This window comes from Zootoca vivipara, chromosome 7, assembly GCF_963506605.1.
Source record: "Zootoca vivipara chromosome 7, rZooViv1.1, whole genome shotgun sequence".
In the NCBI taxonomy this organism is placed as follows: Eukaryota; Metazoa; Chordata; class Lepidosauria; order Squamata; family Lacertidae; genus Zootoca; species Zootoca vivipara.
The window spans coordinates 48783269-49071626 of NC_083282.1; the positions used below are offsets into that span (position 1 = coordinate 48783269).

At 45.7% G+C, this 288358-nt stretch overlaps 6 protein-coding genes across 8 annotated transcripts; 2 read left to right on the forward strand and 4 right to left on the reverse strand.

Annotated features, from left to right (window-relative positions):
- Nucleotides 1–26969: 26969 nt before the first annotated feature.
- Nucleotides 26970–33698, reverse strand: PPIL1 (peptidylprolyl isomerase like 1). The gene is made up of 4 exons (XM_035123962.2): nucleotides 33587–33698; nucleotides 31504–31658; nucleotides 30630–30698; nucleotides 26970–29646 (listed from the first exon to the last, which is right to left on the reverse strand). Exons 1-4 carry the CDS (start codon nucleotides 33640–33642, stop codon nucleotides 29426–29428), a joined length of 501 nt encoding a protein of 166 aa, XP_034979853.1. The 5' UTR covers nucleotides 33643–33698; the 3' UTR covers nucleotides 26970–29425.
- Nucleotides 33699–35574: 1876 nt separating this feature from the next.
- Nucleotides 35575–57159, forward strand: PSRC1 (proline and serine rich coiled-coil 1). Its single transcript, XM_060277475.1, has 7 exons — nucleotides 35575–35855; nucleotides 37347–37407; nucleotides 51003–51585; nucleotides 52060–52227; nucleotides 53939–54092; nucleotides 55583–55718; nucleotides 56952–57159. Exons 1-7 carry the CDS (start codon nucleotides 35837–35839, stop codon nucleotides 56980–56982), a joined length of 1152 nt encoding a protein of 383 aa, XP_060133458.1. The 5' UTR covers nucleotides 35575–35836; the 3' UTR covers nucleotides 56983–57159.
- On the reverse strand, nucleotides 57145–182280 carry CELSR2 (cadherin EGF LAG seven-pass G-type receptor 2). Of its 2 annotated transcripts, none has more exons than XM_060276996.1 (35): nucleotides 178594–182280; nucleotides 142622–143266; nucleotides 122152–122374; nucleotides 110187–110302; nucleotides 109796–109884; nucleotides 98651–98808; nucleotides 97491–97654; nucleotides 96869–96994; nucleotides 94559–94725; nucleotides 94153–94338; nucleotides 93561–93674; nucleotides 91619–91793; nucleotides 90155–90296; nucleotides 87479–87599; nucleotides 85790–85973; nucleotides 84970–85071; nucleotides 84526–84620; nucleotides 83447–83656; nucleotides 81980–82163; nucleotides 79190–79333; nucleotides 78736–78913; nucleotides 77283–77450; nucleotides 77020–77146; nucleotides 76660–76860; nucleotides 76308–76482; nucleotides 75873–75985; nucleotides 74664–74743; nucleotides 72708–72834; nucleotides 71425–71547; nucleotides 68610–68740; nucleotides 67304–67392; nucleotides 65276–65449; nucleotides 64691–64915; nucleotides 63626–63869; nucleotides 57145–59965 (listed from the first exon to the last, which is right to left on the reverse strand). In XM_060276996.1, the coding sequence occupies exons 1-35, from the start codon at nucleotides 182084–182086 to the stop codon at nucleotides 59962–59964; spliced, it is 8997 nt and encodes a 2998-aa protein (XP_060132979.1). In that variant the 5' UTR covers nucleotides 182087–182280; the 3' UTR covers nucleotides 57145–59961. The 2 variants fall into 2 exon arrangements, with proteins under 2 accessions (XP_060132979.1, XP_060132978.1); XM_060276995.1 differs by lacking the exon at nucleotides 57145–59965 and adding an exon at nucleotides 60845–62620.
- A 15037-nt stretch (nucleotides 182281–197317) lies between these two features.
- Nucleotides 197318–211098, reverse strand: SARS1 (seryl-tRNA synthetase 1). Its single transcript, XM_035123505.2, has 11 exons — nucleotides 210832–211098; nucleotides 209193–209263; nucleotides 207685–207765; nucleotides 204049–204207; nucleotides 202730–202873; nucleotides 202322–202477; nucleotides 201512–201733; nucleotides 200610–200739; nucleotides 200068–200225; nucleotides 198582–198711; nucleotides 197318–198011 (listed from the first exon to the last, which is right to left on the reverse strand). The coding sequence occupies exons 1-11, from the start codon at nucleotides 210965–210967 to the stop codon at nucleotides 197854–197856; spliced, it is 1545 nt and encodes a 514-aa protein (XP_034979396.1). The 5' UTR covers nucleotides 210968–211098; the 3' UTR covers nucleotides 197318–197853.
- A 6323-nt stretch (nucleotides 211099–217421) lies between these two features.
- Nucleotides 217422–279834, reverse strand: ELAPOR1 (endosome-lysosome associated apoptosis and autophagy regulator 1). 2 transcript variants are annotated; one of them, XM_035122592.2, is made up of 23 exons: nucleotides 279522–279834; nucleotides 249665–249785; nucleotides 248332–248524; nucleotides 239780–239927; nucleotides 238752–238832; nucleotides 238500–238605; nucleotides 238207–238356; nucleotides 235881–235969; nucleotides 234767–234944; nucleotides 233779–233907; nucleotides 233334–233424; nucleotides 232750–232855; nucleotides 231774–231911; nucleotides 231287–231544; nucleotides 230305–230478; nucleotides 227529–227709; nucleotides 226481–226577; nucleotides 225382–225483; nucleotides 223875–224001; nucleotides 223091–223269; nucleotides 221579–221744; nucleotides 220855–220935; nucleotides 217422–219384 (listed from the first exon to the last, which is right to left on the reverse strand). In XM_035122592.2, the coding sequence occupies exons 1-23, from the start codon at nucleotides 279696–279698 to the stop codon at nucleotides 219316–219318; spliced, it is 3141 nt and encodes a 1046-aa protein (XP_034978483.1). In that variant the 5' UTR covers nucleotides 279699–279834; the 3' UTR covers nucleotides 217422–219315. The 2 variants fall into 2 exon arrangements, with proteins under 2 accessions (XP_034978483.1, XP_034978482.1); XM_035122591.2 differs by lacking the exon at nucleotides 220855–220935 and having other exon boundaries at nucleotides 279522–279833.
- Nucleotides 279835–282124: 2290 nt separating this feature from the next.
- Nucleotides 282125–288318, forward strand: CFAP276 (cilia and flagella associated protein 276). Its single transcript, XM_035124058.2, has 5 exons — nucleotides 282125–282280; nucleotides 286105–286221; nucleotides 286447–286562; nucleotides 287131–287264; nucleotides 288120–288318. The coding sequence occupies exons 1-5, from the start codon at nucleotides 282200–282202 to the stop codon at nucleotides 288188–288190; spliced, it is 519 nt and encodes a 172-aa protein (XP_034979949.1). The 5' UTR covers nucleotides 282125–282199; the 3' UTR covers nucleotides 288191–288318.
- Nucleotides 288319–288358: the final 40 nt, after the last annotated feature.

Consider the following 288358-nt stretch of genomic DNA (forward strand, 5'->3'; position numbering starts at 1 on the left):
GGAATCCAGACCCCGCGCGGGGAGAGTTTGCCAGACGGGGCGGTCGCTTCGTTGCGCGGGGTCTATCAGGGGTTTCTGTTTCTTCTCCTTCACCCAGTGGCGCTGTCTCGAAGGAGCTGCTGCCGGCGTCTTGCGAGTGAGAGGGTTTGTCTACGTCCGGGCATGTGGGAAAGGATGCGCATGGGGCTGAGGCTGATGGGATCCTGGAATCATAGAGTTAGAAGGGATCCCGAGGGTCATCTAGTCCAACCCCCTGCAAAGCAGAAATCTTTTCCCCAACGTGAGACTCGAACCCACCACCCAGAGATTAAGAGGCTCATGCTCTACTGACTGAGCAATTGGGAGGAGGGAGGGAGGGGCTTTCCCACATCAGGGCCTCTGGCCTCTGGCACAAATATAGGAAGCTGCCTTGGACTGAGTAAGACTATTGGTCCATCTCGGCTGTGGTGGCTGGGAGTGGGTTCTCTGGGGTTTCAGACAGTGTCTTCCCCAGCCCTGCCTGGAAATGCCAGGATTGAATCTGGGGCCTTGAAAGCAGGTGCTCTACCACTGAGATGGCCCTTCCCGTCAATGAAACATGTCACATAATTCTGCTGCCCCACTGCTCTACTCCAAGGAACCATGCATGCGACACATAGGATTATGACAAGCTCATACACGCACATATATGTCACATGATTAACATTTATGGGTAACTCCATATACAATAACAATATACAAAATATGAACAACTCAAATAAGCCAATGCAGGCATTCATATAGGCTGAGCGTGCAAACACTCTCATAGGTGAGGACTCTAGAAATCTGTGAGGTTGTGATGGAGATAAAAATCATAGAGGACAGCCAACTTTCTGTAGCAGCCAGTGCCTCCCCAAAGTAGAAGGCGTATGGTCCCACCTAGCAGCACTGCATCCTTTGCTGGCACCCAAGGTGTACACACATGCACCAAGTGGGCCCAGGAGCTGGGCACGGAGAGTAAACTAAACCTGCTATGCCAGCCCAACCCTCACCACCTCAGGGGCAGGGCATGGGAGGTACACAAGGCCACCCCACCCCACCCCATCCCATGCTGGCTGCCTGCCTGCCTGTGCAGGGGGGAGCCCAGCCATTCAGCGAGGGGGCCAGAGGTGCAGTGGCAAGGCCAGGCCAGGCTCCAGCTGCTCCCGCCCCCAAGTAAATAATAATAAAAAAACACTTAACTGTTTGCATCACAGACAACTCTGTTCTGCACCCCCTAACATAAAGCCAACCCTCCCCCCAGCCCCAAATTCTGGCCCATGACCAAGTATCGGCAAACTCTGCTACTTGCTCCCAACATGTGCAGCGACGGTTGTACAGTGGAACCTCAGTTTATGAACACCTCGGTTTACGAATTTTCAGTTTACGAAAGCTGCAGACCCATCTGGAACAGATTAATTCACTTTCCATTACTTTCAATGGGAAAGTTCCCTTCAGTTTATGAATGCATCAGTTTATGAACAGACTTCCGGAACCAATTACACCCATGCTTCGGGTTAAGTATGCTTCAGGTTGAGTACTCCGTGGACCCACCTGGAACGGATTAATCCACTTTCCATTACTTTCAATGGGAAAGTTCCCTTCAGTTTATGAATGCTTCAGTTTATGAACAGACTTCCAGAACCAATTGTGTTCATAAACCGAGGTACCACTGTACTAAGATGCAGGACAGATTTCTCAGATAGCATCACCACTGCCCAATCCAAACCATGTTAAAAGTCTCCAGTCACACTTTTTTTTTGTTTTTTGAACAAGTCAATGCACTCTTGCAAATGGCCAGAACCCCTATCAAAAGTTTCCAGGATAGAGGAAGGAGCTGTGCCCTGATTTGGAGAGTTGGCAAAGAGTTTCTGGAATTATTCGGGCTCCAGATGCACAAACCTTGCAATGCTAGGAAAAGATGGTTTGGAGGATTTAGCCCCAAGGATGGGGAAACATTTGCAGCCTGAGGGCCACATCCGCCTGTGAGCAAACTTCTAGGGGCCACCAACCAGATGTGGGTGCTGCCAGATGCTATAGTGGCAATAGGGCAAGGGATAGGACTCTTAAGGTTACACATTCCAGCCATGCCAAAACCCGAGGTTTCTGCACACAGAAATATCTCCCAATCTTCCTTCCAGGAGCATTAAAGGAGCCTCTGAGCTGTGGGAGGCAGTGTGGCCTCGGGAGATTCCCAAGGGACAAATGGCGAGGTCTGGGGGCCAGGTTTGGCCCCAGAGCCTGAAGCTCGCCCCCTTCCCTTCTGAATCAGCTTTGTCCAGATCTCTGACTCCACCTTTTCCATTCATTTATTATACAGTGCAATGTTCTTCATGCCCTATTCACTACATGCCCTAATGCTACAAGGCAGGTCCCTAGCACTAGGCTGTGAAAAAACAAGGACGAACTGTGAATAATGCAAGTAATTCTGCCTTCTCTCTCCCCGCCCACCCTCTAACCACCACCCACACAAAACAGCCCCAGAGCAAATATTTATACTGTACTAAATAATTGAATGCAATTCTGTGCGGAAGAGTTTTTGGGAAAGAGCTAGAGTGTGAGGTGGGGAGCAATTTTGAAATGTTGTAGCCAGCTAATCAATTGTAGCTTTGATGGGTAATTTGTGGTGTGTATTTGTGTTTTGTTTTGCTGTGCAAACTGTTGCCATACTTTTTGTATTGCTTGATAAAATATTGCCTGCTCAAACAAGAAATGAAAATCTGGCATGTTGGTGTGTCTCAAATATAACCCAAGAAGTTTAATTTCCAGCTTTCCTGATTTTGGCTGCAATCCTAAACTTGCTTACCTGAGGGTAAAGCTACTTAACCCAGCAGGGCATACATCTCAATAGATATGGATAATATTGTGCTGCACACTGAACATGTTAGTTAACTATTATTCTACCTTTGAAAAATCTGCAGTCCACAAAGAAGTTATTGTGATTATGATTATGTATTAAATTTATACACTGCCCTTCATCACAAAGTGTTCATGCTACACGCATCAGCAAAAATATATGCAAGCTAAATATATGCTTATCCAAACTCAACTTTTTAAAAACCAAATTAGAGATGAGGATTAAATAACATGACAGCACATTCCTTTAATGTGGACTTTTAAATTAAATAAATATACATAGATTCTGTTTGCAGAGTTTTACTTTTATGAGTTATATTGGCAGCTTCAACAGAGAGTACACACACACACACACACACAGAGAGAGAGAGAGAGAGAGAGAGAGAGAGAGAGAGAGAGAGAGAGAGAGAGAGAGAGAGAGAGAGAGAATGGTGGCATGTTTTCAAAAATCTTCTCAAAAGTCAGTGGTCGTCTTATACGCCGGGTCGTATTTCTTATACGGTGAGTATATCCCAAACTCTATATTTTAACTGGAAAAGTTGGGGGTCGTCTTATACACCCAGTCGCCTTATACGCAGGAATATACGGGTAATGAAGTTGTGCTTCAGCTTGGATTTGCTGTGTGGTTTTTTAGAACAAGTAAAGTGGGGGGACATTTTTCTTCCTACAAAGTGCTGAATGCAAAAAAAAAATATTACATCCCTTGGGATTTATGTTACACACACACACCCTCTTTCATGGCAGCAGAATGTGGGCGTTGTTATTGTCTTGTAACGAAGCATTTTGGAGGCAGAAATCCAAAAACCAGGCAATACTTTTATTAGAACCAACAAGTACATTGCAAAATAATGCACAAGCAATTGCTCTTCAGTCTGGATGCTAAGCTAAATGAGGGCTGTGGGAGGCAGGGAGAGGGAGGGAGGGAGACAAAAAGCTGGACATGATCTTGGAACCCCAAAATCTGCCATTTCTAACAGCCAAGATGACATGTAGGAGGTGTTAGGCAGCCTTCCTTAGATTTATTTCTGCTGGGTGCACAACAGGTTTTAGGTTGCACTTGGGGTTGCTGGGACAAAGAACTAACAATATCTGTCCCCGCATATTTTGAAAATATAAAATCTGGCAGTTATTAAAATCTGTCTCCAACAATATTACACAGTATAATGTCACCACTCCTCTGGAAATAATAGTAATAGTAGGAATATGTTTAGGGAAGTTTTAAATATTTGATGTTTTATCGTGTTTTTAAAATTCTGTTGGGAGCTGCCCAGAGTGGCTGGGGAAACCCAGCAAGATGGGCGGGGTATAAATATATTATAAATTTATTTATTTATTTAATAATAATTAATAATAATAATAATAATAATAATAATAATAATAATTTACTACTACTACTACTACCACCACCATCAGTGTGTTTTAGATGACAGGTCCCTCCCTTGAAGAGCATAGTGTCTCAAATAACATGGTTTATCCTCTGGGAGGAGAAGCCCTTAACTCTCTCTCTCTTTCTGCGCACTCATATATATATTTATACATGCCCACACTTCCATGTTTACATATAAACAGTACAACAAAGACTGCACACATGCCATGTATTTAAAGCATACCCACCCCGGTAAGAATTCTGGGAACAGTAATTTAAGGGTGCTGGGAATTGTAGCTCTGTGAGGGGTAAACAACAGTTCCCAAAATTCTTTGGGGGAATCCATAACTAACAGTATAAATGTATGTTGTGTTGGCAGCCTGTTAATCTGAATAAAGTGGTTGCTGCATGAATTGCTGATGGACCATCTGAAGCAGAGCCTGAAGTCATCATTTTGCCACTGAGCATAAAAGGCTGGTCATGGCTCCCTTGGCATCATTTCCCAGGCACCTTATTATGTGGAGTTACTCTCTTCCAGTGGGTAAGCTTTTGTGACCATGATAACATGGGGACCCATTTGAACTAGGAATGGACGTATCTTCTTAGATGCCTCTAGGGGGGTGTTTTATTCATCTTTCAGGACTTGTACAAGATTAGCTCTTCAGATTCAGTTGAGGCCTCTGGCTTCTTATCCAGCAAAGCCCCTTTTGTTGTCTTGCATGCAGTTCACTGGCATTTGCTCTTCCTAATGACTGAGAACAAATCCCGTCACGTTTAACAAAAAAGGAAAAGGAAAAGTGGCAGTCTAGAAAGGGACTTCCTCATCATATCACTAGGTGTCACTACAACCAATAGATCTCTATTATTTAATTTGTAAATTATTTTAAGTTTTTTATTATTCTATTAGCATTAATGTTGTTTTCGTGGTGTATGGAAGTGAGATCTGGACCATAAAGAAGGCTGATCGCCAAAGAATTGATGCTTTTGAATTATGGTGCTGGAGGAGACTCTTGAGAATCCCATGGACTGCAAGAAGATCAAACCTATCCATTCTGAAGGACAGATCCTGAAGCTGAGGCTCCAATACTTTGGCCACCTCATGAGAAGAGAAGACTCCCTGGAAAAGACCCTGATGTTGGGAAAGATGGAGGGCACAAGGAGAAGGGGGCGACAGAGGACGAGATGGTTGGACAGTGTTCTCGAAGCTACGAACATGAGTCTGACCAAACTGTGGGAGGCAGTGGAAGACAGGAGTACATGATCTGCTCTGGTCCATGGGGTGCCGAAGAATCGGGCACAACTAAACAACAACAACAACAAGTTAAGAACATAAGAGCCTGCTGGATCTAGTCCAGCATTCCCGCCATGGCCACCTGGGAAAACTTCAAGCAGGACTTGAGCAAAAGAGCCTTCTCCCTTCCTGTGGTTTCCAGCCACTGGTATTCAGAAGTATCACTGCCTTCAACTGTGGAGCCAGAGCACAGTCATCATGGCTAGTAGTCTACAATTGCCTTTTCCTCCAGAAATTTGTCAGTTCCTTTCCTAATGATCTTCTATAGCATGCCATTCACCTTTTTCACAGCTTCTGCACACTGGGTCGACATCTTCACCAAGCTATCCACTACAAACCCCAAGTTCTCATTCCTGGTGCATCACCACCAGTTCACGCCCTATGTGTGTATATGTGCCATATTTTTTTATTTTATTTCCCCCCTCATATGCATCACTTTACACTTGTTTACATTGAACTGCCTCACCTTCAGGGCTTTCCATCCCCCACCCCCCATCAGGAACCTGCTGGAACTCAGTTCTGGCACCTCTCAGGTGGGCACCATTGCCATTATAAGAGAAAAAGAGAAGCATTTATGGCAAGTCCCGGCACCGCTTTTTTTTTTTTAGAAAAAGAGCACTGCTCGCTTTATTTTAGCTTTGGATAAGCACAGAGTTTTTTTTTTAAAAAAAACAACTTGATAATAAGTTCGCATATAATGAATGCTAAGGCTGTGGCTGTCTGAAAGCACTGCTTGGGTAATGGGACTGGGTGAAGGGGGACAATCTGAGACTATCCAGACAAGATGGCAGTACTGTTGACTGGTGGTTCACACCACCCTGGTGAATAATGTTCAGTCTGTTCCTAAGGCACCAGGTTCACAGTTTGGTGATCCTTCTGGATCAAACATTGTTATTAGATGCTCAAGTGACTTATACGAATAGAAGAGCCTTTTATCTTCAGCAGATATACCAGTTGTGACCTTACCTGAATGGAGATTTGATGGCCACAGTCACATATAGATTCTTGTAATACATGGGACTACAGTACCTTTTAAAATGGTCTAGAGAAACTACAGCTGGTCCTGACCAGAATATATGTGCTTGTCATCTGCATTGTCTCCCATTTGGTTTCTGGACTGGCTTTTGTTAGTGGCAAGGAACACTCAAGTTTGGGGCAAGAACTCTTTGGCAAGACAACACCAGAGAGTAAAAATCACAAAATATGCAGCAAAGTAAAGCATGTAAATATAGGTGGTTAGATCTTTGAAATATGCCCTTGTGAGTTCCAAAGTTTCCCTCTTCCCGTAGCTCAGAAAAAGTTTGGTAAGTTCAAAATGGTTTACTTACAAACTCTGCTTTTCCATGCAGCATTCAGGAAAATTTGCACATGCAATAAAACTTGGCTTCGTCACAGTGGTGAAAGTTCCTAAGTTTTTGGTAGACTTGAGAGGGGCTTGTAAGACCCATGTGATCTGAGCTGCAGCAACCAGCTCAGCCCTCACACACTGAGCTCCTCAATAGGCTTGATTGTCCTTTTGATCCCAACATAAGGGAAGTGGACATAGCTATGCCTAACAGGACAGCTTACTCTATGGTATTAACCCCTTCGTGCATTAATTAGACTAAAGTATGTTGGTTTTTCGGGACTTGACTTACCTAAGAGTCTCCTCCTTCCATATTTACCCACTTGAACCTTAAGATTCTCTTCAGAAGTCCTGCTCTAGAAGCCCACACCAAATGATGAGGCAGGCAACCACCAAGGAGAGGGCCTTTTCAGTAGTGGCCCTCTCCACATCAAGATTCCTCTGTACTCATTATTCCTAGTCAATGTATCAAAGTTAGTGGGTCACAAGAATAATAGATTGAAGTGGGTTCTTTTGGAAGAAAAGGCAGAATAAAAAAAACACTAAGTGATACTAATAACTGATATTTAGACTGGGATAAACTGGGCATTTGCAGAAAGAACCCAAGAATATCTGTTCACTCTAATGTGATTTATAAAGAAGTTATGAGTGTGGATAATGTGGCCGGCAATCTTTATTTTATTTTATTTTTGAAATGACAGATCCTAGAAGCCTGGTTATTTTTAATCAGGACAAATGCTGATCTCTTCCTGTGAATAGCTGTGTTCAAAGGGTGCATGTTATCAGCTGCCACTTGCCATTTTTGCTGCAGGGAAAACATAGCTTCAAAGCTATCCTTTTGGGATACTGTATTAGCAACATTATAACAAGAGGGGAAAGAAGGAAAACAATAATGGAATATAAGAATCACCTATAACCTAAGCATGAGAATCCTATATAATAATGTCCATGTTGTCCCTGCGTCCAGTTGTCCCGTGTGTCCCTGGGTCACTGCGCATGTGCCCCAGGGATACAGGGATTGGACGGAGGGACAACGGCCAACCGCCGCTCCGCCAACCGCCGCTCCGAAGCCCAGTCTCATGCTGGAGGTGCGCAGCGAGGCGGCGGGGGAAAGAAGCGCTCCCCCCGGCAGCCTTGCCGCGCACCTCCGGCATGGGACGGCGCTTCCTCGGCCGAAGCGGCAGCGGGCGCCGAGGGAAGCCGGCTTTGGCTTGGCGGCAGCGGGAAGAAGAGGAGGAATTCCTCCTCTTTTTCCCGCCGCCGCCAAGCCAGTCCCCAAGCCGAAGTGCGGCGCGGCGGGGGCTTTTCGCTGTTTGACTTCCCGGAGTGAAGGGGGAGGCAAACGGCGAAAAGCACCCGCCGCGCCGCACTTCGGCTCGGGGACTGGCTTGGCAGCGGCGGGAAGAAGGGGAGGAATTCCTCCCCTTCTTCCCGCCGCCGCCAAGCCAGTCCCGGAGCCGAAGTATGGCGTGGCGGGGTTTTTCGCTGTTTGCCTCCCCCTGGGGGGAAGGCAAACGGTGAGAAGCCCCCGCTGCGGGGTTGCCGGCTCTGTCGGGTGGGGGGGAGGGAGAAGCAGAAGATCTGATCGGTCTTCGGCTTCTCCCTTCCCCTGCCCAACAGAGCCGGCATTTGGCTCTGTCAGGTGGGGGAAGGGAGAAGCAGAGGATCGGATTGCTTCTCCCTCCCCCCCACCCGACAGAGCCGGCAACCCCGGGATCTGTGCTTTCTGTCGGCGGTGGTGGGAGGGGAACGAACGGAGAGAAAGGGCTGCTTTCTCTCCGTTCGTTCCTCTCCCCTCACCACCAACAGAAAGGGCTGTCGCCGGCGGAGGGAGAGGAAGGAAGGAGGAGAAAGGGCTGCTTTCTCCTCCTTTGTTCCTGTCCCTCTGCCGCCGACAGCAAGGACAGGTCCGCGGCGAGGCGGGGGGGGGTGAGAAGCGCTCCTCCCCCCCGCCGCCTTGGCACGCAGCGCCGGCATGGGACGGAGTTTCGGAGAAGATCTCCCGCGCTGCAGGGAAAACATAGCTTCAAAGCTATCCTTTTGGGATACTGTATTAGCAACATTATAACAAGAGGGGAAAGAAGGAAAACAATAATGGAATATAAGAATCACCTATAACCTAAGCATGAGAATATCTTCATAAAGTAAAGGGCTTATGGTTCTACCAGTTACAAAGATCACCTGCATTGCATTTCTATTATATAAGGTGATTAAATCCATCCCAAAAGTCTTCTGTTGCAAAGGAGGTCACCTAACAAAAGGTGCTCTATTGAAGCAGTTCAGTAAGAAGCATTCTGGTTTATAAAATCTCTATATAACAGAGGGACACAGGATGCTATTTTGTACCAAGTCAGGCTAGTTGTCCACCTAGACCCCTACTGCCTGCCCAGATTGCTGGGCTAGTTTTTCCATAAGGGCAATTTCCCAAAAGCATCCATTCCAGAAAACCTAGGGCAAATGGGTCAGTCAATTTTTTTGAATTTGAAACTGTTTTTAACTTATGAAGTTGTTTTTCCATCAGAAAAGGTTTGGTTTAAAATAAAAATATGTATAATTGCTTTTATAGATGAAGTTGCAAGATTGCTTTATTGCAGATATTTTTTATTGCGAAATCACGTCATGATATTTTATAGGAAGCAATTAATAAATGGGATTATAAATGAAGCTTCCATCAAAGTGGCAGTAGTAGGTAAGCCACATTGGAAGATGTGGAGATTGATTTTTGAAGAGCATAAAAAAATATATATGTATGAACATGCATCATATAGACCAGAACAAACCCATTTTTTAGAAAAAAAAAATATTTGTTTGTTTCGTTTATGAACCACTGTTCATAAAACACTCCTGATTTCAGACATGCAGGATCACTCCCAGGATATAGTTCCACTGTATACACCTAGGATTCATCTCTTAGTTGTGAAGTCAGAGTGAAACTGGCTTTGGGGAAACCCCATCAAAATGCAGAATATTTCAGAAGAAACCAGGAGGTTGGGGTTAATTGTGTGCAAAGTCATGTGTACACAGATTCAAAGAACAGGGGTGAAAATGCACTGAAGGCTCCTAATTGGCAGCTATTATTTAACCATCAACCTATACACTTTTTTCAATTACCTGGCACTGACATAGATAATTGTGGGCTTGGTCCAGGAAGCCAACAGCAGTGCCTGTAAGCTTAGAGAAAGTTGTGCAACGCGGGGTTGGGGGTTGGGGGGGCTGGAACGCCAAGGAAGGTAAACTTTCATTTTAACTTTTCCTAGTTTTTTATAATATAAAGGCATTTTGAAACTTGTGACATTTTTCTTTTCTTTTTTAAAATACTTTTTATGCTACTGGGTTTAGAAAATAGCACAGGATTATTTTAATGAAGTGCTACATTGTAGTCTCCCCCAATGTTTTTGCATAATGACAATATGCTTTGCCTTTTCATTTTACATTATCATTATCATTTATTATGTACATGAATATGTTCACTATAATTAAGGTGCTTTCCCCCCAACCCCAACCCCCAAAATTGAACAAATGCACACTAATTAAAATGCTCAGTTTAAGTATGGATTATAATGTCTTTTAATATTACTTCCTAAAAATAGCCCACTGAGTCACATTCAGATGAACCTCCTAATTTTCCTTCCCATATACAGTCATAATACACAACTGCCTATTCAGTGACATCAAAGTCCTGGAATCATTTCCTTGGAGACAGTTTTAGACCCTCACCGGATGTGCCAACTAGGTAGGTCTCCCAGTACTTTCATGCTTAGACTGATGTCATTACACATCTTATTGGCAGGGAGCTGGTGGCGCTGTGGTCTAAACCAGTGTTCCTCAACCTTGGGCCTCCAGCTGTTTTGGGACTACAACTCCCATCATCCTTAGCTAGCAGGACCAGTGGCCGGGGATGATGGGAGTTGTAGTTCCAAAACAGCTGGAGGCCCAAGGTTGAGGAACACTGGTCTAAACCACTGAGCCTCTTGGGCTTGCTGATCAGAAAGTCGGCGGTTCGAATCCACATGACAGGGTGAGCTCCCGTTGTTCTGTTCCAGCTTCTGTCAACCTAGCAGTTCAAAAGCACACCAGTGCAAATAGATAAATAGGTACTGCTGAGGCAGGAAGGTAAACGCGGTTTCTGTGCTCTCTAGTTTCTGTCGTGGTGTTCTGTTGCACCAGAAGCAGCTTAGTCATGCTGGCCACATGAGCCGGAAAGCTGTCTGTGGGCAAACACCGGCTCCCTCACCCTGAAGCGAGATGAGGATGCACCCTATAGTTGCCTTTGACTGGACCTAACTGTCCAGGGGTCCTTTACCTTTTACATCTTATTGTTGTCTGATGCAGTTGTGAAGAGCTTCCTTTGCTCACACTTATAAAAGGACATGGGCATCTGCGGGATTTTTTCCAAAGAAGGGGGAAAACTAAATACTCCAAATAACTAAATGAGCATGACGAGCTTGGTAGATCTGGTTCCTGAAGACCTGGGTAGACCTGGCCTGAGAAACTTGTATGCCAGGTCTACCCCTCCACTGTTTTTTTTTAATGTGGGTAGTAGACCTGTTGTCCATCTCAGGTGGACCCGGCGGTGGTGCCATCCCCCCTTTCCCTCAATGAAAGTAGTAGCTTCATTAAATTGCATACACAGCTAGTCTCTTTCTCCTTTTCTCCAAGTGCCTTATTAGTCAGTATCTGCCGCGAAGAACACCAAACAGTAGTTACCCTTAAAAGCTCTGCACAGTTTAAAAAGCAACGAGGGCTTAAAACAAATATAAAATATTACATAATAACAAACTGTTAATGATACATACAGTGTGTTTATTAATAGGGCAATTATTCTCTTCCATGGCAAAGATGTTAAAAGTAGGGCACATTATCTAATTCTGCAGCATCTCTGCACCTTCCAAGCAAAGTAAAGAGCATTTGGTATGGAGCTGCAGAAAGTCAAGCTCACTCAGAGCAGAATATTTTTGTCTTGATTATTTCAGTCAATTATTCAGGAGCAGGAAGCATGTTTTTAAACCCAGGCTAGTTTATCTAAAAATGCCTTCTCCCCAGAAGTAGTTCACAAGGAACCAAAAGCTGGAACCTTCTCAAACTTACCATGACTTACTGAAGGGGTCACCTCTTTAGTCCATCCACTAAGGGTGGGGGATCGTGGCACCTTTGGCCAATGATATTTTTTTGTAATCAGTAGGAACAGGTTATATTGTAACTGAGGCTCTGCCCCTCCTCCCCAACATAAATCCTGGCTACGCCTATGCTGCCAGCAAGCAATACACAAGCCCTCCAGTATTCTGGTAATAAGGGGAAAGGTTCCACATTCTTGCTGTTCCTGAAATATAGTCACCACCCTGTTGACCCTGTTTTAGTCAATGCAGAATAACTGCAACCATCTAGACTAACATGGATTTGAAAACCCACTTTATGAGCATGCTTTGGGGGTGATTTCATCTTCAAGACTAAAAAGCGCTTAGCATGCACAGACAAACTGAAGTGTGTGTGTGTGTGTGTGTGTGTGTGTGTGTGTGTGTGTGTGTGTGTAAAAGAAAAGTTAGCATTTTAAATTAGTGCTGAGATTTTTTTAGAGCCTGATCCTAAGTGTGTGTGTGCTTGAAATTCATTCACTAGGAGCATAGCCTATTGATGAGACTGCCGGCCACAATACAGATTTTGGAAATCCTTCTTATCTTCTTGCTTGTGCCTGCATTAAAATTTAAAAAGAGCTGGCTGTTCCATAGAAAAGGCCTCCCTTCTGTCTCTTTATATACTTGATTATTTACATTTGTCATATATGGCATCCAATAAAAATGCAAAGCAAGAGAAAATCACATGTCCTTGGAGGACCTGGAGTGGAATTGCAGAGCAGAAGAGAAGCACCCCTGGAATCAAAGATGCTAAAGGCTCATTTTAAACCGGAAAGAAGCTAAAGCAAATGATAAATGCCATTATGTTTAACATGAAGGCAGTCTCCCCATTGCTCTCATCATATACATAGATAGCACTCAAGTGAATTGCATTTAGGACCGGGCAACTTGAGAATCAAGGCACTTCTAGACAACCTGTTTATTGAGAATTCAGCCTGATTTGTTTGTGATGAGATTAGATGATGGCTAATTTAATGGCTATTTAATGAATATTCACTCTGATTTGTTTGTGGGGAAGTGTGTTTCCCCCATCACTTTCCTTACTGCAAATAGTCTGCTTTTTTGCTTCTCCACCAGCTTCCCATATGTCCTTAAAATATGTTCCAGAGCTGGGGGGGGGGGCATGTGAAGGGGTATAAGGGGGAGGAGAGGAACGTAAAGTCCCTCTGTGTGAGTGGAAGGCAACACTGGATTCTGCCTTCAATAATGGGTCGTCCCCTCCATCCCAGATTTGCCACCTGAAGCAGGCTGCCTTGTCCTATCTAATGGTAGGACTGGCCCAGCATGGAGTCCTCAGCTCCCTCTCTCCTCTTTTTTTAGAAATTCAGCACTGCTTGCACTTATCGTTTGATCTGAGTGGAGATTCCCAGCATGGTTGCTGTGGTGGAGCAGAAAGAGGTGGATGAGACTGCTCAATTTATTATTTACAAAGAGGTACTAGCTGTTATATTTAGCTTACATAGATGATTTCTGCTTTAACAATCCAGCTGTTTCAAAAATCTTGGCCCACTTTCTCCATCCTGCGCATGCATCTGAAATCATCACTATTGCCATTGGGCATGAAGAAGCTCATCATGTGACAGATACTAAATCTAACTAATTGGAGGTATGGGGTATGCCTTTCAAGCACCTGAAATTCCTGGCCATTTTCAGCTGGGCAGATACGGATGGCTGCCGGTGTCCGTATCCCCTGCTTGTAGCGGGGCTTGAAATTAACATGCTGCCTTATCAACATTCACAAAGAAAGAGCACAATACAAGAGCTATATACCAAAGAGAGCTGTGCAGAGGACTCAGTGTGTTTGCAAAGCCTGAAAGAGCAACGGTCAATTACGGATGATGGTTATTATGTTTTATTTCCCAGAAAACCTGCACTGAATATTAAACAATCTGAATGTGATTGAGTGACATGCTGCAGCAGGAGCATCAGCAGCTATCTAAATCAGTAGGTGTCAATGTGGGCATTTTTTGCTGCTGGGAAAAAGATGGGGGGGCGTCCTAAAAATACAGACATTTTACATTAAGAGCATCAAGTCTAAGGGTCAAGCCCCACATTATGCTAATGGTGTGAATGCCATTAATGTACTTTGTTTTGTAAAGTTCAAACGGCAGTTGCAGGGGTCCCCTTTGAGTACCTGGCTCATGGCGTGCAGGGAGGTGGTGTTAACCCTTTCCCCTCACTGCCATCCCATACCCTCCAACATTTCTCTGATGAAAATAGGGACAGCCTATTCAATAAATAATAATAATACCCTGCCCATCTGACTGGGTTGCCCTAGAGCCACTCCGGGAAGCTTCCAACATATATAAAAACATAATAAAATATTAAGCATTTAAAGACTTCCCTATAAAGGGCTGCCTTCCTTCAGATGGTTTGGGTATCAGATCACTGTTTACCCTCCAACATTTCTCCAGTGAAAAGGAAGATGTCCTAAGGAAAAGCAGGGTAATCTGGGATCAAACCAGAAATCAGGAAGACTTCTGTAAATCCAGGAATTTCCCTGGAGAATAGGAAAACGTGGAGGATCTGCAGTCCTGATGAAATTCTCTCACACACCCCTACTATAAGACACCAGAAGGATACTTCCATTGGCTCCACAAACCATGCCTTCAGAGCCAAGAGCACACCTATGAGAACTGTGGCTATTTAGAAGGTTCCCTGCTCCCCCTTCTTTACAAAAGAGTTAAAGCCAGACTGTGGGCACCCCCCCCCCAATGCGCTGTTATTCATTAGCAATGCACTGTTTCTTTGTGTTAAGCCTAGGCAGTCTCAAGGCTTCCAAATGGCCACCAGTGCCCCATTTTTCAAAGTAACACCACCTCACATCTGCCTCCCTAAATAACTCACATCAAGACAGGTTTTCTTCGGCTGCTCAAGTTAGAGAGGAAATAATGGCCTGCACTGCATCCCTTTCAAAGGTGTCCTTTTTTTGCCTCTTTCTAATTCTGAATTTCCCTCTCAGTCCTAATTACCTTACAGGTAGACACACTCTCTCTCCCCCAAGCCAGCCAGCCAGCCAGCGCTGCTGAATAAGCAAGGTCTGATTCATTTCCATGCAGGGCATCACTCCCTGTCACTGCCTGCCTATTGCGCCTGACATATTCTGCCAGAAAAATGATGATTAAATTGGGGTTAGGGAGAGGAGTCAGCACTGTGCTGCTATTGCCCCTGCATTTTGCGCGATGGCCAGTGTTGGAAAATGATGTTTCAAGGCAAATCATGTATTCTGTTCTTTTACTGTCCACACTCACAGCCGCTCCAACGGAACACGCTTTTGTTCATCGTCATTGGCTTATCACAGCTGAGCCAAAATGCACACACTCATTGATTATTGTGGCAATATATTATTCTGAGCTGAGCCTTGGTCTGTTGCCAATGAGCCAAGTGACAATCTGACAGTCTCTCCAAACCCAAACAGTTCAAAAACAGCCAGTGAGCTCACAAGATAGCAAGGCAAGAATGGAATAATTCTGGCTTTCTAAGGTGGCAAAAAAACCTTAAAAAAAATCATGGCCCTTTGCTATCTTTGCAAAAAAAGAGAATCTTGCTTCCATCACACTTAATGAGAGCTTTGTCACTGACTTGGATGGAGCCAAGATGTAACTTTTGCATATCGAAAGGCGACAAAGCTTAACTTCAATATCCCAAGAGACGCAGGGCAGAGGTGGCTCTATAAAACTGTTCCCCAGAGCTCCAATCTGCACAGCAGACCTGAAATTACCTGGCTTATAAATTTATATAATTGCATGTGTACATGAGGATTTAGGCACAGGGACATTGCAAGGGCACATCTGTGTTTGCTGTTTACCACAAGTGCTGATTTGAAGCATCTGTTATATACACCTGACTTGCATAATCTCTTCAAACAACATATGGGAAGAGAACGTGGAACTGTGTAGTAAGATGTCATTGATTGCATACACATGGCATTTTATTGTAGAATCAATGGAGACTAAGCATTTATATCTTTGCCTATGTCATCCACACGAAATCAAGATTCATTGCATATTTTTTGCCCCTGAAAAGGGTTTCAGAAACTGTTTTCATTCTGAAAATAAAAGCTCACTGCAGATTGATACAACATTACCCCAGAGTGTGGCCATTTGAGAACAGATGCAGGCAGCCCCAACAAAGGCAATGACAGTCTCTAGAGCAGGCATCCCCAAACTGCGGCCCTCCAGATGTTTTGACCTACCACTCCCATGATCCCTAGCTAACAGGACCAGTGGTCGGGGAAGATGGGAATTATAGTCCAAAACATCTGGAGGGCCGAAGTTTGGGGATGCCTGCTCTAGAGGCACCCTTAATGCACCCTTGCTTCTAGGATAGGTTTAGAAAAATCTGTGCCTACCCTCCTGACTCAGATGGTGCTGGATTATTTACCCCCCCCCCATCCCTGACCACTGCCCATGCTGGCTGGGGCTGAAACCTCTGCAGAAACATCTGCAGGGGCACAGGTTGTCCATTTTTGGCCTAGGAATGTCTCAGAACGTATCAGGTTGTACCCCCAGGGCACTCCCACCTTTAGTGTACAAAGTCAAGCACACATGACATTGACCACAGTCTCTACACACCCTGTGGCTTCCTGAGAAATACTGCTGTTCAAGGTGCTTTCCCTCAAACCAGCATCAGCACCAGCTAAGCTGAGGTGTGTACCTTTGAGATAGCTGTTGCACATGTGCAGACGACAACTTCAGTGAAGTTTGTGGATTTTGCCGGAGCAGAGAAACAGATCCTGCAATGCCTATCAGCTGAAGATATCTCTGTCCCCTCTCTATGGTGCACAGCAATATAAACATGTGACTTGCAATGCAGCAGAGAAAAGGGACATTGCTGTATTTTAAACTGTGTATGTGTACATAGCCTCAGTCTGGATCCAACCCAGAGCCACCGCCACACACAATCTTCCATCTTCCTTTGTGCACTTTTCCCTTCTTCCTCTTTCCTCCTTCAAAATGCCTTCTTTCCTCAGAAATATCTACATGGGGAGTAACAACCGCCCACAATGCCAATCAATGCCCATCTTGTCGCCACACATATATATACCCCACTCCTATATATACCTCTGTACAAGCTGACAAGTGTCAGGAAATATCTTTGAAATGCTGACACTCAGATTGTGTCATTTCAGCCATAAATCTTACCACCCTCCCATTAACCACAGCAATCTCACTTCTGTACAGAGTAGCTGAAAACCCTCCGGGGAAGTAGATAAATGTAAGATAATGAAATATATGCTCTACTGATAGGTATTGGAATTACAGGGTTCTCCCCAGCCCCCATCAAGAAGTCCTTGTTCCTAACATGTTAGCTGCCTTCTGGAGCTGTATGGCTAGTAAGTGTTTGCTGGGCTTGGGGACGCTGAGTTTCTATGGTTAATTGGCAATTAGATGCTGATTACATTTCCTGTAAGACATTGTCACTGTGAAGCCAATAAGAGGCAATTATAATTATAGTGTAATTTGCACTCAGTTCAAAAGCTATTGGTAAGCTCCTGTGTTACATTATAAGGACACTGATTATAACGCATCCAGCATGCAAGGAAAATATGACATTACTCGTCAGAGATTCACAGTCTGATTGTGGGCTCATTAATTCAAAAGTAAGACCCACCGAGTTAAATGGGGTTTAGCAGTATGGACCAAACTGCACATTACATTAAGTAAACATGATGAAGACCTTTGTAACAAGAAGCAGCCATGGGGAGTGAGAGGAATCAGCAATGGAGACGGAGACAGTTTAAAAATAAAAAAATAAAAAAATAACTATTGTGTGGAGGTAGAAGTGGGCTTCTGGAATTCTTCTGCATTTAATTTGAGTCAGCTTGATAAGACCAGGATATGGTGATTTTAGCACTGGGGTTTATTGTGAGGGGATACACAATCGTTTCCGAAACGTGTTTGTATTATATGGTGCAAGGGATGACACGACAAACACATTCAGCAAGCAACTGATTTGGAAAATAAGGCAGGAAATGTCTAAGCAGAACTATTTTCAGATGGTGTGCATATATATATATTATTTGCTTTCAGTAGAAGTAAAAATAGCAGTTAAGTCCTGTTTGCATGAAATGCAGCAGGGTGTAAAGAAAATACACTAAAATTGGCCATAAAACCTAATCTTTTCTAAACAAAATAATAATAATAATCAACAATCAAATTGATCTTTAAAAGTTCCTCAGCCAATTGCCTTAAGAACAACATGGACCACCTGAAGATATCAGTAAGGGAGCAGCTGATGGGGCATTTGATATGGAAGACATCTCTCTTTCTGCCAGCGGAGTGGAAGATCTGTCCCGGGAGGCTTTCCTGGTACAGAGGGGCTCCGCCAGCAGTGGGCCCAGAAAAACAGATGGGATTCCAGGAATGGTAACACACGCACAAGATCCTAAGCCTTCTCTCTCCTCAGAGAAGGAACTTGGGCTCTCAATTTTCAGTGGTGCCCCAATGTGACGCCAAAATTCAGCAATCCTCCCTCCACCTCTCATGCTCCATTGAAAATCATAGTTCCCCCGCTCCCCAGGCTCCATGCCCCATGTGACCGAACCAGTTCCGATTCTCTAAATCTTATGTTCTTTCTTTGATGAGCATCACCCACCCCACAGCTTCCAAACAAGCCGATGGCTGTATCGGTCCAGGAGCTGGCATTATATATCTCCGCCTATTGCTTAGACCAGTGCTGCATTTCCCAGAGTCCCTGAGGAATCTTAAACTGTCTCCCACCAAACCTATTGAAGCAAAGCAGGGACAGCCTAACTATGAGCTGGACTGAGACAGCCTCCTGGGGCGGTGGAATCCATAGGGCGGTGCCCCCACAGGAGCCCCTTGTGGCCCCCACCTGGCCCTACCAGAGAAACTAGTAGAAAGAGCAGTGGGTTCTGGGTTCCAGTGAGATCTCAACAGCAACAATTTTATTACAGTGGTACCTTGGGTTGCAGACCTGATCCGTTCCAGGGTGCCATTTGCACCCCGAAAAGTCCGCAACCCGAGCGGCGCTTTCACGCATGCACGAAACGCTTCTGCGCATGCACGCGTGGCGGAACCTGGAAGTAAACACTTCCGGGTCCGTCACGTTCGCATCACAAAAAAATGCAACCCGCAGTGGACGCAACCCGAGGTATGAATGCATTTAAATGCTGCCCACCTGACTGGGTAGCCCCAGCCACTCCCAACAAAATATGAATCATAGAATCATAGAATCATAGAGTTGGAAGAGACCACAAGGGCCATCCAGTCCAACCCCCTGCCAAGCAGGAAACACCATCAAAGCATTCCTGACAGATGGCTGTCAAGCCTCTGCTTAAAGACCTCCAAAGAAGGAGACTCCACCACACTCCTTGGCAGCAAATTCCACTGCCGAACAGCTCTTACTGTCAGGAAGTTCTTCCTAATGTTTAGGTGGAATTTTCTTTCTTGTAGTTTGAATCCGTTGCTCCGTGTCCGCTTCTCTGGAGCAGCAGAAAACAACCTTTCTCCCTCCTCTATATGACATCCTTTTATATATTTGAACATGGTTATCATATCACCCCTTAACCTTCTCTTCTCCAGGCTAAACATACCCAGCTCCCTAAGCCGTTCCTCATAAGGCATCGTTTCCAGGCCTTTGACCATTTTGGTTGCCCTCTTCTGGACACGTTCCAGCTTATCAGTATCCTTCTTGAACTGTGGTGCCCAGAACTGGACACAGTACTCCAGGTGAGGTCTGACCAGAGCAGAATACAGTGGTACTATTACTTCCCTTGATCTAGATGCTATACTCCTATTGATGCAGCCCAGAATTGCATTGGCTTTTTTAGCTGCTGCATCACACTGTTGACTCATGTCAAGTTTGTGGTCTACCAAGACTCCTAGATCCTTTTCACATGTACTGCTCTCAAGCCAGGTGTCTCCCATCCAGTATTTGTGCCTTTCATTTTTTTTGCCCAAGTGTAGTACTTTACATTTCTCCTTGTTAAAATTCATCTTGTTTGCTTTGGCCCAGTTGTCTAATCTGTTAAGGTCATTCTGAAGTGTGATCCTGTCCTCTGGGGTGTTAGCCACCCCTCCCAATTTGGTGTCATCTGCAAACTTGCTCAGGATGCCCTCAAGCCCATCATCCAAGTCATTGATAAAGATGTTGAACAAGACTGGGCCCAAGACAGAACCCTGTGGCACCCCACTAGTCACTACTCTCCAGGATGAGGAGGAGCCATTGATGAGCACCCTTTGGGTTCGGTCAGTAAGCCAGTTACAAATCCACTGAATGGTAGCATTGTCTAGCCCACATTTTACCAGCTTCTTTACAAGAATATCATGGGGCACCTTGTCAAAGGCCTTGCTGAAATCAAGATAGGCTACATCCACAGCGTTCCCTTCATCTACCAGGCTTGTAATTCTGTCAAAAAATGAGATCAGATTAGTCTGACATGACTTATTTTTCAGGAACCCATGCTGACTTTTAGTGATCACAGAGTTTCTTTCTAGGTGCTCACAGACTGTTTGCTTAATGATCTGCTCTAGAATCTTTCCTGGTATTGATGTCAGGCTGACTGGGCGGTAATTGTTTGGGTCCTCTCTTTTCCCCTTTTTGAAAATAGGGACAACATTTGCCCTCCTCCAGTCTGCTGGAACTTCGCCTGTTCTCCAGGAATTTTCAAAGATTATTGCCAGTGGTTCTGAAATCACCTCTGCCAGTTCTTTTAATACTCTTGGATGTAGTTCATCTGGCCCTGGAGACTTGAATACATCTAAACTAGCCAAGTATTCTTGTACTACCTCCTTATTTATTCTGGGCTGTGTTTCCCCTGCTGAATCATCTGCTCCATATTCTTCAGGTCGGGCGTTGTTTTCTTTCTTGGAGAAGACTGAGGCAAAGAAGGCATTGAGGAGTTCTGCCCTTTCTCTGTCCCCTGTTTGCATTTCACCATCTTCTCCTCTGAGTGACCCCACTGTTTCCTTGTTTTTCCTTTTGCTACGGACATACCCATAAAAGCCCTTTTTGTTGCTTTTAACCTCTCTAGCGAGCCTGAGTTCATTCTGTGCTTTAGCTTTTCTGACTTTGTCTCTACACGTGCTGGCTATATGTTTGAATTCCTCTCTGGAGATTTCCCCCCTTTTCCATTTTTTGTACATATCCCTTTTAAATCTTAACTCAGTCAAAAGTTCTTTAGATAGCCAGCCTGGCTTCTTTAGGCACCTTCCATGTTTCCGTCTCATTGGTATTGCCTGAAGTTGTGCTTTTAATATCTCCCTTTTAACAAACTCCCAACCATCATGAACTCCCTTCCCTTTTAGTATTACTGTCCATGGGATTTCACCCAGCGTTTCCCTAAGTTTTCTGAAGTCGGCTTTCTTAAAGTCTAGAATTTGGACCTTAGTATGCTTGGTTGCTCCTTTCCGCTGGATAATAAACTCCAGAAGAGCATGGTCACTCCCACCTAATGATCCTGCCACTTCTACCCCACTAACCAAGTCATCACTATTGGTTAGGACCAGATCTAAAATGGCTGATCCTCTTGTTGCTTCTCCCACTTTCTGGACAATGAAGTTGTCTGCAAGGCCAGTGAGGAATCTGTTCGACCTTATGCTCTTGGCTGAGTTTGACATCCAACAAATATCAGGATAGTTGAAATCCCCCATTACTACTATCTCACTTCCTTTGGAATGCTTGGCCATCTGTTCCAGGAAGGCATCATCTGTGTCCTCAGTTTGGCTTGGGGATCTATAGTAAACTCCCACAATGAGATCACTGTTGTTTTTCTCTCCCTTAATTTTGACCCAGATACTCTCAATTTGGCTTTGAAGTTTTAAATCCTGGATCTCTTCACAGGTATACATATCCCTAACATATAAAGCTACTCCTCCTCCTTTCCTGTTTGGTCTATTTCTCTTAAATAGATTGTATCCCTCTATTACTACATTCCAGTCATGAGACTCATCCCACCAGGTTTCAGTGATGCCTATTATGTCATATTTAGTTTGCTGTACCAAGAGCTCAAGTTCATCTTGTTTATTTCCCATGCTCTGTGCATTAGTATACAGACATTGAAGACCGTTGATCATTCCCCCATGTCTTATTTAAGGATATTTTCGTCCCACCACTAGGTCTGCATGCTGCTTGCTCCATTTGGTCCTTGACATTTGGATGATCATCTTCAGCATTTGATAGACTCCTACCTTCAGGACCACTGTCTCCCTCCCCCACATAAGTCAGTTTAAAGCCCTCCTGATGAGGTTTTTGAGTTTTGTGGCAAAAACATTCCTCCCAACTTTTGTGAGGTGCAGTCCATCACTTGCCAGAAGTCCATCTTCAAGAAACTGCAGACCGTGATCTAGGAATCCAAACCGTTCCTGTTTGCACCATTTGCGAAGCCAGTTGTTCACTTCCCCTATTTTTCCCTCTCTCCCTGGGCCATGTCGTTCAACTGGGAGGACAGAAGAGATGACAATTTGTGCATCTAATTGCTTCAACTTCCTGCCCAGAGCCTCATAATCATTTTTGATCTTCTGTAAGCTATGGCTTGCAGTGTCATTGGTTCCCACATGCACCAAAAGGAAGGGGTATTTGTCGGTGGGTTTTATGATTCCTTGCAGCCGTTCTGTTACATCTTTGATCTTGGCCCCAGGTAGACAGCACACCTCTCGAGACATCTTGTCAGGCCCACAGATCACTGCTTCTGTACCCCTCAGTAGGGAATCCCCTATCACCACTACACGCCTCTTCATAAGCTTGGTTGGGATTCTTCCATGTGCTGTCCCTTCCAAGGTTACCTGCATATTCCCGGAGGACTGACTTTGCTGCTCGTCTTCATATTCCTCATCAACTGTGATGAGGGAGAGATCCTCAGGTGGAGTCTGTTCCTCGTCTTCCATGAGCACTTCAAAACGGTTGTGTAATTCTAAGCACTCAGAGCGATCCCTGGGCCTTCTACTTCTATGAGTCACGTTCCTCCATACATCTGGCTGCTGTGTTGGGGAACTGACCTCCTCCTCAGGGAGATCCCCTGTCTCCTCCTTGGTGCAGACAGTGTGCTCTGCTGCATCCAAGAAAAGCTCCAGCTCTTTAATTCTCTGGAGCGTAGATACACGCCCCTGAAGCTGCTGCACCTTCTCTTCTAGAAGGGCAACCTTGTTTTCTAGTAGGGCAACCAACTTGCAATTGTTGCACGTGTAGCTACCCACATCCTTTGGCAAGAAAACAAACATTGCACAGGAATTGCAGGTGACAACGGTTGTTCCCTCCACCTCCATCTTGAAAACCTTGAAGTCAAGGGGGAAAGAGGAAGAGGCCTAGGTCCCCCCTAACAAACGTGTGAGACTTGCTGCCCTAGATCAAAAAGATGGGTCAAACTGCGTGCGCCGCTAGGCACGTGCCGCTGCACTCCAAGCTCTGACTAGCTCCGCCCACAGCTAATCACCTGTCCCTCCTGACTCACACTTCTAGGTGAAAGGTCACAGCCAGAAACAAACAAGGTCACAAGCCTGGACAGTCACCCAAATCCAAGAGGCAGCAGCCCTTCTGCTCCTTCCTCAGTCGCTGCACTCCAAACACAATAAAACCTCAAACTCCCTGCACAGATGTTTAAAAGTCAGGTGTTTATTTCCTTTCCTTTACGGGGGGTGGGATGGGGGGGGACACCTTCCTGTTTTGCTTCAGGTGGCAAAATGGGGTGGACCTTATTTCATCCCACAGCCAGTAAGGGTGGAGAAGTTGCCCATTTTGTGACCAGTCAATCCTGGAAAACTCAAGTAGTCAAAAGAGGCAGCTCCTTGGAGCGTTCTTAAGTTACAGAATGCCTTGTGCACCAGGAAAACAAAGCCACAGTAACCCCACGGTTACTAGGCAGCCAGCTCCATCCATACACTAACCAAGCTGCTTTCAGGTAAACTTGTAAGATTGCTTCTCTCTTTTAGAACTGATTGCAGGTTGATCATCTGAAAAGATCAGTGCAGCCCCTCAAAAGCTTTTCTTATGGAAGGAGAAAACAAACCGTGTTAAAAAACGTTTCCTCCCAGCTCATCACACTGAAGAATGTAATAAAACATCTGGGAGAGTGAAGGGGTGGGGATATAAATGTGATAAATAAATAAAATAATGTCACCAAATTCAGTCTGTCAATTTCAGTTTCTTTCCATTTTTCCACATTTGTTTTTCTGCATTTTGCGGTGTTTTTTTTTAAAGAATATCATTTTAGTGCAAATTTCTCCCAATATTTGCAAGCTCTTCTCCCTAATATGATGCAGATTTTAATATTTTCACTGACACATGCATTTTTGTCCACACATTTCCCCTCATATATTATTTCCACACACATTGGGTGTGATCCAACTGAGTCCTGTCAGCGGAAGCCCTTCAGAAGGATTTTCTCTTACGCAATGGAGGCTCAGGGGAACCTCCAGAACAGAATGTGGGGGAAAGAGAGGGGCGGGTTGGCGTCATCTGACAAGCCAAGATCCTTTCCCTGATGGAACGATCCCTGGTTGGTTGGAAAACTGCATCACAAAATTCAGAGAAGTGCACATTCCTAAGGATAATTGTGTTTCGGTTGGCATATTGTTTCGAGAAGCGTGAATTAGATAAGTTTCTCATTAAAATGCGAACAAAACGCAATTTCTCCCCCCGCCCCTAGTCATGGGTGTAGGTGTATGATCTGGGAAATCGAGTGTTTTGAATCAGTCCGCTGATGCATATGTGAAACCCAGGAATGACCTCAAAGAGATGCTGCACTTCTGTGTGATGAATTATGAAGATTTTAACCTTTAAGTCTGAGATTAATTGTTTTTTTGCGGGGGGGGAGGGGAGTAACTGGAGATTTTCAGGTGATAATATGAAGATATAATGTGAAAAGCCTTTGATTACCAGGCAGCGCAGATACACTTCACATCAGTTTTTAAAAAAGTATTGTAAATTAAATTCTGGAGAGATTCTGCCTATACCTAGGGCCAGCCCACCCAGGAGGCAAGGTGAGGCGACCAGCTTGGGCAGCAGGTTCCACAGGGGCATCAGATGCCAATGCAGATATTATGCCTGGCACAGATCTTCACTCACTCCTTCTTCCCTGGCGGGGAGGGGGTGTGCCATTTTGTGGTGGTTCACCTCAAGTGCCACCATGTCTTGGGTCGGCCCTGCCTATATACCTTTTGAAATGCCAAGGCGGTCCGATTTAAACCTTTAACCGCTTCGGCCCTGAACAATTCAGTGAATCTGCTTGCATTTCCTCCTTCCCAAGCACCTGCTTGCATAGTTCTAGCTCCACATGATGGCCACTAGTAAAATACCCAGCATTATCTTGCCAGTCCATTTGGAAGAATAGCTGTGGAATAACACTGCCGCCTAGGGGCCGGCTAAAGATGTCGCAATACCAGGATAGGTATGGTGGGGAGTTTCTTCCCCACCCACTTTTCTACATTATCACCAATGCAGAACGATGGGAACTAAACACAACGTACTGTTAAAATAAGCACATAATACTGTTGCAGTTATTGAGCAACACCTCTCCCCCCCCCTTTAAAGCAAGATTGCTTGTTAATAGCCGAGATTGGTATACATTTCATTAATGGGAGCTAATGGTTGGGAAATAGTTGGAGATGGTTTTGCAAAATGCAATAGTTCTTTTGGATGCTGTTGTATTAATAACCCTAGTGGAGAGAAGTTCGGTACTTTTATAAGTATCAGGCTTGAACCCAGACTGAAAGGCACTCTTTAAGCAGAATAACATATTAATTACAAACAAGATAAAATACTTGCCCCTTCAGTTATCAGGAGCTCCAGGGAATGAGAGCAGACTCTGGCTGCCCAGTACACAGTACCCTCCTGGTCTGGGTTGATGTTGAAGCTCAAAAGTCAGATCCATCAGAGAGATTTATGTACCTTAGACCCTTAGTCCTGACCGGCCTGGTATCCAAATGTCTCACACCTGTTCTGGAAGCAATTACTGAGGTAGTGTGAGGGATGGTACATCACCTGCCAGGTGACCTTAAGCTAACAGACGGGTCTAGTGTAGTTAATTAATCTTGCTGTCCTGCTCCTGGCAAGCACTCAGCTTTCAGCCAGCCCCAAAGCAGATCCTCCCACAGCCTGCTAGCATTCATCCCTGAAGCACAAACAGCAAATCAAGACATGAAAGCAAACCAAAAGCCCTTGAGAATGCAATACCTTTGAGGATGTGCCAACAAGCAAGGAGGGAGAATCATACCAGCCAATTGACCCATCTGCTCAACAGGCAACATTCTTTCGCAATAGGTTTCCCCTACAGAGATTATCTCATAGGTAGGCTGGAAGAGCATTGGTGGTAACTTCTCCCATCCCAACCTCAGTGATGTAAGGTAGGTGAACAAATTCATGTGTTTCGAAGCAGAGATTGTAGCTGAGTAATGGCTGTAAGTGCTTAGTGGGGGGTGGGGTGGAAGGTCCCCTCTTTCTCTGGGAACCTGATGTGGTGTAGGGGATCTTTGCCCAAAGTGTTCCCCCCTGCCCCCTGCTGCTTGCCACAGCAGGCACTAACATGAAAGCAAAGTGATTTCTCTATCAAAGGATATCAACCCCAGGGCCTCAGGGAAGTGAGCAACACCTAGCAGCAGCAAGCAAACTTAATACAGCTTAATACACTTCAATCTCCCAGGACATTCTATACAAGATCTCAAAGCAGCTGTTTTATTACAGAGAAATTTCAGGAACAGACTGGAAAGAGAAGTTGCTGAATTGGAACTCATTACCAAGCTTAAAACCATGGAGCCACCTGGGATGAATAGAGACATCGGATTCTTATCTCATTGTGCATGATCAAGCTTTCTTCAGCACCTCAGCCCTTGCTTTTCCCCCCCAGGACTAATTCCAGTCATCAGCAGCCATTAACCGCCATCCACAGGTTTACCACTCCCATCAGCCCATCACCCATTCCCACCCACCCCCACCACCCTCTGTATATATATATAAGGGTCTGGCTCTTCTGTTTCCAGTGTATCTGAAGAAGTGTGCATGCATACCAAAATAAAAACTTAGTTGGTCTTTAAGGTGCTACTGAAGGAATTTTTTTATTTTGCTTCGACTCAGACCAACACGGCTACCTACCTGTAATTAATACAGCCTAACTCTGATACTGACTTGGAAACTGTAAATCAGAAAGGCTAAAAAGAGCGCAGAGCACCCAAGCTGGCTTGCCTGAAATTGTGCCAACTGGTCTGCTTAATCTGACAGTGAGGTTCATGAGCCACCAAGCTCATGTTGCTGGCAGGTGGGGAAAGTTCAACCAGCATCGCGAAATGTTTAGCCTTCTCAGGCAGAAGCCATAAGAAGATTCTCATAATCTTCAGAAGAATACTGGAGATGATTGAGAAGGAAGCTGCAGAGATTATACATAATGTCCCACCAATTACTAATAATTAGCATTTATTATATACATGCAGAGAGGAGAGGAAGTAGAATTCTAGAAAATGTAACCAAGGTACATGGGGAGCAGGAGAGCATGAAACCTCCAGGAAAGGGGGTGCTACAGAGAGCCTGTGTGGTGTAGTGGTTAGAGTTGGGCTAGGACCTGGGAGACCAGGGTTCAAATCCCCACTCAAATATAGATTAACAATTGCATTTTAAAATAATGATAATAAAAAAACAGAACTGAGATGGATGTACAGTATAAATACTTACAAAATATTTTATTTGGTTATAAAAATGCATTCAAATAACACTTGAGTTACCAGAGGCAGGGATCAAATTTATTGTGTAGGACACAAAACATTTAAACAAGGCATACCTTGTTTAGATGAAGAGATGCATTGATGCCAGTATAAATCAGTTCATTACTATTGCTCATGAAAGTCTGCTTCCCAGATCAATGATGCAACATAACCACTGGACTTTTCCACGAAGGCATGAAATATTGCCTTTTTGAGAAACAATTTTATGGTATTTTTCAAGCCTTTTAACCATGTAATAAATTATTGCCAATGATGTGAATCTGATTCCTGGGAATCTGATTAATAGGAAAAAAATGACCATTTACAGCCTTCTGTGTTTTGAACATGGGTATATAATGGTTATGTGATCTGCTGAAATCATTTTGGGAGGGGCCATGTAACTGAACAACAGCAACTCAGTTTCCAAACATGTGCTAGTGGTTAGCATGGCATTCTTGCATATATTATGGGGCTTTCATAGACAAAGTCCCACCCCCTCACTAGCAGACTCTTTGTGCCCCGAACAGCCGCAACAGCCATGGGTTAAGTGTTCTGTTATGCCCATTTTCTCAGAAAACTAAGTAAGCTATATCCCTCATTACACTACTATTCCAATCACATAGCGACTCTGGCTCTTGAAGTTGATTGATGTTGTCTACTGTGGGAAAATTGCTCACGTGCCAAGATCAAGGGCATACAACTGCATCTAGCCACCTAGAACTGGGCCAAAGAAACCCAATGCCTGAAAACAAGGTTATGTTCAAAAGCAGCTCTGACAATGCCAATTAAGTCGGAAGCCATAGGCTCCAGAACAGGGGTTGCTAGCAGCCAAAGGAATGCGCCCTACTCATGATGCCAGAGCAGCTGGAATCATGGAAGTTATATCGATGGGGCTGTTTGCATCCTTTTGTCCTACCCTAAGTTCATGTTGCTGCCCTTGAACAGAGTTAATTTATGTGCAGATCATAAAATGCTAAATTGTACTCCCAAGCTCTCATTAAAGAAACACAGGCAGATGTAACCCAGAGCCTTCTGCCTTTGAAGGCATCAGGGTGCCACAGAAACTGTGTGCTGACATGGGCTAATCCAACTCCAGGGAGGAACTGAGCTCCATGGATTACTTTGATCTTCCTAGCCTGAAAAAAAAAATCACCTTCTTTTGGAATGTAAAGTGAATGTATCTGCTTTCTCTCCTGGCAACTGACTGGATATGGGAGGGCCACATCCATCAATCTCACCCCCGAGCCAGGATTCTTCCATGCTGAACAGAATTCCTGGATGAACAGGCCCATGCAAAAGATTCACTATGTGAAGCCTCTAAATAAAAGTTTTCTGCAGAAATGATAGTAGACATCAACAGTGGAGCTCTTGAGGAATTGAGAGCATATTCAGGGAGCTGCATACAATTGCTAGGTGCTGAAAAGGGAGTAAGGTTTTCCTAAAGAATCATCATTTTCTGGTGCACTTAAGATGGTTTGTTTACAATACAGATGGCTTGCTGCACCCCAAGTGGAAGCTGGGGGGGGGGAGGGAGAATAAAGCTTAGAAAACAACAGGACTGTAATTTGGTGGTACAGGCCCTGTTCAAATGGGCCAAATCATTTCTTGATAAATTTAGCTTTACATTTTTGAAGGAATGTTAACAATAATTTTAGAAGACATTTTAATAGAGGAGTATCCTGCACCTAAAAAACTAGCAAGTATCTTTCAGAACAAAACAATTATCACCTTAAGAGACCAAACACAATGGAATACCATTCAATTCAACACAAAATTTTCAAATCTCGTTTAGCCTGATGGGAAAACCTTCACGAGCTTGACATCATCCACTGGACGATCTTGTGCATTGGTTTCCACCATGCCCACTCTGTTGACTATGCCAATTCCTTGGCAAATACGTCCAAATATAGTGTGCTTCCCATCAAGCCATTGAGTTGGTGCTAACGTGATAAAGAATTGGCTTCCGTTGGTATCAGGGCCTGCATTTGCCATAGCAAGAATTCCTGCTCCTAGAGAAGAAAATCTTATATTAAAATTGGCTTGGGAGTCTAAAGGTACCTAAATACAGACAAAGTAAATGGGAAAACCTTGGTTTTTTAAATGCTACACCAGTCCTTAGAAGTGATCAGGACTTTGTGACAGAGGTGCCTAACCTGCACACCTCCAGGTATTGCTGTACTGCAACTTCTAGCCTGCCTGAGTACTGGCCATGCTGGCTAGGATTAATGGAAGATGATCCAACAACATCTGGAGTGCCATAGGTGAGTCACCTCTGCTCTATGAGATCAATGGAACTTCTCCATAGTGAATGCAAGACTGTTCATGCATCCCAGCTGGCTCAGATGGTTCCAGTCTCCCCTGCCCCAACATACACACCACTTTTCCTTGGAAAATCCATTTGGATGAAGTTTTCCCTTCTTAACTAAGGCCACTAGGAAATTATGTGGTGTGTGTGTAAGGTGAACACAGAAGCCCATTTCTTACAACAACAATATGGGGAAAGAATGTAAGCTATACTCTGTGATGAGGACAGTTTAATCTCCTTCCTGCTTCTGTATACTAACCAATAACTAGATGGATTTTTTTGAAAAAGGATTTTTCATATGCAAAGTGGAAACCTAATGATACATGATTACATAGTATAAGCAGTTAACAAATTAGATGCCAAGTTTTACTGACTTAAGATTCAAGCCAGTCTTATGGCTCCTGAGGGTGATATCTAACACTGCAAGATGATTTCTGCTTGCACAAGAGCACTCTCTGTTCCTCTCCTCCCCACTCAAGTCTTCTGCACTCCCCCAATCTTCCAGAGCAGATTATGGGAGTGTGGGAAAGGTGCTAGAGAATAGGGGAATCCATTCTGCCAACCACCATGGCCCTGAAGCTCTTGCACAGAAAGTAACTTTACATCTGTAAGCTTGGAAACTGCCACATTCAGGTGGTGACAGACTTGGCCTGAAGAACTCGAAGCACCTCTCAAAAGATTACCTACCTGTAAACTTTAGTTCTGGATGGAGTTCATCTTCAAATTGCTTGCCATAAATGGATGCTCCTCCTCTTCCTGTCATAGAACCAGACTAGGTAAATCTATTTGCAAAGTCACAGTTGGGACAGAGGTATACTGAAAGTTCCTTGTGAATGTGCAGTACCAGACCACCAAGAATTATTTATGATCACCTTTTATTTTACTGGCAAGAGAGGAAGTGCTGACTATTAATGGATATCATCATAATGCTTCTGAGTAAAGGTAAAGGTAAAGGTACCCCTGACTGTCCAGTCCAGTCGCGGACGACTCTGGGGTAGCGGCGCTCATCTCGCTCTATAGGCGGAGGGAGCCGGCGTTTGTCCGCAGACAGCTTCCGGGTCATGTGGCCAGCATGACTAAGCCGCTTCTGGTGAACTAGAGCAGTGCACGAAAACGCCGTTTACCTTCCCGCCGGAGCGGTATCTATTTATCTACTTGCACTTTGACAAGCTTTCGAACTGCTAGGTGGGCAGGAGCAGGGACTGAGCTACGGGATCTCACCCCGTTGCAGGGATTCAAACCACCGACCTTCTGATCGGCAAGCCCTAGGCTCTGTGGTTTAGACCACAGCACCACCCGTATCCCCAAAAGGGAGAGAAGCCATTTGTTAAGTCAGAAATCTTTGTTATCTTACAGCAGGGGGTCATTTGGCTTCACCAAGTGTGATAAATGTGTTCTCCCATTCTTGCAGAACATAACAAGAGCACTACACTATGCAGGATTTGGGGGGATTGTTATTATTGCAAAATCTACTATCCTAACATCACCTTTACTATTCACATTAGTTTGCATCAACTGATTAACACAGTATCTAAAGCACATACTTTGAACATATTCTTACCAGTTCCTGTTGGATCACCGCCCTGAATCATGAAGTCCTTGATTATCCGATGAAACTTTGTGCCATTGTAGTAACCTCGTCTGGCCAGCTCAGCAAAATTTTTACAAGTTTTTGGTGCATGTTTCCAGTATAGCTCCACAATAATAATGCCCATTCTGCAAAACACAGGCAGAGGAGGATTCCAAACACATTTGTTACATCACATTGATTCAGTGACATCGAGGTGAAAAACCACAACAGTGTGTCTTCATATTACAATCTATCAATTTTATCAGGTTTGTTTTCTAATCAATATGCAAAACATTAAGAATAGCAGCTTTAAAACCTGATGAAGATAAACACCTTAGATTTTTAAAAACTGTGAAAGTGGGAGGTCTTCGCAAAGCACTGAAATGATATCAAGGAGGGCACTAAGATCACCCTCTTCAGGAAAAATATACAGGTCAGTTGCCACTACAGTATTGGTATCCACCAGCCACACCCTAGATGACACAGGAACTGCACTTTTGATAGGGATAGTAGGGCCCTCTGGCAGAAACGGGCCATGTAGTCCTGTTCCTCCTGTGTGTGAACTGACAATATACTGTATCCTTGGTCAGACCCACCAGCCTGACTCCCTCTAGGGTGGCTCCAGCTCCAGCTCCACCTGCTCAGCTTGCCGAGTGGCTTCTTTGAGTGCAGTGTCTTCTGACTCTGGGTGTGGGAAGTGAACCAGGGTGCTGCTGTAGCTGCACTGGCTGGTCAGAAACAGAGACAATCATTCAGGTACCATGAAGGTGTTTAAAGTCAAAACCTGCATTTTGAACTGGGCCTATAAGGAGTCAGTGCAGTTGACAAAACAGGGATGTAACATGATCACAAAGCCTGGTCTCAGTAGCGATCTTATAGCTGTATTTTGAACTTTCACCAGTTTCTCAATCGTCTTCAGTGGCAGTCCCAATTATAATCCACTACGGTGGTCTAATCTGACAGTTACCCAAAGGTGACTGAAGATTGCCCCTTCCTTGTAAGCATTTGCTTTTCACTGTAATACACTATTCAATGTGAATAGGCTTGCCATCCTATCTTTCCCATCTCACCTCCATCCTTGTGTGTTTGACAACATATTATATTACTGCATCTTCATAATAGGCAAAGCTGCATATGTTGAGTTTCTGCCCATCATAAATATACTAAAGGCAGAGGAGCATAAAAAGGAGGAATAGGTAGCCTATAGGTCTCCAGACACTGTATTCCAACTCCTATCGGCCCCATGGCTGCCTGGCCAGTGATCAGAGATGATGAGATTTGTACGTATGCGAGGAATAAGAAGCATAACAATATGTTTCTGTATCTCTCCAAGCACAAGAGTTGGCTGTTCACCCAGCTTTGTTGCCATCCTTTTTTAAAATACATATTTGTAATTGATTTTCCCTTTGTTGAAACACACACAGGTTTCTGGAGAGAGAGAAAGCAAAAATTAAGCAGAATTTAGTAGCTGTGGGTTAAACCACTGAGCCTAGGGCTTGCCGATCAGAAGGTCGACAGTTCGAATCCCCGCGACAGGGTGAGCTCCCGTTGCTCGGTCCCAGCTCCTGCGCACCTAGCAGTTCGAAAGCACATCAAAGTGCAAGTAGATAAATAGGTACCACTCCGGCGGGAAGGTAAACGGCATTTCCTTGCGCTGCTCTGGTTTGCCAGAAGCGGCTTTGTCATGCTGGCCACATGACCCAGAAGCTGTACAGCGGCTCCCTCAGCCAATAATGCAAGATGAGCGCCGCAACCCCAGAGTCTTTCACGACTGGATCTAATGGTCAGGGGTCCCTTTACCTTTACATAATTAGCCAATGTGGAAATCAGTTCTCAGTGGCGGGCCGGGGGGGGGGAATCAACTGAAGGCAAATGAGCTTTTTGACAGCTCATGTAAACACCAGTCTTGCCTCGTGCCGGGTCAGACTATTGGTCCCTCCGGCTCAGCATCACCTGTCCTAACTGGCCTTCCGGGGTCCCAGACTTCCCCAGCCCTACAGGACGACGTTACTTTAACCACTGAGCCTTTACTTTAAAGTAACTGAGACGTTACTTTAACCCTTCCCTCACTCACGTAGTCTCCAAAGAAACAGTGGGCGGCTGCCACGTATCGGGGGGCACCGCAGCCATGCTTCACCCACGCCGGACACACCTTCCCGCCAGGGGAAACAAGCTTTGCAGAGCACACTTCCGGTGCAGCTGCGTATACCGTCCCCTCGTTCTAGGGGAAACGAAGGCCGAGGCGCGGCGGACAAGCTCCCGCAAGCCTCGGGCCAATCAGCGCGCAGGAACAAAGCGGGTCTTTGTGACGTCGAGGCGGGAGGGGAAATTTGAATTTGTTTATGCTTCTCTTCTCGCTGCTTGCCAAAGCGCAGGAGCTTCGCGGTGAGAGCTAGCGGGAGGAAATGCCCGCGCCGGCGGGAAGGGGTTGCATGTCGCATGGCGGCTGGGCCTGCACGTGAATGGGTTCTGCGGCGCTGGATTTCCCTGGGGCCGGAGCGTGGGGGGTGGGGGGCTCGCAATTCGGAATTCTTGCCTGTAACCGCTTTCCGGCAAAACTAACACGCCCATCAGCAGCTGCGTCTTTTTTCTTTCCCCCTTAACAGCCCAGTCCTAAAAGCATGTTTACTCAGGAGTTAGGGCTGCAATCCTGTGCACGTTTATCTGGGAACTGAAGTCCTCACTGAACGCAAAGGGGCTTATTTCGAGAAAACGTTCGACTCATTTACTTACAACGATAGGAAGGCTGTGCACGACAGAATAAAGCAACCCAAATGTCATTTTAACATCCACGAAGCAGTAAAAACGGGTATTCAAATAGCAGAGGCTCCTAAATCCTCTGGGCAAAGAAACACATCTTTAGTAGCCGGCGCAATGCCAGCATGCGTAGCATTGCCTTGCACCTTTCCATGAAGCGTGCCTTGGAGAATGCAAACTCCCGTCAGTGGTTTGACTAAGGCAGGAGAGAAGATCAGAAACATCGCTCCCTCATAGAAGTCAGCGTTTAAAAACGTGGCAGTGAGCGGGAGAACCCCAAACATCTCTCGCTACCAATCTTAGGGCACATAAGTGACGAATGCACTTCTAAAACACGGCAGCGGGACAAGTAGGAATGTGGTGACTATTTTAGCCTGGGACAAACTTTGCCTGGTGGTGGCGGACGCTGGTTAGTCTAGATCAGGCATAGGCAACCTTGGCTCTCCAGATGTTTTGGAACTACAACTCCCATGATTCCTAGCTAACAGGGCCAGTGGTCAGGGATCATGGGAGTTGTAGTTCCAAAACATCTGGAGAGCCAAGGTTGCCGATGCTTGGTCTAGATGCTCGCGTCTACCTTAGACTCACGGGCAATGGGGCTGCTTTGCAGAATTAATAGAGAAGGAAAATGAGCAGATCCATACTGCTGATTGCCCCGCCCCGCCCCATGTCAACACCGCTACCTGCATTTTATTCAGTTGTGGCGGGAAGGATCCAGGATACCTTTAATTACGACTAGCTGCAAAGCCACCATATACAGTAGTGAGCATGCTTTGGAATTCATCCTTTTAAGACTTCGCACAAAAAAGCAAACCCGCGGGGAGAGAGGACCGGAAAACGTTTTATTTGCAGCGGCGATGGGAGGTGCAAATTTTGCATACTTAATATTGGAGTGAACGCCCGGTGATTGCTCTCCCTTTAAAACCAGAAAAGCCACTGGTGATTCGAGACGGAGGAGAGAGGCGTATCTGAGGTACAGTACAGCTACCTGGGCGGTGGTTACTGCTAAGCGGCAGCGTTGAAATTACAGTACATGGTACCTCGGTTAAGAACCCTTTATCTTTACCACTTTAGCTAATGGGGCCCTACGCTTTTTAAAACATAAAAATACTTAATAAAGTGTTATCCGTGTATATGGTGTTTTGCAGAATTTCAAAGGCAAAAAAGGATGGCTAGTACCTAAAAGTGTGAACAATTAAAAAGTATATTCCATAAGGACTGTTATTGCTGTTTAGCAGGCTAAGCTAGCTACAATTCAGAAAGCTGTTTCTAAGTAGGTTACAAATGGAAATAGAATATGGGAAGTAGGGGGAGAGGAGGGAGAGGAACAGCAGGTGAGAAAATGCAGAGAGAAAAATACAAATCTGCAGCTTCTACTAAAAAATGTACCAAATGAGGTTTCTAGTAATGAACTACAGCAAAACGTATTTGTCATTCTTTCACAGTTTGTTAACACTTTCTGGTAACCAATTCGTAGCATAACTTTCACAAACCAAGTCAACCCCAAAACTTATCAAGCCCAAGCCAAACTCATGCTATTTTCATTGTAGGAGGGTTCCTGAAAAACATGGAGTGGCCAAATGAAGGTGAGCACCACAATATCCATTGCACCCTATGTATGTTCATATGTAACACTAAGGCAAACCATGACTTACTACAAACAAGCAAATGTGTGGGTTCCTGTGTGTGTGGTGGAGTCTCCTTCTTTGGAGGTCTTTAAGCGGAGGCTTGACAGCCATCTGTCAGGAATGCTTTGATGGTGTTTCCTGCTTGGCAGGGGATTGGACTGGATGGCCTTTGTGGTCTCTTCCAACTCCGATTCTATGATCGTGTAACAAAGATCACATCCGCTTCACCTCTTCCCTGGTCCTGCTGCTGCCACCAACTTAGGGCTAAGCTATGGTTTGGCTTAACATTTGGTCTGAATCCAAGCTCATAGTTTGTATCACTCCAGACAAAGCACGAGCTATAAGTTTTGTTCAAGGTTTGAATGTAATGCTAAGTATTTAATCTTGTTTTTAAGTTGTATTTTAATTAACTGTTTTATATTCGGTGTTAGCCACCCTGAGTCTTGGCTGGGGAAGGCGGAGTATAAATAAAAATTATTATTATTATTTTATTATTATAAGCCAAAGTATGGTTTAGCCAGGAGCAGCAGAACTGAAGGAACAGCACACGTTTGCTCATAATAATAACTAATAATTTTTATTTATACCCTTCCCATCTGGCTGGGTTTCCCCAGCCACTCTGGGCGGCTTCCAACAGAAAAATGAAATAAAATAATCTATTAAACATTAAAAGCCTCCCTAAACAGGGCTGCCTTCAGATGTCTTCTAAAAATCTGGTAGCTGTTTTTCTCTTTGACATCTGATGGGAGGGTGTTCCACAGGGCGGGCGCCACCACCAAGAAGGCCCTCTGCCTGGTTCCCTGCAACTTGGCTTCTTGCAACAAGGGAACCGGCAGAAGGCCCTCGGTACTGGACCTCAGTGTCCGGGCAGAATGATGGGGGTGGAGCCACTCCTTCCTTTATATCAACAATCTTCTCCCTACAAAAAAAAAATCATGCACACAGGGGCTGCATGTAAACTGAAATATTTTGAGGAAGTGGAGTTTAATTATTTTTATGTCTTGCAATATTCAGAGCACATCTTGCTGCCAGATCTTATATAGAACTAGGTGCACCTAATCCAGTGATTTCAGTTAACCTCGGTGCATCTAATTCTGCATAGGACCAGACTGTTAGTTGTATAAGTTCAGCTTCCCTTAGCATCAGGATTCTGACTTTCTACCATTCTCAGTACTTATTAATGGGAAGTGGATCGAGAATATACACGTGTTTTAATTCCCTATTCTGCAAAATATTCCCCACACAGTTTTGGGAATGGCATCTTCAATACCCAAGCATTTTAACTGAGAAAAATCTCAGTTCTACTGCAAGCTAGGAATTACATTTTATTGGGATGATTCCTGCTTGTATGGAGGTGGTGATTTCTGCTTAAAGTTGGTAATATGAGCAGGTAGATAGTCAGGGCTCAGTGAGTACTTGTAATAATAATGATTTATTCTTTTTCTCCAGATATAAAATTTATTATTGATGAGACACTGGATTTTAGTCTGTCGTCTTCTTCTTTTGACGGGTAAGGTTGATTGACGAATCTAATCCCTGGTGATATAAATCGGGGTGTCCCACCCTCAAATCTGTAAATAGCTACTGTAAGCAGGTCTGTCAGAATCTGTAGCAAGGCTGCAGTGCTCGCTTAAAGTGTCTGTACTGCTAATGTGTACCAATGGCCTGCGTAGAAAGACCTGCCCCATTCCTTTTGTAGGGAGACACTGGAACAGAATGACGTGGCACAGCTATAAGCAAGTTCTGATAGAAACAATTTCTGTAAGTCCAAATGTAATGTGCAACATCCTTTTGCTGTACAGTGGTACCTTGGTTCCTGAACTCAATCCGTTCTGGAAGTCCATTTGACTTCCAAAACGTTTGCAAACCAAGGTGCTACTTCTGATTGGCCCTGGAAACAATGCTGACAGCCGAAACAGACGTTCGGCTTCCCAAAAACGTTCGCAAGCCAGAACAACACTTCTGGGTTTGCGGCGTTCGGAAGCTGATTTGTTCGGGAGCCAAGCCGTTCGGGAAAGAAGGTACCACTGTAGTCACTTTCCTGCTTTAGAACACTCTTCTCCCTGGAGAAGCTTGCAATGCCTGGTTGAAACATACTTATTCCCGCAAGGTTTTAGAGATACTTAAATCACTCTGGTACTAGCTGGTACCGAAGTCTTAGTCCAGGCATTCCCAGACTACGGCCTGGGGGCCGGATACAGCCCGAAGGATCGATTTATACTGGCCCGCGGCAACCCCCGCCACCCGCTGCCACCTCCCGCTCTTACCAATGCGGCTGCCCACTTCTGGGTCGCAAGAGCACCGGAAATAGCTTGCGCACATGCGCAAGCGTCGTTTCCGGCGCACTTCCGGGTTGGAGGAGGCCCGAAGCGCGGTAGGTTTTGGGACCCGTGTCTTAATCTGTTTGTTATGCTGCTGTTTTGTCTGTAATATAAGGGTATTTTAGTATGGGTTAATTTATTGGTATTGTGATTTTATTTATTGGACCAGATTCAACCAAATGTGCTTGCGGAAGCCACCACAATGGCTCCCACCAGCACAGTGAGGCCTCCCTCCCCCTCCCCGTCCCCCACAACTCGCCAAAATCCACTCCTCCAGATTGGGAGAACCCCCAGATCAGTGTGCATGGGGAGGAGCGTTGAATAGCATGTCATTGAATCTCTCCCACTATGTTGGAAACAGTGTGGATTTGATTTAAATCAAATCGATTTAAATCGCTAGTCAGTAAGACTTGTCAGTAAGACTTGATTTAAATAATTTTTTTACAGAAAGACTCATTCTTGCTGTTATAATCTTAATATTTACAACCAGAGGAAGGTTTCGTTTTTGGAATAATCAATTTTCAGAGTAGTTTTTACAGTTACATAAAAAATTACTGATTTGGTTATACTATTAGAAATACATAGACAGATAATTATGAAATGTGAGGTTTAATAAGTTAACTGTTTATGTTTGGACAACTTTCCTGCTGTACTTTATTGGAAGGAGAAAAATAATCATTTCCTTAATAACAATTTAAACGATTTATTTAACTCAAGCAATAACATTATAGCATATGTACCCATGTTTGTTAACTGATGTGTTTAAACAAATTTCTTAGAAGAAAGAAAAACTTAGACTGAGTTTTAGCACACATGAAAAACTTAAAACAAATCCCTATTTCCTGATGAATAGCCTTTGGACTACAATGTAACTTAAATGGAAAACTATCTTTAGAAAGATTTTTCCTCCAAAAGCATTTTATTTTAATAAACTGATTATTATTTTTAATAAAAATCCTATTTAAATATTTAAAAAATCTGATAATAATAATAATTATTATTTATTATTTTATTATTTTAATAATCATTGATTTTTATCCACCCTGGTTGGAACCACCCTGTGATTGCTTTGAAGTGAAGGGCAGTCTATAAGTTTTGTTTCTCAATAAGGGGCCAATCCAAGATCCTAGCCCACAGCGGTGGGGCTTGATGGAGTGACTCAGTTGTCGCCACTTCCACAGCCCTGCTGCTTCTACCAGCCAGGGTGAAAGGGAGGGGAGGGAATGCCTGCTTGCTGTGCCAGCTGACTCAGCAAAGACGCTGGATCAGGTCCGTTGCCAACAGGAACCAGCAGACCCTGTGCCAGCCCAGTCCTACTCTGGAAACTCCCTGCTTTGGGGATTTGTGCTGGCTTTGGGGGGTGCGGTTAGTGGCAGCTTCTCTTCACTACTTGGATGGTGAAGGCTGAGGCAGCTGGCTGGGGCTAGGCAGAAGGCTACCCCTGCCACATCCAAACCTTCCAGTGCCATAGAATTGTAGAGCTATAAGGGACTCAAGGGCCATCTAGTCCAACCTCCTGCAGATTGCTGTGTCAATAAAATAATACATTTCTAATCAGAAATCAAAGACTAGTAATTTGAAGCACTAGTGTTCACAAGCTTTATTCAGATTTTATCCCAAAACCGATGCTTTGGATTCTTTTTTTTTTTTATAATAATTTTTATTAATTTTCAAACACAACTACACAACTACACAAACATACAATACAACATTGTCCCTTCGTCTTCCCTCCACCCACTGGTCCACCTCTGCCACCAGTGAAACCCGTGCGCTTTGGGAGTCCAAGGGGGTCCATTGTGAGCTGGGTTTGACCTCCCCCCTCCCCCCTCCCTCCTCCCCCCTCTTCCCCCCCCTGCCACTGAAGGGACAGGAATGGAGGAGCTCTGAGGATTGGTTTCCCCCAGCTCTTTCATAAACATACTTAAACAAACATACACATAACAATAATAGGGGAGAATTGACTCCCCAGTTCTTATATTCTTAACCTTAAAATTGTGACTTCCTCGATAGTCTTCCTCCTGGTTTTCCCTAAACAAAATCTAAAAGCTTATGGCGGATTTTCTATTTCAGTTTAAAATCCTTTTCTTATACTATTAACTCAATCCTCCTCCTTTTCCATGCTGCCCTCCCACAGGCCCCCTCCTGCCACAAGAGGAACCTGTAGGGCACAGCATTTCCAAGGTTCCCTTATATCCCCTCCTCATCCCCCCCGAGCACTCCCTGCCACTGAGTAGCTCAGAGTAAGGAGAGGAGAGTAGGCAGCTTTCTGCCTAAAAACCTAACTTAACTTACAAAAATTTACATTGACTTAAATACTTTCCTAGGCCGTTCTTATGTCTCCCTCCAGAAAACCCAGCTTATTTTCTTTCATTTTTACACCCCATCTCCTCTCCCTAAATCTTTTCCCCCAATTGGATCAGCATTTCCGTTAACAAGCCAAAATTTCGAAAACCGTCTTTCAAAAACTAAAAATAAATCTTTTAACTAAAATTTTCATCCCACACCCATTCTTTCCCATATCCGTCTCCAGGCCCTTGTCCCCCTCTGCCCCTGTCTTTCCCATTCCTCACTGACATCGCCCCACATTCCAACCCCCCCAGGATCTTCAAGTCCATTCCTTTGCTTCTCATTTTCTTGCTCTGCTTGTTTTTCTTCCTTTTGTAGTCCTTGCTTTGCTTCATCCCAAGTGTATTTTTTATAGTCCAAGTCCTCTTTAAAATTTCCATCAAATTGATTCTCCTGACAACCAGTCTCAATCTCCACAGTCTCCAAGTTCAAATTTTCCTCTGAGTCCTGGACTTGGACTTCAACCTCATCTGCTAGTGAATTGGGATGTTGCCGTTCCTTGTAAATGTCCTCCCATGTTTGTAGACAGTTTAGCACTGCCTCCTGGAAGGCTCGAGAGTACTTTGTTTTCATACTTTTCCTGACCGCAGACAAACAGGATGTGGAGAACAAAGGGTGCTGGAAAATTCCTTCCTTAGACGATCGACTCCATTTTGGCTGCTCTTTTCCTTTGTCTTTTTATTCAATCACAAATCCATTCTTAGTTCCAATGTTAAATGGTTCTAACACATTTTCAGTCAATTTTTTACTGATCACAACAGTGCAATAAGTCCACCCGGTCTTTGACAGTTTGACAGCTTTTGACAGCTGTCAAAACACTCTCCCCCTTTTTAATGCTGTACCTCAAGGGGTTCAAGACTCGGGAGTTGAGAGGGTTCGAAAAAGTCTTTCTTTCTTTCGGGTCCACAGTTTCAAATGCTTTTCGTCGTTCGGCTTAAGATCTTTTTAAAGCGCCTCCCGGTTTTCCATTAGGAAGAGACCGACTTCCGTTACTTTAAAGTCTCTCCTATTTTTCCAATTGTTAAATTTAGAGTCCGTAATCAAAATTCCACTTACTTTATGGAAATCTTTAACTTTGTTCGGAAGAATCCGCCGCTTGCCGGGTCAGGACTCGGAGCTTCACTTCACGGAGGTAAGATTAAGCCCAAAATGGCTCCCGCGGTTCCACCCCGCCGGCTTTCGATCGCTCTACTGAGCTCTCGGGCAGCGGGGGATCCGCAAAACGGAGCAGCCGCTGGGCGCGTGAGTCACCGGGACTCTCTACCCGGTGCTTTTACGGGGAGTCCGCTCGCTCTGCGGACTTCCCCCCCCTCCGAGAAGCCAGGGACTTCGGCGCGCGAAGTCCCTGCGTCCTTCTCTCCGCCGCGACAGACCGGAAGTCTCCTGCTTTGGATTCTTCTGTGGGATGGGATATTGGAAATTAATATATATGATAAGAATAATATTGGGGAAAACTGGGTATTGAAACTTACTTAACCTAAATCATATATCCCAGTTTTACAGCGGCCCTTTAAAGTACGCTTCACACAGAGTATACGCAGTCAGAAGTTGACCTGGCTAAGAAAACACCACCAAGAGCGTAGGGAATTATCTCCCTTATATGAAACCCCTTACTAGCTGCACACTTGTAAAAGTATGCAGATGAAAATACAAATGGTTGGGTTTCTTTAACTGAAAAACAAACTGACTCTAAAGAGACTTTAAACTAAAGATAAATGCTTTCTCCCACATTCCCACAAACTCCCACATAACTCCCATTAAACTACCCAAGAATTAACAGCATTCTAGCATTATAACTAAGCAATCATACTAAGATTCAACTAAGGAATCTCTTAAACTGAGAACAACTGAGAGAGTGATCTACTTAGTTAGATTCTTTCAGTTTGATTCATCTCTAAGAGATTTAACTAAGAGATGCAGAAGGCTTTTTGGCAGAGCCTTATATACAAGAAGCAGAGCCCACGCCTGTGGGCAATCAACAAATCACCTGCACCTGTTTCTCTTAAACAGACAGTATTTACATTAGACCGGCTCTAAAGTAACTTGACTATTCAAAAAATCCAACACCCCCTCCCGGTCTATTGTCTAAATACTGAACATTTATATCTTACTCATTTTGCCAGATTTAGGTGCTTGCACAAATCACTATGTTTCTGAAAACTTAGAGGTTTGGTTAGACCGTCAGCTACGTTATCTTCTGTAGGACAGTACTTTAACTGTATCAGACCTCTTTTAAATTGTTGGTAAACATTTTGGAGACGTATATCCATGTGTTATGTTCTGGATTTAAAATTTCCCGTCTTGGCCAAAGATATACAGGGTTGACAGTCTTCCCAGACCGTAATGGGTAACTCATACGTTCCTTGAACATCATTAACCAAACTAATATAATATTCTAGCTCTCTACATAATTCCGAAAGAGCACAAAACTCAGCTTTGGTAGAAGACAAAGTTATTAGACCTTGCCTCGCGATTTCCATCATATCAAGGAGTCTCCAAATTTGATGACCAAACCGGACACTGATTTTCGGTCTGGCAAGTTTGCCCAGTCACTATCAACAAAACAACTAATTTGTTCAGTTCCAGAAGATGATAGCTTTAGGCAAAAATCTTTGGTTCCTTTTAAATAACGGAAAATACGTTTTACTCCAACCCAATCATGTTTCTTTGGTTCAGAAACTGATCTACTGAGTATACCAATTGCATAAGCTAAATCCGGCCTACTCCACACGCATAAATATAATAAGCTTCCTATAGCAGACTGATATAACTCAGGACTTTCAAACTTTACATCATTTTCAGATTGAGCACTTTTTATAAAATCTACTTCCATAGGTGTCCGTACACTTTTGCACTCAGACATGTTGAATCTTTGTAGTAGTAGCTCAATTTTACTTGTTTGATTTAACAGAAAACTTCCATCCTCACTTCCTGTGATTTGTACTCCTAGGTACTCATGTATTTCCCCTAGGTTTTTAATCTTAAAGTGACCTTGTAGCTGTTTTGAAAAAGTTTGAATTTGGGCTTCAGTTTCAGCTACGTAAATCATATCATCAACAAAAACTAAAACTAGTTCCTTTTTATTATTTGAACCTCTTACATACAAACAATTGTCGGCCACACAACCTTTAAATCCCAAATTTGTAAGCACATTATCTAGAAAAATATTCCAGTTCCTAGCCGATTGTTTTAGGCCATAAATGGACTTATGCAACCGGTAAACTTGTCCAGGTTTTCCTTCTTTAAACCCTAAAGGTTGTTGCATATAAATTTCTTCTTCCAATGGTGAATTTAAATAGGCTGTGTCAACATCAAAATGGTTGACCTTTAAACCTCTTTGTGCTGCATAGACTAACAGCATTCTCATTGTATCACTCCTAGCTGTGGGAGAGTATACAGCCGTGTAATGGATGCCTGGCTTTTGCGTAAACCCTCTCGCCACTAAACGTGCTTTACATCGTGCTTCTCCTGTGGCAGACCTCTTAACTCTATAGACCCATCTGCACCCTACTGCCTCCTTGCCTTCTGGTAGTGATGTGACAGAATATACTCCAATGTCTTTAAGAGACTTCATTTCTTTTTCCATTGCCTTTTGCCACATATCTTTCTCTTGTTTGGATAAACTTAATACATCCTGATAACATTCTGGTTCACAGGTGACACAACAAACTCTTACATTCGTGGCACCAAACCTATCAGGTGGTTTCCTTTTCGTTGTCCTTTCGGACCTTCTAGGTAAATCAGGAATTTCTTCTTCCTCCACTTTTACATCACTTTCAAGTGAAGATGAATGCTCTAACTGATCAACAGCACCATCATCTGACTCTGTTTCACCCTCTTTGTCAGATTTAGGGTGTTCCCTCTTCCTAGGGTAAGTTGTAACATTTTTATCTAATAACAGAATATCAGGATTTCCATGCAGGTGTGCCCAACCATTCTGTTCGCAGAATTCTCCGCTTCTACTAACAATTACTCGTGTTTGGTCTTTACCAGGATTAATAAATCTCCATCCTTTAGTCAGACTTTGATATCCATAAGAACGCATTTTTTTGGGATTTGGGTTCTTCTTTGCGTCTCTGCGCACGTGGGATTAATACCCAGGCTTCACAACCAAAAACTTTAAAATGGTTAACTGGAGGTTTCTTTCCATATAACAGAAAATATGACTTTCTCTGACTTTCATGTGAACTAGGTCCTCTTTCAGGATGAGGGCAGTCACGAATTAAATGTGTGGGGTCTTGGCATCAATAGCATCTGCGCACAATAAATGCCTTCTCATCTCCCTCACAACTAGGACCTGTAGAAGCTCTAACAGCTCCTGACTGAGGGCGTAGAACCCCTTTAGAACCTTCTTCCTTTAGTCTTGAACATCTTTCTTGTTCAGTAATGAGCCTCCCATAGACATATCCCATAGTGAGTTCCTGCCTAGGCATAGACTCAAGTGTTTGAACAAGATTGTCCCAAGAAGGGTCTAGAGAACTAAGAGTAATGTAAGCTCTGTTCTCATCATCTATCTGAACGCCTACTGTCTGCAATTCTGCAAAAAGTGCAGTCAGCTTCTGTAAATGCTCCTTCACACATTGTCCTGGAGCAAGCTTTGTGTTATATAAAACACGTTGTTAGCCCAATTCTGCTTCCAGCAGTTTGTCTAATATAAATAGTCCTTAATTCCTCCCAAATTTCGTTTGCTGTAACTAAATTTTGTAGCAGCAACAAAGAGACAACCACGGTGATGTTGGCGAAACAATGAAAAGGTAAACCACCGTGAGGTGCAAATATTTAAATGTATAAACAACCTTCACATATACAAGGAGATTCAAAAAAGTGTGCAAAGTCTCATACTCGAAGTCTTAAAAGTCCGGTATAAAGTGCAATAAAGTCTGACAATAAAGTGCTATGATGTATCATGCATTCTTATCTCTTCCCATACGTTCTTATCTCATCCGACGGGTGGCCAGCTTCTCGCCTGTTTCACAGGAATGGTTTCCTCAGGGTTCGGACTCTTTCTTAAGTAATAAGAAATTCATATGATGCACCATAAATACTTATACACTTCTTTTAAAACATCATACAGAAATGTTTAAAATTACTCACCAAAGGGTCATGTGTGAAGGCTTAACAAGACTAACGAAGCTCACAATTCTCAAAGACTGATGAAATGCAACAGTTAGTTACAAGGTTAAATACAAGGTTCAATCAGTAAATCATTTCAAATCACCAAATCCTTACAAGAAGTACAACACCAGCAACTCTTAAAGATATACAACTGTTAACAATTTCATGACTAGGATAAAAAAAACGTACTCCACCATATCCTTGAAATTCCTCGTTCATAGAAAGGCACTAAACTCTGCTTGGAGATTTAACCCCGCGGGTGCTAATGAACCAAATCTATGTATCCAGTAGGCTTCTTTTTGGTGTAGTTTCCTTTTCAAAGCCTCAGCATTTATTCCAGAGTGTTTGTGCTTGTAAATAATAAACCATTTAAAGTCCGTTGCTCTATGGTTTTGCTCAATAAAATGGGACGTGAGTGGCGCCTCCAAAACTTTATTAAGGATTCGATTTTTATGCTCTAAGATTCTCACTTTCACCGGTCTAATAGTACTACCTATGTACCATAATTTACAATTGCATTGTAGGGCATACACAACTCCCCGAGAATTACAATTTGTAAAAGACTCCAACTGGACAGGTTTGCAAGAACCAGGTATTGTAAATTCCTTAATTTCTTGCGTTAATTCACAGGCGGCACTTTTAAAGTGGCCCCGTATACTGCTCTGGGTCTGGCGCGCATCGGAAATGGCTGTGTGTACCAACATATCTTTAAGATTCCTCGTTCTACGATATCCTATCTGGAATTCTGGCACAACCCGGCAAATCTTTTACCAAATGCCAATGTTTTTTAATGATTCTACTGATGGAATAAGCCAAAGGAGTGAAGTCAAGAGCACAAGTAATGGGCTGGTTTTCCTGTCTTGTGTGTTCCTCAAACAGACTGTTTCTAGGTTTATAGAATGCTCTAGATTGTGCCGATTTAACTACTCTCTGTGGGTAACCCCTGGATAGAAAATCTTGTGCCATGTTATTGCTATCTCTGTGGTAGTCATGAGAGAAAGTAGAGTTTCGTTTAATTCTTAAAAACTGGCCATATGGTAGATTCTGTTTCAAACTCATCGGGTGATATGACTTATAGTGCAGGTATGAAGGTTTATCCGTGGGTTTTTTAAAGGATCTTACAGCTAACTTATTCACACTATCCCTCAATACAATAGTATCAAGGAAGGTTATATGTTGTGTGTGAAAATGTGTAGTATATTTAATGCTAGAGTGTATCGTGTTGCACCACGAAAAAAAATCCGGTTATGCTTTCCGATGATTCAAAGATCAAAAACAAATCATCCACAAAGCGTTTGTAAAATAATATTTTTTCATAAAAAGGGTTGGCCATTGAATTCATCAGGTACTCTTCCTCTATCTTTCCCATAAAAAGATTAGCTATGCTAGGGGCACATGCACTCCCCATAGCCACTCCCTTAGTTTGCAAAAAGAATTCACTGTCAAGTTTGAAAAAATTATGTTCAAAAACGATGTCAACCAATTCCATGAGAAAAAACGTAGGTGGTTGTTGGATTTCTCTAGAGAGGAATATGCTTTCCACAATGCGTCGAGCCTCCTCTAAAGGTATATTGGTGTACAATGATGTTACATCCATGGTAACCAAGATTGCAGATACTGGGATATGTATGCCCTCAACCTTAGATATAAAATCCCTTGTATCATGTAGATACGATGGTAATTTCTTCACATTGGGATTCAAAAAATGGTCTATATACTTTGAGAGGGGTTCCAAAATAGAGCCTGATCCTGAAACGATCGGTCTGCCAGGTGGTGGAAAACCAATTTTATGGATTTGGGGTAGCACATAAAACTCAGGAATGCGAGGATTTTGATTCATAAGGTATCCTTTTAAATGGGAATCTATATGGCCCAATAATTCGGCCTCCTCTACAACAATTTTAACAAGTCTACCAATGTGTCCTGATGGATCTCCAGTCAATTTTTTATAATATGAGGTATCCGCCAATTGTCGTCTTACTTCTTTACAATAATCAACTCTATCCAAGATAACTATGGCGCCTCCTTTGTCAGCGGGTTTGATGATGATGTTACTATCAATCATAAGATTTCTTAAGGCATTATATTCTAACCTCGATAAGTTGGACCAATTAGATCGAGTCTCCTGTTCCAATTTAGTGATGTCTCTTAGAACCATCTGTTCAAACGTGGTGATAAGTGGGTCTGCAACATTGGGACAGTATGTGGAGAATGAGACTTTGCACACTTTTTTGAATCTCCTTGTATATGTGAAGGTTGTTTATACATTTAAATATTTGCACCTCACGGTGGTTTACCTTTTCATTGTTTCGCCAACATCACCGTGGTTGTCTCTTTGTTGCTGCTACTCTGTGTATTTTGAGACATGGCCACATGCGATGGCTTTTTTGCCTTCTCTGAAGAAGATAAAAATCGTATATTATCAGACTTACCGTCTATGCTGAGCTTAGAGCAGGGCTCCACCACCAATCATTGGGATCAATATTTATATTTACGCAAAAGAGAAACCCGATTCCACCTGCATGCGGTATCTCTTACAGATTATTGTAAAGTAAATAAAATTCCTAGAGGTCTACGTATGAACAAACCACCTGCTCTGTTCCGGCAGGATGATACGTTTATATCCAAATGGGCATCTATTTTGAACAAATGTTCACTGGACCTGGTGTTGCTCATTGTAGAAAGATCTAGACAAGAGGCTATAAAAATAAAAGAGGAAACTGGAAAATTAGAACATAACCTTAAGACCACTGAGGAGGGAGGCGTCTATGAAAGGAAAATGCGGGAGATGGAAAACAATATTAAGGAATTTGAGAATAGTTTGAAAGAGCTTAAAATCAAAAAATTCATCAGGGATACTAAAGATTATGATACGGGTAGGGTTTATAATTGGTGGCAGAATTCCAAAAACCCAAAGAAAAAAGTTACATGGGCCACTCCAGTAGAGTCTCACTCTGACTTTGAGACTACAGATGGGGAAAGTTCTGAATCAGCCACGAATTCTGGAGATGAATTTCTCCATGAAAATTCCTCCAGCCCCAGATACTGGACTAGGAACAACCGCTCAAAGGGGCATTTTTCCCAGATGCGAGGGAGACGACACAGACAAAGGAATTAATAGACAATTTATCTACCCGACCTCTGAGCTTTTTGGAAAGGAAAGTGTTAAACCTGGGTTTGGTTTTTGTGCCAATGCCCCGATATAACTCATTTAATACCTGAGTGGATGTCTTTAGGCTGATTAGACTTATAAAATTTTTAAAAAGTTTTTGGCAATACACCTATAGACTCATCTTTACCTAGGTTTAGAAAGAGATCCACATACTCTCCCAATGTTGCAGAGCAACGGACTTTAAATGGTTTATTATTTATAAGCACAAACACTCTGGAATAAATGCTGAGGCTTTGAAAAGGAAACTACACCAAAAAGAAGCCAACTGGATACATAGATTTGGTTCATTAGCACCCGCGGGGTTAAATCTCCAGAGTTTAGTGCCTTTCTATGAACGAGGAATTCAAGGATATGGTGGAGTACGTTTTTTTTATCCTAGTCATGAAATTGTTAACAGTTGTATATCTTTAAGAGTTGCTGGTGTTGTACTTCTTGTAAGGATTTGGTGATTTGAAATGATTTACTGATTGAACCTTGTATTTAACCTTGTAACTAACTGTTGCATTTCATCAGTCTTTGAGAATTGTGAGCTTCGTTAGTTCAAACATGAACCTTTGGTGAGTAATTTTAAACATTTCTGTATGATGTTTTAAAAGAAGTATACAAGTATTTATGGTGCATCATATGAATTTCTTATTACTTAAAACCATTCCTGTGAAACGGGCGAGAAGCTGGCCACCCGTCGGATGAGATAAGAACGTATGGGAAGAGATAACGCATGATACATCATAGCACTTTATTGTCGGACTTTATTGCACTTTATACTGGACTTTTAAGACTTCGAGTATGAGACTTTGCACACTTTTTTGAATCTCCTTGTATATGTGAAGGTTGTTTATACATTTAAATATTTGCACCTCACGGTGGTTTACCTTTTCATTGTAACTAAATTTTGAACATGTGGTAGTTGGGCATTCTCAATACTCAAAATGAGAGTGGAACTGGCTTTCTCATCTTGCCTAAGTTCCTCATCTGTGGGATTACTATCAAGTGGGTTTTCAACTATTGTCCATAGACCTTGTCTCTTTAAATATGCTTTGGCTTTCAGGCACCACTGTGCATAGTTTTTATAATTGAGTCTCTCAAAAAGAATTCCTTGAGAAAATGCCCCCTCTGCCATGGTAGGAATGCACACTGCTTACTCACAGCACTGGTTTTAAATTACTCAGCGTTCCCTGCCTTTCAGCAGCCTCCTATCTAATCAAGTAGCTCAGGGCTTTCTCAGGTTTCAGCTTTCTCACAGCTGCACTAATTACTAGGCAAACAGCCACAGCCTCAGCCTTCCACTTTCTCTGTAGGAATAGTCTCTTTTTCCCCCTCTGGGATGTCTTAGCTCAAGTCTTAGCCACAAACTTCTATAAAACTGGGTCCCAAACTTAGTTTCATACTTTAGGTCTCAAACCTGGGCCCATAACCTATTAGAAATTAATATATATGATAAGAATAATATTGGGGAAAACTGGGTATTGAAACTTACTTAACCTAAATCATATATCCCAGTTTTACAGCGGCCCTTTAAAGTACGCTTCACGCAGAGTATACGCAGTCAGAAGTTGACCTGGCTAAGAAAACACCACCAAGAGCGTAGGGAATTATCTCCCTTATATGAAACCCCTTACTAGCTGCACACTTGTAAAAGTATGCAGATGAAAATACAAACGGTTGGGTTTCTTTAACTGAAAAACAAACCGACTCTAAAGAGACTTTAAACTAAAGATAAATGCTTTCTCCCACATTCCCACAAACTCCCACATAACTCCCATTAAACTACCCAAGAATTAACAGCATTCTAGCATTATAACTAAGCAATCATACTAAGATTCAACTAAGGAATCTCTTAAACAGAACAACTGAGAGAGTGCTCTACTTAGAGATGAATCAAACTGAAAGAATTTAACTGAGAGATGCAGACGGCTTTCTGGCAGAGCCTTATATAGAAGAAGCAGAGCCCACGCCTGTGGGCAATCAACATAAATCACCTGCACCTGTTTCTCTTAAACAGACAGTATTTACATTAGACCGGCTCTAAAGTAACTTGACTATTCAAAAAATCCAACATGGGAAGCCTCTCTCATTGCATTCCTTTTTGCACAGTGCTTGTATATTTTGCCCAATACGGTTCCCTGTTGATTCTTGACTTTCTTGCTTCAGACAAGAGGAGGAGGAGGAAGCGGTCTCTGGCATTTGCCCCACTGAGTCCAGTGAAAGGTGTGCGGCCCAGTCAATTGACATGAACATTTTTGGCGGGGAGAGTGAAGGCAAGGCCTTGGTGTGGAGCCCTCTGAGTCCCGAAAAGCTAGAGGAGATGATGAGGGAAGCCAACAGGCTGGCTGAATTGATGGAGGGGTGTGAGCTGCTGGAGAAGGAGAACGGCAGCTCTGAGACAAGGCTTGAGATGGTTCCCGATTTTGAGCCTTTGCCCTCCATTGAATCTTCGCATGCGGTGAGGAGGGACTCCAGGGCCCCCAGACGAAGGACATTCAACGTGAGCAACAGCCCTCTGAAAGCCCTGCTGCCAACCGTGGGACCCGAAAGCTGCTGCTCTGTAGGTTCCCCCAAAGCTCTGCTTCCAGAGATGGGAAGTCCTACTTCCTGTGATGCAGACCCACCTGTTCCCAAAAGACGCCAGAATAAATCAAATGCCTGCATCCCCGACAGCCAACTCCCCAAGAAATCCAGGCCCAATCAGCCACTCAGGTCACTGGCAGCAACGAAATCTCTGGACATTAAAAAGGTACAGTGGCAGGAGCAGGACCAATGCAAATTTCATTTGGAGCACAGAGTGTGTGTGCTCGGGGAATCCCTGGCTTTGATCCTGATTCTCTTCCTGAGCTTGCATGTGTCAATTACTCGTAGCTGTGCCTCAATCTGCAATCCTGTGCCCACTTAGCTTGGCGTAATTCCCACTGAACTAAATGGGACTTGTTTCTGATAAGACACACAGTCAGTTTCTGTAGCTGCAAATGCCCTATGAATCATGCTGTTTACACTTGCATTTGATGAGGGATCTTCTCCTGAATCTGATCTCCAACCCACCATCTGTTGAGTAATTTCCCAGGGCTGGGAAACAGCATGGGCCCAGGGGGATGTAAAAGGGCACCTTTATGCAGAAGGCCCCAGGATTCCAAGATGTCCTTCTCAGAGGTGTATAGCTTGTTCCCACTTCTTTCCCAAAGCTCCAGCCTGTTTCTTGTGTCTTTTGTCGCAGACAACTACCAGGTGCAGCAGGAAGGAAAGATCAACTCCACCCACCCTTCCCACGCAAAATAAGAAGACCCTGCCAAGTCTGAGGCCTCCCCTTCAAACCAACAGGAAGGGACCTTGGAGGGAAACAGAGAAATCTTCTGGCAAGGTCGCCTCTTTGGAGGCATCTCAGGTATTTCTGATGGGCAACACCAAGGAGTGGCGCACACAGCAGGCTGGGTAGAATTAGGCCTATCCTTCAGTGCAAAAATATTCAGGGCAGACAAAGTACTTCTTCGCACTGTGCATAGTTGAACTATTCACTCCCACAGGAGGTAGTGATGACCACCTGCTTGGTGTCTTTAACAGAAGGTGAGACAAATTAGTGGAGGGATGGGGCTGTTAATGGTTGCTAACCACAATGGCTAGGATTCCACCTCCAATAGCTGAGGCACTGGGCCTCTACCAGTGTTAGAAACTGAGATATGAAAGCTGGGAGCAAAATGGCACCTTAAACCTAGGTTAGGGGCGCAACAATGGAATGTCTAGGCATGCTTTTTTAATAACAAGAATACAAAGCTGAAAATGAATGAACTGCAGCCAGAGTTCCATTTTTCACATGCTCTAGTCCTTCCCCTGCCCACACCCCCTAATATTCTTGAGAGGGTCTCTTCTCCAGTCTTCAGAGAGTAACTGGAAGTGGGGAGGTAGAAAAGGTCCTCCTTTCCTTCTACTTCGCAGTTTTGATCTGAAATCTTCGGCACAGTACTGCACCCAGAGCTCAGAAACTGCTCACGCTAATGAAATCCCCTGTCGCAAAATGCGCCTAGAACAATGGGAGTTTCAAACACTGGTCTCTGCATGTCAGTGGTTGGGAATCACAGGCAGGGAGAGTGCTGTTGTGCTCAGGTCCTGCTTTGTGTCTTCCCACAATTGGCTGTGATGAGAACAGGATGCTGGACTAGGTGGGCCATTGGCCTCATCTAGTAGGGTTCTTATGTTCTTTAACAGTATGCAGAATATAGGTTCCCTAAACCAGTGTTTCTCAACCTTTTTTGGGCCACGGCACACTTGTTCTATGAAAAAAAATCCCGCGGCACACCAACTCTGTGCCGCCCTATATTTAGTTTAGTTTGGAGGGGAGACGTAAAGCATGCCACTGAAGAACTGCTGCGCGGTAGCCAGGCGGACCCACCAGGCGCAGAGCCTGCGGAGCGAGCGGGGACACGTTAGACGGCACGCACAGACCCCAGGCGGGCAGACACGGTCGCGCAGCTGCCGCTGCCTCCCTCCCGGCCGCCCCAGGCAGCCGCCGCCGCTCTGGCCCGGCGAAGGGAAGCCCTGTGCAGCCTTCCCCGCCTGCCTCCTCCTCCCCAGGCGGTGGCGCCCTCTCTGGGCTCCGGCTGGATGCCGACTCTAAATTTTGTCGCGACATGCGGCGACGAGAAGGGCGATTTGCAGTGTCACGTGCCTGGCGGCCGCCAATAAACAACACTGACCCGCCGGAAAGGAAGCAGGCCGGGTCACGACGCGGGCGCTCGCCTCGCATCGTGACCCGGCCGGCTTCCTTTCCGGCGGGTCAGCGACGTGACAATGCAAATCGCCCTTCTCGTCGCGGCACACCAGCCAGCGATTCGCGGCACAGTAGTGTGCCACGGAACACCGGTTGAGAAACGCTGCCCTAAACTAACATCTACAGGAGCGCCTGGCACTGTTTACCTTTGTTAATGTGAATGTACATTCTGGAAATGGAACTCCTGCATGTTACTTGTGCAACTCAATTTGTCCACATACATGCAGCCATTGCAGCGAGGCCTAATGTATCCTCCCAAGAGATAGTTGCTTTTTTGCATTCTCCCCGCTTGACATAGCTTGCTCTTCTTTTAAAAATCTTGCTGCATTAGCTTGGCCTTCAGGGTCCACCTAGCAAAGTTAAAAAACCAGTACCATATGTGAAAGCAAGGCTGGGCCCCAGGCTGGATCCGCCGAAGACTGGTCCTGTGAAGAAGGCCTCTGCTGCTCCAGAAAAGGTGGCGCATCTCCCAAAGGCAAATGCAAGTAAGTTGTGGTAGACGGTGTGTCATTTGGATTTAGTCTTCTTCTCCTTCCCACTCCCATGAAAGGTCAGTGCCCAGTATGAAGACACCAAAGCACAGAATAGGGCGTAAGAGTTGCCTTGCTGATGCAGACTCAGCTTGCAATCCTATCCACCCCTACCTGGCAGTAAGTCCCATTGAACCCATTGGGAGGAATTCGATTCAAAGTAGTGCTATGGCAATAAATCTGCCAGTGCAAGCTTTTCAGCTTGCTGGGCAGAATGGTCTGCCCCCACCATGTGCTGTTCTGGGGTTTCCCCAAAGCTGCCAGCCAATTTTGGGAGGGACAGGGGGGAACCCTGTTGTGTTAGCTCAGGCATCCCCAAACTGTGGCCCTCCAGATGTTTTGGTCTACAATTCCCATCATCCCTGACCACTGGTCCTGTTAGCTAGGGATCATGGGAATTGTAGCCCAAAACATTTGGAGGGCCGCAGTTTGGGAATGCCTGTGTTAGCTTCTCCTAGTGCAGGCATCCCCAAACTTGGGCCCTCCAGATGTTTTGGACTACAATTCCTATTTTCCCTGACCATTGGTCCTGTTAGCTAGGGATCATGGGAGTTGTAGGCCAAAACATCTGGAGGGCCGCAGTTTGGGGATGCCTGTCCTAGTGGAACTTCGTCACTTGAATGAGGCCCAGTAGGACTGATGTCTGAGTAGATATGTATAGGACGGTGCGGTAAAATTATAAAATTCAGTTCTTGACCTGGCACACCCATTATTTACCAGGTGCTTAGTACTTAAAACGTCTGGACTTGAAGGCTTCATGTCTGCAGCAGGAGATACTATTTAACTTACAGTGGTACCTCGGTTTATGAACACAATTGGTTCCGGAAGTCTGTTCATAAACTGAAGCGTTCATAAACTGAAGCGAACTTTCCCATTGAAAGTAATGGAAAGTGGATTAATCTGTTCCAGACAGTCCACGGAGTACTTAAACTGAAGCGTTCATAAACTGAAGCAAACTTTCCCATTGAAAGTAATGGAAAGTGGATTAATCCGTTCTAGACGGGTCCGCGGAGTACTTAAACAGAAATGTTCATAAACTGAAGCATGGGTGTAATTGGTTCCGGAAGTCTGTTCATAAACTGAAGCGTTCATAAACTGAAGCGAACTTTCCCATTGAAAGTAATGGAAAATGAATTAATCCGTTCTAGATGGGTCCGCGGTGTTCATAAACCGAAAATTCATAAACCGAGGTGTTCATAAACCAAGGTTCCACTGTATTTGTAAATGTGTGATTTGGTCCCAGTGCAGATTCTTAGAGGGCTCCCATAGCTTGTTTGCCCCTGCTGTGGAAACTGTCTGACTTTTGTTTCATGCTTGTTCAGAAAGTCTATGTGTGCCGTAAGACAACTTCTGTCTCTTATCCCATGACTTCTAAGTGCACAACCTCTGCTGGTCGCTCCTTATCAACATATCTGTTTATGCCTGCTTTCTCTTTTTCTCTGCAGGTCAGGCGACAAGTATGGGCAGCAGTGCCCCACAATTGCAGGCCAGCTGCAAGCCTCACAACAAGCCTTGCCGTGCGAGTCAACCCAGGAACACTGCCAAGTCTGGGTTGGCAAGCAGACTACCAGTACTCTGCCAGTAAGCATGCCGTTCCAGAATGGCCCAGGCAGCTTAAGTCGCTGGGTTTGGGAGTGGGATCTGGCAGGAAGGATCTTCTGGAAGGGAAGAAAACACTGAGAGGGTTTTGAAGGAAGCTAGTGGGAACATAGGAACCCGCCTTATGTAGCCAGACTGCTTGTCCTTCTCGCTCAGTACAGCCTAGAGCAGGCATGTCAAACCTGCGGCCCTCCAGATGTTTTGGACTACAATTCCCATCTTCCCCAACCACTGGTCCTGCTAGCTAGGGATCATGGGAGTTGTAGGCCAAAACATCTGGAGGGCCGCAGGTTTGACATGCCTGGCCTAGAGTGAATGGAAGCAGCTCTCCGGGATTCCAGGCATCTTTCCCAAGGCTACCTGGAGGTGCCAGGGATTGAACCTGGACCAATCTGCATGCAAGGTAGATGCTCTGCTGTGGCCCTTTCCTAGTGGTCCTGTCCACAAAGGTGCTTCTAGGAAGGCAGGACACCCAAGCGCCACTCAGCTGTGAATGATATGGCTGGACTCCTGTGGAGCAAATGCTGGTGCTCATTGGGATATAGGTCCATTAGCATGACCTGCATCTGTACACTGCTCTGCCTCTGAACTGTGTTCCCTTCCTCCCATTATTTGCATATTTATTAACCATTGGCTCTCAAGGTGCCATCACTTGGTGTGTGGGTGTGTACTGCCTTCAGATCATTCAGGTTTCAGCTAACAACTTCAGCTGCAATTTCCAACTTTGTTCCAAGCCGCTTCCATCCCTGGAAACCACGAACAAACCCCCAAACCAAGCCGGGAAACACTGAGTGAAGTGGCTAAACTAAAATTGTCCTGGCAAGTGCACATTGCCTATTGGCCCATTTAACTCAGAATCGCCTGCACTGGGGATGAGTTTCAGGCAGAGGTCCTTCCCAGTCCTACCTGTAGATACTAGAGATTGAACCTCCCCCCCCCTAAAGCACCTGCATTTCGACAGACAGGCCCTTCCCAGAACAGCAGGCTGCGACTGCCCAAGAAGGCAACCTCTGACAAGTCAAAGTGAGGCCCTTTGTGAAGCATACAACTGTGCGACAAAAGGTTAATATATAAATTGCAGTCAATAAAGAATTTATATAAAAAAACACAGTGAGGCTCTTTTCAGAGGGTAGTTATACCTGCTGAACTTTACCATAGATCTCCTCCATCACTATCAGGGCCTGGGTTCATGTTTTTGTTTTTTTGATGTTTCAGCCTTGCAGCGAACAGATCTGGGGCTGGATGAGTGTGAACCCACGAAGCGTTGCCTGCGTTGGTGAAGGAGAAGCTGCAGCCTGGGAGACTTGGCCAAGGCTTTGCTGACAGAGAGAACCACACCTCCATGTTCACTGGCTGAGGTCTGGTGGGAATTCCCATCAGCCAAAACAATTACCTGGAGGGGCTACGGGTCAGCCTTGTAGAATCTCTGCTATATGGTTAGCTATGTCTGTCTGTCTATACTGTACTTATTTTTTGTTAAAATATATACTTTAATAAAACAAAATATGCTTTTTAAAAAAAAAAAACACCCAATGTGGAAGCCTAGTCTGAATATGGAATACTGTAATGTAAACAGCTATCAAAATAATGTGTGGATCTGAGACGCAAGTAATGTAAGAGAAAATCTATTACCGCCTTAGTCAAGCAATGTGCTGGGAGGTGAGAAGGTATATTATTGCTGTCTAGGTAACAGCAGCTGCCTCCTTGCTATGGGTGTGAGTGTATGGAGTGTATCCATACAGCCTTTCCTGGAACTGGTGGGTTTTGCAGATGGAGTCTATTGGACAAACTGGCTCAGTTAAGGAATCTGCTGTGTTTCCAAGGAGCTGAAGAATTTCTTGCGAGTTATCAGTGGTCATGCTAGCATCAGAGCTTGGCAATGGCCTCCCAATATTTAAAGTGTGTTGCAGCTTTTCCTCCCGGAAGATTAGGCCAATCTTGGTCTACCTCCTTCCCATTCACCCAAGCAGTAAGAAAACTCAAGAGCTTCAGCTCTGCCAAATCTTGCTTATTGGTTTTACCCAAGACACAATTCTCTAGCACAAGATGTGGGTGTGGAACTGAAATGAAGTCACCTGCACAGAACTATGGTTTTATTGTTTAGTAGGTAAGGGGAATGAACCCTACAGTATTTACATAAACAACCCTACCTGTACACTTCAACTATTTTGTTTCCAGGGAAGAGCCAGCATCACAGTCGTTAAAACACTTTGTTCCTCCAAAAGGTGAAATCACCACATTTCCCCCCTCTGATCTCCCCCCAACACCCTGGCTTGCTAAAAGGGAGAAGAGTTAGGCTTCTTAGGGAAAAGTAGTTGCCACTCTTTCCTGGTAATGCTTCAGTACCTTCAATAGCTACCTGGCAGGCAAAAATCCAACAAGTGTAGCATTCCCTTCTTCCAGCCTGAAGATACATCAACAGAAAAGAAGTCGGTTGAATTGGTGTCTGCCGTGCAGCAATCCAAGGCACTGGGTGCCCTACCAGCAAAAGGAAGCAACTGGCTCTGGCTCTGGTTGAGCTCTGCTGAAAATGACCCCATTGGCTATTGCAGAGGAAGTTGATGAATTGACAAGTCGGCTGCTTTGGAGCTAATATTGACACTGAGTCCACAAGGACATGTGCTCAGGTTGGGACGGTGGTGGCTGCTCATCGGCTGTGAAGTGAAGGATGTGGTGAGCTGCGCAAAGAAGCAGAGCCAAAGTCTACAGCAAAGGCAACTTCGCTGCAGGTGCCAGTTCATTCAGACTCTTGACTCCTATTACATGGTTCATTTAGTGCAGGGACAGGGATGCTGCTGGGCTCCAGCTCCCACCAGCCCCAGCCAGCATGGCCAAAGGTAAGGGGTGAGGCAGAGTCCAGTGGCATCTGAAGATTCACTGGTTCCCCATCCCTCCCTGATGGAGTGTCACAGGGTCAGCCGATCCACCTAACCTCCCAGGTGGAAGATGCATGTGGCGGGCTGTGCCTTCTATAGGGTGCAGCTTACGATGATTAACCAGGGGTAGGCTTCTCCATGCACTTCCCCAGATGTTTCCCGACTTCACATACCTTTTAACTTAACACTTCTGGTTCGAAGGACTTAGGTGGCGGTTTTCTCTCCACCCCCTCGACTCTCTAATTTGTCCCAGCCCTTCCCCTAGGATGGCACAGCAGCAGGCAGATAGTTGCCAGTAAATATAAGAATACACATCATAACAGTAAAAAAAATAAATTAAAATGCAGACACGCCAAACACATAAATTCTACAGATGGGCGAAACTGGTTCTCTGTGGACGGCAGATTTAAGACTCAAAAATATTTTGCAAATTGCAGTAATGGAGCAGAAGCTGAGTTCTTGCATGGTGCTTCGTCTAGGAGCTGCTGCCTCCTCAATCTCTGGTGCTTTTAAAGGTTTCATTAACACTTGGTCACAAGTGGAGGGACATGGCCTCGCCACTCCAATTCTGCCCCGTCTTGGACAGAGTAATGGGGCAGAAGACAGTTTGTTCTAGAAGTTAACAGCTGCTTCGAGAGAGCTTGTGCTGAATAATTCTTTCCTCAATACTGCTTTTCAGATCTGTTCAGTTAGCGCTTTCTCCACGTGAGAAAGAGCTTGCATAGGAAGTTATGGTAGACTATTCTGTGCACAGGGGTTGCAGACTAAAACCTTAGGTTAGAGGTACTGTAGGGATTGGGGTGGGGAGCAGGTTGAAAGCTCCCTCCAGTACAACTCCTGTGTCTTTCCTGGTCTCATGGCAAGCGAAAAAGGTAGCAGGTGAAGCTTTTCCTCGTATGCAGCTTCAGTAATAGGAATGGCTGCACCTGCTAGCTAGCTGCTTGTCGTGTAAGCTTGAAAGAGAAAATATTTGGCAAATGCTGGCAGGAAGAGATGCATCCAGCTTTTCCTGTGGGAGGGGGCGGTGTTTTATGGAAGACATGGTACCGGTAACTGTTGGTCCTCCCTCCAAGCCATAATTCAGCACCACAGAAGGTATTCCTTGACTTCTGCAGATACTTCACTGGAGTCTAGAGATCCGGGACGTTGCTTGCTCTCGCTTGGAGTTAGCAATGCAAAGTCTGAGAGGGTTAGCTTCTCTTGTTGCCTCTCCTAGTCCATTTCTGAATTGGTTCTGATTGTTCCGTGTGTCTAAAGTTGATCAGCACATGCAGCTTTTGTTCTAGATGATTTGGCAGACCAGCAAGGACCAAGGGCTGCACCCAGTTCCCTGCGCTCAGAAGCCTCGGTCACCTACGGGAGGAGACAGGAAGTCCAGAGATCTTGATCTGCATTTAGTGCTGGAATACCCATAAGATAGCATCACACAGGAGGGATTGTGGGAGGTAAGAAGGCTCTTGCCTGTCTGGACCACCCTTATTTCAATATAGGTCTCCATTTAGCTTTAAATATGAGAACAAGTTGTCCCAAGTGGGGCTGGATGTCAAAGACAGCATAGACTTGCAGGTGGAAATGAGTCAGATACTATTGTTTTGGACAGAGAAGTGAGGGAAACACCAGTTTCTCCTTTCACTTAAATGGGCTTACCGGGGACACTAGGTGGAAGCAAGACTCTCTCTGGTTAATCCATGTATTAAAGAGGCTGGAACTGAGCCCCCTTGTCTGCTTAGCGTTGTGGGCGGCTGCTGCTAAAGTGCCGGGCTGACATTACACAGGTTCATGAGAATCACATCCATGTTAAAACATTCCAAGAAAAGGTTAGGAATTGGCAAGGACAGAGGCCACTAAAAAGGCCTGGCGGCAATGGCCAAGTTTCCTAGAGGCGACGAACACAGAGGCCTTGGGGTGTGTTTTTTGGAACCATATCCTTTGACAAGCCAGACCATAGCAATGCTCAAGTCTCAATTAATTCCTCATTGTGCAAACCTCGACCAAGTCAGTTCAAGCGCATCGTATCTTGCGCCCTGGCTAATGAGACTTAACATTGCTACGAAGCTAAAGATGTAGCCCCCCAGGGGGCTTTCCATCTCTTTTAAATTAGAACATCCTTCAGCAGTGGTCAAATATTTTTTTTAAAAAAAACCCACATCAAAATAAACAGTGCCTTCACCCCTCTTCCCCTGGCCGCCCTCCCCCTCTTCCCCCAACTCCCTTATCAGAAAAATCTCTCTTCTCCCCCCACCCCCACCCCAAGGAACGTTATAAAAAAAGTACTTTCCAAAAGGACCCAGCATGAAAATCCCCATTATGAGCAGGCATCAGGCTTGGCTGAGTGTAGAAAAATGAAGGCTTCTGAGGCAGAAAGGCAGCACCCTGTTGGCATGAGAGCCAGGTGCTATTGAAAGACATCAAGGCAGCATCCCGGCTCCAGCCTGGCAGCACGTGGACCAGGTGCTGATTGGCTGAGAGGAGCAGGGAGGTGGGACTTTTTTCTTTTTGTCATTGTCTACGAAAATAGTTGCAGCATGGGCTGACGGCTCAGCAGGCCACACCCACGGCGCTCAGCACCTTGGTGGGCTGCCTCTTGGAGCATCCCCACGGGGCCAAGTCACTGGATTGGCAGGCTGAGCTTGGAGAGGAGTGGCTGTCGCAACCAAAAAACGGTTGAAAGGGATATTAGCCCTGGTCCAGGATGGAGCATTTCCACGGATGCCAACAGTGGCCCATTGGGGAGGTCCTAAGCCCCTGGTCCCACTGTGCAGACTGGGGCACTGGGGCTGGCCCAGGGAAGGGGCTAGATCCACAGCAGACCCAGCAAATCTGTCCAGTCCACGGCTGTAGGTAGCATCATGGCGATTCGCGTCCTGCGACAATGGCTCTGGGTTTCTGTAACAATCCAACCACTCTGTAAGATCAGGGAAAGCCTTTTATTTTCCTTGAGACGAGGTGGTACTGCACACCTGTAGGGAGCGCTAGTGTATGTCTACAGAATCCAGGGCAAGCTATTTGGGCGATCCTTTCCTTCTCAGTTCTATGGTTGATTGGCATGGCACAACCAAGATCTCGGGCTCCGAACTTTCCTATGTGCCAGATAGCCAGAGACTGTCCTGCACATTGTTTTAACGTGCCTTAGTTGCACCTTGGGAGGTGTGCTTAAGCCCATGCTACTGGGTCATAAAAAGCATGATTATGATACACACACACACACACACACACACACACACACACACACACACACTGCAGGGCGGGGGGAATGAGGGCTATCTCCTGGTTTTGTTTATATGCAACTGAGGTCTTAGAGCCTCCAAAGGAGTCAGCTTCAATGCAGAGCCTGCCTACTGTCTGCAAGTGGTGCTTAGCATTGGTCTCATGCAGGTCCCTCCCGCATGGCCAAGTCTGTCACGCCCTCAGGCTTTAATTCAAAGTTACCATTTGAGGAGGAAGATGCCATCTGCATTTGCCTCGCACGCTAAAACCTACGGTTTTCAGTGCCCCCTGGCGGCAGCCATCTTCAAGTGCACAGGCTCCTAGCTCAGCCCCATTGTCAGATATGCAAGCATCTTCACAGGTAATGCATTTCCAGAAGCCTGGGCACGTGGTTACTGCTGAGGCCCCCCCAGCCCGATTCTGATAGATAAGAAAGAGAGAGAAATATTCCAGACACACAGCAGTTCCAGACTGGGCAACAAAGCATGAAAATCCCTGAAGACGTGGAGGTGGTTGAGTTCGTGTTTCTTGTTTGTCTGTTTTCACAATGATCCAAAGTGCATCGGTTCAAGTAGGTCCGCCTCCTGGGACCTGCCGTTTCCCCCGCCAGGTGCCGGGGCGGCAGCTCGGTTTTCATTTGGCACTACATATGGTGGGTCCGGCTCCCTGGGCCGGGCTGGGCTGAAGGAGGCAACATTCCTCGCTGCGGTTTGAGAGCAATCCTGGCTCCCGGACTGGCCAAAGCACAAGGGAAACAGAGCCTGGCGCAGGCGTTGGCGTCAGATTGAGGTTTCATCGCTCCTGCTCAGTGATCAAACACAAAGCGAGACGGGGGGAACGGGGAGGGGGGAAACACAAACACATGAGCATGGTCGTGAGCAGGTTTGAGCAAAGCACCCCCCCTGGGGCTCGCGTGTTAATGGAGGAAATTAAAAAACAGAAATCTGGGCGAGATTGAAGCGAGAGGGGAGAGAACGAGAGAAAGACAGAGAAGGGAGGAGAGGCTGGGTTAGTGCCAGAAAGGTAAGGAAGAAGTTAGAATAGGACCCCGTCCCCGTCCCCCCACATCCACCCAGCCCCGCCCAGGGTCAGGATGGCTCCTAGCCCAACCCACTTGCTCAAGTCAGGATCTGCATGGCAGGCTTGTGCCCAGTCCCTGAGCACCTTACAAGAACACAGGAAAAGACGTGGCATTTGAGAGTATCAGAGCCTCATCTCAGGTGGTCCGAGAGACTACAGCCTCTGGCCTCAGCCCCGGGATGCTATCTTCTCCCAATATCCCACTGGGCAAACTGGTTCCCATGCTCCCCGCACATTCCAATAAATCTCTCCCCCCCACCACCACCCAGTCTACAAGGGGCAGCAAAGGGACGGCTGACACAGCCTATTTTTTAAGGCTGCCTTGACACCTTTTCCAAATTGGGACGTGGGGCATGGGGTGGCTACTGAAGGAACAGGTACACTCCTGGCCACGTGCCAGGTCAGGATCTAGCCCATGAGTGGAAAAGGCAAAGGAAATAGAAGTAGAGATTCTTAGCAAGCCCGTGTGAAAATAAGGTCCAGGGGAACGGCAAGAACGTTTAGCGAAAGCTACAAAGGATCTAAGGAGCTACAAGGGAGCAGACAGGGAGACGTTTTTAGAGAGGCACAGCCTGGGGACAGGTGAGACACAGCGGAGTCGCAGCCCAGAGGATCCGATGCACCAGACATGGTGTGGACGAGGGGGCTCCACAGAGGCGGCGGGCTCAGACGAGTGGGCTGTGGAGGGCATCGCCCTCCCCAGGGAGAAGGCTCAGCCATACTCACTCGGAGCCCGAAGAGTCCTCATCCACTGTGCCAGTCTTTATGCTCATGGTGATGGGCGTAAGGCCATTGAGCTGCTCCTGTAGTGTCTGGCGGGGGCGCGGGGGCCCTCCCCCACGGCTGCCGTCGCTCCCCGAAGAGCCGTGCGATGACACCATCCCTGAGCGGCAGCTGGAGAGCTTGTTGTGGATGCGCTGGATGCTGTTCTTCTCGCTGATGGGCGGCAAGCACTTCTTCTTGAGGATGCCTGAGGAGGGCACAAGGTTCTGGGGTCAAGGGAAACGTCCTCATCAGATAGCAAGGTTGCCAATATGGAACGGGGAATTGGCCAGCCCTGGCTTTCTGGAGCCGGGTATGGGCAATGGGGGGGGCAGGGGGCGGAGAATCGATGTTGCGGGAGAACAGTCCCCATCATTCCTGACCATTGGCCACATCAACAGGGGCTGGTGTGAGTTGGAGTTGTAGAATCACAGAATTGTAGAGATGAAAGGGATCCCGAGGGGCATCTAGCCCAACCCCCTGCAATGCAGGAAATCTCAGCACGTGGTTCCCCCATCCAATCTGAAACCATACCAGACCCTGCTTAGCTTTGCAAATGTGCTAGAAGTTTTATTGCTGGACCATTAGCTGTCAAACAATATCTGGAGGGCCAAAGGTTCCACAGTCAGCGGTTCAGTATGCTCAGCACTGCAGACACAGGATCCCCATTCTGCACCAATGTAAAAAGGTGCTTCTGCCACCTGTGTTTATGATGTCGGTCAAGAAAATGTGTGTGTGCAGCTGCCAGTCATGCCAAGGGGCAAGGAGCTGTGCAGTGTACTGACGCCTACCCTGAGCCCTGCAAATCATATTCACCCCCATGAAATTTCACCAGGTAACTAACTGCTTTGAATCCTGTTTCTGGGCTGAGGCTTAAGGTTGCTGAATCCTGCAACTGATATGATGAATAGGACTGGGATTCCAGGACGCAATTCCGCAAGGTACCACAGATAGAGGAGGTCCCTTCTAAGGTTTCATGGGTGGGCAGGTGACTGGGCGCTGGGGTCTCCCACAGTCAAATCTCCTTACCTTTCTGAGGCTGGGCTGTGGGGTGAGGCAGCGAGCCCAAGACGCCGTCCCTGGTCTGTGTCTCCCCATTCTCTCTGGGCATCTCCTCTGTGGGCCCCAGCCGGTCGTTCTTCCCCATGGGCTCCACACGCAGCTTCTCTGAGCCAACATGCCCATCACTCTCGCTAGCGGTGGTCACAAAGTCACCTGGCCAGTAAGGTTTCCCAGGGCCAGCGAGGTTGTCCACTGGGGGGAAGGGAGAAAAGAAACCTAGCTTTGAACCTGCAAATTCTGACCCCATCCCACCTGTCCACAGATAGGAGGGCTCAGGTATCCCTGGAGCTTCCAGAAGCTGTGTTTTAAATCTGCTTTCCACCCACCACCCCCAATAGTTTCTATTGCTTTTATGTTGTAGAGAAGCTGTGTTTTAAATCTGCTTTCCACCCACCACCCCCAATAGTTTCTATTGCTTTTATGTTGTAGAGAACCCAAAGGACTTATGGCCGGCGAGCGGGGGGGGGGGGGGGGGGGCTTTATTAATGAATAAAATAAATAAACAAATAAATAAATAAATAAATAATGATAACAAGCCGTCCCCAGCATTACCCTTTGGAGTGCTGTGTGCTGGCATTTTCTCATTGTTGGGGCACAGCAAGTTTTCCCAGCAGGGCTCTCTAGGAAATTCTTCATCCTCCTCGCTGTCAGAGGAATGGGTGGAAGCGTACGAGCCACTCTGGTCATCCTCCAGGGAGAGGTCACTGTCTGAGTCAGTGTCACGCTCTGTGGCCAAAGGAGGGGGTGGTGGTTAGAGTGTGTGTGTTCATCACTGTGCCTAGGTGGAGGGAGCTTTCAGTTTAAGAACCATCCCTGTTGCACTCAGTCTTCTGCCAACTGGCGCCACACACACAAAGACCTGGTATCCCTAACTCAAGTTGGTTTTAATCTCAAATTTGCAAGGGTCCTGGTGGTGAATTGGAGCAGTCCTTACGAACCAAATCAGCTGATTTTCGACATGTGTGGAAGCAATTCTTTTGTGCATTCACTTCCCTGCAGGCTCAGCTCACAATGACCTACATTCATCACGCTTCCATCGAAGAGACATTCTGGTGACAGCGTAAATGAGGAGTTTCGAGCTGTGCACGTACGGGTGAAACTCGGAAAATTCGAATATCGTCGAAAAGTGCATTTATTTCAGTAATGCAACTTTAAAAGTGAAACCAATAGATGAGATAGATGCATGACATGCAAAGCAATATATGTCAAGCCTTTATTTGTTGTAATTGTAATTATTTGTCGTTAGGCGGGTCAATTATAAATGGTATGTAATTAATGAAATGTAATAGCAATGTTTATTTTTGTATTATTGTAACTATTTGTTCTATTACTGTGGAATTTCCAAAAGAAAGCATTTGTAAAAATTAAAAGAAAAATAATAAATAAAAAGTTGCATTGCTGAAATAAATGCACTTTTCGACGATATTCGAATTTTCCGAGTTTCACCCGTATTCCTCTTGGCAATCACACAACTGCTTCAGCAAGTGCCCGTCTTAGCTCAGAAACTATCCCTCTCTCATACTCTCTGTCAGTTTGATTGTGTGAAATGCCTCTGATAATTATTTGGATAATTTTTTAGGAACAAAAACAAATTCTAGTGGTGTCTGTGCTTTGGGAGTCCAAACCACATGCAATGCAGGAGATCTGTAAATGGATCACCTGACTTTTTAAATAAACTATTAAACAGGCACAAAATTTGATATCAGCAGAACTAGGAGAGGTGGTTTTAACCTCTCCCTCCTATGCCACCTCCCCAAGCTCTTATCAGCATCCAGGAGAAAGTACCGGGGGGGGGGGTTTCAGGGAAACAGTGTGAGCAGAAAGGGTTAAGCACCCCCTTCCACAACACTGCTATAATCATCAAAGCATGAGCTTCTTGTGTCTGTTTTAAAAGTAAAAACAGCCACCATTGTTACTTCTACAGAAATTAACAATATTGGACATCCAAGTTATGTGTAACTTGATGTAAAGGGTCTAAACACATGCATCTTGGATCATCCAATGTTGTTTAGTCCAGGGACCACCAAGCACTAGAAATGAAGCTCACTGTTTTGTACCTGTTTGTCTTTGATCATGTTATCATTGCTCAAATTCTGTCCATCGCAATTTGCATTTCATTTAATTTGTTTGATCTCAGCCCAGTATGATGATTTATGAAAACAACGCTATTGTTTTCAGTCCTCCTGAAAACGGCATGATCTTACATAACAGATATCATTATAGTCCTACATTTCTCACTATTTACAGTACTGCGACTATTACCGATTGTCCATCATTAAGCAGCCAACTTCCCCAGTCAGTTTTAGTCTAAAAGCCTTATTGGAAACAAAACAAAACATTTACAATCTTTGTCTATCTGTGAATGACACAGATCCTCAGCAAGATATCCACACTGTGAAAAAGGCACTGAGACACAACAACAATTCCAGCCATCTCCCTTACTCTCCCTTCCCCTTCATCTTGAAAATCTCCTGTGACATTAAGAACTGTATCGCAGCACAAGCCATAGTTTTAAAGGCTGGTTTTGAATACAGATTCATACAGTTCTGCTTAGAATTTGCCCTGTTCCCTTCTCCTTACCGTTGTTCTGATCCTTAGCTTCCAGGAAAAGTGAACTGGGATCTGGAGGCCCAATGTGCACCTGGCTGTTGTTCAAGCCAGATTCCTCCCTGTAATAAAATAATAATAATAATAATAATAATAATAATAATAATAATAATAATAATAATAATAATTTATTATTTATACCCCACCCATCTGGCTGAGTTTCCCCAGCCACTCTGGGCGGCTTCCAACTGGATATTAAAAACAGTACAGCATCAAACATTAAAAACTTCCCTAAACAGGGCCGCCTTCAGTTGTCTTCTAAAAGTAAAATAATTGCTTGTTGCCTTGACATCTGCTGGGAGGGCATTCCACAGGGCGGGTGCCACTACCGAGAAGGCCCTCTGTCTGGTTCCCTGTAACCTCACTTCTCGCAATGAGGGAACCGCCAGAAGGCCCTCGGTGCTGGATCTCAGTGTCCGGGCTGAATGATGGGGGTGGAGACACTCCTTCAGGTATACAGGACTGAGGGCCTGCCCCATGTAGAGCGCATTGCAGTAGTCCAAGTGGGAGATAACTAGAGCATGCACCACTCTGGCGAGACAGTCTACGGGCAGGTAGGGTCTCAGCCTGCGTACCAGATGGAGCTGGTAGACAGCTGCCCTGGACACAGAATTAACCTGTGCCTCCATGGACAGCTGTGAGTCCAAAAAGACTCCCAGGCTACGCACCTGGTCCTTCAGGGAGTCCTGAATGTAAGCATAATGCAGGAGAGATTATAGCTGCTCGGAGCTCCTAGAGGGCAGAGGGGCAAGCCTTATGCCAGGCAGGAAAGTGGCTATAAATTCTCTGTACATCATGTTCCTGTGAGTGTTGAGCATATTCACCTTGAGGGCAAGAAAGACTTGCATCATCAACATTACAAAAAAGCAAAAGACCCTCAAGGCATGCCTTTACAAGTGGTTCAGGAAAGGAGTTCTCAAGTGGCTGTCCCTTATTCTGACTTCAGCAATCCAGAAGGAACACTATTGGTTCTGTGCTTCCCTGAGCGATCAACATCAAGAAACAACCTCAAACTAAAATACTTAGTACAGCAGTGGCTTTAAAAGAGAGACAGAGAGGCAAGCCTCAAAAGAGCAAGGAAGAGGCAAGCCTCAGCGGAAACCCTCCTTGAGGTCATAAGAATTCAGTTTAGGGAGTAGTTCTAGTAAGGTGACATCTCGCAAACTGTCACTCTGAAATGGCATACCACCTACCCCCTCTGCCCAATATTAATTCTTCCCACCCTACTTTCACATGTCCATTGTGCAATGAAGGGAGAGGGCCCTGGAACTGGAATTACCTGAGCACAAAAGGGATGTAGCTGTGCTGACTCTTGCCGGAGCGGACAGTGCTGTGCAAGGAACCAGTGGAGTCTCCAAAGGGCGTGTGGTACAGCTGCCCATCAACGTAGGTGTTGTTGCAGTTATAAGCCTGGTGAGAGAACACTGTGATCAGAGGAGAGGGAAACCCTAAGAGCAGCAGAGAGGCAGGAACTGCCTCCCCTTGTAGATATCTCCTTTCTTCTCAGCAAATGCATTCCAGAGCTGGGAGTCTTTCCCCCCACCTGTGCCGCCCCTATCATTAGGCAGAGTGAGGTGGCCACCGCAGGCAGCTGAAAGGTCAGCACATTGTTGCTTTTGAATACCGTGTTTCTCCTAAAATAAGACACGTCTTATATTAATTTTTCCTCCCAAAAAACACAACACGGCTTATTTTCAGGGGATGTCTTATTTTTTTTTTTTACCTAAGTAGGGTACAGCATTATTACCGGTAAGTATGGTACAGGGCTTTCTTGCGACACCCGCTGAGCCTGCTGCCGGGTCCCAGGGCTTCACGCGGCGCGGCTGAGGCCGCTGCCGGCTCCTGCGGATTCGCGCGCCGCCCGCCGCCGGGTCCCGGCTTTCACGCAGCCGCTGGCTGAGGCTGCTGCTGGGTCCTGCCGGCTTCGCGCGATGCGGCACTGCTGAAGCTCCTGCCGGCTTCGCGCGCCGCCCACCGCCGGGTCCGGGCTTCACACAGCCGGCTGAGGCTGCTGCCGGCTCCTGCGGCTTCGCGCGCCACCCACCGCCGGGTCCCGGGCTTCACACAGCCGGCTGAGGCTGCTGCCGGCTTCGCGCGCCGCCCGGCGCTGGGTCCCGGCTTTCACGCAGCCGCTGGCTGAGGCTGCTGCTGGGTCCTGCCTGCTTCGCGCGATGCGGCGCTGCTGAAGCTCCTGCCGGCTTCGCGCGCCGCCCACCGCCGGGTCCTGGGCTTCACGCAGCCTGCTCCCAACACTACCCGGTATGGCTTATTTTCGGGGTATGTCTTATATTTATTCTACTCATGAAAAGCCTGCCATGGCTTATTTTTAAGGCCTGTCTTATTTTAGGAGAAACACGGTAGTATGCTCGCTGCCAGGGAAGGGGAGGGGCCCATGTGAGGATTTCTGCTTCAGGCGCCAGCTCTTAAAAGGGCCAGCCCTTAAAACTGTGAAGACCAGGGATGAAAGGGTCTAGATAATGCCTGGTGAAAACCTCAGAAGTCTGTGGACTGGAGATTGTGTACACTTTCCAGTGGCAGTGCCGTATATCACTCCTGCTCTTTCTACATGGCTAGCAATAGCAGCATAAATCTGGCAAAGCAAGCAAATACCTTCACATTTGCTTAGTTGCGTGGATTCATGTAGGTTGCCAAATCCAGCTTCTTTTCTTGGCATAGAATTGGAATCTGATTCATTTTGTCTTTTAATAACAGAGCACACAACTAGCATGGCTGCACTTGGCTGGTATGATAAACCGTGGTTTGATCATGATAGGAATAATAAGCCTAGTGCCCTCCCACCCCGGGCCTATGCATTCTGCTCTCTCCTTCTTTAGTACAGCCACAAAGTTTTTACTTCTGTAGTTTGTGGCTTCTTCCAAACCCAACAAACCAGCTATCTTAACTTTGGTTTGTTTAAAACAAATCAGCCACAAACCATGAACTAAGATTAGTCAAAATTTAGGGTTAGACAATGATTAATTCTAACTGTAAATGAAAGCTTCAAATCTGCTCCTTGTGGATGTACTAGAGGAGAAGAGGGGATGAGTGTGTAAGCCTGAAGTTTGCCTAGGATTCCTCCCATCAAGCTAAACCACAGTTTATTATGATGTCCGAATGCATGCAATAGAACACCGCCTGGTCATACATACTGATTTTCACTGTTCCTTGCTTAAACAACTACTGGGTTGCCACTTCCTCAAACACTCACCGCTGATAATATGAAATTCACAGCATGCTATAGTCTGCAGGAGAACAATATGAAAGTATTCTATAGGTGGCACTATACCCCCCAAAAACTTGCAAAAATGTATGGAGGACCAAGTCCCCAATGCTGGCGTTGTAAAAAAGAAATTGGAACATATTACCACATGTGGTGGACCTGCCAGGAAATTAAAAGATATTGGAATAATATATACGAAGAAATCAAAAAACTATTTAAACAGTCAATAAAAAAAAGGCCGGAACTATTCTTATTAAACATACTACCACCAGAAACTCCAAAAGAAACAAAATCCTTACTGCTGTATGCAATGACTGCGGCCAGGGTATTAGTGGCAAGAAAGTGGAAGAGTGAGACCTTACCCACTATATTGGAGTGGCAAACACTTATGCTAGAATATGTACAACTGGCTAAACTCACTGACTCAGTAAGAGAATCATCAACACAAAAAGTATCCAAAGAGTGGAAGGTCTACAAAAAATACTTAAAAATGTATTATCCTAATAATTCCATATTGGCAGATATAGATTAACGTTTGTAATATAAAAATGAGATTAAGGGAAAATTGAGAAGAAAGGAAGAAAGTTATAACGAAGACCCGTAGAAAACAAAGAATTTGGAAGTGTAATATTGGAAGGACGGGAAGTTTCTAAGAAGGAAGAAATAGGATTTAACATAAAGATAATATACGGTTCACATTGCGAAGAAGAATTTATTTTGTATTTTGAATTATGTATTTAGTTCTTCTGTATTTATTTATTTTTCTTTTGTATGAGATACGACGAGGAGGAAACTATCGTTGTATTCATATCATGCATATGTTCTACTCTGTATTATTTTAAACAATAAAGTCTTTAAAAAAAAAAACACTCACCGCTGTCAAGGTAGATTTGGTGGTGAATGTGGGGTCTGTGCCATGCTTCTTGCCACAACTGGATTTGAGAGCCTTCCTCACTTCTTTACACAAGAGGACACAGAGGATGAAGATTAAGGGCCCCTGTGGAAGAAACCAAACAGATCACAAGTCTTGACAGTCTTATCCTGGAATATCCCAGACTGCATTCAGGCAGACATCAACAGCATCAAGGAAGAAGAAGAAGAAGAAGAAGAGAAGAGTTTGGACAGGGCCGTCTTAAGCGCCCCTGGCGCCGTGGAGCATCGGATCCCTCTGGCGCCCCCCCCCCCCGTTTCCCAGCACGGTGGGCGGGTGGGTGGGTGCCGCGCACAGCACGGCTGCCACAGGCGCTGTTGTGCGCCCGGCCGGCAGGCACAGCACGGTTGCCGTGCCCGTGGGCGTAGCTGCACGTCGAACCGGCGGACCGGCTGGCCAGTGGGCTGGCGCCGTTGTGCCCTGCGCCACCGGGGGTCTACCTAGAGCCGGCCCTGAGTTTGGATTTGATATCCTGCTTTATCACTACCTGAAGGAGTCTCAAAGTGGCTAACATTCTCCTTTCCCTTCCTCCCCCACAACAAACACTCTGTGAGGTGGGTGGGGCTGAGAGACTTCAAAGAAGTGTGACTAGCCCAAGGTCACCCAGCAGCTGCATGTGGAGGAGCAGAGACCCGGACCTGGTTCCCCAGATTATGAGTCTACCACTCTTAGCCACTATACCACACTGGCCACACAACACCACTACACCACACTGAAGGGGAAGCCCATTGCTTATTCCCACCTTCCATCCCAAATGGCATCACTGTTCTCTTCCCACCTGTTTCTTCTGACTCACAAAAGCAAAGAGTAACACTTTCCTTCAAAAACGTGCATGATATCCAAAGTTTGCACTGGACTCCACTAAATCCAGTCGTGGTTTCATTAGGCCGATATGGATGAATCAATACAGATGTTAACAATTTCTATATGGATAATTATTGCTGTTTTTCTTAAATAGCACCTATTTTATATAATTCATGTGTTAGCTTGGAGGAGGAAATGCGGAATTTTTTTTCTACTTTGAGCAAAGCTAGAGATCAATCCTTTGGGGGAAAGATCATATTCCAAACATATTCCTCATGACTTAAGCACAACAGAAGTGATTTGCTAACTCAGTATGTGCTTGTGCATGGAATCTAGTAACACCACTGGACCAACATGACTGATCTTGGGAGATTTCCCACCAACTCCCACCCCCCTGAGCCTCTGCTTGGTGCCCACCATACCTGGAGGCAGTTGAAGCCAGCAAAGAGGTAGTGGAAAAGGATGGCATCGCTGTTGACAGACAGCAGGGCCAGCAGCCAGGTGATGCTGATCAGCAGCAGGGAGATGAAGCCTGAGCGCAGGCCAGAGCTGCAATGAAGAAGGAGCATGGTCAGTGGGGTCTCTCCCACACAGCCCCCATGGGACTATGTCCACAGGCACATCCCATCCCTGGTCCCCAGCAACAGGCTCTTCACATGGATCCCATGTGCCAAAAGCTGTGGGGCACTCTTCGCTTTGCCATATCAGTTCTAGGATTTATGGGGAGGATTGGCAGGATTGAACTATGTCAACAAAAAAGTGTTCCCCTGAGTTCCAGCGGTCTGTTTTGACCTTAATGTGGGAAACAAGAATAGAACTATGTCAAGAGGAGACAAAACGGCAAGAGTTACAGCAACAATTTCAGATGGTGATGGCAGAATATGATTTTCTAGAAGATGAAGCTTTTGAAACTGAAAAAGATGAATGTGAGAATGACAATGATGGTGACTGTGATTTGGAAGGAAAAGATGAAGATGAGGACTGTGATGATTCAACACAAAATGAAGCACACCACGAAAAAAATGATGACTTTACTCTACAAAAAGTTGGATGGAGTGCCCTGCATTTGAGGGGGGCACGATTGGTATTACTGGAACTCCAGAACACCCACAGGGAAGAAGGAAAAAATATGCAGAGAAGAGAAGAAATTCAGGGGTCTTGTATGGTGGCCTGGATGGCAAAAGACTATAAACAGGGGGTGGGGTGAAGGGAAAGTGATGTTGTGATTATAAGGATGGATTAACAGGTTTATAACTGGTCTGCTGATTATGGAATTTGCTGGATTGGGGGGGTGGAGCCGGTAATCGGGGATGTAAGGTTAAATTGAGAATAGTTATAGTTTTAAAAGTGAATGGATTTTGGAAAAATGTGAAAATATGGAGGCTTATAGAGGGAGTAAAAATTAGGCACGGGAAGATAAAATGGGAGTTTGATTTTTCAGTGATTTGAACATTAGGTGAAAATGATAATAATTGATTTATAAGTTGTATAAGATATAAAGGTGTATTTTTATAAAGTAAGAAACTGTTAAAGATGATAAAAAAGGGATGAAAACCGGGGAAGGGGGGGAGGGGAAGCCCACAAAATATGGTTTTACAATTATGAATGTAAGAAAAATTTTTTCTGTTTTGTACTGTTCTTTTTCTCTTTTTTTGCTCTTTCTTTTTTCTCTTTTTTCCTATTTTAATTTTTTTCTTTTTTTGGTATGACAATAGATGGTTGGATGGATGTCCTCCTGCGTACTGCCCTGGTTTGCTGGAGCTCCCTGGTGGCAGGGGGGGGGCTTTGGGGTCAGGGGAGGGGGAGGAGGACAGAAATCCAAGCATAAAATGGACCATCTCTGACTGTTCACCTACATGAGATACTTCTGTGGCAGGGGAGGATCCATGTGGGTGGGTGGGAAGGAGGTGGAAAAGGTGTCTATGTATGTACCGTTTCCTTTTTTTTGCTGTTTGTAAAATTAATAAAAAGTATGTTTTTAAAAAAAAGGATTTATGGGAAGGGATTATGTAGTGCTCTCAAGAATGCTGGAAATTCCAAGGCTGGGTTGGGTGTGACAGTGGGTGGCCGTCAACAAGGGGGGGAAAGGACTTGGCCAGAGTTCGGCAGGAAGTGAAAGGGCGGCACAAAGTGCAGTATGCAGAAAAGAGCAGAGGAGGAGGAAGGAGGAGTGGGATTCTGCAGCTGGGAGAAAGCAGTGTGGCGAAAGCAGCAGCGGACATGGCACAGCAGTAGGAGGGGGGGGGGAGAGCACATGGCAGCAGAAGCAGCAGAGATGACCAAGCAATGGAATCAAGTGGCAAGACAGTGCAAGAGTCACACAAGAAGATGGTGATGTGCCTTTATTGTGGTGGAGCAAGAGCAATGCTAAGACTCACACTGTCCCCTTCTTCTCAAAACCCTGTTGCTGAGCAGCACAAGTGGCCTTGGTGGCCAGGATGTAGAGGAAGACACTCATCTGAGAGGAGAGAGAGAGAGAGAGAGATTAGCACTAGCCCATCCAAGGTCCTCCCTCAAACCCGGACTATTCCCATGCCATTAGAGTCAGGATCAGCCCCATTTCTTTAGAATGCTCTGGGCTTTCCCATTTTGCAAAGATTAGCTCTCTCCCTGTATGATGGTGCTGGGGGTGGGGTGGGGTGAACCTGGCATAGCTGTCAAGTTTTCCCTTTTCTCGCGAGGAAGCCTATTCAGCATAAGGGAATTTCCCTTAAAAAAAGGGAGAACTTGACAGCTATGGAACCGGGAGACCCCTGCCACAATGGGGAGGGAGGGAGCTGTGATTGAGGAAGGTACTTCTTTCCAGTTCCACTGCTGCAGGTGATGCAACGGGATGCCTTTCTTTCCCAAGCATCTCCCAGACATCTCCAATGGGGAAAGAGGATTATAGAACTAGACAGCCTCTCTACCCATGGCTGGGGCAAAACTAAGCACAGAATGGAGGATCTGGGTCCCACCTCCTCCAGCTCCCCCTTTTCTCTATTTACAGGAGGGGTGGGGAACGGTATGTGGCTGGCAAGCCAGACACTGACAGCTGATCATCGTCCACCTGTCAGTCACCTGCTGTTACCAAGCTAGACAGCAAAGGAAGTGCCCTTTCCCAAACAGAGTTTGAAGCAGGTACTGCTGGTCAGCTGACTGAAGGTGTCTGCAAAACTTAGCTTTGGGCAGGGATCAGCTCCAGTGTGGAACTCCAGCTGGAAGCCCCTGAGTGGAACCAATCCCAGGGGGGGCTTGCATTCAATTCCACATTTGCAAGTCACCAAATACAAGCTGGTCAAGGAGCAACCAGGAGCACACTCAAAACCATTCCTGTGCAGCCAGGTCTATAACTGCCCCCACATTTGACACCACATCTGACATTAGGTGTGGGGCATGGGGTGGGAGTGGCTTGGGGAAAGTGGGTCAATTTACAACCCTCCCTAATTAGCCAAATTAGGGTCCCCAGGTTATGCAACAATGATTTAGTGCTTTTCCCAGGGCATCAAAATGGTCCTATACTTGCCCCCATAAAGTCAGGCAACTTCTCTTTGATGGTATATTTACATTTGCTTTCCCCTCCACCAGCCCCTTGTATCTCTACTCACCGCAACAGCAAAAACAATGGGTCCAGCGAAGCTCCAGATCAGTGTATCATAGATGGAGAGCCAGCAGAAGTCTGGGTTCCCATAGCCTTCAGGGTCCAGGCCCACAGCAAGTCCTAAGCAAGGATACCATGCAGAACCATCAGCAGAGTAAGAGGAAGCATCTAATCACAGTCAGATAAGTAGCTCAGGAACTAGAACTGAAATGCACCAATACAGCTAGGCCTGCAGCCAGTCCATCTCAGCCCTATCCTTGTTTTAGGCCAGGCTTCTCTGGCTATGGTCTGGCCTCAGGTGCCCACTGCAGAGCGGACAGGGCAGAGCCACTTGCCCCCACCTCCTGCTTTCCAAACTAAGGCTTCACAAAGGGATGCTGAGGCCTTGGAGTGGCCAGGATGGCCCTGAGCTAGGAGATGTTGTGTCTGGTGTGGGCCCCACCTGTGATGAATGCCGGCACGCCCCATCCGACCATGTAGTAGAAGCGCATGGGGCCATAGTTGATATCGCGCACCTCGCTCAGCATGCGGTAGATGTGCAGTGCCTCCAGCAGCGCCCAGGCAAAGGTGCACATGTACAAGAAGTGCAGCAGGATGGCAATGACGGTGCAGGCAAACTGGCAAGGAAAGAGAGAAGGGGCAGCGGTTAGGAGACACCAGGTGGGCACCAGCAGCCCACGACGGAGATCACATTGGAGCCTCCACCTATGGCAGTGACTGGAATCATGGCTCTGGCCTGTTGAGCTGAGCTTCTTCTTGCCCTCACAGATTCCCACCCCACCCCAGGAGCTCACTGGCAGGTCAGCCTGATTGATGCCCAGCAGGAAGATGAGCTCGGAGAGGAACAGGGCCACCACAAGGTTCTTGCGAATGCTTTGCTGGTTGGATCGCAGAGACCGCAGGCCAGCCAGGAAGAGGAACGTGAGCAAGAGGCTGCCCAGCGTCACAGCAATGGAGGCGTAGGTTATGGTCTTCAGGGGCAGGATCTCACCATTCTGGGGGGAAGAGAGAGGGGGAGTGTGCATCAATGGACACATAAGATGATTTAGCAATGAGGTCATGTTCTTCCACCCTTGTGAGCCTTATCCTCATCACAATCCCACCCCTCCCTTCAGGTAATCTCCTGGATATGAGCCCATGATTGCCTCTCTTACCTCTCTGCGAGAAATGTCCATCAGCACAGCAAAGCTGGTCATGTGGTTACACTGGCAGCTGACATGAGTCTCGTTCCTGAAGACAACCTCACAGCCTTTGGCTGACCAGCCACCAGTCCCACTGACCCTGGGAAAACAGCAAACTCAGGGTCAAGCTGCCAGCCTTAGGGTGTCGCTGAGTGGCCTCTCCCTCAACCCCCCACCCCCCCCCAGCCTGACATCCTTCAGCACCCAGGCCTTGTTGTCTGGGCAGTGGGACTCACAGAATGGAGTGGTTCCAAAAGACGCAGATAGGTTTGGTCCGCTCCTCAGTTTCCAGCAGCCGGAACTGCACCGTGATGGGCTTCTCAAGCGCCCGCTGCATCAGGGCATCGTTGTCATGGATGCTGATGCTCACGACTGGAGTGTTGATGATGGGCCGCTTGGGGACTCTGTGAGGACACATGGCACACATTGAACCACATCCCCATTTCCTACATGGGCCTGTAAGGTGGCCCATCCCACTGCTTCCTGACAACTGCTAGCACATTGGCTCCCAGTATGTTTCCGAACACAATTCAAAGTGTTGGTGTTGACCTTTATAGCCCTAAACGGCCTTGGTCCTGTATACCTGAAGGAGCGTCTCCACCCCCATCGTCCAGCCCGGACACTTAGATCCAGTGCCGAGGGCCTTCTGGCAGTTCCCTCATTGCAAGAAGTGAGGTTACAAGGAACCAGACAGAGGGCCTTCTTGGTAGTGGCACCCACCCTGTGGAACGCCCTTCCACCAGATGTAAAGGAAATAAGCAGCTATCCTAATTTTAAAAGACATCTGAAGGCAGCCCTGTTTAGGGAAGTTTTTAATGTTTGGTGCTGTATTGTTTTGGTACTCGATTGGGAGCCACCCAGAGTGGCTGGGGAGACTCAGCCAGATGGATGGGATACAAATTAATAATAATAATAATAATAATAATAATAATAATAATAATAATAATAATACAAAATAACAACAAAAACAATGTGAGAGCCCTGCTCCCTATTTAAACCATGGGCACTGGAAATCATCTGCATGGTCAGAGGTGGGAGACATCCACCAGACAACCTTCTGGGGGCCAGAGTCAAAGGCAAAAGTAAGCAAAGCAACAAACATAAATCACACCTTTGTACAGCAGGATGCATTGCACACACACACACACACACACACACACAGAGAGAGAGAGAGAGAGAGAGAGAGAGATCACAGAAATCCATCTACCCTCCATCCAGGCAAGTAAGAGGCATTATCAGAGTTCAGTGACACATTCCAGTCAGGCAAAAACACGCAAAGAGAGTGTGATGCATGCAGGGCCAGTGAGGGTGTCTGGCTTAGCAAGAGTGGGCATGGCTGAGGAGAAGGTGTGCCCTGAAGAGAGTCCCAAGGGCCCAAGAGAGGGGCCTGGAGGGCCACATTTGACCACTGGGATAGATCCCACCTTCGTGCTTTAGTTGGCAGGGGGCCAGGAAGCCATATAGAAGCCGATGAGGCTTTAACAACAGAGAATGGAGCCCAAATCCTCCAGCATATGGGTGGGGGTGAGAATGACACGAACGGACCCCTTTGCAATGGACTTTTGAGGTGTCTGAAGTGGCCTACCCTAAATATGGGCATTGTGTATAATCTCCAGTATCTGAGGAGTCCCTACACCCTCTGCTTCTGAGTATGTGTGTATATTTGGGGTGGGGGCAGGTATATACTACCTCAGGCTCCGTTTATCTGTGTCATACTGCTCTGGAAGCAGACCAGCCAGTGTGCGATAGATGATCACACTGGCAATGGCTTGTCCCTCGTTCAGATCTGGGTGCCTCTTCTGTCTTGTCATCAGGGCAGGTTCTTCTTCCTCACCGGGGAGATGCTTGGCATTGGCCATAGAAGGTTCTGGAAAGTGAGCACGAGACACTGAGTGAGATATTACTTTGCCTCAGAAGCAGGCCAAGTCAGGCTGGATATTTTATTTCCAGAATTTATAGACTGCTTTTCTGCACAAAATCACCCTAGTTATCTTATCTTGAGGGGAACCTTCCATGGACTTACGGGACTCACAACTGCCTGTCGAAAAGGGATGTCCTTTTAAAGAAAGCCCTACAAATGGCCCACTGTCCCCAACCCTTTCTAGAAATCCAAGAAAGGTTTGTTCCCAAGCCTATAACTTACGTTTGCTCTCTGGAGCTTTGAAGACACTTTCTGGCAGGATGACGGTAGTCTCTAGGTCTGCAGGTTTCTCGCCTCGGAGTGCCTCATAGTGAGGCAGCTTTGCACCAGCAAAGTTCATTTTCTCCAGCCTCACTACAGAAATAACTGCCCAAAGAAAATGCAAAAGCTTCTTATCATTAGGCAAGCCAGCTGAATGTCAATTTGCAGTTTGGGCTGGAGGTGCAGGCATGCTCCTTCCTTCCAACCCCAAATTTATGACTACTGACCTATTACTCCCAACATTTCATATGAGCCCCAACAAATTTTCCCATGAGTACCAACTCTAGAATTTGGGCCAAAAAAATCATAACATTTCAAACCATAAGAAGACAAGAAATAAAGCACATAATAATCAGAGTGTCTATTCATAGTAACAGTGGTTAACAACAGGGCTCTCTCCAAAACCACCTCAGGCGTTAAATGAATGTATAAGGGAGCTAGGAGGCCAAGCTGTGTAGCTGGCAGCTGCAACAGGTGGAGATTAGAGCTGTTATAGTTACGTTGTGTTTCTGTGACCTCATTTTGAATTCATGTTTACAAAAACCTGTTTGGCTCAAAGTCTCTTGCATTTTGCATTTTTGTTAGGGTCGCAATATTTAGTTGATTCACTGATTAGGTGAATTGATTAAAAAACAAAAAAGGTATCCTTGGTTCATCAGGAGACATCTTTTTTAAAAATAATAATGATTGGCTTTTTCAATAGAAGAATGTACAGAAATGGTGACAAGCAGGCATCATCTTACAAGAGAGATGGGGAGCTTGTGGCTTTTCTGCTGGTGATGGACAGCAACAACCCATCCTCCCCAAACAGCATGCCCAATGGTTAGGGATGGTGGGAGTTGTTGGTCGATGGCACCTAGAGGGGCACAGGTGCCCCATCTCTATCTTAAAGTAAGCATTCCCTCTCTCACACCTCTTCTAAAAGTCTGCCTGCTACATGCAAACACAATCACAAGTACAATTATTTCTCCTTCAGTAGCACTTCCTTATTCACTTGCAAATGTATGCATACCGTGTTTCCCCTTTTTTAAGACACCGTCTTATAACATTTTTTTCTCAAAAAAACACAGGGTGGCTTACTTTTGGTGGGATGTCTTATTTTTTTAATTACCGATACAGTTTTTACGGTACACACACATCCCCATGCGTGGGGAGGGAGGGAGGAAGGAGAAAGCCAGCCATCTGCCACCGACAAGAGATGGCAAACAAGCTACCGTCTGTGGGCAAACACTCCCCCATATCAGACCCCAGTGGCTGTCAAGGAAAGGGGGCTTTCCTCTCCCTCACCCCTGGAGATGGCGAGGAAGGAGCAACACCACGCTTCTCCCAGGATGCAGCGACTGGTGGCTCCTTTCGAGGGTGCTTGTGCAGGGAAACTTCACAGGAGTTTTTGCTTCCCGCGCCTCATAGCGCCCATCTCTCAACATGTCGCCTTTAACGGCACCCAAAATCAGTGCCGCTTTCCCTCGCAGCCAAGCCAGAAATTAAGGAGAGGGTTTTTGCAGTTGCAGCTGCAGGCATCTTCTCTGATGTGTCTTGGACCTCGGGAAACTTTGTTGCCAAGGGAGCGCCCCAACCAAACTCCATGCAACCTTTCCCCTCCCCGCCCCCTGACGCCCCTTTCTCTCCAGATCTGTGATCTGAGCACCCCTGACCCCTTCCCCCTCCCCAGGGGAGTGCGCGCCGGGGGTAGGGAGGGAGAAGGGGAAGCGCGAGCCCTTCCTTAGTGCTTCAGCCTTGAGGACTCTCGCTGGGCGCCTCCGTCAGCAGCGGGCTGTGCTCGGGTCTGCCAGGAGATGGCCTGCCAGGCCGGGACTCATCGAGGCCGCCCTCCGGTGTCGCCCCTTCGCTCCGTGCCTGGCCCCTCCCGCAGGGCTGGAGCTCGCCCTGGGCTCGCCGGGCGGCGCGTTTGCAGTGCCTCTGCAGCAGCGGCAGTAGCGGCTCTTCCTCGTGCTCTTTCCCCAAGGCTCCCGCAGGCAGGATGGTTGCCATAGCCCGGCAGCCCTCGGCGGGCCGCGGGGCAGGTCCGTAGCTGGTGCGGGGTGGTGCCCTTTGCCGCGAACGGGAGCTGGAGGCGCCGGGCGCTGCGCTGTGCCGCGCCATGTGCCCACGCGCCCCTCTTCCTCTCACTCTCTATGGACGGGGGAGTGGGGGGGCGGCCCTGGGGTGCCCGGCTCGGAGAGCCCCAACCGGGCCGTGGAGAGCTCAAGAACATAGAGAACCAGCAGAAAATGCTGGAGACGCAGCGGCGCCGAAACGAGGAGCTGGGCTCACTGCTTCTTCCAGGGAGACTTTACAGTGTCTTCCTGCGGCAGAGGGGCTGCCCGCCACCGGGACCGCTGCCCTCAGGGAGACAAGAAACAGGGTCCTCTTAAATGGCGTTTTTAAACGCCATTTTCTTCCCCGTGCTTGTCGCCTCCGCTGCGTCGGAGTGCTGCAGAACAGCTGACTGGAGCATGGCTTCACAACTGAGCGCGCTCCTGCAGTGCCGCCTGCAAGGAGTGACTCTGTGAGTGGAGGTGCCTGTGGGGGTTGGTTTCCGCGGTGTGGAAGTATGTCTTATTTTCGGGGTATGTCTTATATTTCTCAAATGCTTTAAAACCCTGCCATGGCTTACTTTATGACTACGTCTTAAAAAGGGGGAAACACGGTACTTAACTGACAGCCTCATCAACTGAAATGCATACAATTAGTCGATTCACAAAGATTCCTTTCATTGGGAAACAGCCCTAATGGCTAGGATGCTCTCACCGATGTTGGGTGTGATGATGGTGAAGGGGTTCAGGTACGTCTTGCGCATGTTCTGGGCCAGAGTGCTGGCATAATCTTCAAAATTCTTGAGCAGCTGTGCCGTGCCACCCTCTGACTGCTGGATCAGCTCCCAGTGGCGCTTGTTGCCATTGTCCAGCAGGGTGCTGCCCACCTTGAGCAGGTTCTGCAGGGCCAAAGGAAAGCACAATGAGAGCTGCAGAAGTGGTGTGCAGTTCCTTCAGTGGGCAGGACAGAGGATTGACTGTGGCCAAGCAGCTGCAAAAGCACCATCACAGGACAGGTCACCCATTCCTGGGATTCCCATGTAAAGGGACAAGCAGCTGTCTTGGTGCTCACAATGTTTGTGGCCTTGGAGAGCCCAGTGGAACCAAGAAAGTGATCTTCACGTGCAGCGGCGACTGATGCCCATTGAACTGGTAGGGCATAAAACAGGGAAGTCAACACTCAGTGAAGCCAGAAGCTAATGACAGACAGAGCCAATGGCAAGCAGAGTAAAATGATTCCAGCTTTGTCCTCATCCTTTACACTGCTGACGGCCAGTGTCATCCCATAGACTGGTAAAAAGTAAGAAGGAAGGCAGGCGGGTGGGTGGGTGCTAGCGAGGGCAAATTGAGTTTGGTGGAACAGTACCTCAATTGCCCTAAAGCCAAACTGCGGCCCTCCAGATGTTTTGGCCTACAACTCCCATGATACCTAGCTAACAGGACCAGTGGTCAGGGAAGATGGGAATTGTAGTCCAAAACATCTGGAGGGCAGCAGTTTGGGGATGCCTGCCCTAAAGCATCAGCCTCCCCTGCTCACCTGAGGATTTGGCTTTGCAACTGGAACTGCTTGGGGTTGCCCCGTACCACACCCCTTGCCAGCTGAGATCCAGGCCAGTGTAATTCTCAGTCTTGATTATGAGATATGAAAGCCAAAGGGGCCCCGGGTCAGAGCAGGTTGCTCTAAACCCAAATGATGCAAAGAGTCACATTCCATCCAAGCTAAACTGACCTTCTCCAGCATTTTCCGAGTGCAATTCACTGAGCAACTGCATTCTCCCAAATGCTCGTCATCTGCTGACCCACTTGCTTTGGGAGCCCCTTCTCAAGAAGAGCCTGCTGGATCAGGCCAATGCCCCATCTAGTCCAGCAACCTATTCACTCACAGTGGCCACCCAGAGGCCTGTGGGAAGCCTGCGAGCAGGACATGAGCACTTTCCCTCCTGCTGATTGCGGAAACTGGTACTTAGCAGCATCACTGACTCCAGCCATGAAGGCAGAGCACAGCCATCCTGCCTAGATGCCCTTGATAGACCAGACAGGCACCATCACAGCAGCTTTCTGGCACTGCAGCAACTACAACAAAACCTATTCCGTGTTATGCCTGTCCTTTCCGATCTTGTGCATCCTTTTGCTGTGACTTTCACAGTTATAGCCTCGTGGGAACCTGAGCCCATGGGCTTACCTCCGTGAAGTGCACGTCCTGCGTTGCAGCCAAGCCAAAGCCTTCTTGGGAGCTTTCATGCTTCAGGAGCTGAGCTGAGAGCTGATAGGCCACCTTGATGTCACTGCCAAAGAAGCTGGCCGTGTTCTGCGTGGCGTTGCGAAGCTGGAGAGCCACCCGCTGAGACTGCTCTGTGTCCAAGATGGACTCGTTCCGCCACAACCTCTCGGCCTACTCAGCAAGGAAGAGAAAGGCACTCAGAAACCGGATCACAGACCAAATGCAGTCCCCAGGCTATTTCAATCTCAGCTCCTAAATGTAAGAGATAGTGAGAACCATAACCCTGCAGGGTGGTTGTCTTTTTATTATTATTATTTTAAAAAATCATTTTAATCAAATTTTCCACTTTAAATATCCAATCATATTCCAAATTATACAAATATCAATTAAACAATTAATCCAAATCTTCTGCCAAATTTTAATCAGACTTCCCATGCTTCAGACTCAGAAGGCCTAATCATTAACCCTGCAGGGTGGTTGTCCTGGCTGGGCTGACAATGTGTCACTCCAAGCACTGAATGCCACTCCAAGCACCATTCAGCATCCCAGAAACCTGTGCTTTCAAGATTTTAGCTCTTATGGCTGTAAGGTAAGCATGGAAATTAGAGGATGATGCCGGGTGAAACCTCCAAAGCTAGAAGGGGCTTGCTGTGGTCAGGAGGTGGAGCACCAGTGCTCTATATAGGTCCTAATCCTACACAAAATTGAAGAGAATTAGAATCAGTTATGCCAAAGCATATTGCTGTTGTTGTTTAGTCATTTAGTCGTGTCCGACTCTTCGTGACCCCATGGACCATAGCATGCCAGGTAAGCAGATTCCCATTGTATGTAAGCATATACCCATTGTAAATTTTGCTATAGCTTTTCACAATATGGAAAAACATGTTACAGTGGGTTACCTTGCTTAATTCGCTCAGGCCTCAGGTATGGGTTAGCTTGGTACAGGTTAGAGAGTGGGTGGGTGCATTTGCGTGCAGAGCATGTGCAATTCTGGTGGTTGCGAGAGCAAAGAAAATGTAGAGTGAGAAAAGAGCACTTACAAAACCCTTGAGAGCTGCAAAAGTCAGCGAGGTGCAGTTGAAGAGGTTGGGTGCCAGCCAGCCCTTGTGCTCATCGCAGTGGCGCACAGCAGTGCCTGTGGGGCAGCGGGAGGGAAGCATGAGTTGTGCGCATCCGACACAGAGGACTCTGGCCCACATGTCACCATACATTTGTTTGCATCTAAGGGACCATCGGACTCTTTGCTGTTGCTTTGTTACTCTAGACGAACGCAGCTACACCTCTGAAATTTGCAAACACTACTTTGTATCTAAGCAGACAGGCTGGTTCTTTCTTTCTTTTTTAAGCTAAGCATGTGGCACATGGGGAACCCTTGACCAGAAGCAACACAGACCAAGGAGTGCTTGGTTCATGCAAGGCTTATGCGGAAATCAAACTGCCCACCCCACACCCACACAATAAATGTATCAAAGGTGCTTCATTACCGACAGATCCTCTGGGGCAAGGTGCAGCTGCAGGCAAGCCAAAGCGAGTGCGTGGCCACCAGATGTTTGCTTCGATGGCACGTGGGCAGCTATCATAATTCACTGCAAAGGGGGAAAGCGATAATTTGTGAACAGGGATTTCCTTTCCATGCAAACTCACTGTGGCTCTTCAATGAAGCATGTAGGAGATAGTCTGGATGTCATACTCTTGCAAATGTTTGGTGCGCACATATGTTTGGGGCAGAGAAGCATGAGCAATGAGGAATCCTGGGTCATCAAGGAAATAACAAGCAGCTTCTGAGATAATTGATTGTGCTGTATTAATGAATTGTCATGTTTAGAGCTAATTGTTTGTATTGAATCTGAGTGCATCAAGAAAAGATTAGGACAGAATGTGATGATGATGATGATGATGATGATGAAAACTGGAGGCTACGTAAAAGGCAATGACCTTGTAGAACTAGAGCTGAATCCATCTCCTCACTTCATCCAGGGGTGGCTAACCTGCAGCCCTCCAGGTATTATTGGATTGCAACTTCCACCATTGCTGACCACTGGCAGTGCTGCCTGGGGCTGATGGAAGCTGGAGTCCAACAACATTTAGGAGTGGAGGATCACAGGTTCCCCCTCATTGCCCCAGCCACTCAATGAACACCAGCTTGGGAACACCTTTCACGGAAGGCAGACTGATCAGTAACATCATTTATCCAGTCCCACAACATGGCCAGATATTTGACTTAGCAACTTCTTCCCTGCTTCAGCTCAGCTCGGTAATGGAATTCCGTTCTACTCAGCCCGTGCCCAAGGAGTTGCTGCTGACCTTCACAGCCATTGGTGGAGACTTCTGCAAAGGGGTTGTCACAGCGGTCACATCGGCGCCCAATCACGCCCGGTTTGCAGGAGCACTGCCCAGTCTCAGCGTCACAAGTGCGAGAGAGAGAGCCTGTGGCGTAGCATTCACAGAGCAAGCACATGCCACTGTCCCCTGGTCGGTAATGGTTCTCCTATGGAACAACAGGAAGGCATGTAAGTCCCAAGGAGCAGGGTAGAAGACTCTCTGTAGCACAAGAGCAGTCTACAAATCTCCTGGCTAACCCAGCACCTAATCCCTCTCCCAAAACCTCTTTAGAGTCAACAGCAGTTTTTATTTTATTTTATTTTATTTGGGAGATTTATAAACCACTGGATCAAAGAACTCTCTAAGCAATGTACAAATAAAACTGCAGACAGAATACTGTACAGCTAAAATCTACAAACCAATTAAAAAACAAATGAGGATAAACCCTTTTTTTAAAAAAAAACAAAGGTAACCACTTCTTCTTTTTTTGCAAAACATATAAGCTAAAGTTAATTATTCTCCAAGTACTTCCTGCAATAAATGTTGCTCCTCATTTCACTAACACAATTCACATACACTCCCCAAGGACGAAAATTCCCAGGGTACTGTTATGATTATTACGAGTCAGTGCTTTTTCTCGGGGGGTGCGGTGCAGGGGGATGTATACCCCTAAACATTTTGTGAATTTTGTACTTTTGTCCATTTACTGTATTTATTTCCCCCGATTTGAACTATAAAATTGTGATTTTCTTGAGTCAAAATGAGAGTACCCTAAACATTTTTTAAAATAGAAAAAAGCACTGCTACCAGTCATTTCTAATCTAACTCACCCTCCTAACAATTCTGTGAGCTATGTTAGGCTGACAGGGAGAGAGAGACAAAGAGAGGGGGGGGGAGCGGTTTACCTAGGACCACAGAATGACCTAAGTTCCTGAAGCAGGAACCAGCGTCTGTGCCCTATCTCGTAACTTAATGGTTTCCATACCACATTCAAGGGAACTCCAGAGTTACTTGGAAGATTATCAGGATTTCTCACTTAGAATCACCAGTTGTGCTGGACAATGATCCATGCAAGACAACTGGGCCACCACAACTGCTCATCCCCTTCAGCCATAGCTGCCAAGTTATCCCTTTTTTAAAGGGATTTTCCCTTATGCTGAATAGGCTTCCTCACGAGAAAAGGGAAAACTTGGCAGCTATGCCTTCAGCAGAGATGGGGAATCTGTGGCCTCCAGATGCTGTTGAAATCTAACTTCCATCAGCTCCAACCAGTATGGTCAATGGTGAAGGGAGTTGTAGTTCAACAACACCTGGAGAGCCACAGCTTCCTCATCCCCTCTGTCCTACAGTGTGCAATTCTACGGGGAAGTAGGGTGTCTTCTAAGTAAAACTCTCTCAATTCAAGAATGCTAATACCTGAGGCCCCAAAAACATTGCCTGAAGCCCACATGCTGTGTGCCAGAATCTTGTGCAATATGCTGGAGTTCCTCAGCAGACAAGTTTATTTGGAAAGATTTCTGAAGGAAGAGTATTTAAAAGCCACTCTCCTAACTAAATAGTCACGGATGGAACGACTGCCCTGTCAACAACTCCGATCCCTCTTCAGTCCTCCTTAAACCCTCGCTCGCAGCTCTAACCCCAACCGGGACCATCAAATAAGGCAAGGCCCACCTTGCAGTGACACTCTCCGTTGGTTTTGTTGCAGTCAGGGTCGAATCCTTTGCTGACATCACAATTGCAGGGTCCACATATAGGGTGCCCCCACCACCCCCGTGGGCAGGGCTGAGCAAGCCTGTCACGGAGAGAGCACAGGGCCTGTTACAATCACACAACAGAAATAAGAACAGGCCCAGGCAGCAGCGCCATATATGTGAGGGAGAACAGACAAGAGAGAGAGAGAGAGAGAGAGAGAGAGAGAGAGAGAGAGAGAGAGAGAGAGAGAGAGAGAGAGAGAGAGAGAGAGAGAGAGAGAGAGAGAGATATGCATCCAATACTGAAAAGCCTACTTTGAGAAAAGTCTTGGGAATTAATTGGCAGAGACTTTAGGGCACGGGTGTCAAACACAAGGCCCGGGGGCCAAATCCGGCCCGCCAGACCTCGTCATGTGGCCCGCCGAGCGCCCCAGCCAGCGGGACCCAGTAGTGGGACCTTGCTGCTGAAGCGCTGCGCCAACAAAGCGCCGACAAACAGCTGGGGCCGGGGAAATGCTTTTTGCCCCTGGGTCCCTTCACGCTCTTTTCTGGCGCTGAATCAAGGCGGCGACCCCCCCCTTCCCTTTCTTTCTTCCTCTCTCTCGTTCTTATTCTTTCTTTCCCTCTCCTTCCTTCCTTCTTTATCTCTGTCTTCTCTCCCTCTTTCTTTTTCTTTCCTTCTTTATTCCTTCTTTCCTACTCTTCTTTCTCTCACCTCTTTCCTTCCTCTCTCCCTCCTGCTCCCTCTTTTCTTTCTTTCTTTCTTTCTTTCTTTCTTTCTTTCTTTCTTTCTTTCTTTCTTTCTTCCTTACTTCCTTCCTTTCTTCCTTCCATCCTTCCCAACTTTCTTCCTCTCCCTCATTCTTATTCTTTCTTTCCCTCTACTTCCTTCCTTCTTTCTCCCTTTCCGTCTTCTCTCCCTCTTTCTTTTTCTTTCCTTCTTTATTCTCTTCCTTATTTCCTACTCTTCTTTCTCTCCCCTCTTTCCTTCCTTCCTTCCTTCCTCTCTCCCTCCCACTCCCTCTTTTCTTCCTTCCTTCCTTCCTTCCTTCCTTCCTTCCTTCCTTCCTTCCTTCCTTCCTTCCTTCCTTCCTTCCTTCCTTCCTCCCTCCCTCCCTCCCTCCCTCCCTCCCTCCCTCCCTCCCTCCCTCTCCCTCTCCCTCTCCTCAGAAACATAGGGTGCTGCTTTATACTTCTGGCCCTTAAACCCTGGAGCCAGGAGAGCAGCTTCAGTGAGTCAACCTCAGCCAGTCCCTTTGGTGAAGGGTGGTGGCTCACTGGCAGAACATCTGTCCTGGATGCAGAAGGACCCCAGCATCTCCAGGTACTAGTAGCTCTGCAAAGGTCCTGCATGAAACCCTAGCGAGCCTCCACCACCCAGTGCAGTTACCAAAAATCATTTTTCAATAAATTGTACAATAATTGTACATTTGAATATCTACTTGCCATTATTCTGACTATGTTTCTGCTTTCAGAGCTAGTTATTACTTACATTATTACAAAAAACAGTAATAATTGAATGCAGTGACAATAATTTATGATAATAAAGAGTGGACACATAGTCCTACAGATACAACCGGCCCTTTGAGGGTGACCAAACTGCTGATGCGGCCCCTGATGAATTTGAGTTTGACACCCCTGCTTTAGGGGGTTACGATGTACGGTGTTGCCTCTTTCAGGCATCATTCTTTAAATCTTCTGCTCCCATGTGGATGATGACAGTTGTGCTTTTTAAGCCTTTGATGAAGAGTTTATGGCTCAACGTATGTAGGATTTCAACATATTTGCTTATATAGAGTCTTTTGTTGTTGCATCGCACTATGCAAAGCAACCTCCCTGTCTTGCATAGATGCACAAATCACACTGTCAGCTATGTGTACCTTCCGCACTCACCACCTAAATGCATGGCAAGACTGTCTCCTTCTTTCATACCCACAAAGCCCTTACTGCATCTACTACATTCCCGGACTGAGAACATAGAAACAGATATACACAATAGCAGTGGGTGCACTCTCTACCGGTAGCAGCACCAATGGAAATAGCTAGATGTTGGAAATGAGGTGTGGGGCTGCCACTTGACTCCTGGTATATATGTGTATGGACTGTTGGGTTAGTGGGGGAAAATTGACGTGTCAACTTCATGGTGCCAAAGGGAAACTGGATCCATTATCGTTCTTTGTAACCTGGCAACCTTTCATCTTGTACATACATAAGGACAACCAAACTCGAAGACCACTGCTATCACGATCTTTGGAGAGACTTAACGAGAGTGAAATCATTGATTTGTTATGCTTTATGCCCTTTCCCTGTCGATGGAACAACCATCTAGTTGCATTTTGTTAAATGTGTTGGTTGATTTCTCAAAAATTCAATAAAAACAGTTCTTTTAAAAAGGCTCTCCATTGGGTTGATCTTTCAGAGAAACCCGTTGGCACAGGCTAATTTGGAAATATGGCCCCTCCCACGACAACTGCTTATTCACAGCACTTTCAGGTAGAGAGATGTATACCAATATCCTCCCCCACACACCTGCAGCTCTTCAAGGACCCATTTCTACATGCACACTGGGAGTTGTACACACCTGTCAGAACAGTCGCACACCCACCCATGCACACCCATCAGATGCCCTTTCGCAGAGCAGCAGGAGGCAACTCACTTGTTCTCGCAGTATGGCCCAAAGTAGTTGTCTGGACACTCGCAGGTGTAGCCATGGGAGGAGCTGGGCTTGCGGGCGCACACGGCTTGATGCTCACAAGGGTTGAGTGAGCAGACATTGGCACAACTGTCACCATAGTAGCCTGAAGCAGCAAGGGGAAAACCTTGAGCCCTATGTCATCCTCACCGGTGTAACTCTGGCCAGAAACTCCAAGATAAGGGTGAATGGAGGACACCCCATACAAGAGTTTCCGGCTGGGCACAGAAGGAAGGGAAACACCTGTCAGGGACTGGACTGAGGAGGGATGGTGGAGACCTCCTCCCCCTCCCCCTGAACCTTCCAGAGAAGAGGAAGACAGTATAGATTTACAACAGTGGTTTGCAGAAGGTCACGGCTCAGGGGTAGAGAAGGGACAAAGTTGGGAAATAATGGGAGAAGAAGAGGAGGGGGAAGCAGAGCTGGAGCAGCTGGCTGGCACGTCATCACTAGAAAGCATTCCAAACCCCCCTTCTCCCATAACCTGGTGAGCATTGAAAGTAGGAGAGCAATGAGCTAGGAGGCAAATAGCCCTAAGCGGCCACCGTAAGGTGGGTGGCATGGTGACGATTGAGGAGAGAATGCCATTACTCCAAGAGGCAACATTTCTAAGCCTCTCTCTCTGTGAATATTGAATAAAAGACAATGGTAAGAGCCTCCTTGTCTATCTATTCCTGGCAGCCTGCCGTGGGGTGGGGGGTGGGGATTGGATTCCCTGATGCCTGACACTACCCCTCAAGGTGCAGCAAAGAATAACAGCTACAGAGGAGAGAGAAGGCTGGAGAGAGAGAAAGCAGGCTGGGATTCATCACTAAGCCCGGATTCCACGGTCTCTGAGGTCATTAGAGGTGGGGAACATGTGGACCTCCAGATATGCCTGAAGTACAACTCCCATCATCTCCAGCATGTATAGCCAATGGCCATGGTTCAGAACTTCAGGTGGAATCACAGCTAGCTCTGATACAACAAAAACGAGGCTCCAACTCTGTATTACAGGAACCCTAATGGCTTAGCTCACCCTGTATCACACAGTGCTAAACTTTGGAGGGTACCAGGGTGGAATCTCTCCAGTGCTTCTTGGGGAAGAGCAGAAATAAACAGCAAATTGCAAGAACTCGGGCCAGGAGGAAGATGAATTTCAAGTAAGTACACTCTGACCATTAAAACATTGCTGATGAAGAATTGTCAAATCAGGGCCCTGGTCCTGGGATTTTTTCACTGGAATTTATTTTCATTTGCCTCACTATCATACTGGAATTGATTCCTATTTGAATTCATCTTATCATTACATAAATAAAACCTTTTGAAGACTTACTTGAAATTCATCTTCCTCCTGGCCTGAGTTCTTGCAATTTACTGTTTATTCTTGGGGAAGAGCAGCAGCAACAGCTCTTCCATTGCCCCTTCTCTGCCCACTCCCCAACTGACCTGGGTCGCAGCTGCAGGAGTAGCTGTCCCAATCGTCATTGCAGTAACTGTTGACAGGGCAGGGGTTGGAGTCACAGGGATCTGGGATACTGCAGCCATGTTCCATGTTCACCTTCTCAGCCTGGTTCACATTCAGAGCCACTGCACTGGCTGACGTCTCACCCATCCTTACACCCTGGGAATAAAGAGAACACAGGGTGTGTGTGTGTGTGTGTGTGTGTGTGAGGTTGCAGCACCATAGAGACCCAGCTCTTAGAAGGCACACTTGCATTTCCTGGTCAGACTTTGCTGGCTGCTGTGTGCGAACCAGACTGGCACTATTTCTGAGTGAGATTCGATCACATCCCAGCAAATTCAGGCTGTGCAATTAAAGCTGAGTTGGATGAGCTCCTGCAAAGCAAAATCGACTTCTTCTGAAGATCAGACTTTTTGCAAACAGGAAAGTAATGGATAACATTGGCTTGGCGCAACGTTGTCTACAAATACTCATTAAATAGTTGGTGGCACCTAATCTCTCTGCAGACAAATTGGTCTGAATGCTCATTATAAACAGGTTGTCTGGAAGCAGCCTAAATGGCCCCCTTATTGGAAGCAAAAAAAAAAACACCCCAGAAATAAGTGAGTTAGGAATGAACCACTGGGGAACTGTAGCCCCTAGATGGCGCTGTACTCCCTGCAATAAAGGTGCACAGAATGAGTAAGGTCAGAGTTTGCACTTGGGAGAGTTGCACAAATCTGATAGCAATTTGATTTGTTCCAACATGCATCTTATCTCAGGTACCACAAACTCGACCCATATCCATCTGCATGGCAGGCAAAACCAAATGTGGGCGTCCGAAAGTGGGGAGCAATAAAAAATAGTGCTGCTCTGAGACTCCTGGTGATCTTATTTTAAAAGGGACCATCAGTTACACCCTCCTTTCCTCCTGACAACAAAAAGAGAGTGACAAATGTATTATACAAATGCAATCTACAACCAATCAGCAGGCCTGCTTCAGCCACACAGTTCCAACCACATAGGATTGGAGGGTGAGAGCGTATAATCAAATGATTGTTGAATTGTACCGCTGGAAGATACCCAACAGGTCATCTATTCCAACCCCCTGCAATGATGGTTGTCCTGACTCCAAGTTTCCAGGTGGGGATATGTGGCAGCTTCTAACTTTGTGTGCGCATACACACACACACACACACACACACACACACACACACACACACACAGAAAGATGCAGACAGACAGACAGACAGGCATGCACCACCAGACACACAGATGCACAGAGAACACATGACACACAAAAATCTGCTTGGGCTAATTAGCCCTGAGAAATATGTCACTGGGAGGAAAGCTAATGCAGTGTTTCTCAACCTTTTTTGGGCCAAGGCACACTTGTTCCATGAAAAAAATCACGAGGCACACCACCATTAAAAAAGTTAAAAATTTTAACTCTGTGCCGCCCTATATTGACTATATAATTATGACTGTAAGAAACACTTGCCAATTGCTGTGTTGGTTGCAATCTCCTGTAATAAGGCTTCACAAGCCGCTGATTTCTCTGCCAGCACAATCCTTTGCTCAGCAAGTTTCAGGTTGAGCTCATCCAGCCAGCTTCTTTAAGTTTGTCTAAAACCACCCTCCCGTGGTGGTGGCTGTTGAGAGCTGCGCTCGCCCCGCGTTGTGACCTGGCCGGCTTCCTTTCCGGTGGGTTAGTGTTGTTTATTGGCGGCCGCCAGGCATGTGTCAATGCAAATCGCCCTTCTCATGGCCGCACGTCGCGGCACACCAGCCAGCGTCTCGCGGCACACTAGTGTGCCACGGAACAGCGGTTGAGAAATGCTGAGCTAATGGGAGAAGAGGCAGTGCTTGCGCCTGGCCCAACGTGGACCTGGCCATTACCTACAGCCCAGAATGGGGCCACTGATGCTGGCTCCCCACCCTGCTTACCTGCATGCAGCCACGGAAGCCTTGCTGCACTTCCCCTTGCTCCCCAGGAATGCCGCCAACGCTCAGGTTCCGCACTTTGAGTCCGTGCAGCTCAGTGCTGATGTTGATTGCCACCTGGAGGACAGGTAAGAGACAAAGCAGCCATCTGGCATTGCTCTCCCCTAATAATTTTGAGGAGGCCACAACACTTGAGGGGGGAAGGAAATAGAGGCAGGGCTTTTTTCAGCGGGAACTCAGGGGAATTCAGTTCCAGCACCTCTCAGATGGGTTCTGGCACCTCTCAGGTGGGTGCCATTGCCATTCTAAAAGAACAAGGGAGGCGTTCAGGGTGAGCTGCAGCACCTCTTTTTCTAAAAAAACACCACTGGGTAGAGGTCAGGGGTGTAGGCTGTTGGAAGGTAGGAAGGGGCTGGAACTAAAACAACAGTGCATGTTGGTCAATTGGGAGCAGAGAGGGACGTGAGCAGAGCTTATGGGAAAAAGAGTCCAGTGTTAGAACAGCCTGGGAGAGAAGTCACAAAACGGGTCACCCGTCTATCTCGATAAAGAATGGAGCGCACTTCTGAGGGTGAAGTCAACTCGCTCCCCATACCTGATGCAAGCCGTAGTCAAAGGCCATTGTGGCTAAGCACTGGGCTTCTGGGCTGCCCCTGCTGCTGCGCAACTCCAGTTGCATGTGATGCCAGTCCCCATCGTTCACCTTCACCTGGTGCAGCCGCAGGGCGGAGACCCGGCTGTTGGCACGGTACACAGTCATCAGCACGTTCCCTTCGCTCAGCTGGGAAAGAGGTAAGAAGAGGGTGAGCCTGGCCCCTAGCTGGCATTCTCACTATTGGGAGCAGCGCCATCAATTGCGCCTGCTCCTGATAACCTTCCTTTGTGGAGCAAAGAACCCGCATCCCCTCCAACCTCTCTACTTCTTGCTTGTAGGCGAAGGCGGTGGTCTTCTCCAGGCCACTGATCCCACAAGGTGCTGCTGCCCTGGCTTGGAGACTTACCCACAAGGTGATGGTAGAATGCTGCCCGGCTGCCGCATGGAGGAGGACGCCGTTGCTCTGCCGAGTACGGAACATGAGTCCAATGTGCCATGGAAGTGTGATGGCCAAGGCCAAGTTGTTCCAGATGACCATGCTGTTGCCCAGGAAGCGTTGGGGGTTTGCCATTTCTGCATGGTGGGAGACACAAGTCAGCAAAAGCAGGCATTGCTATACAGCAGAGCAATCGCCGGAATATGGGTCCTGCATGCATGTAAGCCACAGATTTCCAGTCACACCCTGCAACAAGGCTGCCAGCACAAGTCTGAAAGGCTGCATGCGCCTCCTGAAGGCATACTTGTGCAACTCTGGAACTCCCAGCTCCACTTTTGCTTTAAAAAAAAAGCCTTCAGGGTTACAGAGAGGCTTGGAAATATGGCAGGCTGATACATACAACCTTCTTTTCTTTTTATGCAACTCAGAACAATCATTCCAGAGTGTACTTTCCTCTTGATACAGACATATTATTACAGCCTTTTGAAATCATTCTCATGGAGTAGGACAGCAAGTTATAAGAACCTATTACTTTTCTCTCCAGGGCACAAAGGAGTACTAAATGTGCATTTATGCAGTAGCTCCCCTCCTGGGCCTAGAATAATGTTCTGGTGACAATTCAGAAGCAGAGGAGAAATTTCGGGGAGGGGGGAGCAATGTGGAGGAGAAACTCTGCATTGGCACCAAACACAGAGTGCTTTTTTCCTTCCAAGGAGGTAGCCATGGGAGTAATCAATGTCTACACAGCTTAAGCAGTGTATATCTGACCAGCATGTCAAATGCATGCCAAATGAGTGCATCTGAGGCAGAGATGAAACTTATGGGTACAGCAGGAGGCCTTTGTTAATCCTCTCTCTCTCTCTCTCTCTCTCTCTCTCTCTGTGTGTGTGTGTGTGTGTGTGTGTGTGTGTGTGTAAATGAGAGAGGGAATGAGAGAAAAGGTGATACGCTCATCCCGTAGTGAATGCTGGAACCAGTGGAAGAGGTCACTAGACTGCCACAAGTGTGAGGACAAACATACTAGAGTTGCATTAATCCATCTCCTGACCCTTCCAGTGTAGGATGTTTGGAACGCTGTGGGATAAAAAGTATAGGAAGGGGAGGGGATGAAGGGGAATGCTAGCAGGTGGGATCTGAAAACCCCCCCCCCCATCTTATTGCCAGGCATTCTATGGGTTTGGGACAGGCCATAGGCAAACTCGGCCCTCCAGATGTTTGAGGACTACAATTCCCATCATCCCTGACCACTGGTCCTATTAGCTAGGGATGATGGGAGTTGTAGTCCCAAAACATCTGGAGGGCCGAGTTTGCCTATGCCTGGTTTGGGAGCTCCATCCCTAAAGCAGGGCCTGTCCCAGGGGTGGGGAACCTGTGGCCCTGCAGAGGCTATTGGACTTCTGCTCCCTTCACCCCTGATCATTGGCCAGGAATGGATGGCTGGCTGGAGCTGTTGGGAGGTGAAGCTCTGCAATATCTGATGGGTTAGAGGTCCTCCATCCCTGGCCTAGACACCACCCTCTTGATCTTTGCCTGCTTGTACCGAAGGACTAGATACCACCTTCAGTACAATGGCATTTGAGGCAACTGTGTCCTATGCAGCTGAGTAAATAGCTTCTGTTTACTTACACTCCCAGGCCTTAGCAGGAGGGTGTGAGCTACCTCTCACTCTGAAACCCAGAAGTTATTATCACTACAACATTTTCTGAGCTACTATTGTATTATGTTGACAGCGGCAGCAAAATCTTCCGAAGCTCGTAAACTTAAATGGGTGTTATGTCCTCCCTGCTACCTCCGCCCCACACGCAGGCATTGGGACTGGACAGAGATATTCTGTTAACATCCCACCCCTTATTCTAGTTTTCCTCAGGAGAAAAAGCCAGCAAAAAGCCCTCCCTGCCCCACAACATCCTTGCTGCCAAACTATAAGCAACATGAATCATGTTGTTTACTCTTGAGCGCAGCCCAATTGGAGTGGTTCAGAAATCCCCCCCCCATGCAAATTACAGGAACTGGAGATGGGGATGGCTCTGGATTGGGACCACCACTGAGGAGAAGGAGAAGCCCCCTGCCCACCCCACCCCCACACTGGGGTCCCAATCTGGATCATGGCCAACCCCACTCACTATTTCTGCAAGGGAAAATTTCTGCGCTCAAAATACGTGACTAATGATACGGTATATGTAGTTTGGCCTTCCGCCTCCCAGGGGCCATTCAAGAGCTACCTTATCAGAGCTACCATGTCCCCATAGCCTCCTTTCTTTCACAGCCTCCACCCTTTACCTTGCTTGCAGTCTTTGCCTCCGAAACCCAGGGGACATTCACAGCTGAAGGTGTTCCACTGGTTGACACACGTGCCACCGTTGTGGCAAGTGTTGCTGTCACAAACGTTCTTCTTGGCTGAGCAGCCTAGAGGAGAAAAGTGAGACAGCACTGGAAAGGATAAAGGCAGCAGAAGATGCTCCAGGGGTTAGGAATGGAGTGTCAAGGCAGGCAAGAGAGGAGGCAAATAAGGAGAGTAATCAGGGACAGGACTGGAGCCCTTTTACAAAGACCTATCACTACACCACAACACACACACACACACACACACACACAGGCACACACTGGCACACCCAGCAATATTTTTAAAACAGTCAGTACTGCACTTTTCATGCCAGTTTTGCATCCCTTGGATCAATTGGACCCATCCACTGGACATAACATAAGTAAGAGAGTGTGTGTGTGTGTGTGTGTGTGAGAGAGAGAGAGAGAGGGAGGGAGAGAGAGTGAGAGAGAGAGAGGGAGAGAGGGGGGGAGGGAGAGGGAGAGAGGGAGAGAGGGAGAGGGAGAGAGGGAGAGAGGGAGATATCCCCAGCAACCTCACTAGCAAGAAAAGTGTCCCCAGATCTTAAACGCCCCATACCTGGCACCGTCCCATTGTTGGCAATGAAGTCAGCCATGTCCACCTCTCGGTTATCAATCAGGAAGTCCCGAATACAGCCTACAAAGTGCCGGTTCCGTACTGGGAAGCTCTCGGGCAGGTCAGGAACGCCACCTAACAACAGTGGACCTGTCAGATCCAGGGACCTGGGAAGCCAAGACAGGAGTAACTCAGGAGGTCAAGCTCAACAGAGGGAATGGCAGATTAAGATACATCTTCTGACCCAAGTAAAAAAATCATGGCTGGCATCACTGTGGTCTTTCAGGTCAAGAGTGATTGGCCTCATCAGAGCTATAGGTACCTGGATATGTCAGGACCTTTGAAGAGTCCCACAATGGGGTAGCAAACAGCTGAGCTTTTAGCCTAGACTTGTCTCTGTCTGTATAAAGTTGCAATAGCAGAATGTAGCTGGTGAAGACTAAGATGTCCAATAGCTCAACAGTGAAAAATAGTGCTGCCCAGAATACAGTCGTACCTGGCAAGTCGAACATTTTGGCTCCTGAATGCCGCAAACCCGGAAGTGAGTGTTCCAGTTTGCAAATGTTCTTTGGAACCCGAATATCTGATGCGGATTCCGCTGGTTCCGATTGGCTGCAGGACCTTCCTACAGCCAATCGGAAACCACGCCTTGGTTTATGAACGTTTTGGAACTCGAACGGACTTCTGGAATGGATTCCATTTGACTTCCAAGGTACGACTGTACAGCAATTATTTGACCCTGGAGATCAGAGTGGTGAACCTTTTTGGCTCCAGGGCCAGGATCCTTATCAAGGCTCTAGGGCCAAATGTATCAGCTGAGCAAGACCACTGATCAGCCAATATCACATGGCTGACTAGCCTTTGCTAGTCTCCCCATCCTTCACTTTTAGTCCCCAATCTTCAATCTCCACTCATCAGCTGAAAGGCCATTAAGTGCAGAGGCCAACCTTCCCCAATTGCTCTACTGAGACCTCCAACTGCAGGATGAAGGTGGATTGTGAAAGCCAGAAGAGGCAAACGCTATCCCACAGGGCATGATCCTAATGGGAATTTCCCCAGTGAACAATAAGCACCGTGGAGCCAGCCTGGCTCTAGCTATGTCTGCTCGTTCTTCATTTCTCCAGGCTCATTAGTTGTGTTTATAGCGCACATAAAATTCTTACTTCTTGGTGCCTGACTGTGTCCCTTGAGCTGAGCAAGAATAGTTCCCCAGCATGGAACCAAACTTCAAGGCCACGGAAGTGTCACAGTCATCCACTGTCACCACGGCTACCTTCTGGTCAGAGGGCCCCTGAGGAACTCCAGACATCCCCACGATGGGCTGCGGAGAAAAAGCAGAATCCTGATGCAGCCAATTAATGGCCATGGCAGCACAATCAAAGGGCAAGCCAGGAAGAGCAAGGTATTGTCTAGACACGTGTTGTGGGACTATAACTCCCATCATCTATTGGCTGTGCTGGCTGGGGCTGATGGGAGCTGGACTCCAACAATGTCTGGAGGGCCACAGATCTCCCATGAGCCAGAGCAGGTAAAAGCTCTCTCCCAGTATCTCTTGAACTAAACGTAGGAGGAGAGGAAGCTGCCTTAGACCAAGGCAGGCCAATGGAAAAGCAGCCATGAAGGAAGGATCTTCAAGGAGCTGAATGTCTGGGGCAGACATTTGCAAAGCCCTCAACACATCTGGGATGCTGAGCACTCAACAAGCGAGTGGAATTTTTCCCCTTGCAGTTTCACCTCTTGTTTACATGTGAAGGAGTGATTCTAACATAGCATATTAGAATCATTGCTTCACATGTAAACATGCCGTAAAACTTCACAGGGCAAAATTCCACCCAGCATTTAACAGTTGTAGGGAGAGAACCGGGGGCTCTAGATTAATGAATCGACCATAAAAGACGGTTCTCTCTGTGTGTGCTCTCCTGAGGAGAACTGAACAATCTGATCTATGGGTATAGATCCAGGACACAAATACAGTGTCCCATATTGATCTAGCAGCAGACAATGCCCAGCTGCTTCCAATAAGTATCTCTCAGCAGCAAGAAGGATGAAAAGGCTCACTTTAAAAAAAGGGAGACCTGAAATTCTTGTGGTGCCTAATTCTGCCACAGAACACACAGAAACACACACGTGATCCCTGTTTTAAAAAGCACTATGTAATCACAACACAAAGGAGAGGAATTATCTTGCAAAAGACTACAGAGGTGTGATGGACCTTTGATCTTAGGCAGTGCATTTTAAATGCACCACTTCCTTTTCTTGTATATTGTTCTTACTGTTCCTAAGCATTTTGCATATATGTAATGTTTGTGTGTGTGTGTGTGTGAGTGTGTGTGTGTGCACCTACTTTGCTCTCCCACGTGAAGTAGGTCACTTAATGCATTCTGAGGGCAGTGTTGTTTTAATCTTTTTGACTTATGCCAAATGCATAGGCAACCAGAGTCAGGTTCCTTTTTTAAAAGAAAAAATCTATTTATCGACCTACTGAATAGTTTGACCATAGAGTGGATGCTCGGGTTGCGAACGTGATTCGTGCGGGAGGCATGTTCGCAACCCGCAGCATTCGCAACCCGCAGTGCTGCGTCTGCGCACGCGCATGTCGCAATTCAGCACTTCTGCGCATGCGCAAAGTGCGATTTAGCGTTTCTGCACATGAACGAGTGCCAAAACCCGGAAGTAACCCGTTCTGGTACTTCCGGGGTCGGCGCAGTGCACAACCCGAAAACACACAACCTGAAGCATCGGTAACCCAAGGTATGACTGTAGTTCAAACTTTCATAATGTTACAATTTCCCAGCCCCACTGAAAAGATTACGGAAATAAATACAGCAGAAAATGTACACCACATCATATTAGTTATAGTAAGGCAGGAGTCAGGCAACATGTGCCCCAATGGACGTTGTTGGACTGCAACTCCTATAAGCCCCTAGTCAGCCTAGCCAATGATCAGGTATGATGGGAGTTGTAGTCCAACAGCATCTGGAGGGCCACATAGTTCCCCAACTATTGCTGGAAAGAGTCCCCAAAGCAATTAACAGCATTAGATTTTACAGATTTCCACAGAGCTGCCAATGTGCAGAAAGTGTTGCACAGATGTCATGTTCATCCTTATTGACTTAATGTATTTTGCTAAGCGAGGAACAAAGTGAAAATATCTTTCAGTAGCTTCTCCCCTTTTATACACAAAAATTGAGCAAGGGGGAAACTGGAGGAGAATCTACCATAAATTTTGGAAAGTTGTTTGTCTGATTGCTATGAGTTTTGACACTTCTTAGGACATCGTAAACAACTTTTGCATGATGGCCCCCGATATCAAGGAGCAGGTTTCTGTCTATGTTTGGATACAACGGGACAACATTTTGAATCAAGTTAGTGGTAGACTGAACCTTTCAAAACTGCACTGGTTTTAACCACAAAGTCCAAAACGGCATTGATTTCTTGATTTCATAGAATTCCCAAGCTGTATCACAGAAGAGACTGCTAGTGTGAAAAAAGCAAGCATGTGCAAAATCATGCGAGAAAGTAATCAAAGCTTAAGAGGGGTCTCTCTTGGGGGGGGGGACTGGTGAAGAGTGTGCACAATCAGAGGAAAAAATATGTTCCACTGGAGATTATATCTGTGTGCAGCTGCCTATTAAAGGATAATCCCAAAATTAACCCCACATTTGGCCACACGTTGTTCCCTTTTGTGATTTTCCTACTGCTGTCTCTTTTCCATTTCGTCAGGCACAAAAGGTATATGAGTGCTTATTTAAATAAGCATGTCTATGTTCCACTGGCTTTTCATTGGTGGCGGTGGTTGGAATATTTATTTGTGGGGAGCTTTTTTTAAATAATGTGATTATATACCTCTGTGAATTTTGTGAAACTCTCTATGAAGATAACTGCATGTCACTTTAGCCAGCAAGTGACACAGAGTGTGAGCTTCTGTCCTGGACCCCTTTTGTGTTTGCCCACTGGGCTGGGTTTTAGCCTAAGCCCCACAACCCCACGCCTGACAGGAGAAAATCACAGGTCATCGGTGGCTCTCTTTTTTTTGGCGTGTGGGGCTGGAGCACAGAATCTCGAGAGCAATTCAAAGAAAGGCTGTGGCAAGGAAACATGACAGCTCCAAACAAAAGGAAATGCAGCTGGGGGAGAAGGAGGGGAGGGTGTGGCCATGGCAACAGGTCACAGCACAGCACCAAGGGACTGGCAGGCAGCCCAAGCCTTCCCTCAGCTTTTGTGCCACTCCTTCCTCAGAAGATGTAAAACAAATGGGGGGGGGAGAAAACAGCTCAAAACACAGCCCTTACCTCAGCACCAGGATCAGCCAGGAAAGTTCCCCAGAGCTGGAATACTTTTCATGTTACTGTCTGGTACTTGGTACAGGATGAGTGCCGAGGGTGGCCTGAGAAAGGATTCAGGCCTCTCTTTTGCACAAAAACTGCAAGCACGATGCATAATACAGTGGAACCTCGTTGAGCGTCTTGGAAGCAGAACAATTTGGAACCCGAACGCCGAAAACCCAGAAGTAATTGCTTTCGTTTTCAAACGCGCCTTGGAAGTCAAACGGCTTCTGAGGCACATTTTTCATTTTTTCCATTGACTTTGCAGCCAGCCCCATTGATCCTCGGTTTTCCAACATTTCGGAAGTCGAACGGTCTTCCGGAACGAATGACTTTCGAAAACCGAGGTTCCACTGTATCACACATGAATGGCACTCATAGTGTGTATTTTGTGTTCAGAAACAAGATCCCAAGTATGAACCACCCTAAACCTCCCTAAACCACCACCACCCCAATCTGTTTGCCTGGAGGCAATTTTTTTTATTTATTTTACATGCAACAAAGAACCAGATGAGAAGCTATTTACAAGCTTGGAATAAGTTTATGCCAGAAATGGCCTGAAATCTAAGGACTTACAAGTCTTGGAAATGAACTTCCCTCTTCTAGCCAGACAGCCAGTTTCATAGCAGAGTGACATGTCCTCTGGTAAACTCACCACCAAAGAAGTCACAAGACACACCCTTTTTCTTTTTTCTTTGAAGCCAAGCAGGACAGAGAAATGCTGCTCTTAGGATCCCTCCAAAACTATTCTTCTTTTTATTGAGCATTCATCATTATTTGTGCCCATAATATAACCAAGGAAGTTATATGCAATCAAGCCTTCAATACCCCTTGTGCATTCAAAAGTTTTTGGGGTGTCATACTGCTTCGCTCACAATAGGTGCATGCCCTGTAAAATCCTGTAAGTTTTCATTGCTATAGTGCAACAGAGCCCTTCTGGATGGCAATAATGTGGTAACATTGCAGAAGCACTGTAGAATGACTTATGAAGTGTGGACGATCCAGTATAAGCCACCCATTAATGCACTATTATTGCATCAATGACATGTCACAGAGTATACCCACACCCACAAAACAAGCCCACAGAAACACCAGTCTGGAAGAAGCCTTGCTTCCCATCACTACTAGCAAACAGAGCGCAGCTCAGCCCCTAGGGAAATTCAGCAACACAAAGTTGATGGTGAAGATCCAGGATTGCAGAAGGGCAGCATTGCACTTGTTTGTGTGAACCACCACTGCACAAAGCTCATGTTGGGTTGGGTGAAACAGGACAAACTGCAAGATGAATCAGTGGAATAGCATGGAACTTTAGCTGGGGATAAAAACTGGCGTCAAATATCAGTTCATCTCCCCTACTCCCACTGGGCAGCTAGAGGCCAAATGAAATGTGACTTTAAATGTGTGTTTTTGCATTGTCTTATGCATTTTGCATAAGATAACGATGTGGAGCTTAACCCTTTCCCGCATGATCATCTTTGGGAAGAGCTAAGTGGAGTTTTCCACCTAATGCAAAATAACAGCACTGCAAGAACTGGCGATTTTCATAAGGATCAAGGCAGGAGTCGGAAGGGGGGGAGGGGGAGCTAAACTCCCCCCCCCCTGCTTGCGACAGTCCTAATCCTGTTCAAGTCCCACTGCTGTGGCTATTTGCATTTTAAAGCACCATGCCCATTAAATGCATTTAACGTCACATTTAATTTAGAGAAATGTTCCTGTTCACCAGGGCCATCCTTTGCTGTGCCCCCGGTCCAGGCTGCTGCAGCAACTCCTTCCAGTGCCTAAACAGATCCCACACTACACAGGCTCCTAGCCACAGCCCTGCTCAGAGAGACTCCACACCCCATCTCAAGGCACATGCCTGTCATGGAAGCACAGCTGCAATGTCTGCTACATCTGTACCTTGCCCTTCTGTACTCTCAGGTTAGCATCAATGAGGGAGAATGAACCTTTGGGTTGAGAAATTCACAGCTGAGTGGACATTTGGACCTGGATTTCCCCATTTCAAGCCCAATATTATTAGCCACTGTGTTGGCCGGCACCTCTGACCACAGTGCAGCCAATGGGCTTGGCTGCCTCCCCATCATCCTTTCTGTTTCTCACTCCAGCAATGCAGACCCAGCTCGAATCATCCCCTTGCCAGTTCCTGGTGAATCTCATGGCTATCCTGCTTTTGAAGGGCAGGATGGTGAATCATTCTGCTTCCTGACGAAGTGTATCTGACGAAGTGTGCATGCACACGAAAGCTCATACCAAAATAAAAACTTAGTTGGTCTTTAAGGTGCTACTGAAGGGATTTCTTTACAGTGGTACCTCGGTTTATGAACACAATTGGTTCCGGAAGTCTGTTCATAAACTGAAGCGTTCATAAACTGAAGCGAACTTTCCCATTGAAAGTAATGGAAAGTGGATTAATCCGTTCCAGACGGTCTGCAGAGTAACCGTTCATAAACTGAAGCGAACTTTCCCATTGAAAGTAATGGAAAGTGGATTAATCCGTTCCAGACGGGCCCGTGGAGTACTTAAACTGAAGCGTTCATAAACTGAAACATGGGTGTAATTGGTTCCGGAAGTCTGTTCATAAACTGAAGCGTTCATAAACTGAAGCGAACTTTCCCATTAAAAGTAATGGAAAGTGAATTAATCCGTTCCGGATGGGTCTGCGGTGTTCATAAACCGAAAATTCATAAACCGAGGTGTTCATAAACCGAGGTTCCACTGTATTTCGTTCTACTTCCGTTCACCACCCCCAACCCCACCGTGTCTTTCCACCACAGTGGCCTCTGCAAATTTTACCTCCCATGTACATGTACTCAATTCCATCCAGCTGGTCGCATGGAGTGAGATGTGCTAGAACGCCTGGAAATTCCCAAAGTGGGAACAAGGGAACTGAGCTGCCCTCAGGCAAACAATGTGCTCCCCTACCATCGTTTAATGGGGACAGTTGGTGGAAGCAGCACAGTGAAGAAGCAGCCCATTTGTGGAAAGAAAGACCTCACTTCCCAGGCATCCCAGCTCCTGCAGTTCAGCGGAGGAGGCAAGGCACCCTCAGGGGCTAGGCAGGCCCTCACATGCCTCGCCAGGGATTCACATTGGTTTTTATGTGCTGCGCTTATTTCTCTGATATGAACAACAGAGAGGGAACAAAACCCAGAGACTGCTTGCCTTACCTAGAACCTAAAGGGGCAGAAACAGCGGTGGAACATTTGGAGATGGGCGGAGCAGGGAGCAGGGAGGAAGCCCACTGCGGCAGCACCAGCCCAGCCACTGCTTCAAGGGCACACTCAGGTCCTTGTATGCCACAGCCCAGCGGAGGAGAGGGGCAGCAACGCTACCTCCGCCTCTCCTCCTCTCCATCCCTCCCTGACCTGGGAGTGGAGCTGTGGGTGGGTGGCTGGCTGCGTTGGGCTGTCGCTCGCATCCCAGAACCATATTATAAACCGCCCTGCGATCCTCAGAGGAAAGGTGGTCTATAAAATAAATAAATAGCCCCATTAGTTTCAATGGGTATATTTGGAGTAAACTTAGCTGGTCTTAATTACCAGGATAGCCTCTGTTCGGCAGGGAAAGAAAGTCTGTGGGAACATTTCCGCAAATGAACTCAGGTGAGGGCTAGTGTGGGTGCAACTTGGAGGAACACAGTGCTGTGTGTGGCATGGTGGTGCCATATCTTCCCTCTTGCCCTGGATCCTGCCCTCCCAGCCACCAAACCGGCCACAGCATTTCCGCTCACTTTCCTCTGATTCTGTTGTGATCGTTAACTCGTTCTTACTTGGCACGCTATGCACGTGCAAGCTATGCGAGAGGCTTGAAACGCACATTTGTCCCTAGGTTGCTTGTGGGGCGCCTACCCCTTGAAAGCAGCAGGACAGAGAGCTCTGGGGTCAGGCGCTGTCTATGTGCAGCACTGGCTGCAGGCACTGGGAATCTGAACCCCCCGCCCCGTGAGATAGCAGGAGGTAAATTGTCTGCTGGCACAGAGGCAGTGTGGCTGGGTGAAGCTGCTGCAGGCAATCCAGCTCATCAGTACTGACGCCAGTCTCCAGGAACATTCCCAGGAGTGGGAAGGCCAACACCCTGTCCCAACTAAAGGGCTGTCAAGCAGGAGCAAGCAGCCAGACTCGCCTGGACTCCTGCAGGGGGCTCCAGCCCGGCTGCTCAGGGATGCACACCCCCAGCACAGGGCTCTCTATCTCGCTCCCACTCATTAACTCCCTCTAATTGGTGGGGGGAAGGAGTTGGCAACCTGAAGGAACAGGTGACTAATTGTGTAGCCTCACATTTATCATCTGTCTAACACAGGGGTGGGGAACCTTTTGGGCCTAGCGGGCCAGATCCTTATCTGTTCCCACCCATGGTGAGTGATTGGCAGATGGGTCGTCCTGCCCACCTGTCAAAGTCCCCAGTGCAGTGCTTTCCAAGCCCTGGGTGCCAGGTGCTTGGGAACTGTAGCTCTTGGGAACCGTAGCATGGGGGGGGGCTTTGCAAAGCATCAAGGACAGGGCTGGTAAAGCTGATTTCTGCAGGGATTGGCTGCACGACAGGGTTTTCAATAGGCAACTCAACCGTGTCACCAATCCAGCAGGCTTGAATTCACCATCCTTCAGCAGCTGGGCAGTGACTTCAAACTGGCTTTCTGAGGAAATCGGCTGCATAATCAAGTTCCTCACAGCTGCATCTCTACCTGCTCCACATTTTGTCACAAGGTTGTCAGGTGTACGGCCAGGGGGTGTGGTAGGTAGAGGGACCTGAACCATGCCAAATTTGGCTTCCATTCCTGTGGTTCCCCACCTCTGAGTGTAACACGGTGCTGGTGCTAAATGTGTTAAGCTCTAGTTATCTGATTCCCTTGTGTGTACATCCAGTTCCTGTGCAGCACAGCCATTTGTGGTCATTACTGCGTACCTCAAGGAAGGACACTGGTACAGTACCCAAAAATTTTATCATGTGGTAACCAGATGAACCACTCAAGGTCTGATTGGCCTGACGGAGTTCTCGGGGAAGGACTGGAAGACTGGGGCCCTGTTTGAGTCCCAGGAAGGTGAGACCTCAGCTCACCATCCTTCTATGTACATTTTTGGTTAAGTTTCTCTGCCCAGGAGACAACAACAAACCCAGCAGTACTGCACTTTGGTGGCCTATGAAGTGATTCCTTACATCAAGTGGGGCTGCCGGTGGTCTAGGCTGGCTGTTCAGAGAACTGACTGTGGATCCAAGCCGGAGGCTCTTTGTCAGGCTAAGCTCCTTCAGAGTTTGGAAGGGAAAAAATGGAACGGGAAACCGAATGAGCCATAATTCCCCCCGGGAACGGAAGACTAGGCAAGCACACAAGGGCACAGCAAGTGGGCACGGCAGGGAAGGGCTTCTCGTAAGAGGTTGCCTGGCAATTTCTGGCCACCGCCTTGTTCCCCACCTCCAAATCAGTGAGACAGCAACTCCTGACCCCTGTGCCGTTCCAGTCCCCTGGGCTGCCCCAAGCTTATTAACTGAAGCAAGCAGCTGCATTGTGACAATTGCGCCAGCTGCTCACCTCCTCCTGCCCCCTGTCAGCAGCCTCCTCATTAGAAACTAGCTTCTTGGGACTTCATCATGCTGGGACCACCAAACCTCCATCCTCCTCCTCACCCCGCTCAAAAGTCCCTGCGCTGAGGGCACTATGAATGCTAATGGCAGAGATCTTCTCGAGCCCAAAGGAGCCAGGAATTGGTGACGACAAACCTGTTACCAAAAGCTCCTGCTGGTCTTTGAATATTTCATGGCCCCAGAAGCCACCCTCACTGCGGGGAACAACAGAAATCACCCATCTCTCCAGACATAGGGTACCAGTGGCAAAAGCTGGCAGGAACCCTCTGCAGGCTGTTATGGGCTGGTGCTGAGCTGACAATGTCACCATCTGCCCTGTTGTTCAGGGCAAATTGAATCCATTGCTAAGTCGCATCATCGGTCGCGGCTGGTAGGGCAGATGGCACGGAGGCCAACAGTAGGGGGAGCCAGAGGCAGCTAATTCTGGTTTTATCCCCCGTTGAGTTTTAAAAGAGCAATAGTGGAATTAAGGAGGAGGAAGGGGACAGGCAGTGCCACATCCTGGACTGGCTGTGAGATATAAAACAGGCTGGCGGAGGCCAGAATTAGGTTACTACTGAAGTGCCCCATTTGACCTAATGGAATTGCCTCCACTGCATGTCACTTCTCCCTATACAATATTACAAAAATACAGACCCGGCTGTCTGTCCCTTCAGTGAAAACTCTTCTCTGTACCCCTGGGTTCATATTCCTTTAGCTACTGTCATATTTAGCACTGTGCTGAAACGTTTCTCCCAGTTTCTCATAAACTTTCTGCCCCTGCAAAACAGGATTCATTTTTTTCTTCTTCCTGTTTCTCAGGACACTTTAGAATGTATAGTTTTGGTGGGTACAGGGCTGGAATTACCCTATCACTGCGAGGTGGATATGGGCGATGTGCCTGTTTTAGCTCCATTAAACACTTCCCCAGCATTTCCCAGCCTCTCAGGCTGCCTGCACTTTCTGATCTGAAAAAGCCCTGAGGGAGAAGTCACCTCTTCCCCTGAGCTGGGGAGGCTAACCACCAAGAGACTGAGATTGGCATATTTGCTTGTTTTGTTTTTAAGGGAAGTTCTTCCAGTTAGCTTTCAAAAACATTTCCATGCCAATTTCTTTAAACTTGAAAAAGATGAACAGCTGTCATCAACAGGCAGCTTCTCCATGTTCCTGTGGCTGCTAGGAAGTCCAGCTGAGGATATTATGGGGGTTTCAGGAAGCACAGGTACCCAAGAAGGCTGCAGAGTGCAGCTCATCAAAGAGATGATTTGTAGAATGAAAAAGAAAGAACACTCACATACATCCACGGACCACCTTGAAAATAAGAAGTGCAAAAACACAAAAACAAAACCCTGCATATTTTGCTAAAAATTTTCAGCCCCTGTGATGATTTTCAAATGCAACTTCTTTTCTCATTCACTGCTGGAAAAAACAGTAAAAAGAAGCAGAATACATTTTTGGCACAACACTAGGAATCATCTCACTGGTGTTCCATTGTCTCACCTTTTCCCACTCACATCCATCCAGATCTTTGCTGCCAAAAATATTCACCTCTTTTGCTGCTCTGACCATGTGACTTCCATCTTTAAATCCATCTACCTTGGCTTCCTGCCTACTCTCAGATACCTCACAAGCTTCTGGTACCCAGAGACCCTGCCCCTCCATCCTCTCTCTGTGCTTATTTCCCAGCACATCCATTTCTGCGACTTTTGCTTGATCAGCTCCACCACCCTCACCATCCAAAGGTCCCCTGAACCTTAAAATGACTCTGCCCATTTCCACTTGTTGTCCCTGGAACGGCTTCTTGGAATGCCTCCATGAAACCATCTCCCTCCTCAAAGCTCAGCTTTTTCAGGAAGCAGTTGGATCATTTCCCTAGACCAGGCATGGGATTCAGTTGTAGCTGAACTACAACTCCCATCATTCCTGGCCATTGGCTATGCTTGCTAGGGCTGATGAGCATTGCAGTTTGGCAACATCTGAAGGGCCAAAGGCTCCCCATGCTTAGCCTGGTCCCTACACCTTATTGTAATAGTCAAAGTACATGGGCTTGAAATAATCACATATTCCTCTCTGCCTCCTCATGATTCCACTGCCTGCCACATGCTTCCTCCAGTGTGCCCATGTTTAGTTGTAAGTGCCTTGGGGCAAGAATATGTCAGACCTCTTCTCTGTAAAGCGCCATGTATGCAGTTGGCCCTGAATTAAAAGTGAGGGTGGAGATGAGCTGGGCACAGCACCAGCAGGCCTGTTCAGGATGAAAGAGTCTTATGATCATAGAATTGTAGAGTTGGAAGGAACAACGAGGGTCCTCTAGTTCAAACCCCTGCAAATGCAGGAATCTTTTGCCCAACGTGACGCTCGAACCCACAACCCTGAGATTAAGTGTCTCGTGCTCTAGTGACTGAGCTATCCAGTGAGACTTACCTTGTTGTAGTAGTGCAGGTGGACGGTGTGCCACTGCCCATCGCTCACGCCCCCAGGGATGAACGGGGCTACCGTGCTTGTTGACTCTCCTGAGGGAGAGATTAAACACAACTCAGAGAGAGGGGAGAGACTCTTGAGAAGAGAATGCCTCTCCTTGCCACCATTTCCCATGAGGGCTCTGAAGAAGGAGCATCTAAGCTAACAGTGGCGGCACTGGGGCAGGTAAAATCCTGCAGCAGAGCTGGGGAAGAGATAGGAAGGCTAACAGGGTAAGAGGCAGAGGCTGATAGGTTAGGAAAACAAAGCCTGGCATGGGAATTTCAACACTGCTAGGAAGTCAGGTGGGAGGAGCAGGAGCAGAAAAGCCAAGGGGGTTGGAGAAAAACCATACCTGCTGAGAAAGTCAGCTGAACTTGCTCCTGTACAATCTCCAGGGCGACGAAATCATGTCGCTCATTGAAGCGCCCATTGTAGAGGAGCAGCCCATCCCGTTCCTTAGTGGCAAACCTGCCAAACAGAAGAGAATGGTGAGCCCCTGTACCCAGGATCCAGCATCTCAAAACTCCCTCTCAAGACAAGGCAGTAGATGGAGAAGAGCCCAGGTGATTGATGGGAAGGCAACAAATATAATTCCTGTCTGGACAGAATCTATAGGCCATGGGTGGAGAACCTTTTTGCATAGTGTCCCAGGAAAACTGAACATCCAATTTCCCCCCCCCACAAGAGTACAGCAGCACAAACACATTTTTTTCCGGTGCACAGCCCCACCCCTCAGCACATCTTTTAGGCTCTGTGATCTCGTGTGGGAGCACAGGTGGGAAGATGCACATCCCAGTTTTAGGACCCAACATTTTGGAGGATATGTTTTTGGCTCAGCAAGCCAGTTCCTTACCGGGATCTAGCCTTGCAGGCCGAATTTGGCAAATGGGTGGGGTTGCCTATCTGTCATTCACCTGACACCACAATGACATCAGGTCCCACCACACACAACCAATCCAGAAGGCTTCAGCTCTACCACACATCATTGGATGGGCAGTAGAGCTAAGCAAGGCCTGTTTTCCCTTGCGAATGAACAATCAAGGCTCCCAATTGTGCGCTGGCAGCCTCATCTCTTTCTTCCCCACACCTGAAGCTACATACAGTGTGGTTTGGGGTAAATGGCCTTGTGGGCCAACTTTGAACCCCCAGTGGGCCAAGTTTAGCACACAGGCCAGAGGTCCTTCCATCCCTGGCATATGCCATCATCTACCCTGTGATGGCCTTCTGCATTCTACATAGGACTAACAGTCCAGTCTCTCTAAAAATTAATGGAGGAGGAGGAGGAGGAGGAGGAGGAGGAGGAGGAGGAGGAAGAAGAAGAAGAAGAAGAAGAAGAAGAAGAAGAAGAAGAAGAAGAAGAAGAAGAAGAAGAAGAGGAGGAGTTTGGATTTGATATCCCACTTTATCACTACCCGAAGGAGTCTCAAAGCGGCTAACAATCTCCTTTCCCCTCCTCCCCCACAACAGACACCCTGTGAGGTGAGTGGGGCTGAGACTTCAAAGAAGTGTGACTAGCATACCTGCCAAGTTCCGGCCTGAGAAATAAGGGACTGGACCAGAAGTAGCGCTGCTGCCATTTTGGAACTGGGCGGAGCCATAGCTGCCAAGTCCGGGTCGTAAAGATCCAGGATCGGCAGCGCGCGCATGACCGGAAGTTGCGTGACGCAACTTCCGGTGGCGCTTCACCCTTCTATGGACATCAGAAAATGGCGGCGCCGACGCCGGAAGTCGCTTCCGCGCATGACCGGAAACACGTAAAAGCAACTTCCGGCGCCAGCGGCGCCATTTTCTGATGCCCATAGAAGGGCAAAGCGCCACCGGAAGTCGCGTCACGCAACTTCCAGTCATGCGCGGAAGCGACTTCCGCCGCCGCCATTTTCTGGTGCCCATAGAAGGGCGAAGCGGCACCAGAAAAATGGCCGCCGGGCAGAAGCCAATTTAAGGGACCAAACGGGAGACCGCCAGGAAACGGTAAGAAAAAAGGGGTTTTCCCGGCGGATACGGGATACTTGGCAGCTATGGTGACTAGCCCAAGGTCACCCAGCAGCTGCATGTGGAGGAGCGGAGATGCAAACCGGTTCACCAGATTACGAGTCTACCACTCTTAACCACTGCACCACACTGAACACAAATCTAACATCAGAAACTGCAAAACAAAAACAAAAAACTAGTGGAGGAAGTTTTCAACCTCCCAGGACACTCTGCAATTGACCTTAATATGTCTATATTTGAACAAAGGAACTTCAGAGGGAGACTGCAATGTGAAACGATTACAATTCATCAAGAAGTCCAATGCTAGCAGTCATGGACTGAATCAGGAACAATGGATTTTTATCACACTTTTGACTTGCCAGTGGTAGGGTGTCTGTGCTAGCATCAAGTGCTTTGTCAATGGCCACTGTTAATCATGTACAGTAATGATCATTGTCTCAGTACTTTTTGTATTTCATTGCCTTCTGACTTTACTGTTGATATTCGCAACCACCTCACCCGCAACCATGCATGTCAATTCAGGATAATACATCCTGCATCTGATGAAGACCCCATGAAAGTGTATGCCTTAATAAATCTGTTAGTCTTTAACAGATTCTTTATGGATTGTGAGGGGGAGAGTTTAGGAAAGCAAAGACCTTTTGATTCCTTCAGACTCACACACAACACAGCTGTATATATGACATGCAGAACTGGATCCTGAGACCCTAAACATTTGTCCTTTGGATGCATTCGCACAGAGAGGCAGGCACCAAGCAGCTGGGAGCTCTTCCTCCATGTGTGCATGCTGCTGTAAACGGACCTGTGTGTGACAAGCAACGTGCGGGATTTGCACATGGAATATCTGGTGAAGGAATCTGCCATGTGTGAAGTCACCCTGGCCTTGAGCTGTGTGTTGCTAGGTTGCCAGTGATTTCCCCAAGCAAGTAAACGTAGCCTAACAAAGGCATTCCTTTGTGATTAGGTGTGCGGCTCCCTCACACAAAGGAGCGCCCAAGTAGGCTGGCTCAACCGTGATTCATCCTGGCACCCTTCCCCCTCCTCAACCCTCCATTCATTCCTTTTGGCTGCATGTGGCTCTGTGAGTAAACAGAGCAAGGGACGAGAGCAAGGGGCTAAGTGTGGAGGCTGAGCGTACAAAAGCAGTTCTTCCACCGTGCAGGCTCTATAGGCATATCAGGAAGATGCCCGTGTGGAATTTCAAATAGCCGGTGTCGTCAGATGATGGGCGCTTGCACATAATTACAAGAACTCCATCAACACCTCCCAAAACACAAATTCAAGACGCAGGGGTGGGCAGACTTTGGACTTGCAGGGTCTACTTTGTTCCCTCCCCCCTAGAACCTGAGTTCTACCAACCAAAACAACGGCTGGTTGAAAAACAAAACTAAGGAACAGGGCACCTCTGAGCACATGCTCAACTCAGAAATTTATTTTCAGTCCCAGCAGAGCTAAGCTCAGTCCTGCGTTCCTTTAACTGAAGGACTACAACCTGACATACTGATTCTCTGCAGCCAGAGCTTCCTTTCCTTCTAGCTTCCTGCCATCCTTCCTGGTGGAGCGAAAGTAATGTGGTTGCTGGCATTGTGCTATATAGCTTCATGTCTTCAGGTCAGGAATGGAGAGCGATGGAAAAATGGAATAGGGGAATTAAAAGGTCTTGATAAACAAGCCTGATCCCATTCGTAGGTGCCGCACAGCTCCATCCTCTTTCTGCTGCCAAATTGCTAAAGGGAAATTGTGTCATCTTCCCTCATATTTTGGGAACTCTGGTGCTTCCTGGAAAGGGTCAGAAAGGAGCAACTAAAATGATGGAGCAGCTCCCCTAGGAGGAAAGGCAACAAGAAATGGGTGTTTTCCTGGGCATTTAGGCAGCACCAATAATTAGATTGGTGTATTTTAGTCTTCTTGAAATTGCTCCTGGACTTTTCATTGTAGGAAGTGATTCACACATTCAGTGAACCTTACCTAACCTAGATGTATTTATTTATTATTTTTGTGCCTTTTTTTCCTTTTTCCTGTACACCATTTTTCAGGCAGACCTCACAAAGCAGTTTACATAAGATTATTACAGCAAACGGCATAATCATGGTTGTTTTTTTAAGTTACTACAGTACAGAAAAGACAACTTGTTTGTTAAAAAAAAATCTGCCAGAGTTTCTTCTCACTTCATCCAGGGCAAGATGGCGGCACTTCAGATGCTCCTGTGGCAGGAGCTGTGAGGAAAGAGGGACCACTGTGGGAGTAGGCCCAACCCAGCAACCACCTTCTCATGTGCTTACCTTCATCTTGCCAATAATCTATATTTGAAGTTAACTGAATTTGGTGCAAGTCAAGAAACTAAGTGGGGAATAAGAACACAAGAATAGCCTGCTGGATCAGACCACCATCCTGTTCTCCACCATCCTGTTCTCACAGTGACAAGACTAGATGCGTGTGGGAAATCCGCAAGTAGGATTCAGTCGCAAGCCCTCACCCCTCCTGTTCTTTCCAGCATCTGGTATTCGGAAGCATTTCTGCCGCCAACTGTGTGAGGCAGAGCATGGCCACCGTGGCTAGCAGCCATTGACACCCCTGTCCTCCGTGAATTTGCCCAATTTTCTTTTGAAGCTACCAAAGTTGGTGGCATCACTACCTCCTGGGAGAGCAAGTTCCATACTTTAACTGTGTGACAAAGCACTTTCTTTTATCTGTCCTGAATCTTCTGACATTCAGTTTCATAGGATTTCCATGAGTTCTAACGTTACGAGAGAAGGGGAAAAACTTTATTCTCTATCCACATTCTCTACGCCATGAATAATTTTATAAATTTCTACCGTCGCCACTTTTCTCTGAAATGATAGGCCCGTTGGCCATTCCTCCCTATCAGGGTTGCAAAATTGGCTTCTTGCCTGAGCAGGCAGGCCTCCCCCTCCCTGGTGACTATTCTCTGTGTTGCTCATGTGGGCTGGTTTCATTATAGGCACTTGGCAGCTCTCGCCCCCCGCCCCCCATTACAGTAGTGTGACAAGTATGCAGAGCAAATCGGGGAACTCCAACTAACCCTTGTCCAGGGACAAAGAGGCCTTGGCTGGCTGGCTCTTTTGTGCTTGGCTAACAATAAGGATGGAGCTGCAGGGATTATGGACTGGGCAAAGCTGCGGAAAAGGAGGGAACGCTCTGTGTTACCATCAGTGCAGCCAAAGCGCATGCTGCCTGGATAATGCCCTTTGCCAAGAAACTTCCTATCTATGGGAAAAGAATGGGAAATGAGGCTTACCAACGATAAAAACCTTTACTGGGCTTCCCCCTGGAGGAGGTTCCTTTCTGGGTATTGTTAGCAGAGAGATGTTGATGATAGGAGAGGAAAACACTGGGCAGTGACTGCTGTGTCCCTTGCTTCCAGCCTGCACTAGAGGTCTGGAAAAGTTCTAAAGTGACCAGGTGCCGGAAAGTGAGTGGTGGAATCCCCACAAACCCTAAAGGTAAAGGGACCCCTGACCATTAGGCCCCGTCGTGGACAATACTGGGGTTGCGGCGCTCATCTTGCTTTATTGGCCGAGGGAGCTGGCGTACAGCTTCCGGGTCATGTGGTCTGGCGAACCAGAGCAGCACACGGAAACACCGTTTACCTTCCCATCAGAGCGGTACCTATTTATCTACTTGCACTTTGATGTGCTTTCGAACTGCTAGGTTGGCAGGAGCTGGGACCAAGCAACGGGAGCTCACCCCGTCGCGGGGATTCGAACTGCTAACCTCCTGATTGGCAAACTGTAGGCTCTGTGGTTTAACCCACAGCCCCTAGCAAAAAAAAGATGCTTGGCAGCTCCCCAGGTCAGCACTTTATCGCAAAGCTAGACAAATCCTGGGGAAAGTAGCTACCTTTTTTCAGAGGCCGGACCTGCCCTGCACTGTCATGATGACACTGGATGTGCAAGCAGTTCCACAACTATGGGCAATTCCACACATGCGTGCCCTTACGTAATGTAACGTCAAGAAATGTAACATCAAGAAATGACTCTTGTATGTGTGAGATGTCCCTGAGGAACAGGTGCTCCTCTCTTCCATTCTTTCATCGCAGTCCCTTTGATACGCTTTCACAGAGACGCAGAGACGCATGTGTTAACATGCATGCTCTCTCTCTCAAACAATACTGGGAAACAACTCTTCTCTCTGCTCTTCCATTCAAGGGCACATGCTTCCTGGGAAGAAGGGATGCCACGGCAATCTGCCAGGTTCAGCTCTTGACACAGATACAGTTGTTTCGCTGGTGTGCAGACAATTATCTCCATTCCAGCGGAGGGCGGGGAATAGCAACTAGGTGTGTGAATCCTTGTACAAGCTGGGTGGCGGATGTGGAGGGCTGCATTGTATGCAGGAACGCACCTCTCAGTGTGGGGGCATCTGCTATCATGATGCATAGTCTCAATGGAATGAGCACTGTGATGTACGGTTGCACATGCATTGCCATCCGCAACTGCACATGCGCAGCCACAGAGTCGTCTGCTGTATGGTCTACACAACAACCTCCTGGTGTTAAAAGTTGTAAAGGCTTTTTAAAAATTCCAGCCAACTTTAAATGCATTTAAAAAACTTTTAATGCAAGCTGCTGGAGTTTTGTACTGCTGTCTTTACCGTATTTTCACTGCCGCTGTTTTACTGATATAATTGATTTGTACTCTGGTGCACTTCGTTTCATGCCATACACCACTAATCTTAGCAGAAAAGCAGCACAGAAATATGAAACTAAACAAAACTGAAAAAAGAGCAAGGCAATATAAAATCGAAATGGTGATACAGCCAGCCATAGTTCACATCAATTTGTTGCAAGTGTTTCCACTGCAGGAGCAGCGGGACAGGAACCCCACGTGATCAGCAGTTATTTGGAAAAACAAGATCAAAGAAACTCTATGGATATACAAAAACATGGAAAGACATAATGGAAAACTCTACAGAAGTAAAGTGGCAGGTTTTGCACACCTTGTACCCAGAATGTATTCCAGGCTATTCTTGCGAGCTTCATGTTTGAATTGGAACTTCAACCTGTTTCTTTTTAAATCTGCTCTCTGCATGAACAATGGAAAGAAATTTTTAATTTTAATCTCCATTGTTAAAGATGGTGGGAGGAATTCAACATGGAGCTAGAGCAATTGTTCTGTCACAGCACAAGCATTTCCACTTGCCAGAAAGAACAACCCACCCCTCTCCCTCCCCTGCACACTGTTCTTGAGTTCTCCTGACCCCTACCAATGTCAGAGCTCCAACGGTGGTAAAGGCAAAAAGGGGGCAGGCTGCAGGCAGGCATGTCAGGGTGGGATCAAGGGAAGGCAGGGTGCAGTGCCACAGGTAGAATTATCCCAGGTGATCTAAGTGGTCCTGCGGGTCTATACAGGGCCACGTGGTTTTTAAAGGAACCTGGTCCTGGGTTGTTCAGGTCTTTATATGTTAAACATGATCTGGAACAATCGTAGCTTCTCAGCAGCCAGTGCCTTCTGCACAGGTACAATATGATGCCGCATTCTAGATCATTCCCAAGAAAAGCTCCACACAAGGCACATTGCAGTAGTCCAGTTGTGAGGTAGCCTATTCATGAATCTCAGTGGCCAGGAAAAGGATGCCGCTGGTGTAACAACCTCAGCTGACAACAGCTGTTCCTCACCACAGAGGTTACCTGAGCCTCGAGGGACAAATTTGGATCTAGGAACGGCCCCCAAAGTATTTGTCTGTTCCTTCAGAAGGAGTGCACTCCTCTCAAGAACCGGTGAATTCCCCAACTCCTGGAACTGAGAACCACTCACCTGAGAGAACTACTCAACTGAGAGTCTCTGTCTTACTCTCATCCAGACCACCAGGCACTGGTTCAAAAAAGTCACAGGCTCTCCTGCTTCAGAAGCAATAAGGAAGTAGAGCTGGATGTCAACAGCATCCTGATGGCACTATGCCCCAAATTGCCTAATGCTGCTCCCAGTGACTTCCTGTGGAAAAGGTTTGGTTCTTCGTTCAATGTAAGTTATTTGTTGTGTAATTATTTTGTAATCACTGGAATTATTTTTGCTTTATACTTTCTATAATATTGTACAATACAGCTTCTTCATCTCCCCCCTCCCATTCTAATAAACAATTAGCACTAATTGCATATTAGCATGGGAGGGGGGGGGAGAAAAGAAGGAGCAGCAGCACCATACCGAGTCTCACAGAAGCCACAAATAATTTGGCTGTAGGAGGTGATAATAACAATCAGGTGGAGGATATTCCATCTTTGTCTCTCGCAAAATGGAAAGATATTTTTCTTCCTGAGATTAAACCTCTGGAGCAAAGTACTAAGCAGAAATTAGAAGTTTCTGATTGAAAAAATAAATCAAAAGATCCTGCGACCAATACTGAATCTAAAATAGATATAGCCAGTGCTTTTTTTCTTTAAAAAAATGTTTAGGGGTACTCTCATTTTCCTACTCATATTGAAATACTGCCCCTCAATGAAGCCAAACTTAGATTCACAAAATGTGAATCTGCGTTCCCCCCAGAAAAAAAGCACTGGATGCAACAGAACAAGGCCGGCATCCAATGTTGAAAAGAATCAGAATAGTGGGGAAGGCATATCTTTAGGTCAAAAATTTAAAGTTAAGAGTAAACCATTATTAAAATTTCTGAGCAAGGTGAAGAGTTGGAGAATAAGCACTGCAAGGATAATTCCTTTGTTGATTTTAATTACTTATTGGGTGGGATTTAATGTCACACCCCATAAACAAACGTGAGACACTTTCATATTGTTGCTCACAAGCTTTGGATTTGCATTCTGTCTACACGCTGGAGCTAGCTTATCTGAAAGCACATTCCAAGGTCAGTTTCAGTGAGGTCAACACATAGTCTGAACACAAGCAGTGTACCTCTTTAATAATAATAATAATAATAATAATAATAATAATAATAATAATAATAGCAGCCTTGGTTACTATCTTTCCCTGCTTACAAAACAGAAGTCACATAAGCAATGGCTACCTCACCCAAATCCTTGGGTTTTCAAAAAGATAGGAGGTGGAAGTATATAGGTGGGCAAGATATATACATATATATATCTTTGCCTCTCTTGCTTCTGGCTCTACCTAGGTCACCTCCTGAGACGCTGAAGAGAAGCAAGAGCATGGAGGTGCAGCACAAGGAGGCCTCTCTTCAGCCCCTTCAGCCTCTGTCCAAGAGATTCCTTCATAAGGGTACTAACTGCAACTTTAAGGAAGAGCTGGATAGCTCAGTTGGTTAGCGTGTGGTGCTGACAATGCCAATGTTGCAGGTTCAGGACAGCTGCATATCCCTGCATTGCAGGGGGTTGGACTAGATGACCCTTGGGGGTCACTTCCAGCTCTACAATTCTAGGGTTCGTGGTTCTTTGCTTTAACCCAAAGCTGGGATAGTTCAGTTGGTAAAGCATGAGACTCAGGACTGTGAGTTTGTGTCCAACATTGGGCAAAAGATTACGGAGCACTGCAGAGGATTGGACTACTAGAGGAACCAACTCATGGTCACATTCAACTTCACAATTCTATGAAAGCTTATCCTCCCCATGATCTGGGATACATATAGCAAAGGGACAGATGGAGCGTTATTGAAAAAATCTCCTTTTCCATCCTTGTTCATGGCATGCAAAAAAGAACTCTTGCCTGCTTGTTTTTGTGGGTTTTTTTTTTTTGTTTTATTGTTGTTGAAGATTTGGAAGCATTAATTATTCTTTTTAAAGAAAAATCCAGCTTGTGTGATTTAATTTTTCTTCATCCAGTAATACCCACATACCACACTGCTGTACAGTAAAAAGGACGGAGAGAGAAACCTTCTGTGTTATTATTTTCAGCTTAGACTGAGGAGTCAGAACATCTGGTTCATAATCAAATGGGGAAGTTTTTTTTTCTGAGGGAGAAGCCTGGGGCCAGAGGAGACTCTGCTGTCTCCATAGAGAGCAGGTTAATTGTTCCATGCTGGCAGCAGTGAGAATACTGGTATTTTTAGCTGTCAGGTGAGAAAAGGAGTGGGAATGTTTTTCTCATTGAGATCTAGCAACTTGAAATTTGACCCTGACTGGAACTGTCCTCACCGGGCAAAACTGAAACATACAACCTGTTTCAGCACAGGCTGCTTGGCAGAATTCAGACTTGGTGATGGATGGCTTGCCTTGTCAGATTTTGTCTGACTTGTTGCCAGAAAACAGACTCTTGAGATTACTTTCCAGCTCCGGCAGATAAATATTAATTAAAGGTACTTTTCGGCTTCAGCAGAGAAATATTAATTACAGGTAGTGTGGGAGCCTTTTAAATTATCGATTTCCCAGAAAAGGAAAACTGTTTGCATGCACACCCAAGAGGGAGGAATCCTCTTTCTACAATGATTAGGAGCTCTGAAGATACCTGGCGGTGGTGGTGGGTCTTCTTACACACATTCCCCTTTACTCTGAATCTAGTGCACTCCCATCACTGGTTTGTGAAGCTGTGTACACATGTCAGCCGCATTCCAGACCTATCCTGTAGTTTCTTGAGAAATGCTGCTGTTTGGTGCATTTTGCCCTAAAACATCCATACTCTGGAGCTGGAGGAGGAAGAGGAGGAGGAGGAAGAGAGGGCAGAGGAGCTGCAAAGTGGAGAGGAGCCCTTTCCCCATCCTTTGGGCCCCCTGGGAAACTCAACAAACCTGTTGTGCCTGGAGATGGGTGTGGAGGTTGTGGCTGGGTGGGATGCAGCTGTGGGCAGCCTGAGGAAATGCCATCTATTTTGGGCCTACTCATGAGGGGCATGCCTGGGCTGGGGGGCTGGGTTGATGTCCAGGGGCTCTTCCCGTTGTGGGGCTTTTGTGGGTGACCTGTGAGTTTGTTTGGACCCTGGGTAAGAACCCGGAGGCTGAGAGGGAAGGGTACACCAGAAGGGAAATGAATTGTTATTGGTTTTTTATACATTAGTAACTTTGTATTAATGTACCCCTTTTATATGTAACTCTGAATTTTTGAAATATTTTGTTTCAGTTGTCTGTTTCAGTTTTTGTACACCAATTAGAGGTATTTCTTATATTTTAAGCGGTATAGAAATTAAATAATCAATCATCAAATCAACCAATCAAATCTGAAAACATAAGCCATATGAAGACATCCATGCCTCCTCTTCCCACTGGCGTGGACAGACAGCTGCAGACTTGGGGACACATCCAGCCATACTGCTACATACAATGGTGTCAAAATGAGATATCAAATGCAGCGCGGTGGTGAAAAAGCTTGCAGTGTTTTAAGCTGCTAATGTACACATAGCCTTAGCGAGCATCCGCACTGTGGGTGTAATCTGTATTTTGATCATACTGTGTACTGATTTGTTCCCCAGGTCTGTGAGCTTTTTTCTTTGCTGTGTGGAATTCCTTGTAAAAAATCTAATCTTACCCACTGAACTGAAGCTCAGTTAAGCAAAATCTCACTTCAGATTTTCTGTGCATCTGATAAGAGCTGATTCAGGGGGTAGGACAGGATTTCTGCAAGGCGCAGCCACAGAACAACAATAAAAGCTCTCAGATCTGGGGGAATTAATCAGTACATGGTTCAATCAAAATACTGGTCAAGCAAAAGTGTAGGTGAGGGAGGCAGGTGGCGCTGTGGGTTAAACCACAGAGCCAGGGCTTCCCGATCAGAAGGTCGGCGGTTCGAATCCTCGCGACGGGGTGAGCTCCTGTTGCTCGGTCCCAGCTCCTGCCAAGCTAGCAGTTCGAAAGCACGTCAAAGCGCAAGTAGATAAATAGGTACCGCTACAGCGGGAAGGTAAACGGCATTTCCGTGCGCTGCTCTGGTTCGCCAGAAGCGGCTTTGTCATGTTGGCCACATGACCTGGAAGCTGTATGCCGGCTCCCTCGGCCAATAATGCGAGATGAGCGCCGCAACCCCAGAGTTGGTCACGACTGGACCTAATGGTCAAGGGTCCCTTTACCTTTTAAAAAGTGTCTTCTTCCCTGGGATTTTCCTGAATACATTTATTTTAGTTTTGCTTTTTTAAAGAAAAAAAAAGAAAGAAAACTTGTATAGAATAGTGGCAAACAGAGACGCAAATCAGGAAATCCCATTTGAATCTTGCCTCTGCCACGATCTCACTCAGTAGGTGACGTGAGTCAAGTTACTCCCTGTGTAGTTATGCCTAAACTACCGGTATATGACATGGGTGGGTTTTTCAATGTCAAAATAAAATAGATTTTTAAAAATGGTAGCAATAAATGCAACAGAGGTGTCTCAATGCCTCCTAGTCCAGAGTGCTACAAAGAGCAAAATGATGCCTGGGGACATGGTAGCTTCTGCCCTGGACACCCCTTCCCCCGCAAAGCCAAGTGCTACTTACGTGAGGGCGATGGTGAAATGGAATCGCTGTCGCAGTCCCTTGAAGGTGAGGAAGGAGTGGGCCGGGAAGCTGCGGGTGCTCATCTGGCAGTAGGGCTTCTCGTAGTCTCCCGACAGGCAGTCGCACTTGAACCCGCCCACCAGGAGATTGACACAGGTGCCGCCGTTCTTGCAGACCCCCGGGGTGCAGCGACCCAGGCGGGAGTTCACCTCGCAGTTCTCCCCTGCAACAGAAGCAGAGAGCAGCCATCAGTAGCTTCAACACCGGGTCACGTTGCAAATATACAGGAGTTTCACCATGGTCAGGAAGGGAAACAGTTCAAAGTAGTTCCAGGCCAACCAACATTGAGGGATGCAGTGCAGGGCCCTCTGGAAGGATGTGCATTGACGCTCGCAGGCTGCCTACCGACAGACCATTGCTAGGTAACTCATAAAAAAACTGGTGAAGTGCAAAGCGCTTTAAAACCTTATCTTTATTCATTGTCACCAGAGGATGGATCATTAATATTCCCATTTCACATACTGGCAACTAAGAGACTAAGGGGATAAGTTCCCAAAGGGCAATCAATGCGTTTCATGGCTCAGCAGGGATTTGAAGCCGGCCAGTCTCCAGAGAGCTGCTCCACCAACTGCTCCACCAACTTGCAAGATGAGCAGCAGAGGCAGCAGGCGGAGCTGCACAAAGGGGGCAGCAGAAGCATCCGGACAGAAATAAGGAGCAGCAGGGAGGAAACTCACGAGAGAACATGATCAGGAAGAGTTTAACGGTGTTATCTGATGCAGCGCTGAAAGCAGTGGGGCTGACTTCTAAGTAAGAATGCTTAGGTTTGCCCTCTAGAGCTGCACTCTTAACCGGACTCGCTATGAAGCAAATCCCACTTGCTGAGGCTCATTTCTCAGTCAAGATGCTCAGGGTTATGCTCTGCATCTGAGTGCATCATTGGGGAATACATTATCCCTCCTCACCACTGCCTCTCCAGCCACTGTTTGCTTCAGAACAGGGCTGGCAGAAATATTGATATATCACCCAAAACCGTTTTGAAGTCCATATCATGAGATCGGCTTCATGATTTTTGACCTGGCAATATATTGCGGATCATGATGTGGGTGTGGGTGAGCTATGCAAAAGTCACAATTAAGAAAACCCGTGAAGCCAGCCAAGGCTTCTCTCGATTCCCGCAGCTCCTGTTAACTCTGCCAGCTCTGCTTTTCCCTGCCTCCTGCAGGGACAGCGAATCACAAGAGCTAGGCCATGGCAAAAATCACGATGCGGGGAAAACCATGAAGCCAGCCAATGCCTCTACATGGCTCCATCCTTATTTCAGACATTGTGATATATCGTACATTGCAATGTTTGGGTGGTGATATATCACAGTGTTGAAAACCAGATATCACCCAGTCCTATTCCAGAAGGAAATGGTCTTGGGTTTCCTGGTGTCATGTCTGCTTACCTCCTAAATGGGAGGGATCCCAAATTTGGGGGGTTCATAGTTAATAAAGCTTTGGGAGGGAGGAAAAGTTTCCCCCAAGACAGACGCTGCAGGAGGCAGCATTTTTTTGCATGAGAGAAGAAAACCAGGAGTAGGGATTTGCTGGAAAGGAACTGTGAAACAGGACACATATCACTGAATCACGGTATGTATGATTTTGAAACCTTCAATACAAGAAGCTTCCAGTATCACTGGGGTTGTCTAATACAGGCAACTGGATGTTTAACCATGCCTTTGGAGATAGAGAAAGAAGTATGGTGGGTTGAGGGGCAATTGCCAAGAACCAGATCAAACCTTTCAACTGCTGGCAATAAAAAAATAATCTGAGATGCAACGGCTTTGGTGTTGCAACAAAGATGCTCGTGGGCTGATGAGAGATGACAGCCAGACTCTCAGCTGGTGTATTCTTTCTTTTTAATTAATTCACCTGTCAAAGCTTTTTCTACTGCAACTATGCAGGGAGGCGAGGCCCCCCAAAAGCTCAAGGCCATGGTTCTGTCCTCAAATCTACACCAGTGGTTCAAATCAGCAAAACAATAGGTGTTGGCCTCAGGATGAAGCCATCCCAAAATGTGGATGTGTACATCATTCATAGCCCTATTGAGGCATCTATCTTCCTGGTTAAAGCACCACACAATGGGAAAGTCTGAGAGAAGTGTGCTATCTCTGCCCCTCGCTGTTCCCCCACTGCCCTTCACAAGTTGGGGAGGGGGCAACACACAGGAACATGAAACAAACGGAGCACTGCAGGTGCTTCCCACCTGAACTCAACGAGGGAGACAGAGCAATGCTAGCACCCCCATCTCCTTTTCCCACCCTTTCTGTGTTGCTATTGAGGTTTGTTATTCTAATGACAAATGTTAACATGAAATCATAGAATTGTAGCATCTAGTCGAAAGCCCAGCAATGCAGGAATATGCAGCTGTCCCGTATGAGGATCAAACTTGCAACCTTGGCATTAACAGCACCATGCTCTAACCCACTGAGCTATCCAGTGCTGACACATTTATTTTGCTCTTTTGTTTTACTATTGCATTGGTGTCACAACTTTTCTCCAAGTTAGTGAAAGCAACATACATGGTTCTTCCCACATTCCAATTTTAACACAACAGTCCTGTGAGGTAGGTCAAGTTCAGAGAGACCAGGCTGGCCCAAGGTCACCCAAAGAGCTTCACAGCTGATGGGGATTTGAACTCTGGTCTCCCAGGTAATAGTTCAACACTCAAACCACAACACTATACTCTTTTGCATTATTTAACTCTTCTCTATAGCCAGAATGGCTAAAATCATACAAGGGCTTGTGAGCCTAAGGGCTGGAGTTCTTTAGGACAACATCAAAGATCTTAAGAAATAGCTCAGTCAGTAGAACATGAAACTCTTAATCTCAGGGTTGTGGGTTCGAGCCCCCTGTTGGGCAAAAGATTCCTGCATTGCAGGGGGTTGGACTAGATGACCCTTATGGTCCCTTCCAACTTTGCAACTATGATTCTTGAAGTTAGGCGTTTTGATATCAGTTTATACTTTATCCCAGAGGCTAACCTGAGTTGTGGCTGGAACTTATCATTAAAGCAAAATGAAAAATGAAAAATTAGCATACAAATTATGTGGGATGGAACACTGGGGCAGACAAGTCACAACAGTTCCTAGAGTGTCCACTAACAGGAACTCACCTGGAGAGACACCTGACTACAGGTCAGTTCCTGTTCCCTCAGACATGCAAATGAGTTGGATTAGATAAGCCCTAGCCTGCAATCACTCTCTCTCTTAGCTACTTCCTCCTTCGATGGGAACACATCTTCAGAGAATCTCCAGTTAGCATGGTTCTCACTCTAGGCCTGCAGCCAAGAGTGAGACCAAATGGAGTCTTACTTTACTAAGTAGTCTCTAGATATATAAGTACTTGTAACTTTTCTAAGCAAGCCTGCCTTTCTGAGATTATGCTGTAACTCAGGATGAAACTGTAAGTAAACTCTATCTTATTTTATAAACACTGTGTTGTGTATTTCTTTTAAGAGGGACAAAGGGGACCTTTGCCAGGAAGTGTAATATTGAACTATAAAGTGTAATATTGTTATAGAGATTCTAGCGAATCTAACGCACATGCTTTGCTGCGCACAAAAGGGGAATGTCACTCTGCTGATATTGGAAGCTTGCTAACACAAGCTTGGATAGGATCTATCTAATAATATATCCTAATCCACATCCCTAACATTCCCATAAAGGGTTATTACGGCCCAGGACTGCGTATTTTTGTGTATTTTTTGAAGGATTGCTTTGGATTGTGATTTTGAACTGAGTAGGATTTTTTCAGTTAGAACTTCCTGGTAAGCACATGGTCTATTGTTATCCAGTGTGCCTAGGGGATTAGCTACCCCTCCCCTCCCTCAGAGTTTACAGCACTGAGAACTCAGAGGCAGTGAAGATTATTTTGCATTTTGAGATATTTTTAGAGATTTTGATTTTGGAATTTTTGGCAAATTTTTGAATTTTGAGAAATTTTTAGAATTTTGAGATTCCAAGATGGCTTTTGCAGATTTTGATAGTGGAGTTAAGCCAGGATTCATGGCTCTAGATGATGACAATTATGTATTTTGGAAACAACGCCTGATAGCATTTTTAGATGCAAGGAATGTTTTGGATGCCATTGAAAATCCTATGCCTACTGGCACAACAGCAGAGGATTTAGCCAAGATAGCAACTTGGAAACGCATGAACAGCGAGGCCAGATACATAATTTTGAGTGGACTTCGCAACAGGCATCTAACATCAGTTAATAGCAAAGATGATGCAGCTAAAATCTTAAAAGATATTGAGCGCAGGTATGGAGCATCTACTAAGAACTCCTACAGGAATTTGATGAGCAAATTAACTGCGCTGAGGATGAATTCAAGAGAAGAATTCACTGACCATATCAGCAAATTTAGTGAAATTGTTCAGAGGATTGATCTTACTCCTAAAGCCCTTGATGAAGAAACAAAGGTTTCATTTTTGATAGCATCTCTAGGACCAAGCTTCAGTTCATTCAAGAGTTGCATGGATCACAAAAGGGACCTGACTTTTGAAGAACTGATTGATCATTTGAGAGAGGAATGCAGAGATTACCTTGATTCTTCAGAAAGGAATACAGGGAGAAAGGACACTAATTATGCTTCCAAGCATTTTCAAAGGTCCAGACAAACGCCAAAGGAAATAATTTGCTTTAACTGCAATTTAAAAGGGCACATGGCGAAGGAATGCCGGGCACCTAGGAATAAATCCCGCCCCTTTCCACCAAAAGGCGAAAAGAAGGGGGGTCGTGGGCGTGCAATGATATTGCAAGAAAGAAATGTAGCTTTCCAGAGCTGTGAAGGAAAGCGCAATAAGTGGCTTCTGGACAGTGCAGCAAGCAGCCACTTCTGTTATAAAAGGGAATATTTCAATGAAATAGACAATAATAAACAGTCTGAAATTGAAATTGCTGATGGAAATGTTATAAAGTCAATAGGTGCAGGATCTTTGAACTTGAATTTCAAAGTGAACAATGAGTCTTTTGATACTACAGTGAGTAATGTTAAGTATGCACCAAAGCTGAACTGTAATCTAATAAGTGTGTCTAGCTTGGACAAGAAAGGTTTTGAAATTATATTTAAAAATGGACAATGCAATGTGATAAAAGATGGTGAAGTGTTTATTCAAGCCAAACTAATCAATGATGTGTATGAGATTGATATTTCAGAGAATGAGTCTGCAAGGGTCGCACAACCCAGCAGAAAGGATCAACCAGATCTGGAACTCTGGCACAAAAGGCTTGGACACAGGGATACCAACCTTATCCTGAAAATGCAGAAGGAAAATCTGGTAAAAGGTCTACAGGTAAAGAATTGCAGTACACCAATGCCAAACTGTACAACTTGCATAACTGAAAAGGCAGTCAAGCCTTCCTTCCCACGTTGTACAGAGAAGAGAAGCACAAAAGTCATGGACACTGTTCATACTGACCTATGTGGTCCGCTGAATGTACCTTCCCTAGGAAACAATAAGTACATTCTGATATTTATAGATGACTTCTCAAGATATTGTGTTGGATATTTTCTAGAGGAAAAGAGTCAGACACCGGAATTGTTCAAACTGTACTTAAACATGGTGAAGAACAAATTCCAGAGAGCTCCTTCCACCTTAATTTCGGATAATGGTGGAGAGTTTTGCTCACGGCAGATGAAGGCCATCATGGCACAAGAAGGCATAGCACATGTAACTACAGTTGCTTACACGCCTCAACAGAACTCCATTGCTGAGAGAAAGTTTAGGTCTATTATGGAGATGACAAGGTGCATGTTAAAAGAGGCCAACTTGTCACAGAAGCTATGGGGTGAAGCGGCGAATACGGCGATTTATTTGCAAAACAGATTGCCTACAAAGGGTGCAGAACGCACACCATTTGAACTTTGGCACGGGAGAGTCCCAAGTCTGCAGCACATACGTGTGTTTGGAAGTGTCTGTTATTACCACGTGCCCAAAGAGCGCAGACACAAGCTTGACTCCAGAGCAAAAGCAGGTATTCTGGTTGGATATGCTCCTGGAGGAAAGGGATATAGAGTTCTAGATCCAAAGAGTGGCAGAGTAGACCCATACCATGTGGTTCATTTTGATGAACTAGGAAAGTTTGATACAAAGAACACTGTTATTGACTGTTCTAGAGAGTCACCAGATGAAGAGTTTATAAGTTTTCCTTTAGCACAAGGAACTAATATACCTTCTAGTGTCACAACACCCCCTACAGGCGACACCCCAGAAGACGCAGAGGTCCAGACCCCTGGCGGCACCAGAGACGAAGAGGAGGAGCTGTACGTGGACATGCCAGCGTTGGAGGAGGATGAGGATGCTGATGCGGTTGCACAACCAGAGGTCAGATGCTCATCCAGAACCAACAAGGGCGTTCCGCCACTACGACTGTCCTACTTTGCAGGGTCAGCGTCTCCACCAGAACCTTCCACTTGGGAAGAGGTAGAGCAGATGCCAGCCACCGAAGCCAGTCTCTGGAGGAAAGCCGCGCAGGAGGAGATTGACAAGAACAAGACCTGGACACTCACAAAATTACCTGCTGGTAAGAAAGCAATTGGGAGCAAATGGGTGTTCAAGGTTAAAAGGGGTTCAGAAGGGGAGGTGCAACGTTACAAAGCAAGACTAGTGGCACAAGGTTTTTCACAGCAATATGGCCACGACTATGACCAAGTCTTTGCACCGACAGTGAGATACAGTAGCGTAAGATTACTTTTAAGCATCGCAGCATCTAAAGGGATGGAGGTGAAACACATCGATATAGCTACTGCGTTTTTGCATGGGGAAATTTCTGAAGAAATTTACATGAAGCAGCCTAAAGGTTTTATAAAGCCAAATGAGGCACATTTGGTTTGCAAGCTTCAAAAGGGACTGTATGGTTTAAAACAAGCAGCCAGAGCCTGGAACTTGAAATTGCATGGAATGCTGGTGAAACTTGGGTACAAGCAAGGTGAAGCTGACAAGTGTTTGTACACTAAGCAGAGTAATGGACAATTTTCTTATATTCTTGCCTTCGTTGACGACCTTTTAATCGCAACGTCAAATGACAGGGATTATAAAAATGTAGTCCAGCACCTCAACAAGGAAGTGCAAGTGAAAGAATTAGGACCAGTTGAGTATTACCTTGGGATTCAAGTGGAAAGAGAACAGGATGGTTCATTTCTACTTAATCAAAAGCAAAAGATAATTGAACTGTTGGAGAGTATGCAATTGCAGGATGCAAAACCCGTCGACACCCCGATGGCTACAGACTTCTTAAAGAACCAAGAGGATTCGAAGCTGCTGCCAAACAACACAGAGTATCGTTCAGCAATTGGTAAACTTTTGTATTTAGTTACCACATGCAGACCTGATTTAGCCAATGCAGTAGGGATTCTCAGCAGGAAAGTGAGTAGTCCCACTGAGCATGATTGGGTTGGTGTGAAGAGGGTGGTTCGATATCTTAAGGGTACAATGGATTGTAAATTAAAGTTACCAGCTGTCAGTGACCCTAAGCTCATTGGGTACACTGATGCTGACTGGGCGGGTGATAATTCTGATTATAAATCCACAAGCGGGCATGTCTTTATGTATGGGGGCGGAGCTATTACATGGGGCAGTTATAAACAGAAATGTATAGCTTTATCGTCTACAGAATCGGAATATGTTGCGGCTACAGAAGCGTGCAGAGAGATTTCCTGGCTGGACCAACTCCTAACAGACTTTGGCGTGGAGAGAAAGGAACCTATAAGCCTGCTGGAGGACAACCAAAGCTGTCTAAAGCTGGCGCAGAGTGAGAAGTTCCTAGCACGCTCAAAACACATTGGGGTCAGGTACCACTACGTTCGCCAGATGATACAAGATGGACTTGTCGAACTGTCATACTGCTGCACTTCAGAGATGACAGCAGACATCCTAACAAAACCCCTGCCAAGACAGAGTTTCCAGAACCTGCGTGTCAAGCTGGGACTCTTGGGTGGTTGAATAAAGTTGCTTATGTTTTGTTTTGTATGTAATGAATGTTGTGAATTGCCTGAGAAGGGGTTTGTGGGATGGAACACTGGGGCAGACAAGTCACAACAGTTCCTAGAGTGTCCACTAACAGGAACTCACCTGGAGAGACACCTGACTACAGGTCAGTTCCTGTTCCCTCAGACATGCAAATGAGTTGGATTAGATAAGCCCTAGCCTGCAATCACTCTCTCTCTTAGCTACTTCCTCCTTCGATGGGAACACATCTTCAGAGAATCTCCAGTTAGCATGGTTCTCACTCTAGGCCTGCAGCCAAGAGTGAGACCAAATGGAGTCTTACTTTACTAAGTAGTCTCTAGATATATAAGTACTTGTAACTTTTCTAAGCAAGCCTGCCTTTCTGAGATTATGCTGTAACTCAGGATGAAACTGTAAGTAAACTCTATCTTATTTTATAAACACTGTGTTGTGTATTTCTTTTAAGAGGGACAAAGGGGACCTTTGCCAGGAAGTGTAATATTGAACTATAAAGTGTAATATTGTTATAGAGATTCTAGCGAATCTAACGCACATGCTTTGCTGCGCACAAAAGGGGAATGTCACTCTGCTGATATTGGAAGCTTGCTAACACAAGCTTGGATAGGATCTATCTAATAATATATCCTAATCCACATCCCTAACATTCCCATAAATTAGAAGCTCGTCTTAACACTATAGTGCAATCTCAGGTACTGTTTCTGGACAGAAATATATAGTCCCTGCCTTTTGACAAAGTGTTCTGTGTGCAAACACACATATTCACATGCATACATATTATAGGAAGTATTTTTAAATGTTCTTTTTTCCCCACCTCCTTTCTTGGGAGCCATTCCTACGAACGAAAGAGGTTATAAAAATAATTTTATAAACGAAACTGTCCTTTTCTGACCTCACTTTGTCCACAAATTCAGGTTTGGGGCTGAATTTTAAGTGTGTAAACCTTGGACAGCAAGCTGAGTTAGCACCGCCCAGTTTAATTTCCCAGAGTTCTGGAAAATCCCGTCTGCTTTGATGAAAAAGTTGACTAGTCAAAAGGTTTGCAAATGTAGCAGGCTCTGATTGAAAAGAACAAAGATGCCCCACAAGCACACATGCAGCCTGCTTTGATAATCATGGAAACTGCTTAACAGTGGGATCACATCTCCAAAGAAACAATGCTCACTTCCAAATCATGCGTTATAGGAAAGAAAAACCTCTCCCCCTGTGTTGCTGGCAATAAAGAGGACTAATATATTAGGCAGCTTCTTATTTTAATGTGGTTTACACTCATTTCCAGGTTCCCAGGGCAAGGGGTGGTTTGGAGATACTGCAGGAGACCATGGGGTTAAAAAGCAAGGTCTGGCAGCAGAAGAGGGCAAAAGCTGGAATTAGAAGGGGACAGACTTTCATGGTTTAGTGCCAAACAAGCCAAACTTATAATTTGCAAACCACAAATCTTAAAAAGGTTTTTCCCAAGACTGTGTGCAAGAGGAGGAGGAATCAGAAGATTCTGCGCATAGATTGCAGACATTCATACTTTTGTATTCATTGATTTGCCGCTGCCACGTAAGCCATAACAGTAACCACAATTCAGATTAGTCTGTATAGATTAAGCGACTTTGCATATATTTGTTTAATTTGCACAGTTCATTCTGCTTCTACAAGCGGAGGTGGGGGGACAAGCAGCTGAGCCTGGCACCAAAGCCTCACAACCTGTAGAGGAAATCTGAATTTGTACCCCTCCTCCAGCTTCTGGGATTTCATTAGGCATTGCCTACACACTGTCAAAGACTAGCCATAAGGGCTGAAACCCTCCCCCCACTTTTTTCTTCTAAGTAAGGTTAATTCCACCTCTACCACCACGCCCCGAATGCTGAATAGTGTGGCATCGCAAAATAGACTCAGCTCCACCACTTCCTAAATGATAACTTAATTATCATTTCCTATCATCCGCACCGATTGTTCTTTGTCACATCCACAGCAAGCCTAGAGAGCATTTGTTCTCCCCCTCTTCATTCTCGGATCCTTTTTTTTACAATATCTGAAAATTCTAACATGCTTTCTGCTAATCATTTGTTTCTCCTGAGGGTATACACCCTTCCCTTCAGCCTTCTCTTTAAATATGATTTTCCTGTTAAGACTCTCTGTAATCTTCAAAGCTTTCTTTCAAATCCCTTCCAGTTTGTCAACATCTCCCTTTCCCTCTCTTTAAATGCTGTGTTCAGACCAGAGCAGACGACTCCAACAAGTGAGAGAGGAATAATGAGAAGCTGGGTTCTTCTGAATGGAGGTTGCCCACTGACTCCCATCAAGAAGGAAATGTTTGCACAGGTCTTAAAGTCCTGTGTTTTAGTCTGAGCCTATGCATATATACGTATTTGGTTTTAAGTTCCACTGAGCTGAATGGGAACTTGGAATATATTCCCAAATCAGTGTGCCTAGGATTACATTCATTAATACTGGTTTGTAATTTAGACAAGGTTCCCAAGAGACATTGTAATAATGCAGTGGCAGGGGAATCCATAGCTGCCAAGTTATCCCTTTTTTTAAGGGATTTTCCCTTATGCTGAATAGGCTTCCTCGTGAGAAAAGGGAAAACTTGGCAGCTATGGGGGAATCCCCATGCCAACATCCCACCTTTTGTCACTAGGCTTCTATCACACTCCAGAATCCTCTATCAGATGTCCTCGGACCAACCTGGGACCAACTTAATTTGTTTGTTTTTTACTTTATATGTCCAAATTTTCCCTCTATTTGTGATCAGATCCAAAGAAGAACAGAGCTCTTGCATCTTTAACTGATGCACAGAAGAGAGGATTTTGAGAGTTGCATCTTCTCTCATTGCTGTATTACAAGCTGTAGCAAACAACCATTCCTTTTCCTCAATGCCTGTTAAAGTGAGAGGAGCTCTCTCCCTGTTGGCCTCTGATATCTCCTTATCAACTTTCTCTTTTAGAAAGAAACCTTGCACACACACACACACACACACACACACACACACAACCCAGTGATGATGCCACTGGTGCAACCCACCTTAGATCAGGATGCAACCCACTTGTAGGTAATAGCCAATGCCCTTAAGAGAATATATGAGTAAATCAGTGTGATCTGTGGACGACAATGTACTGCTTCAATCTTATCTTGGGTTATTAAGTCAAAGCATGCATGAGCCTTTTGCTTGTTTGTGAAGCCTCTTCACCTCACCCTTCATGTGCATTACAATGAATACAGGAAGCCTCTAATTAATCATAGTTTCCCATTTTGTTCAAAGTGGAGAACTAGGGTTAGTGTATCGAGCTACTATATTAAAATAACTTTACACTGTGGTATAATATCCAGATTTGCTCTGAAGCTGGTAAACCACAGTTTCCCAGTTTGAATGAAATAGGAAACTGCGGTTAATTAAAGACTTCCAGGTTTAATCTGTCCTCCTGCCAAAGGGAGGAGCAAAGAAGCTGCTTGCATAAGCAAGGATCTTGTGCACATCTGAGCTTAATAAACTGAGATAAGATCATCCAAACGTTGCTGAGGGTGAGTGCAATCTACAGTTAGCGATGAATTACCAATTTGGGAGTGGTCACAGGAACCCAGCTTCATTATGTGCACACTATGGAGCAGAGCTTTCAAAATTCATTGCATTGTTTCAGAGATCGGCAAGTGTCATGCCTTTGTTGAAGATGTTACACACCTCACCTGGGTTGGGCAAAGAGAGCAAATGTTTCACCCAAACACTGGGTGACCTGAAAATGTATATTCTATGGCTGCAGTATGTCCAGAGACACACAGCATGCACATAATGAATGACTTTGGCTGAGATCTAGAATATGCTGTATCATCACTTGGTCCTGATGAAATCACTGGAACGTACTCACACGTACATGAGCTCAGCCCTCCAGACAAAAGTTATGAAATCTCCTCGAAGGGCAAAATGAACAGGAAGCACCTGAAGTGGAAGCAAGCCTTAGAGGGAGTTTCTAGGAGCTCTTCTGAAGGTTTCTGGTTATGTGACGCAACAGACCGACAGACTGCAGACGCAGCATCTCGTTGCTGGTCTGCAAAACCCCAGGCTGGCTTGCGGGGATAATTTAATAGAAACTTGGAGTTCCTGCTGTTCCATCCCAAAGGCACATTGTTAAGCTGCATGGGCATTTTGCAAGGAAGGAAGGGGTCAAATTCCTGCTTAGGAGAAAGAAAAGGAGTTCCTAAAAAAAAATCTACACTACCGTAAGTGGAGCAACAATTTGCGGTCATGTTAAAGGAGAGGGATCAGCAACTGGAGACCTCCTGGCCAAAATCAGTGCTACAAGCACCCTTGTTGCTACCCCAGATGCAAAGAAAGTGTGCAGAGGGCAGGGATTACAACATGACTTGCTGGCAATCTGTTTTGAAGGTGAGTAGATCTGCTCACCACCCTCCCTCCTGAATGCTGCTTTTGCAAGTACTGTAATAAACATGACTTTTTATCAAAATAAGCATTTGCTGCACTAGGAGCTAAGCTGAGAAAAGTTCTCCCCAGTAGGGCATGGCTAGAGGCAGCAGTGCTACAAACCTCTCCAATGCCAGGAACCAAAGACTTGTGCTTAGGGATTCAGGAGTTATGGTGACTACCAGAGAGAACAACCTTGTCTGTGGTGGATGGTGCCCCCTGAAGTGAGGCTAAAAAACCCCATCCAAGTTGCTCACACCTCTTCCTGCCACTTATCTGCAGCAATAATTTAGAAGCCCTCTCTTTTTTGAAGCATTAGTTAAAAGATTTCTCATGCAATGTACGTGCTTCTGAGATGATATTCTGTGCCCTTTTCTTCATGTCATATGCAGGAAACCCAAGCATGGAAAAGAGACAGGGCATGGGAACAGAGATCTCCCTGCTATTAGTACACTCCAGCCAAAGCAAGAAGCAGACGCTTGTTGGAAATAATCATAGAAGCCACAGGACTTGAGCCAAATATACGCTTTGGCAACAGTGTTAGTGTGTAGAAAGGGCCAAAGTGAAGGTGGCCATGTGCCCTGATTCAATTTGAAGTCTTCTCTTCTCCAAAGCAGTTTAAACACAACACACACACACACACACACACACACACACACACACACACAATTAGAGAGAACAAGAGCTTTTAAGTTGCCCATCAAAACTCAGCACTGGACAGCAGACTGAGGAAGGCACAAAGGTCACCAGGGCCTAATCTTCGTCACTATGATGAGATACCCTATATTTCCATTAAATTGTAGTATTATTTTTTTCTATATTTGCATCTATACATGAGTGCATGCAAATTATATGAACCCTCTTTTGTCTTTGGGACAGGATAATGCATTCCTTTTTTTGGAGATGCATACCCACCCTAGCCAAACTTCGACAAAGCACAAAATGCATGCTTGCAATTCACATACTGTGTGTGTGTGTGTGTGTGTGTGTGTGTGTGTGTGTGTGCACTACAGTACGCAGGAAAGGAGTTGATCTTTTCTCTCACATACACATAGCCTGCACCATGGCCCCACTGAAAATCATCTGGCAAAGCTGCCACTCCGACTAGGAAGGAAAGCTGCAATAGGCAACAAGCAATAGGGTGGATCACTTTAGGGAGACTCACAAGCTTTTGGTGAGATGCCTTGGCAAAAAAGGCGGTACATAAATACAATAAGCAGGTTAATAAGATTACCATTGCCCTTGGCAGCAGAACATCTGAAGGGAAGCTTTAAAATGTCTGGTGTTTTGTTGTGAGTTTTTTATACTCTGTTGGAAGCCTCCCAGAGTGGCTGGGGCAGCCCAGCCAGATGGGCAGGGTACAAGTATAATAATAATAATAATAATGATAATAATAATAATAATAATAATAATGGAAACGCTGTGTTGCATCACTGCGTGTCATAGAAAGTGCTGGGACTGTCCAAGGTACAATTGGTACAGGACATTTTAACTTCACTGTACCTCCCCCAAACCCCACCCACTCCAAAAACCTCCAGAGTAAAGGCATGACTACACTTCCTTCCCTTTCATAGGGCTCATTCTTCTGCCGCATCCCATTCTCTAATCAAAGCTTTTCCTTTCTCTGCTCTGCCCCTCCCCCTACTCCCCCAGCCCCTTCCTCACACCCTTGACAAGCATCTCCTCTTCTCCCCCCCCTCCTGATCTCCAACCCTGTAAGGGTTTTCTGAATAGAGGATTTATTCCCAGCCTCTTTCTGGTTCCCTCACCCTGGTGACCAGCTTTGGTTGCCAAGGAAACCAACCTTCTCCCACAGCGCCCCTCCCCAATCTTGAGCAGACAAAGCCCCTGTTCCCCCTCCCCCCCACGCTGTCTGCCTCCCTCTTCCCCCTCCACCTGCAGAGGGAGAGTCAGCATCAAGGAACACCACAGCAGAAATAAAGAGCAACATCAGGGAATGGTGGTTGGCCAATGAGAATCCCAGTCCCCTCTCTGCCTGGCCAATCTATTCAGGGTCCCTCATACACATTGGGCAGAGAAACATCACCCCTACTGAGCATTTGCATGGACACGGGGAATTTTCCTTTCCTGGAGACCCTGCAGGAACAATATATTCTTTTGGGAAAGAATTTAACTAGCCTCTCTATGGAGAGCCCATCTCTCTGGGCCCTTGATGTCATGCTGCCTTTTAGAGGAAAGGCCAAAGCTCAGTGATGGGGCGTCTGCTTTGCATGCAGAAGGTCCCAGGGTGTCCAGGTAGGGCTGGGAGAGAACCCTGCCTGAAGTCCTGAAGTGCCCCTGCCAGTCAGTGCAGACAGCACTGAGCTAGACGGACCAATGGTTTATTATGACAAGGCAACGTTTTAATTGCTGGTATCCAGCTTGTAATTTCTTCTAAATTCTTTGGGTACCTATCTCCTCCGAATAGAACATTTTGGTTCTGTCCTTCCTATGGTGGCCTTCATGATTCTCCTCTTCCACATTTTTATCCTCACAAACCTAAGACATGGGGTGGCAGTGAATAGCCCAAGGTCACCCAGGGAGCTTCACAGAGGAGTGCCAATTTTAATGCTGGTCTCCTGCATCCTAGTCCGTTCAATATCCTCCACATTCTGGAAAGAAGGAAAAGAAATGGAAAAGGTGGGGTGGGACTAATCATTTTCCTCAGGGCTGAAAGTTGGGGGGGGGGTTAGACCTTGTTAACCATGTGGCATTTAAGACTTGTTAACTGTGTGGCATTTAAGACTACCTAAACAATTCAGGATCCAGACCAAGCTGGAAGCTATCGCCATGTAATTTATTGGGGATTACTTCTAAGTAACGCATGGTTCTTGTGGCATTAATCCATGCTAGCAATTGTGATGGCAGAGACCCCTTCTAAACCAAGGTGAGACACTTTACAGTTTAGTTAACCACTGAGCACATACACAACAGCAATGCTAATGCAATGCTAATGCAAGGGAGAGTGGAAAATAAACCAGAACAACTTAGCCCTGACCATGTGAGCCTTATTAGCCCAAGGTAGCCCTGACCATGTGACCTTATTAGCCTCCCCCCCCACAACCCCTTTGGCCACAGGCTCCCTGACAAGGTCCAGGGGCTACCAGCCACCACTGCTCAGAGACAAAAGGAAACAAGTTGAGGAGCTTTGGTTCGTAACACAGGAAGCAGGGGTCATGTCCTGTTGCTCAACATCACTCTGATCAGCATGGGCAATAACACTGAATTCCATTACCTTACATGAAGTTTCAGTGTGGCTAATACTGCAACTATTTTTACATAATGGTTCTCCACAATAAATAGAGTTACCTGCCCCAACCTGGTACCCTGCAGGTGCTGCCAGCCAGCCATGTTGGCTGGGGCTGGAGATGGGTTGTAGTCAGAAACAGCTGGATGGCACCAGTTTGGGGAAGACGGAAATAGAATGAGGACAGCAGCTGGCTGCTATTAAGACCCGGTCAAAGGCCTGGAAACGATGCCTTATGAGGAACGGCTTAGGGAGCTGGGTATGTTTAGCCTGGAGAATAGAAGGTTAAGGGGTGATATGATAGCCATATTCAAATATATAAAAGGATGTCATATAGAGGAGGAAGAAAGGTGGTTTTCTGCTGCTCCAGAGAAGCGGACACAGAGCAATGGATTCAAGCTACAAGAAAGAAGATTCCACCTAAACATTAAGAAGAACTTCCTGACAGTAAGAGCTGTTCGGCAGTGGAATTTGCTGCCAGGGAGTGTGGTGGAGTCTCCTTCTTTGGAGGTCTTTAAGCAGAGGCTTGACAGGCATATGTCAAGAATGCTTTGGTGGTGTTTCCTGCTTGGCAGGGCGTTGGACTGGATGGCCCTTGTGGTCTCTTCCAACTCTATGATTCTATGATTCTATGACCCTGGGGACCTAAAAGTGAGTTTTGGTTAACATTAGTTGCAATGGCATTCTGTGGAATATGCAATAGCATTCCTGTGGAACAGGAACTCACTGTTAGTCTTCTAGTCACACCAGCTACTATCCTTTCATGCTACTAATAACCCTCCCTGTTAACTTATCTGATACTTTTAATCCCATGGGGGATAGTATACAGGTGCTTATAACTTTTTGCTTATGGGGAGAAAAGCAGCCGGGGTGAGATTTCAAGCAAGATAATAAACAGAAAGGAAAGGGTCAAACCACTACTGTTTTCAGCTTCCCCAGTTGGTTTTGGTTTTTAGAACCAAGATTGGGGGAAGCTGATGACAGCGTACCATGCCTAGTTTTATGCAGACAACTGCTGCTGTGTAGGTGTCAAGAGAGCAAGAGATAAAGACGTGATCTAGAGGGCATATTTTAATGCTTCAACTCTAACTGTTGAAAAAGAAATGCAAACATTCCACCAGGCACAGGTATACAAAGCAACAACAATAATAAAAGAAAGATTTTTTCCAACAGTGTATCATAGCTGGGGGGCAAGTGGACTCGGCTACATTCAGAACAAAAGAGTTTAAGCTGCTCATCCTTATGCCAGATGCAAAAGCTACGTCTGTCTTTGAATGTGTTGAGGGAATGATATATATATCATCTGTACTTATTTTATTTCTGCATATTTAGTAATACCACTACATTAATTCATCTAAGATTTATTTCCATAATCGAGATTAAGGATGGAATTCAGCATCGCACTATGATTAATGTTCCGCCTGAACAAGAACCTATGCTTTCTAGACAGAATGACACCCCCTCTCCTCCCTGAATGCTGCTCTGGGGTTTCTCCTGACCCCTCCCCTCAAGCCAATTTTGGGGGTGCAAGCGGGGCAGAGGGCATTGTGCAAGCGGGAGTGCTTGTGCAACGTTTCTGCTGCAGTGGCTCTTTAGGTGAATCCTGCCCATATAAGTTTCTCAGCCTTGTTATTCAAAGTCAACATTCCAGATCAGCCCCTCACCCCACCCCAACCAGCCCATCTACCTTGCCTGTTAGGATGGAATAATGCATTTATTTAATTGAGGGGTTCCAATTCCTAGAGGTGGTTTAAATAAACAGAACAAGTTAATAATCAACAATAAAGAAAACACATGTTTCCTTGTGGCCCAGAACGTGAAGGTGGAAGAGCATGCAAGCTTCACTTCCACCAGTGGCAAGAACCGCTAAGCAGATGGTCGGGCCCAAATCCCAGTCAAGGCAAAGGGTGGCACAGAATTTGGAGGCCTTACAGAAAAAGCGGATCAGATCATCCCAGAGAAATGATGCTAGACCTGAGATGACTAGACAGAGACTCTGACAAGAAGCCTGCAAGGATCCCAGGTACGGCCAAGCAATTTGAGTGGGTGGGCCAGATGATCTGTAGGAGCAGGCGTGGGAGAAGATTTCACTCTAGGCGATTAACACAGGTGACAAGGGGGTGCACATGGGATTTTCAGACACACATCATGCAGAGGATTAGCGCCAAAGCTGGGATTTCTATTGGTGCTGGGGACCTAGCCAACCTCGCAGCAGTAATTCTCCTTCCCTTTCTTCTGCATTCTTCATAGTTGTGGGTGCAACAACCACACACACACACACTGCAAGTTGTGAACTTCCCGTTTGACTTGCAAAAAAAAACATACCACGGCACAGAACCAAGCTGATCACTTGACACTGGTACTTGAGAATTTAGGCTGTGTTCATATCCTTGGGATAACCCAATGGCAGGCAGCAGGCCACCAAAGTCACAAAGACGTCCTCTTTGTGGCATGGGAGGGGGAACCTGTAGTACCAGAAACCCCTTTCCTAGATCACACCGCTTGCAGCAACAGACCCAAGACAATGCACCTCCCTGTCTCCAATATTTTCAGGTAGGCTTTGCCCTCAGACCTCTAAGGCTCCTGCTATGCAGATCCATGTAAAACAGATGCTCTCTTCCCCCTTTCTGCCTTGGAGTCTCAAATTTCAGTGGTACCCTATGCAATGCCAAAATTAGATGCCCGCCCACCGCTTCCCGCGCTCCATTCTGAATCATAGTTGTGGCGTGCACTGCAGCGCCCCTGAGGCTCGGCACTCCCCTAAATCCACCTCTGGGGGTATGGAAGCAGAAGCACTGCAACTGCAGGGAGGAAGAGAGGAGATCCATCTCTTGTGAACCTATGAGCCTCCCCAGTCCTGGCAAAAATTGCCCCCTCCCCCAAGCACACACACACACTGCACTTAGGGAGGAAAGGCAATCGAAGTCATAGCTGGAGAGGGGTTGGTTAAATTTCCCCATATCCTGTAACTGCAATAGAAAGGGGAGGAATGGATTAAATTTGGATAATTCCCTGATGTGGCATTAAGTTAATTTTGTATATATTATAGACCAGGCATCCCCAAACTTTGGCCCTCCAGATGTTTTGGCCTACAACTCCTATTATCCCTAGCTAACAGGACCAGTGGTCGGGGAGGATGGGAATTGTAGTCCAAAACACCTGGAGGGCCAAAGTTTGGGGATGCCTGTTATAGACTGAGATATATTATAGACTGGAGGCAGGCAGGGCCATTTCTTTAAAAAGACTATTTAACTGGGAGAAGCTGCTATACCAATAGGTATACCAAGCATGCCGGCCAAGTGACCGAGAGGCACACACAGACAGGCAAACACATGCACACCCACACAAGACTCGTTTCCTATTGCTTTTATCTCTCAGCAATATGCAAGGGGTCAGGAGAGGAGAACTGCTCATTGTCCGTACTGGGAAAGCTATCGGTGAATCTGTAGCCAGCCTGCCATTGTCCAGCCCTTTGTGCAAAGAAATCCGGCTGAACTGGGGCACAAACAAGGGGCCATTCATATCCCGGCCGCTGCATCTGTTGTATCACAAACACAACAGAGCAGCAGGAATGCAAATAGCAGCAACACCCCGGGGCCAAGGCAGGCCCCCACTATGTTAAGCAGGCCGGCCCCAGAAAAGAAAAGGTCCATCCCAGCTAGCATTACGCCATCACGGAGAGGTCATCTTCCTGTGATCTAAAGCAGAGAACCATCTCAGGGAAACTTGCTGCCCTCCCCACCCCCAAAATGTGCTCCTAATATAGCCCAGCTCCAGACAACAAATAGCGTGGGTATCACATTCGCATCCCTCATTAACTGCCCTTCAGAGAAACATTTCTGCTCCTAAGCAAAGCGCAGAAAGGCAAGGGACTCCACAAGAATCAAGGCATTTTAAGAGAGAAAAGCAAAGGGAGATTTCTTTTGAGTTCTACCGTACCATTCCACCTAAGCACACACAATTTGGAAGGGGCAGAAGTCAGCACCTCAACCTGCAAAGCCAGGTTTGAAAACTTAGGTCCAATACCTGGTGAGATCTTAGAAGCCAGGAGGAGTCAGGTGAGGTGAGGTTGAGTGGCATTGACAGTGGCCAGGAGATGATGGGAGTGCTCCCATTACTGCCTTAGAAGTTGGGTTTCTGTTTCATTTTCTGGTGTGTTTCACACAGCTCTTTCCTGCCAGCTGTTCACATGAGCACAGCTTAAATTTGTTCCAGTTTGTGTACGCTCCACAGGTGTCGGCACGCCATCAACAGGCCAGGGATGCCTTTTCCCTATGCAAACATTTTCTCGCCTTCCCTAAAGTCTAATTAAAACATCTCAAGGACTCCTATCAGTGTGAAGTTGGCATCAAACAGGAGTAACTTGTAACAAAGTGTGGAATAATAAAGCATTTTGAATAACTGTGGGTTGTGTGAACACACATTAAAAACCTGAAAAGCAGTGAGTGCTCAGTAAACAGGAGTGTGAACCCAGCCCCTAGTGCTTAAGAGGAACAGAATAAGTTATGCAATGCTGTTAGTTAAAGAGGCGCAGCTGGGCTCAATTTACTTAACTGACACAATCTAAAGAATCCAGGTTTTCTAAGAGCAGAATTTAAGTTACTTTGGTACTGATCTTTCTTTCTTCTTTTTTTCTAATTAGAGGAGTGAATACACACACACAAAAAGAAAGAAAATAAATAAATGAATAAGCAGAAAACAGAAGGAAAAACCAGAGGATGAAAGAGAGAAGGAAGCAATAAGTTGTGCAAGGGGACAAATTGTTTATACTGCATGAGAAAAGCACAGCCAACACACTCACCTGTGTAGCCCTCTTGGCACTCACAGGTATATCCTCCCTCACGGCTCCGGCAGTGCCCGTTGCTACCACAGGGGTTGGAATAGCAGAGGTCAATCTCGGTCTCGCAGTAGTCACCGGTGAAGCCAAGCGGGCAGCGGCAGCGAAGGCCGTTGACTGGATGGATGGGGCGGAAAAGAATGGTGTCAGAGGAAATGAAGGGTGCTGAGCTGTCAAACTTCAGCACCGAGACGCAGCGCATGTAATTCTCGCAGGGCTCCCGCAGGCAAATGTTGTCGTCAAAGGGCAGGACTCGCTGCTCCGAGATGGCCGCCAGGAGTGTGCGGTTGAGGTACAGCCGCTCCTGCAGGTCCTCGGAGGGGATGTAGCGCCCGCCATGGGCCCCGTCCGGCAGCAGCACAGAGAGGCTGACGTTAAGGATTTGGGTGGCCTGCACATCCGTGTCGTTCTGGATGTTGAAAAGGACGACGTGGTCGCGGGAAGCGGACAGCACGGCCGCCACCCCTTCCAGGAAGAGGGCCAGCAGCGGGGAGAGGAAGCGCTCCTGGGACATGTTTTCCAGCCGCAGAGTGATGCTGTTGGTCAGCATCTCGTCGGTGATGATGGTCACCTGGAGAGTGCACTGGGCCGCCACACTGTGGATCCCATCTGTAGGAAAGCGAGGAGAGGAAAGAGTTAATGCTTCTTGTTCAGCACAGAGGAAGGTGCAGAGGTTCAAGCAGAGGAACCAGTTAGTGTCATGTGACAGGAGTGGAGACAGAGGAGTTCTGGCACTCACCATTGCCAAAACAAAGAGCAGAACACAGACTGCTCTGCTTCTTCTGTGTAGGGTAAGTCTCATGGCTTCAACCTGGCTACTCTAGTCCATCAAGGAGTTGACTCTACCCTCATCAGCAAGGAAGAGGAAGAGACCCATGTCTGGATGGCCACTGGAGACCAAGGGTGGCGCTAAGGAGACTGCTCTGTTCTCAATGAAAGCATCTCTGCTTGTCTTATGAAACCATCTCCCCTTCCACAGCACACTTTTTTGGGTGGTGTCTCCCAACCCCCTGGAGGCAATGGGGTGCTGCATAGGGGGAGGCTTTGAGGTCCCTCCCAACTTTATGTTTCTATGATCCATTTTTCCCCCTACACCGGCTTATAGTCTGTTTATTTCTGGGTGCAACTTAATGTGCTGTGGGTTTTATTAAAACAACAACAACAACAACAACAACAACAACAAATAAAGCTTTAAAGAGATCAAGATCAGGGTATTTGAAAAACCGCCTCCTTTCACCTGTCCATTACATTCACCTGAACAGCAGCCTGGAGGAACATTTTCAGCCCCTTGTGTAATTCCAGGAGGGTCTGCATTTTCCTTTCTAGCTATCACTACCTGATAACTACCAGTGTCAGACCAGGCACCCCTTACATTCAGGGGCATTTCAGGCATGGCCAAATCGCACGTATGCCATCTTGGGTTTCATCATGGAAGAAAAGCAGAATGTAAATGTAATTTAAAAAAATGAAACAGTCTAGATTCTTAGGGCAGAAAAGACATTTCAAAGAGACCTCAAGCTCATGAGTTTCCATATTACTTTCTCCCCTCTTACAGTTGATGTCCAGTTACAATGCCAGTGTCTGTTTTATTTATTTCTTACGTTTCTGAGATGCCTCATAAAATAAATTATCTAAGTGTCATATAGCATAAAAAGGAAACACGATAAAAACACACTACAATAAAACCACAGACACAAAACCAGAGTTGGGGGGGGGGGGAATACAATGACAAAACCAGCCAGTATGTATATAAATATACAAAGCCAGCATGATAAGATATACTATACAAGACAGAACTGAAACAGCCAACAAATAAATACGCTAAAACCACCATCCATACTGTAAGGACGTAAATCCAGATCTTAAAAGAACTAGGAGAACAGTAAAGACTTAACCTTGTGCCAAAAAGACAACAATGTGGGTGCCAGCCAAGCTTCCCAACGGAAAGCATCCCATCTGTGGGAGCACCGCCACCAAAAAAAGCTCTTTTGGGGAGAGAAGGCAGCAGAATCAGATGGTTTATTCCTTAGGTAATAGAGTCAACTGTTCTACTTCAGATGGCCATGGGGGGGGGGGATCTTGTAATATTTCATTGTAGGTACCAAGTTTCTTGCAAATGAAAACCAAACCTTCGAATTCCCTGTCGATACAGGAAAACCACTACTATTCCATCCCTGATAAGTTGGTGTTTTTTTTTAAGGAAAGCACTCAAAAATGTCAGGGCTCCCTCAAATATGTTCCACCACCTCAGGACTCCTCCAACTCATTATCACCTCATTTGGCTGCATGTGCAGACCAGGACCAAATATGATGTGTGAAGTGATTCCATCACACTGTTGTGCTTCATTGTCACCTGCTGCTAGCGGAAAGAGAGAAAGCAATGATGTAATGTCGCACATAATGTTATATACTTGATCTTACAAGGGAGCAAGACACATTTCGCATCCGCTTCCACCCTCAGAGGCACTTCACCTGTTCCAAACAGGGAAGGTGACAAACAAGCTTTTACCCTGGGATTCTTCTGTAGGCGTTGGAAGGGCACCAAATATCCGAAAACATCCAAGAAACAGGGCTTTGCCCCCAAAACAGAACAGAATTTATTTTGAAGCGAGTTCCCAGAAGCCCCAGGCAGCCATTCCTCTCAGGAGCATGGTGCGACATATTTTTACACAAATGAATACTTGTCTAAAATTATTAAACACGTGGCGCCATCTTTCTGAGAGGAATATTCCAGAAATGCTGATAGGCAGAAATGTGGGGGCCCACCTTTAGTCGTAACGCAGCATGAAGCAATTCTCAGAAAACCAGCATTAAAAAAATCAAAATATGCCAAATTATCCAAGTAGTCCTTTCTAATTATTGCAGTCAGTATTTACTATTTGCAACCGTACTGGGCTAGATGGGACATCTAAGAAAGCTTTGTCACTTTTCCATTGCAATAAATTATGTCTGTGAGCAGATATAGTCTCCCACTCCTCCGATCCCTTAAAAGACCCTCCTCGCTCCACAATTCCTGATGTTGTGACCTGCTTCCATTATCCAACTGCCATCTCATTAATGAAACTCCTCCTGCTAGAGGAGCAGAGGGCCCCCTACCCTCTGCAAGAGGTCAGAGTCATTAACAGGGCACTGAGGTGAGGAGCAGGGGTTTTCTCGCAGAGCTTCTCTGCCGAGAGGAAAGATCTAGGCATGGTTTTTCCATTCACAGCTAGAACCTTCTTAACTTGTCCTGAAAGATCTGCTTTTAAATTCAAGTCAAGTTTCAGACTCACCTGGGGATCAGAAATGGCCTTGGCCATGCATCTGCATAAAAATTTACTCGGTATTTAGAGTGAGGGTTTATCCACACTTCCTCTTTTCCCACTGCTTTCCCCTGGGGAAACCGCTCTTTAGCGCTCAATTGCAGCAAACAGCAATCAAGTTTTCTGTGGATTGCTGTTTGTTCCGATTTAGAGCTAAAGAGTGGTTCTCCCTGTGAAAGGAGAGGGGCAAGGGGGAAATCACTTGGACCCTTGCCTGGAAAGTGTGTGTCAAGCGGAAAACCACTTGGCCCCATGCTTTCTAGCCACAGGGCGAGTGGAAGGCACTAGACTTACTGGGATGGTGCTCAGAAGCAATAGTGGGCTGGATGCAGGCAGCTAAACTGAAACTCACTCCCAACAAGACAGAGCAGTTGGTTGGTGGTCCAATCTAGGAAGCTATTCAACCTATTCTTAACAGGTTCACATTCCCCTCTTGTAGGATTGGGTTTGCATATTTGAATCTCTAATACTAGGTGTATCAAACAGGATACTAATAAAAAGATGCACAAACTCTTAGGAATACAAAAGGATATAAATGGATGACCATTGGAAGATAATCACAGCAAGCTCTGCCTGCACAGACAAAATACTACAGTAAAATACAGTAAAAGTTTTCCTATCCTTCTCCAAGAGGGACATGGCTATATCATCCCCTACTAATGTTTTGTGTTCCAGATCCATCTTTAGTGTGAATGAAATCCATATGCCTCTGGTGAGTCTAAATAGAAGGGAGTTTGCTGTACTACAGTGGAAAAAGTGGGTTTGTATCTGGGAAACCAAAGGTAGCATTTTGGTACTCATGAGGCTCACTAAAGCACCCAGAAGCTGCGGCCAATGAAAAGTGAGGCACTGAAAATGATGCATCCTTCGTAAGAGTGGAACAGGTAGCTCAGAGCAACAATACGGCAGGAAGGATGGTCCTTGTTTCTGTCCCTCCAGTGCTTGGCTCAAGCAAAGGGAAACAAAGGGAGGGGAGGAAAAACAAATGAGCTGCCTGGTCAGGAAGCAGGGGAGGAAACTCAGGCCATCCTGTTGTTAGCCAAAGGGCTGGAGCCAACTGGCAACCACAACTGGGAACTGAAGGTGTTCTGCGATACTGCACTGAACTGGCAAGTCTCCAGGTAACGACATTCCACACACAGAGGTACAACACCACCCTAACCACACACATGTGCGCCCGCATAGCTGGGGCCTTTCTTTTTTTGCTTATGCAATTCTGTAAAGTGCTAAGCACATAGATGCTGTTGGGGGGGGGGGAATAAAACGCAAAATAATTATAACAACAATAGCAATGACTACCACTACCAAATCAAAGACTTGGTGAGCACAAGATGACATAAAGCTGTTTCTCCAGAAGATATACAATTTCAGGACTATCAGTTCCCATGCCCAATTAAGCAGTAATGAACGCAATGCCTCCCCTCTCTCACACCTACAGATGCCACGGGGGGGGGGGGTGTCCTCCCATCTCTTATCTGTTCAATCCATTCCACCTCCTAGCATATGAAACCAAAAGCAAAGATCGCTGAAGAAGAGACCAGCTGCTTGCCAGAAACAAGGAGAGGACATGCCCAGGTAAAACCAGGTAGCTACCACTGCTTCCTGCCCTGCAGCAGGTGAGAGAAAAATCAGGATATTGGCCTAGAAGACCCTAGCAGAAAGGCTTCTCCCTCTCCCTTCTCGCTTTCAAAGCAGGATGCAGTTGGTCTGTCCAGCCCTCCAGTTTAATCAAATACTGTCAATAATTAACTGCTTTAATCTCAGCAATGGCAGGAATCCACTGGTTGAGTAGATGCCAGGAGCTATAACTATCCCTGGAAACATGCCCCCCCTCCCCACACACACACACTGAAGAATTCCCTTGGGAAAGTGCCTCAACCCCCCCATCCAGTTTCGATTAGAGGCACTTCAGTTGTATTTCAGATTTTACTGTACATGGCACAAAGTGAAGAAGAGTCCAGAGCAGCAGCTCTCAAAGCCTGGACTAGAAATATAACTACAGCACCGTAGCCTGGGGTTAAGATGCTGAGCCCATTTCCACTAGGGTGGTCAGAAACTAGATTGGGATCTACTGGTAGATGTCTGGGCGATTTGCAGTGGATCAACAAGGACTTCCAACTCTCAGGAGGAATAACAAAATGACTTTTCCCATCTTAATTACACTGCTGAAATGAAGAAAGGGAATCAGGGGTGGGCTTTTGTGCGAAAGGACTATAGAATCAGTCCAGATCTGGTATTGAAAACCAATTCCTAGCACCTCGTTTCGTTTTTTCTAATTTCTATTTTTGGGGTTGTCTAATTCTAAGGTTGGCAGATCTTTGGTTTATAGGAAAACCAGGCAAGCCTGAGGTTTGCCCACCTCTTGCCTAAACTTCTGATCCACAGATGAAAATACCTTCGGGGGAGGAAGACCAGGGGTCTTGGAGCCAGAACTTCTGGAACGGAGGAGAAAGATAACTTTTTCTATTAAAAAATGTTTCCAACAAAGAAATGAAGATCCGCAGAACTAAAAGAATCCAGCTATTTAGTCCAAGAGAATCTGTCAAGGCAGAAGCTTCAGAATCCTGCCGGCTGGCAGCCTCTACCTGGCAACTGCTTAATGCCATCCATCAAATGAATCTTAAGGCTGCTGAGGCCCATTCCACCAGCTTCTGCCTTACAAACTGAATGTGGATGAAACCCTGCAATTATTTAGCTACATGCTGCCAACAGAATTCCAGGAGGGAAGGGGGTGGAGGGCCAAACAACGTGTGGCAGAAGCAGACACCTGTGTATAAACCAAGGACTGCCACAATGGCATAGAATGAAGGTTAAAGGGTCTCATTTTAAAATGAAAGTGGGTGGGGTGAAGGGCACCAAGCTCCCCCAGGCCGTGGCTTGATAGCCAGGCTCTGATACCGGAAATGAGCCCAGCCGTCAGAAGCAGACGCAAGCTGCAGAGGGTTCTGCACTCATTCATATGCCCTTTTTGCTGGGGATGGGGGACACACAGACATCTTGGTTTCTCCTTGCGGCAAATCAAGGTTTAAACACTGCCACTGTCGGTGTGGCCGTGAAGCTGCAGAACTCAGGAAGAACCATCTCCAAGAGATAAGCCTGTTTTACGTTACACAGCCATATGTGTTGCAAAGTGCCAACCGATGAGGCTGTCCTTCTTGAATGCTTTCGTGCATTTCGGAAGTGGCATCGTCTCTCATCTCTGATTTCCTGCTGAAATTCTTGTTTTCCTGTCTGTCTCAAAACTCATTCAATTTCCTCTGTGGGAACTAACCTCCAGATGGTTGCTGTTTGTAGTACTGTAGTCTGGGGAGGGAGATTTGGAGTTTAGAAACCTTTAAAATCTGTTTTGGAAGACAACGAAGGATGTTGCACAAGCCTCCTTAGGCATGGGGTTCTCTACAGAGGAAGGGCATTAGAAATCCGGTTCACCCACAGGTTAGGCTGAGAGGCAGTGACTGGTCCAAAATCATCCAGTGGGCTTCATGGCTGAGTGGAGATTTGAACTCTAGTCTCCAAGCACTATGCCACACTGGCTCCTTGAAAGCATGGAGAGCTGCCACATGGCAAGGGAGACAGTAACTGGCTGGTAAGGCAGTTCCAAACAGTTCTGTAAATCTTTATAACCCAGGAAAGGTCCAGGTTTCTATCTGTTGCACAATACCTTCCTGCATCTGAAGAAATGGGCTCTAGCCCATGAAAGTTTACAATACAATAAATCCGTTAGTCTTAAAGGTGTCACGAGACTCTTTGTTGTTTTCACTGAGACAGACAACATGGCTACTGCCCTGGACCTTAGGATATCTATCTGTCTCTCTGTATGTCTGTCTCTCTGTCTGTCTGCTGCCTGCCTGCCTGTCTGCCTGCCTGCCTGCCTGCCTGCCTGCCTATCTATCTATGCCCTTCTTACACTAATATTACCAGTACTTCTCTTGAGTCAGCTACTGGAATGATATCAAGGCACTTCCAAAAAAATTGGAATGACTATGTACTACCGGTACTTTATCTCTTCCACCCCAAACCTCTCCTAATGTTGGTACTGCACTCTAGTTAACTGCCAATTCTGTAATGTTTCCTTCCTGATTTTAGGCTTGTGGAGATGTGACTATCAGGGATGGGTGCTGTTGTTTTTTAAAGGATATTTGTCACCATCATGACAGTTGAAGGCACTTCAAAATGTCAAAAGCAAAAGGAAAATTAAAAGAAGCGAACAAGCTTCCATGACAAAAATGAAAAGATATATTTGTAGGAGGGGGGTGGGATAAGATGTAAGAATGGGCTAGAACTGTGGGTCACTAGGATTAACAAGCCCAATGCCGAGAGGGCCCTGGGCTGTTAAGAGTCTAGTCTAGATTCAGCATTATGATAAGATGCATCTGAACAGCTGCCTGGGGCAGCACTTTGCAGGGACAGTGCTCAGTAAGTCATACATTATATACACAGAAATACATTTGCATCTTGGGGGGGGGGGGAATCACAGCTTGGAATTCACAGAAATGCTGTGGGATGGGCGAGGGAGGGAGCAAAGGCTCTCCAGCAGAAAGCCACAGCCTGACAGCCAGCAAAGTGAAGGAACTCACTTGGAGCACAATGTCAAGCCATGGCAATAACTTACAGGTCATGGTGTATGGAGGAAAGAGAGGGATTTAATATTTTGTCTAGGACACCCCATTGGAAAGTGAGCACTGATCCGTTCAAATGAGGTGGCACCCCCCCCCCAAGAGTAAAGGACTGCTGTGTTCTTCCTATCTATGAACACATCTCTGATTGTTTGATTCAGGACTTTTTCCTTGAACCTGATAAAAGGAATAGAACCTGTGGCAGATGTGGGAATCTGTGCCCCTCCACAGCTTGCAGAAGTCCATCAGCCCCAGCCAACATGGCCAATGGTCAGAAATGATGGGGGTTGTCATTCAAGAACATCTGGAGAGCCACAGGTTGCCCACTCCTGCTCTAAAGCAAGATTAATCCCTCTCGCCCACCCTTAGATCACACTGGAATATAGTCATTTTCAATGACCAACACTCAAACTGCCTCATCCTAGACCTAGTGGAAGGCTGTTCCTTGGTTCTGTTTGCTCCTTGTATAGTGCCTCAGCCTTCACTGGAAGCAATGCCTTGTGCATGCAGAACCTCAATCTCTGCCTCTCTAACCTTGCAACTGTATACACATGACCAACACCCCGGTAATAAGAGAACACCACCAGGGAATTTTGGTTGGTGCATAAATCCTTAACAGTGTAATGACTATGCTGAGTCAACTGGAGTTAATTATAATAATAACTACAACACCAACAGTAATTAAGCTCTATTTCCCTCTGAAAACAGCCTCCTTGCGGTGTTTAGTGAATATTTCTGCTAAGCAGATAGGGAGTCTATTTCCCATCCAGTTCAGAAAATGTAGAACTGGGCGGAGATGAAAAACTCCCCTCATTCTCCAGCAACTCCTAGATTGCCTATTTCACAACCTACACTGGAAAGCCAGATTGCATCCTTTCAGTGAAATGGGTGATTGCTTTGGCCTCCTGGGACATGCAAAAAAGGCAGCAGTTTGGATTGGGGTCCAGAACCTATGGCACTCCAAAGGGTGTTAGCATCCAACTCCCATCAGCCCCAGTCTGCATGGCCGATGGTCAGGGATTATGGGAGTTGTAGTTCAGCAACATGGGGAGGTCCATAGGCTCCCTACCTCTGCCCTAGATGCTCAGGTAGCAAGAAGAATGGTTTTTGTGGTTGCTTAATGCTAACTATACACTTGAGTGCTCCTGGGAGCTCCCTGCCTCACAGACACCCCCTTCCTTGATACACATGAGGCTCTATAATAACCTCCCTACTGATGTGTGGGTGGCTTTACCTATCCTATGTGCGGCCTGATCAACCATGGATGATTTATGGTAGTTCTTAAACTGTCCAGAGATTTCTTCTTGGCTCATATCCTCATCTAAACAAGACTTAAGAATTGTTAGGCAGACAAGAATTAATACGACACTATCCATTTCCTGGAGTTTTTGTGCTTCAATTCCTTCAACTCTGGCCATCCAGAGAGACAGTCCCATGATACTTCCTAAGATCTACATGACAGCTAATCAAACTGCCTAGCATAAGGCATCTAGGACCTCCAAGGACAGATTTCCACTTGGATGCAAAAATGACCTTTCTGCTTTCCTCACCCTAGGAATATCTCAAAACAGCCTCATGGCAAACCACTCTGAGCCATTGTCCCCTCACAGATGCCCGAACATGGGAGGACTCTCCTGCTGACAGTCCGCAATATTGGCCTTTGCTGAACTGTCATGTAAACTGAGACCCTCCTGTCTGAGAACAAAGGTGAAGTTGAATTCTTTCCCACTACGCTTCTCCCCGCAGCCCGCCCACCTTTCGGGAAAAGATGGCTGCTTCACCACAGCTTCAGGGTCTCCATGGCAACAACTACTAAACAAAGCATCTAGAGGGGCTGGACTTTTTCCTTGAGACACAGAAAGGGAAAGAGGCAGACTTGGCAATGCTGCACTCAGCACCTCCTCTGACAAAGATGATGTTCCCAGCTCAGAGAGGGCGAGGGACCCTGTAGCTCACCTGTCAGCTGACAACAGGACCATGTAAGGGCTTCCTCTTCTTTTTAAAGTTGCATTTTTGTGACTGAACAAACTAATAAACAGCAAACACGGTGACAGCGATAATGAAAACAGGGAAGGCTCTTGTGACACCTTAAGGACTAGCAATTTTATTATGGCTTAAATTTTCATGCACTACATCATCAGATGCATGCAGTTCAGGTATATACATGGTTGGGCCGGGCTGGTGGGGCGATTGTAAACACTGAGGTCAAGGGGAAATAAAAGGCAGGAAAGTACAGACTGTGATAATTACATAATGGGGAAAAATAGGCATCCTGGAATTGGTAAGCCAATTAACACATATAATGTGCAAAAAAGAGAGAGCATTTGTCTCAGTTCAGTGCACAAGTGCTCAAACTGAACCTCTTCATGTATTGCAATTCAGCCCTTTCACATTATATACCTGACAGCTAAGGCTTTGGTCTAACACAGCATTAAGTAAGCGTCCAGGGGTTCCCAAAATCCTCCAGAGCCAACTTGAAGAAGGCAAAAGGCATGCGTAGCAAGAGGAGAAAAAGTCCTGTGGCACAAATGGAAATCATTGCACCAACAGAACAGTTACTTATTGCTGTACTGGATAATGCAAAAGGATCTCACTCCATGCATCTGAAGAAGTGGACTGCAGTCTACAAAAGCTGCTGACATAATATATTTGTTGATTTTGCTGCAAGAGACTAACACAGCTACCCCTCTAGAAACAATACTGAAAATACAAAACAACATACGTTATTTGTATCGATTACTACAATACCCAATGTTCTTTCTTCTTTGCAGTATGCTTGTTAGTCCAGTTATTTGCCTATTCTCATGCTGCTGCTTCCATTCCCATGGGTCAGTCCTGGGAGGCTGGGGGTTGAAGTGCATAGAATAGGGTGGTGTTGTGATTTAGTGTGTTAGAATTTGGCCGGGAGACCTGGGTTCATTCCTCTAATCAGCCATGTGGCATGTCTGCAATCCTATGCACAGTCAACCACTGTGTGCCACTGAACACTTCTAGTTGCATAAGTTAAATTTGTACACTGAGCTGTAACAAAAGATCTGAGCTGGCTAAAATACAGTCTTCAGCTTTCAATTAGAAATGCAAACAAGTTTTCAAAGAAGGATTTAAACCAATAGCATGAAGTGGGAAAGAAGTATGTAGCCTCTGTCTGATTATTTTCATCATTCTCCAACTGCCTCTATGACAGAGTCTATGCTAAACTGTCACAAGCAACAGCAAAACTTGAAAGCCTCATTATCACCTCAGTTGGTTCCCAGAGCAAGGAGGACCCAAGAATTACCCTGGCAGATGGCAGCATCACTCCTGCTCTGAGAAATGTCCTAGAGCTTCACTTTCTTGCCTGTCTCCTGCCTGCATTCCCACTACACTACACCACACCACTGCACCATGAACTATTACTTCTCTTCCATTATAAGCATTGTTTTAAGAAGCTAGTTGTCATCTTCAAGAATAAGAGACAAAAAGAGACAATGTGGTATCTTTCCCCAAACTGACTTCTGATAGCAAACTTTCTTTGCTATCAAGCAGCATGAACAGGTTGCTAATCTCAGCTTAAGTAAATACAACAAATATTTAAGCTACAAAAACACAGCAGCCTAGTCACAAGTTATTTAACACTTCAAATCCAATGCACAGCATTATGTGTCTAAGAGTGCGATCCTATGCATGTTATCTCAAAAGCAAGGCCAGCTGTGTTTAATGGGACTTATTCTAACTCAATGATGTCACTCTGAAGACTAATGAGGATCATTGAATTGCCACTCTTAACTACTTTATCTCAAGTCATTAAACCCTGCCTAGGACTGTGAAAGCTTCAGGTCTATAAACAAGGGGTGACTACTCTATGAGACCCAGAGCTATTGTTGAACTCCAATTCCCATCATTCCTGACAACTGGCAATGCTGGCTGGGGCCAATGAGATTTGGAGTTCAACAATATATGGAGGGTCACTGGCTCTCCACTACAAACTTAATGAGCATTTCCTATTTGATAAATACAAGGAATCCAATTCAAAAACATATCCATAGAGAGCCAGTGTGGTGTAGTGGTTAAGAGCGGTAGACTCGTAATCTGGGGAGCCGGGTTCGTGTCTCCGCTCCTCCACATGCAACTGCTGGGTGACCTTGGGCTAGTCTCACTTCTCTGAAGTCTCTCAGCCCCACCCACCTCACAGAGTGTTTGTTGTGGGGGAGGAAGGGAAAGGAGATTGTTAGCCGCTTTGAGACTCCTTCGGGTAGTGATAAAGCGGGATATCAAATCCAAACTCTTCTTCTTCTTCATCCATGAGATCAGAGACAAATGGGAGAAAATGAAGAGAGGTAAAGTGATGACAAGTCAAAGGCAATTGGCTCCTTAAAACCTTGATGCAAAACAGAAGACAGTAATGTGTTTGCTTGAATTAATGCGTTTAGAACTTACTGGGAGCTCTTAATTCACACCAGCGTTTATCTTAGCAGCGTTTATCCAGATGCACCAGAAGTATTTACTGAGAACGGGCCTCTGAGCCCATCTGACAAATATGAGCCACTGAAAGTATCTCATGACGAGTAGCCATTGATATGAATGTGTTTAATTCCCTTTTAAAGCTGTTCAAGTTGGGGGCCATCACTCCATCTTCTGGAGCAAATAGCATAGTTTAATTTGTGCTGTGTGGGGAAAAGTTTCCTTTTGTTTGCCCTGAATTTTCCAACTTTCAGCATCACTAGATGCCCCTGGGTCCTAGTATTATGGCAGAGATGATAGATAGATAGATAGATAGATAGATAGATAGATAGATAGATAGATAGATAGATGATAGATAGATGAGAGAGAGAGAGAGATCTATTTTCTTCACATCATGTATAATTTTAAATGCCTCTAACACGTCCCTCCCTGCTCAAGTCTTTTTCTAAAACTTCACTTTCCCAGAGGAAGAAGCAAACATGGTGCTGAAACACAACTTCCACCAGCCTCAACCAAATGGCCAATGATCAGAGATGATGGCAGTTGTAGTTCCCCATCCCTGTTCAAGATGATGGGTCCCATGCATTCATACTTTATGTTCCATGGTACTCCCCACTATTTAAGTTGCTGGAACAAACCTCGGAAATATATCATAGTTAGAACCAGCTAAAAATTGTCATTTAATTTATTTTTATGCAATTGCTCATCTGTCGTGAATCAATTAATAAATATCTTGAATTCCAAACCTGAAATGGATGGAAGAGCTTTGCCTGGACGCAGTCTCCCCTGTGGGCTGGCTGCTCAGACCTAAGGTGCTTGGTTACTAGAAGGGAACAGACCCCTTAAAGATGCCCCAAGTCTGAATCCCCTTGTGTATTGAGCTAATAATACATGGGTGGAGGTAGCTCTGTTCATGAGTAAACAGCACAATGTCCTGACTCACTAGGGCAGGCATCCCCAAACTGCGGCCCTCCAGATGTTTTGGCCTACAACTCCCATGATCCCTGGCTAACAGGACCAATGGTCAGGGATGATGGGAATTGTAGTCCAAAACATCTGGAGGGCCGAAGTTTGGGGATGCCTGCGCTAGGGCATGTGTTCCCTCCATAACATAAGCATCAACGCACCACACATTTTGAGATATTCAAGCTCGTATTCTATAAGGTGTGTCAAGCAGCACACAACTGATTAATTTATTTCACAGAAACAGAGATGATGGGCGCCAAAAGGCCACAGACTCCCAAGGTCCTGCCCCCAAAATAAGGTTCCCCCACCTAGGTACCTGCATCTGCAAGATGCAATTGAGAACAAAGTATGTCACAAGCAAAGGGCAGGTACACAGTGGAAAAGGTGCCCGCAGAGCCTTTTGTAAGCTACTCATTCGTAATTCAAGGACAATAAAAGCTGCATTGAAGTGAAAGGAGTTCTGCATTACAAATTCAAACGCGGTGAATTAATTGCACATTAACAAATTAATGAGTTATAGATTCTTGAATGATTAACTGTGAATTATTTGAGTCATGAGAGTTGTTCACAGCAGAGTTCATTTACTCAAAAGAAACTGAACCTTCTTAAAAGCACTTTGGTATATTTTTCTTTAAAAAGGGAAAACCTGGTTTTGTTTCAAACACTTGTTTATTCCAGCTCCTGCGATGGCATGGGGTTGTTTCCAATTACGTCTTACTCAACACAGACCCTTTGAAATTGATGGGCCAGTATTCGTCATGTACATTTATTTCAATAATTAATACTCTCAGTATCCTGAGAACAACTAACATTGGATTGAACCCACAAGCTCAGAAGTTGCCAACATCACCAGTGACACAGCTCTCCCCTTAAAAAAATGGTTATGAATCTAGGCAATCCATTTCCCTAAATCTGAAGTAGGACCATGACCTGAGGTATAAATAGCTCAGGTGGTAGAGCATGGGACTCTTAATCTCAGTGTTGTGGGTTCGAGCCCCAAATTGGGTGAAATATTCCTGCATTGCAGGGGGTTGGACTGGATGACCCTCGGGGTCCCTTCCAACTCTAAAAGTGACTCTGGGACACATTTTTCAGCCCAAGGGTCACATTCCCTCATGGGCAAGCTTCCAGGGGCTCTAAAGGCAAAAGTGGGCAGGGCAACAGAGACTACCTTTTCCCCCTTTTTTACAGTAGGCTACATTCCAGACATACAACAAATCAGGAGGCTTCTTCACAAACACATACATACACAGAGAGAGGAAGGTGCTTTATGCTACATGAGATCATTGGTTCACCCTTCTCAGTATTGTCTACACTGCTAGCAATGGCTCTCCAAGGTTTCAGGCAGGGAGTCTTCTCCCAGCCCTACCTGGGGGTGTCAGGGATTGAACTTGGGACTTTCTGCATGCAAGGCAGATGCCCTACCACTAAGCTACAGCGCTTCTCCATACCTCTGTGCAGCAAGAGGCATTGCCACTGATCAAGGAAACGTTCTGGACAGGCAGAAGCTCTTGAGGAGGATACAGGGTTGGGCTGCTGAGGAATGCTGTCTGTGGTGAATCCCAAGGGCCAGATAGGCTGGCAGGAGGCAGGTGTCAAGCCTTTGGGCCTGAGGTTCCCCACCCTTGCCAACACTAAGTTGAACCCACCCACCCTGGCCATCACATGGCAGCTAACTTAAATGCATATCGGATGCTGTCAGGGGTGAGAGGAAAAGGTGAGGGCAACCAAGGCAAGTGGAGGATGATGAGCCACAGCTACATCCCTCCATTGTCTCACGACATCCTAGATGCTTATGGGGCAAACTCCCCATCTGTGCAGGATGCCAGCTAGGCTAGGAAGAGGACAAGAGCCTCAGCACCATTTCTGCAGGGGGGGAAAATCATAGAATTGTAGAGTATGGCATGAAAATCAGTATCCAGAACAGATACCCATTTATCTGGCACATGATATACAAATTCTGCCAAGATTAGAGAATGCAAGCCAAAATTCTTTTCAATGGCATTTGGCTCATGTTTTGGAAATTCACTTTCAAAGAATCATAAATATGGTTCTGCTCATACGCACCTCCCCAAGCTTTTTAGGCACAGGTATGTGTTTTCCCAGTCAGGGTCCAAGCACTTTTTTATATTAAAAAATGCTGCAGGAAAACCTGTTCTTTAACACTGAATCAGTACAAATGGTAATTCAGGTTTCCTGCAGACTGCCATTTGCTCCAATTCAGAGGTAAAGAGCAGGTTTTCGTGGAGAAAGCGCTGGGGATTAAGAGAGAGAGAGAGAGAGAGAGAGAGAGAGAGAGAGAGAGAGAGAGAGAGAGAGAGAGAGAGAGCGCACTTGGACAAGGAGTGTTAAAGTGCAGACCTGTGCCTACAAATGAGGAGCAAAGGTAAGTGTCTATGAGCCCTTAGAGCTCATTCATACTTCTACATGTCCTGTGCCTAGAAAGCATGGGTCCAAGTGGTTTCTCCCCTGCCCTGTTCCTTTCCCAGGGAAAACTCGCTCTTTAGCTCTAAACTGGAACAAACAGCAATTCACAAGAAACCCAAATTGCCATTTGCTCTGACTGAGTGCTAAAGAGTGGTTTTCCCCAGGGTAAAGCAGCAGGACAAGAGGAAGTGTGGAAGAGAGTTGTTGGGGGGTCAGACCAGGAACATTTGGTTCTGTGTGCAGAAGTCATTGTGATCTGTGGTCATGAGGGCATCAAGGCCCCACTTTCAATACTGTTTGCACCTGCAAAACTTTCAGGACAGTCATGCTGCTTTGTTACCGGTCAGTGGACATCCTCTAACTTCCCGCTGGAGTCCTTAAGCTTTTTTGTATTTCTTGTCCCACTTTTGTTGCGCTCTAGTGCAAGAATGCTCCCCTCCCCAGACATCAATAATGGAATAGTATTGGTGAAGCACCACAGAACAACTACTAACTAGAGTGGCGTGTGGGCAGTCCAATATAAATCCCCTCACTAATGCACGATTTTTGCATCAATGAACACCCCCATGAGAGCTTCAAAGCACAGACCTATGCCTAGAAATGAGCAGAAAAAGAAAGTAAGTGTGGATGAGCCTTTAGGGCACATTTGCCCACCCCCAAAAAACACCAGTCTGAAGGAACCTTTAGGCACTCAGCTCTTAGTTCACCTCTGATAGCTCCCTCACTACTACTACTGCCGCCACCATCTCTCTCTCTCTCTCTCTCTCTCTCTCTCTCTCTCTCTCTCTCTCTCTCTCTCTCTCTCACACACACACACACACACACACACACACACACTATACCTTTAGATCAGGCATCCCCAAACTGCGGCCCTCCAGATGTTTTGGCCTACAACTCCCATGATCCCTAGCTAACAGGACCAGTGGTCAGGGATGATGGGAATTGTAGTCCAAAACATCTGGAGGGCCGAGGTTTGGGGATGCCTGCTTTAGATCAACCTCGAGGACCCCCTTTTTTGCTCCCCATCCTCTTGATCCTGCAAAGGACCATGAATATCTGCAAACAGCGGACTCAGGAGTGCTGTTCTCGTAACAGCTAAAGGGCTCTTGAGCTGGAGAATGCGTGCCTCAAATACTCGAGACAGGAGTGGCTGATAATCCCTTCTCTTTCGACGGGAAACTTTTGTGCCCCTTACGCTCTGCCTTGTTCAAGCTGCCAGGAGAAAATGAACCAAAACACAGAGGATTAGAGGAGTGAGAGGTGTGAGGGAAGAGAGCTCAGGGGCTGGACTTCTGAGGGAGGGTGGGAATATATACAGGAAGCCCAAGGCCAAAGTGTCCATGTAGCTGTGATGTGGGTTTGGGTGGCATCCGCCCAAGAGACCTCCAGCCATCTGCCTGGCTGCAGCCAAAGCTCCAGCAGAAAATCTACATGTGGTTTCCCCGCATTGTTTGGTGAAGGGTACTAGCTGCCATGGCAACGGCTGGAGCCCAGCTTGGCCTGTCAGGCATGAAGGAAAAGCCATGCTCTTTGGCAGAGGTCCCGGGCGATACTTTCCTTCGGGAGAGAGCCCTTCTGCTGCCCACCCACAACACATTCCAAGCCAGGAGAAGAGGCTCTCCAGGACGCTCTTGGGCCTTAGCTGGGATTCCAGCAACCTTGTTCTCTCTTTCCCGGTTCGTTTTTGCCAAAAGGCTGCACCTTGTTGGAAGAAGGAAAGCCTTTCACACCAAACTTACAGCTTGGTAAAGGAAGAATCAGAGAGGTGGTTGTGGTGGACAGGAGTCAATACCAGGATAGTAGAAAATTGAGGGTGGAATTCGATATCACGCCAAGGCGATATTTCTTCCATTGTAAGCATTTCTGCTTACCAGGTGGAACCATCTCCCATCTTTTCCCACCATTCTGTTCTGGGAATTTTCCTGACCCTCCACAGCAGATTTGGGGGAGGAGAGAGAAGGGAACTCCACTCAAAGGTGGAACTAGCTGCTCCGGCACATGCTGCGCACCTGGGGGTGGGGCTAGCTACCTACGGGGGTAGGGCGAGCGGTGAACTTCCCAAGGGGGCGGGGCAGCGATGTCACCCCCCCTCAGGGATGACACCCGGGGCGGACCGCATCCACCGCACCCCCTTCCTCCGCCAGTGACTCCACTGTGCTAGCAGGAGTACTTGGTGAGCTGAATCCAGCCCAAAAGTCCCAGAACGTTGTCCTAACACATTCAAGACATGCGTTTTATTATGCTTGTTATCTTTCAATCACCTCATTGCAGCATACATAGGGCACCAATTCCAATCCTTCCATCAAGCCCATGGCAATCCTCAATGGCCTCCCCCCCCTTCCCCCAGTTGCCATCTGGCCTCCTGAATCCAGATCAGCGTCACTGATGAGATGCACTATGTTCTGCGAGCAACCCTCTTCTTCCTTACCCCTATAACTCTGAAGGGGAGGTCTGGAGCTGCCCAGAAAACATCGGCCTCACCTACGGGACCAAAGATAGATGAGCCCTAGAGCCCGTGCCACGACTGACTGAGAGCCTTCTCTATTCATGTTCCATGACTCTGGTGTGCTGCTGGACTCTCTCCATGCCATGACACCGAGAAAAACTGCATGCCACTAAGGCACTGTTGATAAGCCAGCTTCCCCAGATGCTACCCTGTAATTGTCTGGAGAAACTGTGGGAAAATCAAGGGGATTTGCTACTGGGCGCGGGGGAGGCAGAATCCCATTAGAAGAGCAAAGCATGAAATCCGGAGAGATAGAGGGTTGCAGAATTTGCAAGATGCGTCCCGGCACAGACATGGGTTAATTAGGGATCTAGGTTCAAAGGGAGTCAGCAGAAGCAATTAAGATTAGTCCACAAATGGGGTCTGTACAAGCAAGAATGGCAGAAGCACATATACGTGGGTAGACAAATCTGTCTGAGCGATCCTTCAGATGGCAAAACAACAGCCATGGCTCAGAGGGTAGAGAATAGTTTTTGATTACTTAGGAAGATTGAAATAATCAATACACAACAACAATTCTGTGCCACAAGAGCAATTCTGTGTGATTGCTGCAGAGGAAAACATTTGGAGAGGTGGCGCTTCTCCCAACAGTGCAGGGCTGGTGGGAAGAAATTGCACACTGCAAAGATCCCCCTATTAATAGTATGCAGGAGGCCCATCATGTACAAAAGTAGGCAATTCTACTGCCTGGCAAGTCCAGCTCTCTGGCCACATGCACACCCGCACCCACACCCTTTCTACATTCACCCAACACTGAAGGCATATATGAGGTGCCTGGAATCCTAAACTGGCAACACTGTCAGTCTTTGGTGACTTTCCAGGCACCAGTGTTTGGATAACATTGTCTCAAAGCCTTTATTTTATTTTTAAGCAGGGTTCAGGGAGAGGTAAGCTACTGAAACTTGCCAAAACTACCCGCAGGAAATAAGTGGCAGAGTTCTTCTTCTGGTGAGAATTGAGGAGCTTTGCTTTCCATTGGCCTCGTTCTTCTGCAGCCATTGCCACTGCCAAAACTTGCCCTCCAGTTCTTTGAAAGTTTTCTTCTCCTGCTTAAGAGGCTTCCATTCTGCCTCTTTTTCAGGTCACTTGAGAATGTCTTTAGAATTTCAGTGGCTGCAGGGTTTTCAGCTTAACATATTGTTGCACCAAACATTTCTCTCCTTTCTGTTAATTTTCAAACGCATTTACTTTTCTCATTAACTGATGGACAATTTTTTTAAAAAAAATGGGACAAATTTTCAATATAGCATTAACTAAGGAGTTCCTAGAAAGCTATAGGGATGGAATGAGTTAGAGTGAAATGGGAGGAAGTTATTAGGTACATGGCAAACACAGCAATGGATGGGAAGCTGGCTTTATTTGCTCAAACCATTGACTGGCAGGATCTTGCCACTGTGCAAATTGAACTGGAGCAACTTATTTGCTGTGGAATCATTTGATTCCATGAAGCAAAGAAGCTGGGCAGAGGGAAACTGCCTCACTAGCAACTCCTGGGTGACAAAGAGTGGGGCAGCCCCAATGGAATGGTACTGTCTGAGCAGCTTAATTCCCCACTCTGGCGAAGGGGTGCATGGCCAATCCCACACCGCATTAAGTGAATACAAACATATGGTAGAAACAACGCAATGTGCAAATCCCTTCGGCATTGAGTTTTCTTACTGCTATCCAGACAGATTTCAACAGTGGACTGAATTAGAATTGGGGGTGGGGGCAAGAGGGCTAAGGACTTAGCACTAGGTCAACTGTCGCAGAGAAATAGCTACAAGGAACAACTGTGCAGCTTGCCACAGAGAGTGCACATCCACACTTCTTTTTCTAAGTCACAGATGGCTCTGACTCTTTCCTGGCTTCCTACCTCTAGGACGTCAGCACAAAGGGCAGGGACTTCTAGGAGGCAGAGCAGGTACTCTGACCCCCGAAAGAAGCACAAATGCTTGACTGTGAGCCAACCAAGAGCAGCAGGACGGATGAACAACCAACGCATAGAGTCAGCCAGCTGACAGAGGATGGCAGGGGTAGAATCGGCTTCCCTGCATGCCATCTTCTGTCTGCAAATGTAGATAACTCCGTCTTATGTACATATGGCAGATAACAGAAAGCAAGTAAGCAAGCTCAAACGTTTACCTCCTCTCTTTTAGGCATGGACGCATTTAGGGCTCAAACTAGAGGTAACTTTAAGCCTCTCTTTAAGGCAGGTGGTTGAAAATGACCATATTCCTTTCTCTAAAATGCCCCCCACCCATTGGGATCAGTAACACGACATGGGGGAAAGGGGACTTAACCTTCTGCACCATTTTCCTGCAGAGAAATCACCCCCAGCTGCTATTTACTCCAACTGGGGGTGGGGTGGGAATTGAATAAGGGCAAATAGCTTCAAGAGGGAGTTCCAGCCGAAAAATGGTTCCATGGTCCTGATCCAGACCAGGGGCCCTGCTGTGGCTGCTTTTAGTAAAGAGAAACAATTCCAACCTGTGCTTAACTCATGTTTAGTTTGACCCTGAGAGCTCCTTCCCAGAACACGAGATGATCATCACACAATTATTTTCACACACACACACATAGAATGTGACACCATGGACAGCAGAAGCTTTATCGCTGCACTTTTAAGAGTTTGCAAATGTGTTCCAGGTCCCATTCCTAAGGGTTGATTTGCTTCTTATTTGAATAAAGGGCACAATACAGTTTGCATACCCTCCACCATTTCTGTGATGAAAACAGGGGTATCCCATTCCATAATGATAATTTTACTATTTATACTTCACACATCTTACTGTTGTGTTGCCCCAGCCATTCAGGAAAGTTTCCAGAATATATAAAAACATAATAAACATTAAACATTTTTTAAAAACTTCCCTACACAATGGTACCTTGTTTTGAGTCCAGGATCTGTTCCGGAGTCCCAGACGCTCGACAAAACTGCACACGCATGCGAAGAGGTTTGCGCTTCTGCACATGCGTGAGCAGCAAACCCAGAAGTAACCCGCACCGGTAATTCTGGGTTTGCTGCGGACGTCCGCCGAAATGGACGCTGGACGGGGTGGGCTTATACGGAGGTACCACTGTACAGGATTGCCTTCAGACCACTCAGGGGTTGGATAACTCCATAGCCTTCAACATTTCTCCAATGAAAATACAGTAGGGACATCCTAAGGAAAAGTGGGACATTCCTGGATCAAATCAGAAACCGGGACAGCTTCTCTAAATCAGGGTCGTCCCTGGAAAATAGGGATACTTGGAGGGTCTGAGCAGCGCCGGCCCTAAGGCAAGGCTGGGTGGCGCAACGCACCAGGGCGCCAGGGCGCCAGTGTGGGCGCCACACTGCTGCGCCCGTGGCAACCACGCTGCACTGCGCCCACCCACCCGCCGCGCTGAGAAACAGGGCAGGGGGGCACCAGAGGGATCGTCGCACCACGGCGTCAGGGTGCCTGATATGCTTAAGACAGCCCTGGGTCTGAGTTTGCAGTATGAGGCAGCCAATGAACCAGGCTGAGTCCTCTTTGCCAGGCCCAAAGCGAATGTCTACAAAATAACCACAGATTCCAATTATCTCCAAAGGGCTTAAACTGGGGGGAGTCTGGAGATTGTAGCCAAGTCAGTCACATGCAAAGTAGACTTGCTGAAATTAATGGACGTGGTGTATGTTCATCAATGCCAAGGAGCCTGCTCTGCGTGTAACTTTGTTGGATACAAAACTGGGCTTGTAAATGAGGAGAATGGTGGAAAAGGAGAATTGCATTTTGCACGATCTCTTCATGAAACAGGGCCTGCACCTTTGACAGCATCTTAGTCAGCTCTGTAATCAAAAGGACTACAAAGGAGTGAAGCTTTGCAACAAAATAAAGCGGGAGTCATTACTGGAAAGGAGGGTCTTAAAAGAAGAAAAGAAATCCAAGAATCCAGTCCATGTTTTATGAGCTGCCCGAAAGACATTTTTAAAAAGCACTCAAGTGCAGGGAAAGGCAACCAGCCCCTCTTGGACCCTTTTGAACCTGTCACAACATCGCTTGCCACTGCCCTGAAGTGAGAAAAGCAACTGCTCAGATTCAGAAGACAAGAACCTGCAAGTGATACCCTCTGCTTGCTTCACTTTCCCAAATAGGAAGCTAAAGTTTTCCCAACACAGATTAATCTGTATAGATAGCAGGAAATAAAACCTAATAAGAGAATGACCACCACCAAGTCCATTTTCTCCTCCCTGTACACGTGACTGAGATCTAGGGAATCTATCAGCTCCTTAGCACAAGTGAGAAGAAGGAGAAGGAGAAGGAGAAGGAGAAGGAGAAGGAGAAGGAGAAGGAGAAGGAGAAGGAGAAGGAGAAGGAGAAGGAGAAGGAGAAGGAGAAGGAGAAGGAGAAGGAGAAGAAGAAGAAGAAGAAGAAGAAGAAGAAGAAGAAGAAGAAGAAGAAGAAGAAGAAGAAGAAGAAGAAGAAGAAGAAATAATGAATTACTCATGCCACCATTTTCGCCTTATATTTTGCATACAGTACTGTTTTCCGCACAGTTATTGTTCTCTCCTGGGGAGGAGAGAGGAAGCAACAGTGAGAATTGGCCCCAAGAGATGGCTAACTGTCAAATACAGGACATGGGAAATCAGCAGAGGGGAACATGAATTACAACAGTTCATGTAGAGCTTATGAAGAAACAGCAGAACAAATAGCAAAAGACAGCTGACCAGTAACTCAAAGCCTAGCAGTAGAAAGCTTTAGGGAAAATAAGTCATTCGGAGGCAGTGGGATAAAGAGAGCTATTAAAGATCCTACAATATATATATCAAATTTATTTGCAGCACACTTTCAAGGGCAGGGCAGATATGATATCTACCTCAAGTTGGGCAAAAACTCCTCTTTTCAAAGGATAGAATAAATCAATTATTTGGCCAGTGCCATTGATTAAGGTGTAAAAGCAAGACTGTTTGGAACTGTTTGGGACAAAGGGCCAATAGACACATACAAAATGAGCAAGCCATAGATGGCAACATTAGAATGAGACAAAGTTGTCATCACCATGCGCAGCTTACAACCTAACCAAATTTGTCATGCCATGACAGATTTGGCAGACGTAGGTGGCATAGGAAACATGGATCGAATTGTGAGCAGAGTGCATGGCAAAAGAGTAACATTCCAATTTCAACATGTGCTGAACTCAATACAGTACACCCATGCCAGACACTCAGCATATCAATTTGTTTGCGCAAATTGCCCCCAAAGCAGTTGTTTAAACATGTATCTACCTGGGATGCAAGAAACCAAGCAGTTTATCTAGGTGCTGCACTCTCAGAGAGTCATCCAAACAGAAGTATGTGATGGGTCTCTGGAAAAGAAAAGTCCTTTTTCCATGGGACGCCCTTCTCATTGACTGCAACAGGCAGTTTGATACCTGAGTCTTCATTGGCATCAACCACTCTGAATGTACTTTTTAATTACTAGGCAACCATGTCGGAACATAAGACATGGCATATTCAGTAGAAGCAGGCAGCCAAAGTTGAAAAGTGCAAAGTGCACAGCCCACAGTGGTCCTCATCAGCCATGTGGGCTGCGGGAAGATAAGTGCTGGCTGCAATACGGTGCACATGTGTTAAACTGGGATCACATCCAACATCACATCCAATCCCCTTAATAAGAGCTGCATGCCTTTAATATGTGTCCATCAGCATAGTCCTGCTATGCAAATGTGCCTGAAAAGAGCAAAGGACCTAAGCACAGAATAGAGTACTGCAGACTATCCCACTTCTGGAACGTGCCCTTAGAATTTTAGGTCAAAAGCTTTTCTGCAAGGAGGCAAAACATGGCTCAGAGACTGGCTAGAAGCCATTTCTTCTAGGCTTTTTTTGCAATCGAGAACATATATCCAAATTCAACAATACAGACTTTTCCTCGGCAAAATGCACAGAAGTGTTGGCTGGGAAGCCATCAAGTTCCTACTTCTTTGTACGTTTCCAAGAAATGAAGCCATTTGAGTGCACATGAACAACCCACAATTGATGCGAGATAAGTGCATCTTGTGCTCCGGTATCTGCACCCAAAAAACCCCATAGGGATTTTTTATGTATCACTCCACTTCACCTGCATGGAGAATGCTTCTGTTTTCCTAGATGACGGAGAGGGAAGCTGTGGTCCTCTAAATGCTGTTGGACTCCAACTCTCATCAACCCCAGCCAGCTTGCCCAACACCCAGGCAAGTTTGAAGCTACGGCTACCTTTGGACAGAGATGACTTGGATACCATACTCCATGCTATTGTAACTTCCAGACTTGATTATTACAACGTAGTCTTACAACGTAGTGCTACCCTTGAAGATGACTCTGAAATTTTAACTTGTCCAAAATGCAGCAGGCAGATAGGGTTCTGTTTAGAGCTCATAAGGCCCCTGTTTCAAAACAATCACACTAGTTGCCCATTCACTTCCAGGTCTGATCCAAGGTGCTCACATTAGTGTTTAAAGCCCTAAACAACTTAGGCCCCAAATATCTGAAAGACTGCCTCCTTTCCCACGGATCTCCTATGTTCTGATCAACAGAGGAGGCCCTCTTGGAAGTTCCACCACCCTCAGATATTCAGGGTGTGTCAGCTCAGGAGAGGACATTCTCTACGGCAGACCTAAGTTACAGAATATCCTCCCCACAGAGGTGTCACGTCTGCAAGATCATATGCTGAAGATGTACCTCTTTACCCTGACCTTTGTCACCTGAGATACCTATTTTTAAGACCCATCCTGTTCTTTTCCATTGTATTTGTTTTAAACTGGTTTTAATGTGGTCTTTTAGATTGCTGTAACCTGCCCTGGGACCTTGTGGTGAAGGGCGAGTAATAATAAATAATAATAATAATTCAACAACATCTGGAGGGCCACAGGTTCTCCATCCCTATTCTAGAGCATAAAGCTCAAGAGGACCTGCCGCCCTCTGAGCCTCTGACCTAGTTAATGTCTCCCCAACAGCTTACTGCCAATGATCTGCTCCTTCCCATTTTGTGTCTCATCTCATCCGCCTCCGCTATCCCACCACCCTAATCCCCTTGCAGTAAGGAATGCTTAATCCCTTGGCTTCTAAACCCCACCCCCCCAAATCCAGTCACATCTCTGCACCTTTAAATCAGCATCATCCTCCATGCTAAACATCACAGACACAGTTGAGGGACTGCATGAAATGTTAAAAGGGTAGGCTCTCCCACGGAGCCCAGATCAAAGGGAGCCTGCTCTCAAAGGTCCAAGGATGGAGCAGATGGCTTGAGTGCATTATCACAGTCAGCCCCCCACCTCCACACTATCCTAGGTTGCCCTGCAATGGAGGATCTTAGCAGCTGCCCAGCCTGCTCTGGGATTTTCACTCCTGCCAATATAGCTAGACTCCTCCTGATGTTAACCCCGGAAAACTCAACTTCGCGGCTCAGAACACCTTGTCTTATTACACAGGTGGGTGGCAATTCAAACCAGAAGGCTGTAAGTCAGGATTGTGGGGAACTGGCAGAACAGGAAGAATAAACCCTCTGGGGGATGATGTACCAGTGAATGAGAAGATCCACCCGGGATTGAATGAGAAAGGATGCTAGCTCCTGAATACCCGTTGCAGGGAACCACAGGAGGGCAAGGTGTTCTTGGGGTAAGGTTCTGCTTGCAGGTTTTCCCCAGACAGATATGGGTGGCCTGTAAGAACTGTAAGAACAGGATGCTGGACTAGATAGGCTATTGGCCTGATCCAGCGGGAACCTCTTATGTGGCAGCTATCAGCTGGCATTAAGCAGGATTGGTGCAAAGGTTGCCAACTGCTTCAACTTTAGCTCCTAGCGGAAGCCCCACACACCATGGTAAGCTATACACCTCCGATCAAGGTTGAGTGCCCGCACACTTTTGAAACATTTTTCTTCTCCTGCTCATAACCATAAGAAACTTGATGAAATGTCCCTGCCTAGGCTCTCTTCCACCTTTCAGTCTTTAACCACAGGTGTTAGGAGGTTGGCCTTTCTTGATTAGCGTGAATGGGGCCTCGTGCCAAGGGTGTTTTTCGTTTTGGTTTTTTGCCTGGTGAAGGATTTAATGAAAGAATTATGTCCCGTGATAGCTGGAAATCTTTCTCCCCAGCCTTCAGAACATGACGCCTATCAGCGTTTGAGTGATGAGCAGGGAGACAACTGAAGGCAGCTGCTGTTACAGTTTGAACTGGGACATAGTCAGAAGGAGATGGCATTGACATGACCTGTCCACTGCCTGCTCAAAATCTTCCTTTTTCATCAGGCTTTTACCCTACAGAGTTGGAAGTTTATGATTGATTCCCTGGAATGGGCAAATTCATGTGCCATATCAGGTGGTGATCAACTGTTTTTCCATTTAAAAGAAAATGCTCAGACTGGCTAACAGCACAGCATCAACACACAGCACTATTAAATACAATATACAGTATAGATAACAAAAGTAAAAGGAAGTATGTGCGTTGTTTAGTTTCTTGTTTGCTTTTACTTTTGTTAAGTATATATTGTATTTAATAGTGCTGTGTGTTGATGCTGTGCTGTTAGCCAGTCTGAGCATTTTCTTTTAAATGGAAATATTTTATAAACAAACCAAGTAAAAACATGTAACAAGCCAAGTTCAACATAGTTCAGGACTGGTTGTTTTTCAGCATTTGCAGCACATTTTCTCCACAACTCGGCGGAAGCCATTTAGGGTCTTGGTTTACCTTCAAATCATGAATGCAAGTGGTTTTAGTGGGATTCCAGGGTTTTCGCAGCGGATCCCTCAAATCCGTACTACCAAACTCACATGATCAGGAGACCTAATCTAGAACTAATTAAGAGAAAACTCCCATATACTGGGTTGTTCATCATTCACCATTTAGTCACCAGGCGAAAAGATTGCTCTTTTCCCAGACCTTTGGCTAACTAAAGAATCTATAGCCTTTTTTTAAATAAAAAAAAGGGGGGAGGTGTTCTTTCTGTTTGTTATTATGTTGCACATCTTTGTGTTTTTCTATTGGAACCCATCCTGTGATCCTTGGGTGAAGGGTGGTGTAGGAATTCAATCAAAAAAATAAATGAAAATAAATTCTAAATGCCCCATGCAAGCAGAAGAAGTGCAATAGTAATCAGGACAAAAGTTGTGTGTAGTGGAAGATGAAGGAAGGTTACTAATAGCAAGTCTTAACTCTGTCTGGCCTGCCAGAAAAAACTGCAAAGAAACCACAGCCACTTCACCAGACTCCATACACTTGGGGCCATTTCCCACATCATCATCATCATCATCATCTACCTATCCTCCAATGAACTCAACGAGGCTTACATGGTTTCCCACCTCCCATTTAATCCTCAAAACAACCCTATGAGGTAGACTAGGTTAAGAGAGAGTGACTGGCCCAAGGCCATCCAATAAACTTCATAGGTGAGCAGGGATTCAAACCCTGGTCTCCCAGGTCCTAGTCCATCACTATAACCACTATACTACACTGGCCCTTAGAGGTAAGTCACTATTTGCCACCAAAAGAACATTCATTATCAAAAGGTAGCCAAATTCAGCTAGTAGTATACATGTACAATACATGTTTTCAGGTCTATTATCTGTACACATTTTATAAGATACACATTTCCTGAAATTAATAAAAAGCATGACTATAATCCTAAGACCTTATTTCACCAGGATAATATTGCATCCTCCAGGCAGTGGCAGGAAAAATGTAGCTTGTGGATTTTTTCCAGAAGCTATTGCAAATATTGCAGTCGTATTCAACACATAATCTGGCTAAATGGAAGGCGCTGGGGGGAGACATCTTTTCAGAGTCAGATAGCCAAAGGCTGCTGCCAATCAGATTCCTTAGGGATCTTTGCCTATCAACCTTGTATAAATGGACAAGAGAAAACTTAATGAATAATATCTTCGGTTGTGCTTGACCACAAACACATTGCTCTAATCATGTCATGTTATTCTCCCTGCCATCTACACATGCCGTTGGCGGTATCTGGAAATGCATTTACATAAAAAAGCCCTTCTCTAGGTGTGAACAGCAAGCTCTGATGAATAACATTATTGGTCTGAAAAAGCAGAAGTCATTGGGGAAAGTGAATGTTCTGAACAATTTTCCTGCCCCTGGGGCATTTTTGTCATGTGTTATTTGTAATTAGTCTTTTTGCAGGCCTAGACTCCATCAGTAGGCGCAGGTTTGCTGTCAGGCCATATCCAGCAAGCAAAGATTCACATCTTGCTATACAGCTGTGTTGCGCTTTGCACTCCTCACAGTCTTTTTTTTTTTTTTTGCCAAGGCGAGGAGGGAGGGCAGCAATTCTCAACATCTGACACAATGGCTGCATTCAGGTGCACAGCTAAATCATGGTTTAGTGTTATGAGAAAGGACCACAGCAAGCCATCAGCTCATGCGCTCCTCCACTTTCATTTTAGAGATTAATCACAGCTTGTCATACCATCTGACCCTAGACAAATTATGAGTAATCTTACCTACAGCTTGTTCAAACAAGCCAATTTCAAATGATTTTGAAGCTGGATTGTTTCAACAAACCACAGTTAAGATTAACCATGGTTTAGGGTTCCGATGGCACACTAAATCATGAGCAGCCTAAAACAGAAGTGGAAGATTCCAATTTCCTCGCAGCTGCACCAGAAGCAGGAAGGGAGGAATGTGCAAGCCCAAGGCTCACTGCAGCTTGTTCCCATAAAGCCACATCATGGTTATATTTGGCATCATGTCCAAACACAGCCAGCCAGCCAAAAGAAGGCTATTGTGCTCATGTCCTGTTTATGGACTTCTCGTAGGCATCTGGTTAACTAATTAAAATGATAGAACTGTAGTGTTGGAAGGGACCATGGGTGTCATCTAGTCCAACCCCCTGCAATGCTGGAATATGCAGCTGTCCCATACAGGGATTGAACCTGCAACCTTGGCATTATCAGCAACATACTCTAACCAACTGGGAATGCTGGGTGAGATGGGCCAGAGTCTTTCCCCCAAAATATTCTCGTGTTCTTTTTAAGTGGGGTATATGTGGATGGCACTATATAAGTCTTCTTGCACTCAATAATGTACAAATATTTTACATAAGCATCTCATCTCCTTGCCTGAGTTAGGAACAGTCACTTCATATATGCCACTTTTTCCAGGATGGCTTTGGCACAAGCAATAGTGACCCTTGCCATGATTTCTTCCATTCCCAGCCACCTCCTCTGGAGCTGGACTACCATGATGTCCACTTGCATGCATTGTGTAGTTTGGCCCCTAGTGACACAGGTCCTGACTCTCCAGGCTACTTCAGAGCAGACGTAGGTGGCATAGGGGATTCATTCCAGAAGAGCATAGTCACAGCAAATCTGCAGAACTGGCATGGTTACAGGTGCCACATAATACTCATTCCTCATCTGCAATAAATCACTCTTTTAGTGTGACAGCACCCACACTTTGGAACCCCCTGACTACTGGCAGACACCTTCACTGCACAGTCATACCTTGGAAGTCGAACGGAATCCATTCCGGAAGTCCGTTCAACTTCCAAAATGTTTGGAAACCAAGGCACGGCTTCTGATTGGCTGCAGGAAGCTCCTGCAGCCAATTGGAAGCCACGTAAGCAGCGTTGGACATTCGGGTTCCAAAGAATGTTTGCAAACCGGAACACTCACTTCTGAGTTTGCGGCATTCAGGAGCCAAAACGTTCGACTTGCAAGGCATTCAACTTCTGAGGTACGACTGTACCTGCTAAAAACTTTTTGTTTAGGCCACCCTACCCAGATATGTAGAAAGTTTAAATGTGTTTTAAGTGGGTTTTTAGCTTATCGTTGATTTCGATTATTTTTGAATGTTTAAATAGTTGTTTTTTACTGACAATTTTGTTGTCCTATTTTTTCTGTCAATCAAGCGGAATATAATTTTTTATGAAATAGATTCTTACCACCTACCCACCAGCTGGAAACACAACTGGGCATTTGTTCTCTTGCTTTGACTGGCCACACTAGAAAAAAAAAACCCTCCTCTAATTCTGCAGTCACCAGCTCTAGAGTGCCAGCTGCAGCAATTCCCCAATAAACCCCAGCGGCTTGGATTCCCCCTGCATCAGAAGCCAGGAATACCATTCAGTGGGGCTCCAATGACAGCCAGGGGCTATGTGTATTATCGGCACTCCAATCTATCCACTGTACAGTATTCCCCAGTCCCTATATTCCTATCCCCACAGAGCAGGTGCGACCGGCAGCCACCATGCTGAGAGTTTAATTGCCGAGACTGAGGGACAGCTGCTCTTAAGCATCTCCAAATTGGTCTCCAGCAGGAAGGCCTACCATCGTCTTCCATGCTATGGAGGGCAGCATTAATAAGGGGGTAATGTTCAGTGATGCTCCTGGGACCTTCTACACATACAAACACCATCTCTCCCCTTAGCTTTTTGACAATGTTTGTGATCATCCGGAATACTGAACTTGTGAGCTGGGATGGGAGAAAAGTATGCCATCCCTCTTAGGAAGGGATAGACTAAAAACATTAACGACTTTGCAAGTACTGACTTGGTGTGTCAAATCTCTGACAGCAGACACCATCAAAGACTGTGTATTTTGCCAGAACTCCAAACTCAGCAGCTTCACCACAAAAATGGTTTTGGTTGGTGTGTTTTTTTTAAGTCTGCATGGGCAGATACCCTATGCTCACATGATAATGATGGTGTCATTTTTAATCAATAACGATTTGGAGTTGGCTTTAGCAGGATGTGTCGTGCCCAATTTGGACGCCATACATGAAAGAGAATATATACACAAGCCCAAGAATGCCATCGGAGCAGAGGAAGAAAAGAAAAGAAAATGTAGGGATTAAAATGCAAGATTATGATGTGAAGAAAGAGTGACGACCAGGGAATTATGCAGCTGACAGAAAAGACAGCTAAGTAACTTATATATGGCCTTGCCATAAATCAAACTGAAAGCAAGCAATTTCTTTTGCCACTAAAAGGAGGACAGGAGTCTGTGGGGTTTAACTTGCAGGTAAACAACAGCCATTCTACAAAATAGGAAGAATTCGGCTGCAACAGCAACTGAGCAACAAAATTATTTGCCTAGGATCTCATGAAATCATCTCCCTTGAAAGCTTTGGTCATTGTTGTTTTAAAGAGGACGTGTTAACATTGATCTCTGCTGTTTAGGTAGAGAAAACACTAGCCGTGGTAAGGATTTGGACTACATGATCTTTGATGCCCCTGCCAACTTGAAATACAGCTTATACTGAATCGGACCTGGTCCATGTAGTTTAGTATTGTCTACACTGACTAGCAGTAGCTCTCCAGAGTTTCAGCTTGGTGTATTCCTATTCCAACTGGGAGATGCTAGGGGCTGAACCCAGGACCGCCCCACATGTAAGACAGTTCCTCTATCACTAAGATCTGGCCTTTCCCCAGAACTCAGGTGCATCTACCACCCATTCATACCCCGCCACAAAAATCTCCTGTCCCGTCGCCCTGCGAAAGCAGCCTAGTCAAATTGCCAATGGCAGTTGGCAGGTTTCACTTCACTTTGTGCATGCTGTAACAATCTGTTATTAGCCCTCCCTGAAGGCAGATGCCAACTGCATCCCAAGCAGAATTTGGACCATAAATTCAGCTCTAATTCCTGGCAGAAACCTTGTCGAACAGGTGCTGCTACAAAGACCCAGGAGAGTAATAGGCAAGTAATAACTAGTTACTTGAAGGTGGAGAGCAATTGAAGATGCTGGCCAGGCTAGGCCAGGCTACGTTCCTTCAAGGAGTTCCAGCAGCAGATACTTCCCATCCTTGGTAGGGATGACTCTAGGGCCAATGAAAGTTGCCAGATTTGTGCACGCAATGATTCAGTTTCACTAAGGATCAGGTGCAGGCGAGGCACCAACCACACCTGGCGTGATTTTGCCTTGAGGAAATTACTGCCTATAGAGGCAAAGAGGCCGGGTTGTGAAGAAGTGAGGAGCCCAAAGTTTTGTAGTCATAGCCCATCCTCTCCAAAGCCTCCAATTCCTGCTGGACAAATAGGGTGCAGGCCTCAAACTCCGGATAAAAGAGGGATGTGTGCTATCAAGGCACAAGATCTAAGTTAGGAAAACGAGCATCTGCCAGGTTGAATTTCCTCCAGCACAGAGTGGGAGGCTTTGCAGAAGTGAGTCAACAACATCCTGATTCATGAGATTTAATATGAATTTTTTTGGGGGGGGGGAGATGTAAGCTCTATCCTGTTTGCCGAAGTGGCTTCTCTCCCTTCCTCCAACTACGCCCACAACCACCACATGTTCCTCACTCACAGCCCAATCCTTTGGGGCCAGAATGGGGAGGAGGGCAGTCATTAGAGCCAAGATCAGCCCCTGCTGTTTTGGGGCAGAGTCCATAGCCCTGGCAACTGGGAAGAACCCACCTCTGCCCCTTTCTAAACAAATCTGATCTGGTACTCTAAGCAGTGCCAAATAGGTGGGTATTTCCCACAATGCCCCAAAGCAATGTTACAACAGAGACATTGTGGGAAATTAAATGGCAAACAGACACAGCTGCCCTGAGTTGCTCTGAGTACTGCCGTCGACTCAGTAAGCCCACCATAGAATGTCGACAGAGGAGGAAGCCCACTAAAGGACACTTTGCCCAGAACCCCTCGAACCTGGAACAAGTTGTGAAGGTGAGGCAGGGACTTCTCCGTGGGAAAATCCTTAGTAAGCTGTATATACCCTGCCAGCCTTAGCTCATCTATCCATTCAGACATGTGTCTACGCACCAGTCTACAACATTATATATTGACAATGCTCGCCCACCAATTATACACAAGAGCCCATCTGAAAAATGTGTTCTCTAGCCATTTCCAGTAGCATATTTGAAGATAGCAGGGCAATAGCCCATAGCCAAAGCTGAAGTTCCGTTGGTGGAAGGGACTTCTGGGTACACAATGGAACTTCTTTCCCCCTCCACCCTTCCATCTGTCCTCAAAATCGGCTCTAGAAGGTTGGGGGGGGGACCATCTAGAATGGGAGTAGGAGAGAAAACACAACACCCATTGTGCCCATGGAACCCTGTTGGCAAAGCACTGAATACAACCCACTGACTTTATGGCATAGCCATGGTTTCTTTTAAAAGTTGCTGGAAATGGTCAGAAACACACACTTTGGGATCAGGAAGTGCCTCGTGGATGGGGCTACATGTAAGTAAGCCTTGGATGACTAAGCCATTCCTGAGCAGGACCTCTCTCTTCCTGATGTCACCATAATTCCGAAAAAAGGAAAGGGAACCTGTAGGCTTCCATATGCTGTTGAACTACAACTCCCAGCATCCCCGGCTGTTGGCCATGCAGGCTGAGGCAGATGGGAGTTGGAGTCCAGCAACATTTTCCTGCTTGGCAGGGGGTTGGACTGGATGGCCCTTGTGGTCTCTTCCAACTCTATGATTCTATGAACATCATGAGGTCCACAGGCTCTGCATCCCTGTTCCAAGAGGCTAAATCAAATTCAAATTATGCAGTTCACAGGCAATTTTTTTGTAAACCCCCCGCTATTCGGAGGGGAGCAGGGAATTGGGAAACCCTTGTTGAAATTGGGTCCGGCATGCAAGCTTCCCACAGGCATCTGGTTAGCTGCTATGAGAACAGAAGGCTGGACTGGCTGAGCTTTAGCCTGATGGCTCTTCTTATGCTTGCCATAAGTTACCATAAGTTCACCTTTCATCCACCTGTGGTCCTCTATGCTGAGATTTTGTCACTGGTCCTTCTGTAAGCCCTTGACATCCTGAAGATGAGTTAGCTGTAGCTTTAGCATTAACTCAGGGATGGGGTGCCTCTGACCCTCCAGGTGACGCTGGAGTACCCTGCCCTCTTCGGATGAAGGCCGCTATACAAATTTAATAAATCAATAAATCATCTCCTATCAGCCCCAGCCAGTATGGCTGTTGTTCAGGAATGATGGGAGTTGTAGCTCAGCAACCTTTGCAAGGCCACAGGTTCCCCATCCCTGCATCTGTTTATATCCTACACACAACAACCGTCTCTGCTGATGCTTGCCTCTCTGCTTACTCTGCAAAGTTCTGCACCGGGACAGTGGCATTTAATTTAATGTAATTGCAAAGCACAGACACAGGGCATTGTAATAAAGTGGCAGTGTAGGAAAAGGAGACTATCTGGCTAATTAAAAGGACTGCATCCTTCTCCTGGAACAAAACAGCTATTCTACTCCATTGACACACTTCCCCACATGCTACACCCATCTCAGGCAAACAAATTCCACGTCTGTGTTGCAGAAGAGTAGCTGTGTTCATTTCTCGGTTGCAGCAAAAATGCAACAAGCGGTGGAATTTGACTACGTTTCACTGAGAGTACACCCACTGAAAAGAATGAAGGTCATCAGTTTCAATGGGTTTGGTGCTCTGTGTAAAACTTAGCGGCGTACCACCCAACAAGTCTCGAGGCATCTTGAGGAATAACAAACATACAGGAGTATAAGCTCTGGGAGAAAAGAGCCCATGTTTGTTGTGAGACTGTGTCTGGTAGCAATGTCTGGTAGTCATACTAAGGGTTTCCTTACAGGACAGCCAAATATCTCCCAGCATTCTCCCCCATCTTCCAGGCACTTATAAACAGAACCTCAGAGCTCAGAGGAAGGTCAGCTCCATCTTCTGAATGAATGATCACAGAACAGACCCACCTTGCACTTCTCCTGCCTCATCCGCACTGCCCCAAACATCAAAAGCCACTATTGGTGGCATCAAATCATCATGCATTCAGCTCGCATGCAAGGAAAGTCAATTTTATATGGAATTAGCCTCAAGTGGTTGATTCCATTCAAAGGGAATAGAAAGGCAGGGCAGGAGGAAGAAGATTTTTTGGCTGGCATACTGGGAGCCTGTGGATGAGATGGGGGGGGGGAGAGAAACTCTGCAGCTTCGGCTGTTGTCTCAAAGCAAAGACTGGGGCAGCCAACTGGAGCAGCGCACAGAATCCTGGATCACCATTTGGCTGTTATGCAACCTCCACCAATTCCAAAAAAACAGTTCTACTTTGCTGCTGCTGCTGCTGCACCTTTGAAATGATCATCTAAATGCATCCTAATTGCACACAACAGATTAACCCAGCCTCCCCTGACCTGGTGCTCTGCAGATGATGATGATGATGATGATGATGATGAATTACCCACCCATTACCCTAAGGTCTCAGGGTGGGTTACAACACTTCAAACACAATATTAAAAACAGATTAAAACAACTAACAATCGTAGAAATGAGGTAGGTCCTAAAAAACGTGCATCTCAAGTGTCAAAAGCGAGTGCAAAGATGTTTTGGACTACAATTCCCAGAAGCCCAAGCCAGCATGGCCAAAATTCAGGGATGGTGGGAGCTGTAGTCCAGGGCACCAGGCTGGGGAAGGCAGTATGGCCATATACCACATATTCAGAATGGTTATTTAGCAATACTTTTCTGGGTGTGATCAGACTCCCTTTCTTTAAAAGTTTCCTTGGTTTTTAAGTTTTTAAGCAGAGGTTGGATGGCCATCTGTCATGGATGCTTTAGCTGAGATTCCTGCATTGCAGGGGGTTGGACTAGATGACCCTTGGGTCCCTTCCAACTCTAAGATTCTATGATGCCATTTGAGATTAGCCACAAAGTTAGGCGAGCATGAGGTAGGCATCAGAGTTGAACTAGATTGCTCCAAAAGCTTCTCTTCCCCCAAAACTTAAGATCCAAACCCACATGCACAGCAATACATTTGCCACCTTACCTGACACAGATACCCTCATGATCGCTTCCAAAGGCCTGTTGTTATCCAAGGCCCTGCTCAGACGTAGCTCTCCAGTGCTGTGGTTCAGGAGCACCAGCCTCAGTTCATTGCCTTGCTCAAAGCTGTAGGTAAGCATATCGGAGACATCTGGGTCATAGGCTGGGATTCTGCCAATCACACCCGTGGGGAAACTGCTGGACTTGTTGGTGATATAGTTATTGAAGAGGATCTCAAAATTCTTCAAGACAGGGATGTTGTCGTTCTTATCCAGCAGACGGACGTGCACAGTGGCCCGGCTGACGAGTGGTGCTGAAGTAGCCTGGACCACAATGACATACTCCGACTTGGCCTCATAATCCAAATCCATCAGTGCCGTCAACTCTCCGGAGAAGATGTCAAGTTGAAAGACCTCGGGGATGTTGCCTTCCACTATCTGATACATGATCTGGGCATTGGTGCCCTCATCTGGGTCGCTGGCAGTGATCCGGGCCACCACTAAACCAATGGGGCTGTTCTCCTCAACAAAAATGTCAAACTCATCCTGTTCAAAGACAGGGGGGTTGTCGTTGACGTCAAGAACAGTGATGTAGACATCAATAGGGGTCCTCATGGCTGGCATGCCCTTATCGACGGCATATGCCCTAAGCTCATACAATGGGACATTCTCCCTGTCCAGCCTGCGCAGTGTCCTAACAATGCCCGATGTGGATTCAATTATGAAGTCTCCATCCCCATCGTCCCCACCCTGGAAAGTATAGAACACCCTCCCATTAAGCCCAGAGTCTCTGTCGGTGGCAGAAACCTGCAGGACACTTGTGAAAGCTGGTACATCCTCATATACAGAACCTTGGTAGTTATCCCTTAAGAACTGAGGTGCGTTGTCATTTACATCGTTGACTAGGATCTCCAGGTAGGTAGTATCTGATTTCTGGGGGATGCCATTGTCCCGGGCTGTAATTGCCAATGTGTAGGACACCTGATCCTCATAGTCCAGCTCCATCTGAGTGGTGACAGCACCAGTATCCATATCTATCTTGAACTGAGGGATACTGTCTTCCATGAAGTAAGTAATGCGGGCATTCTCTCCCGTGTCCTCATCCGTAGCACTAATGATAACTACAGTGGTACCCACTGGCCTGTCCTCATTGATGTTAACGGTGTAGTGAGAGCTTTGGAAGACTGGCCGGTGTGTGTTGGCATCCGTCACATTCACAAAAACCTGGGCCGTGTCGAGTCTTGTGCCATCGGAAGCAGTAATGGTAAGCAGGTACTGACGCTCTAATTTGTAATCCAAGGGTAGGGCCAGGGTGATGAGACCCCCACCACTCTGGCTGGTTATAGAGAAGCGATTGCGGGTATTCCCATTGGTGATCTGGTAGGTGATGACGCTGTTGACATCCCGGTCAATGGCAGAGACCGTAAGGACACTGGTGCCCACAGCAGCGTCTTCATTGAGCCTCATGGTATATTCCTTTTGAGTAAACTCAGGATTGTTATCATTGACGTCCAGGACGGTGATGCTGACACTGGCCGAGGAGGTCATGGGGGGGCTACCGTGATCTCGGGCCTCAACACCAAAGTTGTAGAAGTCCACAGCTTCACGGTCCAATTCAGAGGCCACCACAATCCAGCCTGTGTTGTTATTGATGGTGAAGGGGAAATCAGAGCTAGTGTCAACTAAAGCATACTCGAGCCGAGCGTTCTCCCCAGAATCCGCATCAATGGCTTGGATGTGGATGACAGAGTAGCCCACAGGGACATTCTCCAGCACCGTGGACTGAAAAGGGGTGCTGACAAATATGGGGGCATTGTCATTGACATCTAACACCTGGATGGTCACCAGCCCACTGATGTTGGAAAGAGGGGGCCTTCCTCCATCCTGAGCCCTGATGCGGAGGGTGTATTCCTTGTTCATCTCATAGTCAAGCTGGCTGACGACATCAATGTTACCTGACTGGGCATCGATGTAGAATTGGCCACGGGTGTTGCCACTCATGATGCTGTAATGCACCAGAGCATTGCTGCCTTTGTCCCGGTCGGTCGCATTGACCCGCAGGATGTGAGTGTTGGAGGCCACGTTCTCAGGCACCTGCACCACGTAGCGTTTCTCGCTGAACTGCGGCGAGTTGTCGTTATCATCCTCCACCGTGATGTGGATCGTGGCCGTGGTGCTGCGTGGCCCTGGGTCTTTGCCTTGGTCGTTGGCCTCCACCATCAGCTGGTAGGCCTCAACCACTTCCCGGTCCACCAGGCCGTTGGTGCGAATGACGCCGGACTTGGGGTCAATCTCAAAGATCCGGTTGGAGCCGTTCCCGTTCAGGATGCGGTAGAGGATGTTGGCGTTGGGGCTGGCATCCCCATCCGTGGCCCTCACCGTCAGCACCTCGTAGCCCACCTCCAGGTTCTCCCGCATGCTCTCCTTGTACTCCTGCTGCTCAAAGACCGGGTCGTGGTCGTTGGTGTCGCTCACCGTGATCATGAGGGTGGCCAGGGCGGTGCGGCGTGGCACACCGTGGTCCGTGGCTGTCACCCGGAACACATGGGTGCTCTTGGTCTCCCGGTCCAGCTCCTCAGCCGTCGTCACGGCCCCCGTCTCGGCATCGATGGCAAAGAAGCTGTTGGAGCGGCTGTCATAGAGGGCATCCATGGAATAGTCCAAGCGGCCCCATTCGCCCTCATCGGGGTCCAGGGCCCGCAGCATGATCACAGGGGTGCCCGCCGGCCTGTTCTCCGGCACTGAAGCCTGGTAGGCGGGCATTTGGAACTGAGGGCTGGCGTTGACGTTCCTCTTGGCCCGGCTGCTCCCCGCGCCACCTCGGGGGGCCCCGTCGGATTGCCACAGCTTCTCCATCTGCTGGTGCGAAGAGCCCAGGCCGAGGCTCCACAGGACAAAGGTCTCTCCCTCCTCCTCCTCCTCCTCACAGAGGCTGCACAGGAGCTCCAGGCGCAGCGGGTGCCCGGAGCGGAGGCACCTGGCCCGAGGGGGCAGGAGCAAGTCCTCCTGGAGGTGGTCCGACGGCTCGCTGTCGCCTCGCAACCGGCAGCGCAGCCGGCAGCCTCCCCGCGAGCTGGCCGGCGGCAGGGGGACGCGCGCGCCCGGCTCCATGCACAGCGCCCGCCTGCGCCCCCTGCGGAACCGCGGGCCCGGCTCCGGGGCCAGCAGGAGCCGGCTGAGCAACACCAAGTCGCCGTCTTCAGCCGCCGCTGCTGCCGCTGCCGCGCCGCCGCCGCCGCCGCAGCGCGGCCCGAGCAGGTGCGCCCAGAGGCCGCGGGCAGGACGCGCGGCCGGGCAGCGCCACGAGAGCGGCGGCGCGGCGCAAGCGGGGAGCAGCTCCGGCTCCGGCGGCGGCGGCGGCCACCCCGGTCCGCTGAAGGGGGCGCAGGGCGGCCCCGGGGGGCTCCGGGCTGCGGCCGAGCGGGGGATCCCCAGCGCCGCCAGCAGCAGCAGCAGCACAGCCCGGCCGGGGGCGCAGCAGCCGCAGCCGCCGCCCATCTCCCGCCGCCGCCCGCAGTCCGGCTTCCTCTCGCTCCGTCCGTCCGTGCGTCGCTCAGCAGCTGCGCTTCATGCCCAGCGGAGGATCCGGGCCGAGGCGCCCGCCGGCTCCGCCGATCAGCCCGAGCAGGTCCGCTGCCGCGTGCGCTCTTGCTCGCAGCCCGCGAAGGTCTCGCCGCCTGCCAACCAGCCCGGCAAGGCTCCGCTGCGGCAGCAGCTCGCCGACGCTCATTTCCATAGACCTGCGGCTCTTAAAGGAGCCGCGGCAGCCCCGGCTGCTGGAGAGGAGAGTTAGCCGCGCGGTGGGGCCCGCCCCGTCGTTATAACGCCACTTTCTCCCCCAGCGGCGGCGGCAGGACTGCTGGAGAGTTTCTGCCGGGCTCCTGTTGGCCGATGGCCGGGCCTTAGGAGCAAGCCGGGAATAACGGGTGGCATAGCTGCCAAGTTTTCCCTTTTCTCGCGAGGAAGCCTATTCAGCATAAGGGATAACTTGGCAGCTATGACGGGTGGTGGCATTGAGCGTGTACAGAGTGCAGCAGGGCCTCGGCTTGCTCATGTCCGCAGGCAGCCTCTGCCCATCTGGACTGGCTTTTATTTATTTATTTCTGACGTTTATATACAGTCTTTTCTTCAGGGGGTGTACATGAAGCATAGAACTGGAATGGCCGTGGGTGCTTTAGCGGAAATTCCTGCATTGCAGGGGGTTGGACTAGATGACCCTTGGGGACCCTTCCAACTCTACAACTCTATGATTTCATGATCCACCAGAAGTGCGGAAATCGTTTGCCCAATGTGGGGCTCAAACCCATGACCCTGAGACGAAGAGTTTACTGACTACGGCTCTCCTGCCCACCCCCCATTTCACCACTGCAACAAGCTTGTGATGTAGGTACTAAGAGAAGGTGACTGGCCCAAGGTCACCCAGTGAGCTTCCTGGCTGAGTAGGGATTCATATCCTGGTCTCCCAGGTCCAAGTTGTATTACTATTGCAACCCTTCCAGAGAATTTGTAAACATGTGACCATGGGTCTCTGGGGTTTAATGTTCAGTGCCAAAGCTTAGCCCTGAAAGAAATGAACCAGTAATGAGCATGCATAGAGTTCCTTTTTTTCACATTTTAGAGCAGAAGTTGCCCACATAGTGCCCTTCAAATGTTGCTGGACTACAACTCTCATCATCCCACCCTTGGCCATGTTGGCAAGCATCGATGGGAGTTGCAATATAACAACACCAAAAACACACACACACTGGCTATGCCTCCCTTGGGGAACTGCAGCCAGCTTCCATATACTGTATCTGGGATTGGAGGAACGGCTCCTGGTGTTCTGAACACTGGGGCTCTCTCGCAACATGCAAAATTCCATTTGGGAAAACCCCAACAGTTAAATCATTTTAAAAAGCCAATTTATAATGTATTGTAAATACACACAATGGAACTTCTGTGCCTGGTGCATTTGGATGCGTATACCCATTCTGCATTTTTTTAAAAAAAGACCACAAATTTGATGTGGCTATAATGGCTAGTACCAAGGTTTTGGGAGCTGAAAGAAGGGTGTTTCTGTTTTTTTGCCATGGCATGCTATTCATTCTCAGCAGCTGTTCAAATGCCAGTAATTTTCATTTTGCTGTTACAGAGTCTATTGAGAAAGTGACACCACAGAAATACTCTTTGTATGCTGTCCTTGTATAAACATGCACAAAAACACCGACTGTGTAGGCAAACATTCTGGATGGATTTCTGCACAGAAGCAGTTCAACTCCCACTCAAAGTGGGAATTAAGCAGCCAAACTCTGTTGAATTTCAATAACAATTGTGGGCAGGAATTGATTAAGAGGCTGCCTCGTACCGGGTCAGACCGTTAGTCCATCTAGCTCACTGCTGTCAGCAATGATTGGCAAGGTTTCAGGCAGGCGTATTTAATCTATCTATTTATTAGATTTCTCACCTGTCCTTGACTGTGGAACTCACTGCCACAAGAGGCAGTGGTGGCCACCAATTTGGATGGCTTTTAAAAAAGGATTAAATGCATTAGTGGAGGATAAGGCAAGCAGGGTCTACTAGCAATGATGGCTATGGTCAGACAGAGAGTATGTTTCTGAATACCGGTTGCTGGAAATCACAGGAGGGGAGGGGGCTCTTGTGCTTGAATCCTGCTTGTGGGTTTCCCCGATGGCATCTAGTCGGCCACTGTAAGACCAGGATGCTGGACTAGGTAGCATCTTGTTTGTAAAATGGGGAAGGGCTGGAGCTCAGGGCAGAGCGTTTGCCTTGCACACAGAAGTTCCCAATTCTTGTCATCTCTAGTTAGGGCTGCAACCTGGGATAAGCTGCTGCCAGTCAATATAGACGATGATGGATCAGATGGGCCAATGTTCAGATTCTGTATAAGACAGTTCCCTGTGTTCCTAAGAGCAGAATTCAGGACTTCTGTAGCCTGTGAAATGTTTTGTAAAAGAAAGAAATTGGGGTTCCATCTCTTCTTAGAGCCAGTTTACAAGACGACCATGGGTGGGGTGGGGTGGGGTGTGACTATGTTCAATCACTGCAAATCTTCGTTGTGCTGAACTGAAGTAAGAAGCCTGTGCTAGTCAGACAAGTAGAACTGCATAGGCTACGCTGGACAGCAGCCTGGGCAAGATACCCTGGCTGAAACCTCCCCCTCCCCCCCCATTTGACTTCTCCAATGGGTGGGCCAGCGTCAATCTTTCACTGGCTGGAGCCCGGGTGCTTTCTTTCCCTTCCACCTCCTTTCCTTTTACACCAACTTTTGCAGCACATTTTGCTTGTGTACGGTTTTGCATGTACAAGGAGCCTGCTTGCGCAAGGCTTGCCGCTCCAGGATTGGTGCTTCTTAAAAGGGCAATGCCTCCAGCTTTCTCCCAGCCTCGCTCACTGCAGGTGCACAGAACCTCAAACACGTCCCTTTCTTTGGACTGATTCATAATAATAATAAGACTGCTAGCGATGCTGCTGTATTTCCCACTTAGGTACTGCCCACTATGTAATCAGAACTTCAGTTCTTTGATTTGGAACTCATTATGACTCACATAGACACAAATTCAGATCCTCTTTCCAATGAAAACAACAACAGCAATACACTCTTATGCTATTAGATACACAAAAAGAAACTTGGGGGGGGGGAGAGAGAAAGAGTTTATGTACATCAGGCTGCAAGCCTGTACAGAGTTACTTGGGAGTTACTCTTATTGAACTCACTGGGAATCACTTTTTAACAGACATGCCTAGGATTGCACTCTCAGAGGCTGGAAGTGTCTTATGTATTTTTGTTTTTAAACAGTTGCATAACGGAAAGCGTTAGCATTTAAACTGTACAGCTATAAGTAAATCAATAATAATAATTTGCATTGATATAGCAATTTAGAAGCACTTCCTATACATTATCCAAATACTTGTTACACAATAGGCCCGTAATGTATGTCTCCACCCTGCTATTGCAGATGCGGGAGCTGAGAGGTAAGCGCTGGCATGATGCGCCTTGTGGGTTCACATCTAAAGGAAAATCTAAAACAGATGGATGTCTCAGATCATACTGCTAATCTCTTGACTCTTACTCACTCATCAGCATATAAAGGAAGCAGTTTGACATAAACCACAGCTGTACATCCTTGGATTATATTAATGGGGACCTCATTCAAACCCAATTGAAATGAAATGAAGTTAAACAGAAGCAATGTATGCTGGTGGGCCATGGTTGAAATAACTAGGATGGGCTTTTTTTTAAAAGACAGTTAACATTGTTGCCTCTTCATCTAGTCAGGGGGCTGCACAGGTATATTGTACAGGTGTTTGTTCACAACAACGACAATAAACCTAAAATGTATTCACTGGCAGGAGCTCCAAGAAAATGGTTCTCTACCTGGGCATTTTTGCCCTGGGAACAAAGGGTTTTTCTTTTGCCCTCAGAGCAGAGTAGCCAAGCACCATCACCCTGGGCAAATGACCAAATCTATTTTAATGTTCTGCTGTGTAAATCTATGGCTGATGATGGATCTCTGGTGGTTGGAAAACTTGCAAAATGGCTGAGCCAATAAAATATAAAAATTAATGCCGTTTCATCATTTTTTGTAGCTCAAAATCCTACACACACCTACTCAGAAGTAAGGCTTGCTTAGTTCAATGGGGCTTACTTCCAGATTAATCAGCACAGGACTGTAGCCCAAGTCTATTCACCAGCATCCTTTGGGTGACTATCTGCATCCTGACTTATAATAACAAAATGAAACCTCTCTGCTCTGCCAAGACAAACTCCTTAGCAGTAGATGCCTTGTTTTGAACTGGATGTAGACAACCAACCAGCCTAGAATAAACCAGGTGCAGAAAACCCAGCACCAAAGATGCTAAACTGGAACACACAGCTCCCTGTACATTGACATGGCATAGCTGGAGGCAAATTAGGCCAAGTTTCTCTTAAACTCCTGTCTCTGCTGCTAAGGGCCAAGCCGTTCTCTAGCTGCAAGCCAATCAGGCAGGCAGACAGGCTGGAGCTACCAATGGCTCCCAAGGATACAGGGAGGAATGTTGCCTCTCCTCCTAGCCTACTGAGTGAAAACAAACAAGTTAGACAGTGCCATTCAGGAGGAGAATGGACATCAATTAATTACACCCTGGATTTAGGACCCATCCTGCGAGGCATGCGAAGGAGCCCAGCACCATCCAGGACAAGAGAGACCCGAATAAGGTTGGAATCAAACTCACATACCCATTGTGAAGTCTCCAAAAGCACCTTGGGATATGAGTGTTATTGATGCATGCACTCTGATAAGAAAGGAATGCAGAAAAATGAGGCAGGGAGGGAGGTGTGGTGCTGGCTGACGGCCACTGTGTGAGGGAGGACTGCACAAAAGCCATGCGCAAGGGCACATCTGTGTGGGAAGGAATAGGAAACAAGCAAGCGCACTGTAACATGCAACCATCACACACGAGCTATTTTCTCTTTTGAACACACACATGATGTCCGCAGGATCTCTGGCACATTCGACTCGGTTTGGTGGCAGATCTGAGGTTCTGCCCATAAGGAAAACTCAGGCTAGCTAGACTCCAGCTGTTTCTGCTATGAAGCCAGAAGTAGAGAAAGAGTTGTGAGGAGAGGCTAGTTTCCAGCACTCTGTCTAGGATGGCACCGGGAGTAAATGGGTGAGCTGTACTTATTTGTAATTGTTCATTCATTATTTCATGAATACTCAAGTAGGCTTCTGCAATGAGCTGGATCCCCAGAGGGCTGATTTCTCCATGCTATTTGGATGGGTCTTTGCCATGGAAACAGTAAAAATAAAATTACTAGGAACTGGAAACTAGCTATATATCTTTTAAAAATAGCAGCAAGGAATTAAAGGCTTAAATCATTTTCATGTCTTTTTAAATCAATTTGAATCCAAGTTGAGAATACCCTGTTCTCTCAATTGTGTGAAACAACTAGATCTATTATGATAAGCTCAGTCTAAAAAGTTTAGGGGATATTTTATTCAGCCCCTTTTCATTCAGGATTTGAGGGAAAGCCTTTTGCAAAGCAAAAGCAGAATACAGGATTTTATGGCTGTTATCAAAGATGGTCAAAGCTGTGTAGCTTTTAGCTACAGATTGTATGAACCTGTAAAATAGAATGGTATCAATTGGGAAAATACTGTACATTCAGTGAGCAATGGAACCACTTCAGATTGTTCTAGGTGAGAATCTCCTCCTTGTAGACTCAGGTATCCTCATGGCAACACCACCATTATGGTAATGTGGTGGAAATCACAAAACAATTGGCCCAGTTCGTACATTACAGCACACCATTGTTAATGGCTTCCTGTGAACACAAAGATGGCTCCCACTTTGGAGAACAGGAGCAGCAAACCATAATTCTGGGTTTAGAATTCTTCCTGACCCAAGGATCAGGCTTCACTTCACTTAAACAAATCTTGCCTAACCAATTATTAGGGATTGCTGGTTTGGATGTAACACTAAGATGGGGAATGTGGGTTGGTTGCTCCCACATGCGAGGAGAGGAGCTGCGTGGGAACCATCTGTACAGTTATGGCAAACCATTAGCTAGGCTTTACTGTGTGACATACAAGTGCTGCCAATATGCTTTAAGCATGGAACAAAAGACCCTTGCTGCAAGGACCCCCAAGAGTTGTGTGGGTTCTGCTAGCTAAGTGATTAATTTCAGAAGATCTGTAAATCAGGGCTTATTATCTTCCTGAGAAGTCTATTATTTAGCATTCGAGCACTTGGAAGAACTGGCAGTTGCAGCCACAAAGAGCAGCATGAATTGAACTGTTCTGGAGAGCGAAAATAATGGAAACTATGGCTCTGTGCTTAGTCCACCTGGCTCAGGCCATCCAGATGAAGCAAGGAGAACACACATTTAATGAGGAATTGGGGGCCCTGTGAATGCTAGTCCTGGAGGAGATGAGGAACTGCTAATTCAGCAGCACTGCATTGCCAATTGATTGGTTATGGAGGGTGATGCAGGAGACGCTGCATGCATCTGGGCTTGTTGCCTGAGCCACTGATCTGAGAAACGGGTTCAGAGGCACCAGGGAAGGAAGATATTGACCAGGATTTAATGGGGAGCTAAAGCGGCTGCTGCACAGCTGAGGAAGCTGGTGCAACTCACAGGCCAAGCTTGCAGTCCTGCCTCTTCATATATTTTTTTACTGTTGAAGTGAAGACATCTCAGTAGCAGCTTCCACTTCTTGGGGAAAGACCTGGAGTCCTTCCCCCCCCCCACTTTGTACAAACGAACAGAGCATAGCCCTAAGGCGGCAAGTGAAGCACACAGATCGAGAACAAGTCAAACAAGTATTGGAAAAGAGGCAATGTCAAGAGTGGCCGGGTGTGGCCCCAGGGAACTGCTAAATCATCACATTGACAATAAAGGGAACCCTTCTGTATTGTGGACTCTTGTTCTGGAGGGAGGACAAAGAAGGGAAAACGGCACCGCCTAGTGGGAGGAAGGGGGATGTGATCGGCTGAGAACCTCGGGAAGGAAATGGTGGTAGCACCCTGGCCAGCTACTAGCTAGCCTCCTCCCAGATCCTGGGATCCTGGGCAGACTCTCAAGCACCCTTCCTTCCCTGTGTCCTGCCGGCATGTTCCTTTCCTGCCCCACCAACTTCATCCTGCCCCCCACCTGCCTGCCTTCTTGGTTTACAACCAGTCCAGTCCATCAGCTTCCTCCTCCTTAGTCTCAGCGCTGCCATTGTTCAAGTCAGCAGGGAGGAGGATGGGGGCAACATTAGAAATAGTTGGCTCTGCCTGGCATTCCCTGTGGTGTCACTGACTGTTGGGCCCTACCTGCCCCAATGGGCAGCAACCACCACTGACCTGGAGGCATGGAGCTGGTGGGCAAGGCTCCAGGCTCCAGGCCGGGGTGACTGGCTTTCATATAGCAAGAGCTCCCAGAGAGTTGTGGCTGGTTCACAGTATGGTTTCTACTCGCACAACTCATGCGGACAAATGTAGTGCACACACAGAGTAATTACAGACAGAGCCAGCAACCGCTCCTGTAATTGTTGCAGCTGGGAAGTCACCCCCTTTGTTTATCTCTCATTGTACCCGCCTGGGGATGGTTGCGTGGGCAGAGACGGCATTAAGTGAATCGACCCTTGGCACCTGGAGGGTTTAGGTGGCTGCCTCCCCCGCCAGGAGGCAAAAGAAACATCTGCCCTGTGCTTGCTTCATCCTTTGAACTTAATGAGTAGCTTCATTTTACTGGTGACTTTTAAAGGGAAGCTGAGCTGGCGCTGTGCATCCAGAGCATTGAAAGGTACAGGACAGGAGGAGCTTCCGATTTAAAGTGGCAGGGGGTGGGGATTGCATGGTGATGGTTGAGCCAGTCAGATCATCACTCTACCAAGTTTCACTACAAAAAACAACCACCATATACTGTATTTTCCCATGTTTTCCCCCTCCAATACAGTGGTACCTCGCAAGACGAAATCAATTCGTTCCGCGAGTCGTGCCGTATTGCAAAAACGTCTTGCGAGGCACCACTGTATTTCCACTGTATATCCACTAGGTGGTGCTGTGGCTTTAGGGGGGAAATCGTTTTGCGAAGCACGGCCATAGACAAATTCGACTTGTGAGTCACCATAAAAATCGCAAGACGCTTTCGTCTTGCGAGTTTTTCGTTGCGTGAGGCATTCGTCTTGTGAGGTACCACTGTAAATAATGTCAAAAATTAGGGGGCGTCTTATACACGGATACATCCCCCCCATTTCCTTAAATCTGAGTCCCCAAAATAGGGGGTGTCTTATACATGGGGGCGTCTTATAGACGGAAAACACGGTATTTCTCACCACCCCCTGTACAGTACAGCAGTCTAAAAGCAGACATCTTTAATTGACCTCTGGATTTGACTCCTGTTGGCATTCTGGTATAGAAAGCATATTCCAAGAGACCACTCACATTTTTTTTTAATCTTTCTTATCCTTAAACCAGGACTCCAAGGTAGTTCAGGTTTGTCCAAAGCAGCTTGTCCAAATGACTTCTTGTTTCAGTAGGGATTTCAGTCTCACATAGTGAATGCCCACACTGCATTTATTGCATCACACCTGTCTTCTTGATGCCATCAAAACAGCCACTGTAGTTCCTTTTCCCAACTTATCAAATGCATGCAGTAGTAATGCATTCTTTGATCTGTTCCGGGGGGTGGGGGAAAGGTTATATGCCAGAAGTCAATCCAAATATCTGAAGATAGGGTCGTGTGTGTGTGTGCGTGTGTGTGCGCATGCATACACCTGGGAAGGCAGAACTATACAAGTGCTGTCATGTTTAGAGAAGAATGGGGCGGAACAGTGAACTGCAGCTGCTCTTATTTCAAAACCCATCAGCTTAGAATCACCCCAACTGTATGCTGATACAAGCAAAGTTTCCACAAATTTCTCCCACTGTAGACTAACTGCACACCCCAAATGGGGCCAAGTTCACCTTTAGCACAGCCACTGGGAATGATCTCACAAGTCAGATCAAAATTATGACTTGTTGCATCAATCCTTCAAACACGACACTTTTGATCACGGGGTTTGCTGCCATTGATAGGGCCACAAGTCACGGAACCGACAAAAGGCAAGCCAAGATCTGATGGGTATATGATGACCAGATGGTGAGAGCAATAGTTTGAAACCATGGTTTCTGTTCCTTCTCCTTTCTCTCTCTCTCTTTTTTTAAAAAAATCATTTTTATTAATTTTCCAATAAAAATAGCCAGTTAACATAATCATAATCACAATCTAATTAAAAATGATAAACTAAAAAAACCCAAATTACAGTCCAAATAATTAATTATTCATTTTTCTGGGCTCCCCATAGTCTGGACCTCTTGAAGTATATCTCCAGTACAGTATCTTCGTTCCTGCCTTCTTGTTGTTCTTATATTTTCCACATTCTGATATTAACGCTTTAAAGTCCCTAGCTATGCAATTCTCAATCATGTCAGAAATCATATCTCCTTTCATCCATCGAATACAGCTTTATTTGTAAATATGTATTTTTCCAACTGTCTATTTGCCAGCACAGCTTTTCCTGACTTCATTCCAATCTTCCAATCCGGGCTGTTGTCCAAGTCTATCGTTTAGAGTTTAATGATGCAGCAACTCCCATGTTGTTAAGTTATTCCAGCCTGGGCTGTTGCCCAAGCCTGTTGTTTGATGTTACGCATACTGTTTGCAATATTGCAATGTAAATTAACTGTATTCCACAGATATAACTCATTTGGCGATCGATCAGCTTTTGGAGACCACACAATCCCCCCTTCTGGGCCCTAGAAGGGGGGCTGCTAGACATCCATTTAGCCTTCTCTCTTGCTGATAATGAAGAAATTCTGCAAACAGATGCACTGTATGTTATCCCAAATTATTGTCTCAAGTCACTACAAAGTCAGCCAGCAAGCATCTCCCACTTCCCTCGAAAAAGGGAGGAACGCATTTTTCTGTGCTGCGTCATATTAACAAGCACCATCTTCTTTCTTCTTTTATCTTTATCAAGTCTTTCAAGTCTAAGTAAAGCTGCACAATTGAATATTTAATTATAAAGAAAAGTCCATCTGTACTTTTCCAAAAAAAATTAGGTTTCTTAATGAGACTTGGCATAGAAAAACAATTGTAGGTATTGAGAAGAGAAAAAGAAAGTACCGATCACCTCCGTAATCCAAACACCATGATGAGAATCTCTTTGAAGTCCGAGCTTAAACACCAGGGACTGTGCCATTCTGCAGGTTTTTTCTCAGTCTTTGGTCCAGACTATGTCTACCGTGTTTCTCCGAAAATAAGACACCGTCTTATGTTTATTTTTCATCAAAAAAACCACACTATGGCTTATTTTCAGGGGATGTCTTATTAAACACAAAGGAAATTCAAATGCAATGGCAAGTTTTTTTTTGGGGGGGGGAGTAATTTAGTCCCAATCCCAATAGTTTAACCTACAAGGATAGGGTCCTGCTGGAGCCTGGTGAACAGCCTAGCAAGTCCCCTGTCCAAAGTGTTGTGTCAAAGTGGTGAAAGAATATAAAATACAGAAATTAAAAACCGTTTAGCCATTGGGGGGGGGGGAGAGAAGATACCCACTTCACTACTGGGACTGATAATAGGTGAAGAAACCAGCTGCTGCTGCTGGGTCCTGCTGGCTCACCGTGGCGCTGCTGGGCGCTTTGTCGGCTCTGCAGCAGCAGTCAGTTCCGGGCCAGGAGCCGGCAGGACTCCTCCTCTTCCTCCTGCCGCAGCCGGCGTTGCTGCTGCGCCTATCACTATGTCTTATTTTCAGGGTATGGCTTATATTCCTTGAATGCTTAAAAATCCTGCTACGTCTTATTTTATGGCTACGTCTTATTTTTGGAGAAACAGGGTATTTATTGTCCAAATCTAATTATTTTATCAAACAAATATTTCCGGCTATGAGAGTGGCTTCGGAGTGTGCCAGCCGTGTCATGCTCTGGGACCCAGGGTCCTGCCACTTGCACCTTGATGCAAGCTGACAATCTTGGACAATCTGCGGGTCTACGAGACAGTCCTCCCCCAACCTGGGGAGTCTGCCAGGGCTAATTACCCCCATATCAGCCCTGAATTACTGGCATGGCTGAGGTCCGATTGTATGGGAGTCAGCCATTTCTCACCGCCAGAAACAGGAAGCCTGTTCCCCCTCTTTCTCAGTCCAACCTTACATTCCTGCTTTCCATGCATCTTCATGTCGTTTGGGTGAGAACTCAGAAGCTGTCGACAGGGTTGCTCTTTTCATAGCAGGAGAAAAGGAACCTCTGGGCTGCCTGCCTCTGTGCCTTGCAACTCACCCAGCACTGAAGAAACGCTATGCAAGAAACACATGCTTGGTTAGCTTAGCACACTCAGTTCTGTTTTTTCCTCACTCCTTTCGGGAGGTATGTTGTTTGCAAACTGCTGTTAACTCTGGTACATTTACCAAGTTTGGATTAACTGGGACCCCACTGCGTAGTGTGTTGGATTAACCCACCTAAGCCGGCTTTGGTGGTTTCTTGGTTTTGCTGGGCTGGGCCAGTTGAAAAGACCACCACCCACCTTCCAGAATTAAACAGAAGGAATGCGTCTACCATGATTGGGTAGATTTTGTCTGAGCACCTCTCCCCCAAACCCCCATCATATTGCACTAGGATGGTGGCAGCAGCCAGAAAACAACAGGCAATCACCGGGGATGATGAAATCACGTCCCCCACCCCACCCCACTCCTCCTACCCTACCCTACCCTCCCCCCTCAGGGCTGCAGCAAGCAGGAATGTGAATTTCCAAGCCCCTTTTTTGAATTACAAATTGGAGCCTCTCCAAGCTGCTCCTTTTGTTCCTCTTTCTATTTAGTATTATTCTCCAGTGTGGCTGATCAAAGGAAGCCAGGGAGCAAGTGCTCCCAGTCAGATGGGTGGAAAGCCCATGGCCATTGAAAGACTGCTTCTGCCTCTCTGGGTACCAGCTGCTCTTTCATGTGCAAAAAAAGTCCATGGGGGGGGGGGTTCAAAACCAGCTATAGATTTAATAAGATCAATACTTCGAGGAACATGAGCATTTAAGAAACTTTGTAAGAAATCCTCTAAGGGCTTCTCCTTCTTGTAGGCTAGGCTGAATCTTTCTTTTAATTAAATGTAATACTTTGCAGATTTGTTCAGGAGGCTTTCCCAGGTAAATACTAACCAGGTAGAGGAGCCAGAAATATTTACATAATGAGAAAATGACACACCATTGTGTCACACCATAATGACACACCATTGTAACCCATAATCCAAATTCACTTCAACTTTCTTGCTTGTGGTGTAAGGCAACAAATGCAAAGTTATAAAAACCCAGAGGGTTGGCGCTATGGCAGAAGGGAACATTCAGTTCTAGATAAATGCTCTAACAGGTATCTTTTTGAAAAAAGAAAAAAGAAAAGAAAATTCATCCAGCTGAAAAGGCTTCTCAAAACAAAAACATCTTTGATTTGTTTCCAGAAAGTAGAAATAGTGAATGCTATTCAAAATATTCACACACATCCCACACCTTTCCTTATATAGTTCATGACAGCTTATGCATGTAGTGAGATACAATAAAAAAAACAGCAGTATATAAACAAAATAAAAGCCAACAATAAAACAGCATGAAGAAACTACAATAAGAAACGCCCTAAAAGCAGCCAGGGTGAAAAACCAGAAAGGTTGGGTATAAATATAGGCACAATGAGGCACTCATATATGCGTATAACAATCTCTGCTATAGAGCTCTTTGCAAGTTCACAAACTGATTCATTTTGCAGTTAAGCAACACTCCAGCACTCCGTTCACTAACTGCAGTCCAAAATATATCCATTCTTTCATATAAACCCACGCAAGAGAGGCTCCACTCTACCTCTCACTTACCTTAGAGACGTTATTATACAAACATATATACCTGCATGCTACTGTGCCTGGAAAACTGCTGCAATGCTCCAGCTAAATTTCTTTGCTGAAATGGGATCTTTCACTATAGCCATCTTCAAATATCTTGAGGGCTGTCACATGGAAGAGGGAACAAGTTTGTTTTCTCCTGCTTTGGAGGACAGGACTCAAACCAATGGATTCAAGTTACAAGAGAGGAGATTCCAACTAAGCATCAGGAAAAACTTTCTGACAGTTAAGAGCTGTTTGACAGTGGAACAGTCTCCCTCAAGAGGTTGTGGACTCTCCTTCCTTAGAGGCTATGAAGCAAAGACCGGATGGCCATTTGTCATGGATGTTTAGTTGAGGTTCCTGCATTGCAGGGAGTTGGACTAGATGGCTCTTGGGATACCTTCCAACTCTAAGATTCTATGATTCCACTATTTCTGTTCTTTCAATCTAGGAAACTATTTAAGAAACTGTATTTTTTCAGCTCATCAGCAGCATGATTAGGCGCCAACAGGCTGCATCCTACACTGATTTACCTGGGAGGAAATCCTACTGAATTAAGTTGGACTTAGCAAGTAAACTGCAACTTTGGTATTTCCTCTTACCTCAATCTTAAAACTATGACTAAATGCAGACTTTGTGGGTACAACATCAATCAGGGGTACCCTTTCCCCTCCCACTCCACGAGTTTAACAGCTCGTGTAATAGAGTTCTTGGAGAGCTAGCTATATTGTAACACATTGGTTGGCCCTGATAAATATACAGTGGAACCTCGATTTATGAACACCTCGGTTTATGAATTTTCGGTTTATGAACACCGCGGACCCATCTGGAACGGATTAATTCATTTTCCATTACTTTCAATGGGAAAGTTCGCTTCAGTTTATGAACAGACTTCTGGAACCAATTACACCCATGCCTTGGGTTAAGTACGCTTCAGGTTGAGTACTCCGCAGCCCTGTCTGGAACGGATTAATCCACTTTCCATTACTTTCAATGGAAAAGTTCGCTTCAGTTTATGAACGCTTCAGTTTATGAACAGACTTCCGGAACCAATTGTGTTCATAAACCAAGGTACCACTGTAATTGTCTGACTCTGGATTTCCCCTCCTTATCAACCAACAGGGATTCCTTTGCCTTTTGTATGAAAGGAAAAGCACCAATGATGGAGAAATGGTGTCTCTATTGCCACCAGCTGGTAAGACAAAAGTATGCCTCTCAAACTTACTTATAGGGGGAAATTCTAGCCCTTTTGCAGCCTCTTGCCTACAAAGACAGGGGTTGTTTCCATATGTTCTGCTCAGGTAGGTAGCCGTGTTGGTCTGACGCAGTCGGGGGGGGGGGAATTAAAAACTGTCCAGTAGCACCTTACGAGACCAACTAAGTTTGTTCTGGGTATAAGCTTTTGTGTGCATGCACACTTCTTCAGATACTCAGAGTAGATGCAATTGGATTAATGGACCAAATTTCCCCTAGGTAGCTTAAAAGGGTCCCTCCTACTGTTGATCTGATAACTTCTTTCAGGTTATTGAAAAAGCTACATTAAAGGAAAGAGAATCCTTGATGATTTTTTTAAGGGCACTGGAGTGGAAGGAGTGTTTCGTTGGTCATCAGTGATAGGTCATCAGTGGATAGGTCAAGACAACCTAAAGACACATCAAAAAGGAATGGAAGTTTGGAGATGGCAGGAAATTTTCCCAGCAAGGAAATTGCTGTTTGAAGCTTGTAAAATGCTGTTTCTTCACCTCTGATATGAATGGAAGATGCCTGGACATTCTACCTTCTCCAGACAACTGCTTAGTGTTTGGTCAGCTAATTGCTAAACTCCTATTTATCTTTGTGTCTTCTCTCCAAAGAGGAACCTTGTGCAATCTCATATAGGCAACCTGAACAGTTAAGAGGGTAGGATTGAAATTCCAGATTGATAAGGAGCTGGCCAGGAAATACGCATCTATGTTAAAGTTCAAGTCTTTAGGACCAGATTAATTGCATCCTAGGGTGCTTAAATCTTGGTGACATGCACTCTCAATTTCTATCTTTCATCTGATTAGGGACTCCTTCTTGCTATGCAAAGTCCACAAATATTATTAAATATTACAATTTGAATGAATTAAATATCCTGAAAATTATGGGATAACTGAGGTAATACAGGCCAAGTTATTATGCTGACATGGACATGCACAAATGTATTTGAAGGCATACTGCTAATAGGCCCAGTACTAGCATAAAAAAAAAGTTGGGTTCTATTAACCCGCATTTCATATCTGCAAACTATGGCCACTTACACATCTGTGTAAAACAGTCTGCTTCATATGTGAGCAGATACAAGCAATGTTGTTAAAGGAATCCAAGAAATACAGAAGTCATAAAATACAACTGAGAACATTTTTTTCAATGCTTGCTTTATTCACCGAGTGCCACCATATCAGGTAAAATCCTATGACTATGCAAAGACTGTCTTTACAGTAAAACGCCACATGCCTATACTTATTTTCCCTTTTGATCTTTGCTTTATCCCAGTGTTGCTTCTGCTCAGCAGAGATTTTCAGCAAATAAACATGATATAGCAGTTTGTTCCCTCTGCTTGGATTTGCAACTAGGGGTTTGAATAGAAACTGTTTCCATGGATAATTAACATAATGTAAGACATACAGACTTCTGGGGTACTGGTCAGCACCTCTAGTGCTTTCCACATTCAATGTGAAAACAAACACCAGTGGATCCTCAGAGCCAGCATGGGAAGGAACATCTTCCCATGCTACAGAGGGTGGAAGCTGAGATGGAAAAGTAACTTGCCCAGGTGACAGGAGGGATGAGACAAAGCAGGAATTCATATCCAGGACCCCCTGCAGCTTTATGCACTAAACTGTGCAATCGCAGAAAAAGTAACACATAGATCCCTTTTAGGGACTGTTCACATCCATGTTCTGCATCTTTCCTTCCAGTGCACAGTCCCCACCAGCCGATTTCTTTTTGCTTCCTTCATGTTGTTTCTTCTGCTTCTTGGAAAGTTCCTGATCAATAGGAGCCGGTTTTACAAATTTTATCATTTCTTTCAGGCCTAAAAGAAGGAGGAAGGCAGAGCAAGATAACAGTGAACACACCAGGGCCAAACCTCTGCAAAGGAAGTATCAACAAGAATCCTCCTTCTATTCGCACACATCACACCAATCTTACACACCAAGTCACCTTGATTAATTTACCCCATGTACTTGAACAAAGTAAAGTAGGTAAGTGTTAGGTACAGCACATCTGAGCTTACCCACCCTTTTCCAGCCAAGGACCAGAGAGACCCACCTGCAGCCTCTTACATATTGCTCCTAAACTGGTGGTGATGCTCTTGGGCACAAAGCTAGCACTCAAAAGAAGTATGACAGAACTTTTGAAATGTTATGGGTCAGTAAAAATAGCAACTGTGATGAATTCTCTCTGATTAGTGTCAAGAGAAGAAACAATGCAGGTCATACTCGATATAACCCTTTACTCTAGACAGGAGGAAATTGTCACAATTGTTTTATGAGTTGAGAAGAGTTGTTAGGCTCAGACAACAAGGACGATTAGACGGTATAAAATACACAATTATGGATGGCTATGGGGAGGGGGAGGGCAACAAGCATTTTCCTTTTATTACCTGGCGGCATGAAGTCCCTTAATTTCTCTGGCACAATGATTCCTTCCTCTGCCTGGTAATTCTCAAGGATGGCACATATAGCACGTGTTGTAGCACACATCGTGGCATTGAGCATATGCACAAACTCCACCTTTGAGGGCAGAACATTTCACGTTCTTAGTATTCTCCAGCAAGGAAAAGCAGCAGCAAGAAAACACGTTTTTGAAGAGGATAAATACCATCTCCAAAATAACCATTCCAATAAACCTAATCTGTCATTCTGTTACTCAGTCATCCGAAAAGGCAGAGCCTTCGGTCTAATAAAGAGTTGTTCCAATTTAGGGACAATACAACTAACATTTTCTAGCTTAACCAATCACTCTGCAACATACTTCCTTATCTAAACATTTTAGAAGCAGCAAGGTAGATTGCACTGTTGGTTGAACTAGATAACACCCTCCTTTTCTGTGATAATTGTGAGAATGAAAATATCTGAGCTTTGCCTTTAAATGTGTTTGTATGAATGTTGGTTTGTTTACTAATGTCCAATATCTGAACACCAAGTAACTATTAGGGGTTGTTTGACTTCACTGGAAAAAGAAAAGGAAAGCCCAATCATTATTCATTCTTCAGGTCTCCATTTCTACACTCTTCATAATTTTAAGGGATTGCGTATTTTACTTTTTTCAGGAAAGCAACCCTTGGGCTCCTTGGTAAAAAAAAGGTAAAGGTAAAGAACCCCTGACAGTTAAGTCTAGTCGTGAATGACTCTGGGGTTGCGGTGCTCATCTTGCTTTCTTGGCCGAGGAAGCCGACGTTTGTCCACAGTTTTTACAGGTCATGTGGCCAGCTTCTGGTGAAACCAGAGCAGCGCCCCGAAATGCCGTTTACCTTCCCGCCAGAGCGGGACCTATTTATCTACTTGCACTTTGACGTGCTTTCGAACTGCAAGGTTGGCAGAAGCTGGGACCAAGCAATGGGAGCTCACCCCATTGTGGGGATTCGAACCACCGACCTTCCGATCGACAAGCCCTAGGTTCAGTAGTTTAGACGACAGCACCACCCGCACCCCAGGGCTCCTTGGTAGCAGTCAGTAAGTCTCAACTGGCAAGTGGACCATTCTCAAACTGGTCACTTCCATGGCAGCATCACAGAAGAAGTAGTGAGAAAAAATGACAGGCAGAAAACCTGGATCTTTATGGGAAATTATGGAAATTAACAGGGCATTTCCAATTTTTGCTAGATCTCCAAAGCCAACATCATTGCCAACTTGTCCCCATAGCAAGGACTCAAAGTTGCAACCTATTGGGACAATCAACTCAGATGGCGAATAGAAAAAACATATCAGACTAAAGCAAAAAAAAAAAAGGCAGATGCTTTCCTGAAGGCTACAGTGGGTAATACCAGCACCTTCTTAAGAACCCAAATAATTATTAACTAGAACACCAGTATGTTGTAAATGATGCACCAGGAGAATTGTAGATGTAAAATATACAAAGCAGCCTACTTTGTCCATCATCTTCTTGGTTTGCCCATAACGGATCCGCAGCCGACGTGCCTGGTAGTCAGTGCAGTTCGAGCAAGAAACAAGTTCACGGAAAGCTCCTGAACCTGGGAACCATGCCTCCAAGTCCAGCTTCTTACTGGCAGCATGATTCAAGGAACCTGTAACAACATGAGGTGGTGTTTAGGTACTGATTCAGTGTTCTAATAAGGGGAACTGAAAGATGTGCCTTTCCCACCCCACTCATAGTTTTGGAGATACAGGATGAAACCAAGAGTAACAAGGAGATCTAAGGTAATTTCTCTCAATTAGAGAGTGTGTTAGTCTGGACAATAAGCATGAGTACATGGCTGCATGCTGAGATACTACAGGTCTTACAATTAGAGCAAATAAATCCGGATACAAACGACCAGAGATTACTGGCTGTCAGGTGCAATTGTGTGCACATTTTCTAGGGTGTAAGCTATACTGAACACTGAAAGATTTGACTTTGAGAAACCAAGCATAGATTAGGCTGCTAATTATTTTGGGGGGTATATACATACCTGAGACAATATTCACAATATGGTATGGTATGCCCAGAGATTGATAGAACTCTTCAGCAGTTGCAATCATCTCATCAAACATCTCCCAAGACTTGTTATCATGAGGTGATGCATAGACAAATTGCTCAATCTGGAAAGGGTCAAAAGCAGAAACTTCAGAGCAGGAAACAAACAAACAAACAGCAATCCTTCATAGACAGGAAAAGGAATTTAAATGCCAGAATATAATAATTATACTGTTCTGTGTCTTCTGTCACTTAACATCAACCCCTAAAATCAGTTCCTTTGGGAACAATGCTAGATTCCCAAGCTTTTGACAGCATGAAAAGTCGGGGGGAGGGAAACCCTGCAAATTTTACTAAAGATAGCCTTACCAAGAAAAAAACAATGAAATAAAACTTCTGAACACAATCATAAAATGGAGGTGAATGTAACTCTACAGCCTAATGCAACCAAACACAACTTTCAGTTACCAAACATAAACCAGCTTCTAAGTACTACTGAAACAGAGAAAAATAGCTATCAGCCTCCTACTGAATATAAACAACACTTTCAGTTACCATAAACTGTCTTGTTACAGAAGAACACCAATTTCATTTCGGTTGCCCAATACATTTCAACAATGCAAACTTCTTCAACAGCACATCACTGAAAAAAACACACTATCTGGGAATTCACTCAAGCTATGTTATTATGTGAGTGGAACAACTTCTTTTCAGGCAACTTAACTTTGCTTCCTTCTCCTTCCCCACGTGCCCACCCCACCCTCAAATCTGATCTGGAGGGGAGTGGGGGTCGAGGAGGAAGAGAAGAAGGGGAAGTTCTGTTGTGTGAACAGAAACTGTCGCATCTGTGAAATGAGTAATACAGCCCTGGATTAATAACTTTTGCAACTGCAATACCTTTTCAAATTGGTGCACACGGAAAATGCCTCTGGTATCACGGCCATGTGAACCAACTTCCTGGCGGAAGCAGGTAGACAGCCCAGCGTATTTGATGGGCAGGTCTTCTGGCTTCAGCCATTCATCCCTGTGCAATGCTGCAATTGGCTGTTCAGATGTAGCAATCAGGTATTTCTCATCAATAGTGTTATCATCGCTCTTCTCACTGCCTTTGCCAAGTACCTGAGAAGTAAAAGTTGTTAGTCCATTAGACCAGTCCAGCAAGATGTCATGTACATAGACAAAGCTTCAGTGGACCATTCCAATGGAAGCCCTTGTGGGCTAAATTACTGGTTCACTGAATCATATAATTTCTTCTATGATTGTTTTTCTAAGTTGTTGCTTAGCTACAACTTAGCTACATTAATTACCTTTCATATGAAAACATCACTAACCATTCTGACCCACAATGACAAACAGTAAGTACTTGTGGATCAGAAAATGGGGAAGACATGGCACAATGCCTGTGATGATTAGAAACAATGTTAACAAAACCTTTAACCTATCAACCCAACATTCTTTTTCATTTTCATAAATTATTAGCACTGACTGTGGCTGATGGTAGAAATGCTTCCTAAAGAAGAGTGCAGCAATTTGAAATGAAGGACAAATATTGAAATAGTCAATTATCTGACTGAAAGTTTACCAGCAGTAAAATTCCACGTGGCCCCAGGAACTATGTGATTACACATTAAGGGAAGCAACACAAAACTTTTCTAGAAGCTTATATAGTTTGCTACTAAAACAGTAATTTTATCCTTTCCACCTTACCTTGTAGAGCTCTTCATCAAACTGACTTAGCTGGGCCACTTCCTGCATCACCTCTTTTCTCATGAAGAAAGGGGTATAAACGGGGGTGTAACCTTTGCTAAGCAGTGTCTGCAGAGCATACTGGATGAGAGCTTGCTCTAGAAAAACCAGGGCACCCTATAGAACAACAAAGAAGAAAGTAGGTAAGTGAATATTCTGCTCCCAAGAACCCACATTTTGAAATGGCACTGGCAGGAATGTTGTATTCTGACAGTCTTCTACAGCTTAGGTATTAAACAAGCCACTTTGTGAAGGTGGTGTTTTGGCTTTGAAAAGCAAGGTACAACTTTCAAAATAAGTAAGTTTTCTTCTGGGATTCCAATTCTCCCAGTCCTATAAATAGCAATGATTAAGAAGTTAAGTTCTCACCTTTAGAAAGTATCCTCTGCTTCCAGCAACAATGGCTCCCTTTTCTCCCTCATAGCCATCCACCATGACAACCAAGTCCACGTGAGAATACTTCTTCCTCACTGTGCAGTCTCCCCATAGCCTCTCCACTTTGTTATCTGCATCCTACCCATGTGATAAAAAGGGAGAAAGACTTTGAACATCCCAACAGAAACAATATCAATTCCAAGCCAATTATCTCATCCATGATTTAATTGTATATGTTCACATGCACAATCCTGGCTGGTATTTGCTTGCACAGTAACACTTACAATTGCCAGAAACTTCCTGCACTGCACTTGCTCTCTACTTGTGGCATGCTGCCATCTGCATCCCATAGGCTGATTGAAGAGAAGGTGGTGTGTGGGTTTGCTCTGCCCTGGAGAAGGGGCTGAGAGGCAGAGGAAGCAAGGAATAGATCTGATGGTCTTTTACATAGCTGCCAAGTTTTCCCTTTTCTCGCGAGGAAGCCTATTCAGCATAAGGGAAAATCCCTTTAAAAAAGGGATAACTTGGCAGCTATGCTTTTAGTCTCCTGCAGGGCTGTCACAGAAGCACCCGGCAACTCTCTTAAGTGCTTTCAAAACTACTACTTGCCAACAACTGGAATGAGTATGACGTCTCCATAGCAACACTCTTAGGCAATTATTCCAATGCAAAATCCAACCAGCCCGGTATTGTATCAGACCCACTTAATAGTATTATTAAACGAAAAATGGTCTTGTTGGACAAATGGTTGATTCCAAGCCACACATCATGGGTAGGATTCACCTAAGGGGGCCTGTTAGTGGAAGCCTAATGCAGGGACTTTCACTTGCACAATGGGCCTTCCTGTTGCATGAGACCTGCACCCCCTGGAATTGGCTCAGGGGGGTGGATGGGTGTCAGGAGAACCGCCAGAATAGCACATGAGGGAGGGGAGACTGTTCCACCTGGCAGGTTGATATGCTTGCACAGATGCGACATTTGTAATACCATGATGTTGAATTCCAGCCTAAGTCTGTTTCCCATACATTTCCTAAACAAGATATCAGGGTTTTGTGCTTATTTGCGATTCCCCCCCCCCCAATTTGTGACTTTCTTTTCTATGGGGAACACTGTTTTAGAATACAAATTGCATACACTTCTCAACCTCCTCACTTAGGATGTACTGTCTCACACCCTCAGGACTTTATACCTTCAGCTTGCTGTCTCCCCACCCTACCAGCAGAACAGTTAATAGTGATGCATAAGGCTGTGACAACCAAACCACACACTGTCTCTCATGCACATTTATATAAAAGTGTGGAATTTGCTCCTACCTCATCATTACTGATTGGCACAGAGGGATGAAGGAGATTTCCAATTTCTCTAAGGTTTTCAAACCGCTCTGCCTCTAGCTTCAAGCGCTCTTCATCACAGTTCAGTATTGCTTCATCAATTAGAAGACGAACTTTCTTTATTTGGCTTACTTGAAGACCCTGAAACACAAAAGTGGGCCTAATATAAGAAATATAAGAAAAGAATAATATCTTGTGAAAATAGACACATCCATTTTTTGGAAACCATTATTCTATCAACTTCAGTTTCACATTTCAGCCGCTGGTCTAGCATCACCAAAAACCAAAATTGGTTCTATGGGACTCAGGGTAAAGGCAATACCTAGTTTACTACCAACAGAAGCTCAGATAAGATCTTTGGCTCACACATGGAAAACCTCATCAAGGACTAGCTTTGCATTATGCATTACATACATATAAGTCTTAAAGGTAAAGGGACCCCTGATCATTAGGTCCAGTTGCGGATGACTCTGGGGTTGCGGTGCTCATCTCGCTTTACTGGCCGAGGGAGCCGGCGTACAGCTTCCGGGTCATGTGGTCAGCACGACTAAGCCGCTTCTGGAGAACCAGAACAGTGCACGGAAACGGCATTTACCTTCCCGCCGGAGCGGTAGCTATTTATCTACTTGCACTTTGACATGCTTTCGAACTGCTAGGTTGGCAGGAGCAGGGACCGAGCAACGGGAGCTCACCCCGCGATGGGGATTCGAACCGCCGACCTTCTGATCGGCAAGCCCTAGGCTCAGTGGTTTAACCCACAGCGCCACCCGCATCCCGCTCCTATATAAGTCTTAGAGTGGCACAAATTGGGGGCCAAAGGACAAGACAATGGTTGGTGGATGATGTTCTGATCCAAAACTCATGTCAGCACAGTATCCCATGCAAGAATGCTTTGTGCTACTGCTCAGTTTTTATTATCGTAACAGAAGATTGGGCTCCCCAATAAAATACCATACAGTGGAGGGTATCTGTTCAGGACCACAGCAAGCCAGCGGTGTCCTTTTCCAAGGTACTCCATTCCACCATCACCCTGCTAACTGTCAGCATTTTGTGCCCACTAAACAAGCTCATTGGGATGCTCTGGGGTTCCTCCCCTTACGCCCCGTCCTCACTTTTTGGGACATCTGGAAACCTTGGTGTTTTCCAAAGCCTGCTGATGCTTATCTCTTGTGCATGGACAATGCTGTTTTGGCTGCGTAAATACCTACACTCAGAAAGCATGTTTACTATTAGTATATATAGGATCTTTCTCACTTCAGAGTGTGCTTGCTAACAAAAGGTGCCAATTGGCATACGAAGCTCTCTACCTATCTTCTTCACCATTTTTTTGCTTTTATGACAAAATGAGTAATGCAACAAGAAGCATGGCAAATTGTTTACTTATTAAAATCCTCTGCCAACACATTTTATTCCTATTGTCAGGGTGGCTTACTAGTCAAATGCAAAATGAAGCAATAATTAAAATAACATAACCAACAAATATCAGCAGAAAAACAACAATCCAAAATAACAACCCTATAAAAAACCAGAGGTATAAAATACTTTGGCATGTCACTGAAAGGAATAAAATGAGGAAGCAAGTTCTAGGGCAGAGGTCCGCTATCACAGTATAGTAGAGCTGAACATACAACAGATGGTAAATTAACTGCTCAGATATACAGCTTTTATAGGATTTGTAGTAGCAGCTACAAGGCTGCAGTGTGAGGGAGAAATTCTGTGACTTGTGGAGTTATCAAAATGGCAGAAGATGTATGCCCAGCAGCTGGTGCCTGGACAAATGATTGTGCAAAGGAGGAGGCTTACTTTCTTATTCATTTTTTTACTACAACTGCACAGACAGTACAAGCTGTGCTTCCTATTGAATATCTGCATTGGCTTATTCTACACCTAGAGAAGCAGCTGCTGCTGGGACAATAGCAAGTATGAAATCTTTGTGATGATCTATTGCTTGATAGTAAACACACACCCTTTAAAAAAATATATATTGTTACACTTATAGCCAGCTTTTCTCTAAGGACCTCCAGGTGGTGTACATGTTTCTCCTTCACCATTTTATATTCAAAACAACCCTATGAAGTAGGTTATACTGTGAGATAGTGGTGGCCCAAAGTCACCCCACTATAAATTGTTCCAGTAGCTTAAGAGGACTTACTGTTTTTAGTTCAGTGCTCACACCTTAAGAGTGCTTTTCATATGACAGTCGAATATAATCTAAAATCTTCCCAATGTAATTTTAGAGTTAATTTGAGGTTTCTCAGGACCACCAGCATAACAACTGTACTGAATACAGGTTAACAGTTCAACAAAATGTGTCTGGCTATATATGGAAGCAGGAGTATAGTATACACAACAGATTCAGTCCTCAATAAGTCAGAAACAAAGTTAAGTAATAAATATGTTCCAAAAATCCTCATTTTTTATTATAGACTTATTTATTACAATGTAATTGTAATATATACAAACATTCTGATACATAATAAAACCTTAATGGGCCAAATCCTAGACAATATAAGGAAGACACAATACTTCTCCTTAAACTCCAATTGCAAACAACTGTCCTGAATAAACAATTTATTATTCTTCAATATAGCTATTAATACAAACTTTTCAAGGCCAATTAATAAAACCAAAAATCTTTATCTTTTTTCCTACAGATTCAAAGGTTCTGGTATATGTGCATACACTCATACAGGGAACCTATATACTTTCCATCCTGGGACAAATATGAGCTTTGGAGAGGAAAGTGAGAATTTAGTTAGGAAAGGGTGCAGAGGGAAATGGTTAAACAATTTCCTTTAGCATTGTTTCCACAATCCAATTCCTTCCACAGACACCTTTGATCTAAAAAATGCAGCAGGAGACGTGACTGCAGATCTCCTGACATCTTATCTAGTTTGGTCCTTATTCTTCTCCTACATTTTCATTCACTATGCTAGGGTAAATTAGCCGTCGCTGTTGGCAAGTATAGTGACCAGAGTTTTCTTCCCAGGTTGACATGTGGGGATCATCCCAGCAGTTATGCAGCAAATCCACCCCTCCCTTAGCTCCAAGAATTGGAAGAATGCTGGGAATAGTTTGGCTCCAGTGCTGCCAAGGCAATTGGTCCATGCAGAGCTGAACCAGCTATACCACTCCCCTCTGTTCTACAGCAGGAAGGGGAGATGAGGAGCTTCCTAAACCTCAGCATCCATAGCTGCTTGACTGAGCAGTGGACAACAGGCAAGCCTCACGGTTCTCTTGCCCATGAGAAAAGGATGAATTAGCAGAGTGAGGGGGAAATTATAGATCCACCCCTCCTCACAAAATTGTATTTCAGCTCAGGGTATAAGAGAGGTGAAAAAACACACTTTAAAAACCACTAGCTAACCTGCATAGGGAGAGAATTACTACAGCTCCAACATTAGAGAACAGTGGGTAACTGAAAAAATTAATACAGAATACAATCAGAATCAGAATGCAATTAACATATTTTCTTGTTCACACACACTCCTCACCCAATCTGAAGCCGCACAAGTGAAATGTGTTAGGGGAAAAGCAAACACCAGAGTATATTTCACAAATACAATACACTGTAAACCAGTGAATAGTCAAGTAGGAAACTAGTTGAAAATAACTTACTGCTAAGATGTCTGCTGTAAGTTCATCGATATTTTGTGCATTTTCTGGGATGTGATCATCATTTCCTACTGGCTCTTTTTTCTATATATGTAGAAATACAAAAAAGCAATCAATTGGCAAATAAAAAGCAATAGAACAAAAAATTCTACAAATGCAGCTTGAAGGACAACCTGCCTAGATCACTCGTTTCCATTTCCTTGTAAAGATCCATCATACATATCATCGCCATGTTCTCTCTCAGCAATTCCTGGAGTGCTCTAATGTGGCTGAGGACAGAATGACCCCTTCAAAGTTCCACATGGTCATGACTAACTAAGGGAAGCCCCCCCCTTCATATGAAGGAAGCCCCCCTTCATATACACAATTCCATTTTTGCCACCACCAGAGTGCTCTGGACAGGTGGAATATTACAATCTGCTCTTCAGGGCAGTGCAGAGGACTTTGTGTAGAAGCAGCCTCTGATGCCATCATTTCCATTGTAAAGCCCTGCAAGCCTGAGGAGTAAAACTGGGGAAAGGAAGGGCTGGGGGGAAATAAAGTTTTCCAATGGGTGTTATTGGTCTCTGTGTGTAGTGTATGTGTGTCCTGCATGCCTGTGCAAGGATGGTGGTGTACATGTCCATTTTAGCCACACCCACTTTTACTTTGGCCATGATGACCTTGCAGGCATGGTCAAAAGGTAATGCAGCCTTTGGGCAGAAGAGGGTACCACCCCTGCCGTAAACAAACAAATCTGGTATCACCCTTTATTTTTTCAACACAGTATCAATTGGAAATAATGACAAAGTACTCTTTCAGAAGTGTTAAATTAATAATTTGGAGATACTAAATCCACTTCATAAGTAAAAGAGAAGGCCTGTCTCCTGATCCTGCCAACACGTGTGGGCCCTCACTATCATTACATGCCCATTTGTGGAACTCCCTCTCATAAGAGGCAATGTTATCCCACTCTTTACTTAAAATGCAATTCTTTTCTCAGGGATTTAGCTGCAAGGATTAAAGTCTTAGTATCTGTATTTTACAACTGCTACTGAGGGGCCCGTAGGTTTGTCATTTTATTGTACTGTATTTATATATATTTTGTACACTCCCCTCAGATTCTGTGTATGAAAGGCTGTTTGAAAGTCCAGTAAATAAATAAAACTCGCTTTCCCCTCACCCAGTTCTAAGCAATTCTATCTCATTGCTTGGTGGGAAGAAATCAGACTGTGATCCTAAGATGATAGTGGGCTCAATTCAGCTTGACAGCTTCTTTGTGTTTTAGTGTTCTGTAATATTAAAATTAATAGTATAGTTGAGCATACTGCCACAATCATCATCCTCTCAGAAATACCACTTTTCTTCTGGGCAGCTCCCAATCTGTCAAGCCATTTATTTCCCTAATGGTGTTTTTCATGCCACTTATTGAACTCTACATCTTTTCTAGCACAGTTAATCACAAAACAAAATGGCATACATCATAGTGTTTTTGATAACTAATCAGAAGCTGTGATTCCAATAAATCGCACCTTCATTTTCTCGCCTATAGTTTTGCTGCAAAGGTTCTTCAGTTTGTTCAGATTGTCTGCACGGAATCTGCCTGGAAGGAAAACATTTGAAAAAATGCTAAGAGGCATCTACATTGAAAGGATAAGTTTCTACACAAAAGTCTATTGAACTATCTGGCTGCTGCTACTACTATGGGTGTAGCACAGATTAAAATACATTCATTCTGTTAAACTGAAGATTTTATCTTATATTATGCATGATACTGTACTGCGCAAAAGTTACAATACCCAGACAACCTCTAAGAAAGGACAGTAGATTGTAAAGTATTATGGGAAGTGATGGCATATACTTTTTCTCAGTACAGTATATTCTTTTTAATTTCAGCAAGAAGTTGCAATTCAGAGGCCTGCAAATACTGAACACTCCCACACTACCAAAGGAAGCAGCTTCTGATTCTGAACACTCATTATGATTTTTGCATGGTAAAGTAAAATGAAGATTAGCTTAAATTGAATATCTCATTTTAATTTTAGTTGTTATTGTTGCTGGATATATATATTTCAAAGTATTGCTCATCCTACTTGCAGGATTTCCATATACAGACAGCAGGCAACGCTGTACTTTATGGCAATGCTTTACTTGAAAACTGCTAAAGGTCTTGGCAAATGATTTTTCTGCTCATTACAGCAACTGAAACACACTCTGCTAGATGCTGTATAACTTTTAATTCTATTTTGATGACTTCTTTTATTTATTTTATCTTGTATTTTATTGTATTACAATTTGAATTCTATATCATTTTATAGACTCTTCACTACTCGCATACTGGAGATATTGAAAATGAAGATTAGGAGAGATGGTATGGGGCATAGGATCATATGGTGAACCTCCATCCGATTCTAAACGAGTAGCAGTTGTCTCAGGCACCTGAAGTGACCCATTCCATTTCCTCCCACTCATTTTCTGGTTAGAGGGAATAAAGCACATCTTTCACCGCAGGCAATATTACCAACACTTTGTCACAATGTAAAGCACAATGTAAAAGGCATTTAACACAAGTTATCAAAATCGTTGGCAAAGAAACATGCCCACTGAAAATGAAGCAGTGCTGCGGCTGATATGAGCTCTAGATACCGGTAGAGTGCCAGAGTCACTTTCTATGATGCTGGTTACAGCAGGATTGCATCAGACTAGGCAGCACCAATGCCTGAACAGCGTCCTGCCAAATCGCAAGCCCGTCCATTTAAAGGGCAATGCAGCTGTGAAACGCCAGAGAAGACGGCGAAGAGGAGAGGAAAACCCTAACTGGGAAATACAATTAAAACAACAACACCCTACACTTTTTGGGGGGCGTTTGCCCAGAAGACAGATGGGAGCGCCCTGAAGCCCTATGAAGGGATGACTTCCCCCGATGTCTCAAAAGAGCCACTCCAAACCTGCCCTTCGACCGGGGCCTAGAAATAAAACGCGGCTCCTGAAAGAGGCAGCGTGAAAGAGGTTCAAGGAAGAAACGTGAGGATGGGGAGACACGTGTCGGGGTCGCAAAGGCCCCCTTAGGCTGACTGCTGGGGCGTCGCTCTTTCTCTTCTTCCTCTTTCCTAACGACACCCCTACACCTTATCTGACACCCCCCCTACACCCCCCCACCGCCCCACGTACATCTCCGCCAGGCCCCGTCGGCGGCCACCAGCGCGTCCACCAGCTCCGGGTCCTTGAAGCGCTTCCGCTGCGTTTCCCGCACAAGCTCGGGGTCGCCGCCTTTGTCGGCGCGGAAGAGGTCCAGGTCGAGCACCATGGCGCCGGAGGGCAGCGACTCTAAGCCGAAAGGCGAGGGAGCGGCGCCGGCTCAGGACAGAGGAGGAAGACGCTCGGCAGCCAGCAAGCCCGTCAGGCGGAAAGCGACAGGAGAGCCCGGCGAGGCCACGCGTGCGCACTGCGAACGCGGAGGGGCGTGGGAATGGCGCTGCGCGTGCGCAGAACATTCCGACGTAAAGGAGGAGCCTCGCGCAGGGCGGGCGTTGGGTGCTTAGAGCAGTTTTGGGAGGGCACGCGCTGAGCGTGGCGCTTGCTCAGGCGGGCTGCGGGTGCTCTGCAAAGCGGAGCTGGGATGGTCCGGCCAGGCTTCCGTGCTGAGTGAGGGCTCGTCAGGGTTACAAAGCAAGACTAGCGCGCATAGCTGCCAAGTTTTCCCTTTTCTCGCGAGGAAGCCTATTCAGCATAAGGGAAAATCCCTTAAAAAAAGGGATAACTTGGCAGCTATGGACTAGCGTACAGCGCAGAAGAGAAAGAGAGAAAAGGAGAGCTCTAGGGTGGGCAGCAATTGCTAACGCTGAAGATAAGAGCCCAGTGAGGACTTGGCTGGTTTGAGCACTGTGAGTCAGCGAGCGGGGCCTTCCTTACAAGTAAGCATTCCTTACATGTATGAATACTCTTATATAAAAAACCTTCTGCATATAGAACACTTGCAAGTTAGGGACACTTCCATTATTCAGTTGTAGTGGAGCAAGAGACAAGTTTTACCCATTGTCTGGGGATAGGCAATTTGTAGTAAGATCACAAATTTTATGACCTTTTTGTTTTTTTTAATACCTAAAATTATTTGCTTATTAGGGGCTGCCCCATGTTTTATTCAAAAAAATTGCTTTACACAGGTAACTACCATAGTTATAAAAATTTTCGAAAGTAGGGGGCCCATAACTTGGCTTTTGAAAAATAAGGAGTCATCAGTACGTAATTCGCTTCAATTGGGAACCACTGGTTTAGACCACAGCACCACCCATGTATTTACCCTATTGGTAAATACAGCTGTTACAAAGACAGTCTCCAACACACAAGGGAAAACTACCCTTCCTTTGAGGTTTTTAAGGAGATGTTGGGTGGCCATTTGTCGGGTATGATCCTGCATTGGAGGGGATTCGAGTAGATAACCCTTAGGATCCCTTCCAACTCTACAATTCTATGAAATAAAGAACAATAATCTGATCCTATGCTTTCCAGCACATAGCTGGCCTAGATGGACAACAGTTGTTTTAATAATACTTGCACTCCCTGTTTCAGGGACAGCATTACTAGGTTTACTGCAATCTCATGGAGCTCAATGATCCTACCCTTCCTTCCAAAAGGGCCCAAAGTCATCAGGTTGTTACCTCCCCGTTTAGGACATGTCTCAAGATGCTACAATTGATGCCTTGCAGCTGTTTTGAATGTGTACAACTTGCAGCTTTGGTTGTTGCTAAAGCAAGAAGTGCTACATGTATTTAATTTTTTTTTAAGGTAAAATGGTAGCATGCATGCACAACACCCACAATCACAACAGCATTGAAAAAGCAGGCTTTTATGAAGCCTAATGGTTCTACAAGCCACAGGCAAACATTAATTTAAAAAAGCAGTTCTAGCATTTAAGCTAAATGCTCTTGGTCCTTTTTTTTATCTCGAGGACCTGACTGTTTTATTGGATAAGAATGTGCACAATAAAACAATTCTCTTCCATATCTAAAACCATTAGCTATTGCATGGTCTTGTTCCACTTGTATAAATAGAAGACCTACCTTTAAAGCTATTTCCAAGTATGATGTTGAGTATAGCATACATAATAAACCAAACCAGTGGGTTACTGGTAAATGTTAGTTGCCATATTTATACACCACCAGCAGAAGGGATGTAGCTCAGTAGTGGAACATATGTTTAGCATGTAAAGGGGAAGAGATATCAATCCTTGGTATCTTCAATAGGGCTGCAGAAGACTTCCTTTGGGTAGTGGTTGAGCTCACTGCCAATCCATGTAGACAGTACTGAACTCAGTTGAACATTGGCCAGACTGGGTACAACACAGCTTCCCATGTTTCTAATAAAACCAAGTTGTAGGTTCAGAGTGGGTTTCAATGAGAAGAGGCCTGAGGTTGCTTTTGTGTGTTCTGCCAGAGTGCCTATTACTATGACCAAATTCATAATAGTATAAAAGGAGAAGATTTCAAGACCCTTCAGCTTTAAGGTGCATACTAATAGACAGCACACTGGTAAAAGGAATGGTTAAGCAAATTCATGCCCCATGCTTTTTTGTGTTTGTTTGTTTCACTTAAATGTTTCTTATTCTGTGAGACCAACAGAACTAACAATACAGAGAAAGGAGGCATTTAAGGACTGGCAGTATAGATGCATCTTTTGGTGGGACCATAACACAGTGGCAGAGCATGTGGTTTATAAAAATAGTGTCCCAGCTTCAAACCATAGTATTTTCCGTTAAACACAATCTCACATAGATGGGCCAGGGAAAAAAGAAGATTCCACAACATGCTGCCAGTTAGCACAGCCATAGATACACAGTAGTCGACCCATTGAAATAAATAGCGGACTCATTAAAATTGAGCTAGATGGTTAATTCATCTTGATGTAAAGCAGACCCTATTTAATTTTTATGCTGTTTAATTGTTATAAATGATGCAATAGTGAGAGTTCTGCACCTCTACTTCATCTCCCTTATATCACTCCAAGCAAGAGAGAGATCAGACGAGTTCAGAAGTGTTAATGTTTTTAAACCCAAAAAATGTACATGCAATTCTTGCCTCTAGAAACTATTAAATTCTATTAAAATGATATATAAAAGGAACCCAGCCCATTTTGCATACAGAGCAAGTTAACCTGCAGTTTATCGTCACAAAGCTGAAAAAACACAGTTATATAAATATAATCCAATCAATTCTGTAACATACAGAGTTGCAAAAAATCATTGTCATCCATGTAAGAAAGGTATCATTGTAGTCCCTGAATAGCACTTATAACCTAGTCCACACACACAATAAAAGTCCTTGAAGATTGCTGCTAGGAGAACAACATATCTGGTATGTCAGTCATATCTTACAGATATTGGTTTAATCCATAAACAGTTTCAAGCATGTACAAAATATAGCTAAGACAAAAAGCCAGAATAATAAATCACAACTTCATACAAAAACAGAAGCAGTGATTTTATGAAGTCGTCAAAAGTACCCTTCTGATTTCACTTGATGCTCTGAATTAAATTTAAGAGCAAGTCCAGAGAATTAGAGAAGGGACACTGCTGTAAACTCATATAAATGGCACAGGTCAGAAAGTCTGGACACTTCCTATCCTCATTAATAAGTATAGGAGTTAAACAAATAAAAACAAGCATTACTCTTGGATTAGCTCCCTTTGGGGAGCAACTAATACAATCTGGGGTGAGAACGGCACTGAATCTTTATAGGGTGTTGATGCTAAAACTCCACATCCTCGCTGCACCTGCCGCTTCCTGCTCAACCATGAATTCATTCAAAAGTTGGGGTACAGAATACCCACTGCCTGACCATAAGATTCTCTTCTCCACTCCCTGTTGCATCAGCCCCAGTGGTATGAAGTGGTTGAATGTGTTTTACTAGGTGATGTTGCAGGACAGAACCAAGGAAAAGTTGCAAATGTGTTATTCTGGATGTCCAGCTGCCCTCCATAGCTAATAGCCATGGTGTCTATGTCCCACCTCCACTGTCAGATGCTGCGTGTTGCTGGGAAACAACTGTTGTTACTGTGCTTAGGCCCTGCTTGCAGGCTTCCTGGAAGCTTATAGTTTGGCCATGATGAGAACATGAAGCTGGAAGAGATGGGCCTTTGGCTTAACCCAGCAGGGCTGCTCTTATGTTTGCATGCTCAACCAAGTGGATTGTTGCCTTTACCACTCTGACAAAACATCTAATTTTCCAAACCAAAGATTTTGTGGGTTTTTTGCACAACTTACATTTTAAATAAAATGTTTCCTGATCTTTAAGGTCTACTTTGCACCCTTATCTAGATTGTGGCTGGTGCAGATGCCCCCCTCTCCCCCCTCCCCCAAGTTACACTATTGAACAAATGACAGACATACAAACATTAAGCCTATGTGTTATGAAAGCCACAGAACCATCCCCAAGGATTTGTTGCTGCTTTTGTTTCTTCTCTTCAGCATAAACAGCAGAGGGTGAGAATAAGCTTTTTCAGCTTGATGTGAGATGCTTAGGTAAGCTGACCTCTGCAATAGACTCTTGACTTGATTCACACATCTCTTTATGGTATTCTTTCTGCCTAGTGCTAGTTCTGTTTGCATATGACCTTACTTTGGAAACAGCCCTGAGTTTCTCTTTCTTCCTAATTGTGATGAGCAATGGGGAAGCTATCCATCAACACCTTCTTCACCACTGGCAATTTATCAACAGCTTATTACGCTAGGTCCTCTCCCCTATCCTGGGTCTTGAAAACAGGGTGCCACTTTCCACAGTACAGTAGTAGTTTAACTTTTCCTGGCTGTCCCTGAATATATATTTATTGTGTAAAACGATGGAACCAGAGCCCAGAGATTTTCAGGTGTGTTAATATATTTAAAAGAGCCAGTTTCTCTTTCGTGTCCCTTGAGGTCAGTTTTCTCATCCTCTGATGAGCATCTCAGGCTTCCTTAGGCCATAACTTTGGATTACTTTCCAAGTAAAATAAATCTATTCTCCTTCTAATTGAAAACAGTGGCATTTAGCAGTGGCAGTGGCATTTAGGAAAAGCTAGCTGCTGGATTGGTTTCATAGTTGCAGGATTCACTGGTGAAGAAAGAAATCTACTCCTCTTCCAAGGAATAGCCTGAAATCTGACCGTAGAAAAGCTACATTGACATATATCAAAGTTTATGGTACGGTGACATTTCACTGTTGATGTAAGCAGCATTATGCTAAGGGGGAAAACATCCACAAGCCTCCGTAGGGTAACTCGCCAAGTAAAATGCATCCCATCCACCATATAGAGCAGCTCCTCAATTACTCCCTTGTTAAAGGTAAAGGGACCTCTGACAGTTAAGTCCAGTCGCGAACGACTCTGGGGTGTGGTGCTCATCTCGCTTTACAGGCCGAGGGAGCCGGCGTTTGTCCGCAGACAGTTTTTTCCGGGTCATGTGGCCAGCATTAACTACGCCGCTTCTGCCGCAACAGAACACCGACACCAGAGCAGCGCACGGAAACACCGTTTACCCTCCCGCCGGAGCGGTACCTATTAATCTACTTGCACTTTTTGGCATGCTTTCGAAAACAGGGACACTGGCAGGTCATAATACATTGCTATATTCAGCTTTATGTATCCCAAGTTGTACAGGCCTGCTAAGCTGAATAAATAATAACGTAATTATAATAATAATACATCCTACTGGTTAATTGGTGTGCTTTCCATTTAGCTCATTTTTTTCACAGGGCAGCAAAGTGTCATTGACAGTTGCATCCTTGAAGCAACTCCTGCCCCCTCCCTTATCCTGCTGATTTCCCCTTCTCAGTTTCTTTCAAACCACTGCATAGCAGCAATAATTGGGACTTTTGTCTTGAAGTCTGTTAACCTGCGGGTTATTTTTCAGCCTTAGTATGCTTTGATGCAGAGGTACCCACAGCACTATTTGGGGTTCAAGACTGAGATAAATTATGCCCTGAAGTTGCAGGAGGGGGAATTCGCCGATGACCAACAAAGGGTGGCATTCATTGATCACTTAGAGGGTTCTGCCCGGGACTGGGTCCAACCGCTAATTGCGGCTCAAAATGATGCGCTGAAAAGCCTCCAAAAATTTAATGAGGCGATGGATGTAATGTTCACTAGTGAAGCGCAAGCGGACCTGACCAAGGAGATGCTGCTTACTCTGAAGCAAGGCTCTATGTCAGTGCGCAGTTGCTGCTCAAAATTTGCCATGTTGGTCCACAAGCTGGGATGGGACCTGACCTCAGAGCCGGTACAAACCATGTTTTACATGGGGCCTCACCCCGAAGTGAAGGATGAGCTCTCCAAGGGACCCCATCCTAAGGATATGGATGCCTTGAGTAAAGCAGCGCTCTCGGTGGGAGTCAGGCAGGAAGCGTGCTGGAAGGAGAAGCTGGGGGAAGGCGGTGCGTCCTTTTTTCCTACGCTTCCCAGAGAAACCGGCAACAGAGCTCCTGCACCACTTCCCAGAGAAACCGGCATCAGAGCCCCTGCACCACTCTGACCAACAAGTGGAGGAGGGACGGCTCAGGGAGACGCACTGCCCCAGCCAGCCAGGGGAAGAAGGGGCACCGCTCCTTCCGGCGCCCAAATTGAGGCGTGCGCCCAAACGCAGGGCGAAGGGGTGGCGTTTCAGGGTGTCCAAGTTATTATGCTGGCCCCGAAACCAACGGAACCATTGCCAGGTTCTGAGAGTGACTAGGAGGTCATGTTTTCTGCTATCTCTGCACTGTAAATAGTATGCACAATAAAAGCTTTAAAGACAACGGACTGGAGCGTCTTTACTCGGGAGTAGCCACAACAACTCCCTGACAGAAGTGCTTATACTTTATATTTTAACCTGCCAAAAGAAACAGAGATGAAATCAGTCAACATTGGCTTGGCAGTTGTCAGTAATGCTGACTGAATTCAGGAGCAGCCATTTGTAATGTATTCAGTGGCTGTGTTTGGATATAACACTGGATATAAAAAACAAAACCTAATTATTTCTTCACTGTTTGCCAAATAAGAAATTTGCATGCCTAGGCCTTCACAAAATTACATGAGGAAGAATTGTAAAAAAAACAACAACAGAGGGCTGTCCAGGGGTAGGAAGGGATATTTCTGGATAAAGATCAGGCTAGGAAATTGCATAAAATGATAAACATGTTACCTATTTCCCCAGTGAAAGTTGAGGAGCTGGATTTGCTTTAAGCTGAATTCTGTAATTCATGGTCGAGAGCTTTTTTTCTAAAAGCTTTTCCACTCATCCTTGGGCCTGACAGGGAAATGGTTGACTGTTAATCTCCGGCCTCTATTTGCCATGGCATACTTGATAATCACAGCCACTGATCTAACACCTGTAATTCACATAACTTGAAAAGAAGCAAGTATTAATTCTTCTGGTGCTCATGCAGGATAATTGTGCTGGAAGTTCTGCCTGATTCTTGATACTGTGTAAAGTATTATACTTTTGTTCCTCCAAAGGAAAGTGTTCCAATGGGACACGGACAATAGCAGGCATCCCCAAACTGCGGCCCTCCAGATGTTTTGGCCTACAACTCTCATGATCCCTAGCTAATAGGACCAGTGGTCAGGGAAGATGGGAATTGTGGTCCAAAACTTCTGGAGGGCCGAAGTTTGGGGATGCCTGGCCAAAAGGGAGACATTTTCCTGGATGGTAATTCTGAAGTCACATAAAAAATAACACCCGCTGCCCCAATATCCTAGGATCAGAGTTTTCAAGTATTGGAGAAAGTCAGCACAGGGATAAATGATTCCCTTATTGTTTTAAAACTAAAGGTCTACAAACAAGATGCAAGACTGTACAGCATTTCTCCATAAGTCATCGCTATACAAACAGATGAGGAAAATCCAGCTGCTCTATCTAGGCCATAATCCTTTCCATGTTTAAATCATACCCTTTCTAAATGATTGAAGTATACTCTTTCCAGACTGGACCACATGCAGATTCTGCTATGATGGAATTTAGGGAGCCTTTAATGGAATTGTCACTTGCAAAGTCATTGCAGACTGCTCTGGCATAAGAAACAGTCATCCTGTAAAAGTGAGACTGGAGTGCAGAACTTTGCAATTTGAGCCCAATACACTGCATCTCTTCTGAAAGGTTCTTAATGAGGCAGGCAAGCCTCACTACTGTTTGACAAAATATCGTTGCTGCTTTAGCACACTGAGAAAGTATAAGTCAAGTTGGTGTTAAAATGAAATGAACATTTACAGAGCAGCTGCGCATATATACTTCCCCCAGGTAAGGATTGGAGACTTAGGAGCCTGCCTCAATGGTCTGAATTAATTAATGGCAATGATATCTTGGGCTGTTTTACACATTTCTGGTGTTAGGGGAGAGAGGAAAGACAGTTATTGTCACCAGCATAGAACAACTTTTGTTAAAGAGGTAAAACCCAAAAGCAGTACAGAAGAGTGGGTAGGCGCAGGAAACATACAAATATATATCTACATATAATTTTAAAAGCACAGTTGTATTTGGCATGGTTTTGTTTCGGGAGGGAATGTTAAAATTTTCGGTTTTAAAAAAGTACAGTAAGAAGCTGAAGTTAAAAGTGTATCCAATAAGGCCACATGGCAAGTTCATCAAAGTGCAGGGATTAACCAAGGAGAACTCCCAAAGCATCCTGCAGGTGGGAGGTGGGCAATCCATTCCTAAAGATCCATGTCAGTGGTGCCAGAGGAGGTCTTCAGTGGGACCGAGTCAAAGCCATCAGATGTTCTCTAAAGACAACATAAAAGGAAGTGTGAGTGGGACTATATAAAATGTCATTTGCATCTCTCAGAGCTCCCACCTTTTGTCTGAAGTAAGCCAGATTATGTCATATCCCAGTATTTAGTAACACAGAAGGAACAGAGAGTGCAATCCTGCACCCTATGCTCATGAAAGGGCAGTAGGGTGCAAGGGCAGCTCCCGCAAAACTCTTATGATAACCCTTCCTCCCCTACCAGCTGCCTCCATGCATGGTCTTCTGACCCTGTCAGGATGGCTATTGTAGGGAAACACAGCGCTACATAAGTGCTATATGGAACCACAATTTTAATTCTACTTCCAGCTGACTGCAAAAAGCAACGTCTCTGCAGTGCTTAAGGACCTTAGCATAGAAGCAACCTGTGCTGGATAGCAGTGCATTCAGAAGAGACAGTTGGTGGGGAGGTGAGGGTTGTCACTGAGCCTTGTGGGAGCCACTCAGCAGCCAGCACCCAGAGAGGACTGAATTCGGAAGGATCAGCAGAGCCTGTGGATAGGGTGCTGGACATGGTTCAAACCCCACTTCTGCAATAACCTCACCAGCAGCTTTGTGCAAAACAATTATTTCAGCCTCCATCTGCAAAATGGGGATAACAGTGATTGCAGCAGTTGCATCATGCTGGTTGTGAGGATAAGGAACTATTACGTTGCAACTAGAAATATATGCTAACAGCTGAATATTCATAACCTCTTGATTAAAGATCCTAATTCAAGCAAAGCAAGCCTGTACACATGATAATTCGCCAACATTTTAACAGAATGTATTTACTGTGGTGGGGGGAATAACTTTTGGGTCACAAGCAGAAAGGCCCAGTTTGCTTGTAATTTGCAGGGGAGTGGAGAAAACCCACCCACACTCTGTGCACAGTGTTCAGTTCATAATTTATTCCAGACATGGCATTTGAACCCCATAGGCCGAGATTTCCATGGCTCTGTCTTGGTTCTCCCCAGCTCCATCAAGTCAGAGCAGCCCTGGTTCTGGCTCTCAAAAGATGAAACTGAGCAAAAGGCAGACAGATATGTGACACAGAGCCAGTCATACATGATTCTGGACAGCACAATGAGCAGCAGCTACTTGTTCCAGAGACAAACCAGGGCTCAAGGACCTTTCTGGGTAAGTTTATGATCCTACACTTGCATGCTGAATTAACACCCATTGGTGTGTCTCCAGCATACAATGGGCCTCCTTGCCTTCCTCCTCCAAAATAAAGGTTGTGGCACCATCCCCCTTTGGGAAAGGAGAGGCTGCAGCTGTAGAAAGCTGGCAGCGTGGCTTGGATTTCCCAAGAATACCATACCACGCTGGGTCCCAGTCAGATGTCACTAGGCCATATTGTCATCCCATCCAATGCCATTTGGTTGCTATACACCCTCAGTCAGCTGGCTTGTTTTTAGACACAGGGGACACAAGACAATACCATCTATATTTGGTCTCTATCTACCTGGAAGACTCCTCCTCTTAGCTTATTGAGAACAGACCTACACACAGACTCCTGCCATGCCTGACTGTACCTAAGAGAAGCCTACAGGAAAACAAATAGCCACATTAGGGGGGGCAGGGATAAAATGAAAAATAAAAGCAGTGCACCATTAACTAGAACATCAGTTAGTAGAATAGGAAACACAGCAGCACATGAATATAGACTCTGAGGCTGGAGAAAGCTCACAGATCTAGGATGAGGATGTTACTGTAGTAATGACTTTTGATTGGTCCCTGGCCTGTAGCATCCTGGAAGGGTTAGCTGTGTTTAATGTATTTGATTGGAGAGAAAGTGTCCTTTTCCTTTTGCTACTCATCTCTGCCAATATTTTAACAGGATAGAGGAGGAGAATGAAGCTTTAATCACACTTCTCCCTCCCCCTCCAACCCCCCCCCCTACTACAACCTGGGTCTTGCACAGTCAGCAGCCCATGCTAGAGATCATTAGTTCAAAAAATCAAAGGATAGTGACTACTAGAGAAAGGCACACCCCCACACACACACCTCAGGGATACTATACATATTAAGTGAATTGGGAAGCTGTCTATTCAGATGTGGCCTCACAAGTTCAACATGACATGTTAGACATCTGTCAGGTTAGATAAACATTGGAGCCAAGCCCAAGGCCTCTGTTGCTTCATTCTGGCGCATTACACATGCAGGCTGGGTCTCACAAAGCACCTTACCTTTGTGGTGAAAGCCCTTATTTTGCCAAAGAGAGAATTCTTGCTTGTGAATATCAGGTCATCCTCTGCATCTTCCCCCTCCATAATGGCACAACTGTCAGCAGCTGGCAGCTCACTGTCCTTGGCACTGGAATTCATCACCAGCTTGGAATATTTATACTCCAACCTTCAAAGATATAAGACAGACATAGAGAAAGCCAGATGGATGAGGGATGAATAGAGTTTGGGTCCCAAAAATGGGACTTGCCGGGGGGGGGATCACTTTAAAATCTGGAGATGCTAAGCCCTGCTTCAGGCCACATGAAAGCTGACTGTTACAGGTAGAAAAAGAAATGTTTTGGTACACCCAAACAAGCACATGCAATCATACACATTCACAATCTAAAGGATTTATTTGCTTAATTATGCATGCACTGCAAAGGTGGGATATTTTCCCTCTTGGAGAAAATTCAAAAGGAGCTTGAATTTCAGTTTCTCCAAAGAGGAAACAATTCTGCCTCCCTTCTTCTCAGAATATTCAGCTGCTGATCTTTGCCAGCAAACATTTCAGAGTCCCATCTGCTGCTTGGAAGTGGAGACCTCTGCTGATAAGTAAGCTGTGAAGGTCTCCATTTCAAGTGGTGGTGGAATTAGTGTCCTCTCTGCCAGCAGATACTTTCGCATGTAAGCAACCAAAGGGGACACTTACCATAGCATGAATCCACTGGCAGCAGTTACATTCAAGCAACAGTAGACCTGATTCCCAGTAGCTGTTGAGAAACTGGTGGGTAAGAAACACTCTTCATTGAAGAGGTTTCATCACAACTACAGCTGGAATTGGATCACTGCTCAGCAAACCCCACTCAATATTTGCTGGTAATGCCACCAGCTTTTTCTAGTGCATATGCTGGGAAACTAATTCACAGGATCCATCGGCAAGTTTTGTAGCAATATGGTCAAGGGGTGACTCATAAAGGGTTGTGGCTTGTGAAAAGTCATAGGCACTCCTGGCCAGTCAGCAACCCTGTAACTACACAATGCTGACCTAATGCCCTGTGTCTCATATTGCCCACCAGTAAAGAATGGGGGGGTCCTTCCCCTATATATCACGGCCTGTATGAAGCAGTCTCATTTCACAAGTTGCACCCTTTTCACAAGGTGCTACTGAACAGGGCTATGGATGCACTGTTTATGAGTGTGTTAAAGTTGCATGCACTTAACACTTCTGGAAAATAAAAAACTGGTTTGTTTTTGGTGGGGCTTTCTTGCATTTTAGGCATGGAAGGATAGGCAGGGTTAAGAATGGGGTGATAAGAAGGGAAACTGGGGAAGGCGAGAATGCCACCACTGACATGTAACAATGTATAAAAGATAGACATATTATTGAAGAGCTTGTTATCTTTGAACACAGGCTCACACCTATTTGCTTCTGCTGTGCTGTTCAAGGTTGCCATCTGAAAAAGGTCTTGGGCAGCTATGAAGAAAGAAGCAAGCAAGCAAGCATAATGGGCAGCAACAGAAGTAGCTACTCACTTCTGGTTTTTCTTCCAGAAGTAGCAAGTCATTGCAGTCAGCAGGATAGCAGCACAAGTCCCCGCCGAGATGCCCACTTTGAGCCAGAAGTCCATGGCTTTGCAAATGCTGACTTTTTGATCTGGGAGCAAAATGCCCCCCGAACACAGCTTGGGCTCCCTCCATACATACGTGGTTCTCTGTGGAAGGAAAAGCAGGCATGGCCTTCTTTTAATCACATGCAGTCGCAGGTCATGCTGCATTTTTGTACTCTTTTTGATGTCGATGGTCTTACTGTACATTTCTGTTTTACCCTGTAGCACTTAGGAGAGATTTTACGCTAAGCTATTTAGAAATGGTTTTCAGGGAAATAAACTGAAACCAATATAGAAATGTAGTGTTGACGCCACCTTACAGATTTGAAGCAACAATAATAGTTGTACCACCACCACTTTAGAGGGACCTTGAAGGAACATACCGGTAATCCTCTTATCAAAAATAAATCGGTACATCATTGCTGAACCTGCTGCTGAAGCAGCGGTTTATTGTTGTGAAATCAGTGGAACTGACTTCAGGTAAGCATGTTTAAGATCAGACAGTATGGCTTTGTGACAACTCGGGGGGGGGGGGATTGTGTATTTCAATTTGGTGTCTCTGCCTGTCCTAACGGGCATGTTCACTAAATGATCATTGGGCTGCCGTAGCTGTCGATGACTTGTTTTAATGTTCATATAATAGTCACAAAAATGGGCAGCTCTCAGGCCCTGAAGATAAGAACTCAAAAGAAGCCATTCTGAGTTCCTACCTGAATCCCTCCAACACAGGCGCTGATGATAGCATGGTAGTCATCTGCAGAACAGAGGGGGCAGGCTTCAACCGTCTCCCACAAGAAATGGAAAGTGCATCCGTCACAGGTTCCTTCAGGGCACTTGCTGTTTGAAAAATTATAAAGATGCCATCTGAGCCTAAGCAGTGGCTCACCTCATGACATAGCTGTTGTGGGTGTCAGACATGACCCTGTCCCAGAACTGCCACAAAAGAGTCTGTCACCAGTGACTCCAGGGAACCAAAGCCATGCCTCATGTACGTAGCGCATGAACTCTGCTGCATGGAACACTTGTTCTTGCTGTAAATGCTATTTCTTTCATAGATGCCAATAGGTCTTAGGCATTTCCTGCATCTGAGTTACACAGACCCCTTGGTCTGATGTTCATGAAAGAATTTAAACCCTGGAAGGTTATGATTAAAGAGGTACCTCTGGGTTGGTATGTGAAGGAACGGATATGGCAAAGCTTATGCCGATAGGTTAGGTCTGTAAATGTAAATGAGACCAAACTGGGTTCTAGAAGAGTGTCACAGTGCTAAACGACATATAAAGTTGGTGGCGTATGAATGCAACTTGGCCTCTTTACACTTTTTGCCAAAAAAATAGCTACATCTCCCAAACCAGACTGGGACCATAGTGCAGCACAATAAGATAGTTTTAGTATTCCTCCCCGTACCATTTTCCGAATGAAAATAACTCCACAGCAGGAAAATCATATGCACATTTCTATGATTTTCCCTGCCTCAGCAACAGCAGCCTTTGGGGAAATGCCATTGGGAGTGCCATTGGGGAAATAGTGCAGAGTGGAAAGGGTCAATGTTAACACAACTTCATCTTGTGCTATAGCCTGACCCAGGCGGGAGCTGTTATAGCTACTATTTGGAGGGGTGGGGAGAAAGCTTTAAGCAATGGAGATGCTTTTGTGCATCTTTTAGTTTTGCCTTTAGAAGGGTTGTGAACACAGGAAGCTACCTAGTGCAATGTCTGACCTCCAGCCGCTCAGTATTGTTTATGTTGTCTGGAAGAGGCTCTCCAGGATTTCAGACGGGACATTCTCAGCCCTATCAGGAGATGCCAGGGACTGAACTAGAGACCTTTGGCATGCAAAGCAGATGCTCTTCCACTGAGCTACAGTCTTTGCTAAATCATTATTCCTCAGTTCTCATTTAAAAAAGCAACTATTAAAATGCATAAACAAACAAGTGGCACCTCAAAAAAAATTGGGAAAAGATGAGCAGCCAGCTTGAAACATAGGAGTCGACAAAACTGAAATATAAATTACAACTAGAATTGGAAGCAAGTACACCCAGTACGGAAGTAAGTGCTGTTCTCAGTGTGACTATTTTTACAGCATTGAGAGCATTTATATATACAGTATATATTTTCTCCACCAATTTCCAGTTTTTGCCCCACTGCAGAGTTTGGAGCAGAATGTAGTTTTAGCAGGACGCACCTGCTATTGAGACTGACTAACCTTTGAACTTACCTCGGCACAGAGAGCACTCCAGAATGGGGTTTTAGAGGATCACATCTCACTCTAATGGCAGTAGCTCTCCCAGCACTACAAGTCTGAGTCACATCACTGGATCTGCAACATATATGCATGTTATGAAATCCCTGATAAAGCTGAAGGCCCTGTCATTTACGAGGCTTCAAAGTACTAGCATTTCTCACTAATACAGTTGCCACTCGGGGGCAACACAATGCTGTATCTCCCTTCTTTCTAGCATGTTTTCATACTTTTAAAAAGTGGGAAACGCTTAAGGCACGTGTACTGGATCATTTTTCTTTTTCATACAAAGGACTGCTGCACAGCAGTACAAATGGCAGCAAAAAAGGAAATCTGGCCCAAGGAAGAGGAAAAGGGAGGACAAATCACAAGGATAAATTTTCCCAGGGTGTGGGAATACTAAAGGTTTATTGCAAATTTCATTCAAATTAAGCATAGGAATGCATTGAAAAGTAGCATCCAAAAAATGATCCAACTTCCTTCTCACACATTCAAGTCCCACCTGCCAGAGGCTAGAGATGAGCTGAGAAGAAGGCGGGGAGAAAGGATGCCAAACGGGTTCTGCAGAATCAAAGCCACTCCTGCTGGTAACAGCAGTAATACTGTGGCTGGTTCACGTGCAAATAATCAGGACAAGGGCAATGCAATAAATGAAAAACCAGTCATAAAGCCAGTTTGAAAAATCCTGGATCAAAACAGCGGTAGTAGTGGAATGACTATAGGCCGGCGAATGAACTGTGTAGCTCATGAGCAAGCAAGAAGCAGCGGTCCCCGAAACCTTCCAGAGAATGATTTGACACAAGAGCACTCTCTCCTCCTGTGGTTTCTAGAAACTGGTATTCAGAAGTATTGTGGAGGCAGAGCATAGCCATCACAACTAGTAGCCATTGATAGCTTTATCCCTTCATGAATTTTTTCAATCCTCTTTGGAAGGTTCCAGGATGCCAAAGCCCCCAAATTCCCCGTGATGCTGAAATACTAAACATGTTCCAAGACACATTAATAACCTAGAGTTTTCCACAGAAGAAAACTGCTAAAACTGCCTTCACCTATGTTTGGCAGTCTTGTAGCTTACCTGTAAAAAAATATTATATCCGGTAAGCCCACATTCTCTGCAGGGAAATAGTCGGGAAAAGAAGTGATGTTGTCCAGAGTGGTCTCCCTTGTTACTCCTATAAGTTAGAAGGAAACCAGTAAGAAGGACACTGCACTGAGAAGACAGTGGCCGCTCCCAGGAACACCCCTCTCCCAATACTGACTGCGCTAAAGAGCTTCACAGAGGAGAATCCCATTTCAATTCTCTCTTCACTGCTTCCAGAAAATAGGCTTGTCTTGTTCATTGCTTTCCTCACAAATGCTGATCAGGGTAGTAGAAACAAGTGAGGCCTTTTGTACTTTTGGTTAGGCTCTGTTAGTGTGTAAGAGTGACCCAAGTTCAGCTATTGGATTGCCAGGTCTTGAAAAAAATAAAAATAAAATGACAATATATAAAATAAAACTAAATTGCCAATTCCTGAAAATAAAATACACTTTCTTTTATGGGCCTGGAGGTGGTGCCAGTGATTTGAGGTAGAATGGAACCCAGTGCAAAAATAAAATAAAATATGTATTTCTCTAGCTATACACTTTAAAAAAAACAGCAAAAATTGGGAATGACTTTGCCTCCTTTGCTTTCCTGGGACCTGGACAGAAAGCAAAAAACACAGCTGAGGAGTGGGGAACTAAAGTTTAGTGGTACTGAATAGTGTAGGGTTTTCATCAAAGTTGCCTATGTTTTAGATGAAGGAGCACACTGAACTCACTACTTTTCCATTCAGTTGTTTGACAGTGGAATAGACTCCCTCGGGACATGATGGACTCTCCTTCATTGGAGGTTTTTAAACAGATGTTGGATAGCCATCAGTCAGGGATTCCTTAGCTGTAATTCCTACTTTGCAGGGAGTTGAGCTAGACAACTCTTTGGGTACCTTCCAGCTCTATGATTCTATGATTTATCTAGAAGGCATAATCAGGGGTGTTCCTGTCACCTGAATCAGCGCATGCAACTCTCCCAAAAGCCTCTATCAAACAGCAACCAGAGTCCTCTGTTCAAAGCACAGACTTATGCTCCCTGTAAGTCTCACCTACAAAGCGGTCTGCCAGGCTCACGGGTTGTGAAGACACCACTGATTTGTAAGCCATGACATCAGAGGGGACAATGATGGACTGGCACACATAGGAGGAAGTTGATTTGGAGAACTCTGTCTCTTTGCCCAGGATGTGCATCTCTGTGACATTATCCGTGCAGGTTGCCATCTTCCTTCCCTTCAGAGATTTGCGGGGGGGGGGGGGTAGAGAGAGAGAGAGAGTTGGCTGGATCCTTGTCTTTATAAAACCTGAAGTTCTTTTTAAAAGATCCGGAGTAGACCTTGGAGGAGGCCACCGGCCTACAATTTGCGAAAAAGGTGAAATACCTAGGGGTGAATCTAACTGCGAAAAATTTGGATTTATACAAAAATAATTATGTGAAAGTTTGGAATGAGATTAAGAGGGAGGTCGAAAGATGGTCGGATTTAAAATTGTCCTTGTCAGGAAGAATATCAGTTGTGAAAATGAATGTATTGCCAAGAATGCTGTTTTTGTTTCAAACGTTGCCAATTATAGATAAGGTGGATTGTTTTAAAGAGTGGCAGAAGGCGTTATCTAAGTTTATATGGCAAGGGAAAAAACCGAGAATCAAATATAAATTGTTAACAGACAGTAAAGAGAGAGGAGGTTTTTCTCTGCCAGATCTTGGGATTTATTATGAAGCTGCCGCTTTTTGTTGGTTGAAAGATTGGTGTTTACTAGAGAATACAGATGTTTTAGATTTGGAAGGATTTAATAATGCTTATGGATGGCATGCATATCTATGGTATGACAAGGTCAAGAATCATAAAAGTTTTAAAAATCATGTAATTAGAAAATCATTGTTGAAGGTGTGGATTAAATATAAAGATTTATTAGAGAGGAGAACACCCCTGTGGATTTCACCACTGGAAGCTAAGGCTCATAAAAAATTGACTACGGAGGCCAGGTGGCCCAAATATAGAGATATCTTGGTGGAGGAAGGAGGCCAGTTAAAGTTAAAAACGTATGAACAGTTAAGAAGTAAGGTAGATGACTGGCTCCAATACCACCAGATAAATGAAATGTACAAGCTAGATAAGAAAAATGGTTTTTCACAGGAAAAATCCAAGCTGGAAACAGAACTGCTAGATCCAAAGACAAAGAATCTTTCCAGAATGTACAATCTGCTACTGCAGTGGCATACGAAAGATGAACAAACAAAAAAGGTAATGATAGATTGGGCAAAAGATGTGGGACATAACATTATGATGGAGGATTGGGAAAGGTTATGGAAAAAGAATATGAAATTTACGGCATGCACGGTTTTGAGAGAAAATATGATGAAAATGATGTATAGATGGTATTTGACCCCAGCAAAACTTGCAAAGATGTACCATAACCAGGATAATAAATGTTGGAAATGTAAGGAGGCAATAGGAACGTTTTATCATATGTGGTGGACGTGCCCATTAGTAAAGGACTTCTGGGAAAAGATTTATAATGAATTGAAAAGAGTCTTTAAGACTACGTTTATTAAGAAACCAGAGTCCTTTCTTCTGGGCATAATGGGAAGAGAATTACCTAACAAAGATTGGAATTTGTTTTTGTATGCCACGACTGCGGCAAGAGTGTTACTAGCAAAGTACTGGAAGACATCTGAGTTACCTACAGTGGAGGAATGGCAGATGAAAATGTTGGACTATATGGAACTTGCTGACCTGACCGGGAAACTACGCGACCGGGGAGACGAGAAGCTGCAAGAAGACTGGAAGAAATTTAGAATATACGTTAAGAAGTATTGTAACTTAGACATTTGAAGGGGATTTTAAGCAATTATATAGGTTGCAGATTATGAAACAGGAGATTTGGGGGGGGGGAAATGAAACCTGTAAAGTGGAGCTGATATTGGAACCGTTAAAAAGGGGGCTCGAGGGGGTCCAATAAGGAATTAAGAAATTTAAAATTAGGAAATTTTATTGTTATTATTGTTCTTTTTCTCATCTGTGTATGTATATCTTTTTTATGTTCTTATTTTATGTTATATTTTGGATGTGGACATACGGACTCGGAAGTAAGATAGTCATGATTGTCTTTATTCGTTGTTTTGTAATTTGAAAAATCTAATAAAAAATATTAAAAAAAAAAAAAGATCCGGAGTAAGAGGACTCAGATGAACCCACCCTAAGCAATGAAAGCACGGGGAGGGTTGCAAAGCCTAGCACCAGTGCCTCTGACCACTGCATTTTCCATTACCCACGCATGTTGGAAGGGCGTCTATTTGTGTATCAGTGTATATGCGTAGAGCTCCCACATATAACGGGAGTGGGGAGTCTGGGACGAACGGACCCTGCTTTGCATGGAGAAGCTCTATGTACACACAGAGAGCCTTTTCCAAAGAGTTCTGTATGCATAGGTAGGGGGTGTGGTCACCAGGTGCCATTGGCGGTGAGGATAAATCAATGATGCTGTGACACACACAGAGAGACACACACACTTTCAATGCACAGGGATCTATTAATACCCATCCTTTCACAGGAGAGAAGGGCAGTTGCATCACGATAATAAAATGCTTCCCTTAAGTTACAGATAAGGGACCTTCAAGAATTTGAGCTGATTTGTTGCGGTGGCTCAGCTAGAGTAGCCAGAAGGATGGGATTCTGCTAAGGAAACGTTCTGCGGCTGCGGGGTGAGCATGGGTGCCTAGAAACTCTCCACACCATAAGGGTGATTGCAGGCACTCAACATGTAACTCTCACATGTTGGGGCCCTGCATAGAGGATGGGCTTCTCAGAAGCCTCGCCACGTACTTACATGATTCCCACAGAGGCTGATGTTGAAGTGGTGAAAATACTTTAGCCCTTTGGTGGTAAAACTGGGCCCCACCAAAAAGGATGTGCTATTAGACAGTGCTGAGAAGTCATACTCCAGAGTCCTGCCGTCCGCGATGACTGAGAGGTGACAGTCACTGTAACAAAGAGAATGGATCTGGGGAGCAGAACATTTTTTTACAGTCAATTTATTTCCTCATAGAGGAGCTCAGAAATTGTCAACGTCTCCAGCGGCATGTAAAACCCAAGTTTACTCTGACAGGAAGGGGCCCAAATGTGGCTGATTATTCTCAAGCCGTCCAGGTTTATAGTGCTCCAGAATCCCATAAGCTTCTGTTCACAGGAATCTCACTTGCCAATTTCCACCAGGGAACCATGTGGATAATTACACAAAACAGAGTATGTGGAGATGAACTGCTTAGCTGTTTTGTGCCATTTCCATTTTGGCAGGAAATAATTTAATATTTCTGAGGAAAGACAAGCTTGGGGTTTTTTTAAAAAGCAAAACTCTGGGATGATTTGGTAAGGGAAGAATCCCTTTCAGTCTACAGGTTCCATGTTTTCAATAAGAAAAAAGCAAAAGTTTGTTAAGACAAAGTTTTCAGTTATATTTCTTCTTCTTCTTTTTTAAGGATCTGGCCTCATGCATACCATGTGAGGGGACAGTCTTTGATGACGGGGTGGGATCTTGCCTGCCACTTCAAGTGGAACCCTCTCCGGCCAATAGATCTGCTGCAATTTCTCGTGCATGCAGATTTTGTCTGTAATTTTGGATGGGGCGGTGTACTAATAAATACTAATACTAACACTAACACTTATATTAATGGTAATATATTGATACTGCCCTACTGCTGCTTTTAATGGATAGCCCTCTGCCAACTAAATTTATAAACTTAATGGGGCACTTTTATTTAGATCATTGCAAATTGGCCAGAAACGATGGGCAGAAAGGAGGACAATATTACCGGGTTGTTTTTTGTGCCGGGGCCACAAGGGATGCAGGCCTGGCTGCCGTAGGGCTGGTGAGCTTTCAGGTACGTGTTTGCTGCACACGGATAGCAGCCCCCAGAGCTTCTGTCAATGTAGTGGCCGTGTGGGCAGGAAGTACAGGACGAGCCCGAGGATTCCAGAGCGCACACCCGGCAGTATGACGCTACGCCTTCAATGACGTTGGTCACATTGATAGAGTACAGCTTGGCAACATCGTTGGTGTATTTTCTTCCCTAGAACAAAACACAGAAAGTGCTCAGAGGGTCTTGGAGAGGTAGAAGTGTTTGATAAAGGGAAGGTGGGATGCTGAGGATGAGGATGGTGTGCCTATTCCTTGCTGGGACATCTTTGATTAGCAAGACAGTGGAGTAGCTCTGATTCCTGGCAAGGAACTCCCCATAAAAAGGATAACTGAGGAGCTGGCTGTGAACAGAAGGTTCCCCAGGAAGTGATAGTCCCTACCGGCTCATGATATGCTGTTCTTTGGAAGGCCCACGTGAAGCTCATGGTGGCGTTCTTTTCAATGATGTAGGTGTAGGATTGCTTTCCCTTCGAGCCAATCCAGGTTTCCACAGGGGTGTTGGTTCTGGAATTGACACCCTACCAGAGATAAAGCAGGGGCCTAGTGAGTAAAGAGCAAGCAACACTTTCTACCTAAATAATTCTTTATTACAGATACAGTTATTTCCGTAACTTGAGTATAAGCAGGGGAATCATGCCAGGCAGATTGTGAGAGCCTTGGAATAGCCAACTGAAAAGGAGCAGAGGTGGAGCATTAGTGGGAAGGAAGCAGTTAAGAGGAAAGACGACACTGAAGTTGGGGAAGAGAGGCTACAGTGACTAGGAGAGATTTTCATTCACGCCCATTGTAGCCCAAGAGAAGCTGATGTGGGCTGCAGGTCAGAAAGCACAGGAAATTCAGAGCATCATTTGCAAAACCCAATAATACTCATTTATTTTAACATTTTCACAAGTCTTTTTCATTTTGCACTATGTACGATGAGTGACCTTGCTACCTGTCCAAAGTGTACAGTATCTCTGAACAAAATGTTTTTACACTGTTTTTATTAATAATATTAACGTTATCAACAATGCTGGTTTTTAACATACCAACAGGTGGTATACCTATATTTATTTTTCTCGCCGCCATGGTGGCATTTTGACACAGAGTCCTCACAGAGCTGTAACTACAGGATGCAGGTGGGCTATTGTTCCTTTGAAAATATCCCCATAGAAACATATATATTTTGGGTGAAAGTTTCCAGAATTGGGAAACAGCCAAGAGATTTGCCTCTTTTTCTAAAGGCATCAACTACAGAGGAAGAAGGGGCATGCGTCTTCCACATCCTGTTATACCTTGGGAACACAAAACCCCAAGGCAAACCAAGCAAGAGAAAGCTTATTCACTTTGGAGAGGGAAGAAGCTGGATCAACTTACCACCATGAAATAAAGCTCACAACTCATACTGCAGATCGTTTCAAAGACGAATGTGATTCTTGCAATCTCTTTACTTTCGGAGTCCTCCATCACCGATTGTGGGGAACTGCAAGAGAGCAAGCAAAATTCAGGGGGCATCTATTTGCTCAAGGTCTTGGTGAAAACAGAGCAAGGACAGGAGATGGGAGCAGGAATGTCTGGGGACAGACCACCTCAATTAGCAAGGCTTACTTCAGCAAGCCATGAATCTGAATGTTTCCCTCAGCATGCTCTTGTTTGGAACACACCTGAAGAATCTGAGGGTGGCTGGTCCAATAAAACAGCATTCCAGTCACACGCATACATTTGCCAGGACATGGCAAAAAGCAGGCAGCTGCTGAGAGCTGCTGAAAAGCCAACTCATTCCCTCATTCATTCATTCTTTCTGTTATTGTTCACCAATGAGCATGATGAGTTAAGGATTGTGGAAGAAGTAATGCAAGCAGCACACTCTCAAAGGGGAGAAGGTCCCACTGCTTGGACTCAGTGTTGTTATGCATTTTGGATGCATAGGCTTGCCATCGCCAGCTCAGCCACACACTCACCTGAACCCAGGAATCACCAGTGTCAGTATCATGAAGTCATTGTCAGAGGCTCCTGCTGCTGTGTAGATGTAGTCGCCAGCTACTTCCCACCCTGAAACAACAGACAGAACACCATCTCCATTCAGTGAAAGGGCATTACTTCAGTTGGATATCATTAAATACACAGCTCTATTAACGCTTACATACTTCTCAGAGACATGGGAAGTCCAATTGCCTGAGGCCAGAACTAGACAATTTAGCATGACGGCCGCTGAAAGCAGGCAGCCCCGTGTCACCCCTCTCTTTGATCTGGCAACATCTGACACTACAAGTGGAATGAGCAAGCATCACAGCGCTGTGAACTTCCCCACTGCTTGCAGGGGCAAGAGACCTCACAACATGACAGTGCCCAGCCATGCAAGAACTGCCCCAACGCCTCGGGGTTAATATGTGCCCATGAAGATACCTGCCATTCCCTTATATTCAAAACTGGTTCCACTGAGGACCGTCGTCTCCATGTTTGCTGGCAGCGTGTTCCACCATTTGTATTCAAAGCCTAGAGCTGGTTCAGTCCCAACGGTGCAGTTGATGCAACCTGAGAACAGAAGGAAGCAACTTTACAATGCTGAAGCTCGGGAGGAGGAATGAACTCCCATGTGGAAGGCTGTCACTAGGTGGCTGGTGGGCGCTAGCAGCCCTTTCTGAAACAAAGAATGAGAACAACCTATATAGAGGCAGGCTTGGCAGCAACATACTTCAGAGGTGTGTTCATGCGCATGCCTACTGAACATATACTGCACACTTTTTTAAGGTGGAAAAATCCGCTTGGCTAAGCTTCCCCACTTGATACCAAAGTGGCAAAATGGCCTGGTGAGGTCTAGCCACTATTTTGCGACATCTTGAAATATGCTAGAAAAAAGTGTTTTCCAGCACTTGCACTGCTACCACAAGATAATATTACCTTGCAGGCCTTTACCTGGAGTGTCATTGCATATTGATTCTTCCACTTGAAAAAGTGGTTGGGTAAGCAAACCCTAAGAATAGGCTGGTGGCCGCCTCTGCAAATTACCAATGAATTTCCTGATAGAAGGAGAGTGCCATATCATGCATTTTTGTTGTTGCTGTTTTTAATCAAGTAAGTGACAAAGAGGAGCCAACTGTGTAAGGACAAAGCAGCCAGTTCCATGGTGCTGTATGTATCCCACCCCTCACAACTCTGTTGCCATTAGAAATAATGTGGAATCATGAGCAGTAACAAAGAATAGGAAAATGAAGCGCTCACGTTATGCCACCTTTTTATGCGTAATTAACATCAGCTCCAAATCAATAACTTCAGATTCTCTGCATGCATCCCCACTGACACTGCACAGGTCCCTAATCATTGAAACATTTTAAAGAAAGTAATTCACGTGACAATTTTGCCAGCCAAGAAGGAAAGAACAGAACAGCATTACCAGACCCATTTGAATATGATCCGTATGGGCAGGGCTCACAGGAACTGGTGTTTGTCTTGAAAAAACCAGGATTGCAAGGTGGGCATGTCGTTTTAATGCCAGAAGCAGGCAGTTCTACAGAACCGGGGAGATCCTCACTGCAGATCTTTGGTTCGGCCCACTTATACATTAACTGAGTCTGTTAATATAAGAAAGAGATAAGAGCAAACATTTCTACACTTCAATCCGCAAAAAGCTGTGCAATGCCTAGATATCTCTTTACATAAACAACAATTACACAGGCTCTCTGCCCATGTGCAAAAAGCATTATGAAGATATTCCAGGAAGGAAGCCCCGAGATATTAGCTCCTCTTCCTCTCACCCTCCCGATGTTCTCCTGAGTTCCCTCCCCAAGTTCAGTAATATACTGTCAGTATGGAATGGTCCACATGGGGGTGCTCTTTGCACACAGCAGTGATAAGAAGAGCCTTGCTCGAATTGACCCAACTACCCCAACATTCTGCTTTCACAGTGACCAGCTGCCAGTGCTGGAGTGATACATTTTGCCCCAGAGGGCAGGAGACCCCAAAGTCTGTCACTGCAAGGAATCCTGCACAGGCTTTCTTCTCTGAGGCAGGACACAAGGGGAGAAAGTGTTTCTCCCCTTTGTGCCCCATTTAGGCTTCCTTCTCTTGGTGGTGGCAGCATGATGATGGGAAGACCAAGTTTCTCCCCTTCGTCCCCACACACCACCACCAAGAGAAGGAAGCCTGCAGGTTCCTGCCACATCCCACTGTAGCCACTTCCCTCTTCCCGAGGTAGACAAGGAAGTGAGGCCTTTCCAGGGCCACACACCTCTTCTAATAAGGAGAACCCAGCAGCAGTGGGTTCTGCTTATTAAAAGAGGTGGGTAGGCTTCGCCAGCCATGCCATCTTCAGGGCCTGACACCTTTATATTCCTGCATGCTCAGTGACTCCTTATGTCCCTGCTTATTAAAGCATGCACAATGCTTTGCAGTACGGTCTTTTCCATTAAAGGTAAGCTCTATAGCCATGTGCGTCAAAAAACTAAACAAGAAATTTTCAAAATTTAAACGCCACCATCACAAACAAGGAAATCCAGAAGGTGAATTACCTCTCCATTGGTATCACAGGCTGTATGAGTATAAAAATAATCCTTATCTGTGCAAGCTGGGCGTGGCTTGCATGATGCTGAACCTGGTTCTTTATTGAAAAGAGGAAACAATGGTTAAAACCACGTGAGCATGAAAGAATCAATCTAGCAACATCTCAGCAGGAACTTGAGAAGGGTGCCATGCCCATCTCACACACATGCCCATATTTTATCTCTGCGTAGCAGGTAATAATCACGGCTACCATAAATCTATTCAGTGTATTTAACTGGAGCAATGAGAAGGGCAGTGTGTGCATGTGTGCAGATGTACAGGTCGTTTCAGGCTTCAGTTCCAACATTTGTTCTCCTAGAAATTGTTAGAAGCCATTTGCCTCATATTTGCTTAAGACAACTGAATCTGATGGGAACAAAGAACAAGTTTTTGTATCATGTTAAAGGAGCAGGCAGTTCCCAGCTCTTTTAGGGTAAGAAAAAGTGGCAGCAACTGATGAGAAAATTGCAGGGATTTTGCCGTGAAGATGGAGCATTTTGTCATTAAGTTGAATACTCTCTTCCCCATGTAGGAAAGGCGAAACCCAAGGTCCATTATTTCCCCCTTTAGTTTCCAGCAGCCTAGTAAAATGCTTCAAGCATAAGGTTTTGAAGCTGATCAAGTCAAAGTCTTCCTGCACGACAGCAAACAATCAAAATGCTGCAGTCTGATGTGCCAACTGCTGCCACTTATAGGGGAACAGACAACACTGATACTGCACTCGCCAGATATGATGCAAGCCTGAGATCGTTAAGTCGGTAGAACATGAGACTCTTAATCTCAAGAGGCATGGGTTCAAGCCCCAGGCTGGGCAAAATATTGCTGCATTGCAGGGGGTTGGACTAAATAACCCTTGTGGTCCCTTCCAACTCTACAATTCTGTGATTCCAAGCAACCACAAAGAGGAATGAAACTGCTATAAGCCTGTAATTTGAGAGTAACTTTCCAAGTCTTTCTGCAAGGCAGAGTTCCATAGAACTGAGCAAATTATGCTCAAAGCATGAAGGCACTAACAAAATATACCCCTCATTATGCAGAGAGCAATACATGAGAACGATGCCCCAAATCTAGCTGTGTAAAATTCCTCTAAAAACACAGAACTATGGATCAAAAATCTGCTTGAGACTTAGACCTACTTTCCATGGAGATGGTAAAAATGTGCCTCCAAACCTTCGTTTGGAGAATTCCCTGGAAAAAGCTCAAGATTTCCCCAGTAATTTTCCAAATCTAATATGGATCCAGCCTGGGCTAATTTCTCCACCATTGCTAGTAATCTTGCTTGCCAATTCCCCCCCCCCAAAAAAAAAACTTTCTGAAACTTATCAAATGGCCAGGGAAGAAGGAAAATGGCACCCAAGTGGGCTTGTAAAAGCTGGGGGGGGTCCCCCTATGCTTCCAACTTGCAATAATAAATGCTTCTAAGCATGCCAACACCCTCCAGTGATTCCCAGTGATGAAGGGAATTCAAATAACTGCACTTTTAAATGCCTCGCTATCAATAAGGCAGGAGGAAGTCAAAACAATACTTATTGGTGCTTATGTTAATGGAAACAGCTTAGAAATAGCTTTTGGCAAGGATAGCTAATGGGCTGTCTCCCAGGAGCTCCCATCATCTTTGACCCACTGTCTATGCTGGTTTGGGCTGATTGAGGCTCATCTGGATGGGCACTACACTGGCTACCCCAGGCTTTTGGTTTCATCTTCACTTAACTGTTTTCCCTCCTCTCCCCCTCAATTTCACATGCTTGTGAATGTTACTGGGAGAAAGAAAATGGTGTGTGTGTGTGTGTGTGTGTGATCAGAGGGTTGATGCCAATCATTACAAGCAAAAGCAAAAGCAGTACCCAACACTGCAGACTTATCAAAAGCAGGGGAAAGAACATGGCTACATTATTACATTTTTGAAGAGGAGAAAGGAGAGCAATTGGGTTTTCTTCGTTAGAGCAGGTGCAATGGGTTCTAAGCTGGCAGGAAGGTTTAGGTAGCATATTCAACTGAACTTGGAAGCTGGGCAAACATCTGGGGATATGGGATACTTTTGCTTAGTAAAGCTATGGGAATAGACCATAGCTCAGTGGTACTGCCCTTCCTTGGCTATAGAAGGTCCCAAGTTCAATCCCCAGCATCCCCAAGTAGGGCTGGGAGAGACTCCTGCCTGAAACCCTGGAGAGCCACTGCCAGTCAGTGTAGACAATACTGAGCAAGATGGACTCCATATCAAGGCAGCTTCCTATACTCCAAAGTCATAAATCAGCCTCCTTCATAGGTTTTCTGATAATTAGCTAAGGTGCTTACCTGAGTACATTGCTGGCTCGCACTGGTGGCAGGAAGTAGCTCCTTTGCTGGAGTAGGAGTTTGTTGGGCATGGCTGGCAGAAGGAAGAACCTAATTTGGCTGTGTAGGTGCCTGCCTTGCAGGGAAAGCATTCAGAAGTGAAGGCTACTCCTAGGGAACAGGGGGGGGGGAGGAAAGGGGTGAGGTTGGATAGCAGTGCAAGAGAGGGGAAAAAACCTTTTAGCCGCTGCTGGGCAGAACGACAGCTTGCATAGTGGCATCAGACCCGAGACGTGCACCAACCAAACACAAACCTGTAATCTCAATGTTCCTCACCAACACAGGCTTGGGAGTTTTGGACCACACAGAGAAGGCTGTCGTTCTCCAAAACAGAACATTGTTGCCCTGACTCAGCTCCACCTGCAAATGTTCAAAGCACAGACAGTTCAAGTCCCAGCTGATACTGAAAGGCTGTACTGTTTGGGACTTCAGTACTGGGTCCCAGAAGCACACACAGGTCTCCTTCTCCAAGCCATAGGCACAGTTAAGGAGCTCTGTGCACTTACAGTGTGTGTCTCCCACCCTTTCTCTGTGGTTCTCATCCATCGTGACTCCTCTACAGTTGGCTGGCACTGGTCATTCTGAATCTGCAACAAATGAGAACCTGGGATGAGGGTGCATGGGGTAAATAAGTTGATTTGTAGTAGTAGTAGTCAGCTCAAGATATCACAGTAAAATTAAAATTTTTGCTGCTGGAGGGCAAAACTCTTTTGTAGGACCAAGTTCTAATGCTGGAGTGTAGAGAGAATGTATGCTTAGCTTTAAAGGCTGGAAAGATAGGCTGCTGTAGGTTTCTCTGGGCTCCTACAAAGTACAAGGTAGAGAAAGTGCCCTAACTAATCCTCCAGCAGCGAACCTAGAGCACATTGTTCAGAGATTTTTAAGAAGTTGAATGGTTTTGTGTCCATTTTGGCACTCGAGGCAACCATTCCTGTATCTAACCACTTTCTTAAAGCAATGTAGAGGAAGAGCCACTTCCATGAAAGAAATTGTGATAAAATGCACCTCAATACACTTCAGAGTTGTTAAGTTATCTGAAGTGCACTTTAAAGAACACAGCGGTATATGTTAATGGCCCTGGAGATGGTATAAATGTTGGAAAAGTCTTCTTGGCTACTGTATTGTAGTGAATAGGGAGGAGAGGAGATGCCAAAGTAATAATGCTGTTGTTGTAAATGAGCATCATTATCTTTGAAGTGCAAAAGAAGGGAAACCACTGTATCTTGAAAGGACTGCAAAAATAACTGCTGCCAAAATTCATTTGTCGCCGGATGAAGTCCAAGAAGGAACAGTTCAATGGGAGGCTAAATGAATTGCCAGCAACACAAAAATGAACCCCCTCCCGTTTTCTGGTTTAAATACCAGGAATCCTTGTCCTTGACTGCAACAAGATGCAACATCCATTTTTCAGATAGGCCCAGAAAGTGAAAACTAGTGCAGAGGTGGTCGTATAGGTAAAGACAGTGCCCAGAAGAAATCCTCCCTCACTTTGCATGCAATATTAGCAAGGTGGATTGAGTTATAGGAAACATACAAAGAACTCAAAGACGATGCTGCTGTCTTGGTAGATGTACTCAAAGGAGACGGTGCCAGATTGCTTCAGATTAACAGCATACACCAGAGTGGCTGTGCACTCATCTGTGTTGGAGGCAATGTAATCTCCCTTAAGACTCCACGTTGACCTGGAACAGAACAAAGGGAAAAGCCCAGCTGTTAAGGGAGTGCTACTGTACAGTTCCAGAGAACAGACACTCCCTAAACATTACAAGAGTTACATTAACAGGAGAGATGGGTAAGAAAGCTAAAAGAACAAATGCCAGATGTTACGTCGCCACTGAAATATGGGTGTAATATTTATGAAGGATTTGTTCCACCGTTGTAGCTAATATACAAAATTGCCCAGAAACTGCCTGATCTCCAGATAAGTCTGTGCCAGGTTTGATTTTATCTGGAGATCAACAACACTTAAGCAGGCTGCACTTAGTTGAGTCATGTTGGCATTTTATACTGACGTATTCAAGTCTATTCCACAATGGTCAGTATATTCCCTGTATATCACTCTCTCATTATATGCTAGGCCACAACATGAGGCTGCAGAATGATAGACGCAATTACAATGGGACAAAGCACAGGTTCTGTTTTGTGCAATCATTTCTAAAGCAACTGAAGAAGAAAAAAAGAAATGCACCCACCCTTATTTTACATCTGTTGTAATCTAAGGCAAAGGTGAAATAGGAATGTGTGGGGTCTTAACTAAAATGGAGACCCTTTGCCAATCTGGCTGAAATTTGGCAGGTCTTATAACCTGGGGGGCGGATAGCTGAATGTCCCCATCATGCCATTCAAATAGAAAACCCCAAATTTATAAGATGGAGATGTGCAGTTTGTTCTCTCATTAAAAGGAGTGGGAAAATGAAAATGACAGTAAGCAGAGGTAAGAACCAAAATGGACGAGTGTTAACCCAAAACTTCCATCTATATCCTTCACATGCTCCAAGACAGGGGCAGATAATGCACCTCTTGTGCCTCTTAGCCCAGTCCTAGTTCTCTTTCCTACCCTGTTTCTCTGCCTACTATGGAGTAAAATCAGAATCATAGCAAGAAGGGGAAAGGATGGGCAAAGCAGTTGGTAGAGGAACATACAGGGTCTCAAACTTTAGAGGGGCAGACAGGATCTCAAGGTTGATGATACTGCCCTAAGGGAAATTTGGTTTAATTTCACACATCATCAGTTCACTTAATTCAGAAAGAAATAAAAGAAATTGTGGTGATTATCATCATGCTTGCTTCTAATGACAAACAGTGTCACTTTGGGTGATAAAACTGGATGGAGGTGGAAGCAGGAAAACATAACCAAGGGTAGTGATGCTGATTTGCCCTGCGCTGATGTGCAGGCAGTAATGGGGTGAAGGTGTAAAGACTCCTGAAATGAAAGGTAAGAGGTGCCTTTAGCTTCTCTGGCAAATGACAAGCATGAAGGAGGGGCAGAGGAGAGAAAACCATGGTAGGTGGTGGTGGTGGTGGTGCGAGGGGAAATAACTATAAGTCTCTGTCTGTGTGTATTTGTGAGGTCCTCATTGTCATCTAGTTACACATGCCTCTCTTACCATCTGTTCTTCTTCAACCCCTTTCTCCCCCCCATATTATACCTGCCCGTTTTCTTCCAGACTTAAGACAACCCTCCATCCCCCCAAAATTACACTTCCTGATCAATCAGAAGTGTTCCACAGCCTGTGAAGCCCATTCCTTCCCCTCAGCTCATTATTTTCAGTCTGAAAAAATATGCAAGCACTTTGCAGCAGAAGAGAGATAAAAGCCAAAAATATAGACTATAAACTGCATACTTTGGGATTTCATACACATTTATGAAAACAAACAGGCAACTTGCTCCTGTTCTTTTCAGCAAGAGGAACTCAGAACCTTTCACATGCATCGTTGCCACCACTCCATGAAAGGTATCCTGGATCTAAGGCAAACTGGAGGAATCAGACAGACCTTAACTTAATGAGACGAACCAGCAATGGTAATAATCTGCCCCTCTGCTTCTACAACTGTGCTTAGAAGTTTGATGAATAATTTAAGTGATATGAGAAGTAGGTTACATTTGCAAGTTGCACAAACACTTTTCAGCACGATGGAGTTGAGTTTTTCAGCAAAAAGCACTCTTTAAAGGATGTCTTCTGCCTGACGAGTCTCAGCTAGCTTATCTTCAGCGTCAAAATGATTAAAGCACCAGGCAGGAAAACAAGGTGGCAGTCCTGGGCTCCGCTCCTCAGGGCATTTGAGGCCAATAGACAGACTTAAAGCCCCAGAGCTTGTAAAGCAGAGCTAACACACTATACCCCTTCAAATCCAGGCTTCACAAAATACCCTCACTAAAACAGTTTTAGGCTTAACATCCATTTTCCTATCAGGATTAAAAAGTACAAGTAATCTCAAAACAGGAATGACTCAACTCCAGGTGACTGGGCAATGGCAGAGATCGGCTAGTGCTACTGTGGTAGCTAGGACAGCTATTTAAATTGAGGTCAAGGCTTCCAATCTTCACTAATGGACCAGAACAGAGACTTCTGTTCTACTGACAACATAGGAAGCTACAGTACAGGCCTATCTTTGTGGACTGCAATGTGTGGGAGGAGTCAGGAGTCAGCCCTGCGCAGACCGCAGACCTGGATTCTCCTCAAAAGAGGACCAGCATCTTTCAGAAGATCTCCATATTGCCAGTGACCATGAAGAGCCATTAGATTTGGATATCCCTGCTTCAGAACTGGAGGCCCCCACACCAGTTCCCTTCTAAGCCTTCCTGACCTGGGCAGACAGACCCAGGGGGAGGTTTGCATTGCCTCCTATTAACAGACAAGCAGCAAGGAAGAATATAGGCACGCCACATGAATTTTCCAAGATGCATGGTTTCTAATTAAACGGACTGGCAGGCTGCTCCAAAACAAAAGGTAAGGGTTAGATTCCTCCTCCACGTCACCTTACTTATGTGCAGACATTAGCACACCCACATTACACACAGTATCTTTAAACAGGCTTTGCGCCTTTGTGCTAATTATGTGAATGTGGGATCACAGTTAGTGCAGAAGAGAACACAGGAGAGAGGCACTGAAAGCTAACGTGGCTAAAACTCCAACCAGGACCAGGGAAATCCAGGTCCAAAGCCACACTCAGCCATTAAGCTCCCTGGGTGGACCTTGGCAAGTGACTGTCTCGGCCTTAAGGGATAGCTGGGTAAAATGGGGGTGGGCAGCCATGTATGCCAACCTAAGCTCCTTGGGAAAAGGGTGGGGTGCAGATGCAATTAAGTAGAGAGAATTTTGGCGAGTGTAGATCTGAAGCTTTACATTCCAGCTGAAAAGCAAGTCAAGCAAAACAGCCCTCTTAAGCCTCATGTTCTGAAAGGAACAACCAAAACTCCAGGATAGTGACAAGGAATTTGAGAGGTATTATTGTTAGAGGAATATTGCATTTGAGGAGATGTGTTTCTGCAGGGAGAACACAAACACAGCAGGAGAAGCTTCATTTAAGATGGTCATGTAAGGAAAAGAAAAATCTGTACAGATTCACCAGACCTTAACAACCCTGCTTCATGATTTATATGCTTAATTCCTTGATCAAATGTTTGTTTGAAGTTGATCTGTAAGTTTGTAGTGTCTTAGTTCACTCCAAAGAAGGTGTCTGCAGCCTCCTCCCCTTCCTCCTGCATCCCTCACCTCCAGCAGACAATGACCCACCAACAGTGGAACGTCCCCAATACAAAGCCTGCTGTTACTGCTGATCACCCCTTTCCACTCCCTGTTGCTGCCCTCCAAAGACAAATCCTTAGTGTTGGAGAGGGTACTGCCCCATCATTGACCCCAACATCCCCTGGATCGGGCCTACCCACCCCCTCCCAAGCTGCTAGGAGTTTCATTGTTCTCCCACTCCCATATGAGGGCCAGCGGCGTAGCTAGCCGCCTGGCCGCCCAGGGCGGCAAACCCGAAGGCACCCCGCCGGGGGGCGGGGTGTCCGTCGCATGTCATGATGCATGCACGCACTAGAGGGATACGAAGCAGCGCTACGGCGACATAGCAGGCAGCGGCGGGCGGCGTCCAGCAGGTCTCCCCCTCTCCCTCTGGCCCTCCCTCCGCCCATCCTTACCACGCTCGAGGCGGTTCTCCTCACAGCCAGTTTGCGCAGGCTCCGCAGGGGCTGGTCTTGCTCGCCTGCCACCTGACTTTCTTCAGGGCTACTGTGGAGGCGGGCGAGGGCTGCGCTGCCGGCGGAGGGCAGCTCCTCCAGCAGGGAGGAGACGCCGTGGAGGACCCGGGTTCAGAAGCCGCCGGAGCTCTTTCCGCAGCGCACCCCGGCCTCGCCTCCACGTGGGCAGCAAGGGGTGCTCGCAGCGGCAGTGGCGGCCATCGGAGGTGGTCACCCCCATCCAGCCTGCTGCCCTCCACCCAGCCTGCTGCCTGTGGCGGCCCAACCCCACCCCCCCATTACTACGCCACTGATGAGGGCCATCCTCTCCTCAGTCTCCTATGGTCCTGGCCCATAGGTGGCATAAGTGCTGGTCTGGGTCTGTTGGGTGGTTGAGGCAGTGGCATCTCAGGATCTTGTGCAGACTTACCCTGTTTAATGGCAGTCACAGCGCCCAGCAAGGCAGCAAGCGGGAGGCCAACCACCATGTCCATGAGGGCTACTGGGCCTCAGAGGCGCAGCATGCATGTGAGCAGAAGACAGCTCAAGTGCTGTCCATGGTGCTGATCTTTGTGCCTGGCAACTCTGCCGAGACATACTCATTGAAACCAGAGTGCAGAGAGGATGCAACTCATCCACAAAGAGGATACACACCCACCTCTGGGATACACTGGGGAGAGGCTGTGCAGCTGAGCTGGTTGGACAGCCTCCATAGCCACAGCCACACCTTCCTCCACTGGTGCTGACAGTGCACCACCACCTCTCCCATCCCTGCAAGATCCTTGGGAATCGAGGCCACTGATATATTACTGACATCACTCTGGCTGTTGTCCATGTCTTTGATGGGATATGGGCAAGGATCTTCTTCTTTCATCCCGTTTCATTAGCTTCTCTGCCAGCCCCATCAGCTGCTGTTTCCCAATGCTTGGCACCCACCAGAACACTTACTCCCCTGGATATGAACCCCACTCATTCTCCCCCCCCCCACTACCATTGAGTTTTGCTCCATGCAGTTTGCTGTGTTGGTTTTCCTCCTTCCTCTGTGTTGGTTTCTCTCCTAGCACTATTGAGCTTGGGTCCCTGCCTTCTCCCCAGGATGCCTTCTCTCCTCCCTTTCCACCACACCTCCTATCTCCATTGCTGAGGGTAATCCTGCCCTGTGCCAGGGCTGCATCTCACAGTTGGTGTTTTTTTTTTTTTGTCTGATTTGGAGTCCACAAAAACCTGCACTAGAAGTTACATTTCCATCTACCCATCCTGCAGTGAAATATTGCAGGAGTCTTGGGGTCTGACAGAAATGCCACTAAGGACACCTAGTGGTACACAGGTGTATTTCCTATCTAACCTGTCTAACAAACAAACAAACAGGCAGGTAGGCAGACAAAGTATGAAAGAGTCACCATAGCCCCCCTAACGAGATCAAAGTCCACACAGCCAGGACACGTGAGGCATATGTACTATGTTGATAGTGCTGAGGCAATTGGCTGTTGAGATCCCCCACATCCAGTGAGTACTCATGTCAATATGGTGGAGGAGGGAGGCCACTACAGGGAATTCAGATTGGGTGCCTGCAACTCTCTTTCATGGGGTTCATTTCCCTTCTGCTAGTCTTTTGGTGGCCTGAGTTCCACGCTTGTGAGAGTGTAGCTGATGAGTCTGGATGTGGCAGCACTGTATCTCCCTGTCTCAATGCTCATTCTCCACCTATAGCATGCCCCGTTTTGGGGTTCTCCACAAGGTTAGCTGCTGGTGGGTGCATTTTCACCTGCCCAGCAATCTGTGGGTGGACAGATGTATTTCTGCTGGTGTGGAGTCCCCCTCCATGTAATATAGGCAGCTTTTCACTGGGGGAGGCCTACTTATGTCTCATCCAAACCTTTCCCAGACAGCGATATATATGGTGGTCTGGACTGCTTGAGCAGAGATCTCAGAGCAGAACGGAAAACAAGGCATGTCAAGAGAAATTAAAATAACTGACAACAAATCTTCTCTATATACTATTTGACTAATAGTATTATTCATAATTAAAAAGATGCAGACTAGAAGTGACAGACGAAATTGGGGGAAAAATAATGTGCTCATTAAAATTGAATGGAGATTCATATTAAAAACCTGCACTAGATGTTATTTTTCCATCTTCTTTTACTGCTAAGAAGCAAAAACTGAAATTTCAAAGATGGCCTTTAAATGAAAGAAATAATACACAGCTCCCCTGGCACAGATTTGCCTTTATATAAAGGCATCTAATGTTAAAATTATTTTCCTTTTCCTCTAGCACTTTGTACCCATTTTGCAAAATATTGATTTCCCACCCCCATAGTTTTGTCACTTCCAAGGGGGAGAAATTAGAATAGAAAATAAAGCTATTAAATACTGGTTTGAACTGATTTTAAAAATTAACCACATTACAATACTTTAGGAAATTACTGAAAAATAATATGCTGGTACATTTCTGCAGTGAAGTCTGTTTAATTTTAAATGTTTTAAAAAACCCAATACTGCTGTGCACTATTCCTGGGGCTATAATCCATATAGCAATATAAATGTCAGAATCTAGTAATGTACTTTTTTATTTAGAAATTAAATGGCTGTCTGTTTTGTAAGCAAACAAATCCCTGGACTTAAAAATGAGAAAGTCACAATATCTGTTCCCTAGGTAAAAATTAGCAGGTTAAAATAACCTAGTGGGAGCAATGACAGAATCTGCTATTGCAATTAAAACTTAATCAACTGTCTGTATCTTACCACTGTGTGACCGTATCAGTCAGGAACCTGGGCTTTCCTTTTCAAAAACCAAACCAAAATGAGAGTCTAGTCTATATGGCTGCAAAATGAGTGAAATCTCAGGTGCAAAGGGGAAACAGAATTTCAGCTGGCAGGAAATGGGGATTCAGTGTATTATATATCCTCTTTGTCTCTTATGATTAGGGGAAGCAAACTGAATTATGCACAGTAAGTAAATACAGTGGTACCTCTGGTTGCGAACGGGATCCGTTCCAGAGCCCCGTTTGCAACACGAGCAGTATGCAAGCCGCGTCTGCGCTTCTGCGCACGCATGGGTCGCAATTCGGCGCTTCTGCGTATGCGCAGACTGCTGAACCTAGAAGTAACCCGTTCTGTTACTTCCGGGTTCGGCACGTTCATAACCCATGTTGTACGCAACCCACAGCATTCGTATCCAGAGGTATGACTGTATATGCAAAATGTATTTAATTTACTTAACCCTGGTGAAGAATTCTGGTCACATTGGGAGAATTTCCACATTCTCACTCACACACAGATTGCCAAATGTCAGAAATGCTAGGGTGCTGGTGCACATGAACTTACCATTTCATCTATATACCAGGGCTGGCCCACCTATGAGGTAAGGTGAGGCAACTGCCTCAGGCAGCAAGATCCACAAATGCAGCAAATCCGGCCTCAAAAAAATGCATTGTCCATTGCTGCTGCCATGGGGGCAGCAATAGCTATGGCAGGCTACTTGGATGCTGGATCTGCATCCTGCTCCTCAGCAGCACCGCCATGCTGCCTCCATTGCATGCTCTCAGCAAATAGGAGGTGCTGTTGGTCTCCTCCCACCCCTAGGAAGGAAATGGCAGGGACTGCCCTTTGGGGTCTCCTGGCTCTGTACTGGCCCAACGTGATTCAGAGTGGGCCTCTTGCCTCATGCAAGACCCCTCCCTCCCCCCGACATACACACTTTCCCCTGCTGTACATCATCACTCACCCCCTTGTTCCCTGGCAAGGGGGAGCACCATTTTGTGGTTCGCCTCAGATGCCAAAATGTCTTGGGCCAGTCCCACTATAGACACAGTTCAGCAACTACTCAAACTTAGGGAAGAGAGTATTTTCCTTTTCCATCCCATCCCATCGCTATTCTCTGGGGTTGCTCTGTTCCACATCCTGTTTTGCCTGCCTTTTGGTTTGGCTTGGAGAAATTCTAAAGTTAGTTTTTTACGTGGCACATGGCTCAGTTTGTAGTTCATGGCTCTTCCTCCCCACCCACCGCCCCCTTTAAAGTGACTAATGCACACCAGCGCATATACATATTGATTAAATCATAGCTTAAAACTGAACCTTGATGCAACCACATCAGGATTCCTTTTTTGCACAGAGATTTAATTCATATGCATACGTGCTGATGTGAATCACCTAGCTGTGAGGAGGGAGGAGAAGCTACAATTGAGAATGGCACCAACTGAGCACGTGCAGCAGTCTGGAAATCAAAGGCAGGAGACTAGCAAGATACTGCTCCAAAAACAAGACTGGGTAATTCAGACCCTCAGGATCTGTGGAGAAATTCACAAGCACCCCCACTTAACCAACGTGTTTAGCTTTTAGAATCAGCAGCCTATGTGATGATGATGTACTCTAGCAGAAATGAGAGCAACAAGCTCACTCACAGGGTGCAGTTTCCCAAGGACTCTGAAAAGCTGTAATCAATTTCAAGGTTGGTTGCTTTGTTGTCAAAACCATGGGGCAGCTCATCCCACTCGTCGAACCTGATGCCAGTGCCCAGGGAATACGTGCCCTCTGCACACGGTTTGCATGACTGGTTCTTCATGTCCAAGAATTCGCCAGCTTTGCAGGAAAATGCTGAAATGCAGAAGAGAAAAACTGATCAGGAGAAAAGGACAAATGAAAACCAAACAGAGACTTCCTTGAGTGATTCCTAGCATTTATATAACATGCTGCCCCAATGCATTTGCCCTGGCCAGACTGCACTCTGGGGCTCTGTGGGTTGCCACTTAATAAGAATCACAAGTTGGGAGAGTCCTACTGTGCTCATGTCCTGCTTCTGTTTCCCATATGCATCCAGTTCACCACTGGTGTAGCTTCTTATACAATTTCAAACCACAGTTCCCTACAACATCCAGACTCCAAGAATTGTGGTTTGCTTAAAATTCATTGAATGAGAACAAACCAAGATGTAACTATGGTTCCTAATCCTGGTTTGCCCATTAACTAGAGTTATAGGATCAGGCCCCTGTGGGAATCCGTGGGGCTTTGGATCCAACAGACTCAAAGCCTCTGGTGCCCTGCAGTGTCCCATTTCAAGGCTTTCTGTGGTTTACTGCCAATGGCAAAACCCACCAGCAGAAACTTCCCACCTGTCAGTGAGAAGCTCAGGACCTCTGGCATAGCAAAGCATCATCAGCACCATCCTCCCACTCCCCCAGCCATTAACACTGAGGGGTGTGTGTGTCCAAAATTGTATCTAAGTGCATCATTACAAGCGCAAAATAGAAAATTTCAGCAACGTGTCAATTTCAAGTCAAATATGCCAATGCTAACTTTCTGATTGTGTGTGGGAAGTTAACATGCACAAAATACAGGCAACTCTCCACCTGTGTGGGGGGTTGCGTTCTGGGTCATTGCATGTGTCAGCAGTCAAAAGCAAGCCCATTCCTTCACCTTCCGGGGCCAAAAGCAACACAGGCATTGGCAGTTGCACGGCAATCAGATGCACAAAAAATGGTCACCGCCTGCATTCAAAGATATTCTAAGCATTGGTGAAGGGTGAGAGGCAAATAGGACACAGAAGTATTCCAGATCAAGAGCTGAAATTGGTAGCTCTCTCTTCTGAATGTTCAACTATTAACAGGGTAGACCTCATTTTAACACATTGTACGATGTGACATCTCGTGCCCCATGGCTCAACGTGGCTCTGGAGCCTCCAGTTGGCTGGAGTAAACCGTGTAAAGGGAAGGTGTGATGACAGCAGTCATAGCTTACAGCATTTTGTGCCTTTGATGGGGTCTGGCAAGCCGGTGCAGATTCCTGGGTTGTGTGGCACAGCTACTCTCCATCTGGAGCCTTGGCTGTCACATGCTGTGTATTCATAATGGTATTCCGACTGAAAGAGAAAGTGCAGGGGTGAAATAACACCGTGCGCATTCAGCACCAATGATAGATGCTTTCCCACTTATTATAGAAGATTGGTTCTCCACAGGACATCAGGTTATTATGCTCAGAGCCGCAGAATTTTGCACAATAGGAACATATAAACTAGATTTGGTGGCCCCAACATTAAGGTAACACACTAAACGTGCCACGGGCTGGTCTGTCCTATAGACACATGCAATTCTATTCTCTAGAGCAGCTACCTGTACTTCTAATTTATACTAACTGAGAGAATAAACTGGACTTTTATAATCCTATGCATATGCCTACAAATTCCAGAATCAAGGCAGACTAACTGTTCTGTTGATAACAAGCCAGACTTTAAAGCAGATGAAATTCCATTTACTAAGCACGAGCCCGTTTCCAGAGAAGGTGTTGATGCCACTAGAAAGAAACTGTGCAGAGTATGAGCAAATGTTATCCAAATCCATAGTAAAGCCAGGGTACATGAGAGCTCCAGTTACCTTACTACGTGCAGCAAAATCCCATTTCCCCAACTCCTGGCACAGGTCTACATGTTAGGAGGAAAACACAGGATTCACAACCCCATGTTTTCTTTATAAGGGAAATGTTAGATGGGTGGCATTTTCAAGCGAGAGAAAGTAGGGAGTGCGTAACTCTTCCTATACCTATTGATTTGGCTTTGCAAAACATGAGATCACACACAAAGCATGGCGCAGGAAAGGCATCCCTCACTCCTTGCATCATTTCTGAGTTATGCAGAGCAAGGTGGTAAAATCCAGGGGCAGGGATTGTTGTGGTTGCTGTTGTAGTTGTGGTTGTTGTTGATTTTACGAAGCATGTTTCTTCAAAACTGCTCTAAATTCTCAGGGCTCCTCTAGATTCTAAATATTTAGCAAACAAAACTATGTTTATCCTAGCATTATTAGGGATTAGTGTAACAAAACTGGTTGTTCATTAAACAGGTTCCTGGAGAAACACGGATATAAAGTGTTGCCTAAAAGGCAAAACAATATTTCTTTAGTTCTCTAAACAGATGGAGTACTGGAGTATTTGACTAGGGCCAGAGAGAACGGTTCTGGAAATGAGCCAAGTTCACCAATTCTCCCATGAGTCACCTGACCAAGTAATGCTCTCTCTGTTTCTTTGCAATGAAGGGATATGAGGCTGTTCTACATATTTATTCTGAGGCTGATCTACCGGTATATATTTATTTTGGCATTTCCTACTCGCTATGATGTAGCCATTCTCATTTTAGTAGAAAATGCAAAGGTCATATGTTTAATCTGTTTAATGGGTGTTCATTCTATACGTTTCATATGTATTCAGTTCTGCTGTTAGCCACTAATATTAACAAACTTAATAAAGATTAATCAATCCTACTGGGCAACTGCTCTTCTTCCTCTCTTAACAGCGACTTTCCTTTTTGTGTCCAGCTTCAAACTGTAAATATACCTAATTTTCATTTATAAAAAGAAAAAGTTATTCCTTCGGAGGTAGTAAGATGCATTAAAATGTGTGGTATGTTGTACACAGCCTTAGCATTGGTTTTCTGTTTGGTGGCAGGTGAGAACCTTTTTATTTGCCCATGTCTTTTGGCTTGTTTGCATTTCATCATGCTGGAATGTTGCCTTCTCTATTGGCAACATATGATACAGTTTGATATTCACAGAATCGTAGACTTGTAGAGCTGGAAGGGACCATGAGGGTCACCTTGTCCAACACCCTGTGATGCAGGAATCTTTTGCCCAATATGGGGCTCGAACCCACAACTCTGAGATTAAGTTGCATGCTCTACCGACTGAGCTATCACACTGTCATGGTATATTATTGTTTTAATTCTTATGAGCTGCTCAGAGAGCCTTGGCCGAAGAGCAGCCAACGCGCAAACAAATCAGATCAAAAATCCTTCCCATAAAAACAATCTTGACTTTTGCTTGGGACAAAAATACAGCAAACTACCTTGTTTAGGATCTATCTTGCTTCAGAATCTAGTTGCCGTACGAGAGAAGCTTGTTTTGCTCCCCGACAAGAACAAAGGTCTGCTTGCAAATGCATTGGTAATTTTCTTAGGAACAAATGTAATTAATATCGTACACTTGCTTAATTGCAAATGCAATCTCCAGCTAAGTCCCCGAGTGGCTAGGTTAACATGCTTTTTATACATGTTTCTTATAAAAACTCTTTATAATGTGTTCTATTGTCCCTCAAAGGGCTGGCCCAAGACATTTTGCTGCCTGGGGTAAAAGGCAATCTGGTGCTGTCCATTCTATGTAGAGAAGCCAACTGGACCGGCTGTTGAATCTTATTTCAACACTAGCAAAGCTGGTGCACTCCACCCCATCCCATGGGGCATGCAGGGTAGACCACATGGTGCACACCTACCTCTATCCTCTAGCTTCTCGCTGCCACACCACCACCCACACAGCATGTGCTACCTGAGGCGGCTGCCTCACTCTGCTTAAGGTCAGATTCTAGTCCCCAACTACCTTCCTTGTGATCTAATGCTACTCATTTCATTTGCAACTGCATTTTTCTAAAAGCTATAGCGAGCCAGCAAATCTCATTCTGGCTTGGGATTGCATTACAGTGGTACCTCGGTTTAAGTACACAATTGGTTCTGGACATCTGTACTTAACCTGAAGCAAACTTAATCTGAAGCGAACTTTCCCATTGAAAGTAATGGAAAGTGGGTTAATTCGTTCCAGAAGGGTCTGCGGAGTACTCAACCTGAAGCGTACTTAACCCGAAGTATGAGTGTAATTGGTTCTGGAAGTCCGTATTTAACCTGAAGTGTACTTAACCTGAAGTGAACTTTCCCATTGAAAGTAGTGGAAAGTGGATTAATCTGTTGCAGACGGGTCCGCGGAGTACTAAACTGAAAATACTCAAACCGAGGCATACTTAAACCGAGGTATGACTGTATTTGGATACAGTAACATTTATGAGCCAATGTAGTGTAGTCGAGAAAGCGTTGCACTAAGAGCGGGGAGATCAGGGTTCAAATACACACACCCCTCCCAGCTATGAAGCTCACTGGGTGCCGACTTTGGGGCCAGTCGCTGCCTAACCTACCTCACAGGGCTGTTGTGAGGATAAAATGGGGGAGAACTATGTACGGCACCTTCAGGTCCTTAGAGGACTGTTGGGGATATAAATGTTTTTTAAAAAAGGATAATAGGAGGGGGAAAAAATGCACCACACCACCATACCATTCAGGGTCAGAGTTGGCTGTGCCATTTTGTGGACAAAGGTAAAGGTAAAGGTACCCCTGACCATTAGGTCCAGTCACGGACAACTCTGGGGTTGCGGCACTCATCTCTCTCTATAGGCCAAGGGAGCTGGCATTTGTCTGCAGACAGCTTCCAGGTCACATGGCCAGCATGACTAAGCTGCTTCTGGTGAACCAGAGCAGTGCACGGAAACGCCGTTTACCTTCCTGCTGGAACAGTACCTGTTTATCTACTTGCACTTCACATGCTTTCGAACTGCTAGGTGGGCAGGAGTTAGGACCGAACAACGGGAGCTCACTCCATTGCGGGGATTCGAACCGCCGACCTTCTGATCAGCAAGCTCTAGACTCTGTGGGTTAGACCACAGCGCCACCTGCGTCACGTGGACAAAGGTGCTTTGGTGTTAAGAATAATTCCACACAGTGATTAGGTACAGGTTAGCAGTTTGCTCACGCATCACCTGACATGTAGATTAATCTCTTTTCTGTTTGTAATACATGAAGTAGCCCTATGTGAAACAGCGGCAACGAAAAGGCAGCCTTTTGTAAAAGTTCCCCAGATGTTAATTTTATCAGGATTGATGAAAGCCGGTTCTTTGCTTTCCACCGGACACCTCCTGCCCTGCCCTTCACTTATCTTTGACTGTATTCCACACATCCATATGGAGGAACAGCTGCTACATGGGTAAAGTGTTCCCTGCTAATCACCTTGAAAACCCGACACCCTCCGTGCAGAGGCCAGGGAGGGATGTTTATGCAGAAGTTAAGCTAATGCTCAAGGCAAATGCAGCCGGCTGGAAGAGTTAGCTTAAAAGCCTGGCAAAAATCACTTTTTGTGTTAAGCTGCAAGTTGAGCACCTTATCTTCCCACTCCCCCCAAAAATCTAAATAGTAAGGAAATGAATAGATTATAATCTGTTTAGAAACAAGGTTCTAAGATTCCCTATTTATTTCTTAAAACAACAACAAAACACCTACTGTAATTATTTCTAACATCCAAATCTATATACCTGAGAAAAAGCTCTGCATTTCGACAAAGACATGTAGGGCGGCTGCATAAGAGCAATGACGTTGCTGAGAAACCCCTGCTTTTGTTCTTACAGCCTGTCTAGTGTCAAACTGCAGTCCTCTGCAGACCTTCAAAGTGCCTGCACAGTGACAAACAGGATTACCACCGTCCCCTTCATGGGGCACCTGCTGGTTCCACCTGCCATCCACATGTTTGACTTAAGGCAGTGTGTGCAAAAAAAAAAAAGCTTGCTTGCAATGAACTTAATATGCACAGACCTCATCTGCACAATCTGTACATGCAAACCTGGAACTCCCAAACTAGGAGGCTCCCTATGAAAACCAAGAAGTGGTATGAGACTCAAATCTTTTTAAGATCTGATGCAGCAACTGACAGAAATAAAGAATCTGAAGAAAATAATGGGGCCTCTGTTTGACATAAGCATAAATTAATCAGAAAGGGAGCTGTCAAATGAGGCAAAAGCACACACAAGCCAGGCAAAAGGATGCAAGGTTTCTCAAAGAAGCTAACTTTAAAGGGCCTGACAAAGCTGTGAGAGAGACAATAAAACAGCAGGAGAAATTCAGCGCTAATAAAGACAAGTGTGGAAATATATCAAAAGAAAAGCTCAAAAATGGTAAGCAAACGTAAATAATGAAAAAATTCCTTCAGTAGCACCTTAAAGACCAACTAAGTTTTTATTTTGGTATGAGCTTTCGTGTGCATGCACACTTCTTCAGATACAGTGAAATGGAAGTTTCCAGGCACTTATGTAGAGAAGGGGTGGGGATGGGGAGGGGAGGGGGGATCACTCAGAAGGGTGGTGGAAATGGGTGATTGACTGACTGATAGCTGTTGATGACCGCAAACGACTGCAAATGGTTTTGCATGAAAAAGCAAGGGTTGAGATGGCTGAAGATCGCTTATCATGTATAATGAGATAAGAACCCGATATCTCTGTTCAAACCAGGTCCCTCCATGGTTTTGAGCTTGGTGATAAGTTGCAATTCAGCAACTTCTCTTTCCAGTCTATTTCTGAAATTCTTTTGTAGTAAGACAGCTACTTTGAGATCTTGTATAGAATGTCCTGGGAGATTGAAGTGTTCTCCTACTGGTTTTTCTGTCTTCTGGTTCCTGATGTCAGATTTATGTCCATTTATCCTTTGGCGTAGGGTTTGGCCTGTTTGTCCAATATAGAGAGCTGAAGGGCACTGTTGGCATTTGATGGCATACACAATGTTAGAGGATGAGCAATTAATTGCTCATCCTCTAACATTGTGTATGCCATCAAATGCCAACAGTGCCCTTCAGCTCTCTATATTGGACAAACAGGCCAAACCCTACGCCAAAGGATAAATGGACATAAATCTGACATCAGGAACCAGAAGACAGAAAAACCAGTAGGAGAACACTTCAATCTCCCAGGACATTCTATACAAGATCTCAAAGTAGCTGTCTTACTACAAAAGAATTTCAGAAATAGACTGGAAAGAGAAGTTGCTGAATTGCAACTTATCACCAAGCTCAAAACCATGGAGGGACCTGGTTTGAACAGAGATATCGGGTTCTTATCTCATTATACATGATAAGCGATCTTCAGCCATCTCAACCCTTGCTTTTTCATGCAAAACCATTTGCAGTCGTTTGCGGTCATCAACAGCTATCAGTCAGTCAATCACCCATTTCCACCACCCTTCTGAGTGATCCCCCCTCCCCTCCCCATCCCCACCCCTTCTCTACATAAGTGCCTGGAAACTTCCATTTCACTGTATCTGAAGAAGTGTGCATGCACACGAAAGCTCATACCAAAATAAAAACTTAGTTGGTCTTTAAGGTGCTACTGAAGGAATTTTTTTATTTTACTTCGATCCAGACCAACACGGCTACCTACCTGTAACCGTAAATAATGAATTGCAATTTAATTAGGATGCAATCCCATATTGAAGATTTGACAGCTTTCGACTTTGGCAGAAGCCCCCACCACATTGGTGGAATACCAGATATGCAGCCACCATGGCAGATTTGCCAGGGGAGATCTGCTGGTGTAAACCCTCCACTGGCAGAGCTATTCCACCAGCAAAGATACACCAGTGAGGCAGCTGGAATGGGGTGCAGGCGCATGCAGGGCATGTGCAACGTGAGGAAAGAGCGCACTTGTACCATATTCTACACTCCTTAGATCTGCAGCCATGAATGCCGCAACTTTACACCAGCTCAGGCAAAAAAAAGCTGTGCTATATGTCCACCTAGAAGGATGCAACCCATCAACATTTAGGATTATCACCCATGCCCTACGTTGGGGAACATAAAACCTGCTTTTTCAAACCAGGGACAATGTATCATAAAACACAGTACCCCATTATATTAAATTTATACTGTATTAAAAAGGATTTCTGGGGAAAGGGATGGGGGCTTCTGGAAAAAAGGGAGCAGGGTCACTTGTCACTTTTTTTATTACAAAGAGCAGTCTCTATATTCTTCTTATGGGGTCCAGGCTATCTCATTGATTCGTCCACTCCCAAGCGGCTGCTTTGTGGTCGGGTGGGGCCAGTGAGGCCCCCCTCTGATCTCTTGGGCCCTCAGCCAGCACCCCACCTGATACACCAGCAGTATCTAAATCCCCTACACAGAAAGGCTACATGGGCACATGGCATGGGCCTGTATCTCTCTGGCCTCGGGTAGCTCACATTTGATGCTCACATGCAGGTCCCCCCCCTTGTTTCCTGTCACGAAAGGAGCCACTTTGCATCAACACAGCTTCTCTCCAGAACACTCACACAAAACACAAGGATATTGCTGAAACTTCTCTTCCCAGAACCATATCTGGTACAGGATCTCACCTTGGAGCCAAATGCCAAGTTACCTTCCGCTCCCACAACTGGAGATGCAAGGACACAGCACCCTGCGCAGGTAAGCAAGTTAAAGAAAAACCCTTGCTGTAATGTATAACCGTTGCAGCTGCCTACCATGTCTCCTCCACGCCTTTCATAGTACATAAATACTGTGTCTTATTTGAACCGTCTTGCCCCAACACTCTTGCCCTCCCCAAGATCAGTGCTCTCTACATAGAAGAGGTACTCATCCTCACACCCAGGTGAACTCTTCATTGGCAAAGGCCAGGCACTCCTTTCCAACTCTGTTGGCAAGGCTATAAACAAGCATGAGAGGGTCCTGCGCTTCTTTTACACAGAGCAAAAGGGGGAAAAATAAGTAAATCAAAGGATTTTGCTGAACTTGTTCAAGGAAAAAGTTTAGTTCTTCAGCACCTTCACTTAGAGTGCAAACATGATATATTTTTCCTTCTCCTTAACTTAAATTCAGAAGGCTTATTTGGCTTTGTTGCAGAACAAGCTTTGGGGTTTTGTGACATGTTAAACAACGTTTTGGCACTGTATTAGCATTTTCTTAAACTAATAAGAGACAAAGGGCTCATGAAAATATAGAGCCTTTCTCAAACACCATTTAAATTAGATCTAGCTAGTGTGTAAAAAGTGATTTTGTTCCTAGGTTGATGAACAGCCAGTGGTTCAATAGCAATTGAAAACAAGCCAAGCCTTTGAAGTTTCACAGCACTTGAATATCAGGGAAGGGAAAAGGTAAGACATGAGTTATTATATTAAGACTATTTGACAGGGAAGGTTTTTGAAACCCCTTGATCTTTCTCAGCACATCCATTTTTTACAGAAAGGTGCAGCCACACACATTTTATTCTAGAACAGTATATGCCACTTGATCACAGAAGAACTATCAGACTTTGGAAGAAAATGCATTTTAATACAGGAGAAAATGCTACGGGTTTTGTGCTTTTAAAAAGCACCAGTATTTTCCTCAACCAAATACAAATACGGTATGTGCACCATCAAAGACTGCAAAACTTTTGCCATGTAAAACTTCTGCAGGGAGTATTTCAGTTCTCTGCTCCCCACCCCCACAACAAAAAAGTGTTGGAGATTATGTACTTGGCTTCATTTTAGTTTCATCACATCTACCATCACAACACACATAATAGAAAGAGGTTAATGAATGTGTTCAAGAAGGAAGAGGGACAGAGGCTGAACCTAGAGAGTGAACTACTCAGGAGCAGAGCCATGCAAAATCTGGTGTGCAGTCAGAAACAAAACTATGCATGACCCTGACAAAAACACACACACTTTTTCAGTACTTGCTCTGTCTGGTGTAAGTGGACTGTACACCTGCTCATGGAACAATGCTGAGTGGAACCCCCAGTCTTCCAAATCACAGGCATTCAATGGGGCTAAACATCACCCTCCATATAAGGATGGGCAGAATGACACTTGGAGGTGGCGCTTCAAACTATGGTCAGCAATGTTGGAAACATGTTACAGTGGTACCTCTGGTTAAGAACTTAATTTGTTCCTGGGGTCCGTTCTTAACCTGAAACTGTTCTTAACCTGAAGCACCACTTTAGCTAATGGGGCCTCCTGCTGCCGCCGCGCCGCTGGAGCACGATTTCTGTTCTCATCCCGAAGCAAAGTTCTTAACCTGAGGTATTATTTCTGGGTTAGCGGAGTTTGTAACCTGAAGCGTTTAACCTGAAGCGTTTGTAACCCGAGGTACCACTGTAAATGGGTGGTTGAAATTAATGTGCCTAGCTTTCCAGTAAGTTGTGGCCGAGGGGGATCAAGATTTGGACCCTGTACCAAGGGGTAGTTAACAGTGTCTGTCAGCCATGTTCCTGGCAAAGATCTTTCTTGCCCCCTCCCCCAAAGCTGCTACAGTGGTGTCTCAAGTTAAGAACTTAATTCATTCTTAACCTGAAACTGTTCTTAACCTGAGGTACCACTTTAGCTAATGGGGCCTCCTGCTGCTGCTGCTCCGCCGCCGGAACATGATTTCTGTTCTCATCCTGGGGCGAAGTTCTTAACCCGAGGTACTATTTCTGGGTTAGCAGAGTCTGTAACCTGAAGCGCCTGTAACCCGAGGTACCACTGTATTTGAACCAGGAGGGAAAGTGCTACTGGCATCAATGGAAGCTTCCCTCCTTGTCATGTCTCGTGCCCCTTTCCATCCCTGTACTGATGTCTGCACGTGTACCCTGCAAACATGTGAAGAGAAATACAAGAATGGAAAAGGACAAAAACAAACTAACATGGAACAAAAGGCAATAGTTTGGGCTCAGCCCAAGAGATTTGGCCCAGATCCCTGCCCTTATCTGTATGCACAGTGGCACAGAATTCTCATTACTGGTTGAAGCAGAGAACAGGGCAGTGCTTTGCTCTCTTTCAGCCTATGCAAGCAATTCCCGGTAGCCAGCTGTCACTATTTTTAAAACAGTTCACTGGGATAGTAAAATTCTTGAAGGAGGAAAAATGACGTAGTAAGTACAATTCCAGATGGAGTTCAGAAGGGCAACAAGTGCTACTTTTCTGTAATGAAAGTCAAGTCCAAGAGGTCTCAAGTGTAGCAGCTACAAGCTGAGCTTTCAGGCTGGATCCACTGTATTTTAACGGAACCTACCCTGCAGAGGCTCAGCTGCTGAGCACTTGCTTTGCAAAAATGCCGCCCCAAGACCGAGAAAGGCCTCTGTGGGAGAGCAATTCCCAGTCACGGTTAATGATGCTGGGTGAGATGCACCGCTGCATCCCAACCACCTGCGCTTGTTTAATGGGTACAGTGCCTTCCCTCCCACCCTTCACTCTGTGTGCCTAATTCAAGCTATTGCCAGAATATCCTCCAGACCTATCAATTTGCCTCCTTGAATGCTGGGGGGGGGGGTTGGTTTAATTTTTGCTTCAGTCTTATATGCAGCAGCATTCAACATTTTGAATTAGATAGGGAGCTAGAGCAGCCTACAATGCTTTTAAACCTGTGTTTGTTGAATGTAAAAAAATGTGGGAATACAAAGTCAAGAACTCAGTTTCATGCATTCTGTCACTTAAACACCCAACTGAGATTGCAACCTGTGCTTTTTTCCATTGCAGAGAACTGTATCTTTTTACCTGGCAAAACACTGAAGGACAAGCCATTAGCAGCTCACATATATTCATTCGTGTCTGGATGTTACGCTAAACCAGTGTTTAAAAGCAATGTGAATAAATTTAGCTTCCTTCAGGGCTCTCCCCACCTACCCACGGCTAATAGAAGGAACATGTAAGCTCCTGCTTTGCTTTTAGTAAACTATGACTTCCTGCGTTGTCAAAACTGAGAATAGTAGTTTAGCACTAACTATGGTTAGGGTTTTTATGTAAAATCAAGACAGCTTCATAACTCACAATTTGAAGCTGACTTGTTTGGAAACTAAGCGCAGTTAGTGAGAAAACATTATTCCTGCTTCAGATAAGCAAGGGAAGTCAGAGTTTACAAAAAAGGAACAGCCTCTGGACTCATGTTCTTGGATGTATGGGAGGAATAGAGTTGGTCAGGAAGAGGGGAGGCTGATTCATGCAGTGTTAAACCATAGCCTAATGTTACATCTGAACTTGGTCATTGCCTTACCATTTTCTGTAAGGCATAGATGATTCTGTCTGTTCACCATCCCTTTATTTGCATGTATGCGTGCACACCCATCACTCAAGAGCAATAGTTTAGCACAGAGTTTGACATTTCCAGGCTATTAAGGAAATTCCACTTTTAATGAGCAAGAACTTCTGTGCGATTCATGAGAATTCTCCTGGACATAAGCTTACTGTACATATCCATTTATTTTCCTTGGCAAGAGACTGACATTTGCTCCTGGCACTTGTCTGAGCTGTTCTTTATTTGGCACATTGTAAGGATAACCTACCCAAGTGCAATGAATAGCAGGTAAGTCAGAAAAAGTGGGGAGGAATAAAAAGAATTCTACTGACAAACCACCTTTCCAAACAAGAACATTTACTAAATATGAAAAAAATAAAATAAAACACAAATGAGGGGTATATTATGCAAAACAAATAACAGTCATGTAAAGAAAATATACTTTTCTTCTGTAGAAAATAAATGGTAGATAAATTTTAACACACACACACACACACACACACACACACACACACACACACACTTGGTCTAACACAATGGGGAAGGGCTATTGTTTGACTCTATGTTCTGCATACAAAACGTCCCAGATTTAACCCCCTATGTCAAAGCCTTTTCTTCAGTGTACGGTTGGACAGAAATGAGGAGTTGGGGGGAAACTGTACCATTAGAAAACTGATCATGTGAAGTTTGAAAAAAGGGGAAATTAGACATGTGAGGCATAAGTGTGTATTAAGCAGTTAATTGACATGAAACGTCAGGGACAGCATGTACCCAAATTGTATCAGGGTAGAATGTGCTCAATTTCCATACTTAAAATAAACTGCCCAAACCAGATTAAAACATCATCTTTTGGGTGGGAACCACCTCTTCTTCACTTTTATCTTTTGGCAGGTAACACTTTCTTTTATCCTTGTAGCTACTCTTAAAATATTCCTGTTTTTGCACCTGTCACCAAACTAAGGCAGACTCATAAATGAACCATCACTATATGGTAGATAAGAACTAGTGTCTCCTATGGAGAAACTGCAATTGATACAGGGTGTAAAGCATGCTTTGTGCATGCAGGGTGTAAAGCCATTGCTTTTTCGGTGTGGGGGGTACAATGGGGAATTGGTGCAGTTGCTTTTAAAAAAAAAACCTCCCAGTGTCTCCAAGCAGAGCTGGGAAAGACTTCTGTCTGAAACCCCACCAGACAGTATCAAGCAGGTGTGGCAGTAGATTGGAAACTACTGGCAGATCCCTGGGTGATTTCCAGGAGCGTGGTAAGGGATTCCAACTGCCTAGTAATAGCAACACCAAAAATAGGTGGGGCAACCTAGCCAGATGGGTGGGGTATAAATAAAAAATGAATAAAATAAAATATCACACACACACACACAAATCCTAAATTAGGCTGCTGAAATAAAGAAAGCCTGCAGGGAAATCTAGGCTGAACATATGTTAAGGGGCACTCTGTCCCTAATTCTTAGGGGTTGTCCACACTTCTGCTTGCCCCATGCCTAGAAAGCATGGGTCCAAGCAAGTTTCCCCTTGCCCCGCTCATTTCCCAAGAAAAACCTGCTCTTTAGCTTTAAACTGGCACAAATGGCAGTTCACGGAAAACCTGAGTGCCATTTGCTCTGACTGAGCACAAAAGAGCATTTTTTCCCAGCGGAAAGCAGTGGGACAAGAGGAAGTGGATAAGCCCTTAGCTAAATTTATTTTGCACCTGGCTCTGGGTTGGGGGATCTCAAGAGTTCTAGTACAATAATATGGTAGATCCTGCAAGACTAATGACTACCTTCCCCTGGTATACAACGTAGATGACTCTGAGCTGGATGGAACAGTGGTCTGAGTTGGTTGGTATAAAGCAGCTTCCCATGTTCTCAATCCCTGCTTTCTCCCACCTGCGATGATCAATCAATAGTACAGAGACCCTTTTAAGCAGAAAGTGCTTTCATACCAGTAAAGGTCACTTAGCTGCTGTAAGGAATGCTAAGTTTATCGCAAATGTGGAAAGGGGTATTTTCAGGAAACTGCAGCATTCTTCCAATGCACTCAGAATAATTCTACCTCCAGAAAGCTGGACCCAGAACCTTGTACTAAATAATAATAACTGAAGCATAGTTGAAATACAGGCCAATCTTAAAAGCCGTCCAGCTGCCTCTGTAAGGAACAGGTTGTAAAAGCAGCTAAGGAAGAACAAGGAGCTCTTATCTGGACCCGCCATGTACTCCTCCTCCAGGCATTCTGAACCAGGAAGCAATCACAAGGCTGCAATCTGGCACTGGGAGTGTACCTGCCATTCCAACTCCACTTCCTTCTCCCTCATGCCCACAGTATCTCTGCTGTTTGCAGTGCCTCTCAATACCATTTTATAAGTGGTTTTGTCACTGATGACCATACAAACAAGTACTATTTCCTCAGAACATTATGCTTTTTTAAATGAGCAATTCAATCTGTCTTTAAGAGGCATGCAGACATTCTGTGAGAAGATTAGACACATGCCTATTATGAAGCATAAGTGGTCCGTTTCCTGGAACTGTGTTAGAAGCCCAATCTTGTTTGCAATCTTCTGGTTTCACTGTACTTCTGCTGGCAACTCTCCTCATCCCTCGATTATCAGAATCAGATCTCTTCATTAACTTCCCTGTCTGAGATGGCACAATAGCAAGTTCACGGAATGCTGCTTTACAGCAAATAAAACTGCTGGTCCAAGCAAGCAGGGATTCTCTATCCTGGCTGGCACAACTCCTTCCCAGCCCAGATGCCTGGGACTAAACCCGGATACTTGTTTCACACAAAGCTTGTACTTTAGTACTGACCTGTGTCCCCTCCTCTCTTGCTTTGCTAGTGGGAAAATATTCTGATGCAGGATTAGGACTTCCTGGGCCACATAGTACAAAACTTATCTAGGGCATCCACTATACTCATTTCTCCACACACATCCTCAGAAACCCCTGGGCAACCATTTATGGATTAAAAGTGGCTTTTCCAACTCAGCTGAGCCTCACAATGTTAGATAGCCTAGGCCCCTGTCGGTTACAAATCCTCCAAGCTACTGGTTTTTCCAGTTTTACTTCATGTACACATAAACCGCCACTCAGCCGCTGAAACCAGCGGCCTGTAAAAGGCGAAAATCAACATTTTAAGTTTCATTTATTGTGTGTTCACCCACCTGCTCTCCTCATCAGGTTGATTCTTCACTTTCTCCTAGCACTAATTTCCAGAATTTTCTTTCTATACGTGTTTCCTCTCTAAACCGCTTCTTCATTTAATTGAAGAGATCGAAGGTATGCCATTTCATCTCTGTAGCAACAACTTTGAAAACGTGTGCGAGCACAGTGGTGTGTGTGTGTGTGTGTGTATAATGCATGCACTACCTTGAGATATTGGCAAACTGGGTTTTACAAAGGTCAGAATCACCCTTTTCTTGTCTCTACCAGAAGAACTTAGCAAGGGGTTTGTGGTGAATAGGTGCACAAGATGCTAGTCATAGATGCCAACATGAAGAAAACATTGGAGGTGGGGTGCCTCTCCTCACTTCTCCCCTCTCTCCACACCACCTTCCTTCACCATGAGGATGCAAGCCTGTAAAAGAGGGTGGTGTCCAGCTAGGAGGTACCAACGTGGAAAATAGGGGGGGGTCGGCTCCCCCTAAATATTTTATTGAAGGACCAAAGAGACCAGGACCTCACAGAGTTGGCACCTATGTGCTGGACTGTGTACACTGCCCCCAAACAGCATGAGTTGCTCCTATCCCAATCTCCACTCCCAATCTCCACAGCATTAGAACCAGTGTCTGTTGAATATACCAGCGGGATTCTCCCTTCAGGCATCCAGTCTAAAGAAAGGTTTAGAGAAGAGGCAGCCATGCACACTCTTTAGGCCCTGATGCATTCAACTAAACATCTGAATAGGGCTTAAGGAAAAATGACTATTTGTTGCAGGAATACACAGGGCAGAAACTGAAAGGAACTGAAAAGAAAAATCTAAATGTGGAGACAAAAGGTTCTAAATTTAACTCCATATTGGTAGGATGGCTACAATGTGTTTGAGGATGGATTTTTATTTTTTTTATAAAGTGAGAAACGGAAGTTACACCTCTATGATGTGCAACCAGGTGGCTAGGTGGAAGAGGTGGATATATCACAGAATGTGTAAGTATCTACTGGTGAAGCAACATTTACCGCAGACCAAGCCAACCATTATTGCACTTCAGCACACATTTAAAAACAGGTGAACTTGTGCAAGTTTGCCAGTTGCTAAGTTGGTCATCTGTATTGTTCATTCATTGCTATGGGGCTTCAGCTCAAACAATAAAACATTATCCTGGAAAGGACAGTGCCTCATTAAGGAGGCAATAGTTGCACATATGTAAAACAAAGAAAAGTGCTAATTAGGCTGTTCTTGCTATTGTCCATGACAGGCCACAACAGAGTGAATTCAGCAAGATCCATTCTCCGGTTTGCTATGGCTCCATACCTTTTCATACGTAAGCTCTGAGTGTGGATGTAAATGATAAGCAGACACATTACACAGAGAGCATTTTAAACTGGTGTCTCATGCAGAATGTCCAGTATTGGAACATCAGTTATTTGTAACACTTTGCCTTACAGGCCACTACACACCTTTATGTCTTGCAATAACGTGGTACACAATGGGGACCACACGTGATGCTCACCCACAAGGAGCAGCACTCATGTGCCTGGATTTAAAAGCAGCCACTATATGGCTGTTCTTCATTACAAAGTCAAAGACTTGCAAATTCTAAAACATTGCGTGTATAGCAACGGTGATTGGCAGCCTTTTCAGTTTAGCTTCTTTATGCCAAAACACCTGATCCAAAGACTAGCTGCAGCAGCACTTAAGTGTTAGGAAGGATGTGCCAGCAATACAAAATTATAAAGCATGAAAGTTACATCAGCACTACAGTACTGCTGATTGACATCTATGCAGAAAAATGATGTAAATTAGGATATACCTGTATTATTTAAAATAAATTACCAGGGGATTTTCAGTCCCCTGAGGCTCCAAGACTCATACCTATTTAGATTTTGGAAGTTGCAGTGTGGCTTGTCTGAAGAGATTCCTAAAACTTTAGGACAGCAAGCCAAATCCAGTTTTACAGGATGTTTGGCAGCCAAAAGCAGCACACACTGCAAAACTGAGTATAGTGTCCAGGACCTCCTGCTTCTTTTATACATGAAGATAAGGATTTCTACAGAATGTAATAATTTTAATTGAGGTATATGGACCTGAGTCATCTCAAAAAGCAGAAGAGGGTGGTGCAGTGTAAATATACAGCGATATACTGTACATAGTTCCAAGAGGGAAGTAGCTGGGATTATGGCTTGGAAAATGGCACATTACCTGGAAAATAAATTGCTATCATTTATCTTCTGCAGGTTCCAATTGAGTAGCAAATTATGTGAAGGAAGTAAAATGTCAGTTTATGTAGGAGAAGCATTTACACAAGGCAGAGACGCTTCTGGAAGAGAGCTGAGAAGCAGGTAGGTGAAGCAGGTGGGACAAGCAGCCAATCAAAAAAGATGACCAGAAAAAAAACACAACTCCAACTGAAAGACAAGCCTGGCTATTTGTGGAAAGGGGTGAACAGGTAAGGGAGCTGATGAAGCATTGCAGGGGTAAGGGTAAAGGTAAAGGGACCCCTGACCATTAGGTCCAGTCCCAGACGACTCTGGGGTTGCGGTGCTCATCTCGCTTTACTGGCCGAGGGAGCCGGCGTACAGCTTCTGGGTCATGTGGCCAGCATGACTAAACCACTTCTGGCAAACCAGAGCAGCACACAGAAACACTGTTTACCTTCCTGCCAGAGCGGTACCTATTTATCTACTTGCACTTTGACATGCTTTCGAACTGCTAGGTTGGCAGGGACCGAGCAACGGGAGCTCACCCCGTCGCGGGGATTCGAACCGCTGACCTTCTGATCGGCAAGCCCTAGGCTCTGTGGTTTAACCCACAGCGCCACCCGCTAATAAGCCTGACGTTTGGCAACAATTTTCTAACTTGCTTTCCTTGCTCTGATATATTCCTAGAACCTTGGGCAACTCAATGAAGCTGCACGTTGGAAATTTCAGGACAGCGAAATAAAGTACAACAGATAATTAGAGGATGGAACTGACTTTCACAAGATATGGTGATGGCTGCAACCAGCCTTAAAAGGGTGATTTGATAAATGCATGGAGGATAAGGCGACCCGTGGCAAACAGCCATGAAAGCTGTATGCTACCTCCATGTCTCTGAATACCCATCACTGAGGAATATGAGTGCAGAGATTGCTCTAGTGCTCATGTCTTGCTTGTAGACTTTCCAACAGGCACCATCACTGAGATAACAGGATGTTGGAGTAGATGGACCTTCAGACTGATCCAGCAGGGGTCTTCCTATGTTCTTAGCTCTACAGAAACTGACCTCATGATCAAGAATATGAAGTAGCACTATGTAACAGATCCCCTTCCTTGTATGTGGGTATTCAACAGCCCAGTAGGGAGCCAGTTATGCCTTCTTGATTTATGCGATAGTTGCCACCACCTATTTCAATCTACAGCCTTTCCCACCACCCCAAACAAGGAGGGATCTGGAGATGCCCCATTAACTATTAGGTCCTGGGTTCCCGGACCAATGAATCTTGTGCCTCCAGCCAATCCCCTGCTCCTGGTGTCTCCCAAGGATAGATTAATGTACTAGTCTATAAGAGCTCTGATCCTAAATTCCTTGTAGCATTAATTCCAAGCAGTCTGAGCGCATGGGGATGACTAGAAACCTGAGATTGGCAAATGCACACACTTCAGTGGTCAAGTTATGAAAGTATTAAGAATAGAAGAAAGAGGGGAGTAGGCAAATGTTCAACAGAATACTGTAAACAAAATGAGAGCCCAGTGGCTCAAGCCCCTAACTGATCTAACCAGTTAGCACCGTATTTCTAGTTGCTTATGAGTAAGCTGCAATGTGGTCAGCTTCCCAGTGCATAGCAAAATGCTGTGTGGCCCTGGCGCAGAAAGGTCACAGGCCCCGAGGTGGGGAAGCAAGAACAAAGGGAATGATCCTAGTGTCGCCTTTTCATGGGATTCCTAGCCAATGACCAATCAGACCTCAAGTCACATTTTACAGATAAATGGGAGATGCTTTGTCAGAGGAAGGTGACAGGCTGAGGAATCATTTAGGGTTTAAATTAAGACCCAGATTTTCCCAACTTCCCATCAGACAATTTTAATCTTTCTCCTGTGAGATAGCCAGTTGGGTGGGGAAGCTGCGAGGGCTTTTGAAATATACTCGGAGTCAAGAGTGAATTTCATGCTCTTTATTCAGCTCATAGTCATCAAGGAGGAGAAGAGAAGACGAATGGCTCTTTTCCCAAAACCATCTGCTTATATACATTATTTACACAATGGGCCTTGCGTGATTGGCTACTTCAGGGCTACACCTGTGGGCCAATTATATTGTGGATTGACTTTTGCCTGCAGCCTGATTGGCTGCTCCTACAGGCCAATCAGGTAGCAGATTCACTTCTGCCAGCCGCCTGATTGGCTGCTCCAGCAGGCCAATCAGGTTGCGGATTCACTTCCACCTGGCGTTGGATTGGGTAGCTCCCGCTGATTCTGAATCCTATTGTTCTAGGATTCAGCTCAGTACATAACACCCCTCCCCTCTAAGTTCCAGTCCTGCCCGGGAAGTTGCATTCGTAGTCCCCAAGGTCTGCTGGCCGCCTCCGTGTGCGTTGTGGCCTGGGGTGTTCCTTGGTCAGGGGTTCTGGTTCTGGCTCGTGTTCCGAGGCTGCTGGCTGTGCCGGGGCTGTCTGGTCTGGCGCCACTGAACCACTAGGTTGTAGCTCTGGTTCCGGTGTCCTTCCAGCCTCGGGGCGCCCCTCTGTGCCTACTGCTTCTGCTTCCTCTGCCCACCCCTCTCGCTCTACAGGCCTCACTGCCCTGCTGTCCCCTTGGGACCCCTCTGTCCCGCTCTCCTCCCGGGTTCCTCCTGGGAATCGTCGCCGTATCTGGTCGCAGTGGCGGCGCCAACATTGCCCCCCTTCCGTTAGTACCTCGTACGACACGGGACCGGTCACCTTGGTGACTGTGGCGGGTACCCATGCTGGGCCTGCCCCAAAATTCTTTGCATACACTGGGTCCTGGGCCACAAATGTCCGGGGGTTCCTGCCTTTCCCCACCACTACCTCATCCTGAGCTCTGTCGGGGTGAAGTCGGTCCAGTCTAGTTGCAAGGCGCCGGCCCATTAGTAATTCAGCTGGGCTCCGGCCCGTCGTTGTGCTTGGGGTGCTGTGCTGTGCTAGAAGAAATGCGGCAAGGCGGTATTCCCAGTCCCCTTGTGTCATGCGGCGGAGGCTGTCCTTGGTGGTCCGCACCATGCGCTCCGCTTGGCCATTGGTGGCAGGGTGGAATGGTGCTGAGCGGATGTGGCGGATGGCGTTCTGCGCTGTGAAGGTCTGGAACTCCTCTGACGTGAATGCGGTTCCATTGTCCGAGACGAGGGTGTCAGGGAGCCCGTGGGTCGCAAACAGCTTACGTAGTACCCGGATGGCTGCCGCCGTAGAAGTGGATGGTACCAGTGCGACCTCCAGCCATTTGGTGTAGGAATCCACCACTATGAAGAATGTTTTTCCCTGGAAGGGGCCAGCGAAGTCCACGTGCAAGCGTGACCATGGATGTCGGGCGGACTCCCAGGGCTGGACTGGGGCCCTTGGGGGATCCGGGCGGGATTCTTGGCAGGTCTGGCAGTGTTGGACCCAGGCCTCTATCTCTCTGTCAATCCCCGGCCACCACACATAACTCCTGGCAAGGGCCTTCATCCTCACTACCCCTGGGTGTGTCTCGTGTAGGGCTGTGAGGACCCTTTTGCGGAGGGGCTGGGGAACAACAACCCTGCTTCCCCATAACAGGCACCCCTTGTGGGCCGACAGTTCATGTTTGCGGTTTGTGTAGCCAGCGAATTCTGGCCCGGGGCTGCTGCTGGGCCATCCTCGCCACACCCAGTCCAGGACCCGGGAGATGACCCTATCTTTTGTGGAATGGTGCGCAACTTCTTGTGCCTGAATGGGTCGGTCGGGAAGCAGCTCCAGGGTCATAACCTCTTGCGCAGGCGCTGGGTCGGGGCCTGTTTCTGGTAGTGGTAGCCTGCTGAGGGCGTCTGCGTGGCCCATCGCCTTCCCAGGGCGGTGGATTAGTGCATACTGGTAGCCGGCAAGGAAAATTGACCACCTGAGGACACGTGGAGACAACACTTGGGGGGTCTGCTTCTCAGGGGCAAACAGGCCAAGCAACGGCTTGTGGTCAGTCACTATGGTAAAGGGCCGCCCGTACAAGAAATCATGGAATTTTTTTACGCCCTTCACGATTGCCAGACCCTCCTTGTCAATCTGTGAGTAGTTTCGTTCGGCTGCAGCAAGCGTCTGGGAGAAGTATGCCACCGGCACCTCTCTTCCATCCGGGAGTTGGTGTCCCAGGACAGCGCCGATGCCATAGGGAGAGGCGTCGCATGCCAGCACCACTGGCAGCCTCTCGTCGAAGTGTGCTAAGACCGAGTTCGAGACGAGCAAGTCCTTGACTGCCTGGAATGCGGCCCTTTGTCGCTGGCCCCACACCCAAGGGGCCCTTTTATCTAGGAGTCTGTGTAGGGGCTCCGCTACCGCTGCCTTATGGGGAAGGAAGGCATGGTAAAAGTTCAATAGTCCCAAGAATGACTGAAGTTCGGGCTTGCTCTTGGGCGCTGGGGCCTCACAAATGGCCCGTACCTTGTCACCGGTTGGATGGACCCCTTCTGCGTCCACCTTAAATCCCAGAAAGTCCACCTGCGGCACTCCCAGTAAACACTTTTCCCGCTTCACCTTGAGGCCCGCCGTCTGGAAACGGTGCAGGACGGAGCGGAGGCGGTCCTCAAATTCCTCTGGTGTGGGCCCGGCGATCAGTACATCATCGAAGAAGGGGGTGACACCAGGAATCCCTTTAAGGAGAGAGTCCATTAGATTCTGGAATATGCCTGGTGCCACGCTAACGCCAAATTGCAGCCGCTTTACTCTGAATGCCCCTCTGTGCGTCACAATCGTCTGAGCCTCTGCTGTGGCTTCGTCCACAGGCAACTGTTGATACGCTTGGGCCAAGTCCAGTTTGCCAAAGATTTTTGACCCAGCCAGGGTGGCGAGGACATGGCTGACCACTGGCACTGGGTATGCATGGGCCGTGAGAGCCTTGTTTATGGTGCATTTGTAGTCTGCACAGATGCGGACCGAACCGTTAGGCTTGACGGGTGTGACAATTGGAGTTTCCCAGGGGGCGTTGGGCACCGGCTCCAGCACTCCTTGCTCCACGAGCCGGTCCAATTCCTCGTCTATGCGGGGTTTCAGGGCAAACGGGACCCGGCGGGCCTTGTGCCTGATGGGTCGTACAGCGGGGTCTAGCTGTAGGGCAATGGGGGGTCCAGTATATCGTCCCAATGCCCCATCGAAAACCCCTGGAAACTCTTTGCATATGGCGTCCACGTCCACTTGTAAGCTAGTGCGGTTCACCCCGGTAACGGCTAGCCCCAGAGGTCCAAACCATGCCAGTCCCAGTAAGCTAACGTAGGGGCCCTTAACTACCAGCAAGTCCAATTGTTGCTTTCGCCCTCGATATTGCACCCTGAAGGTCCCCACCCCCATAGTAGGGACCTTACGTTTCTGGAAGTCCCGGAGGGTGAATGGGGCCGGCCTTAGTTTGGGACCCCCATTAGGGCACAGTTCCCTTAATGTTCGGGCCGAGATTATGGATAGAGTTGAACCCGTGTCCAGCTCCATGCGGCATGGGGCTCCCTCTATCTGTACCTCTATATAAATTTTCTCTGTGCTGGGATGGGGCAACTGGAATACCTGGTAGTCCGTGATCTCTGTCGAGTTGCCTTGGTGCATGGTGCCATGTGACCTGGGGCTCCTGGGTCGGTCATCTGATGCTTGTCGACGGGTGAGTCGAGCCCGACACACCCGGGCGATGTGTCCCAATTTTCTGCACTGCCTGCACTCTGCGTTGCGGAAACGACAGGTCCTCCTCTCGTGGTTCTCCCCGCAGCTTGCACAGTTCCCTCCTTCTCGTCGAGGCTGCTGTGGTGTGTGTGCTGCTTGAGTGCGCCGCTGTACTTGGTGTACTTCCTCCCTGTCAGATTCGGATTCGTCGGTGAGGTCTTCGTGGTAGACCCTCGGTTGGGATGGCGGGGCCGGTCGTGCCTCTTGCGTTGACCTCTCGGCGGCTTCGGTTGCCAGGGCTTCCTCCAGAGCAATCTGGAACGTGAGGTCTTTTTTGGCGTAGAGGCGTCGTTGCAACATCTCGTCCCTCAGGCCACCGACGAGGCGGTCACGAAGCATGTTCTCCAATTCTGAGAAGTTGCATAACCGGGCGGCTTGGCGGAGGGAGGTCACAAACCCAGTTATGGTTTCCCCCGGGGCTTGCCGTTTTGCGTAGAAGGCATTTCGGCAAGCTACCACCGAGGGCTGTGGTGAGAAGTGCTCCTTCAGCCGTTCCATTATTGTTTTGTAAGAGACGGTAGCGACATCTCTAGGTGCAAGGAGAGCCCGGGCGATTTCAAACGTCTCCTCTCCACAGACGCTGAAGAATGTCGCCCTCTTCATGGCATCGTTGGTGACTTCTTTCGCTTGCAGGAGGAAGTTGAAACGGGCGGCGTACCCTTCCCAGTCTCCTGATGCTGGTTTGAATGGCGAGAAGCTGCTGTCGGTTGCCATTCTGGGTTCCTTGGGTCCTGGAGCTGAAGCCTGGATGCACGGTGCGATGCAGCGGTGCAGCAGGTGGCGGTGCTGCGGTGCAGTGCGTGGTGGCGGTCAGCTCAGCAGGATCCCATCCTCATCGCCGGTGAAATATACTCGGAGTCAAGAGTGAATTTCATGCTCTTTATTCAGCTCATAGTCATCAAGGAGGAGAAGAGAAGACGAATGGCTCTTTTCCCAAAACCATCTGCTTATATACATTATTTACACAATGGGCCTTGCGTGATTGGCTACTTCAGGGCTACACCTGTGGGCCAATTATATTGTGGATTGACTTTTGCCTGCAGCCTGATTGGCTGCTCCTACAGGCCAATCAGGTAGCAGATTCACTTCTGCCAGCCGCCTGATTGGCTGCTCCAGCAGGCCAATCAGGTTGCGGATTCACTTCCACCTGGCGTTGGATTGGGTAGCTCCCGCTGATTCTGAATCCTATTGTTCTAGGATTCAGCTCAGTACATAACAGCTTTGCTCACAGAAATAGAGAAGCAGGAGACCAGTGCTCCTCTGTCACAGTACAGTGGTACCTCGGTTTAAGAACAGTCCGGTTTAAGAACAATTTGGTTTACAAACTCCGCAAAACCGGAAATAGTGTCTTGGTTTGAGAGCTTTACCTCGGTTTAAGAACAGAATCCGAATGGTAGAAGGGCACCAGTGGTGGGAGGTCTCATTAGGGAAAGTGCACCTCAGTTTATGAACGGTTTCAGTTTAAGAACGGACTTCCGGAATGGATTAAGTTTGTTAACTGATGTACCACTGTACTTACATATTCAAGGGTTTACTCATACAGCATATGGTGAGGCTAACTGCTGGTGGGAAAGGCAGGTGTGTATCTGAATATCTAATAAATCTAGTAAAGCAAGGACAGTTAGGCATCCTCAGCTAAGTCCAGGCTTCCGGTAAGAGGAAATGCACAGTCATCAGTGTGTGACATGGAATTATACATAATGACTGGAATGAAATACCAACTCATTTTTTTAATGTTATTTCACAACTTACCCAAGTCCCTAACCATGGTCAGGCTTTGTCTGTTCAAAGGCCCTTCCCTTGATGCTGGGTTTTCATATTGAAAGAAGAAAAACACTAAGGATGCAGCCCTAATCTAGGGTTACCAGACGTCCCCGTTTCCCAGGGACAGTCCCTGGATTTGCGAATAATTCCCCAGACAAATTCCATCCCCGAAATGTCCCCGGATTTCATCTAATGTTCCCGGGAAATGCAGTCTCAGCAGCCTGGAGCATTTGGCTCTGGCTGGCTTCAGGAGCTGCTTGGAACTCCCCATATGATGATAGTGCAGGGGCTATAAGATGCAGCTTCCAGGCTGCCTCCACCTTCCCTCATCCCAGCTACTAAGCTGTGAAGGGGGGCTTCATGCTGCCTATTGGAGCAGCCTCCCAACTCCTACTTGCGTGCAAGCAGGAACGGGGCAGGGATCTCTCAGTTAGGCAATGAGAAGCCTCCCTTCCCAGCTGAGGGATCCCCGCCCCCTCCTGCTTGAACACAAGTAGGAATGGGATTGGGGCTGCTCCGATGGGAAAGGAGGCATCGCGCTGCCCGAGCCTCGCCGTCGCTGCCGCTCTTGGCCCTCCTTCTCCGCCTTCCATGCCTGACCCACCACGCACTGCTTCCCCACCACTACTACCACCGAAGTACCCAACAACTCAGGGGCTTCCCAGGCTCATTGAGAAAGTAGATAGAAGCCTTGGAGGAAGGGGAAACGTGGTGGTTGAGGTCAAGGCAGCGGCCGCCCCTCTGCCACCGCCATCACTGCAGCATCAACATCCCAAACGATTTATTTATTTATTTATTTAAAGTGTCCCCGGATTCATTGGAAAAAAAATCTGGTAACCTTACCCTAATCCCATTTACATGGGAGTAAGTCCTACTAAATTCAGTAGGATTTACTTCTAAATAGATAAGGGTAGGGTTACATTGTAAGCCTTTACCAGGCCTTTCACTTTTAGGAGATATAACCAAAACAAAAACAAAAACCCACATGCAGTATTCTACCAAATTGCTCATTAGGAAGAAAAACTACTTCCAGGCTCCTGTGCAATGCATGCAAAAGCTTTGGGATATTTGACAAGCTCTTGGTACTTATGCTTATTAATCTTAAAATGGGAATATCTTTAAAATGCTAGAATATCTTTAAAATGCTAATTGAATGAGCACCCCAATCCTATGCATGTCTACTCAAAAGTAAGCCCCACTGAGCTCAGTGGGACGTAGTCTAAAGAAAGTATGTGCAGCATTACAGCTGAAATAACTTTATTTTGATTTTCTTAAACTATCAGGTCGGCGGTTCAAATCCCTGTGACGGGGTGAGCTCCTGTTGCTCGGTCCCAGCTCCTGCCAACCTAGCAGTTCGAAAGCACGTCAAAGTGCAAGTAGATAAATAGGTACCGCTACAGCGGGAAGGTAAACGGTGTTTCCATGTGCTGCTCTGGTTCGCCAGAAGCAGCTTTGTCATGCTGGCCACATGACCTGGAAGCTGTATGCCGGCTCCCTCGGCCAATAACGCGAGATGAGCGCCGCAACCCCAGAGTCGGTCACGATTGGACCTAATGGTCAGGGGTCCCTTTACCTTTACCTTACCTATAATTAGCTACATACTATTTTGTACCTCCTCCTCTGCCAAATGGTTGGTTACAGCCTGCCCAAAACACCTAGGGCCAAAGCAGACCAGACAAGAGATGCAGAAATAGAATCCCAGTTTTATTAAACTTCAGCAAATAGCAGCTGCATGGGAGCCCAATAAGATGAACGGGCTGAAGGCTCCTCCCACCCTTGCTTAAACACACACACAAAACAGAGGGTGGTAGTCAACTACCGTAAGATTCACACACGGTCCATTATATTCAATGAGTCTTTTAGCAGGGAATTTTCCTAAGGTTGTCTGACCCCACCCCCATCAGTCACTCCCATGGCTCTGGACTCTGGTCCTGGATAAGTTGGGAACTAATATTTAAAACCTGAAGCCACATTTAATTTCAATCATCACATATCACTCCATGTTCTACCACCAGGGATGCATAACAGCTGCCTTTACAGGAGTTGCTCTTTCAAAACCTAGGCAGCAAACCTGATGCCAATCTCCAGTTTGTCCAAAATACATCTAGTCATTTCTAAGGCAGAACTAATTTTGCTGATATTCTGAAAACCTTCAACGACACTCTAATCTTGAATACATTTATTATTCCTTCCTTCTCTCTCCCCCAGAACACTGCACATTAAAACCAGAAACACTGCTCCAGTGAGGGCTGCGGGAGATTATACATTTAAATAAAACATGCACAGAATTGATAATAAAAATTAAAAATAGAGAAATTAGTCAGCTTGAGTTTGGTGCTTTTTGAACCTGGCACTTTCTGTTGCTATGCAGGGCAACAGAAAAGGGTGCTAGATTCGGATCGCCCAATTCAAACAGAGGTTGGGAAGGGAGAATCAGGAGCACCCATAAGAGAGCACTCCTGAGTCTTCCTTTTCAAGCTGGCATCTCAACTTTACCTGTGCAGCACCTCAAATCATATGATGCCAGGTGATTAACTGGCTGATGTGTTTTTCCCCTAAATGGCCTGGTGGGCATAATTAGGCCCATGAGCCAGAGATCTCCCGTTGCTGCTGCAAACGCTTCAGCAACACATTATTCCATTGTATGAGAAGGGAGACAAAAAGTACCACCCACACTCCAGCCTCTGAATTCATGAGTGGCAACTGTCACAAGCCCCCACCTTGCTTGCTCCAGTTTACTCTGGACACCCAGAAGTGATCTTGTTTTAGCTCACCCCTGGGTGATTTCCACCCTCAGTCACAAGAGCTGCCTGAAACTGGATTGCAGAAAGGGTTGTGTTTTATATAAGTTTAGACAAATTTGTGAGGTTTCTTTTCATGGCTGTGCTACATATGCTATGTACTGGTGTGATAAACTGCATCAAGGTATGATACTTTAAAATGGTAGCAGTGGGCCTCCTGGAAAGATGAGCAAATGAATAAAGTGAAATAAGCCCCACTGCATCTCAGGGAGGAGGGATGTTTTCCTACCTGCCTGGGATGGCAAAAATGTGAGGGTAGTCAAAGATCTGGCTGCTGGGTTGCCTTTGGCTGAGTGGGTCATTCAGCTTACTCTTTCTGTACAGTGGTCCCTCGACTTACGAATTACCCGACATCCGAAGTTTTCAACTTACGAACGGGACAAATGGCCGCACGCTTATGAATTTTTCCACATCCGAACGGAAACCGTTGGTGGTTTTAAATGTGGTTTACTCGACTTACAAATTTTTAAATGTGGTTTCCTTGACTTACGAATTTTTCCGAATATTTTTTTTCCTATGGGAATCTGCTTTTCAACTTATGAAATTTTCGACCTACAAATGTGCATTCGGAACGGATTAAGTTCGTAAGTCAAGGGACCACTGTAATTGGTTGAGCAAGACTAACTTAAATCCTTTGATTTCAAAGAGTCTACTCTTTGAGTATGACTAGATTCAACCTTCAGTTAAAAGGCAGTTGATTAATCAACTAAACATGATTTAATTGGCTGACAGGCCTAAAGCAGTGTTATTGCCAGGTTCATCTCTATTTGGCTGTGAGAATAGTCATCCTCCTGCTGAAGCAAGTTCCACCAACACCTATGAGATTGACTTCCAGTAGGGATGGGCCACGCGGCATTTTTGAATGCATAATCAGCATTCATACCCTGAGATTCATGCTTGTGAAGAGATGGGGAAGTGCAAAGAACACCTCGGCTTGCCTCCTATAAATATATCATTCAGTCATTTCACATAGTTGAAGTCACATGCTTCTCACGCTAGTAAAATTTGAAGGAGAAAGAATCAGGGAGAACATTCATTCTCCTCACCTCCAAGGACCACTTAGGAACAGAGGCCTAAGCCTCCCTTGGACCCTGAGGGAACTGTTGGAGGGTAGGTTTGCTGCTCCTGGTGTTATTTGGGGGAACCAGCCACCCATGGGGTGCTCACTTTGCTAACAGATGGCTCAATAATGGTAAATTCAAATTGCCTGCTTTAGTTTCTTCTCAAGTTCCTTTTCAAGAGTTCCAAAGTAATCAATTTTGTTTGCATTATTTAAGTCTTGGGAGCTGCAGGCACAAACAATTATGCACAGCACTGCACCCCCAATAGAACACTATTGTTGCTACATTTTGGCACAGACAAAAGCTACAATAAAAACATCAAAATAGTACGGTATTTCTTGGTTATTTTGAAGAAGGGATTAGAACAGGCATAGGCAAACTCAGGCCTCCAGATGTTTTGAGACTAAAATTCCCATCATCCTTGACCACTGGTCCTGTTAGCTAGGGATGGTGGGAGTTGTAGTCCCAAAGCATCTGGAGGCTTGAGTTTGCCTATGCCTGGATTAGACTGAAGAAGAGCTCTATCCATGGCTATGATAGCCAAAATGGAATTCCTAAGTCCAGAGACTATATGCCACGAAATACCAGTTGCTGAGGGACAATCAGTTGTGCGGGCTCTTGCCTTCAAGTCTTTCTGGTTGGTTTCCAGAAGGTATTTGGTTGGTCACTCAGGGAAAACAGGATGATGGCATTAGATAAATGTTTGGTTTGATCTATCAGGCCATCTTTGTTCTTAACAGAGAAAGAACTGTCAAGGGTGGGGCTCAGACAGATAGTTACACCCACAGCTTACATGCAGTACAAGAAGGCATACAAAAATGGAATGAAAGTGCATTCTGGCTGTTGTACCAGCTTTTTGCAAGTGCAATTTTGGGTGTAACAAGATACAAAAAAAAGAGAAACCAGTAACAAAATTGCAAGAGAGAAAATGTACTTTTACAGATGAGTTAAATTCAGAAAGCCTTGACATTCCCAGAATTTTAAAAAGCACATACAACATACAAATGCAGGTACTGTATATGGCAATCGTTGTGAACTGCCTCACCCATTTCAACCAATGGAATGTAGCAATGGTCTGTATAATGACCAGAGATTAAACAGTATTAATACCCATGCACCTGGCAGCTATTTACGTGCAATTTTCCTCTGCTTTGTTTCATTGCCTTTGATTTTTGTTTCGCGTACTGTTCATATCAGTTTTCATTAAGGAAAAACAGGCATGCTTCGGAGCAATTAAAGTCACTCTTTGTTTACATACTAGAAAGTTACTGCGATCTGACTCACAGGCAACCTGCCATGTTACATAGGAGGGGGAAAAGGAGCAAACACAGTCAGTTTCCCAAGGTAGATTCCAGTCAGCGGTCAATGGGGGTGGGGTGCAGGAAAGGGACTACAGTGCCAGAAGGTTGGACAGCACTGATCCTCCAATTTAAAGACAAACAAACACTCTTCTTCAGGTTTGTGAGATGTACCCTTATCATTACTCCTTAGTTAAAACCAGATTATCTGTTCTAACTAGTTCTAAACTGCCCCTTAGGGCAGGTGGTGGTGGTGCTAGAAGTCCCTAGCACCACCACCACCTGCCCTAAGGGGCAGTTTAGAACTAGTTAGAACAGATAATCTGGTTTTATAGCTACTAAAACAATAATCAGTCATGTGGTATCTAAGGACTAACAAACTGATCAAAGTGTAAGCCTATGGCATGCCAAGTGTGTTCATTCCATAAATTTACCTTTTTCTCTTTTTTTGCTACAACAGAGGCTACCCTCTGGAATGGGTCACTAAGAGGCACCAACAACATAAAGAACACCATGTCCAGCATATAGGAAACCTCGAGCGTAAGGATCAAACAATGAAAATCACTACCCATTACAGTACTGTCCTGGCTTCAGTCTGTTCTAGGAAAACTAGAGATTTCCTCCACCTTCCCCAGTGGTGGCTTGAAGTTAGCCTCACCCGACCCGATTTAAACATTCCCACAAACCGCCTGCCAGCCCTCCTGTAGCAGGGGCTTGGCATACAACACTCCAAGTAGGTTTTGCTCACAACAAGCTGCTGTTAGCATGCTGGCTAGGTAGTGTTCTGGCCCCCACAAGACCCCTAGGTGAAAGGCAGCCAAGTGTGCCTGCCTCGCTCCAACCCTTCCTAGGGCTACAGCATTCATTGATGCCGAAGAAACAATGGTCTTCTAGGGTGCCTTTTGCTCCACAAGCATCGCAGACTACTTTGGCGTCGAGTTTTATTCTAGTAAACACAATTCGATTCTATTTAAGCCAAGTGTTTTTCTAAGGTGTTTCAAATTTAGATACCCCCAACCACTCTGCTCCAGTCCTCCTGACTAGGACATGAACGCCCCCTGCTCTTCCCCGCCGGTACCTCTTTGCAGGCGTGCAGCTCCTCTCCCGGAGTAGCGGCGCCTGCCCAAAGCAGCAACAGCAGAGAAAGGAGGAGAAGCGGCAGGCGCCTCCGCCCGAGCTCGGCACCAGGGAGCCACCGCCAGCACCCAGCTGTATCCGGCCGAGAAGGATGGACACCGCCAGCGGCCCCAGCCATCGTGGCGCAGGAGCAGCCCCAAGGCACCGATCAGCTTCCCCGCGCGTCTGGATGAGGCGGCCACCGACTCACAGGTGCAGCGGCGGCAAGAGCAGCCAGCAGCAAGCAGCGCTCTCAGGCGGAGATGGGATGCGGGAGCCCCGCCCCCTGACCGCCTCGCGCCGCCCACACCTCGCTGCCTAGCAACCGCAGCTGCCTCCGCCGCGCCGGCCTCCGGCTCCCGCGCACCTGAGGCGGCTTGAAAGATGCGCCTGGGGACAGAGGCCGTTTGCTGCTGGCGCGCGCAACTTTCGAAGGGCGCGAGAGCCTCTTGGCGCGCTCGCCGCGGCCGCCGCGTGAGAGGCCGCGCGAGCATAACAAACAATAGCCCGCCTAATTCTGAACAATAGGAAACGGCGTAGCCGGAGGGAAAGAGGCTCAAGGGTTAGGGTGCAATCCTAACCTCCTTGGCCTGGGAGTCAGCCGCGTTGGATTCAGCAGGAGTTGTTTCTGAGTAGACACGGTTAGGCTCGCTCTGGGAACGACTAGGCCGAGGCGCAGCCACACCACCTACTCAAACCACTCCAAGGGGTGAACAACTTGAATTTGGGCGGGGGCGATTAAGCCCCACCCCACATATCGATCACATGACATACACACTATTTGAATGACGATGCCCATCAACTCTGCGGGGCCGTTCCCAGTGCCGGATTTACGTATAAACTATAATTTAGGGCCCCACTCTCTTGGGCCCCCCAAAATATTTAAAGGGGGAGTGGAAACATTTCCAAAATACAAAATAAAATAAAACCTACATACAGCAACAGTGTTTTGTGTTGTGCAGGCTCCTATGATGTAAATCATGGGCCCCCAATCATTTTAGGTTAGAGCTTAATAATTATTTCACTATTAATATACTTCTTAATTGTATTTCAGTTCAACAATTACTTTGATAAAATACATATTTTGTTATGTGCAAATGGCTTTAGATACCTACTAGGTCCATAAATTACCATATACAGTAGCATATATTTAACAGAAAAAACAGCGACAATTTGTTGTTGACAAAGGACAGGTGGACATATAAATGGCCCCATTACCTTCAGTAGCTTAGGGCCTCATCAAACCTAAATCCGGCCCTGTTCAGCCCCTTCAAATATCTCACTGAAAAGTCAAAGGGACCTCGGGGCCCCTGGGAACTGGCTCCTGTGAATCACTCGCAAAACACTTCCGCTCTTTAGGCTTACAGGACCTTGAATATTACAGGTTTATTGAGACAGCTGAGATTTTTCTTCTTCTCTTCTAACGGGTCTCTCGACCACGTTATGCCCACTGATGTGGTTGGTGTAAATGAGGTGCTTTCGGTGCGGGAAGCTTAGAACTAGGTACCGATCTATTTGCAGCACAGATGTTTCATGATCTTTCCCTGGTTTGTGGTTTATTCGAGAGCACCACAGAAGTTGCAGCGAACAAATATACGAATTTAAAAGCAGCAAACCACGGAAAGCCAGGGGGGGTGTTTTTAAAATCAGTTTTTATCTGGAAAACAGCAAGGAAGAAGCCTGAGCACTCTGCATTGGAAGAGTATTTTATTTTTATTTTTTTATAAATCATTTTTATTGGTTTTACAAATACAAAGTACAAATAAACACAAATTAGAAAAAACGCATCTACAGTATATTGGAAGAGTATTTCAGACCCGCGGCGCAACCAGCGAGGAGGTCATGTTTCTTGGGTCTCACCAAAAGCCCGTCGTTTCTAACTCCATGCTATTGCCCAGCCGCGTGCCTCTGTTGCACGAGCGTGCTCCTTGGAATGGCGCGTGTCTTTGCACCAGGCCCTCTCTGATGTCTCTTCCTTTCTTTTCCCGGGAGGTAGGCGGCCGGGATATTGTTTTAAATTTAGAGGGCAAATGCTCATGCCCGCTTTTAGCATACCCACGCGGCTGTTATAAGCCGGTTTTCCTCGCAAACGTTATTAACACAGGGAACCCACTTGCAAGTCTTTAAATAGGAAAACTACATATGCAATTAAGAGCGAGATTAAATATTCAGTGCACTTGAACTACCAGCTATACAAAATCCTAAAAAAAAAAACCCCAAACCTATTTTGGTAAATAAAATAATAATAATCCGCCAACGTCTTTTATTTCTCGCGGCGTCAAGTCAGGAGCATCTCTCCTCCCCGCCCCCGCCCCTCCAGATCTCTGTGCTGACTAGTCAGCCAGTTACACGTCTCTCTCTCAGAAGACCAATAGCCTTGCGCCCTCCCATTTGCACCGTCCTCCTTTCCTGCTGTTTATCCCTCCAGGAAAATTCTGACGTTTCCTTCCCTGCGCCGCTTTTTGTGCTACCATTTCCAGCCATTAGAGGGCGCCTTAGAGAATGTGCTGCGGGCTCTAAAAGCCCGGGAAGACGGTCGCTTAGCAACCGCCGCCGGTTCCTAAACAAACCTGACACGCGGCGAGAGGGAACCCGCGATCTGCTTTTGCTACCGCCACTGGATCGCCCATCCTCTGGAGCATGCCAACCACCAGGGACCCCTTTCCATTCCCACACTATGAAAATGAAGAGACCTGCACGGGCAACAACAGATGTACCCAGGTAAGAGGGCCACCTATTTAGAATGCCCTCACCCATTTAAAAACATTTTTAAATGCACCCCTTTACATTTATATTAACAAAGTGCCTAAAGTCATCCTCATCGGAGGGCTCATGCCATTGAACCTCTTTGGCATTATTGCAACTCTTGCTTCTACCTGACCTCTGAATTTGGGACACCACTTGCAAATCTAAAACTCTGTGTATATATCTAAGAAGTGCAATTTGTGCAGGCGGGAAATGTTATTTGATTGAATTTTTTTATCCTGCTTTTCAGACAGATATTGCCACCTAAAGAAGCTCAGGTCTATTGTTTGTTTCATTTTTCGGTAGCTTTTAGAGGAAAAAGTCTCAAAACAGTTTGACAATAAAATTCAGCATGTATAAACTATTTAAAAGCAGAGAGGAAAAAACACTGTCAGAGAAGTCTGAACCTGGCAGCTAACAGATTTTATTGCTTTGTATTTTTTATTTCTTTGAGGTTTTTTATGATCAAGCAGTGTACTAATTTTATGTAACAAACAAATAAATAAAAACTGGCGAAGATGTTGGCAGGCATCTCTCCCTAGCAACAGCATTCCATAGACAGGAACACAATGGAAAAGGCCTTTTGTTGTGGTTAAATTTTTTTAAAGAGACACAGGACTTGACCTCAGGCTTACAAACTTAAAAAAGGGTAGTGGTGGAGAGATACACAACAGTTTCAAACCAGGCATTTAGGCCAGCCCAGGCCATTCTTCGCTTGTAGTGTTCTTCACAGAAATGCAAAGGAAGAATGCAAAAAAAGGAGAGCCCATTTATGCTGAAGTTCAGCCAAACTATTAACATGGATTTAAAAGGGTTTTGAATGAGAGGAATGTTATAGTCCTGCTTAACCTTCACTGGGTAGAGGAAACTTCGTATAAAAAATAAAGATTGATAAAAAGGAAACAGGGAAAGCCAAGGCAAGAGGGTTAGATATCTTCAGAACACTTGGGGGTGGGGGAGGGTTATCCAAAACTACAGTAATAGAAGCTGAGCTAGTACTTATACTGCAGATCAGGAAAGACATCACGAAATCCAATATAAGGCCAGAGTGATTAATCAGCAGAGTCAAAAGAACCTGTAAGTTAGAGGCAAGAAGGCTCCTCTCAGAAGACTTGTGCAAATGAGAACAGAAAGAAAGACAAATTTTGGTAAAACAAATGCAAGCACACAATGCAAAAGAAAGGCATTGAGGAGCAAATCACCAAAACCATTAGGGCTAACAATAATAAAATGCTTTCAATACACCAGAATCTGGAAAGCAACTAGAGAAGACCCTTGGTTTACAGATTTAACTGGCCCTTGGACCTCTCCTCAAGCCACTCCAGGGCCACCCCTACTTGGCTCCCTGAGCATTTTTCCCTGATTGCAGTTTGTCCTGGAACTCTGATAATGCCTCTTGCTTGCTTGTGTGCGCAAACCTGCCTATTGTAGAAAGGTGAATGTGCGTATGTTGCTTTGCCTACTTTTGTCTCTGCCTCCAGCCACCACTGGCATATGGCCCTCAGAAGGTTGCAGAGAAGGGAATGTGTCCTGGTTTACTGGCCGCACTAAGCCAATCTTTGTCTTTGCACAAAAATGCAGGGTTACAGAGAGGAACCTGCAGCCACTTTCTTCCTCCACACTCTTTATTTGCTGCAAAAAAGGGGGCTGTGAGAAGTGGCCCAATGACCTAGGCAGCACTTTCCTTCTTCTCCACTGTCACTCACCAGGAAATCTATTTTCATGTGGTCATAAATCTACCTCTCTGCATCCTCAGATTAGGATGCACATTACTGGTAGTCCTGGGAACATCTGAGAACCCCACCTATCCCATAAATCTACCTTAACCTCAATTGAATTTGACCGGCTGGCTCCAGGTGTGAATCAGCAGTGACTTGTGTGTTCCTGGTCAGATTGACTGGATCAACATAAGGAAGCAGCCATTTAAACTGACTTTTGAGTGCCAGGTGGCACTTTGGAAGACAGAAGGTGATACTGGAAGATGTTGTCACAATGCACTACCCTCAGATAAGAATGCACATTATCAATACATTCCTTTTCCAGGCAAGATAAAGGACTCCATCCATTCCCTTTCAACAACCTGGGTGAGGGAGCACAGAGAAGCTCCCTACCCCATACATTATACTCTTTCCAATAATGGAAGAAAGTGTAAGTACATTGCTAGGGGGATTGTGGGAATAGAGAGAACACCAAATTTTATCAAAGGATGGTTCTAAAATCTCAAAGCGTCACAATATATTTTGGGGCTGCTGAAGCCACCAATTTTACACAAGTGCACTTTATGAAAAAGTACTTTTAAGACTAACTTGGAGACTCTAGACGACAAGACTACTACTCTCTACAAATAAATGTAGCCTCAGCAATATATAAGTGCTCCTCACTTAAAACACTTCTCGCCGTTCTCTTTAAACCAGAGACTGCTTCCTGGTGGCCTGCACACAGCAGCAAATCCACAGCACGTGGTCCATCTGCTGCAACCTGTTGCCATGCCAAGGCTGTCTTGCCAGGCTTCACTCACTCCTTTTGGGGAAGAACAGTGGCTCAGTGGTAGAGATTCTGCTGTGATTGATTGATTTAATTTCTATACCACTTAATATCTTAAAAATATCTCTACTGCTTAGTATATTAAAATATCTCTAAGTGGTGTACAAAGCATGGCTGGCTAGCATCCATTGCCACAGCTGTGTCCCATTCAGCTGCATTCTCCACTCCCAGTTCCAGATACAGTAGGTTTGTTGCGTTTCCCAGGGTGTAGAGAATGGAAAAAGCCCCGCCGCCCCGGGTTGTTCCTTCACCCTCTTGCTCTGTCCTACTCCAGCTGCTTTGCATGCAGGGGGACCCAGGTTCAATTTCCAGACAGAGAGACACAGACCTCTGCCTAAAACACTGAAGACCCTCTGCCAGTCCATGTTGGCAATGCTAATCTAGATGGATGGAGGGGGTCTAATTTAATATAACATAGCTTCCTGTGTTCCGGTCTCAACGTATAGAAATGATGTGAGGTGAAAGAACTCATGATGCAGGCTCTTCTGCCAATGTGCTGTCCTCTACTCTGAAAATATGAGAATCAGCAGGTTGGGAGTGTGTGTGTGTTTGTTGACAGGAGGGAGGTCATTTTAGCTAAAGGTCAGAAGAAGACAACAAATTTTTACCCTCATGTAAATCATCCCGTGGACCCTAAGGCAGCACAGTCAGGCATATCAATTTTAGCTTTATAGATTTGATTTTATTCACTTAGCTTACTCATAGCCATGTTCACGGTTGCACAAACCTTTATGAATGTGCACGGGTTACTGTTCACCCAGAAGAAATACTGATAATGAGCACTGAAATACACCCACAATTTGCTGATGGCTGAAGATTAGCAAATGTGGCATCAGTTCCCCAGAACACAGACACAGCATCCATACCAAGAGTTTGTGGAAAACAGAAATGTCTAAAACAGAGTAGGCCTGGGTCCAAAAGGCAGTGGGAGAAAAGGGTAAAAGCAGCACCCAATATACGACCTCTTCTACAGCAGCTTCTATATGCACTTAACAAGAGCTCCAGATGCACATCCCGACTACTTTAGTTGCTCCCTGGGTAACTATGAGAAAGGGGCATAAGCAAAAGTGTGATTTTAGAATTTGAACAATTATACTCCTCAATGAGGCCCAATGGTTTCAGGTTGGTCATTCTGAAATAGCACTGCACAGCGTTGGCCCACCTCACAAGTAACATGACTGGCAGGGTCCATCTCCTCAGGCTGAATAAGTTTATAAACCACTCCTTTAAGTCTCTTATACTTCTTATTGATCCAGAAAACTCCCTACTGTATGCCTACCCACCTTGCACAGCAACGAGACCCCTGGAATCGACTACATGGAACACCTACGCTAGCAAGCATCAGAAGAGAAATTTGGTATAGAGAACCTGAGGTAAAATATTCATCTGATGCTACCATCCTTTGCTTGTGTTGCAAGGCTCTTTTGCTTTGCCCTCAATACTGGTAGAAATAGGTTGGCTTTCATGCACTGTCAGCTTTGCTTTTAAATGGGCTACACTTTGACCCCTCAACACCTGTAGTTACACTGTGTACTTAAAGCAGACTTATAAAAACATCAATACTGATTTCCCCATGCCTCCTTATACCCCATGCCTAGGTTTCCAAAGACAGTCTGGATTTTAACCTCAGTGCCCTGTACAATCACCACAAAGACCTGCTTAAAGACAAAAGCAAGGTAGTTCTCCATAAGGAGACCCTATTTGATGACCATGGGTAAGTGTAATTCATTGCTTTTGTAGAATTCAGCAAACAGCATGACTCTCCACAGAGTTTGCATGAGCCAAAGGTGCAACATGTGTAGCTATGAGGCAGGTTGTTTCCGTACTTTGCTGAAAACGTTTCTTCATCGTATGTGCAGATGAGACACACCATTCTCTTGCCACAGTATACAACACAAAAACAGTGCAGGAACTGCTTCTACTTTGGCTTTTATTGCATGGGTATCCCATATCTTATCCATCTGCACTTGCAATAATGGGCACGTGCAGACAATGCTGAAGCAAGCAGCTTTGCACTGCACACTGGAAACCCAAGCCAGTGATTATTACCTTGGCAAAATATGGGTCTCTACTTACTTAGCACTCTATACTGTATTGTCTTAGGGTGCTTCTCAATGAGAGCAAGCCTACAGATTTTAAATCACTTTAATGCTTACAGTTACAAAACAATGCTTACAGATACAAATCCATACTGCAATGCACGGAATATGGAAGTGATCGCCTCTGCCCGGAATTTATTACTTTCTTACATAATAACACATGTTCTCACTCTTGTTTTTGAGACAACTGAAGGGTTTAGAGCCTGTGAAGGAACGCACAGCATCTCTGATTCAGCATCCTACTTCCAAGGGTATATCTGTGAGACATTGGGTCAACCCAGTAAGAGAGTCAATCCACAACATTGATGGAGCTATTGGTAAGCACAAGTTGTAGACATTCATTTTACCTCAGGGGTCCCTTTACCTTTACCTTTAAGGAGCTCCTGCCAACCTAGCAGTTCGAAAGCACGTCAAAATGCAAGTAGATAAATAGGAACCGCTATAGCGGGAAGGTAAACGGCGTTTCCATGTGCTGCTCTGGTTTGCCAGAAGCGGCTTTGTCATGCTGGCCACATGACCTGGAAGCTATACGCCGGCTCCCTTGGCCAATAATGCGAGATGAGCGCGCAACCCCAGAGTCGGTCACGACTGGACCTAATGGTCAGGGGTCCCTTTACCTTTACCTTTAAGGAGCAAGAACATAAATCCATAGTGACCAGCTCGTGTTCAGCAAATCTAACTCCCTACTCTCCCAGATCCTTTTTTAATTATTTTAAATATCAAGCTTCTTTTATTTACATTATATAATCATATTCTTCAACCTATCCATGTGTTAAAAACTAATGCATTCAGAGTAGATATACTTTTAAAATCAGGGTGGTGAAAGCTCTACATGTTTATATTCTGCTTGAGAAGCCACTGAAATGAATGGTGTGGATCGCACTTTAAACTAGACTGGAGAAAAGTCTTCAGAAACATTGTTGGCCACTAATTGATAAGAAATTTAGAGCTAAGCAGAACACGTGCAGGTTTTGTGCATCCATTCAGATCTCCTTTCTGTTACACTACTTAACATAATCTGGAAACTTTTGAATTGATGGCTTTCAGCTTACCACAAGAAATTAAGAGCTTCCTCTTAAATTGATGTGTGGTACTATTTAGAGCTCTGATTGGAAAATTTCTCAGTGCATGGAATACTCAGAAAAAGTTGGCTGTGACTTTTGTCTTTTCAGAGTCTCATCACACTGCAGCCACTAACAGTGGATATTCACGCAAAGAGAATGGTGGGATCTTCTACCACTAAGAGTTTTGCATGGCCATGATGCTGCTTCTGTCCTTTCAGCCTGTGTTTACATGTACTGTACCTGAGTTAAGTCTTCAATGTTTGCTTTCCTTTTAGGATCCTTGATTAAACCACCCAACTTCACTGAATTCTAGTAGCAGCACAGCTATACTGTTCCCCAGTAACGTA

What these genes read in the sequence shown, in the direction of transcription:
- PPIL1 (XM_035123962.2), bottom strand. Translation starts at nt 33,642, where the DNA reads ATGGCTGCGGTGCCCCCCGATACGTGGCAGCCGCCCACTGTTTCTTTG. An exon ending in CGGTGATCCAACAGGAACTG is followed by an intron (nt 30,699 to 31,503) that starts GTAAGAATATGT and finishes GTTCTATGACAG; the next exon opens with GAAGAGGAGGAGCATCCATT. An exon ending in TCCAGAACTAAAGTTTACAG is followed by an intron (nt 29,647 to 30,629) that starts GTAGGTAATCTT and finishes TTTCTTCTCTAG; the next exon opens with GAGCAGGAATTCTTGCTATG.
- PSRC1 (XM_060277475.1), top strand. An exon ending in TCGTCTTCTTCTTTTGACGG is followed by an intron (nt 37,408 to 51,002) that starts GTAAGGTTGATT and finishes TTCTTGCTTCAG; the next exon opens with ACAAGAGGAGGAGGAGGAAG. An exon ending in TCTCCCAAAGGCAAATGCAA is followed by an intron (nt 54,093 to 55,582) that starts GTAAGTTGTGGT and finishes TTTTCTCTGCAG; the next exon opens with GTCAGGCGACAAGTATGGGC.
- CELSR2 (XM_060276995.1), bottom strand. Translation starts at nt 182,086, where the DNA reads ATGGGCGGCGGCTGCGGCTGCTGCGCCCCCGGCCGGGCTGTGCTGCTG. An exon ending in CTCCACCAATGGCTGTGAAG is followed by an intron (nt 85,072 to 85,789) that starts GTCAGCAGCAAC and finishes CCCCCTTTGCAG; the next exon opens with TGAATTATGATAGCTGCCCA. An exon ending in CGTGCCGGCATTCATCACAG is followed by an intron (nt 75,986 to 76,307) that starts GTGGGGCCCACA and finishes ATCCTTGCTTAG; the next exon opens with GACTTGCTGTGGGCCTGGAC.
- SARS1 (XM_035123505.2), bottom strand. Translation starts at nt 210,967, where the DNA reads ATGGTGCTCGACCTGGACCTCTTCCGCGCCGACAAAGGCGGCGACCCC. An exon ending in TTGATGAAGAGCTCTACAAG is followed by an intron (nt 201,734 to 202,321) that starts GTAAGGTGGAAA and finishes TTTACTTCTCAG; the next exon opens with GTACTTGGCAAAGGCAGTGA. An exon ending in CCAAGAAGATGATGGACAAA is followed by an intron (nt 198,712 to 200,067) that starts GTAGGCTGCTTT and finishes CTGCCCTCAAAG; the next exon opens with GTGGAGTTTGTGCATATGCT.
- ELAPOR1 (XM_035122592.2), bottom strand. Translation starts at nt 279,698, where the DNA reads ATGGCTGGGGCCGCTGGCGGTGTCCATCCTTCTCGGCCGGATACAGCT. An exon ending in TCCTTGGGAAACTGCACCCT is followed by an intron (nt 239,928 to 248,331) that starts GTGAGTGAGCTT and finishes GTTCTGTTCCAG; the next exon opens with GTCAACGTGGAGTCTTAAGG. An exon ending in CCTGGCAGACCGCTTTGTAG is followed by an intron (nt 226,578 to 227,528) that starts GTGAGACTTACA and finishes TCTAACTTATAG; the next exon opens with GAGTAACAAGGGAGACCACT.
- CFAP276 (XM_035124058.2), top strand. Translation starts at nt 282,200, where the DNA reads ATGCCAACCACCAGGGACCCCTTTCCATTCCCACACTATGAAAATGAA. An exon ending in ACCCTATTTGATGACCATGG is followed by an intron (nt 286,563 to 287,130) that starts GTAAGTGTAATT and finishes CTTGTTTTTGAG; the next exon opens with ACAACTGAAGGGTTTAGAGC. An exon ending in CAACATTGATGGAGCTATTG is followed by an intron (nt 287,265 to 288,119) that starts GTAAGCACAAGT and finishes TTGTCTTTTCAG; the next exon opens with AGTCTCATCACACTGCAGCC.